The sequence below is a fragment of the Pinus tabuliformis genome, chromosome 5_1 (genome assembly GCF_031772625.1).
Source record: "Pinus tabuliformis cultivar Carrire ecotype Pingquan chromosome 5_1, CPIR1, whole genome shotgun sequence".
NCBI classification, from domain to species: domain Eukaryota; kingdom Viridiplantae; phylum Streptophyta; class Pinopsida; order Pinales; family Pinaceae; genus Pinus; species Pinus tabuliformis.
This window is the reverse complement of record NC_142305.1, coordinates 383,414,261-383,702,618: the sequence shown is the minus strand read 5'-3', so window position 1 is coordinate 383,702,618 and position 288,358 is coordinate 383,414,261.

The window sequence follows — 288,358 nt, the reverse complement described above, 5'->3', positions numbered from 1 at the left end:
CAGGCCCGGATGGCTGGCCTGTGGAATTTTACATTGCCTTTCTCGATACTATTGGACCGGATTTACTTGTTGTTATTGAAGAGAGCCGAGCCCTGGGTCATATATATGCCCCCCTCAACTTCACTTATATCGCCCTCATTCCTAAATCTGACTCCCCCTCATCCTTCAATGATTTTTGACCCATCTCTCTCTGCAACTGCCTCTATAAAATTATAGCAAAGATCATTGCCAATCGCATTAAGCCCATCTTATCGGATCATATCTCCCATGAACAATTTGCTTTCCTTCACCATAGACACATTCAGGAAGCCATAGGCTCGACACAGGAAGCACTTCACTCTATCAAATTAAAAAAGCTCAAAGGGATGGCTCTCAAAATCGACCTATCTAAAGCCTTTGACAAAGTAAGCTGGTTATACCTCAGAATGATCCTCACCCATCTGGGTTTCCCTCTGGAATTCATAAACTGGATTATGGGTTGTATCACATCCGTATCCTTTGCAATCCTCATCAATGGGTCTGCTTCCCACTCCTTTCAAGCGGACAGGGGAATAAGACAGGGTTGCCCACTATCCCCATTACTTTTTCTCCTTGTCATGGAAGGACTGAGTAAATTGATAGATTCTGAGAAGAGATCAGGGAGACTCAGGGGATTAAATATCACTGACCAATTTACTCTGTCCCATCTCCTATTTGTGGATGATATACTTATATTTCTCAATGGAAGTGTTCAGGATATCATGTCCATGAAAGAGGCTTTAAAGCTTTTCAGCAGTGCTACAGGGATGGAAATTAACAGGGGAAAGTCTACTATTTCCTTCTCAGAATGTTCTTAGCAGGAAATACAACTCTCGCTACAAAATTTCCCCTTCCAGGTATTAGATCTAAAGGATGGTCTGAAGTACCTGGGTTTTAGACTCAAACCAGATAGTTACAAAATAACTGATTGGAACTAGCTAATCACCAAGGTGGAGAAAAGAATTAATATCTGGTGTCATCGCTTTCTATCGAGAGCAGGTAGACTGATTCTTATTAAAGCAGTATTGGAAGCTACACCTGTTTTTTGGATGTCTTTGGCTTGGATCCCCATGGGGATTCTCCATAGAATACAAAAAGTTTGCAGTCAATTCCTGTGGAAGGGGCAGAAGGATGGGAAGCCTTTCACCTGGGTTAAATGGAGCAAAATTGCCACTCCCAAAAAATGGGGGGGTTGGGGACTAAAGCATCTTCTAGCCTTTGCACAAGCACTGGCTGCAAAACAGGGGTGGCTATTATTAAAACACAAGAGTCTCTGGTTGGAGGTGATCTCCCACAAATATATCTGGCCCAACACCATTATGGATTGGATAAGGCGCCCCTCTTGGAGCAGAAAAGGAATCTCAGTCATATGGAGGGCCATACTAAATACATTGCCCATCATCAAAGAAGGACTCATCTGGAAAATAGGGAATAATGCTTTTGTGCGCATCGTGATTAACCCCTGGACTGGCAGTGGGAACTCATATCAACTTCCACCAGAGCTGATCACACATCTAAACAACATAGGCATTCTATACATTGCGCAACTTGGTGACCACCGAAATACTTCCTTTCTATCTCAAGCTTGGCACTCTGGGGAGGACTGGAATATCCCAATTCAATGGGACAGATCGTGGAAAAACTATATTCAAGCTCTAATAGAGTCCCATGTTAGATTAAATGAAGAAGAGGATGAGCTTATTTGGGGACATTCTAAAAAGGGTCAGTACTCCCCAAAACAGGGTTATGACATCATTCAAGTAGAAGCTAAGCCAGATAGACTGAAAGGATGGTGGGTACACATCTGGAAATTGAAAGCCCCCCTACGCACTAGACTATTGATGTGGAATATCCTTGAAGATAAAACACCCACGGGAACAAATCTGAGGAAGAGGGCCTTCTTTGGTCCTATGTGGTGTGTACTTTGCCATCAGGAGGAGGAATCAACACAACATCTTTTCCTCACTTGCCCTATTACAAAGCTGATCTGGGAGCAAGTTCTTCTATCTCTCAACATAAATCAAATCTGGCAAGGAGTAGACATTCAAAATGCCTGGGACATCTGGTGGGGAGAAGCAAACGATCCAAAGTTAAGAAATCTGCCCCTCCTGGTCTCCTGGCATATTTGGCTGGGGCGTAATTTCATTATATTTCAAAACAAGACTGTCAATTGGGCCCTGATTCCACCCAAGGCCTGCTCGGGTTATGAGGAAATCCCAGCTGAAGAGAAAATCAACCGGCCCAGGATCATAAATCAGGAACAGATAGACAAATCTAGGCCCTGGGCATATTTTGATGGGCTGCTCAAGCACAGGGTTGCAGGGGTGGCATTCTTTTTCACCTCACAGAATCACATTTTTTTTCAGATTAGCATGGGTTTGGGCGAAGGCACAAACAATTTCGCCGAACTGATCTCTCTCTGACATTTGATTTATTTTGCTATCCTTAAACAGTGCAGATTTATACAAATATATGGGGATTCCAAGAATGTGATAAACTGGTTTAACAACACAGCTACATGCCATGCATTTTCACTAAGAACTATTATGGATGAAATTGTTTTTTTTTAAACACATTTTGACCATATTTCATGCTCTCATATCTACAGGGAGCGTAATGAAAGTGCGGACAAGCTTTCGAAAGAGGCAACGAATCGTCCTCAAGGAGAATGGTTGATCACTGAACACACAACAGAAAGAATCTATCAGTATTTTCACAGGCCTTACATAGACAGGGATCTTCAGAGGGGGACAGCCCCTAATTTCGGCATATTTTTGATTAAAAATTTTAGTTTTGTAAATGATGTAAATATCAGTTTTTGGTCTTGAACAGTCATCACGTCCTGGTGAAAATTTGGTTTGTAATTGCACAGCACACCCCTCGGGGTCTATCTTGTATTTATTTTAGAACTTCTTATCAGCTGACTTCGGTCATAGTTTACATATGCTTAAGAGCATCTACAGTATGTAATTTCACCAATTAATGAAATTATGATATTTTCTCCCCGAGAAAAATACTATAAACAAACGCAATAGAAATCAAATTTAACTATCAATTTTTTCCAATTTAACTGAAAATTAAATTACATTTTATAAAAATAACATTATATATATATATATATATTTATTTATTTTTTAAATAATTTTATTTTATTTTCAATTTATTTAAACAATCCTTATTTCCCAACCCATTTAAAACAAATCTATAGCCACCCAGCCTTATGTACCAAACAGATCTAGCTTTAAGACGAGTCTGTCCTATATCAGACAAAGGTGGCTCCTCCAATAATATCTACGCTAAGCAACATTTAATGCTATGAAATGTATTATAGGTTGTGAAATTCTAATCACTTCATAATTTGATGACCTATCTATCAAGTACTTGAATATTGAGATTCATCATAAATACCCACATGTCAGAGTGCAGTCTTACGTAGCAATTAATGGTTTGTGTGAGGGTAGATATGTGTTGCCTTTTGTCCATAAATTTGGCATTCTCTCTCTCTTTTTTCCCTCGTGATTTATAATATTTTTTTCCTTTTTGTATAAGATTTTTTAGACAGATGCTGAGTAAATTAAAGATTAATGATTGATTTTAATTTTCTTTAATTTATATTAAAATAATATGGTATTCAAGTTGAAAGTATAAAAATGATCAATGATACCATAGATAAACAATAGGAACAATAAAGATTGTAACTTAATAGAAGACTTAAAAAAATTGACTAAGTGTATTCTTAACTCTATATTTATAAAGTTAAGTGTATTCTTAACTCTATATTTATAAAGTATAGTAATTAAAAAAAATTAATTGTAGCACTTATATATATATATATATATATATCCAAGTTAAATATATATAAATTTAAAAAAATATGTAACAAGATTTTTAGTCATGGAGATTCTTACATGTCAATACCTTTTGTTATAATATCATGGTTTATTAATATCATATGCCCAAAAAACTATAATTGATTTCAAATGACAATTTTCTTAATTAATCAATTTAATTAAAAGGGCAGAAAGGGAATAACTACTTTGAAAATAGATCTTAATCTTTGATTTGTGAATACTATTAAGAAAATTATAGAGTATTCCATGGAGGTTAAATCCCTACCATCTACCTAATAATTATTGATAATTAAATTAAAATTGTGGAAGCACTATTCCAAAATAGACACGCCTATAAGTGTAACAAGGGTAGGCTACATATGTTAGCAATGAATAGGATGTGTTTTTATCGTCCATATTCTTTATGACATAAATATTATTTAGGTTTTGGTTGTTGGATGATGTTTAATTTTCATGAGGGGTTTTAGTAAAATCTTGGATCACTTTAAGGTAGTGGTCATCCTTTTTAAAAAATATATTTGTTGGAAATACTGAGGGGGGGGGGGGGGGGGTGAATCAGTATTCCTTTCTAATTGTTATTTTTACCAGTTGAATCATTTATATTTGGAACACAAAATGAACAACAGGAATAAATGCTTTTATTAATATAATCTTTACAATAAATCAATTACAATGTATATAGGGCTCCAACCAGTTGCCAAGCACAAACTTGGACTTTTTGTTAGGCTCCAACCTCCAAGGCACCAACCCTGTCTTGTCAAGGCACCAACCTTGGATTTAGGAGCACCAACTCCAAGGACACCAACCCTTCCAATTATGAGGCACTAACCCCAAGGGCTCTGATCTTGTCTTGTCAAGGCACCAACCTTGGATTTAAAAGCACCAACTCTAAGGACACCAATCCTTCCAATTCTGAAGCACCAACCCTAAGGGCTCCGACCCTTTATTATATATGTATAGATATGTTTGGTAGTAATTCTTTGCTCCCAACATCTTCTTCACTGAATTCTGTCTATCTACACCTTCACTGCTACATCAATCACAGCCAGTCTTCATATGAAGGAGTCTTCACAACTCTTCATATTGCCCTAACAGAGTCTACAAAGTTACCTCATGATGATTTCAAATAGGCATCATGATCTCCAATAATGTTTCCAAGATTTGTTGAAGCTTTCCAACAAGATATATGCGCTAAGCCTCAATGTATGCACAAAGGCAATTCTATGTTTTCAAGCCTCTGTTCTTTACTGTTCAAGTAACTGTTTCGGGAGTGACTGCTTCTTATTGTCGCGATATCTTACTTCCAAGAAACAAACTTGCAAACACCTCAATGCTGGTGCAGTCTACTGCTCCCTTCAAATGATGATAGATGAAATTTTATTTCCTTTCATAGAACTGTTCTTCAGCGTGCATTATGTACTTGATTAATTCATCATTGGTTTGAGCCTTTCAAAGGTTAACCTGATCAACATAGTTTCTCGTCCTTCGGCTTCCTTCTTTCTCTATGGACCTTTGGCTTCCTTCTGTCCTGCTGGACATTCTGCTTCCTTCTGTCCCGCTGAACCTTCGAATTTTTTTCTTTTTTCCTGATGGACCTTTGGCTTCCTTCTGTCCTGCTGGACCTACGGCATTCTCTATTTCTTCCAGTTCACCAGTTGTGAACTTTCCTTGTTCTCTGTTATAGATGCCTGATACGCCTGACCTTTGGCTTCCTTTTTCGCTCGCTTGATCTTCGACTTCCTCTGCGCTCGCTCGACATTTTGGCTTCTCGACCTTTGACTTCTCAATCTTCGGCTTCCTCTGTCTCTTCAAGTTCACCAATACTCAAAAGACACGTTCATTTGGAAGAGAGGCCGACTTATGATGTCGCATATTAAAATTATATCAGAGAGGCCCTTTCATCCACAGACTTAATTATTCACAGAAATCACATCACTAGAGAGGTTATACCCATATTGGAGATCCCACGTGCCACATCATTCCTTTAATCCCGCAATCACAACTTTAATCACAATTTTCGGAGGTTTGCACATAACATAGCGATTCCACTACTGGCGACGGAGCGAATGCGATGCAATCTTAAGCAGTTGTTAATAAACCCGTCGGGTCCACAACCTTATCGCAATCGGCAGTTTTCCATCATTACATCTCTTCAAGACTTGCGATATGCGACGGATGTGATATTTCTTTAGGACGTATTATAATGGTGCAGCGGGTCCGCATACTATCATAATTGGGGTTTCGACGTGATAAGGCTTTAAATCTTGCAATGAACTGGATGCGATATTTCAATAGAGTTGTTACCATAAAATGATCGGGTCCACAGTACATATCGCAATCGACGGATTTCAATGTGGCAAGGCTTTAAAGAGGCTTGCGATGTGGCAAATGTGATGTTGTATTACGATGTATTGTAATGGTCCCGTGGGTTCGTATATATATATATCGCAATCGCAAATTTTTAGTGTGACATTCCTTTGCATTACATAACTTCTGATGCGGCAATTCTGGTATGGCGGATGCGATATAACAATAGAGCGTGTTCTATTGGAGCAGTAGAGCGTGTTATGTATATATATATATATATATATATATATATATATATATATATATATATATATATATATCGCAATCACAAATTCTTAATGTGACATTGCTTTGCATTACATAACTTCTGATGCAGCAATTCTGGTATGGCGGATGCGATATAACAATAGAGCGTGTTCTATTGGAGCAATTGGGTCCGTAGTTCATCGCAATCAACAGTTTGCAGGACTTCTATTGGCACATGGATTAACAACGGCCTTAACCCCCGTAGTTGATCGTGATCTAAGGGTTGACTATGAGATCGACGGCTAGGATTGAGTGCGGGACTTCAACCACGATCAAGGAAATCCATACTTTCTTACCTCCGCTCTTCCGATAGTTGTTGCTCCTGTGACTTCTCTTCACTCTTCCGCTCTTCCGATAGTTGTTGCTCTTGTGGATTATCTTCCTGTCACCTCCGATAACTCTGTTTATGCTCCTTCGCTATTTCTTCGATATTACTGTTAACTGCTCCGTTAACATTGTTTATGCACCTCTGTCGATGTGTTCCTCTTTGATTCTCGTGGCTTCCAATGACTTCTTCCTCTTATGCTATGGCTTCATAATGGCTTCCGATAAACTACTTCCGATGAACTCTTCTTTGACTGCTCCTGTTCTTGACTTCCAATGGCTTCCCTGATGGCTTTGCTCCTGTTTCTTCATGGATCTACTTTGCTTCTCCTTGGCTTCATTTCATCATTTAGTATCCTGGAATATTGCCATATTCACATCAATGACAATCTAGATCAACAATCTCCCCCTTTGTCATTGATGGCAATATTCTTCTTCTCTCCCCCTTTGACATCAATGGCAAGGGAGTGCTCAGGGACTCCCCTTGTCAAACTTCTCCCCCTATCAAACTACTTCTATTCTTTATGAATAGTAGATCTTCATGGGTATGTTACTCCCCCTGTCATAGTGCTCTTCTTTTTACTCACGATAGAAGGATTGTTGCCTCATCATCCACTAGCACATTATCCCCTCTTCATGTCTCAAAACTTCTTCATAATGCTTTCAACAATTCTTAAATATGCTCCACTTCAGTGCTTCCAAACAATTTGCAAATAGCCACACACCAAATGTTCAAGTCCAAGTTTTTATGCTTCAATCCATATTCTATTGTCTCCACAGTCAGAATTAAGAGGCCTTCATAGTCTGAATCAAGAGAAAATGCCACTGAAATTGTCTTTCTTACTATCTTTCTTCAGATCCGAGTTCCTTTGTGTTTTTGTGTTTCTCCTTAAGTCATTGCCATCCAACATTTCAATATCATTGTATTTGGATGAAATGGTGAGAGGTTGTGCCTCACTGTTGCTATTTTTCTAAGTGACCAGTATCAACTTGAGTTATATTTGACTCCACAACATTCTCCTTGCTACAGTCCTTTTGATGAGGCCTTTTTTTTTCCTTTTTTTTGTGTTCTTGCAAGTTATCTCCACTAGTAGATTTTGATATCCAATCTGTGACTATCTTTTAAATTCTTTCTACTGATTGACAACTGCTCTTGCTTCAAGCTCCATTCCCAGATGTATCTGTTTGTTTGAAGGTTGCTTCTATTTGTGTCCATAATTTACCTATTCTTACATCATATCCCTGAGTCGAGACACTCAACTTCTGTAATAATAGCAACATAGTTCTTTTCCTTATTAGCATTAGATGGCCTTCTCTGTTGCTCCAATTTATGCATAGTGATCAAGTGCAAAAAAAAACCATCTTCAACAACAGTCCATTGGATAGTTAAGAGATCATGTTCTTTCAAATGAATGTTCCTGAGAAAATGATCCATTAAAGAATTATTGTCAATATAGCTCATCAAGGATTACATAAGGCCCATTCACAAATGGCTTCTACAAGAATTCTTAATCATCATAAGCTCCCCTAACTATATGCATGATCTTCCTTTTGGCAGAGTCTCCTCATCAAATGCTTAGATTATCGAAGATCAGGTCAACAACATGTGTTGTTGGCTGGAAAGTTCAAAAGACTTTCGAATTGTATTTGCTTCCTTCTCCATACTTGTGTAACTTTCTTATCTGGCATAGTTCTTATCTGGCTTCCTCTGTCTCTTCAAGTTCACCAATACTCAAAAGACACGTTCATTTGGAAGAGAGGCCGACTTATGATGTCGCATATTAAAATTATTTCAAAGAGGCCCTTTCATCCACAAACTTAATTATTCACAGAAATCGCATCACTAGAGAGGTTATACCCATATTGGAGATCCCACGTGCCACATCATTCCTTTAATCCCGCAATCACAACTTTAATCACAATTTTCGGAGGTTTGCACATAACATAGCGATTCCACTACTGGCGACGGAGCGAATGCGATGCAATCTTAAGCAGTTGTTAATAAACCCGTCGGGTCCACAACCTTATTGCAATCGGCGGTTTTCCATCATTACATCTCTTCAATACTTGCGATATGCGACGGATGTGATATTTCTTTAGGACGTATTATAATGGTGCAGCGGGTCTGTATACTATCATAATCGGGGTTTCGACGTGATAAGGCTTTAAATCTTGCAATGAACTGGATGCGATATTTCAATAGAGTTGTTACCATAAAATGATCGGGTCCACAGTACATATCGCAATCGGCAGATTTCAATGTGGCAAGGCTTTAAAGAGGCTTGCGATGTGGCAAATGTGATGTTGTATTACGATGTATTGTAATGGTCTCGTGGGTTCGTATATATATATATATATATATCGCAATCACAAATTTTTAGTGTGACATTGCTTTGCATTACATAACTTCTGATGCAACAATTCTGGTATGGCGGATGCGATATAACAATAGAGCGTGTTCTATTGGAGCAATTGGGTCCGTAGTTCATCGCAATCAACAGTTTGCAGGACTTCGACTGGCACATGGATTAACAACGGCCTTAACCCCCGTAGTTGATCGTGATCTAAGGGTTGACTATGAGATCGACGGCTAGGATTGAGTGCGGGACTTCAACAACGATCAAGGAAATCCATACTTTCTTACCTTCGCTCTTCCGATAGTTGTTGCTCCTGTGACTTCTCTTCACTCTTCCGCTCTTCCGATAGTTGTTGCTCTTGTGGATTATCTTCCTGTCACCTCCGATAACTCTGTTTATGCTCCTTCGCTATTTCTTTGATATTACTGTTAACTGCTCCGTTAACATTGTTTATGCACCTCCGTCGATGTGTTCCTCTTTGATTCTCGTGGCTTCCAATGACTTCTTCCTCTTATGCTTTGGCTTCATAATGGCTTCTGATAAACTGCTTCCGATGAACTCTTATTTGACTGCTCCTGTTCTTGACTTCCAATGGCTTCCCTGATGGCTTTGCTCCTGTTTCTTCATGGATCTACTATGCTTCTCCTTGGCTTCATTTCATCATTTAGTATCCTCGAATATTGCCATATTGACATCAATGACAATCTAGATCAACAATCTCCCCCTTTGTTTGATGGCAATATTCTTCTTCTCTCCCCCTTTGACATCAATGGCAAGGGAGTGCTCCGGGACTCCCCTTGTCAAACTTCTCCCCCTATCAAACTACTTCTATTCTTTATGAATAGTAGATCTTCATGGGTATGTTACTCCCCTTGTCATAGTGCTCTTCTTTTTACTCACGATAGAAGGATTGTTGCCTCATCATCCACTAGCACATTATCCCCTCATCATGTCTCAGAACTTCTTCATAATGCTTTCAACAATGCTTAAATATGCTCCACTTCAGTGCTTCCAAACAGTTTGCAAATAGCTACACACCAAATGTTCAAGTCCAAGTTTTTATGCTTCAATCCATATTCTATTGTCTCCACAGTCAGAATTAAGAGGCCTTCATAGTCTGAATCAAGAGAAAATGCCACTGAAATTGTCTTTCTTACTATCTTTCTTCAGATCTGAGTTCCTTTGTGTCTTTGTGTTTCTCCTTAAGTCATTGCCATCCAACATTTCAACATCATTGTATTTGGATGAAATGGTGAGAGGTTGTGCCTCACTATTGCTATTTTTCTAAGTGACCAGTATCAACTTGAGTTATATTTGACTCCACAACATTCTCCTTGCTACAGTCCTTTTGATGAGGCCTTTTTTTTTCCTTTTTTTTTTGTGTTCTTGCAAGTTATCTCCACTAGCAGATTTTGATATCCAATCGTGACTATCTTTTAAATTCTTTCTACTGATTGACAACTGCTCTTGCTTCAAGCTCCATTCCCAAATGTATCTGTTTGTTTGAAAGTTGCTTCTGTTTGTGTCCATAATTTACCTGTTCTTACATCATATCCCTAAGTCGAGACACTCAACTTTTGTAATAATAGCAACATAGTTATTTTCCTTATTAGCATTAGATGGCCTTCTCTGTTGCTCCAATTTCTGCTTAGTGATCAAGTGAAAAAAAAAAAACCATCTTCAACAACAGTCCATTGGATAGTTAAGAGATCATGTTCTTTCAAATGAATGTTCCTGAGAAAATGATCCATTAAAGAATTATTGTCAATATAGCTCATCAAGGATTACATAAGGCCCATTCACAAATGGCTTCTACAAGAATTTTTAATCATCATAAGCTCCCCTAACTATATGCATGATCTTCCTTTTGGCAGAGTCTCCTTATCCAATGCTTAGATTATCGAAGATCAGGTCAACAACATGTGTTGTTGGCTGGAAAGTTCAAAGGACTTTCGAATTGTATTTGCTTCCTTCTCCATACTTGTGTAACTTCCTTGTCTGGCATAGTTCTAGCTTGAGTAGGTGCCCAAACCAAGTTGCACTTACGTGCCATATGACAAATGTTATGACACTTGAAGCATTCTCTGTTGTTCATGAATAATAATTCATGATTTCTTCTTGCAAAATTGTTCCTCGGAGATTGTTGGGGACCATAATATCTATCTTTATGATATGCCCTACAATCTTTTGCCATGTGTCCAAAGTTTGTACAAGCATAACAATAACCAAGAAATAAACTTTGGTACCTAGGAGATGGAGATTTCCTCGATGTACTTTTGAAGTCTTTCTACGTTGAGATCCTTTGATGATAACCATTGCTTCTCACATCCTTGACATCATCTACATTTCTTCTTGGAGAGGGATTTCTTCCATTGTTGACTTGACTCTTCTCCTTGCCTTTGCTGGAACTGGGAGCATCAACATTTCTTTCAGACTTCCTCATATCCTTGTTGTTTGAAGCATTATCATGCTTGCTTGAGGATTCACCTGCATACCCGAGATCTGATTTACAAATGGACATCTTTGATGGCTGAGCATGTCATCCAAGGCTTGAGAGCTCTTCAAGGTTTTTTCCATCCCTTCAACCTTTTTCCTGAGGGAGACAATCTCTTCTTCCAATCTTTCACAATCATTATTCTTCTTAGCAAGTTGTTTCTGAGTTTTTTCCTTAATACGTATTGCTTCATTTGCTTCTAATCTAAGGGAGATGATATCTGACTTCATTTTAAATATTTCTTCATTTTCCTTTGCTAGACTGCTTTCCATTTATTCCTTGATCCTTGTAGCTTTACATGTTTCGGCCTTGAGAGGGTTGATGTTAGATTTTAATTTGAAGATTTCTCCATCCTTTGCTTTTAGTTGACATATCATGGTGTTTCTCTCCTTTTCTGCTTTATCAATCTATCCTTCTATGATTGCCAATGCTTCCATTGTCTTCTCAGCTCCTTGTGCTAACTTTCTTGCTTCTCGTAGTTGAGATTTAAGAGAGGAGACCTCTACCTTCTATTGAACAATCTCTTCTTCAAGTTTGTTCAAGCTCTTGTGCCTTTGCTTTATCCAATTGATTTGTCATGGATATGACTTCTTCATGATGCTTTCTTTTGCTTTGTTGAAATTCCTTCTTAAGCTTGGCAAGCTCTTCATCCCTTTCTTGTACTTGAAACTTGACACAATAAACTTTCTTCCTTGTTTGGTCTTGGTAACCAGCTAGTGCTTTCTTATTAAGTTCCTCGTTTTCCTTTTTCAAATTGATAATCTCTTCCATGGCAGCCATAAGTTTAGTGAGGAGATCTTCTACAAAATCTTTTTCATTCTCTTCATCTTCTAGGTCTTCTTTAGCCTTGATGTCATCATTCTCATTTTCAGCTTCTATGATGGGTTTTGGATTTCGTTCTTGGTTTCCATCATCTTCTTGACTAGTGGTCATGGTGAATGCTCCTTTTGAGTGAAGGTCATGAAGTTTGTACCATATACCGTTTGCTAAAGAACATTTTCCTAAATTGTTCTTTATAGAATCAGGTAGCTCATTCAAGATTGCCTTCATTGATTTTGCATTGTACTCCTTGGATTCTCCATCCATCATGCTATCAACAATCATTGATTTCCAGATTTCAATGCCTTGAGTCTTTAAGAAATTCCTCATTCTTGCTTCCCATATATCAAAGTTTCCATTGAACCATGGAGCCTCCACAAATTGATTGTCTTCTATTTCAGTGGTAGAGGGAGACACATCTTTAGGAGGATTGGAGACTTTCTTCCTTGGCTTCGCCATTTGTGTTCTAATGATCAACCTTCAAGTTGTTAGGCTTTGAGTGAAGGTACTGGCTTTGATACCAATTGTTGGAAATACTGGGGGGGGGGGTGAATTAGTATTCCTTTTCAATTGTTATTTTACCAGTTAAATCATTTATATTTAGAACACAAAATGAATAATAGGAATAAATGCTTTTATTAATATAATCTTTACAATAAATCATGTACAATGTATATAGGGCTCCAACCAGTTTCCAAGCACCAACTTGGACATTTTGTGAGGCTCCAACCTCCAGGGCACCAACACTGTCTTGTCAAGGCACCAACCTTGTATTTAGGAGCACCAACTCCAAGGACACCAATCCTTCCAATTCTGAGGCACCAACCCAAGGGCTCCGACCCTATCTTGTCAAGGCACCAACCTTGGATTTAAAAGCACCGACTCCAAGGGCACCGATCCTTCCAAATCTGAGGCACCAACCCTAAGGGCTCCAACCCTCTGTTATATATTGTCTAGATATGTTTGGTAGTAATTCTCTGCTCCCAACATCTTCTTCATTGAATTCTGTCTATCTGCACCTTCACTGCTAAATCAATGACAACCTGTCTTCATATGAAGGAGTCTTCAAAACTCTCCATATTGCCCTAACAGAGTCTGCAAAGTTACCTCGGATGATTTCAAATAGGCACCATGATCTCCAATGATGTTTCCAAGATTTATTGAAGCTTTCCAACAAAATATCTATGCTAAGCCTTAATGTATGCACAAAAGCAATTCTTTGTTTTCAAGCCTCTGTTCTTTACTATTGCGGTAACTGTTTCAGGAGTGAGTGCTTCTTATTGTCGCGAAATCTTACTTCCACGAAACAAACTTGCAAACACCTCAATGCTGGTGCAGTCTACTGTTCCCTTCAAACGATGACAGATGAAACTTTATTTCCTCTCATAGAACTGTTCTTCAGGTTGTGTTATGTACTTGATTAATTCATCACTGGTCTGAGCCTTTCAAAGGTTAACCCGATCAATAGAGTTTCTCGTCCTTCGGCTTCCTTCTTTCCCGCTAGACCTTCGACTTCCTTCTATCTTGCTGGACCTTCGGCTTCCTTCTGTCTTGTTGGACCTTCGGCTTTTTTCTTTTGTCCTTCTAGACCTTCAACTTCCTTCTGGACCTTCAACTTCCTTCTGTCCTGCTGGACCTACAACTTTCTCTATTTCTTCCAGTTCACCAGTTGTGAACTTTCCTTGTTCTCTGTTATAGATCCCTGATACGCCTGACCTTTGGCTTCCTTTTTCGCTCGCTTGATCTTCGGCTTCCTCACCGGTCGCTCGACCTTTTGGCTTCTCTACCTTTGACTTCTCGATCTTTGGCTTCCTCTGTCTCTTCGAGTTCACCAATACTCAAAAGACACATTCATTTGGAAGAGAGGCTGACTTATGATGTCTCATATTAAAATTTTATCAGAGAGGCCCTTTCATCCACAGAATTAATTATTCACGGAAATTGCATCACAAGAGAGGTTATACCCATATTGGAGATCCCACGTGCCACGTCATTCCTTTAATCCTGCAATTGCAACTTTCATGAAAATCTGAGGTTTTACAAGTGTGTTTTGTCCTCCGATATCAACATCATCGATATTCACACATCAGCATAGTTAAAACCATATAATGGATGGTCCCACCAGCCACATGATCACCTTAATCGCAATCGGAATTTTCGAAGGTTTGCACATAACATAGTGATTCCACTACTGTCGATGGAGCAGATGCGATATGATCTTAAGTAGTTGTTAATAAACCCGTTGGGTCCACAACCTTATCGCAATCGACGATTTTCCATCGTTACATCTCTTCAAGACTTGTGATATGCGACAAATGTGATATTTCTTTAGGACGTATTATAATGGTGTAGCGGGTCCGCATACTATCACAATCAGGGTTTTGACGTGATAAGGCTTTAAATCTTGCAAGGATGCGATATTTCAATAGAGTTGTTATCATAAAATGATTGGGTCTGCAGTACATATCGCAATCGGCGGATTTTAATGTGGCAAGGCCTTAAAAAGGCTTGCGATGTGGCAGATGCGATGTTGTATTACAGCGTATCGTAATGGTCACGTGGGTCTGTATATATATATATATATATATATATATATATATATATATATATATATATATATATATATATATATATATATATATATCGCAATCGCAAATTTTCAGTGTGAAATTCCTTTGCATTACATAAATTCTAATGCGGCTATTCTGGTATGGCAGATGCGATATAATAATAGAGCGTGTTTTATTGGAGCACTCGGGTCCACAACTCATCGCAATTGACAGTTTGTGGGACTTCGACTGGCAAATGGATTAACAATGGCCTTAACCCCTGCAGTTGACGATAATCTAAGGGTTGATTATGAGATCGACGACTAGGATTGAGTGCGGGACTTCAGCCATGATTAAGGGAGTCTGTACTTTCCTACCCCTGCTCTTCCGATAGTTGTTGCTCCTGTGACTTCTCTTCACTCTTCTGCTCTTTCGATAGCTGTTGCTCCTGTGGCTTATCTTCCTACGACCTCCAATAACTCTGTTTATGCTCGTCTATTTTTTCTTCGATATTATTGTTAACTCCTTCGTTAACACTGTTTATGCACCTCCGCTGATGTGTTCCTCTTTGCTTCTTGTGGCTTCCGCTGACCTCTTCCTCTTATGCTTTGGCTTCATGATGGCTTCCTATAAACTGCTTCTAATTAACTCTTCTTTAACTGCTCCTGTTCTTGACTTCCAATGGCTTCCAATGTCTTTCCAATGGCTTCCCTGATGGCTTTGCTCCTATTTCTTCACGGATCTGCTCTACTTCTCCTTGGCTTCATATCATCATTTAGTATCCTGGAATATTGCCATATTGACATCAATGACAATCTAGATCAACAATATCAAATAATCTTTTATGACCAATGAAAATATAAATGAATTAAAGCCTATCCTATGTCCTTCATGTTGAAATGTGGCAACAAGAATATTCCAATTTAATTTGTCCTTGAATTAAATTGTGAATTAAAATTGAATTTAGTCTTAACAACTACTTGGAAATAATTAATTAATTTGTTTCAAATTAATTAGTTGGAGAAATTCAAGTTAGAAGTCTTTCTGAAGTCATGCAAGAGTTATCCCTAAAATTTAGGAGATAAGATTGAGTTATATTTGAGTTGTAATTAGTTAACCCAGTTTACTGAGTTAAGTCCAGTTAAATTAGTTCCAAACTATCTAAGGAACTAATAGAGAGTTAACAGTCAGTTGATGCATGCATGCACTCAACTAGTGTACTCTAGTTAACTAAAGATTCCCTCATTAGAAACTCATGCATGTCTAGTTGGAGAAAGACCTAGTTGAGATTAAAGACAAGGACAATGTACTATTATTGCATGTGTTTTCCTATAAAGAAAACTCATGCATACAAAAGGATTTATAATTCCTTAAGGATTGCGTAGTTCTGACAGTGTGTGAGAGTAGTGTTCCACTTAGTGAGGTGAAGATCATCCACTAGGAACAACGTAAGGAAATAGGAGCTTGGAGGGCAGAGAGGAAGGCTTGTGAGAAGCCAAGATTTCCTGTGAGCATCTGTGAGGATTGTACTGAGAGTTGTCTAGCTGTGAGAGCTAAGGCTTTGTATAATTCCTATGTATTTCCACCTTGTATGATAATACAAATAGTGGGGTTTTTAGCTGAGGCTTTCCCCAAAGTATTTTCATGTGTATTGTGCATTGATTCTTCTTCTTCTGGTTATATGTGTTCAGCTCGATCTTTAAGCTTCCACAAATTGATAGTAGAAGTAGGTTATAGTATTTTTCTTTGGTTATATTGCATTATCAGGTTAATCTACAATTAGATTTTCTACATGGTCTTAGAGCGATATTTGTAGAGAATTTGGGAAATTTCTACATGGTATCGGAGCCAGGTTTATCGGAGTTGTGAACAGTATACTAAGAAGAGAATTCGATGTTTGAAGTTCGGGGTTGCAGGTGCAAATCGAATTCTTATCATACTTCAAGGTTGGCCAATGGCATTCTATGACTTGAGACTCGAGTATGCCTTGGAAGGTAGCTCGAATTACATAGAATGGAAAGATAGAAAGGAGGTTGTATTAGAAGACAATGGCTTGAAGGATTTAATTGATCAATAAATCCCAAAGCCAACTTCAACTAATGCACAAGAGTTGGTTGAGTGGAAGAACTCTGTGGCGAAGGCGAGACAGATCATCCTCGAGGGAGTACAAGACCATATTGTCTCGAGTCTCCATGGGAAGGATACTCCATTTTCAATGTGGAAGACATTGAAAGACCTCTACCAAAACAGTAGCGACCATAGGAAATTGGCGCTCAAGAATAAGCTTCGAAGAATCAAGATGGAGAAGGGCGATACTATTTCCACATATTTGAACAAGCTCACCACATGTAGAGATGAGCTTGGAAGTGTGGTAATAACTACTGCCGATGATGATATGGTGAGCCTCGCTCTCCTTGGCCTTCCAAAGAGTTGGAATACCTACCAAGACTCTGTGAATGGAAGGGAGAAACTGTCAGATTGGGAATGACTGTGGTTAGATCTGATGCAGGGGGAGATCAGGAGGAGCACACGAGATGGTTCTTCATCCAAGGATGATGATGAAGAAAATCTAGCCTTAGTAAGTAAGGTAAGGAAAGGGAAGGGCAAGGCTTCCCATTCTAATTTAAGGGAGATGATATCTGACTTCATTTTGAATATTTCTTCATTTTCCTTTGCTAGACTGCTTTCCATTTATTCCTTGATCCTTGTAGCTTTACATGATTCGGCCTTGAGAGGGTTGATGTTAGATTTTAATTTGAAGATTTCTCCATCCTTTGCTTTTAGTTGACATATCATGGTGTTTCTCTCCTTTTCTGCTTTATCAGTCTATCCTTCTATGATTGCCAATGCTTCCATTGTCTTCTCAGCTCCTTGTGCTAACTTTCTTGCTTCTCGTAGTTGAGATTTAAGAGAGGAGACCTCTACCTTCTATTGAACAATCTCTTCTTCAAGTTTGTTCAAGCTCTTGTGCCTTTGCTTTATCCGATTGATTTGTCATGGATATGACTTCTTCATGATGCTTTCTTTTGCTTTGTTGAAATTCCTTCTTAAGCTTGGCAAGCTCTTCATCCCTTTCTTGTACTTGAAACTTGACACGGTCAACTTTCTTCCTTGTTTGGTCTTGGTAACCAGCTAGTGCTTTCTTATTAAGTTCCTCGTTTTCCTTTTTCAAATTGATAATCTCTTCCATGGCAGCCATAAGTTTAGTGAGGAGATCTTCTACAGAATCTTTTTTATCCTCTTGATCTTCTAGGTCTTCTTTAGCCTTGATGTCATCATTCTCATTTTCAGCTTCTATGATGGGTTTTGGATTTCGTTCTTGGTTTCCATCATCTTCTTGACTAGTGGTCATGGTGAATTCTCCTTTTGAGTGAAGGTCATGAAGTTTGTACCATATACCGTTTGCTAAAGAACATTTTCCTAAATTGTTCTTTATAGAATCAGGTAGCTCATTCAAGATTGCCTTCATTGATTTTGCATTGTACTCCTTGGATTCTCCATCCATCATGCTATCAACAATCATTGATTTCCAGATTTCAATGCCTTGAGTCTTTAAGAAATTCCTCATTCTTGCTTCCCATATATCAAAGTTTCCATTGAACCATGGAGCCTCCACAAATTGATTGTCTTCTATTTCAGTGGTAGAGGGAGACACATCTTTAGGAGGATTGGAGACTTTCTTCCTTGGCTTTGCCATTTGTGTTCTAATGATCAACCTTCAAGTTGTTAGGCTTTGAGTGAAGGTACTGGCTTTGATACTAATTGATGGAAATACTGGGGGGGGTGAATTAGTATTCCTTTTCAATTGTTATTTTACCAGTTAAATCATTTATATTTAGAACACAAAATGAATAATAGGAATAAATGCTTTTATTAATATAATCTTTACAATAAATCATGTACAATGTATATAGGGCTCCAACCAGTTTCCAAGCACCAACTTGGACATTTTGTGATGCTCCAACCTCCAGGGTACCAACACTGTCTTGTCAAGGCACCAACCTTGTATTTAGGAGCACCAACTCCAAGGACACCAATCCTTCCAATTCTGAGGCACCAACCCAAGGGCTCCGACCCTATCTTGTCAAGGCACCAACCTTGGATTTAAAAGCACCGACTCCAAGGGCACCAATCCTTCCAAATCTCTGGCACCAACCCTAAGGGCTCCAACCCTCTGTTATATATTGTCTAGATATGTTTGGTAGTAATTCTCTGCTCCCAACATCTTCTTCATTGAATTCTGTCTATCTGCACCTTCACTGCTAAATCAATGACAACCTGTCTTCATATGAAGGAGTCTTCACAACTCTCCATATTGCCCTAACAGATTCTGCAAAGTTACCTCGGATGATTTCAAATAGGCACCATGATCTCCAATGATGTTTCCAAGATTTATTGAAGCTTTCCAACAAAATATCTGTGCTAAGCCTCAATGTATGCACAAAAGCAATTCTTTGTTTTCAAGCCTCCGTTCTTTACTATTGCAGTAACTATTTCAGGAGTGACTGCTTCTTATTGTCGCGATATCTTACTTCCACGAAACAAACTTGCAAACACCTCAATGCTGGTGCAGTCTACTGCTCCCTTCAAACGATGACAGATGAAACTTTATTTCCTTTCATAGAACTGTTCTTCAGGTTGTGTTATGTACTTGATTAATTCATCACTGGTCTGAGCCTTTCAAAGGTTAACCCGATCAATAGAGTTGCTCGTCCTTCGGCTTCCTTCTTTCCCGCTGGACCTTCGGCTTCCTTCTATCTTGCTGGACCTTCGGCTTCCTTCTGTCTTGTTGGACCTTCGGCTTTTTTCTTTTGTCCTTCTGGACCTTCAGCTTCCTTCTGTCCTGCTGGACCTACAACTTTCTCTATTTCTTCCAGTTCACCAGTTGTGAACTTTCCTTGTTCTCTGTTATAGATGCCTGATACGCCTGACCTTTGGCTTCCTTTTTCGCTCGCTTGATCTTCGGCTTCCTCACCGCTCGCTCGACCTTTTGGCTTCTCTACCTTTGACTTCTCGATCTTCGGCTTCCTCTGTCTCTTCGAGTTCACCAATACTCAAAAGACACATTCATTTGGAAGAGAGGCTGACTTATGATGTCTCATATTAAAATTTTATCAGAGAGGCCCTTTCATCCACAGAATTAATTATTCACGGAAATTGCATCACAAGAGAGGTTATGCCCATATTGGAGATCCCACGTGCCGCGTCATTCCTTTAATCCTGCAATTGCAACTTTCATGAAAATCTGAGGTTTTACAAGTGTGCTTTGTCCTCCGATATCAACATCATCGATATTCACACATCAACATAGTTAAAACCATATAATGGGTGGTCCCACCAGCCACATGATCACCTTAATCGCAATCGGAATTTTCGAAGGTTTGCACATAACATAGTGATTCCACTACTGTCGATGGAGCAGATGCGATATGATCTTAAGTAGTTGTTAATAAACCCGTTGGGTCCACAACCTTATCGCAATCGGCGATTTTCCATCGTTACATCTCTTCAAGACTTGCGATATGCGAAAAATGTGATATTTCTTTAGGACGTATTATAATGGTGTAGCGGGTCCGCATACTATCACAATCAGGGTTTTGACGTGATAAGGCTTTAAATCTTGCAAGGATGCGATATTTCAATAGAGTTGTTACCATAAAATGATTGGGTCTGCAGTACATATCGCAATCGGCGGATTTTAATGTGGCAAGGCTTTAAAAAGGCTTGCGATGTGGCAGATGCGATGTTGTATTACAGTGTATCGTAATGGTCACGTGGGTCTATATATATATATATATATATATATATATATATATATATAGATCGCAATCGCAAATTTTCAGTGTGAAATTCCTTTGCATTACATAAATTCTAATGCGGCTATTCTGGTATGGCAGATGCGATATAACAATAGAGCGTGTTTTATTGGAGCAGTCGGGTCCGCAGCTCATCGCAATTGACAGTTTGTGGGACTTCGACTGGCAAATGGATTAACAATGGCCTTAACCCCCACAGTTGACGATAATCTAAGGGTTGACTATGAGATCGACGGCTAGGATTGAGTGCGGGACTTCAGCCATGATTAAGGGAGTCTGTACTTTCCTACCCCTGCTCTTCCGATAGTTGTTGCTCCTGTGACTTCTCTTCACTCTTCTGCTCTTCCGATAGCTGTTGCTCCTGTGGCTTATCTTCCTGTGACCTCCAATAACTCTGTTTATGCTCGTCTATTTTTTCTTCGATATTATTGTTAACTCCTTCGTTAACACTGTTTATGCACCTCCACCGATGTGTTCCTCTTTGCTTCTTGTGGCTTCCGCTGACCTCTTCCTCTTATGCTTTGGCTTCATGATGGCTTCCGATAAACTGCTTCTAATTAACTCTTCTTTAACTGCTCCTATTCTTGACTTCCAATGGCTTCCAATGTCTTTCCAATGGCTTCCCTGATGGCTTTGCTCCTATTTCTTCACGGATCTGCTCTGCTTCTCCTTGGCTTCATATCATCATTTAGTATCCTGGAATATTGCCATATTGACATCAATGACAATCTAGATCAACAATATCAAATAATTGTTGGAAATAATACTGAGAGGGGGGGGGGGCGGTGAATCAGTATTATCAGAAAAACTTTTTCATTTTATGCTTAGAAACATATACGCTACTTCAGTTAAGTGAAATAGCGTGTACACGCTACTGTGTCTAAAGAAACCAGCGTATAACAAGAAAACTTATGATTCAGTAGCTTATCTTCAGTAAATGCATCAGGACATTATTAACCATGATAGTAAAACAGGTGCAGTATAACAGAACAGATCATCACACAGAAAACACACACATGAACACCATGATATAAGGTGGAAACCCAATGTGGGTGAAAACCACCTGTTGCAAGTCGTCTCTATATTTCTTTAATATGAAACTTCAGTTTACAATCTTTTGTACTCGTGCAGCCTTATACCAGTATGCAGGCTACAACCTGCTGAAGGCTTCAACCTTCTCTCGTTCTCCAAACTTCCTTGGAAGGGAGCTCCAACCCCCTTTGCTCTTGTACTAGCTAAGATACTAGTACGTAGGTGCTAGCCTACAATCTTCTTTCCTTCAGATACCACTTTTCATACATTTTCAGACTGGATATTCCTGAAGCACAACATTACAATCTGAAGACCAAAATTCATTCAACTTTCATAACATATCATTGAAGCACAAAACAACCAATACTAGCATCATCAATCTTTGAATCACTGAACCACTGAAACCCTGTCAACACCAGTCACCAGAACACAGAGCAGACTACAGAACTCTGCAATAGCAGTCAGACCCAACTGCAACCCCAAAAATCAAACTTCAAAAGATATACGCTACTTCAATGAGAGAAACCCGCGTATACACGCGCTTTTACCAAAGACAACCTACGTACAGATCTAAAAATAAATTCTCTTAACTTGCAGCTGTACCAGACATCAGTTAGACCCAGAACATAACATTGCGTCAGTATGCAGATCTAGAAATACACATAATCAACCATATCATAATAGTGCATTTCAAACCATTAGATCCCGATCTGTCCTTAGATCTAGTCTTCCATCAACCGGTGTGATCTCTCCTTAGCTTAGATCAAGCAACCCAGAACCTGCATACCAGATCTCTTTCTTTTTCAGATATTCAAGACTTTTCAATTGTATTTGCCTAATGATCTTCTTCTCCTTATATAGCCTTAGGCCTTGCTCAATACCAAGGGCCAAAACCATAGAAATCCAATACCATCAACTTCAAAACTAGGGATCAACACATCTGTCGAGATACTTTGGTCCAAAGACATAGGCTCAAGTACCGAGGACTAACTACCACGGACCAAAGGGAAGCTTCTCGACATGTACGCCCTTTTCTGTTCATGAAGCTGTGTGCATACGCGACTTCGTATATAGCGAACCTGCGTATCCGCGACTTAGTATATAGCGTACCTGTGTGTATACGCAACTTGGGCTTAATGAACCTGCGTATATGAAATTTCTCTTCATACTTGTAGTCTGGACTGAGATCTGTCATCAAAGAGAGTTGCCATCAAGGACAACACCTGTATCGTAGCGCCACACCTGTGCCAAAATGCCAACAATCTCCCCCTTTGGACTTGATGGCAACCCCAAGATCCTTAGAACCATTCTCCCCCTTTGTCATCAAGGGCAAAGGGCTGTGCTCCCCCTGAGTACATGCTGATATCTCTGCTTGGCTGTGCTGAAACATGCTCCCCCTGACTGTAGGCAATATCTGCAAAAGATGTTCTTTAAAAGAACCAAGACGTTCCTATCACCAAAAGACTCAATACATACATCCATATTCCAAGAGGGGATACATCAGAAAGTTACATATAACAACCAATTATATTACATCATTCATCCGAGGCATAGTGGGGAAACCAACATAGGCCATTACATGACCTTGACACCATAAAAGAGATAAAAGAGATACATGACATAGAGACAACAAATCTAGACCAAGACTTATGAAAGTCACAAGCAGCATCTGATAAACATCTTTTAGATCAGCGACCAAGATTTCCTTCTGAGCTCCTTCTCCTAAAATCAACAATAGTTGTGTACTAGAACCAAAAGCATATAAATGCCAACAATGCTTTATGAGACTTTAAGCTGTTCCCCCTGAACCTGTGCCTGTTGCACCCCCTGAAACTGTGCCTGAAGAATTCTGGCATACCAATCTCAGACCTTCTCCAACCAGAGTCTGCCCTTGCTGTTCAGAACTCCATATACGCGACTTCTCCTCCATAAAACAACGTATGTACGCAGATATCCTTTCTACAACATGCGCACGTCATACACGCGACTTTCCCAGCATAAATCTGCGTATATACGCGGATATCCCTTACGTAACTTGCGTATACCAACTTTTCTGTAGAACAGACAAGCTTCAACAGCAGGATGAAGCATCAACTACTCCCAGCTTTTGTCTGAGATATTCAAAAGTTTCCCTGGGCAGTGGTTTTGTGAGAATATCAGCAACTTGTTCCTTAGAAGGAACATACTCCAACTTGACCTTCTACTCAAGCACTTGTTCCCGAAGAAAATGGTACTTGATTGGTATGTGCTTGGTCTTTGAGTGCATGACTGGATTCTTTGAAATGCTGATTGCACTTGTATTATCACATAAGATAGAGACTGGTGAAGTGCAAGTGATTTGAAAATCCTGCAAGGTCTGCATCATCCAAAGAAGTTGTGTGCAACAAGATGCCGCAGCCACATATTCTGCTTCAGCTGTAGATAAGGCAATCGAACTCTGTTTCTTGCTGAACCAAGATACTAATCTGGAGCCCATAAAGAATGCACCACCACTTGTGCTCTTCCTGTCATCCACGCTTCCGGCCCAATCTGCATCTGTATAAGCATGAAGTGTGAGATCTGTATCTCTAGGATACCATAATCCATAATTTTGTGTCCCTTGAAGATATTTGAAAATTCTCTTCACTGCCTGAAGATGAGTCTCCTTTGGATTTGCCTGAAATCTCCCAACTATTCCAACTGCATGCATGATGTCTGGTCGGGTACCTGTCAAATAAAGCAAACTCCCAATCATGGATGTATAAGTTGGTTGATGAACTGCTGCTGATTCATCATTTGCACTGAGGCTGCATCTTGTAACCATGGGTGTACATACAGGCTTTGAATCTTCCATGCCATACTTCTTCAAGATCTGCTTGAGGTACTTGGTTTGAGACAAGAAGATGCCTCCTTCATTTTGTTGGATTTGCAATCCAAGAAAGTATGTCAATTCTCCAAGTAGTGACATTTCGAATTCTTTCTGCATAACCAAGGCAAAGTTTTGACTCATAGTCTCTTCATTGCTGCCAAAGATAATATCATCTACATAAACAACAAGTATTAGCAATTTGTTATTTTCAACTTTTATATAGAGATTGCTATCTGCTGATCCTTTTGAAAAGCCTTGTTGGTGAAGATATTTGTCCAATCGATAGTACCAAGCCCTTGGAGCTTGTTTGAGACCATAGAGAGCCTTTTTCAATCTGCATACAAGGTTTGGATCATTCCCAAGAATGAAACCATCTGGCTGCTCAATATATACTTCTTCTTCTAAGTCTCCATTTAGAAAGGCTGATTTCACGTCCATTTGAAATACCTTGAAGTTTTGAAAGCTTGAGAGAGCAAGGAACATCCGGATGGCCTCAAGTCTTGCAACAGGAGCAAAGGTCTCTTCAAAATCTATTCCTTCTTGCTGCGCATACCCTTTACAAACAAGTCTGGCCTTGTTTCTAATTACTTCTCCATTTTCATTCAATTTATTTTTTAAGACCCATTTTGTCCCTATGACATTTTTATCTTTTGCTCTAGGAACCAATTCCCAAGTGTTGTTCTTTTCGATCTGCTCAAGTTCTTCATCCATTGCTTTGACCCAACATTCATCTTTGCATGCCTCTTTCACACTTTGTGGTTCAGTGGAAGAGAGTAATGCCAAATAGCTTGAAGCTTTTGCAATTCTTCTTCTTGTTTGTACTCCTGCTTCTTTCTGCCCCACAATCTGAGATTCTGGATGATTCTTTTGAACATATCTGGATGGAGTCTTCTCTTCTATTCTTGTCTGCTCCTTTGGTTCTTCTTCTTCATCATTCTGCCTTTGAGGGTAGCCTTCATCTTCTTCAATGTCTTCATGATGAACTTGCCTAGGAATATATCCCTTCTCATCAACCAATACATCAATGCTGTCAACAATTCTGCCAAGTCTTTTATTGTAGCACTTGTATGCTTTGCTATGTGGAGAATAACCAAGAAGAATGCCTTCATCTGCTCTTGGTTCAAGTTTGCCAAGTTGCTCATCAGTATTCTTAATACAACATTTGCTCCCAAAGATTTTGAAGTGCTTCACCGAAGGAGTCTCACCACTCCAGAGCTCATGAGGTGTTTGAGTGCTGTTTACTCGGACATTTGTTTTGTTAAGAATAATAACCGCAGCATGTGCAGCTTCACCCCAGAAAGTTGTGGGAGTACCTGATTCATCAAGCATAGCACGAGCCATTTGTTGGATTGTTCTGTTCATTCTTTCCACCACCCCATTTTGCTGAGGAGTTCTAGCTGTAGAGAATTCTCTTCTTATCCCATGTTCTTCACAGAAATCGAAAAATTCGTTTGAGGTAAACTCCCCACCTCTGTCAGATTTGAGGCACTTAATTTTGTGTCCTGATTCATTTTCAACCAAGGCTTTGAAGGATTTGAATTTTTCGAATGCTTCATCTTTGTGCTTCATAAGCCCTAACCAGACAAACCTGGAGAAATCGTCAATGAATAATATCAAATATTCTTCTCCTCGAGGTGTCCTTTTCCTAAATGGACCGCATACATCTGTATGGACTAGCTCAAGAGGTATGCTGGCTGATCCTTCCTTCTCTGGAAAATTAGTTCTGGTTTGCTTCCCAAACTGACAAGATTTGCATATAGTGTTGTCTGGAATTTTGATATCTGGAAGACCACGAACTGCCTGATATTTGCATGCTTTCCTTATTTGTGAAAAGCTTAGATGCCCCAACCTCCGATGCCATAGCCAGTGTTCATCATCCTTGCTCAAATAGCATTGTTGTGGTCCTTCTTCAAATATGCATAGATTATTTGGAGTCCTTCTTCCTTTGATCACTGTTTTACCTGTATCAAGATCACGAACACAACATCCATTTGATCTAGATATTACCTCTGTTCCTTGATCGCACATCTGACTGACACTCAGAAGATTATGCTTCAATCCATCAACATACAAAACATTTCCAGCTTTGACCTTCTCTTTCAATGGAGCAACACCTTTTCCTTTTATGGCTGCAGAGATATCGTTTCCAAAAGAAACTTTCTTCCCCTTCTCTAATGCGGTATATGACTCAAGCTTTTCTTTGTCCCCTGTCATATGCTTCGAACATCCGTTGTCAATGTTCCATAGACTTTCTTGACCTTCTGCATAAAAGGCTATCCCACATCTTTCTGGTTGCGGTTCCTTTATTCTCCATGTTCTGACATTTGAGGTTTGTTCCTTCTGAGTTGTCTTCCGGAACCTGCTCCTGCATTCAGAGTCTTCATGACCAAAGTTATTACAAATAGAGCATTCAATTTCATTTTCAAGAACCGAAAAGTTGTTATAAGTCCTTTTCATGGTTCCAGTCATTCTCCCTTGCTTTTGAGCTTCTCTAGTCATGATTGTCTTGTAGGCAACACATTGAGCTGCTTTGTGACCGAAGTTATGGCAAGAAAAGCATTGGCCATTAAAGAAACTTCTGCGATAATCAGATCTATCATCCAACCGATTGTAGCTTCTATTCACATTCATTCTTGGAGCAAATTGGGAAGATTTTACATGTGGCTGATTGTAGCTTATGTTTGTCCTTAAGGCAGTTTGTCCCCGAATTTCTTGATGGTCTTTATTTGTTCTTGAGGCAAACTGTCCTTGATTCACCTGATGACTTTTATTTGGCCTTTGCTCGCTTCTCCTTGCTGCATCAAGATAACTTTTAGAGGTAGAGGCTTGAGATGTTTCTCCATTATATCCAAGACCTGTCTTGATCAGAGGAGATCGCTGCACATTGATAATCTCATCCAAGGTTTCAGATCCTTTAACAAATTTAAGATTAATCACTTTTGTTTTCTCAATCTCCTTCCTAAGACAAACAATCTCACATTCCAATTTTTCAAGATGTTTTTCCTTTTCAGCTAGTTGACATTGTAGAGAATCAATAATAGCACTCTTCTCTTCTAAGCAAACTTTGAGATCTTTCATTTCTTCACAAAAGCCTTCTACATCTATAGCATCCACGTAGTCATCATCTTCAAAAGCCATTAAAAGTTTATATCTATTACCTTGTTCATCTTCATCACTATTTGAAAGACCATCACTATCTTCATGAGTGTAATAGCTTTTCTTCTTTTCATTTTGTTTCTTGTTCCATTTAACAGGTTCCTTTCCCTTGTCATTCTTATCTTTGTGAGGACATCTGGTAGCATAATGACCTACTCTTCCACAAGCAAAGCATTTAAAAGGTAACTTACCTCTGAACCTTCCAGAACCCCTTTGAAGATTTTGACAAAATTTGATTCTTCTTCTTCATCTTCTGGCATGTGACTTGCTTCATAATAATCTCCTTTGCCTGAAGCCTTGAAAGCAGCTTCTCTTCTGTCTGATGGACCTCCCTTTCTCATTTCATAAGCAGTTAGAATTCCATGAAGCCGAGACATAGTAAGAATTCGTAGATTTTCCTTTTCTTCTATTGCAGACACTTTAGATTCAAATTTGGGGGACAATGATCTTAGAACCTTTTCAACCACAATAGCCTCTTTTATTTCTTCACCCAAGTTTTTCATGCAATTAACAATCTCATCAACTCTAAGGAAATAGTTAGCCACACTTTCATCATTATACATTCTGAGAGTCTCATACTTAATCCTGAGAGTTTGAAGTTTAGCACGCTTTACCTGTTCGTCTACTTCATAGCTCGTGACAATCTTGTCCCATATTTCTTTTGCAGATTTATAGTGCATTACCTTCATGAATTCCGATTGGGATATACATCCCAATAGAGTACTGACTGCTTTCGCATTTGTTTCATATTTCTTTTTCTCGTCTACATCTGTAGGAGTAGCTGAAGGAAAAGTGTAGCCTGTCTCTACGATGTCCCAAACTTATGTACCAAGAGATTGAAGATAGGCAGTAACTCTTACCTTCCAATAATTGAAGTTTGTCCCATCAAAAATCGGTGGCCTGATTGATGCTTCTCTCTCATAGTTGCTCATGATGAACGATCTACCTTCAAGCGATCAAGCTTCTCTGAAGGACCTGCTCTGATACCAATTGTTGGAAATAATACTGAGAGGGGGGGGGGTGAATCAGTATTATCAGAAAAACTTTTTCATTTTATGCTCAGAAACATATACGCTACTTCAGTTAAGTGAAACAGCGTGTACACGCTACTGTGTCTAAAGAAACCAACGTATAACAAGAAAACTTATGATTCAGTAGCTTATCTTCAGTAAATGCATCAGGACATTATTAACCATGATAGTAAAACAGGTGCAGTATAACAGAACAGATCATCACACAGAAAACACACACATGAACACCATGATATAAGGTGGAAACCCAATATGGGTGAAAACCACCTGCTGCAAGTCGTCTCTATCTTTCTTTAATATGAAACTTTAGTTTACAATCTTTTGTACTCGTGCAGCCTTATACCAGTATGCAGGCTACAACCTGCTGAAGGCTTCAACCTTCTCTCGTTCTCCAAACTTCCTTGGAAGGGAGCTCCAACCCCCTTTTCTCTTGTACTAGCTAAGATACTAGTACGTAGGTGCTAGCCTACAATCTTCTTTCCTTCAGATACCACTTTTCATACATTTTCAGACTGGATATTCCTGAAGCACAACATTACAATCTGAAGACCACAATTCATTCAACTTTCATAACAGATCATTGAAGCACAAAACAACCAATACTAGCATCATCAATCTTTGAATCACTGAACCACTGAAACCCTGTCAACACCAGTCACCAGAACACAGAGCAGACTACAGAACTCTGCAATAGCAGTCAGACCCAACTGCAACCCCAAAAATCAAACTTCAAAAGATATATGCTACTTCAATGAGAGAAACCCGCGTATACACGCGCTTTTACTAAAGACAACCTGCGTACAGATCTAAAAATAAATTCTCTTAACTTGCAGCTGTACCAGACATCAGTTAGACCCAGAACATAACATTGCGTCAGTATGCAGATCTAGAAATACGCATAATCAACCATATCATAATAGTGCATTTCAAACCATTAGATCCCGATCTGTCCTTAGATCTAGTCTTCCATCAACCGGTGTGATCTCTCCTTAGCTTAGATCAAGCAACCCAGAACCTGCATACCAGATCTCTTTCTTTTTCAGATATTCAAGACTTTTCAATTGTATTTGCCTAATGATCTTCTTCTCCTTATATAGCCTTAGGCCTTGCTCAATACCAAGGGCCAAAACCATAGAAATCCAATACCATCAACTTCAAAACTAGGGATCAACACGTCTGTCGAGATACTTTGGTCCAAAGACATAGGCTCAAGTACCGAGGAGTAACTACCACGGATCAAAGGGAAGCTTCTCGACATGTACGCCCTTTTCTGTTCATGAAGCTGCGTGCATACGCGACTTCGTATATAGCGAACCTGCGTGTATACGCAACTTGGGCTTAATGAACCCGCGTATATGAAATTTCTCTTCATACTTGTAGTCTGGACTGAGATCTGTCATCAAAGAGAGTTGCCATCAAGGACAACACCTGTATCGTAGCGCCACACCTGTGCCAAAATGCCAACAATAATCTTTTATGACTAATGAAAATATAAATGAATTAAAGCCTATCCTATGTCCTTCATGTTGAAATGTGGCAACAAGAATATTCCAATTTAATTTGTCCTTGAATTAAATTGTGAATTAAAATTGAATTTAGTCTTAACAACTACTTGGAAATAATTAATTAATTTGTTTCAAATTAATTAGTTGGAGAAATTCAAGTTAGAAGTCTTTCTGAAGTCATGCAAGAGTTATCCCTAAAATTCAGGAGATAAGATTGAGTTATATTTAAGTTGTAATTAGTTAACCCAGTTTACTGAGTTAAGTCCAGTTAAATTAGTTCCAAACTATCTAAGGAACTAATAGAGAGTTAACAGTCAGTTGATGCATGCATGCACTCAACTAGTGTACTCTAGTTAACTGAAGATTCCCTCATTAGAAACTCATGCATGTCTAGTTGGAGAAAGACCCAGTTGAGATTAAAGACAAGGACAGTGTACTATTATTGCATGTGTTTTCCTATAAAGAAAACTCATGCATGCAAAAGGAATTATAATTCCTTAAGGATTGCGCAGTTCTGACAGTGTGTGAGAGTAGTGTTCCACTTAGTGAGGTGAAGATCATCCACTAGGAACAACGTAAGGAAATAGGAGCTTGGAGGGCAGAGAGGAAGGCTTGTGAGAAGCTAAGATTGCCTGTGAGCATCTGTGAGGATTGTACTAAGAGTTGTCTAGCTGTGAGAGCTAAGGCTTTGTATAATTCCTATGTATTTCCACCTTGTATGATAATACAAATAGTGGGGTTTTTAGCTGAGGCTTTCCCCAAAGTATTATCATGTGTATTGTGCATTGATTCTTCTTCTTCTGGTTATATGTGTTCAGCTCGATCTTTAAGCTTCCACAAATTGATAGTAGAAGTAGGTTATAGTATTTTTCTTTGGTTATATTGCATTATCAGGTTAATCTACAATTAGATTTTCTACATGGTCTTAGAGCGATATTTGTAGAGAATTTGGGAAATTTCTACATGGTATCAGAGCCAGGTTTATCGGAGTTGTGAACAGTATACTAAGAAGAGAATTCGATGTTTGAAGTTCGGGGTTGCAGGTGCAAATTGAATTCTTATCATACTTCAAGGTTGGCCAATGGCATTCTATGGCTTGAGACTCGAGTATGCCTTGGAAGGTAGCTCGAATTACATAGAATGGAAAGATAGAATGGAGGTTGTATTAGAAGACAATGACTTGAAGGATTTAATTGATCAATAAATCCCAAAGCCAACTTCAACTAATGCACAAGAGTTGGTTGAGTGGAAGAACTCTGTGGAGAAGGCGAGACAGATCATCCTCGAGGGAGTTCAAAACCATATTGTCTCGAGTCTCCATGGGAAGGATACTCCATTTTCAATGTGGAAGACATTGAAAGACCTCTACCAAAACAGTAGCGACCATAGGAAATTGGATCTCAAGAATAAGCTTCGAAGAATCAAGATGGAGAAGGACGATACTATTTCCACATATTTGAACAAGCTCACCACATGTAGAGATGAGCTTGGAAGTGTGGCAATAACTACTGCCGATGATGATATGGTGAGCCTCGCTCTCCTTGGCCTTCCAAAGAGTTGGAATACCTACCAAGACTCTGTGAATGGAAGGGAGAAACTGTCAGATTGGGAATGACTGTGGTCAGATCGGATGTAGGGGGAGATCAGGAGGAGCACACGAGATGGTTCTTCATCCAAGGATGATGATGAAGAAAATCTAGCCTTAGTAAGTAAGGTAAGGAAAGGGAAGGGCAAGGCTTCCCATTCCAAATCAAATTCTTCCAATGGAGGGAAGAAGGGTGACAAGTCTAAAGTAAGATGCTTTAATTGTCATGAGATAGGACATTATGCGACTAAATTCCCATCGAAGAAGTCCAAGAAGGGATCCTCGGAAGGATCGGAAGGTGAGGCATTAGCATCTCAGTTTGAAATGGACTTTACCCTCATCGCATGCATGGTATCATCGATGATGGGTTGTGTTTGGTATCTTGACAGTGGAGCCTCATTCCACATGATCGGCGATAAAATTTTATTCAGTACCTTGGAGGAGAAAGACCTCAAGATGCGCACAGAGATGGGTGACGACAGAAAGTATAGTGTTTCAGGAGTGGGCACGATTGTTTCTCAGAGGGAGCATGGAGCTCCTATCACCTTAACAGATGTGAAGTATGTGCATGGACTGAAGAAGAAATTGGTATCGGTCACGATGTAGGAAGACAAAGGCTACGATGTTGTCTTTAGTAAAGGAAAGGCATTCCTAAGACACATAGCCATGGGTCAGACCAAGAGGATAGGGATTTGGGTGAAGAATCTTTATAAACTAGAGGTAGTTGATTGTGCAGCATTGAGTACGAATTTAGAATTGGTGCAAAGCCAAGACATTGGCGAGTTGTGGCAGAGGTGGTTGGGCCATTTGCATCATGGGGCTTTGAAGATAATGCAACAGATATCTACAGGACTTCCCAAAGGTAAACTTGAGCAAGTTGATACATGCAAAGGTTGTACCTTGGGAAAGTACACCAAGTCTTACTTTCATGAACGAGACAGTCGAGCAGAGGCTATCTTAGAGCGAGTTCATACTGATGTGTGTGGATCATTCTCGATGGCATCCAAAATGAAGAAAAGGTATTATTTGATTTTCGTTGATGATTATTCTCGTAAATGTTGGATTTATTTCATGCAGAAGAAGGACCAAACCTTCTCAAAGTTTTGTGAGTTCAAAGCTTTGGTCTAGAAAGAGTCATGGAAGAAGATCAAGGCCTTGAGAAGTGACAACGATGGAGGATATGTCTCTTAAGAGTTTAAGGACTTCTGTGCAGTGGAAGGAATTAAACGAGAGTTAACGGCACCTCATAACGCACAACAGAAAGGGGTGGTCGAGAGGAAGAACAAAACTATTGTAGGGGCATCACGGGAAATGTTGCATGACTAAGGCCTACCACTTCACTTGTGGACTGAGGCATGCAACACAATGGTCTATTTGTAGAATAGAAGCCCGCATCGCATACTTGGGATGAAGACACCAGAGGAAGCTTTCTCCGGTAAGAGACCAAATGTGGGTCACTTCAGGATCTTTGGCTCATCGGTATATTTCCATGTGACAAAGGATGCACGGAAGAAGCTTGAGTCGACAACAGAGTTGGGGATACTTGTGGGGTACAATGATACACCTCACAACTATCGGGTGTACTTGCCTACCAGTCGGAGGACAGTGGTTCACAGAGATCTCAAGTTTGATGAGCAGAAGGCCATGCGAGTTTCCCTTGAGAGGGAGCTCCAACTACAGGCTGTGGAGGAACTGTTGGTTCCTAAGGAGGAGGAGCCTCAGACTGATGCGGAGCAGCCACATGCAGAGGTTCCAGGAGTGGAGACATCCACTCAAGCAAAGTCTTCTAGAGATGGACAGAAGCACACAAGAGAAGTTGAAAGATTGTTGAAGGATGCAAGAGAGAATGTGGGACCACCATCTTCTCAGCGCAGACAGAGGAGGTCACTTGAGAGGTACATTGGATACATGGCCCTTGTTGGGGAATGTGTTGAGACAGAGCCATCTTCCTTTGAGGAAGAAATGCAACAACCGATTTGGGTTGATGCTATGGTGGAGGAGTATGACTCCATAGTTTGTAACAGTGTTTGGGACGTGGTTTCGAGACCGGAGAACAAGTAAGTTGTGAGTTCCCATTGGCTTTACAAGGTAAAGCAAGCTGCTGATGAAAGTGTGGAGAAGCATAAGGCAAGATTTGTTGCCCGTGGCTTTTCACAGATCAAGGAGGATCATGTTGTTGCAGTGTATATTTCGAAAGAGGAGCAAGATGCTGACATTTTGACAAAGGCATTGTCAAAGTGTAAATTCGAGTTCCATAGAGACGGGATCGGGGTGGCAGATAATCCCTTTCTTGTTGAGAAGGAGTGTTGAAATGTGGCAACTAGAATATTCCAATTTAATTTGTCCTTGAATTAAATTGTGAATTAAAATTGAATTTAGTCTTAACAACTACTTGGAAATAATTAATTAATTTGTTTCAAATTAATTAGTTGGAGAAATTCAAGTTAGAAGTCTTTCTGAAGTCATGCAAGAGTTATCCCTAAAATTTAGGAGATAAGATTGAGTTATATTTGAGTTGTAATTAGTTAACTTAGTTTACTGAGTTAAGTCCAGTTAAATTAGTTCCAAACTGTTTGAGGAACTAATAGAGAGTTAACAGACAGTTGATGCATGCATGCACTCAACTAGTGTACTCCAGTTAACTGAAGATTCCCTCATCAGAAACTCATGCATGTCTAGTTGGAGAAAGATCCAGTTGAGATTAAAGACAAGGACAATGTACTATCAGTTGCATGTGTTTTCCTATAAAGAAAACTCATACATGCATAAGGAATTATAATTCCTTGAGGGATGCGCAGTTCTAACAGTGTGTGAGAGCAGTGTTCCACTTGGTGAGGTTAAGATCATCCACTAGGAACAGTGCAAGGAAATAGGAGTTTGGAGGGTAGAGAGAAAGACTTGTGAGAAGCCAGGATTGCCTGTGATCATCTGTGAGGATTGTACTGAGCGCTAGCTAGCTGTGAGAGCTAAGTCTTTGTATAATTCCTATGTATTTCCACCTTGTATGATAATACAGATAGTGGGGTTTTTAGCTGAGGCTTTCCCCAAAGTATTCTCATGTGTATTGCACATTGATTTTTCTTCTTTTGGTTATATGTGTTCAGCTCAATCTTTAAGCTTCCGCAAATTGATAGTAGAAGTAGGTTATAGTATTTTGCTTTGGTTATATTGCATTATCGAGTTAATCTACAGTCAGATTTTCTACATGGTCTTAGAGCGAGATTTGTAGAGAATTTGGGAAATTTCTACACTTCAAATTTAAAAAGACTTGATGAATTAGCTTAAGTGGTTAACTATTGTGAATTATAAATAGGATGTCATAAGGTGAAGGCATATGCTTGTTACCCTCGTCAATGTACTATAGCTCAAATTGTATGGAAGCAGGTCTTTAAGGCTATTAAATATACTTTTAAATTATAGCGACAAATAGTTGATTTGATCTTGGCCTAGCCTAAGTCACTCATTCATCGTTTTAAATCAATGTGGAAAGGAGTTTTTATAAGGAATTGCTTTTGAGAGGTTAGGGTCTTGTTTGAGATGGCATGGTATTTGGATGATAGCAATCACTGGTGGATGTTCAAGTGTTCAGGCCCACATGCTATACCCTTGTATCGATGGGTGTGTTCTCCGAGGTTGATTTAGTGTAGTCTACCCTATGCAATTATGTTCCATGAAATGTTAGATTTTCGTGAGTATTTGATATCCTCTACACACATATTTCTAAAAAATGAAGAATTATTTCCTTGCTACATCAATCAAGCCATTTGCAAATATCTGACAGTCCTAAGGGTACAAATGGTGCTCATCTGTTAGATTTACCTTTGAAAGGCTTGAGAAGTTTAACTTCGAGGTGGGTGGGTAATCACACTAAAGTAGTATGTTCTTCATTGTCTTTGCTCTATTTGGTAAGTCCATTGTCCTTTTCTTAACCATGACTCCTATGTGTCTCCAAATGTCATTGATCCTTCCACTCAGTTGGCAGCTGATGTAAAGCAGGAAGGAATAAACTGTTATGGGTGGAAGGTAAAATGTGTTCATGAGCGCAGAGATAGGGTTGGGATGATAGTTGGTGAAGACATTTTGTTAGGAGATGTCCCTTAGCTCTCAGATAGGGTGACATTTGGTAGATTTTGCAGAAAATCCCCAGGGGTTGCCTCGACTTAAGTTTGGCTAGAACATAACTAGTTTGGGCTTAAAGTATATTCCTAGTTTTTTCTTCTTGGTTGTGGTTAGTTTGTGTTCAAGTTTGGCTCGATGTAGGATAAGTAAAAGGTTCTGAGTGGGAGCTAAGGCTGGGGTCCTTCAAGACTCTTAGTAAGAAAATTGGGATGTGACTTTAACCCTCGCCTCAAGCCCTTATTAATTGTTAAGATACGGGTCACTTTTTGTAACCACCCCATCCCATATTTACCTGCTTTTACAAGCTCTCCAGGGTAAACATGAGTTGAATGTTACTATGGTGTGACCTGGCATCCAAGTTCTAGTTATGGAAGTGGGGTCTACTAACTAGAAACATATTGTCATCCCTCGGGGACACTAGATCACCTAGGTGACTGACAACAACCATTGGTGATCAATCCCTGAGCTGAAACTTTCTTTTCTCAAGCTTTACACCCCAACCATAGGATTGACCCATTGTGCATGTGGTTGGAAGGCTTCAACCGCATGCATAATCTTTCCTCCATGCGGTTATAACTGAAATTATCCAGTTTAGAGGGTGTGGTTGCGAGATTTGTGCCACTTTTTTAGGGCTAGCCTATAGGCCACTGCCCAGTACCACCCAGAACTCTTTAAAACTCATTCTAGAATGACAAGAAGTATGTACAATGAATACTAAGGCTAGAACTTGCTCAAACATGTTAGTCACATGATAAAAATTTTGTCAAACATGTAATAAACATAGTAACTACAGGTCATGAATGCATATATGATCATGATCTTCTTAACTTCATTAGAGAATCACCGTAAGGCTCAATGCCCTCTCAAGCTAGTTGCAACAACACTAGTTAGCCCATGCATACATTAACCATTCCATAACTAATCAAATCATGAAAAAGATCCATAGTAAGAGCACATCATTCAACCATGCCTGCAACCAACATATAACCAGAATAAATCCATGAAAAACCAACCATAATATCAACACAATTACCATTAAATGTTCTCATAGATCACAATAAGGAAATAACTCATATTAACATATGCAAATGTCAACCAAGTCAGGGACTTCCACATACCACCAGACCATAGATTGTGCTAAACCAAATCTCTCTTTCATTCAATCACCCCCCGTGACATATTCCAAGCATGAATGTGGGATCATATGGGTTAAACCAAAATAGAACCAACCAAGGCTTCTAGAGGCTAAACCACCTCAACCTTTAGCCATGGTGATTTCACCTAACCAATCTAGAAATCACTCACACCAACAAGTTTGGATGCCTCCAACTTTCTTCACCATACCCAGAGGAATTTTCCTATCTCCACCCATCCGTCAAGAGTGCCAAGAGAAAGTCCATCTCCACCCTTAACCCTTGGGAATTTCCACAATACCACCTCACCAAGATCCAAAGTTTACTGGTCATACAAAGCTTAAACCAAAATAAGGAACCCACTAAACCATGGTTATCCAAGAAATGGAAAGGTAAGGTTGCAACCTCTGTCAATCCAGGAAAATCCCATGCCAATGACAGCAAAGAAACCAAAGAACCACATGCATGTACCATGCATCCAAATATCAACAAGGAAATCACACATGCAACTTCTTACATCCTATGAACTTTGGTTGTAGCTGTTGATCCAACCTTCTTTTTCGTTGCCCAAAAATCCTTTGCTTGTCCTTTGCTTGCTTCTCTCCAAGTCCAAGTGAATGCTAGGATGCCCAAATAATGCTCTAAGTGTGCAAGAGTCTAAGAGAGCTATAATGAATAAGAACTGAGCCAAAAACTATCAAAAGTTGTCAATTATTTCTCTGGTGCCTTTTTATCATTGATGTTTAGTCTCTTCCTTTCCTTTTCCCTTTTTCTTCATTTCCCCTCATTTTCTCTCTAATTTCCCTTGCATGCATGTTTATGTCTCTTCATATTCCTTTCCTCTTATTTTCCATTATTTCTCATATAAAATTGTCATTTATTTCCTCTTTGCCTCTGCTAATGCCTTTGCCAAATTCCATAGCCATTAATAAACCACAAGTGATTCCCACTATAATGTTTTTCCCTCCATTCATCTTGGAATATGTGTCCCATGACCTTGGTTCAATTTTAATTAAATGGAAAATCAACCCGGGGTTATTACACTTTTCGAGTCTTCTAGGCCATTTTTTTTACAAGAGTTTTGTGGAAAAGACAGGCAATTGGTTTGACCAACCTATTAAAGTGGAGAATGGATGAGAATGTAAGAGAGATAGACATTTGTTGTGGTTGCTGGTAGAATTGGATGTTTCAAAAGGCCTCATGGATCAAATTGAAATATGGAATGACAATTTTAACTAGATCTAATGTTTGGACTACTAGAGAGTTCCATTTATATGTTTTAGTTGTCACGTGTTGGACATGTCCAAGAAGAATGCAATTTTTTCCATTCTAGTTCGGTCCCACTTAGACGTTTCTGGTAACCTAAGGTGAATTTTCTTAAGGAAGGGGACTCATATCATAACGCAAAGAATCCATTGTCCAAGGAAGCAGGTTTTCTAAATGGTTGCAAGCAACATTCCTAGTCCAATGTTGAGAATTAGATGGAGCTAGTTGAGGTTTTGGTAACCAATGTGCCAAGTACATTATCTTCTCCTCCTCTTGCATTTTTCACATGTATTGGCTGGCTCTAAGGATATGTCTTTCCTCCCTATTCAGTCCCATCCCTACCCAATTATATGGAAATTTTGTTTTGTCTCTCCCATCTAAGGCCTTCCCATCCTCCTCCCTCTTCTTATCCATCTCTCAATCTCCCTCCTTGTCAAAATGTGAATTCTCCCTCATGTCATTTTGACCTCTGCAACAAGATCTCCTCTTCCTTTTAAAGGTTCCTCCCCCTTGGATTTTTATAATAGCCATTATAGTCCTTCCTATTTGGGCTATATTTTACATTCTAGAGTAAAATTTGTTGAGAAATGAGTTATTGAAGGTAGTTTTTCTCTTGAAAAACCTCAAGGGAATCATGTGGATGAAAGTCTAATTAACTTTGGCCAAGTTAAAATCTAAGCATGAAATCATAATTGGAAAGTATACTACTATATCTTGGGCCCTTAGAGCAAGCAAGGCATACACTCAAGTTCCTAGGAGATTTGTCTTTCCCTCCATGTTCGAGGGCTAGGTTGCAAGGCTAAGATCTTAGCCCTTAAAAGGTTGGTTCAATCTAGCTCTCTTGATATCATCTTTTTTTAATAAATGATGCGCCCTCGGTCAAAATCCCTTAGGTTGCCTTTCTCCTTAGTTGAAGGATTGGGGATATACGACTCTAGATTTTGATGGTCTCTTAGGCGACTTGGTGGTGGCTTGGAAGCCTTCTCTCGTTCAATCTTACGTTTATCTCATCTCCTCAAGGATCTCAGTGGAATTGGAAGAAGGGGTTTGGGTTGTTATTTAATTTCATCAACATTTACTGGCCATATTATGATTAGAAGACATTTTGGGATTCTTTTATGTCTTCAGGTTTTCTCTCAACTCTTCGGGTAATATTAGTGGGATATTTATAGTTAATGTTGTCACATAGTGAAGTATGAGGAATACTTCCACGTTGAGACCCTGTGGAAGGGTATTTGAATCATAAATTTAATTCTCTCCATCTAGTGGACCTTGCTTCCTCTAAGTTATCTCCCACTTGGGGAAATGGTCGAAGTGGTGAAGCAAGTGTGGCTAAATGATTAGACCTCTTTCTGATTTCAGAAGGCCTAATGGATGTGGAATGGAATATCAAATCATGGGTGGATGTGGGAGGTATTTTAAATCACGTGGCCATAGTGTTAAATCTAGAATTCCCTGAAGGGAAGCTTACCTCTCCTTTCAAAATTCTCCCTAGTTTGGCTAATAGAAGAAGACTACTTTCACCTAGTTTCTGCTAATTGGATTCCTTTTAACTCCTCCCTTGAGGATTTTTCTATGGAATAACTTTAAGATAGGCTCAAGAGAGTTAAAACAATCTTGATCCTATGGAAACATTACTTCAAAATCAAGTTGTACACACAATTCTGGATTGGATCATTATATTGTTTGTCATCCATCTCGATGCATTCAGAGTGGAAAAAGTGGAGGAATCAACTCACGAAACTTTTTTTACCGGTGGGACCCAGTTTGGTGAAACATGGTCTAAAACCCTCCGGGAGTGTATTGAGGCATCAAACGACATTTTTTTTGGGGGGGGGGATTGTCACTTAAGAGCAACATTATTTCATGTTATTGTACACAAAGAGATATTTCCAACGACGCAAGAAGCACGTCAATCAGAGTCTGTATGCAAAAGTTATGCCACTCAGAAGTTGACCTTCCTGTTTTCACACCTATAATTCGGGAGGATGTCGTGTCAGCCCACATTATTCATGGAAAAGGGGCTATCCATGTGTTTTTGATGTAAAATACTCTAGAAGAGTCTATTTTGTAACTCTAGTTAAGAGTTGATGTAGTAAAAAATAACCACTAGTAGGCTATCGGGTTGCGTTATAACCGAGCCACTAGGAGGAAGAGGCATTCTATTTTATTTCGAGATCATTTTATATCATAGTTGAGAAAATATAGCCAGGAGACATAGGAGGTAGAACACACATAGAGTACAAGTGCACTGTAGCAGCCCACGGGCTACATAAATTACTTCTTTGTACCTGCAACTATATTTCCATGCAAAGAAAGAGAGCGAAGCAGCCTCACCTTCTAGCTGTGTTTTCTCTTGAAAGGGTTTCCCAGAGAGCATATCTTATGTCTTATGTGTGTGTGAGCTTATTTTTTCGTTCCCTACTTTTATGCATTAATTTCCATTTACATGCATCCACTAATTATAGTAAAATCTACAGATCTAGAAGTTAAATAACACTGTAATAGTGTAGAATCTTAGATTTTTAACATAATATTATCAAATTTGTCGTGACGAACTGTCTAGTGGAATATCCATGGTATTTTACAGATCATTTGGTATTAGAGCCAATTTCTTTGGGTATTTAGTGGAGATTGTAGGGATCTAGATTGGCGGGGCCGAAAATCGTAAAACCCTATTCACGATCAATGAATTTGTAAATGAACCTCATGATCCTGCAGAGGTTAGGTTTTCGCGTCTCGAACAACAAGTCACAGATATAAACTACAATGTAAACCTCCTCATGACATCCCTAAGCAATAAGTTGGGGATATTTGAAGAAGATGGGGTTTCGAATGTAGAGGAAAAATCAGAAGGGGGATTGGGAAATCGGGAAGACACAGAGAACCAACTGAAGAAAGAATCCAGAAAAGATCAACCCAGTTCAAGTGTCGTGAATCAATCCTTGTTTAAAATGGAAACAAAAATTGATATCAAGTTGTACCAAGACGAGATCGATGCTCTGTAGCAGAACCATTGGTTGCAGCAACTGGAAGTTTATTTCAGTGTCCATTAGATTGAGGAAGGGTAAAGGATCTCATTCACGCGACTGAAATTAGAGGGCCATGCACTTACTTGGTGGGAGAGAGACATGAAAACCTTGAAAATGGAGGGAGAACCTCCAAAGACTAAGTGGGAGGATTTCAAAACCCTCATTAAGTCACAGTTTTATCCCATTGGGTATGTGGAGTACCAGTGGATCCGATGGCATTACTTCAAGAAAACATCGGGCCAAAGCATGCAGGACTACACCACAAAATTCAGAAAGATGTCTATAATGTTGGATATCTCTCAAAAGAACCCAGATGTACTCCTTAAGTATTTGGGAGGTCTGCACTGCTATCTAAGTGAGAAAATAATGTTAATGAACCACAGAGGTCTTAAATCTAGAAAATAATGTTGTTCAAGCCTAGATTGGTGGATGAGGCTTGTGTATAGGCACAATACCTAGAAAACATAGGCTTGAAAAGAGCGCAATCAAGTGGATCGAAGCAGAAGGAGCAACATGAAGCTTCTAAGGAGGGGAAGAAGAATCAAAAGAGGGAAAAGATAAAAAGACAACAACCACAACACACTAGTGCAAAGGTCCAAGCAACCACTACAACCACTGCAACATTGATGGCCATACAGAAGAGAAGTGTTGGAAGTTGTATCCAGAGCTAAACCTGAAGAACAAGAAGAAAGAAAATAATAAGAATAATCTCATGGATACGGATTTGAGCAACCAATTTGAAAGCAGCTCGGACGTGGATGAGAAGATCATCCACACATCATTGCAGAAAGAGGTGAATTTGAGTAGCCTTAAGCAACATGAAGAGAAAGAAATGACCAAACTCTTCCATATAAAGATACAGGTCAAGAAGACAAAGATTGATGCTATGCTTGACTCAAGATTGCAGACAAATCTCATTGCAGCAGATCATGTCAAGAAGTTGGGGCTAGAAGTTCGTGATCATCCAAACCCATATCCATTGGGGTGGATAAATAAGGATATAGAGCTGAAGGTAACAAAACAACGTAAAATTATATTTTCTATTATTGTTGATTTTATTGATGAAGTAGATCTAGATATGGTTCCCCTTGATGTATGTGGAGTCATGTTTGGGAATCCATACATGTAAATGCATGATGAAACATTCATGAGGAGGGCCAACCAATATTGGCTCATAAAGGATGGAAAATCGTTCATTATCAATGCGCACAAAGGCAAGTTGAAAATTTCACTAGTAAGTGTCAACCAAGCCAAGAAATTGATCAGTTCCAACAAGAAGTATGTTTTATTGTTTCTAAGAGAAAGTCAATCTAAAGAGGAGTCAATAAGAAGCAAGGCATCCCTAAAGGGGTGTACTAAGAAATAAATAAATTTTTTTTGCAGGAGTTGTTACAGGCATACAGGGATGTGTTTCGAGAAACCACAGGGTTACAACCTAAGAGAGAAGTAGAGCACAAGATCCAATTATTGCTAGAACCCCCAATGCCAAATATTGGGATATACAGGAAGTATGTTATAGAAGCAAGCAAGGTGAAGTAACTGCAGCAACTGCTATAACAGGGTGTCATTCGACCGAGTACATCACCATGTGGGTCACCCATCATCATTATGCCAAAGAAGGATGGGACTTGGCCGATGTGTATAGATTATAGGGCATTGAATAAAATTACGCTCAGGAATAGATGCCCCCTACCAAGGATAGACGATCTACTAGATCAGTTGCAACAAGAAAATTACTTCACCAAGTTAGACTTGAAGTCTGGATATCACCAGGTTCGAGTCAAAGAAGAAGATATATGGAAGACTGCCTTTAAAACCAGGCAAGGTTTGTATGAGTGGTTAGTTATGCCATTCAACATATGTAATGCACCAGATACATTTATGAGAATAATGAATGATGTACTACGTGGGAGGAGCATATTTCACATTTGACGCAGTTGCTGGAAACATTGAAGAAGCACCAGCTGCTAGCAAATCTCAAGAAGTGCGAGTTTGCATAACAATATTTGGTGTATTTGGGGTATGTGATCGATGGAGGAGAGTTGAAGATAGATCCTTCCAAGAGTGAGGCCATCATGAAATGGTCGATACCTGCTAATATTTCTGAGGCCAAGAGTTTCATTCAGGAAACACAGTACCTAAGGAAATTCATAGCTTCATTTTCAACGGTAGAAGCACCGCTCCATGCAATAACAACAAGTTACAAGAGTTTTCAAAGGGGAAAAGGTCAAAAAATGGCTTTCGAAGAGCTAAAGAAGAAGATTGGCCAAGCACTAGTTCTGGAATTACTAAACATGCAATGACCCTTTGAAGTGGAGATTGATGCGAGTAGGTATGTTATTGAGTTGTATTGATGCAGGGACGAAGGCTTGTATGCTACCATTCTTAAGTATTTCATGGGGTAGTTCTTAACTACCCTACCTACGATAAGGAGCTCTACACCATGGTGCAAGTTGTGAATAAATGAAAGCACTATCTGATGGGAAACGAGACAGTAATCCACACAGATCACCAACCATTACAATACTTGTAGGCCCAAAGTAAGATACAACAAACCATACATTACAAGCGGATGGGGTTTTTACAACAATTTCATTTGGTGATAAAGTATAAGAAGGGTAGCACCAACAAGTTGGTTGACATTCTTTCAAGGCCGCCCACATTGAAGATTACAACTTTGGGGACTCTTATTCACATGAAGCCATCCACCCATGATGCATACAAAGAGGCATATTCAGATAATGAGGAATTTAAGGAGGTGTATCAACAGTTGCAGAGTCAAAGGCATGTGCATGATTATGACAACGCCATTGACTATCATCTCCAGGATGGGTTAATCTACAGGCCGGTGTTAATGATGCTAGACTTGCCAACATTCAAGGGGTTTCCCTCATATGTGGTCCCAATTAGATCTCACAGTGTTTGGGATAGGATCCCCAAGCAGAATATGGCTTGATTGTCAATTATCTTAAAGTTTATGAGAGATTTTTCAGCGTAAATCACATGATATTTAATTTATTGACACGTTTTGAACCAACCAGTGTGGTTCATCGTCATGACAAGTTGAAGAATCAGATCTAGGTTGCATATTAAATAGTCAGAGCATAACATCCAACAGCTATATTTCTTGACCAAGTAACAGCTATATTGTCTAACAGCTAAATTTGACCGGGAAACAGTTAGATGGACTGGATTAGGGGCACAACCTTTATTTACTTAAATAAGTTAATTCAGTTAGTTATATTCTTATTAAAGTAAAAGAATATGACTAACTATTTATATATTACTCTAATATTTATATATTTAACAAACTTTTATAATTAACTATTAATTACTCTAATGCTTATATATGTTATAACTTTTATAACTAACTATTAATTTAAATTAATTTATTTTATAATTAATATATTTTAATATATATTTATAATTATAAGTTTATAAAACGAACTATTTATATATTACTCTAATATTTATATATTTAACAAACTTTTATAATTAACTATTAATTACTCTAATGCTTATATATGTTATAACTTTTATAACTAACTATTAATTTAAATTAATTTATTTTAATATATATTTATAATTATAAGTTTATAAAACGATCCCTTTTCTTTTATTTTAATAAGAATATAACTAATTGAATTAACTTCTTTAATTAAACAAGGAGCCACTGTTGTGGCGCTAGTCCCTGCCGGTTAACAGAACAGTTTGGTCAGTTATTATTATGAGATTTAATTTGCGTTATCATGAGAGCTGGTTTCCATTACTAGTGTGTTGTAGGCATGCTTACTTGTATTAAGATTTAATGAATTGGATGGCCAATTGTTGTATGAACTTTTTGACTTTATGCAAAGAGTGAAATATAATGAACTTTGCCTTTGTTAAGTAAGAATTGTCATAAATGTCATTGAACTGATAAATGCTTGTAATGTTGAGTTTGTATTTCTTAAAATAAGATTAGTTTTAGATATAATTTTCCAATGTCTCATGATTTAAAAAATGCTTAGATTAATAATTAAAATATAATAAAATTTAACAGTGAATCATAGAAAACTTGAGGGAAAAAAACTATAAAAGCTAATAATAATGCATTATAATGTATGAAGAATTAGAGAGTGTTAAAGTAAGTTATGTATTTTAATAACCAAGGGGTATAAAATATATTTAAATTCATAATGAATGACTAATAGGAAGGTGTTAAAGTAAGTTATGTATTTTAATAACCATGGTGCACAAAACATATTAAAATAATAGGAAGGTGTTAAAGTAAGTTATGTATTTTAATAACCATGGTGCACAAAACATAGAATTTTCTTATTTTTTTACATTTGAATATTATGGAAATATTCATAAAATGATAATGACCAAATAAACATTATTATGAATATAAATTTGTTAATTAAATTCGCGGTGGAGAGTGTTCAATATTTACATAGATCATTCTCGAAGGTCAAAGAAGAACTTAAGCATTTAAAAATTATAGTTATGGAGTCTTGAACCCATGATTGAAAGATTACATATCTAGTAACATGTTTGGACATAAATGATACCATTCAGGTTAATCTCAATGATTGAGGAATTATTCCATGGTCAAAAGAACAAAAGATATATTTATTTAAAAATATTGTTTATCATAACTTTAGTGTGAACTTTAAATTTGTCCAATTACTAATTAGCAAAGAAAATAAACCCTGCATCTAATTTCTAATTAGTAATTTGTTGCATCTAATTAATAATTTGTTGTCATGCAAAAGGACATGACTTTTGGCCTTTTTTATAGTTTTGGGTTAGTAAATATACTATCTAACTACAATAATAAAATAATTTTGATAAGTTTATTTTATAAATTAAAAATTAAAATAAACAAATTAAAATTAAAAAAACATTTAAACTTTACGAGTCGAAATCTAAATTGATCATGATCTCCAAGAAAAAATTCATTATCTTTTGGTGTTCTATACTCTTCCTTTATGCAATATCATAATATTCGAATTAAAAAATATAATTTATAATTTAAACTGATAAGCTAATACATTGTGTAATAATATATTGAATATATATAAAAATATATATTTTTTACACAGAGAACATTGGTTTTGGAGCATAAGCAGTGGCAGTAGAATCCAAATTCAAAATATAATCCAGTTCATGTTTATCAAAATCGTTCTGTCATTTTTGTTGCAAAATACATTTATGTCAAGTCAAAGAAATGACACTTTATAAGCTGGATAAATAAGTGTTCTGTCAGTACAATGTCAAATTTTGTGCTGTAACATTTTGTCATTCTGTCAGTACAATGTCATTCTGTCAGCAATCACAGCACTTCATTCCAAGTCTCCACGTTTCAAAAATTTCAGTTGAAGGGGATCCCATGGAATTTGCAGAAATTTATGCTTCTTTATACGAGCTTAGCTGCTGAATTTTAACAACATCATTTCCAGACTTTCCTAGAATGGCTGCAACTGCGCGTTCAGATATTACAACTTCAACTGTAGTTTTTGTGATAAGCTCACCAGCTGCTGTGACACTGCCAAAGGTGATATACAATGTCAGGGACATTAGTACAGAAATGGTGATCAGCAAAACCCCCATGATAGCAGCAATCGACAAAGTTTTGCAAATCTTGTGTACCTTCCAAATCCGGCAGAACTCCCTTGACGAAGAATTGGCTCCTCAAACTCAGAGAAATTGCCAATACTGTTTATATCGCGATTTGACTGAATTTTGAAACAAAGCATATAGTTAGTACTAGAGGCGTCGGTGTTTGTAGACAGATTTATGCTTAATTATCTTAAATAGAAATTTAATTGCAGCAAAGAATCTGCTTTTATTCTAAGAAATCAAAATCAAAAAGTAGCAACAGAGGGACAATAGAGGAATTCTTGGCAAATGTTGGAAAATGTCGGAGGGAAATCAAGAACTGCATACAAAATGGGTGCACTTGTTTGCTGTGGAGTGCCTGAAATTTCAACCACTGCTTCAGATGTTCTTGGTCTAACTTCAAGAAGATTAACTTTGGCATGAGAAATCTGACCATACAAAGAAAACATGATCAGTAAATAAAGGGTCTTCATAGCAAGGTATCAACAATTGAGCTTGAATCACTAGCCGTTTAACACATTGTTATTTCCTCTAGCATTGAAGCTAAATTTATCGTTAATCTCATACTGCTGCCATGTTATCTCATTGTGGCGAAATGTGGCAACAGTTTTAAATATACAGAACAGGTCCCGTCAAAAATTGATCCAGTACAAATACGAGAGCAGAAATAATGTCGAATAGTTGATAACAGTCGTCAAAGACAAAAAACCTTGTTTTAATTAACAATGGATGAAAATAAATAAAAGTGTTTAAACAAAGCTGACCTTTGATGACCATGGGGCTGGTGAAGACTGCATAGTCGGATAGCTTGATGATGAATGGCCAGAATCTTGAAACGGGATGCTAGAAGAGAAAGATGTACGAGGAGAGCGGTATTCAAACCTTGTTCTAGTACTTGATGGTGCCAGCGATGAAGAAACCATAGCTGCAGTACTGTACTTGTCATGGTTTAAATTTTCTTGCAGTCTTGAAGTTATCTGAACTAAAGGTTCTCGAGCAACCCTTATATCATGTACAATGTGCCAAAAGCTTGTTTAACATTAAAAAGAGTATTTGATTGACTAAAGCTCTATAACAGTAAGAGACATCCCTAACATGACTTGTCTAACTTCAAGGAGATTAGCTTTGGCACGAGAAATCTGAATATACAAAGAAAACATGATCAATAAAGGATCTTCATAGCAAGGTATCAACAATCGAGCTTCAATCACTAGCCATTTAACACATTGTTATTTGCTCTAGCATTGAAGCCAAATTTATCGTTAATCTGATACTGCTGCCATGTTATTTCATTGGGGCAAAAGAATATTCAAAATAGAAAACTCATAAGGTATACAGGAACCAGTATGTGGCAACAGTTTTAAATATACAGAACAGATCCTGTCAAAAATTGATCCACTACAAAATTATGAAAATGACAGAAACTGCCATTTTCTAAAATTCTGAAATTGAAACATGATACATTGAAGCATAGTAGAGCAGAAATAATGTTGAATAGTTGATAACAGTAGTCAAAGACGGAAAAAACCTTGTTTTAATCAACAATGGATGAAAATAAATAAAAATGTTTAAACAAAGCTGAACTTTGATGACCAAGGGATTATAACCTAAGTCGAACCAAAGTTTTGGGGTGGAAAGGTTTTGGGGTCTTATTGCGGGTTTCGCATTGTTCGAGGTGAATGGCAGGCTTTGGCTCAGTGTTTGACGTTACTGCGGTACAGATGGGAGTCCTTTTCAACGCAGACGGATGTACATTCCCACGGCTACATAGGTACATCACTAAGCTGGAGTATGTATGTGCCGCATATTGTGTTTTTAATGGAATGTATTATGGTTTGGAGAAAGGAATAAAGACCTGCAAGTATTTTTCGAGGGCCTTCTGGAGACTTCGTTAACCAATTTCGTCATTTGCACATTTCTTGTTTTTGTTTTTGGGTGGGAGTGTGAGAATTTTTACAGAAGCTGTCCTGTTTCTTCGAAGCCTGAGCGAAGTCTGGCCAGCTTTAGCTGAAGAAACCATTGGTACATTGTTGTAGGGTTTCTTTTTTCTTCTTTTCGGGTGAAACTGTGATTCTTGGTACAGATTGAGCGGCAATCTTTTGTAATTTGAACTGTTTTTGCACATGAATATCTAAATAAATTGGGGTTCATGGGTATTTAGATTGAAGCTGGAGTATGTATGTGCCGCATATTGGCTTTTTAAAGGAATGTATTGTGGTTTGGAGAAAGGAATAACTGGACTTTTCATGGTTTAAATTTTTGGGCAGTGTTGAAGTTATCTGAACTAAAGCTTCTTGTGCAACCCTTATATCACGTACAATGTGCCAAAAGCTTGCTTAAGATTAAAAAGAGTATTTGATTGACTAAAGCTGTATAAGAGTAAAACACATGCCTAACATGGCTTGTTGCAGCTTTGCAATGTTGACGAGATCTCTTTTGATTTGCAAAAACAATTTATTAGAAAGTGAGTATTGTATATACCTGAACGAACTGATCAGTTTCGAAAGCACACCGAGGAAGGTCTTCTCTTTGTAATATTCTAATATTGGCAGCTGTTGTGTGCCTCATATCAGAAGTCACTGCAGCACCCTTGCCAATTAGACAACAAAATTTCAAAATAAGATCAAGCTGCTGAAGGGTACTTTATCATATGCAATCCTATTACTGGTTACAGAACTGTATTTGCCATCAAACTTCAGATTCACGCTAACTAGCTAAACATGACAATGCAGAAGGAGAGATCAAAACCGTGAGGCTACAAAGTCATAAACTTCTGGAACAAGGCTTGCAGCGCCTGCTTTTCAATGAGATCTAATACAAACATTGGCTGAAAATATTGCACAGTGCTGAGGATGTAGGCAATTATGAGATTGCCATTGTCTTAGTATACAACAAAGGGGAAAAATGGTGCAAGAAAATGCAAACAACCGACTAGAAATTTTAGGCACGGGTTTCATAAAAACCTTTAAGTCCCCTTGCCGAAGTACTCCAAAGGTAGCTTCTCCATACACGACACTGTGTGTGAAGTGGACTTCAAATCATATAAAAAATGAAATGGGTTGAGGTAAACTTACTGCTTTGAAATCCAGCATTGAGTGCGAGCAAGAATACCAATGGAATGAGTGGAAGCTACCAGAAATGTATATCGGCCATTGTGTCCTTCGTCCTTTGTAGATTGGAAACCATGTGACCATTCTTCAGATTGTAAATTGCAAACCATGTCAGCACTCTTCAGATATATGGCATATTCAGATGGTCTCTGGGATAAATTCTTTCCTGGTAGTGTTAGCAAATTTTATGCAAAGCAGTTACCCTGTAGCATTCGTTTCGAAAATATAACTGTACGTTTGACTTTGAATCAGATGTATTTAGGAACATGCAAAAAATTTAAGCAAATTGTAGAGGTAACAGTAAACAGAAACTTAGGTAAAATAAAACAAAACCTTTCCATCGCAAAACTTTTGTTCGACTTAGGTTATAATGCTATTATAATGAAAAATCATGTCGGTCAAGCAACGACCAGCAATTGATCGGTCCCATATAGTAATAATACCAAATGCATTATGCCATAATTCCATTTTCAAACAACATATATTCATTTTAAAGTCCATATAGTTTGGTGCTATTTATAAAGTCTAGCTTCAAGCATGTTGCAGAATGCGTTCGATCTCAAATACAAGACAAAAACACAAACAATACAAACAGACATGTATAAAGACTTTCTAGCTCTCTTTCCTGAATTGTTACCTACACTATGCAAGAAACAAAAACTAACATAGCATTCAGCCATAACATAGGAAGAAACAGAAATGAGTAGCCGATTCAATATACAATTTGTCATTTAACTGAGTGGATAATAAGTGCATGTTTAATCAATCTATGGAATCTTTGGTGTTTGCATTCAGCAGCTATAGATACAAAATTATTGCTCATCTGATGTTGCATTTGCTGTATTCAATGATATAATTTAAACCAAACATGGTACTTTTTAAGATGGAGCAAAAATATAAATAAAAAAGGTGGAAAGACAATCTCTGGTTGTCAAGCTTGAAGCATGATGCAGAATGCGTTCCATTTGAGATACAGAACAGAAACAGAAACAGTACAAACACAGATGCATAAAGACTTTGTAGCCTTTTTTCGTCAACTGTTGCATTACATGTTCTTTGTAAATGAGTCAAAATTGCAAGTCAAATACTTGTATTACAGTAAGAGCATAATATGAAGAAACATATTCATATTACTTTTGCATTTGTTCTGGACGTGAAGGCCACCATGTTCCTGCATTTTGTAATCTGTATAACAAATAGTTAGTTAGAATAAAATGATAACATTGTAAATTGAAGAGAGGACATATTTGAGAGAAAACATGTTAAGGAGTTATGTGAACTAAAGCTTCTTGTGCAATCCTTATATCATGTACAATGTGTCAAAAGCTTGTTTAACATTAAAAAGAGTATTTGATTGACTAAAGCTGTATAAGAGTAAAACACATCTCTAACATGGCTTGTTCCAGCTTTCCAATCTTGACGAGATCTCTTTTAATTTGCAAAAACAATTTATTAGAAACTGAGTATTGTATATACCTGAACCAACTGATCAGTTTCGAAAGCACACCGAGGAAGGTATTCTCTTGGTAATATTCTAATATTGGCAGCTGTTGTGTGCATCATTTCAGAAGTCACTGCAGCACCGCTGCCAATTAGACAACAAAATTTCAAAATAAGATCAAGCTGTTCAAAGGTACTTTATCACATGCAATCCTATTACTGGTTACAGAATTGTATGTGTCATCAAACTTCACATTCACGCTAACTAGCTAAACATGACAATGCAGAAGGAGAGATCAAAACCATGAGGCTACAAAGTCATAAACTTCTGAAATAAGGCTTGCAGTGCCTGCTTTTCAACGAGATCTAATACAAACATTGGCTCAAAATATTCCACAGTGCTGAGGATGTAGGCAATTATGAGATTGCCATTGTCTTAGTATACAACAAAGGGGAAAAATGGTGCAAGAAAATGCAAACACCCGACTAGAAATTCTAGGCACGGGTTTCGTAAAAACCTTTAAGTCCCCTTGCCGAAGAACTCCAAAGGTAGTTTCTTGATACACGACACTCTGTGTGAAGTGGACTTCAAATCATATAAAAAATGAAATGGGTTGAGATAAACTTACTCTCTGTGTGAAGTGGACTTCAAATCATATAAAAAATGAAATGGGTTGAGATAAACTTACTGGTTTGAAATTCAACATTGAGTCTGAGCAAGAATACCAATGGAATGAGTGGAAGCTACCAAAAATGTATATCAGCCATTGTGTCCTTCGTGCTTTGTAGATTGGAAACTATGTGACCATTCTTCAGATTGTAAATTGAAAATCATGTCAGCAGTCTCCAGATATATGGCATATTCAGATGGTCTGTGGGATAAATTCTTTCCTGGTAGTGTTACTAGTTTTTATGCACAACAATTACCCTGTAGCATTCATTTCGAAAATATAACTCTACGTTTGACTTTGAATCAGATGTGTTTAGGAACATGGAAAAAATTTAAGCAAATTGTACAGGTAACAGTAAACAGAAACATAGGTAAAATAAAACAAAACCTTTCGAGCCCAAAACTTTCGTTCGACTTAGGTTATAATGCTATTATAATGAAAAATCATGTCGGTCAACCAACGGTCAGCAATTGATCGATTGCATATAGTCCCAGGGAAGGACTAATAATACCAAATGCATTATGCCATAATTCCATTTTCAAACAACATATATTCATTTTAAAGTCCATATAGTTTGGTGCTATTTATAAAGTCTAGCTTCAAGCATGTTGCAGAATGCGTTCGATCTCAAATACAGGACAAAAACAGAAACAGTACAAACAGACATGTATAAAGACTTTCTAGCCCTCTTTCCTGAATCGTTACCTACACTATGCAAGAAACAAAAACTAACATAGCATTCAACCATAACATAGGAAGAAACAGAAATGAGTAGCCGATTCAATATACAATTTGTCATTTAACTTGAGTAGATAATAAGTGCCATGTTTAATCAATCTATGGAATCTTTGGTGTTTGCATTCAACAGCTGTAGATACAAAATTATTGCTGATCTGATGTTGCATTTGCTATATTCAATGATATAATTTAAACCAAACATGGTACTTTTTAAGATGTGGCAAAAATATAAATACAAAAGGTGGCAAGACAATCTCTGGTTGTCAAGCTTGAAGCATGATGCAGAATGCGTTCCATTCGAGATAGAGAACAGAAACAGAAACAGTACAAACACAGATGCATAAAGACTTTCTAGCCTTTTTTCATCAACTGTTGCGTTACATATTCTTTGTAAATGAGTCAAAATTGCAAGTCAAATACTTGTATTATAGTAAGAGCATAATATGAAGAAACATATTCATATTACTTTTGCATTTGTTGTGGATGTGAAGGCTGCCATGTTCCTGGATTTTGTAATCTGTATAACAAATGGTTAGTTAGAACAAAATGATAACATTGTAAATTGAAGAGAGGACATATTTGAGAGAAAACATGTTAAGGCATATGTTGATGTACCTTCCATTTGTTAGTTGACATGTAATAGCTCACTATCTTCATTGAGTGTGAACTTGCTCTGAATTTTGAAGTCACGTAACATGTAAACAATGGTAGCTTTCTGTTGCAAATATGTTTCATATGACATTGATTTTAAATCAGGAAGTAAGTCATGTAATAAGGGCTCCCTGATAATGCACTGGACAAAGTTATTTGTAATGGATTCTATTACAGCATTTATACAATGCTTGTAGAGGAAAGGGCAATTATCATTGCATTGTGAACAAAAAATTGTTGCATTGGCTATTGCTATGGATGAATTCATTGGGGAGTTACAAATTGCACAAACAGGTTCGAAAGGAGTTGAATATGGATTTGTTGCGATTAGAATACCTTCGACCTGTTTAAAAAAGATTCAAGCATTAATTTACATTATTACATGGCAAATGCAAAGGCAGCAAAAACATTATTATTGCTATACTTACAGCATAGGTAGATGTAGTTAGTTTTCTGAGATTGTTGAGTGCATCTGTGTTAAGTTCAGTCATGAACGTTGACTTCGATGCTCTGAATATTGTTTCTGTTGTGTTTTCCTTTTTTGTTAAATTTTTGAAAAGGATGAGCGGAAAGTGTCCTTTTTGCAATTGTTTTTCCATTGAAAGGAAAAATTGTTCATATGTGTCAAAGAGTTGCAACTGCAAAACAGAAATTGTTATGTATTGAAAAATACAAAAAGTAATATGCAAATACATTGTTCGTATGCATTGAAAAATTGCAATTGCAGTAGACAAATTACAAAAACTATAGACAAATTACAACAACTATATATTGAAGTGATGCATGTTATCTACTGAAAATTAGCAATAAGTAACATGTGAATACATACAGTTGCATTGTCGTTTTCAGAATCTCCATCTTTGATATGGAGTATGTAATGCAATCCAACTCGTTTGGCAAGTGTAACGGCGGCAGCGATTGTGCCAATTGGGTACATTTCTTTTTTGTTTGCAAATTGCCTAATGGTTGTATTGGGAATGAAGCAATATTCTTTGCAAACTTCAGGTACAGTTTCTATGATACTTGATTCATTAAGCAAAATTATTTTGTCATAGTCACCGCGATCATAAACGGTTTTAGGCAATATCCTGAAATTTGTAATTGAGATGCTGTTGCCTTGCAAAATTTTCTGTTCATGTCGCTCCACCAAATGTGCAGGTACACTCAACGTTATAGTCATCATTCCTTGAGCATCTGTCAAATCAGCTCGCAATACTTGACGTGATTTGTTTGCTTTATAAAGGAGTGCAGTATAGACAACCATTATGTCTCCAACAAATAGCTGCCCAATTTTACGACTATTGAGATCTTCAATTGATACTTTAATTGGCAGTATCTGTTTTTGCCTATTAAAATTGCTTAGTTAGAAATTGCTATAAACATTTGTAGAATAGTATGTTTCTCCTAAAGACTGAATAAGTAGAAATAGATTAGAGTGTTGTGTTTCATATGCATACCTTTTTGATGTATCATTTTGTACATTTTTTGAATGAAGTTTGGCTGCGATTGTTTCAGTTGGACTAACACAGGCAAACACACGGTTCAATATGATGTGGATATTATCACATGTATTTTGTGATAAGCAATCAATAAAGAAATTGTGATATGTAACCTGTACATGTCTTCTTGCTGCATTGTTTGGGGGGACTTACTACTAGTGCTTTCTTCACTCGTCCAAGATTTTCTAATTTATATACATTTAAATATAGATATGTAAAAAGAGAAGATATATATAGTAAACATTAATCTGATATATATAGTAAACATTAATCTGATATATATACATTTAAATATAGATATGTAAAAAGAGAAGATATATATAGTAAACATTAATATTTTAAATAGAAAATAGCATATTTGTATAGTTGTCATACATACCTTTTCAAAGCAAGTGGTTGGTTTGCCTTTTCTAATTGAGTTATGTGCTCTATTTCTTCAGTTGTTTGTTTTCCTTTTTCAGGATTTATGCTATGTTATAGAATAGCAACATATATTTAGTTCAATTTGAAAGAGCATATAGAAGTAAACAGTTAACAAGGAACATTAAAACCATAGAACCATACATATGTAAAGATAGAATGCATATATAGTAAACATTAATATTCTAAAAACAAATTGGCATATTTGTATAGTTGTCATAGACATACCTTAGTGAACATTATTATTCTAAATACAAATTAGCATATTTGTATAGTTGTCATAGACATACCTTTGCAAAACAAGTGGTTGGCTTGCCCTTTCTAATTGGGTTATGCATTCTATTTCTTCAATTGTTTCTTTTCGTCTTTGAAGATTTAGGCTATGTTATAGAATAGTAACATATATTTAGTGCAAATTAGAAGTAAAAAGTGAACAAGAACATTAAAACCATAGAACCATACATATGTAAAAATAAAAATAGAATGCATATATAGTAAACATTAATATTCTAAATACAAATTAGCATATTTGTGTAGTTCTCATAGACATACCTTTGCAAAACAAGTGGTTGGCTTGCGCTTTCTAATTGGCTTATGCATTCTATTTCTTCAATTGTTTCATTTCCTTTTTCAAGATTTATGCTATGTTATAGAATAGTAAGACATATTTAGTGCAAGTCAAAAGAACATATAAAAGTAAAAGTTGAACAAGAACAGAAGATCCATAGGAAAGGAAAGGCAAAAAGAATATACTCTGTTTGTTTATGTTGCATGTTGTTGTTCTTTTTTCTTGGTCGTTCTGTTCAATTGAAAAGGGTTTTACTAGCAGAATCTGCATCCATAAATAGATGAGGTCATATCTGCAAATTTATGATAGGATACTTGTGTTGGTTAATTGAAAAGGCTGTCTTTGGCATAGCTTGCATTGATCAATACAGAACGCCATATATGTAAATGTACAATAGAATGCATAGTATGTATGCTGTTATCATTTCGTTTAGTACAAAAAGGATATTGTAGTATGCTTTAGTAAAATAGAAATGGTAAAACCAATGAGGTATTGCAAAAATGTCAAAATTTGGAATTTTGTAAACTGTTTCATGTGTATATCATAGCTGAAGGACAAGAGTTATTGTATCATGGTCAGACCAATATGTATCCAATACGAAAATTCTATATTTTATATTAGCTAGATTTGCCCAAACATGGTCAATAAATGATTTGTGCATGCTATTAGTTTTATCAACTAGGAAATGAAGATTGTAGTTTTGCATGTAGGTTTCTAGCTGCTTTGTTTTTTGATTGCAATGTACCATATCAATATTGAAGTCCCCTAATATAACTATGATATTGTTTAGATCTAAGTGGTATAAAGCTTTTGCAATGACATTGAGGATATTGTTTAGGTTTGCATGTGGCGATGCATATATATTGAGTATTGCAATTTGTAATGTGTGAACTTTTATTTTTGCGAGCAATGCTTCTACAAAGTAGTCTTCAAAATGGGTATGTTCAAGGATAATGATATTTTTCTTTATCAATATCATTACTCCATGCTTAATGCAACTTGAGATGCAATTGAAAATTTTGAAGTATTCATTTTCCATACACAGCAACATATGTGTTTCTTGTAAGCACAAGATATCAGACTGCATTGTGTCATAATCATTGCATACGTCAGTAAGATGCGCATGAAGATTGCGAGTGTTCAATGAAAGAATAAAGATGGATCACAATGATTGTATTGATGAAGAGTCATATTCTAATTGCCATTTTGCAGTGGTTTGCAAACGTTGCATTTCACAATTTACTTTTTGCTTGACCTTGAAATTATTATGTTTAAGAGGATTAAGCAAATACAATGATTCTATGTTTCTGACACGTGATAGTGCTGTGTATACTAGGCTATGCACTTGTACTCCAGTAGGGTCAAATGCAAGCCTATCCAAGGTTAAGCCTTGTGATCTATGTATTGTGCGTGCACATGCAAGTTGAATTGGAAATTGTTTTCGTATTTTCAATGGGGCCATCTTTGATGTCATAGGCATTGCTTTTGATATTCGCAATATTGGTGTCCAATCATGTGCTATCTCTGAAGTATACAAATGAGCTAGTTTTCTAGATTGTCGATGACCAATATTAGGGTCATGGAACTTAATCCATAGAACATCGACCTTATCTGTATGGGTATATGCTTTAACTATTCCATCTGCACCATTCACTAGCCCATCTGGTGCATCATAATTGCAAGCATACATTTCAACTAACATGTTCAACTTTATCAAAAGGTGCGGAGGCAAAATAGCCGTATGTTGATGGGTTGGGAAATTGTCGTTATTCTCCTCATTTTCATCAATTGCATTAATTAAAATTTCTTTTCCAGGCATCAGCATCAACATTTTCTTGTTATGCATTGCAACATCTTTGTTTTTGTAAAATAAATAGGGAAATGTTGGATCATTTGGTACAAGGCGCATGCAACTTGTATTCATGTATATTATATCGTCAGATGTTTGACAATTTGTTCGCATTCTATTTAACACTGATATGAATCTCTTATTTGTTTGTCGCATCGTCATATGCAATTGGAAGCACTTGACATTATCCTTCCAGATATCATGTGTTATTGTTTGATTGTTGATTGTTGGTTGTTCAAAAATAAGAGAGTCTTGAATAGGTTGTGCTTGATAGAAATCACCACAAAATATGATGTCAATGTTCCCAAAGTATTTCGTTTGGACATGTTTTATGTTTCTGAGTCTATTGTCAATAGAATATAAGAACCGACTTCCAATCATCGAGATCTCATCTATGAAAGCTACTTGCAATTCTTGATATAGCTTTGATAAGTTGTCCAATACTTCTTTGCTCAGTGAGAACAATTGAGACTTGTTAAAAGGCATTAGCAATGCAGAATGGATTGTTGTTCCACCTGCATTATATGCAACTTTTCCTGTGTATGCTAATATTAGACCTTTTGGTTTCATAGGATCAGTTGTGTTTTGTGAATCATAAATTCGTATAAGCATTTGGAAAATCGCTTTTGCTGTGAGCGTTTTACCTACACCTGCTCCACCTGTAATAAAAAGGTAAATTGGTTCCTTGGGTTTTTTTTTTTTTAATTGCAATGTCTTTTACAATTGCTTGTTGCTCTTTGTTCAAGATTCTTCTAAGTTTGTAATATTCATTGTTCTCCATTAAAAATGGATGGGCAGTAATTTGAAATCCAAGATTGATTTTTTTCTTCATTTCAAATTGTTTTGGAAATTGCAAGTCCAATTGCAAATCATATTCCTCGTAATGGGAATTGTTCTCTTGGTTTTGCATATTCATTTGGTTAGTATTCAAAGAACTAATTTGCTCATTTGTTGCAGTCTCTAGATCACCCCATGTTGGATTGATGTTATATGTAAATTTGGCTTCATTGACTTGAATTGTTTTTTCATGTAATGTATATGCAGAGAGCCATGTAGGCAATTCTTGTTTCAATGTATCTTCACAATTTTCAAATGGCATATATAACAACAATTTCTCTCGACAAAAGTTTTCAATATCATTGTGTTTGTTATATTTGACAAATCGTATAACATTTGGTTTTTTCCTTTTAGATATGGGTCTGCCATCTTTCTTGTAATTTGATACAAATTCTGCAAGGCAGATTTTGCTAATGGAACTTGGCCGTCCAATGTAGTAGTCAACAATGGAATGGCACATAACATCTTCTGAATCATCAGGTTCTTGTTTCAAAAGAATAGGCGGTTTAATCATAAATGTGCGTTCATCAACTGGAGACGTGTTTACAAATATACATTCCCTTGAACTACAACTCAATGGCAATGAAAGTGCTATATGCACTGCTTGTTGAGCTGACATTTGCTGTAGATTGAGTAATGTTTTTCCAAGTTTACGAATCATTTGCATAGCATCAATTTCATCTTTCTGATGCTCTTTGCGTATTCTTCTAAATGCATTTGTCATAGACTTGTCAATTTTGGTCATATATGAACTACAATATGACGCTGCAGCATATGCATTTAGCACAAATTGTGCATCTGTATTTGCATTCCATAAAGTAGGCATAGCCTTTGCAAAACTGTTATTCCAAATGTGAGAAGGTTTTCGTTTCAGGAAAATTGTTGGTTGCTTTATTGTATGTTGTAATAGTTCTATGTACTCATTTTCTCGTAGCCCTATTTCTAGGAGGAAATTGTCATGTGTTATTGAATCATTGTAGTTTGTTTGCTCCAAGAATGCAAAAAATGATATTGATTTCTCTACGATTTTTTTATTTTCTGCATTGGTTGGTTCAATGATCATTGTTGATTTCATTGGTGGCATGGGGAAGTTGTATCTGCAATTTGAATTTTTTTGCTTCTTACAACTTTTTGTATGGTGATGTTTATGCAATTTAGCAACATCTGGCTCCAAATGATCTGTATTACAAGTGATGTAATTGTCAAGAAACCTCTCAATTTATGAATTGCTTTCTTTTCCATATATTGGAGCATTCTCTATCCATAACAGTCCATGTTCATGTTCAGTTCCTCTATTTTGGAATTCTGTTACGAAATAGTAATCAGATATTTTTCCAAAGAATGTAGTATCTTGACATATCAATCGCTTTATAGCATTAATTCTATGTCTATAGTATTGGCTACATGTGACTGGATATTTTCTTATAAGGTAGTCAATGTCATCATCTTCTAATATATCAATAGCATTTTTATTTGCTTTATTTCTAAACAATGTGACGAGTGTATCTACTAATGGTTTCCATCGATGTTCTGCACTTGTGAATGTCACAAAGAAAGTTGGAGGCCCCAGTTGTCGTATCATTGCAAATATGTTTTTCCTAATTTGTTCCAAATGATCAGAAGATATGCGAATGTTTTTGAAATCTATGTATCCAATGTCAGACTTCAATAACTTTTCCAAATTCGCTCGATACTTGACATCTTTTGCTAATATTTCCTGCCTTTTAGTTGTCTTTTCTTATTCGTACCCATATGCAAGAAAGCACTTTATCAATTATTATTTGCATTGTCTTGAAAAACAAATTTGTTGTATGATATTGGAAGTCACCACCTGCTTGTAACAATTCCCATTGTACAATTTTTTGGTAACTAAACCTATTTGTGATGTCATGATCACGTGCATTGCCATAAAATAATGTTGGAAAGTTCATTTCTTCTGCATATTTGTCCTTGAAAATGCCTAATGGTCGTTGTCCTTCAGCAGGTGCCAATTCAATAATCTTGTCTTGCAAATCGTAGATGCGTTGTGATTCTATTAATCCATGCACCAATGTTTCAGTAGGTGTTTCATTATTTGCATCACTATCTGTATCACTTTCATTGTCACTGTTTGAATTTTGTACAATGTATTCATTATTCTCTTGTAAAACATGGGCCCAATTCTCATTTATACAAATGTTGCTAGCTTTATAAAGACTTCTAGAACATAGTTCGTTCAATGCTTTCATGACAATAATTGGACGTACTTTACCTGTTTGGTATGCATTTTTGTATTGCAATCGTCTTTTCAATGCAACTGCAATTGTCATTGTATCATTTAGATATTGTGGCAATGCTTTTTGCACAATGTCCATATGAACTGGTACATTGATAATTGATCCTGTTAAGCCAATTTGTGATCGTCTATGTCCCCATTGTCTGATTTGTGCAAATGCAATTCTCAATGACACAAGTCTTTCTTCTAGGTCTGAAAGTATATTTACAGTTGGCAATGAAATGTTACGTCTTATTTGTTCAGGTGTTGCAAATTGTGGTAGCTTTCCATTCTCAAGCGCTTTTTTGCAAGAAACACATATGTTTTCATTGCTAAAGGTCCTATTGTTCAACGTCAAATTCATATGCTTTTCTTGCAAATCTATAGTGAAGAATCTAATATTTTTTGCAAAATGCAATTTGTTGCAAACTGCACATGTATTCCTAGGCGTGTCTTCGACTTTTTCCATATAAATTTGTATTGCATTTTTCTTGCTTGTAATTCTTGACTTCTTATTAGAAAATGGTTTTTTGCATTTGTCATTGCATTTGCGTTTTGTACGTATGAATTGCTTTAGCTTGTGATAATTCAGCCTACAATCCTTAGTTGGTTGCATTTGATCTAAATGACATGCTATCTCAAATGCAATATTATTGCTAAAATGTACTTGAGATATACATTGCTCTTTTTCTAGTATATGCTTATGACGCAATTGATTACAAATGTCATTTGCTTCCATGTGCAGTTGTTGAGAATTGTGAACATATTCTTGTATCATTGCGTGGTAGTGAATATGTGATGTATTTGTCATGAATGACAAGATGTTAACAATATCATTGCATCTCGAATAAGCGGAACTGTAATTGACAAAGTTATTAGCAACAGAGGACCATACTTGGATATTGACTTTGAATATCACAGATATCCATTGTAGACAGAATGGTCCGCCTTCCACCTGTCCTTTTTCATATGGCATTGCCATATTTATCATATATTGTTGCCAGTTGCTATTCATTGTATAGTGTATCGCATCAACTACTAGGTATTGCTCTAAACAATGCAATGCCTCTTGATTCTTATGCATAAGTGCATTGCAAGAAGATTGCACAATGTAAAGTCGCAAACACTCTGCATTGAATTCTGTTGCTACTAAATATAAAATTGCATTAAAGAGATTGTCACCACAATTAGATGTCACTTGCTTTGCAATTGTTAGTCCATTTAAAAGCATATTATTTGCAATATGCATCCAATGGCTTTCAATATCTTTGCAAATAGGTGACAGGTAGATATTAGACTGGTTGCAAATGCAAATCGGAAACTTTTGGTAAACCAATGGTTCATAATGACCACTAACAGGATTTGCATCATGAAAGAGAATGCAATATGGAATTGCATTTTCATGTTGATTAAAGAGAAAATATCTCGTTTTTCTTGTCAATGACCAAACTGGAATTGATATATCTAGCCATTTAGCTAACCAACGTATGCAAAAGGTATCACCCCATAAACCTCGGTCAGACTCCTTTATATTTGTAGATGCAGAACAACGCATTTTATGAAGATATGTACCAATATCATTAACACCATGTAACTCGTATAGGAAGTCAGGTGCCAATTCATACTCATATGACTGTATTGCTTCAACGTCATTGTTCTTTAAGCAAAAAAGAAAGTGGTCTATTAACCCATTTCAAAATTCATTTGAAGTATAATGAAAATGTAGAAGCATTTCGAATGAGTCAAATAGACAATCTCCTACAGTATATGAAAATGCATTTAGTCTAAAAAGACCATTTCTTTTTAATACAATATCAATGTTCTCAGGCAAAATGCATTGCAATCTGAATTTGTTATTGTCAACATCTATTATTTCTTCCATCATTTGCAATTGCTTACCAGAGTTGCCTTTTGCAATTGTCTTGTACAGCTTTGCAAAAAATATTGATGAAGTTAGCAAAAACTGAAGATGATTGTTTTGAAAAAAATGTATGTATATTAAAAAAATAGGCTATTGCATTATGTTGCTAAACAAATATCAAATTTCTAGCAAGAAGCCATATTTATAAATAACAAAGAAATTGGAAATGGAAACAATGCAAAGACATAATGAAAAAATGGAGCATAATTTTAAGAATATTTGTGCAAGTTAACAAAAGGAAGCAATGGAAAGACAAAATGAAGAAATGCAGCATAACTTTAAGAATATTTCTGAAAGTTAACATCATTGTCAATTGCATTTGTGAAATAAAATAACTGTGAGGCTATTTATGAGTTTTACATAAGTGGTGCACCAATTCAACTGTCAAAATATAAAAAGTATTGTCTCCAATTTGTGCTAGGTTTCAACTCCAATATATTTCAAGGTAAAAAGTTTCTTGCTATTCGGTATCAGAGTATGGTTATACTATATGGATCTAAACAGAATTCAAGGATCAAGGAACCCAAACAAGGCATTGAGAAGCAGATACGAGTAGTGCATAAGCGTACTTCCATAAGGCTTGTCAAGAAGATCCATCATTATGTGATGCTGGAGGTATGATTCATATAAATGATGAACATGTAATATGTTCAAAGGACAGCTTTGGCAAACACAGCAACAATCTGCCTGAGCAAATTGTCCCAAGACTTTTGCCAATTGTGGCACCTGAAAAAAGATGCCCAAATTGTGGTGAATTGGATGAATGGAACAAATTCATTGGATAATTATAAATTTCAGCCTATATTTGAGGAGATTCAACTTGCTTGAACAGAGTATTTAACACATTATCTTTCAACATGTCTATAAAGACAGGAACATGGAAACTGATGTACTGTCAAAAGCTAGATTACACTTGGTAGCACGAGCTTGGATCATTCAAAAGAAAGTGGAAGGGCAGCTCATGGAATGTCTTGACACACTTTTCATATAATCATGGGACTGTTTAAATGTGAATATCTATATGTATATTTTTTTATGGCACTGTTTATGAACATATCTAGGAGCTAATTTTTTATGAGACAAAACTGGTTTCAAACCTGCGATATATGTCAGAATGACCATGATAGGGCTGTCATATTGACATTTTTGAAAACTGTTTATGAAGCAAGATATCTTCTCAGCCATACTTTTATCACTTCCTATGCTTAAGGATATCTCTATATGTATATTTTTTTATCGGACTGTTTATGGACATATCTAGGAGCTAATTTCTTATGAGACAAAACTGGCTTCAAAGCTGTGATATATGTTAGAATGACTATGATAGGGCTGTCATATTGACATTTTTGAAAACTGTTTATGAAGCAAGATATGTTCTCAGCGATACTTTTATCACTTCCTATGCTTAAGGATATCTGTGAAATGCAGAAACATATATAGTAAATGTAATTTTGTTTTCATAATAAAATTATTTTTTCTCTCTGAGGAGAATAAGGTAGTTGAACATCATATCAGAACCAATCTGGTTATAACTAGCTAACATGAGATTTTAATCTAAGGTTTAAATAGACAAAATGTCTTGATACATCATTATACGGAGCTAGTTGGATGCATTACCCAACTTCTACTTGTTGGGATCATCTCAAATAATATTATTGTTATGATTATAATAATTAATAATATTAATATTAATATTAATGTAAACACAGAATAATCACTTTTTTATAATATTAATAATAAAAAATATAATATTGCTATTAACAAGACTTCCAGTGTAAATTGACATCTAACATTAACATGGTCAACTGTTTGTCTAACATTGTACCTTAAAGTTAAGATATACTTTGCCAACATAAGATAGTACAAATCATTAGAATAGAGACACCCGTAACATACAAATGTATCAGTATTAAAATCTAAACAACGACGATTCCAGATTTGAATTCCAATATAATTGAATGAGAGAAAAAATATATATGAGCCAATACGGCTTAAATATCTATATTTTTTAAAACAATCACGGAGTAACTCGGCTATAAACCTAGAGTAACTGGACCATAAACCTACACAATGCAAAAATTAAAAGCCTAACAAATTGACAAAAAGCAATTAATAGAAAAATTGACAAAAAGCAATTAGTAGAATAACGCCGTACCTGCAACGAAGCCGAGGGTTCGAATTCCTTCTCGTCTAGACCATATTCATGCACAACCCAGCCTGTGCGAGTACCATGAGAAACAAAAGCGTCTTCCAGTGGCCTTCCAGTAACCAGCTTCCGTCGCTGGGTTTGTTCTTCACCCGTTTGGATACTTCCTGTCCCTTGGGCTGAAAAAATACCATTCCAGATCTCTTCCAGGCAAAAAGGACTTCTCTGCGTATCAGAAGAAATACCAGAGATAATTAGAACACTGAAAGCATAAGGATTTTATTTGCAAAATCATTTAACACTAATTTCAAGCTTCAATCTAAATACCCATGAACCCCAATTTATTTAGATCTTCATGTGCAAAAACAGTTCAAATTACAAAAGATTGCTGCTCAATCTGTACCAAGAATCACAGTTTGACCCGAAAAGAAGAAAAAAGAAACCCTACAACGCTGTACCAATGGTTTCTTCAGCCAAAAAAGAAGAAAAAAGAAACCCTACAACGGTGTACCAATGGTTTCTTCAGCTAAAGCTGGCCAGACTTCGCTCAGCCTTCGAAGAAACATGATAGCTTCTGTAAAAATCCTCGCACTCCCACCCAAAAACAAAAACAAGAAATGTGCAAATGACGAAATTGGTTAACGAAGTCTCCAGAAGGCCCTGGAAAAATACTTGCAGATCTTTATTCCTTTCTCCAAACCACAATACATTCCATTAAAAAGGCAATATGCGGCGCATACATACTCCAGCTTGAATCTAAATACGCATGAACCCCAATTTATTTAGATCTTCATGTGCAAAAACAGTTCAAACTACAAAACATTGCCGCTCAATCTGTACCAAGAACCACAGTTTCACCCGAAAAGAAGAAAAAAGAAACCCTACAACGCTGTACCAATGGTTTCTTCAGCTAAAGCTGGCCAGACTTCGCTCAGCCTTCGAAGAAACATGACAGCTTCTGTAAAAATCCTCACACTCCCACCCAAAAACAAAAACAACAAATGTGCAAATGACGAAATTGGTTAATGAAGTCTCCAGAAGCCCCTGGAAAAATACTTGCAGGTCTTTATTCCTTTCTCCAAACCATAATACATTCCATTAATAAAAAGGCAATATGCGGCACATACATAAATACTTGCAGGTCTTTATTTCTTTATCCAAACCACAATACATTCCACTAAAAACCCAATTTGCGGCATAAACAGTTCAAACAGTTCAAAAACCCCAATTTATTTAGATCTTCATGTGCAAAAACAGTTCAAACTACAAAAGACTGCCGCTCAATCTGTACCAAGAATCACAGCTTCACCCAGGTCATCTCGGCCCAAATGATAAGGAAGTCACATGGTGTTCGAAACCGACATTTACGGAAATTTCCATAAAACCCATGCAGGTAAGAGAAACCCTCAGTATCACGGAAAAGCTTATAATTTTCGCAAAGGAAACATTTCATCCAATATATAAACAACAGCAAACGAAGAACATCTAGTACTAGTATATTCAACAGTTCTTAACAAAGCAAATGAACTTAACAGTAACTAAATGAACTTAACAGAGTTCTTATCAAAGCAACCTTCCATTCTAGGAGTAATGTCAGAGTCGAATATTCATACATCCATAACAGAATTACAAACTTAAAAAAACATTATGCACCAAAGTAAGCATACAGATAAATTATACAAGCGAAAAACCTTGAATGCACGCCTAAGATAGGAAACCGTGCAGTTACAAAACAGAGTGTAATCTTAAATATTTTAACATTTCGGGCAAGCAGAACAACAAAACTTAGCGACAGGAGGAGCAGTCCGCTCAAGCCTGACAACTGGTGAAACCAGACCTAACCCTTTTCCTGAAGGGAAAAGCAAAGTCTATACCGATAGCGTGCTTATAATGAAAACTAAGAATTCCAGACTACAAATTCCTCAAAGGGCATTTAGACTCTACGGTTCTAAACGACAGACAAACCCTTGAATTTAACAGAGGAGTACCAGGCAAACAACGCTCCTTTCTCCAAACCATAACACATTCCATTAATAACAATACATTCCATTAATAAAAAAAAGGCAATATGCGGCACATACATACTCCAGCTTACCCGCGGGAATGTACATCTGTCTGCGTTGAAAAGGACTCAAACAGTTCAAAAACCCCAATTTATTTAGATCTTCATGTGCAAAAACAGTTCAAACTACAAAAGACTGCCGCTCAATCTGTACCAAGAATCACAGCTTCACCCAGGTCGTCTCAGCCCAAATGATAAGGAAGTCACATGGTGGTCGAAACCGACATTTACGGAAATTTCCATAAAACCCATGCAGGTAAGAGAAACCCTCAGTATCACGGAAAAGCTTATAATTTTCGCAAAGGAAACATTTCATCCAATATATAAACAACAGCAAACGAAGAACATCTAGTACCAGTATAGCAAACCTTCAATTCAGCAGTTCTTAACAAAGCAAATGAACTTAACAGTAACTAAATGAACTTAACAGAGTTCTTAACAAAGCAACCTTCCGTTCTAGGAGTAATGTCAGAGTCGAATATTCATACATCCATAACAGAATTACAAACTTAAAAAAACATTATGCACCAAAGTAAGCATAGAGATAAATTATACAAGCGAAAAACCTTGAATGCACGCCTAAGATAGGAAACCGTGCAGTTACAAAACAGAGTGTAATCTTAAATATTTTAACATTTCGGGCAAGCAGAACAGCAAAACTTAGCGACAGGAGGAGCAGTCCGCTCAAGCCTGACAACTGGTGAAACCAGACCTAACCCTTTTCCTGAAGGGAAAAGCAAAGTCTATACCGATAGCGTGCTTATAATGAAAACTAAGAATTCCAGACTACAAATTCCTCAAAGGGCATTTAGACTCTACGGTTCTAAACGACAGACAAACCCTTGAATTTAACAGAGGAGTACCAGGCAAACAACGCTCCTTTCTCTAGACTCTACGGTTCTAAACGACAGACAAACCCTTGAATTTAACAGAGGAGTACCAGGCAAACAACGCTCCTTTCTCCAAACCATAACACATTCCATTAATAACAATACATTCCATTAATAAAAAAAGGCAATATGCGGCACATACATACTCCAGCTTACCCGCGGGAATGTACATCTGTCTGCGTTGAAAAGGACTCGCGTCTGTACCGCACTAACGTCAAACAGTGAGCCCAAGCGTGCCATTCACCTCGAACGATGCGAAGCCCGCAATAAGACCCCAAAACCTTTCCACCCCCAAAACTTTTGTTCGACTTAGGTTATATTGTTAATATAATGAAAAATCACGTCGGTCAACCAACGGTCAGCGATCGATCGATCTCATATAGTCCCCGACAGGGACTAATAAAGGTTGTGCCACTATTTATATATTACTCTAATATTTATATATTTAACAAACATTTATAATTAACTATTAATTACTCTAATGCTTATATATGTTATAACTTTTATAACTAACTATTAATTTAAATTAATTTATTTTATAATTAATCTATTTTAATATATATTTATAATTATAAGTTTATAAAATGGTCCCTTTGCTTTTATTTTAATAAGAATATAACTAATTGAATTAACTTCTTTAATTAAATAAAGGTTGTGCTCCTAATCTAGTCCATCTAACCGTTTCCCGGTCAAATTTAGCCATTAGACAATATAGCCGTTACCTGGTCAAGAAATATAGCCGTTGGACGTTTTGCTCTGACTATTTAATATGCAAAGCTAGATCTGATTCTTCAACTTGTCCTGATGATGAACCACACTGGTTGGTTCGAAACACACCGACAAATGAAATATCATGTGATTTACGCCGAAAAATCTCTCATAAAATTGATATGGATCACAGAAGCCTCATTTCAACTATCTTAAAGTTATTCCTTGGATCTAGCTGTCAGCAAGAGAGAGGAGTGCAAATGTGCCTTCAAAAAGCAAGGGGGATGTGCCTTGTGAGTGTTCGATTGTATGTGTCACGCGCCTACACCTGTGGTAGTCTTCCAACCGCTTGTAGCAAGGTGCGGCACCACCGAATGCTTTCTTTTCACCAATACTAACATTCATGGACTACGCCTACTTTCACATTAACATTACTTAGCTTGTGTTTCGCAACCAAGTAAACATACAAATATCCTTTATACTTAATGAAGCCCATACTCATTCATTATCATCATGCAATTATAACAAGAACATCAACAATTGCAACAAGTATAAAGGGGAGGGGCAACTCCCCGTAATGTGAGTCTGCCCGAAAATATATTATATCAGTTTTCCAATAATACAATCATCAAGTATACTTGGCAAAACTCCAAGTCTATACTTAGTCAAATTTACAACCGAGGCATAGAACTGCCTTTACAACACTTGTGCCAATCTTGCACGGTAGGAGGGTGCTCACCCGAGACACCTAGAACTCCTCCTCAAGCCTTTCACAAATCTGCACGTTCATCACCCAACATACGGCACACCTTGCCAACCATCAACCAAGAGTCAGCCCTGCGCAATCTCCAAGCTATGCACATTCTCCAACCAAAACTGCGCACTTCTTCTTGCTCTGCGTAGATGTGTTATGTTTGAATGATTGAAGTGATTGCCAAATGATCCCAAGCGCCATCCATATATACGCATGGGTGAAGGGGTGGTCACTTGTTAAGCCGACCCCCTAATGTGTGGCTTGCACACCCACAAACTCTCCATGGTATCATCGGCTAGCCCCTATGAACGCCCACGCATCATTGGGTATAAGTCGCCTTTCGTTCCACGCTCATTTTGCAAGTGTCGCAAGTCGCTCTCCTATCGTCGCATTTCTTCCGCACTCCCATCGCACTTTGGTTCGTCGCGCGCCCATCGTGCACCCGTCGTGCACCCGCGTGCCTGCCCGCGCCCTCGTGCACGGCGACTTCTCCCGGCGCCCGTCGCACAATCGCCCGGAGGCCTTACATCCTCCTCCACCTAAAATATTTGTCGTCCTCGACAACATACCATCCCAGTAGCCATCCACCAAGATCATCACTCATCCATGATGTCGACCTCTCCACATAAGGCAAACATCCCTGCAACATATGTAGAGCATCATCTCCATCATGCCTCGACTTAGTGACCAACTGCCACCAAGCTCACCATACCAAGGTATGCACCTCAACGGTATGCTCTCCATCAGATATCATCTTGATCCATGATCATCGACCCTTCTGCCACAATCTCCACTGCAACACCTCGTGTCGACCTCATCATGTGTCCCCATGTGAACCTCTGTCATGAAACTCCAGCACGATGCCAACATTTCTCTGCACACTTTCGGACCCCATGTCTGAACTAGTTGGGTAGCTAATCCAACCATCACGCTCAATCCATGAGAGTGAACATCCTCATGCCATCATCAGCTGTTCCTCAAACATCTGCCACATCCTTGACTCATCAAGAATCTACCTCCATAATCCATGCTCAGGTCCATGGAAACTCCATCCATCTCATCTGCAACATGTCATGATGCTTGATGCCAAGCCATCCCTGCACCATCAATCATACCTGCTCAAACATGTTTAAGGACTCACTGCCATGAGCAGCTAACAATGAGCCCCATCTTCTTCATCCATCTAAGAAGATGTAGAGGGAGTAGAGCCTGAAGGCTCTCCCTCACTAATCAATTCGATCCATCTATCAGGATCCTCAATCTCCATCCTTTGTATATAAGCAACCCGGTCTTCCCTCTGGACTTCCGGCCTTACATATACCTCATCATCATCATCATCATCATCTTCCACCAACTCTAGCCTTCTTGTCAAATCCAAGATGCTATCTGAAAGTGTCTTGATGACCAATGACTGCTCCACAAGCTTTGCCTCAACAATAGACAACCGCTTGTTCACCTTCTCCTTATCCTCCATTTGCATCACCCCCAATTTACAATCAGGCCTTGTCACACCAATGGTTGGCACACCAATGGGTACATCTTCCCTTCCATCATAAATGTAGAGCTTCTTCAAATGTGGAACAATCGTAGGTTTCATGAATTCCATCCCCAATACAGCCTCATAGTCATCAATCCGCACTATAGTGAAGTCCACCTTCCCGGTCCATTTACCAAGTGTAGTGTCCACCCTCTCAGCTATACCAAGAATCTCAATAGGAGGAGAATTCAGTGTCTTCATTTGTGCTTTTGCCGGTACAAATTCCAGCCCAATTCTTCTCGCAGTATCTTCACCCATGAAGTTGTGAGAAGCCCCACTATCCACCATAGTGAGCACATCAGCACCTCCAACCTTCATTCAAACATACTCCAACTTGTTCCTTTCAGGATCCCTTCTAGAGGCCACCTCCGTAGTAGCAGAAGCACCAAGTATCTGCATCATCCCCACAAAAGCATCTTCATTCTTTCCATCAGACTCAACCTTCTTCTTCAAGGCTTTGAGATGCCTTACCTCAAGAGCTAGGCAATCCCACTTCTTCTGATTCAATTTTTGTCTTATCTCTAGTTCCTTGAGTTCTGCTTCAAGCAAGTCCACTTCCTTTGCAAGTCGATAGGCTTCCTCCTTATTTCTATCAGAGACCCCTTCCTTGACCAAGGCATGAAGAGCATCCTTTGTTTCAAACAACATTTTTCCACATTCTGCAAATCCTTGTTTTACTTCCTTTGACTCTTCAAGTAGACTTCCTTCAAATTCTTCGAAGGTTGCAGAACCCAATTTTCGCAAGATAGACATCTTTATTAAGTCACCTGCAAGTACCCTTTCTACTGTCACGAGCAACCTTGCTCACCGGCTTCAAACCGAAGCTCTAATACCACCTTCACTTCAGTGAAGGTGTGTAGCAGCTTACACCTTCAATACCCTGAATCAGTTGCTCTAATACCACCTGTCACACCCCTACACCTGCGGTAGTCTTCCAACCGCTTGTAGCAAGGTGCGGCACCACCGAACACTTTCTTTTCACCAATACTAACATTCGTGGACTATGCCTACTTCCACATTAACATTACTTACTTGTGTTTTGCAACCAAGTAAACATACAATTATCCTTTATACTTAATGAAGCCCATAATCATTCATTATCATCATGCAATTATAACAAGAACATCAACAATTGCAACAAGTATAAAGGGGAGGGGCAAGTCCCTGTAATGTGAGTCTGCCTGACAATATATTATATCAGTTTTCCAATAATACAATCATCAAGTATACTTGGAAAAACTCCAAGTCTATACTTAGTCAAATTTACAACACTTGTGCCAATCTTGCACAGTAGGAGGGTGCTCACCCGAGACACCTAGAACTCCTCCTCAAGCCCTGCACAAATCTGCACGTTCATCACCCAACATACGGCACACCTTGCCAACCATCAACCAAGAGTCAGCCCTGCGCAATCTCCAAGCTATGCGCATTCTCCAACCAAAACTGCGCACTTCTTCTTGCTCTGCGTAGATGTGTTATGTTTGAATGATTGAAGTGATTGCCAAATGATCCCAAGCACCATCCATATATACGCATGGGTGAAGGGGTGGTCACTTGTTAAGTCGACCCCATAATGTGTGGCTTGCACACCCACAAAGTCTCCATGGTATCGTCGGCCAGCCCCTATGAACTCCCACGCATCATTGGGTATAAGTCGCCTTTCATTCCACGCTCATTTTGCAAGTGTCGCAAGTCGCTCTCCTATCGTCGCATTTCTTCCGCACTCCCGTCGCAATTTGGTTCGTCGGGCGCCCGTCGTGCGCCCGCGCGCCCGCGCCCTCGTGCACGGCGACTTCGCCCGGCACCCGTCGCACAATCGCCCGGAGGCCTTACAGTATGTGTGTCAAAGTTCTTTCACTACAGAGGGGAGGAGAAGCGAGCCTCTAAGAGAGAGGTAGTAGTGCCACCCTAGTAGAGACACACATGAACAAGAAGAATCCGTACAACAACAAGTGGAATAGTCCAAAGAGATGCGGCGGTCATTGCAACCAATGAAACAAGGAAGATTTGTTTAATATCCAGTGGAATAGTCCACGAGGATGTGACAATGATAATAGTAATCACATCACATTCTCAATATGATAAGTACCAAAATAACCGAAATAGTTCAACTACTTTAGCACAGATGAAAGCAAACATGAATTACAAACATTCACATAATAGTCTTACAAATATCCATAATCCATGCATGAAGAATGTACTAGCTCATAAGGCTTCTTATATTAAGTAAAAGTTCCAAGACACGTGTATATAATGAACACCACTAGCTCCAGTAGTGGAGCTTTGGAGCCACTTCTTGCTCCTCAAAAGAACTAGCTTATCTCTCTACTGCCTTGTGGGCGGAGCCAAGGTGAAAAGTCCTTTGCTCTTACAATGAGAGTGTATATATAACAATGAGGAGGTGATGTTTCACCTTCCTTGTGACTCTTCATCTATCCTCATGACTATTTGACTTCTATACATTTTCAAATTTACATGACTCTTCGTATTCCATACATGTCCTTTGGGCTTTCACTTTTAAAATACATTTTGAAACATGAATTACATAATCCACCATAATGATGTGGCATGTGACAACTCATGACATGACATGACATGTTGACATGGAGTGCTTGATGGTGTGGCAATGTCAAGCCACTACTGCTACTATGTGTTGAGTGTTTGCTTGAGAATGATTTTCTTTCCACCTCCACATGGCTTGGTGGTAGGGAATCTTCAATGATCTCAAGTTTTAAGTTGTGATTGTAAACTAGTGTCCCTTTACTTTCTCTTAGTTGATCAAATTGCATACTCAACTACAAAGATGTCTTTCAACATGTTTCTTTCCTTCATCTCCCTCTTCATCATCTCGCCACATTATGATAAGGTACCTGTATCTACAGATCACTCATGATGAGACGACATCAGCCTAAAAAATCCATAGTCTAAGATAGTGCATATTGATCCATTGTCTGAGTTGGAACCAAGGAACATGATGGGAGAAGGAATCAGTGATTGCATAGTTGTGTAGTTCAAGTAGTCAGGGGTGAACCTTGAGCCCTGAGACTATGTAGTCCAAGTTGGGTTGAACAAGAAAACTGTGCAATTATGGGAGATAGGGTGATAGGCTGAGGGGACGAGCACTCGATGATCCTATTGCACAGTTCTGGGAGATAGAGGAGCCTGGGCCATTGTGTAGCTCAAGGGCCCAAGGGATGAACTTGAGGCCAAACACTGCGCAATGCATAGTTGATGCTAGGATGGGCTGATGGATTGCACAATTCTGGGAGCCAAGGTCAGGGCTTAAGCATTGGAATTGCGCAATGCAATAGTCTTGGGAGGTAGGAACTACGCATTGCGTAGTGTCAAGAGGCAATGTCATAGCTAGGGGACTGAGACTGCACAATGCGTAGTTAAGGGAAGTATGGTGAAGCTAGGTTGCTTGGTCGGGAAGATTTTCAGAAAATGGCTTAGTACAGGTTTAATGAAACTGATGTGAACAATGATAAGACTTAGAATGTGATCACGCACTTAGAATACTTGATGACATAACAAAATAGAGCATCCAGGACACATGACAATGCATTTCCCTTAGTGTGACAGTTTTACGAAGACCATGATGACACTTGTGTGACAATGCTTGAAACTTCGGAAATGGTTGTGATGGATGCTTACATGGTTAGAACAACTCATTTAGACAAACATGACCTCCTGAACCCACCAAAATAGGCTTTAACACATGATGCAATGACTGACATGCAGAAGTACGACATTTTTTTGTTCTTGCAAAGGGGACAAAAACTCCTCAAGAAAACACATAGAATGAGTTTCAATCTTTGCAGTGACAATGTACAAAACAAGGAAGGATTTGAAATTGATCGTAGGCCAAAATTTTAGAGGTTGTTGTAGCAATGACAACACTTGGTGACACATTAGTAGAATTCTAGTTTATCTGCCTTAGTTAACTCTTCTGTGCAGGGTCTTGGTTCTTCGGGGAGTATTGATTCATCATGTAGATTACTTTGGTATCCCCACTTACCTCGTGAATAAACATGGTCCCCTTTATACCTTTCTTGGTTGAACACATCATAAGATTCAATGATATCGCAATGTTTTGAGTTGGGAAGGGTAGTGAAGTTTGAGAGCTTAAGATTTTCAAAGTATTTTTTTTTCATCTCTGGTGTTGCTCCGCTGCCAGCAGGCCTGAACAGTACCCCGACAAAGTCACTACAAGAACACAAACATTGCTCTACTGCGAGCGAGCCTATACAATATCCCGACAGAGTTGCTTGCTTCACCTCTCTTCGCAAGAAGCCTTTCTCTTCTTTCACCTTTATTTATTTATTTTATAGGATTGTGCATTGACACTTATTCATTTTATGGGTGAAAGAGGGATCTCGACTTATTGAGAGCAGAAGAGGTTGTTCCTTCATAGAAGCATATAGAGACCTATGATTTAGGTTTGCTTGTTTATATCTTTTCCCCTTCTCCTCCTCTACTAATTGGATAGACATGACAACAACGAAACATAAAAATCGAGTGTGGGCATGAGGTTTTCCTTAATAGACATAGGTTCATGGTTTAACCAAAACTCTCCTCATGGACAGATCATATTTTCTGTCAGAACTTCATTGACTAAAAGATATAACCCACACAAGGAAGATGGACATAAGGTTAGCCAAATGTTGAAGTGTCACAAGACTCTTTTAAGTCAGCCACACACACAAAAGTTGGAAGACACGTTGACATGTAACATTTATTTACATGACAAAGATAGAAAACAAAATTAGGAAAACAAGAAAATACTATGTACATAGTGTAGGGCACAACTCCATATCATCATTGAAAATAGTGCTTTAAGTCCGGGCCATTGATGGGGAGAGTTAATCCTCCCGTCTAGTGGTTATAGATGATATGTGTGTTGGCCAAGCTTTTCGTAAATCATGAATGGTCAAATCCATAGGGATTGAAACTTGGTATGTTTTCCTTTGTCATCATGGGCTTTGTCACACTTCAAGACTAAGTCACCACACTAAAGTTATTTTTCCCTGCATAATTCTTGTCAAACCACCTCTTGATATGACTCTGGTGAAGGGGAAAATTTTCTTTTACTTTCATCCTTTCTTCCTATAGCTTGTGAAGAGTGTCCATCCTACGCTAAACTAATGAACATGGCTTGCCTTGAGATTCTTGTGAAAGTTGGAGAGTAGGCAAGTAGATGTTAAGGGAAGGATTGCTTCTTTTCCATACACTAGGAAGTAAGGAGAGGTGTTCAAAGAGGGCTTTGGTGTGACTCAGTCATCCCCTAAGGCATTTACCAAAGCAGAGTGCCAGTTCTTTTGTTTTGAGAAGATGATATTTTTTATGATACAAATAAGGTTCTTATTTGTGGTTTCAACAAGACCATTCCCCTGCAGATAGTTAGTTGAATGTTTCAATACAATTCCATTTTCGAATGCAAAATCATATAATTTTAATGATAAAAAATTTGTTGCATTATCGAAAACAAGTGATGTTAGAATGACGAACCTGGAAATGATATTCTGCCTAAGGAAATTAATGACTTCCTGATCATTCACGTGTTTGATCTGAACTGCTTCTATCCACCACATGAAGTAGTCTGTAGCAATGAGAATATAGCGATGTTTCATTGACAAATGCAGAAATATTTCTCCAATAACATCTAAAACCCACTGTTGAAAAGGCTCTTCCACTGCGATAGGCTATGATGGGGCGGTTGACTTCTTGTTTCAGTCAGCGCACCTTTGATAGATCAGACACTTACGGGCATAAGCATTAGCATCTTTGAATAATCTAGGCCAATAGAAACCAGCCTGCATAACCTTATGCATTGTTGTGTTACCCGCGAAGTCTCCCCAGACTGGTCCATTGTGGAGATCACATAATACTTTCTCTGAATTTTGCACTTCTAGGCACCTGAGCAATACTCCATTATGATGCTTTCTGAAAAGCATCCCATGCACTAACTGATAAGATAATGCTTTAAGCCCGAGTTCCCTCTTCTGCCATGTAGATAAATGGGAGGGCACAGTGTCGTGCTCAAGGTATTGGTGCACATCTGTGTTCCAAGAGTTTATGATGGTAGCGGGGGAGCCTCGATTGACATTTTACATTTCGATCTCCTACTCCCATTAGGAAGGATCTTCTTAGTTTACAACCACTGCGTCCGCCGCTAGTCGACATAGACCATGGCCCTTGATTGTATGAACTGGCTTGAAATCTATATCGTATTCCTATAAACCAGTCATCTAGTTTGACCTTCTCTCACCCAACTCTTACTGAACAAATAACGATCTGACTGTTGGGTGTGAAACAAAAATGATGCAATAATTTTTCAAGAGATAGGGACAAAAATGCTTCAACGCCTTGTATATTGCACAAGATTGTTTGTCAATGGTGGGATAGTTAATTTCAGGTCCCTTGAGGCTAGCGCCCATGAAATATATTGGCCGTTCATTGTTTTGATCATCCTTTTGCATCAACACATAGGCGAGAGAAATGTCGGAAGCGAAAGTGTAAGGCAAGAAACCTTTGCTGAAATTCGGGTTGTACAAAGCAATTGCTTCTGCAATGGTTTGCTTAATATGAGAGAACGCATCCTTTTCTCTTTTATCCCATCTGTATATCATGTGCTTTTTGATCATCTCCTGTATAGGCTTCACTATCTGAGCGCAATCGAAGATGAATTTGCAAAGGAAGATGATTTTTCCAAGGAAGGAATGCATAGCTTTCTCGTTCACAGGGAAGGGAATATGCATAATTGCTAACATAAATTATTGGCTGGGCGTTAGTAAACTGATGAAGTGTGGTGCACAATATGTGCTTAGTTAACCTTGTTTCTTACTTCGTTGAGTATGTTTTTATGTTGTTTTGGGGTTTTGTTTCTTATGCCTAAGGAAATTAATCTAAGAAATGAAAGTTATGCTTTTAGATGAAATCTTTAGATGTTAAAAACTAATGAATTTTAATGTTGAAAACTAATTTCTGAAGAAGGAATAAAAGGAAATGTTTTTATGAAAGAAACTAAACTAGGAATTACTCTAAATGAAATTATTAAACTATGAAAAAGAAGAAAGAAAAGGAAATGTACTTGAACTAATCTATGAAAAACATAACATTAATCTAAATACAATTACATTCATATGACAAGATGAAAATGAAATCCTTCCTTTCTTATCCTTGAAATCTCTTGATCAAAATCAAACTAATCCTATTTATGGACTAAAAGCAAAATAACAATGACAATCTAAAACAAATGGAAAATACAACTATGATCTATTGTATGATCAAATACCCATGAACCATTCAATTTAGGAAGCAATCTTCTTGAAGTGATTAAGTACTTGATTATACATTAAATGAAAGAAAACATGATCTAGGAAAGCATAAAGAAAGCATGTAAGAAAACATGTAAAAACTTGCAATGAATGTGTAATCTAATGTTTTTAAGCAATCAATTTCAGAAGGGCTACCTTCTTGAAATGCTGAACATGAGATGACACAATAGATAAGAAATTTAATCTAAAAAGCATGAGAAAGGAAACTAAATCACCGTCTGTTCTAAAAGCCTCAAGCAATCAATTTTGGAAGAACTACATTCTTGAAATGCTCTACATAAGATTAAACAGTGAATGTAAAACTTAATCCTAAGAAAGCATTGTAAAAAACATGTAAATGAAAACTAAGATCACTGTATGCTCCAATATTTCAAACACAATCCAATTTTGGAAAAGATAAATTTCTTTTCTTGAGATGCTTTGATTAGCATAGGATTATAGAGTAATTAAGAAAGCAATAAATCTTAATCTATGAATGCAAATAAATCTTAATCTATGAAAACAAATAAATCTCACACATTGTAGATGGCCAATCCAAAAGTATGAGGATGGAAAGTTGAGAAGCTCCAAATGCAAGCCTTCTTCTTTATTCAAAACATGAGCAATTCCCCAACTTTACACATAAAATGATAGGAGAAAACTTCCCCTATTTATACAAAAAGATGAGAAGCTATCTCATTAATGAGAGTCCATGAATCTATCCCTATATCTCTAAAGTTACAATCAAAATAGGAAATGATAAGACACATATCTTCTTAGAGTTTCAATACAAATAGGAAATGAGACACATATCCTTATGATCCCATGATATTCTCCACTCAAATTCGAATTTGGCCTTAGGAGGCCACATAAGGGTTTTATAGAAGCTTTATTTTGACCTACACATGTCAACAATCTCATCCCACTTGTTAGGTATAAGCATATGCACATTATTTTCTAATTTTTAACCATAAATTCACTTAAAAATGCTAAGAATTAATAAAGTTTGGAAAAACATAAATGTGACCCAATAATGATAATGATAAGGTAAATGTAATGAAATGGAGGTGGAGTGAAGGTGACAATATGAAAATATAAGTGAAAATGTAATGGAAGTGAATGACAATTTCAAGGCCCAACATACCCCCCAACTGAAGCTATTGCATGTCCTCATGCAATCTATTATATTAATTCTTTTTGATCCTTGAATTTTGGCGTAACTTTGCATGATATCATTTGATAACTTCATACTTCTGCAAAGTCTTTTAGTTGAATTGCAACATGGTTGGTTCTTGTGTGACAACCATGATTGTGTTTATATCCAATTATCTTTTTAGTACTTTTGAAAAGCCTTTGTATGCTCATAACAATAATGTAATAGTTAATATCTTTTGAAAGTATGTGGGCTTTTGAATGTGGTATGAATATGGCAAAACATAAATATGAATGTATTCCCCCCAACTAATGGTATTGGCAATTTTATGAGAAGAGAAATGTTTTTTTTCCAAAAACTATCATTCTAGCTTTTCAAGGAATTTTATGGTAAAAAATTAGAAAATGACATACCTTAACTTACTCTTTGGAAATGGATGAGCTGCATGTGTGGTGGCTGCAAAATTTTGATTATAATCTTCTTTAAGTGATTGGACAAGTCATGGAGAAAAGAGTCAAGATGATTTTTTATTGCTTTTATTAAAACTTGCTGAATCTACTGCGAAATGGTGTTGATTTTGCTGCTGCCATCTGATTCCGCCGCTGTTATTTGTTTTTGCAGCTTGTTGGGTTGTGCTATATTCTTTCCATGACTAACCTACGTAGTGAACCGGGGGGTTAGAGGGGGGGCGGAGCCCCCCCTTCGTTGCGCCGATTACGCAATGGGGGGGTCACAGGGGGGCGACAACCTCCCCTGTCCGTGGGGTTTGAGGGGGGTGGGTAGCCCCTCTCTACAGGGTCCAGGGCAGCGCCCAGAGAAAATAGACTCAGTGACAGAGCATCTGAACGCATTTAATACTGTGGTATGTCGGTTAGCATCTGTTGATATTAAAATTTCAGATGAAGATAAGTGCATCAGTTTGTTGTGTTCTCTACCAGATTCATGGGATAGTTTGGTAATTGCAATAGGTAGCAATGAAATTGCCTTGCATTTTGATGAAATAGTCTCATCCTTGTTGATAGAGCAGATGAGATGGAAAAGTATGGAGAGCCAGAATGGTGATGCCTTGTCTGTATGAGGACGGTCCAAGAACAGAAACAAAAATAAGTCATCGAGTGGGAGATCTAAATCTAGAGGGAGATCTAAATCTCCAGGAAAACCTGTAAAGGTGGTTTGCTGGAAATGCGGAAAGGAAGGAAACTACAAAAGGGACTGTAAATCTAAAGCTCCTGATAAAGGAAAGGGATCTGATGATGCTCCTTCTGCAGAGGCGAAAACCATCTCAGATGAAGGTGGGGATGTGTACTTGGCTTCTTCAAGTACACATGTAGATCATGAGGCGTGGTTGATTGACTCAGGTGCATCCTTTCACTTCACTCCCCATAGAGAGTGGTTCTACGAGTATGAGAAATACGATGGTGGTGATGTCTTCTTAGGGGATGATAGGAAGGCTAGAATCATTGGTCGCGGAAAAGTAAAGTTGAAGTTGCAAGGTGGAAGGGTTGGAACACTTCCGGGTGTTCTACATATTCCTGCATTGGCCAGAAATCTTATTTCTGTAAGCAAGCTGGATGATGTAGGTGTAAAAACATTGTTCGAGAATGATACTTGCAAAATGGTTCGAGGAGCACTGGTATTGATGTGGGGAGTTCGAATTGGAACTCTGTACATGCTGCAAGGTAGGGCTGTTATTTATGGGTGCAACAGTTTTGTGGTTCCTGAAAGTGGAGCAAAAAATCTAGTGGTCTCTGGAGAGAAGACCATGTAGTGGCATCAAAGGCTTGGACATATTGGAGAGAAGGGCCTTCTAATACTTCATGGTAAAGGTATGGTAGAAGGTATGAGTAATAGCTCTCTAGATTTTGATTTCTGTGAAAATTGTGTATATGGGAAGCAGAATCAGGTGAGTTTCCCTTCTGGTAGTAAGAGGGCAAAACAAATATTAGAACTTGTGCATAGTGATGTGTTTGGACCTGTGAATGTTCCATCACTGGGTAAGTCTATGTACTATGTATCATTTATAGATGACTTCTCAAGGAATACATGGATATATTTCTTTAAGAAGAAATCTGAAGCCTTTGACAGGTTTAAAGAATTTAAGGCTCTCGTGGAAAATCAGACAGAGAAGAAGATATCGGTGTTGAGGACAGATAATGGTGGAGAGTTTTGCAGCAAGGAATTTGAAGAATTCTGTAAGAAGTGTGGTATAGCATGATAGAAGACTACTCCATATACAACTCAACAAAATGGAGTTGCAGAAAGAATGAATAAGACGTTGATGGAAAGGGCAAGAAGCATGCTCAATGGTGCCAGGTTAGGACAGGAATTCTGGGCAGAGGCGGTGGATACTGCATGTTTCCTGGTCAATAGGTCACCTTCATCAGCGTTGGAGGATAAGACTCCACAAGAGGTATGGACTGGTAAGAAACCCTCTCTTTCACATCTGAGGGTATTTGGATGTGATGCATACATATATGTTCCAAAGGAGAAACAAACCAAGTTGGATAGTAAATCTGAAAAGTGCATTTTTATTGGGTATAAGGATGGTTTAAAGGGTTATAAGCTTTGGAACCCAGTAACAAGGAAGGTTGTGTACAACTGAGATGTGGTGTTCAAAGAGGTGAAAGATGTTATTAAACATGAAGTCCAACCAAAGGAACCTGAGAAGATAGAGTTTGAGCTTAAGGAGGAAGAATCAGACTCTATAACAGAGGAGGAATTAGAAGATGAAGAGCCACAAACTCTGGGTGTAAGAAGATCAGTTCGAGAAAGAAGGAAGCTAGAAAGGTATATTCCATCTACTTTCTGTTCAAAGTTTGCTTTATCTATTACTGATGATGATCCCAGAACTGTGAAGGAAGCAGTAGATTCAGAGGATGGATAACTCTAGAAAGAGGCCATGGTTGATGAAATAACATCTTTGCACAAAAATGAGGCTTGGGATCTGGTGGAGTTGCTGACTGGAAGGAAACCCATTGGTAGCAAATGGGTGTTCAAGAAGAAGACAAATGTAGAAGGAAAGGTGGAGAAATACAAAGCTCGATTGGTAGCAAAAGGTTATTCCTAGGTGTTGGGAATTGATTTTGGTGATATTTTTTCTCCTGTTGCCAAGGTAACTTCTATTAGATTACTTTTATCTGTTGTTGTTGCTTTTGATTTTGAGGTAGAACAGATGGATGTGAAGACAACATTTCTTCACGAGGATCTGGAGGAGGAGATCTACATGAAGCAACCTGAAGGCTTTGCAGTGAAGGGTAAGAAAGAATCGGTATGCAAGTTAAAGAAGTCTCTGTATGGGTCAAAACAGTCACCAAGGGTGTGGTATCAAAAATTTGATACATTTATACGGGGACTTGGCTTTACCAGAAGAAAAGTAGATCATTGTGTGTATTTTAAATTAATTGGTGACCGTGTTATTTATTTGGTCTTGTATGTGGATGATATGTTGCTGGTTGGAAATGACAAAGAAATTATCCAGGATTTGAAGACCCAATTGTCCTCCAAATTCGACATGAAAGATCTTGGTGCTGCAAACTATATTTTGGGCATGGAAATTAAAAGAGATCGGGCAAAGAGGAAGCTCTGGTTAAACTAAAGGAAGTATGTCGAGACAATACTACAAGGTTTAATATGCAGGATAGTAAATCGGTGAAGGTTCCTATTCCTGTAGGTGTAAAGTTATCTGTCGAACAGTGTCCCAAGACACAAGAATATGAAGAGGATATGTCCCATGTTCCATATGCAAGTGCAGTCGGTAGCCTGATGTATGCAATGGTCTGTACTAGACCAGACATTGCACATGTAGTGGGAGTATTGAGCAGGTTTATGTAAAAACCAGGGAAGGAGCATTGGATAACAGTGAAGCGGGTTTTTCAGGTATTTGTGTGGCACTAGTGATTATGGTTTGTGCTACCAAGGAAGACCAGGATTGGACAGAGTTTTGGATATCCGTGGCTTTGTTGATGCAGACTGGGCTGGAGATTTGGATAAGAGAAGATCTACAAGTGGGTATGTGTTTAACCTATTTGGAGGTGCAGTCAGTTGGATGAGTAAGAAACAATCTGTAGTGGCACTATCAACTACAGAGGTAGAATACATGGCAACCACTCATGCAAGCAAGGAAGCAGTTTGGTGGTAGAGATTATGTTCAAGTATGGGGTTAGTACAGGGAGCTATAAGGATTGACTATGACAACCAAAGTGAAATTTTCTTGGCAAAGAACCCTGCTTATCATTCAAAGACAAAGCACATTGATGTTTAGTATCACTTTCTAAGGGATATGATAGAAGACAAAAAGGTGTTGCTGGTAAAGGTGGACACTTTGAAGAACATTGTAGATGCATTGACAAAATTTGTGAGCTCTGAGAAGTTCTCTTGGTGTAGAGAAACAATGGGCATTTCAGGGCTGGAAAAATGACTAAGCTCTCCTGTGGCCCTCTGTGGAAAGAAAGCAACAAGTGGGAGAATGTTGGGTTGTGTTATATTCTTTCCACGACTGACCTACGTAGTGAACTGGGGGGTTAGAGGGGGGGCGAAGCCCCCCCTTCGTTGCGCCGATTGCGCAACAGGGGCGTCACGGGGGGGGCGATGGCCCCCCCTGTCTAGGGGGTTTGAGGGGGGCGGGTAGCCCTCCTCTACGAGGTCCGTGGCAGCGCCCCGAGAAAATCCATGGATCCCAAAACCAAGACTACTAGCTTGATTTTTCATTATATTCCTTTCAATGTTACAATACATATTTATACATGCTGAAGCATCTAATACCATGGATCGAAAACCATCGCGTCCAAAACCATGGACCGAAAACCATAGGCAGGTTGGCCCAACCTAATATAGGGTCCAAAAAAAAATAAAAATAAAAATTCCCGGGCCGTTGTCCCGGACCCCGTTAGGGGGGGCTACCCGCCCCCCTCAAACCCCCCGGACAGGGGGGGCTGCCGCCCCCCCTGTGACCCCTCGGTTGCGCAATCAGCGCAACGAAGTGGGGGCCCTCTAACCCCCCGGACAAGAGGGGCTGCCGCCCCCCGTTGCGTAATTGGCGCAACGAAGGGGGGCTCCGCCCCCCTTCTAACCCCTCGATTCACTACGTAGGATAGTTGTGGAAAGAATATAACACAACCCAACACAACTGTTATTGGATTTTGTAGCTGTCAGCTAATTCCGCAACTGCATGTCTTCTTCGTTTGCTCCAAAATGCTGAAAATGATAGTCTTCATGTCTTCAAAACTCATTGGCACAATTCTTGCTATGTGAATAGATGTTTTGATGTCGAACATAGCAGGAAAATGTTGACTTAGTGACCATTAATGGATGCCACTAGTTAACACGAGAACTCTCATCATTGATGACAATGAGAGTCAAGATGCCCAAACACATTTTGATAAGTACGAATAATTTTGTTGTTGTCGAGTACCTAAAATATCCGATGAAAGAGGGACATTGATGTATTCCCATTGTTCGTCGGCATGAGGACTTGCCATTAAGGCATGCAAGCCTCAAGGTGTTTTTGCAAGGATTTTAGACTCAAAGGACTATGGACTCAATAATTTGCATTGAAGTAGGGTTTAATTGCGAAATGAAAAGGATAGGAAAAGGAAAATGAAAATGGGAGATGACAATGGAAAATAATAATGACAATGGGAAATAAGCATGAAAGTAAGCTTCTTGCTTTTATTTCTGGAGTTAACGGAAAGTGTATGTGAATGAAGGAAAATGAACAACTGACTCTTGTTGGGAAAAATAATTGTGGCTTGCTTTAAATTGCTTGGTTAGATTTATAATTCAAAAGGGAGGAAGAGTAATGGTTTTGATGAATACGAACATGGACTTGTTCTTATGTTTCTCATGAAATTGGTCTTTTGAAGACCAATTGTCGTCACAATTTAATCTCCTTGTTGATCATTTAATCATCCTAAACCTGCAAAAAAAAAAACTTGACACAAAGAACATAAGTGTGTTAAAAAAGAAATAGCTAATTTCTTTCTGATTCTTACGCAAAAATTGAATGTCAAATAAAATAGATTAAGGAAAATCAAAAGTGTTATATTTGGTCCAATTCATGATATCGATAACAATCCATTTTTAAGAAATAACCATGAAAAATAAATCAACTCCCTGTTTTCGGATGACTTCATGCACTGTGCTCGGTAAAATGATTGGCATCACAAAGATTTTCTATGTCCTGCAAGTTAAAACTTCATAGAAAATACACATCAACAATATTAATGCCAAATGTTCAGAAATCATATAAATAATTTTCCGCAAGCCATTATTGAATCGTCATCTGTGCCGTAAAAATAACATGCTATAAAAAATATTTGAAGCGGCAAAAATATGAAAAAGTACTTGTACAAAAAATTATTCCAATCAAATTTTGCAAGTATTTTCATTTTTATAAATTGCTTCAAAAAATTGATTGCACATTTCATTCTGTTAGACCAAGTTTTGCCAGGTTTCGTGATTCCATCTAGTGTTGCCTCTTCAAAATTGGAATGCCTTCATTAGTTGATAAAATAAAAATAAAAATCCCTACAGATTTGTAACTGGAACTGGCGTAGATCAAGATCTTGAAATAACAATTTCAGAATTCATCTAGTGTTTCTCCCGTCTTCTTATTTGCCATTGGTGGATCGATCCTGGAGATTCGCTCATCCTTTAGAACTGATTGCTGTAGGATCTTCCTGTTTCGATTTGATGAAATTATTTTGAGTAATTGTAGCTGGTACTCTCGTGTGAATCACACCTACATGAATACGTGCTAAAGTTTACCATATTGGGAGGGTAAATCGGTTGAAAATTTGCGGAGGAGCAAGAGTCATTGTTTGACTAGAAGTCTTAGTGAATTAAATGTGTTATTGCCAGCAAAACCTCGTGCATAAAAAAGAATCCATTTTCCTCACGTAGTTTGGAAACTAAGGCTCCAAAGAACCATAAAATTCGCTCAAACGGTTGTAAAATTCAAAAGACCATTTTTGGGTTACCTAATTCACCCTATTCCCGAAAAAACCCATGTCTTGGATTTTTCTAATTCGCCTAGTTTTGCTCAGAATTTGTGTTTTAAAATCGTGTGTTTATGTTGCTGCTTTTTTTGGGAATCGCTATGAATTCAATTGGTAGGTTTTGGAAGGCTGCTTCGATTCAACATGGAGGTGCCAAGGTTGAGTGGCTGAGCTGGATCGCTCTAAATACAGAACTGGATCATAAACTGGTGGATCTCCATCTCCATCTTGAATGACTGCTTTTGAAACCACTACTTTTGCCTCAACTATCAATTCTCACGTAATAATCCATGCTTGGAAGTCCCTCCGATGCATCAACTCGAAGCTAATTGCCTCTGGATTGCTCGAACTTCAAACATTGATTCTTCTCCTGGACCGCTTCGTCTCTCACCAACACCACCTCATCCAACCTTTCAAGAAAGAAATATCTATTGATGCCTCTTCCTTAGAAACCGAAATGAGGAACTTCAAGGTTTGGGAGAATGACTGTATGTGTGCTTCAGGGATCAACTATCCACATCACACCTACACGATTCAATGGTGAGCAATGTAAGGACAAGATTCATTCAGTGGAATTTGGTTTTTAATGATTAACAGTCACGATTAAAATATATATTGGAGAGTGAACAACTCTTTTAATCAAATTAAAACTCAACCTTGCTCACTAAACTCCAATTGGCTTTGTCTTTGCCGCGAGTTGGCAGTCTCAACAATTTGGTGTAGCTGCATGGTGCTTGGAGGTTTGTATATTTGAAGGTTTTTGCTCTTTTGTTTTATTATGTTTAATTTTTGTTGTTGTTGTTGTTGTTTTTTTTGACATATTTTTTTTTTTTTTGATCCTCCAGATCACACAAGGTGCAGGAGGAGAGCATACTTGAGAAATTATTATTCATTTTTTTTAGATGTAAGAAATAAGGTCTCCTAATTACACTTCCCCGACAACGGCGCCAAAATGTTCAGTCAATTTAATGTCTTAAATTGCTAACATAAATTATCGACCGGGGTTAGTAAACTGATGAAGTGTGGTGCACAATATGTGCTTAGTTAACCTTGTTTCTTACTTCGTTGACTATGTTTTTATGTTGTTTTGGGGTTTTGTTTCTTATGCCTAAGGAAAATAATCTAAGAAATGAAAGTTATGCTTCTAGATGAAGTCTTTAAATGTTAAAAATTAATGAATTTTAATGTTGAAAACTAATTTCTAAAGAAGGAATAAAAGGAAATGTTTTGATGAAAGAAATTAAACTAGGAATTACTCTAAATGAAATGATTAAACTATGAAAAAGAAGGAAGAAAAGGAAATGTACTTGAACTAATCTATGAAAAACAATGCATTAGTCTAAATACAATTGCATTCGTATGGCAAGATGAAAATGAAATCACTTCCTTTCTTATCCTTGAAATCTCTTGGTCAAAATAAAACTAATCTTATGCATGGACTGAAAGCAAAATAACAATGACAATCTAAAACAAATGGAAAAGACAACTATGATCTATTGTATGATCAAATACCCATGAACCATTCAATTTAGGAAGCAATCTTATTGAAGTGATTAAGTACTTGATTATACATTAAATGAAAGAAAACATGATCTAGGAAAGCATAAAGAAAGCATGTAAAAGAAAACATGTAAAAACTTGCAATGACTGTGTAATCTAATGTTTTTAAGCAATCAATTTCAGAAGGGTTACCTTCTTGAAATGCTGAACATGAGATGACACAATAGATAAGAAATTTAATCTAAAAAGCATGATAAAAACATGAGAAAGGAAATTAAATCATTATCTGTTTTAAAAGCCTCAAGCAATCAATTTTGGAAGAACTACCTTCTTGAAATGCTCTACATAAGATTAAACAGTGAATGTAAAACTTAATCCTAAGAAAGCATTGTAAAAAACAGGTAAATGAAAACTAAGATCACTGTATGCTCCAATGTTTCAAACACAATCCAATTTTGGAAAAGAGAAAATTCTTTTCTTGAGATGCTTTGATTAGCGTAAGATTACACAGTGATTAAGAAAGGAATAAATCTTAATCTATGAAAACAAATAAATCTCACACATTGTAGATGGCCAATCCAAAAGTATGAGGATGGAAAGTTGAGAAGCTCCAAATGCAATCCTTCTTCTTTATTCAAAACATGAACAATTCCCCAACTTTACACATAAAATGATAGGAGAAAACTTCTTCTATTTATACAAAAAGATGAAAATCTATCTTATTAATGAGAGTCCATGAATCTCTCCCTATATCTCTAGAGTTACAATCAAAATAGGAAATGATAAGACACATATCTTCTTAGAGTTTCAATACAAATAGGAAATGAGACACATATCCTTATGATCTCATGATCTTTTCCACTCAAATTCGAATTTGGCCTTAGGAGGCCATATAAGAGTTTTTTAGAAGCTTCCTTTTGACCTACACATGTCAGCAATCTCATATAAGGATATGCACATTATTTTCTAATTTTTAACTATAAATTCACTTAAAAATGCTAAGAATTAATAAAGTTTGGAAAAACATAAACATGACCCAATAATGATAATGGTAAGGTAAATGTAATGAAATGGAGGTGGAGTGAAGGTGACAATATGGAAATATAAGTGAAAATGTAATGGAAGTGAATGACAATTTCAAGGCCCAACAAGAATGCATCCTTTTCTCTTTTATCCCATTTGTATATCACGTGCTTCTTGATCATCTCCTGTATAGGCTTCACTATCTAAGCATAATCAAACATTGAATTTACGGAGGAAGATGATTTTTCCCACGAAGGAATGCATAACTTTCTTGTTCACAGGGAAGGGAATCTGTATTATTGCTTTGACCCTCTCCGGGTCTACTTTAATCCTACTTTTTCCAATGATATGGCCCAAGAGGTTCCCCTCGAACGCTACGAAAATACACTTTTTTAGGATTAAGAGATATCATGTATTTGCAACATTGCTCAAAAATATTCTTCAAGTGGCGTATGTGATTAGATCTCTTATTAGAAATATTATGACATCATTGAGATAAACCACTACACTTTGTCTGATCAGTCCTCAGAATGTGATGTCCATGGCACGTTGAAATGTTGCACCAATGTTTATCAACCCAAATGAAATTCTTTTAAATGCAAACGTACCCCACTTCGTGTGGAAAGTTGTCTTCAGCTTGTGAGGCTCTGAGACTAAAACCTGGTTATAATCAGAATACCCATCCAACAAAGAAAAAATCTCTGACCTCGATACTATCTGCAGTATCTGTTCTATAGACGACACGAGGTAATTGTCTTTGTCCGAGGTGTGATTCAAGTTGTGAAAATCAACACACAAGCATATTTCCCCAAACTTCTTTCTCACTAGGACCAAGTTCGATACTCAGGTAGAATGTTGCACTTTGCATATGGTCTGAGCAACCAACAATTTCCTTAACTATTTCTAAATCAGGGGCTCAAGTGTTAGATGTACCTTTCACAACTTCTATTGAAACATCTTGGCCCCTTCTTTGATCGGAATCACGTACTAGATTATTCGCGTGTCGTAAGTTTTGAGCTCATCGTATGTCCACACAAATACGTCTCAGTACTACTTGAATAAGAAGATGAAAACTTCTCACTCGTGTGGCGTGCAACAAGTACCAAGATTGACAAACTTTAAATCCTTTTCTGTTCCCATATTTATTTGCTCGTGCAACAACGTTGAGGTATGAGTTTTCACATTGACTGGCCCTCATAAGCGGTTTTGCGAATCATACAACCTTTCTTATGATGCCACACCTTTCGGCATGAGCTTCTCTTTGCTTGCGCAGGTTGCATCTTGCAATGCTTTCTTGTGCTCATCTTCATCAATAGCTACATCTTTTAATACATCAACATTCGCGATAAAGTGCAGTATTTGTTGGTCATCATTGAAAATTTGTAAATTAGTAATATTATTAGGGACATATGGTTTATATATCATTTCTACAGAAAAACCTTCCATAAGCTGTGATAACCTAGCAACAACATTTGCTAATGCATCCACAGTTGCATTGCGTATTCTAGGAACAAAAATAATGTTAAAAGCTTGGAAATGCGAAATCAAATGCCATACCTCTTGTTGATAACTTTTCAGATGAGGTGACACACAGTGTATAGTATCACGTACTTGTCATACGACAATTTCTGAGTCACCTACTACTTTGAGAACCACAACGTTGAGGTCAATGGCTCTTTTCAAACCCAAGATGAGTGCTTCATATTATGTAGTGTTGTTCATGCACACAAATTCCAAGCGACTGGAGATCAAATGTTTTCTTTATCGTGGTCTATTAAAACACAACCGGCTTCAGATCCCTCCTTGTTTTGGAACCCTTAAAATACAATGTCCAAAAATCATATGTAAAAGGACTGTGTGCTATACTAGTATTTTTATTACTACTGCTACTAACTGTACAAATCTCATTTTCACTAGTTGGAGTAGGAAGGAGCTCCAACTATGTGTCTGGCAGAACTGGGGATGGTTGAGTGAGATAACACCCCAGATCAGTTTCCAAGAAGAAACTTCCAAAGATGAGATCTACAAAATCCATTGGCTCATTCTAGCCCTCTAAGGGAGTTACCGTGTGTTTCATGTATATCGCTCTGAGTTCACCCAGATCCGATTGTTTCTACCCTTGTACAAATCCACAAATGTGACAAGTCTATTGCAAAATACCCATGTAACTTGTTGGGCCGGTCTCTGCTAAAAAATACACCATATGCTTCCAGAATGTCCATAATTACTATATTTATATATTGGTGAACTCAGCAATGAGATGATAAACAAATAAGCACAGTTTTGAGTTCACCAATTGGATGGATAAGAGTCCTATCTAGCTGAATGATTTGTGCATCCATTTTATCCCACTTTTCATTTATTTTCTTTGGGACACTTAGAGGCATTATGTTTATCGATGCACCATAATCAACTAGGCAATTGTGTACATCAGAATTTAAAATTTCAAATGTTAACAGAAACAGAGGGTAAAGTGTGTTTACATTGAATGTTAAAGCATTAATTACAGACTCCAGGAACCAAATGACTTACTGGATTTAGATCCCTTCTGTGAAGAAGCATTATCACCTAAGATGGATTGTTTGATTGCACATAGGATCATGTCACATTGGCTCAAGATCTTCGTTAATTTGAAAAGTGAGATATCCATGCGATGTTTCTTCATCTCTTTAACTATGTTGTAATCTAGTGCAGAAGAGATTTCCAAAGTGTCTGGAGGAGTTTGCTTGTATGCTACTTCTAGAGTGATGGAATTACTTTTACTGCTTGCCGAAGTACTTTTCATTGTAACTTCATTTCCAGACTTGTTATGAGTGTTCTGCGTTGAGTTGACGGGCATAATGATCTTCCTTGACAAATTTTCTTTCAATTTATGCTTCATCAACTCTTGTGTGGGATCCGTACCTTGGTGTCTTAAGTTATATCAAGTGATCTTCTTCTGGTTCGGGTCATCACTCGGTGGTTGCTATTTTGCATTGCTCTTTCTAGCCATGAGTATGCAACTGAATGTGTTCACTGCATGCCCCATGCTTGGAGTCTCTTTGGTCGCAACAATTTCTTCCTTTTCTTCTACATGCTTGGTTTTCTCATCGGTAAGCACTATATCAATAAAATGTGTAGCCAGAGCATTCATGTTGTGCTTCTATTGTGGGCATGTTTTTTCAATGATATTCTTGATGACATTAACAATATTGATTGATGCCCATACTCTCGATATTCAACACAACTTTTGAGCTTTGCACAAACTTGGTCGACTGGTTGTTGATGCTACGAGAGTTATAAGTCCTTCTCAGCAAGTTGAACTTGGGAGTCTTGCTACTCACGATGGCCTCACTTGACCTTTATTTTAATTCTTCCAACTCATTGGATAGAGACTTGATAGTGCGGGTCAATATCTCAAGATCAATTGCTTCCTTTTCCTTGGCCTTGCTTACGGAGGCCTGAGACCTTTTCCCCGTGTCTTTGGAGTCCTTTGTTGATTCGTCATCTATGATGGATCCAATCGCATGAAAAGTCTCAACCAAAGTTGGTTTCACAGTTCTTTTCATGAATTGTGCAATGCTTGTTGGTAAGGAAAATGTGAAATAGTCGATAGTGATGGAGTCATGAGGTTTTGTGTCTACTGGAAATTTGTTCAAGATACGGTTAAACCTCTTATTGAAATATTTCACCTTTTCTTTATGCTCCATATTGAGATTGCCCAACACTTTTAAAAGCATGGTGGGGGTTTTATCATCAACAAATTTATTAAGAAATAGTTTCTTAAAACCCCTCCAATTCTGGATCAAGTATGGAGGAAGGTTCTGATACGCTACAGTTGCTCTACCATCTAAGGTACATGGAAAAATTATACTTGCAACATCATCGTAACGTACCTCAATTGTTTGAAGGTGTAGGTCGAAGTTGTCCAGATGGTCCTCCACTTGTATTGCTTTGTCAGAGTCATACTTCATTAGTAGCTTCTCTGGGTGCCTCAACATTTTGTGTAACACACTCGACAGTGTAAGTGGGTCCTGAGTCATCTAGTCCAGATCTTGGTATGTTATGTCTTTGTTGTTGTTTTCCCCTTCTTCATTAGAATCTGATTGGTTTTCTTCTTGTTCTATTTCACCGCCTAACCCGCATAAAGTACCACGTTATCACCGTCACCACCATTGAAGGTTCGAGGTTGCTCTGGTTTTTCTGTGTTTTCTTCATAATTTGCTAACCCTTCAATGGTGGCGAGAACCAATTCTTCAACTGTTGAGACAACTATATGAGTGGGGGTGATTTGGTTCTTCTTTGGAAAATATGAAAGATTATATACTCTAGGTATCAATTCAATTACTCTTGCAAACTTTCGGGTCATGGAGCGGATGGCCCGGATCTAGTCGTAAGGTCTTTCACAAGTTTGTATAGTCTCGGGCTGAGAAGAATTACCAACTTCAGAAATATGTGTAGGGGAGGTGTTGGGAATGTTACTGCCTTGACCAGAGGAAATAAGATTGGGGTTTGTGAGGTTATCAAGCATAAAATTCTAGCTGCCCTCCTTCTAGCGCCAAAAATGTTGACGGTGCTGGACTTGCCAACATTCTTGATATGTGGTCCCAATTAGACCTCACATTGTTTGGGATAGAAACCACATCCAGAAGATGGCCCCATTATCGGTTATCTTAAAGATATGCCTTGGCTCTAGCTGTCATCAAGAGAGAGGAGCGAAAATGTGCCTTCGAAAAGTAAGGCGGGTGCACCTAGTGAGTGTTCGATCATATGTGTGTCAAATTCCTTTCATTGCGAAGGGGGAAGAAGTGAGCCTCTAAGAGAGAGGTAGTAGTACCACCCTAGTAGAGATACACATGAATAAGAAGCATATGTAGAACATCAAGAGGAATAGTTCATAAAGATGCGATGGTCATTGCAACCAATGTAACAAGGAAGATCTGTCTAATATCCAACAGAATAGTCCACAAGGATGCGACAATGATAATAGAAATTACAACACATTCTCAATATGATAAGTACCAGAATAACCGAAATAGTTCAACTACTTTAGCACATATGAAATCAAACATGAATTACAGACATTCACAGAATAGTGTTACAAATATCCATAATCCATGCATGAAGAACGTGTTGGCCCATAAGGCTTCTTATATTAAGTAAAAGTTCCAAGACACATGTACACAATGAACACCACTAGCTCCAATAGTGAAGCGTTGGAGCCACTCCTTACTCCTCAAAAGAACTAGCTTATCTCTCCACTGCCTTGTGGGAGGAGACAAGGTGAAAAGTCATTTGCTCCTATAATGAGGGTGTATATATAACAATGAGGAAGTGATGCTTCACCTTCCTTGTGAATATTCATCTATCCTCATGATTGTTTGAATTCTATAACTTTTCAACTTTACATGACTATTCAAATTCCATACATGTCCTTTGGACTTTCACTCTTACAATACATTTTAAAACATGAATTACATAATCCACCATAATGGTGTGGCATCTGACAACTCATGACATGACACTACTGACATGGACTTCTCGATGATGTGGAAATGTCAAGCCACTGTTGCTACTATGTGTTGAGTGTTTGCTTGAGAATTTTTTTATTTCCACCTCTGCATGGCTTGTTGGTAGGGAACCTTCAATGATCTCAAGTCTTGAGTTGTGATTGCAAACTAGTGCCCCTTTGCTTTCTCTTGGTTGATCAACTTGAATACTCAGCTACAAAGATGTATTTCAACATGTTTCCTTCCTTCATCTCCTTCTTCATCATCTCTTCATGTTACGATAATGTACCTATATCTACAATTCACTCATGACGAGATGACATCAGCCTGAAAAACCCCTAGTCTAAGATAATGCAAATTGATCCATTGTCTGAGTCGGAACCAGGGAACAAGCTAGGAGAAGGACTCAGTGACTACACAGTTGTGCAATTCAAGGAGTCAGGGGTGAACCTTCAACCCTGAGACTATGCAGTCTAGGCTGGGCTGAGGAAGAAAACTGTGGAATTCTAGGAGACAGGGTGACAAGATGAGGGAAATGAGCACTAGATGAGTCTACCATGCGGTTACGGGAGACAAAGGAGGTTGGAAAATTATGCAATTTCGTAGCTCAGGGGACCAAGGGATGAGATTGAGGTTTGATACCACGCAATGCATAGTCGAGGCCAGGTTGGGCAGATGGATTTCAAAATTCTGGGAGCCAGGGTCAAGGCTTGAGCATTGGAACTATGCAATGCAATAGTCCTTGGAGGCAGGAATTGCGCATGTGTAGTGTCAAGAGGCAAGGTCACTTTGCAACGAGTGATGACACTTGTGCGACAATGCTTGAAACTTTGGACATGAGTGCGACAAATGTTTACATGGTTAGAACAACTCATTTACACAAATATGACCTCTTGAAACCACCTGAACAAGCTTAAACACATGGTGCGATGACTAACATGCAGAAAGATGACATTTTTTCGAACTTGCAAAGGGGACAAAAACTCCTCACAAAAACACATGGAATGAGTTTCAATGTTTGCGACGATGATGTAAAAGACTAAGGAAGGCTCTAAAATTGAGCACATGCCAAAATTTTGGAGGGTGTTGTAGCAACAAGAACAATTGGATAAGCTATGTGTTCCTAAAGGTGAGAAATTGTAGCTGATTAGAAAGGCTCACACCTTCAAGGTCGAAGGGAACTTTGGTGTAGGAACGACCATGGCTAACTTGCAGAGGTATGTGTATTGGCCCAAGATGCAAGAGCATGTAGCTAGGTTCATAAGAGAATGCATGATTTGTTGTACCAATAAGCCTAGCAATGAGAAACATGGTCTATATCATCCCTTACATGTACCTACTCGTCCTTTGGAAAGCATTTCCATGGAATTTTTGGTAGGTTTACCGATAACCAGGAAGGGACATTAATACATTTTGTGGTGGTTGACATGTTCAAAAAGATGTATGTTCTCATGCCTTGTAAAAGGACCATCAACGGGCTAGAAGTAGAAAACTTGTTCTTTGGACAAGTCTGGGTGCACTTTGGGATACTAAGGAGCATCATTTCAGATAGGGATACAAGATTTCCTAGTGCATTCTAGACTACATTATATATGGGAGAAGATGGACACGAAGTTGAAGAGATATACAACATTTCATCCATAGACAGATGGGCAAACAAAAGTAATCAATAGGACTTTGGTGCAACTTCTAAAGGGATACAACTAGAAGCATTTGAAGACTTGGGATGAAAATCTATTGTATATGTAACATTCTTACAACAAAGCAGTCCACACTTCTATAGGAAAGTCCCCATTTGAGACTTGTTTTGGATATTTTCCACCTTCACCTTTGGATATTGCATATGGGCAGCAAGGAGGAGTGAGGGAAGATCTTATAGGAGATGATTTGAGGGCTAAATTTTTTATAGAGAATATTAGGAAAATCCATCTACAGGTACAAGACACATTGCAGAAGTCGCGAGAGAAGTATAAGGTCATGCATGATCAACACAGAACAGAGAAATCATTCAAGGTGTGAGACACAATATGGCTACAGTTGAACAAAGAGAGGTTGCAGGGGCTTGGTAAGAAAATCAAGGCTCTGAGGTATGGTCCCTTTGAGATACTGGAAAATGTGGGTGATAATGCCTATCGACTTAGGTTACCACCATATATGCACATTTAGTCAGTTGTGAATGTAAATAATTTGAAACTCTATGAGCCTTCCATGATAGATCAGGAAGAGGAACGTGTCCTACCTTTTGTGGAGGATTTGGTACCAGATGCTTAGGGAAAGTTAATAGAATATACAATTTTGCAGAAGAGGTTCAAAACTACAAGATAGGGACAACATGACCTTTGGTGGATTGTGTTGAAGGAACAACTTCTAGGCAAAGCTAAATGGTACACCAGAGAGAAGGTAGAGGAAAAATTTCCTCACCTCATTCAGTAGAAGCTTTTGGGGACCAAAACCCTCCAAAAATGGGGAGGTGTGATCCAGATTGGATCATTATATTGTTTGTCATCCATCTTTAAGCATTTGGAGTGGAACAAATGAAGGAATCAACTCACAGGACCATTTTTACCGGCGGGACCCAGTTTGGCGAAACAGAGTCTGAAACCTTCCATCAATGTTTTGAGGCATCAAACGATGTTTTTTGGGGGTAAAACTTTTTTGCTATTGCATTGCACCATTTCATGTTATTCTACACATAAATCACCCATGCAACCTGTTACCTGCAAAACCCTCCTCTTGAAGCTGTTGATCCAACCTTCTTCTTGCTTTCCTTGCTTGTCCTTTTCCTTCCTTTGCTTACTTGCTTTCTCCTCTTGGTGCTCTTTTCACTCTTTTTGAAACTATTTCCAATGTCAAACTGGAAATCTCAATTGACAAAAGCTATGAACTGATCCTCATAAGCCTTTTTATCATTGGGGCCTTTATTTTCTTCATTTTCCTTCCAATTTCCCTCTCATCCAGATTTGTGTCTCTTCACCTTCCTTTTCTCCTATTTTCATTTATTTTCATAAATAAATGCCAATTAATGCCTCTTTGCATTTACCCACGCCTTTGCCAATTTCCTTAGCCATAAATAAATCGAAAGTGATGCCCATTATATTGTTTTTCCCAACTTTCAACTTGGAATATATGTCCCATGACCTTGGTCTTATTTTCACTTTATTAATCTTTATAACATGAAATTTTAACCTAGGGTTGTTGCAAACCCGCCCCCCCCCCCCCGCCCCTTAGGGGAACATTGTCCTAAGTGTTCTATGACACATATGACCAACAAACTGCTAAAAAAGTATACTGCCTATGGATCTTTAACATAACTCGATGCAGTATTTATAATGAACAACCATTTCAAACCATGACCAACTACTGCAAATCATGACCAAGATGAAAACATCACAATCATACCACTTATTGGAGCTTTATAACACAACTCATTGCGGTATTAATACCATACACATATATACATACATATACAATACTCATTTGCTTGACCCAACAAATAATGAAGGATACAAAGCCCGCATCTAATCAATCATCTCCCATGTTGCTTCATCGGGCCCAAAGTGCTTCTACTACACTTTAACTTGCTTGATTGCTCAATTTTGGAGCATGAGTTGTTTCCATTGTAATATGAACTAAGGCTCTGGTTGAAATTCTCCCTCTAACTCCACATTGAATACAAACCAATCAATCACATGGTCAACATCCTATACATACTTCTCAAGCAATGAAACATGGAAAACATCATCGAATTTCACTATTGGGGGCAGTGCAAGTTGGTAGGAGATTGGTCCAATCCTCTCAAGTATCTCGAAAGGCCTACAATATTGAGGTGCCAACTTGACACATGATTCAATCCTCAAGGAGCTCCTCTTGGGCTAGATGCGCAATTACACATGCTCCCCAACCTAAAACTCCTTAAATGCCTTGTGTTGACCTGCATAACTCTTATGCATGTCCTATGTTGCCTTCAAATTCCTCTTAGTAACCTACATTTCATGTTCTATCTCTTCCAACATATCCGGTCTAATCAATACCTTGTCCACTGGATCAATCCAGTTGATAGGAGTATTACAACTCTGCCCATAAAGAACCTCAAATAGACTCATCCTCAAGGATTATTGATACCCATTATTACATGCAATCTCCACCAGTGGAAGATACTACTCCCACTTCCTTTGTTGATGCATGATGTACATCTTCAACACGTCCTCAATAATCTTGTTAACCCTCTCTGTCTATCCATCTGTTTGTGGATGATAAGTAATATTGTCGGCCAACTCTGTCCCCAAACCTGCAAATAACTCCTTCCAAAACCTAGAAGTGAACTTGGCATCTTTGTCTAATATGATCTTCTTGGGAACACCATGTAATCTCACTATCTCTCTAATGAAAATCTGAGCTACCCTGCTAGATGAATTCGCATACTTTAATGCAGTGAAATGAGCCACCTTACTTAACCTGTCAACCACAACCATGATGGAATCATGTTGCTTTGATGTCCTTAGAAACCTATAATGAAGTCCATGGAAATGACCTCCCATTTCCACTCTGGAATCATAATCAGCTGTAATAAACCACCTAGATGCTTACACTCTACTTTTACCTACTGAAAGTCCAAACATCTCACAACAAACTCAACCACCTCTTTCTTCAAGTTCAACCAATGATAGAATTTCTTAACTATTGTCAATGTCTTCTGATATCCCGAGTGACCTGAATACGACTTGATATGAAACTCCCTCAAGATAAGATTCTTAAGCTCACTGTCATCTGGTACATAAATTTTGTTCCTGAATCTGACCAAGCCATCTGCTATGAGATGATACTCCTCATCCCTATTACCTTAACCTCGTTGTTGTAATTTGTGCATCAACTGCTGATACCTATCATCATGTTGTCCTGCCTACAAGATCTGCTCCTACAAATCTATCCCATTAGAACTCATTTTTTCAATGTGATTGACCTGCACTTTCCTACTTAGAGCATCTGCAACCTTGTTCTCCTTTCCCTTGGTGTACTTGAACTTGAAATCAAACTCGCTAAGGGTATCCAACCATCTAGCTTGCCTGGCATTCAGATTGGTGGTCAAACAAGTACCTCAGCCCATTGTGATGACTCATCATAATAAACCTCCTTCCAAGAAGACAATGTCTCCACATCTTCAAGGTATGAATGATAGCTTCCAACTCAAGATCACATGTCATTTAGTTCTGCTCGTGCTCATTCAACTTTCTTGAATCATAACATACCACCTGTCCTTATTGCATGAGGACTCCACCAAGTCCTCTCTTGCAAGCATCTGTACATACCACAAGCTCTTTGTCAGGATCAACAATCTTCAAATCGAAGCATTTGTAAGCAAATGCTTCAACTACTCAAAACTAGATACACACTCCCCAATCCATTAAAAAATTTTCCCTTGTCATTGCAAAGATATAATAGAATAGGAAATTCATGAGAAGTTCCTAATGAACCGCCTGTAATAACCTATTATTCCCATGAATGATCTAACCTCATCTACATTCCTAGGAGCTGCCTACTCCATGATAGCTATGATATTTTCCAGGTACAATGCTATACCTTCCTTGGAAACACCATGCCCCAAGTAATGAAATTTTGTCTGAAAGAAACTACACTTGATAAGCTTAGCATACAATTGATGCTCTCTCAACAATATTAACATTGTTTCCAGGTGTTCTGCATGCTTTTCCTCATTATTAAAATATATCAATATGTCATCAATGAATACTATAACAAACTTATCCAGATAAGGACACAACACATTATTCATCAAACACATGAAAGTAGCTGGAGCATTTGTAATACCAAAAGGAACTACTATAAACTCATAATGCACATACCTGGTACAAAATTTAGTTTTGTATATGTCCTCTTCTTTTATGCGTACCTGATGATATCTTGATTTCAAGTCAATCTTTGAGAAGACTACTGCTCCCTTCAACTAATCAAACAAGTCATCAATCTAAGGCAATGGATACCTGTTCTTGATCGTCACCTTGTTCTATTGCCTGTAATCAATGCACAACCTGAGAGTATTGTGCTTCTTCTTCACAAATAACACTGGTGCACCCTTGGCTTAATGTATCCGTTATCAAGCATTTCCTTAAGCTACAACTTCACTTCCACTAACTCTGGAGTGCTCATGTCGTACGATGTCTTTGATGTTGGTGTTGCTCCTCTTACCAACTCAATTAAAAATTCCACTTCGCTATGAGGTGGTAACTTTGAAATATCTGTTATAAATACACCATGAAATTGTTGCAAAACCGAATACCTCTTCAATATGTCAACATCCTCAACATCCTTCCCTTTGTCACTAGAAATATGAACTACAAACAATACGCATCCCTTTCTGCAACTGCGCTTTGCTTGCATAGTTGTAACCATTCTCACTGATGTAGGCTTCTTCTTACCCTGCAAGATTCTCTCCTCCCCATCATCATCCAAGCACTCAATAGCCTTCTCGTAACAATCTACCTTAATATTGTGAAGGTACAAATAATCTATACCCAAAAGCATATTATATGAACCAAAAGAAGCAAATTTAGATGTGCTGATGTAGGCATACCATTAGCTCAAATGCACAAGCTCTCACCTAATGATGAACTCTTTTCTTGGCCCCTGTAGCCAATTTCACCAACCAAGATTTTGCATGCACTTCTTTATTCAAGCCACAATTATCCACCAGGTCAGGATTAACATAATTATAATTAGATCTAGGTTCAATCAAAATGGAAACAACTTGATCATAGATCTTACCTTCATCTCGATAATGGATGCCTGTGGAGAAATTACCACTGTAGATCAACAGAGTATGCAATATACTAAAATACAATACAAGATCTACTTCTACAACACTTTGCAGAGGCTTAATTGAAGTGAGCAAGATTGAGAGAACACATATAACTGAGAATGAGAAATCAATCATACATAACACATAAGAAATAACCCAGGGAAAGCCTCAGCCTAAAACCCCAATCTCTATATTATCATACAAGTGGAAATCTTGTTCAAGTTACAAAAAGAATCAACTCTCAAGCTATCATGCTCTCTTTGTAATCAAACAATACAACTCACAGATAGAATAGACATAGTATATGTCATCCTCAAGCCCTCCAAGCTTCCTATTTCCTTGCGCAGTTTTCCTTGGGGTCCAATGATGTCACATGTGTGAATTGGCCTCATCACACTCACTAAACCTGAAGAAGTAACTACACAATCGTCAAGGAAAGAATTCCTTCTGCATGCAAGGAATATTCATAATGGAATATTCTAGCAACTGATAGTACACTGCCCCTCCATTTGATCTCAACTAGGTCTCTGTCTAAACTGACATGCATGAGTTATTTATGAGAGAATACTTAGTTATTTGAAGTGCAATAGTTACATGCATGCAAGTATGAACTAACGGAACTTATATTAATTCAACAAACTGTTTGAATTAATCTAACTAGACTTGACTGAGTTAACTGAGCCAACTAATTACAACTCAATATTACAACTCATCCTTATCTCTTTAACTAATGGATAAATTCCTCAATTAATTGAGAAATTGTTGCATGTCCCCACATAGACTTCATGTTTGATTTTTCTTAACTAGTTAACTCAAGATGAATTAATTAATTATTTTACAAATAGTTGCTAAGATCAAATTCGAATTTTACTTCACTATTTTAGTTTAGGGACTGACTAAAATAGGAAGGTATCCCGAAATACTATTTATAGAATGCTATTTTTAGCACTTCCATTTTTCCATCCATTGTTGCTAAGATCAACACTGGCTGAACTGCTATTTATAGTAGTGCTATTTTTAGCATTTCTTGTTGCTATTTTCAACACTTCCTCTCAATAGCATTATCAGTTGGAGGGGCAGTGTATTATCAGTTGCTAAAATATTCCATTGTGAATATTCCTTGCATGTAGAAGGAATTCTTTCCTTGAGGAGTGCGCAGTTACTTCTTCAAGTTTAGTGAGTGTGATGAGGCCAATTCACACATGTGACATCATTGGACCCCAAGGAAAACTGCACAAGGAAATAGGAGGCTTGGGGGGCTTGAGGAGGACATATATTATGTCTATTCAGTCTGTGAGCTATATTGTTTGACTGCAGATATTATGAAAAGTATAGTGTCTCAGGTGTAGGCACAGTTGTTTTTCAGAGGGAGCATGGATCTCGCATTACCTTGACAGACAATACAGCTCACAGACTGAATAGACATAATATATGTCCTCCTCAAGCCCCCCAAGCCTCCTATTTCCTTGTGCAGTTTTCCTTGGGGTCCAATGATGTCACATGTGTGAATTGGCCTCATCACACTCACTAAACTTGAAGAAGTAACTGCGCACTCCTCAAGGAAAGAATTCCTTCTACATGCAAGGAATATTCACAATGGAATATTCTAGCAACTGATAATACACTGCCCCTCCAACTGTTAATGCTATTTATAGCAGTGCTATTTTTAGCATTTCTTGTTGCTATTTTCAACACTCCCTCTCAACAAGAAAGGCTTCAACTCGAACCCGATCCCGAACCTTTGGAATGTTCTGCATGCAACACTTCTTCCAAGTGTGGACGGTCCAGCAACTCTAGAAACAAAACAACTCCCAACTGACCTCTCTGTTGGGCTAGAACCATACTCTGATGCTGAAGCTCCCTTTGCCACTGACAAGTGCTCCCTCTCTGACTTCTGAGCTGGTGCAACATCTCCATGCATCTCGCACCGTTGCACACCTCTCTGTGCCATCCTGCACTAGTGCAACACTCCTGTGCCTCTCGCATTGTTGCAGCCTGCTAGCTCTGCACTGTCTTGGGATTCTTGCACTGTAGCTCTCTCTGCCGCTCCACCTACATCTGTCTCTACCCATTTAGCCAGTCCTAATACTCCTTGTCGGGGCTCCCGTAGCAAGGTCTAATCATACCGCCCCTATTCCAGCCTTGTTGGGACTGTCACTCCACATCGCCCCACCTCCTACCTAGAGGTATGGATGCATGTGATCCCTCTGTCCACTTGGCTCAAAATTCCCCCGTACTGGAGGTCTCTGCATGAGTGGATTCCTCCACTCTGTCTCCTCTCGGCTTCCCCAATTGTGGTTGCTCCACAACCTCCTGAAGCTACTTCACCAATTCTGGCTCCTCCACATTCGTCTGAGACTTCTTCTGTGGCTGCATGTTGAGAGGTAATGTACTCTCCCTCTCAACCACTAAGTCTCCATCAGTTTCCTTGCTCCTTAAGGATTTTCGTGCATCTTGAACCTCAAGAGAATACAGGTTCTTGACTCGTGAGCCAATCTGCTTCACCTATCTCGTGATGATGTGTCTAAGGAAAACCTTTCCTTACTGAAGACTACATCATAGCCTCTGTCTTCCAACATTGCGATCGACACCAAATTTTTCTTCAGTCCTGGTACATACTTGACATCGGTCAAGGTAATGCGAGCTCCATGCTCCCTCTGAAAGAAAACTGTGGCCTACACCTGAGACATTATACTTTTCATCATTACCCATTGCGATTCGCATCTGGAGATCCTTCTCCTCCAAGGTACTCAACACACTCTTGTCACCAATCATGTGGAAAGAAGCTCCACTGTCAAGAAGCCAACCACTTCCCACCATGGATGAAACCATGCATGCGATAAGCGAGAAATCCAACTCAAAATGTGAGGCCAGTGCCTCACCATCAAATCCCTTTGAGGAACCCTTATTGGATTTCTTCCGTGGACAATTCGTAGCATAATGGCCCACTTCATGATGATGAAAGCATTGCACTTTCGATTTGTCAACCTTCTTCCCACCATGGGAAGAGCCGGATTTGGAATGGGATGCCTTCCCTTTCCCTTTCCTTGCCTTACTCGCTAAGGCTAGATTTTCCTCATCATCTTGCTTCGATGAGGATCCATCTCTGATGCTTCTTCTTATTTCCTTCTGCACCAGATCTGACCAAATTCGTTCCCAATCTGATAGTTTTTCTCTTCCATTAACTGAGTCTTGGTAGTTATGCCAGCTCTTAGGAAGACCGAGGAGTGCAAGACTCAACATGTCATCATCAGCGGTCATGATCCCTACACTTCCAAGCTCATCCCTGTAGGTGGTGAGCTTGTTTAGACATGTAGAGATCGTGTCGCCCTTTTCACACTTGATCTTATGAATCTTGTCTTTCAGCGACATGTTCCTCTGATTGATGTTGTTCTGATATAGATCTTTCAATGTTTTCCACATTGAAAACGGTGTCTCCTTCCCATGGAGGCTCGAGACAATGTGGTCTCGAACTCGCTCCAGGAGGATTCTCCTTGCTCTAGCCACACATTTCTTACATTCCGCTAGTTTGGTTGCCTTAGTCGGCTTGGGGACTTCTTGATCAATGAAGTTTTTTAGATCGTTATCCTTTAATACTGCCTCCATGCGATCCTTCCAGGCTATATAATTCGAGCTGCCATCAAGGGCATACTCGAGTCTTAAACCACTGAATGCCATAGGTGAAATTGGGATGTGATAAGAACTCGATTTTTATATTCAGGAACCAAAAAATTCGAACTTCTCCTTCTTGTATACTGTTCTTCGCCTTGATCACCTTTGCTCCAATACCATGTAGAAATTCCCACTGTAGATCAACATATTATGCAATATACTAAAACACAATACAAGATCTACTTCTACAACACTTTGCGGAAGCTTAATCGAATTGAGTAATATCAAGAGAACACATATAACTGAGAATGAGAAATCAATCACACATAAAACATAAGAAATAACCCTGGAAAAGCCTCAGCCTAAAACCCCAATCTCTATATTATCATACAAGTGGAATTCTTTTTCAAGTTACAAAAAGAATCAACTCTCAAGCTATCCTGCTCTCTTTGTAATCAAACAATACAGTTCACAGACTGAATAGACATAGTATATGTCCTCCTCAAGCCCTCCAAGCCTCCTATTTCCTTGCATAGTTTTCCTTGGGGTCCAATGATGTCACATGTGTGAATTGGCCTCATCACACTCACTAAACCTGAAGAAGTAACTACGCAATCCTCAAGGAAAGAATTCCTTCTGCATGCAAGGAATATTCACAATGGAATATTCTAGCAATTGATAGTACACTGCCTCTCTATCTGATCTCAACTAGGTCTCTGTCTGAACTTACATGCATGAGTTATTTATGAGAGAATACTCAGTTATCTAAAGTGCAGTAGTTACATGCATGCAACCATTAACTAACCGAACTTACATTAATTCAACAAACTGTTTGAATTAATCTAAACATTAATTCAACAAACTGTTTGAATTAATCTAAACATTAATTCAACAAACTGTTTGAATTAATCTAACTGGACTTGACACAGTTAACTGAGCCAACTAATTACAACTCAATATTACAATTCATCCTTATCTCTTTAAATGATGGATAAATTCCTCAATTAATGGAGAAACTATTACATGTCCCCACATAGACTTTATATTTGATTTTCCTTAACTAATTAACTCAAGATGAATTAATTAATTATTTTACAAACATCTGCTAAGATCAAATTCGAATTTTACTTCACTATTTTAGTTTAGGGACTGACTAAAATAGGAAGGTATCCCGAAATTCTATTTATAGAATGCTATTTTTAGCACTTCCATTTTTCTATCTATTGTTGCTAAGATCAACACTGGTTGAATTGCTATTTATAGCAGTGCTATTTTTAGCAATTCTACTTTTAGCATTTCTTGTTGCTATTTTCAACACTCCCTCTCAACAAGAAAGGCTTCAACTCGAATCCGATCTTGAACCTTTGGAATGTTTTGCATGCAACACTTCTTCTAAGTGTGGACGCTCCAACAACTCTAGAAACGAAACAACTCCCAACTGACCTCTCTGCTGGGCTAGAAACATACTCTGATGCTGAAGCTCCCTCTACCACTGACAAGTGCTCCCTCTCTGACCTCTGAGCTGCTGCAACATCTCCATGCATCTCGCACCGTTGCACACCTCTCTGTGCCATCCTGCATTGGTGCAACACTCTTGTGCCTCTCGCATTGTTGCAGCCTGCTAGCTCTGCACTGTCTTGGGATTCCTGCACTGTAGCTCTCTCTGCCGCTCCATTCACATCTGTCTCTACCCACTCAGCCAGTCCTGCTACTCCTCATCGGGGCTCCCGTAGCAAGGTCTAATCAAAGAGGTTGGGTACCTCAATGATCCTGCCCCTATTCCAGCCTTCTTGGGACTGTCACTCCACATCGCCCCACCTCCTACCTGGAGGTATGGATGCATGTGATCCCTCTGCCCACTTGGCTTGAAATTTCCTCCTATTGGAGGTCTATGCATGAGTGGATGCCTCTACTCTGCCTCCTCTCGGCTTCCCCAGTTGTGGCTGCTCTACAACCTCCTTAAGTTGCTTCACCAATTGTGGCTCCTCCATAATCCTCCGAGACTTCTCCTGTGGCTGCATGTTGAGAGGTAATGTACTCTCCCTCTCAACCACCAAGTCTCCATCAGTTGCCTTGCTCCTCAAGGCTTTGCATGCATATTGAACCTCAAGAGCATACAAGCTCTTGACTCGTGAGCCGACCTGCTTCACCTGTCTCGTGATGATGTGTCTAAGGAAAACCTTTCCCTTACTGAAGAATACATCTTAGCCTCTGTCTTCCATCATTGCGATCGACAAAATTTTTTTCTTCAGTCCTCGTACATACTTGACCTCAGTCAAGGTAATGCAAGCTCCATGCCCCCTCTTAAAAACAACTGTGCCTACACTTGAGACAATATTCTTTTCATCATTACTTATCACGATCCGCATCTGAAGATCCTTCTCCTCCAAGGTACTGAACAAAATCTTGTCTCCAGTCATGTGGAAAGAAGCTCCACTGTCAAGAAACCAACCACTTCCCACCATGGATGAAACCATGCATGCGATAAGCGAGAAATCCAACTCAAACTGTGAGGTCAATGCCTCACCATGATATCCCTTCGAGGAGCCCTTCTTGGATTTCTTCTGTGGACAATTCGTAGCATAATTGCCCACTTCATGACAATGAAAGCATCACACTTTCGATTTGTCAATCTTCTTCCCACCGTGGGAAGAACTGGATTTGGAATGGGACGCCTTCCCTTTCCCTTTCCTCGCCTTATTCGCTAAGGCTAGATTTTCCTCATCATCTTGCTTCGATGAAGATCCTTCTCTTGTGCTTCTTCTTATTTCCTCCTGCATCAGATCCGACCAAAGTCGTTCCCAATTTGGCAATTTTTCTCTTCCATTAACCGAGCCTTGGTAGCTATGCCAGCTCTTAGGAAGATTGAGGAGTGCAAGACTCACATGTCATGATCAATGGTCGTGATCCTTACACTTCCAAGCTCATCCCTACAAGTGGTGAGCTTGTTCAGATATGTAGAGATCGTGTCGCGCTTTTCACACTTGATCTTACGAAGCTTGTCTTTCAGCACCGGCTTCCTTTGATCGCTGCTGTTCTGATATAGATATATCAATGTTTTCCACATCAAAAATAGTGTCTCCTTCCCATGGAGGCTCGAGACAATGTGGTCTCGAACTCCCTCTAGGAGGATTCTCCTTGCTCTAGCCACACATTTCTTCCATTCCGCCAGTTGAGTAGCATCAGTCGGCTTGGGGACTTCTTGATCAATGAAGTCCTTTAGACCATTATCCTCTAATACTGCCTCCATGCGATCCTTCCAGGCTATATAATTCGAGCTGCCATCAAGGGCATACTCGAGTCTTAAACCACTAAATGCCATAGGTGAAATTGAGATGTGATAAGAACTCGATTTCTATATTTAGGAACCACAAACTTCAAACTTCTCCTTCTTGTATATTGTTCTTCACCTTGATCACCTTTGCTCCAATACCACGTAGAAATTCCCACTGTAGATCAACATCTTATGCAATATACTAAAACACGATACAGGATCTACTTCTACAACACTTTGTGGAAACTTAATCGAATTGAGCAAGATCAAGAGAACACATATAACTAAGAATGAGAAATCAATCACACATAACACAGAAGAAATAGCCCGGGGAAAGCCTCAGGCTAAAACTCCAATCTCTGTATTATCATACAAGTGGAAATCTTGTTCAAGTTACAAAAAGAATCAACTCTCAAAATATCCTGCTCCCTCTGCAATCAAACAATATAACTCATAGACTAAACAGACATAGTATATGTCCTCCTCAAGCCCTCCAAGCCTCCTATTTCCTTGCGCAATTTTCCTTGGGGTCCAATGATGTCACATGTATGAATTGGCCTCATCACACTCACTAAACCTGAAGAAGTAACTGCGCAATGCTCAAGGAAAAAATTCCTTCTGCATGCAAGGAATATTCACAATGGAATATTCTAGCAATTGATAGTACACTGCCCCTCCATCTGATCTCAACTGTGTCTCTGCCTGAACTGACATGCATGAGTTATTTATGAGAGAATACTCAGTTATCTGAAGTGCAGTAGTTACATGCATGCAAGCATTAACTAACCGAACTTACATTAATTCAACAAACTATTTGAATTAATCTAACTGGACTTGACTCAGTTAACTGAGCCAACTAATTACAACTCAATATTACAACTCATCCTTATCTCTTTAACTGATGGATAAATTCTTCAATTAATGGAGAAACTGTTGCATGTCCCGACATAGACTTCATGTTTGATTTTTCTTAACTAATTAACTCAAGATGAATTAATTAATTATTTTACAAACAACTGCTAAGATCAAATTCGAATTTTACTTCACTATTTTAGTTTAGGGACTGACTAAAATAGGAAGGTATCCTGAAATTCTATTTATAGAATGCTATTTTTATCACTTCCATTTTTCCATCCATTGTTGCTAAGATCAACACTGGCTGAACTGCTATTTATAACAGTGCTATTTTTAGCAATTCTATTTTTAACATTTTGTTGTTGCTATTTTCAATAGCCTGGTCATCTGCTTGCTTGTTATCAATTGTTGCATAAATCCGAGGAATACTATGACCAACATACCCAACTATTTGTGCCTCATGAGCACTGTAGATCTGAGGTTTGCCACCTTGGTACAATGAAAAATACTTCTTGCTATGATCCTTTCCACATATCCAACACTGCACCGGTTCTCTGTCACTACCCTTATTCTACTGCTCTCTAGGCTAAGATTCACGTCCCTTATCAACTACAACGAACTTCTTGTAAGAAGCCAAATTTTATTTATCACCTACATCCTGAGGTATTTCCTGTTTCAAAGGCCATTTTCCTTTGGTCTTCATTGGTTTTCCAGTCACACTTAGGCTTAGTCATGCACTTCGACTGCTCATAACATTGCTTCAACTTCCTAATGACTTCCTCCAATGACCGAGTCTTATCATACTCAGTTTGATCCTTGAATGCTAATGGAAGTCCATTAATGAACCTTTGGACCTTCATCTTCTCATCCTTAACATAAGGCACATACCTCAACAACTCTAGAATTTTAGTCGTATACTCTTCATATATCATAGATTCCATCTTCAATTCGTAGAAATCCTTAGCCTTACCATCATAGTATCTTTCTGACAAGTACTTCTTCCTGAAGAGTCTTTTGAACTCATGCCAACTCAACTCCTTTGTCCTGATGCCTTTGACACGTTTCACATCTTCCCACTAGATTTCTGCATTTCCCTTGAGACTGAAAATAACTATCTTGGTTTTCATGTTCTCTGTATAATCATGCAACTTGAAGACATTATTCATCCCAAGCAACTGTGCTTCTGCATCTTTTGGTTTCTTCAGCTCTCCATTAAATGTAGGAGGCCTAGATTTCTTGAACTCATCTGGAAAGTATCCCCGCTCACTCCTCTTGTAAGGATTATAACGATGATGACCATGCTGCCTATTTGATATAAAACTAGAATACAACCCATAACCACTACCTCTCCTGTCAGGGTTATCCATCCATCTACCACCTTTAACAATGTCATCCTTGTCCAACCTATGTACTCCATGATACCTGCTACCATATTCCCCATTGATCCTTTTCTCCTATCCATAATTGATCCTTGGTTGTCCCTATCTTTGCAAATATGACAAACTCTAGAGGATCTATAGAAATTATGGTGTAGATTTGCAACCACTCATGAAATTTTAATCAAAACCATAAGACACAAACCTACTCTATTGCTATGCAGAATTAAATTCACAATTTAGAACATCAATCACAAACATGTAATGAGAAATAACACACATGCACACAATATTTTTCCAGGGGAACAAATCCTCTAAAAACTACTTTTCCTGCTTGCACTAATATGATGAATAGAGATGTATTACAATTGCTAGCTCAATCTGAGCTCAACCTGCAAGTGAATAACCTATCTCTCTACTCAATGAGAAGCTCTGACCCAAACTTAGTCAATTTCTTCCTCTGCTTGAGCCCCTATTTCCTTGTGTAATTCCTTAGGAAATTAGGCCCCTATTATTTAGGAATTTCCTCCAAAATGATTACAAAATTCCAAAGGCTGATCATCTGACTACATGCAGCTTTCGTACACTCAAGACCAGTCTACAACTGATGTTACACTACCTTGAATCTCTGCAATAACCGGGGAACTCGAATTCTCTGCACGCACTAGCTATTTTTGGTTGATTGATCAGTTAACTAGATGATCATTGAGTTAGATTGAAGTCCCACCGCACAATTGACCTTCCATTAGTTCCTCCAACATTTAAAACTAGTTTAATTGAAAACAAGTTGAAATAGTTGATCTTGATTGCTACAAACTAGCAATCACATATTCTTAACTAAACTTCATGTCCTCTAAATTGAATTTACTGAGTAAAATGGATGACACAAGCCATGTCACACAAATTAACTGCATCCAAGTTGTCTGCTGATGTGGTAATTCAAATTTTCTCAATTTGACCAAGGCAAAATCAAAATGAAACTTTCTTGTTGCATTTTTCAACACTCAACAATGTAAACTTTGAAACGAGAACTGATACTGTTACCCGTTTTGTAGAGATAGCAAAAATGTGACCCGGTTTTGAAAAGGGGTGATGCAAAACACACATGTTTTTTTTAGAGCATAGTTTTTGGCACTTTAAATTTTTTATGTACATTACGTTTTAGAATGGTAGTGATTTTCGTGTTGACTTAAAAAAGTGGTAATTCTGCATCAAGCCCTTTTTTTAAAAGACTTATTTTTTGACTTTAAATTTTCTAATGTATGAAATGTAAATAATTATTTTCTAAATTTAATAATTTTTGAAGTGGTATTCTTTTCTTTTTTATGTTTTTATTTTTGTTTTTGTTTTTGTAGTGAGATTTTTATTGTTTTTCATATTTAAAGAATAAAGTCGATATTTTGAATTTTTGATATTCTACATATTTATACATCGTTAATTAATTTTTCAATCCACATGAAATAATTGTCTCTAAAAAACAATAATTTTTAACAATTGACATAAAAATAACCATTTTTAACATAAATATAACTAAAAAACTACATGTTTTGATAATTTTTTGCTAGCAATGACATGTCAAAATCACAATTTTTATAGGAAAATTTTAACTAAAATTTTTAATCAACAATGTCACGTAATCCAAACTCTTCGTCCTATAGAGTTTCATCATTGTCTTCTTCCACAATATTTTCTGCTTCATTTTGCTCATTTTTTTTTTCTAATGGATTTTTGATGTCTGCGAATCTCCCAATGTATGCCTTTCCAATCATTCAGTATAATGGTGGTTGGTGTTCTTTTGCTTTGTTTGCCACATGTGATTTACTAAAGTCCCCTTTTTTCAACCCAATTTCTTGCATTGCATCTGGAAGAAATTGAAGAGCCCTTTGCTAAATAAAATTGCACTGTATTGAATCTTTTTCAATGACAATGCAATTTCTTTTTTTTTGAAGGTAACATGCTAGTGTTGTACCTAATTATCAAGCACAAAAGAAAAATTGACGTAAATTAGTACAATGACATATAAATTAAGAAATAACATATTGAAATTCAATTCCATATAATAAAACTTATCTGAGCTAGAAAATAAATCCAGAACCCAATCTCCTTCATTTGAACATATGTCTATAAGATGGTTAATCAATAACTGTGGTTTTTGATAAACGTTAACTATCTCTCCTTTTGTTTCTTTGTCTTCATATGTTAGTTTTCTCACAACAGCATCATAAGTCAGTATTTGGTTATGACTCTTTCCATTTACCCAATTAAAAATCATATACATATAGCTATCATCTTTGCCCAACTATCAATATGGATGAACTCAATCATTTATAACTAGTTGATTTTCACGGTTAAGAAGATTTGACTTTTGCCTGTAACATGAAATAGTAAAAGTTCAATTAACTTTTACATAAATGATTTTTTTTAACATTAATCAAATATACATTTTAAACATCTTACAATGTAAGCTGCATCTTTGAATTTGTTTTCCCCTTGAAACTTAACAATAACATTGCCAATTGTGTGTCAGAATGAAATGTCACAAATCTCCATAATGGTGACGACGTGACTTCTAGAAATCACGCAACCAATTTACTGAGAGTTTTGATAAGTATACGGGTCATTCTCATAGTCAATGTTTGGAATATTGAAACCATGAGGAATATATGCAATAACTAGGGCTGTTTCGATCTTAATTTTTTCAATAAAGGTTCTGAAACTATCTGGTGCTCCATTTGCATTCTTCTTCGTCTTTTATAAAATAAACAAATATATGTGTAAGTTATAAATTAAAAATAGTATACAGATGAATAAAAATGAATTTATAAATCAACATACTTTTTTAAATGCAAGATAATTTTTTTTTTTAATGTTGATCTAGAACTTGAATCTGGATAGTTGCGTACAACATCATCCCAACTATCTTCATTCAACAATTTAACCATTTGTTCTTGAATTTTCATGTAAATTTTGTGACTGCATAGATAAAGTAAAAAAAAGTTAATATAATGATATGTATAACAAATACTACTAAGAACAATATGTTATATATAAAAGAAAATTATAATCTAGAAATAAATAAAAATAATTCAACAAACTTACTTTTGAAATTCCTCAGACATTTCCTCCAATGATAATTTCCCTGACCTCACACGAGATAATATTGCTTTGACAAGTTTTTCATCCTTCACTTCTTGCAATGCTCTCTAAGGTGTGATAGTCATATCTTCTGGAAGCTTCTTCATTTCAAGATCTGATTTACTGTTGCTACATATCAATGGTTTAGACTTTTTGACCTTCTGGTTTTTAATGCCAATGTTCTCCCACATGCTAAAAATCACATTAATCAACTCCCATATCTCTCCAGTTCTAAATGGCAACTAGAAAATGTTATTAACGCCTCTGAATAAATCACTAAATTTGCCGCCTTTTCCGCCTTTTGAATTGATTTTCTCTTCAATTTGATAGCCTATTTCCATACATTCGTTTCAGAAATCTACAGTAACATTTATCCTATCCCCACCACATTTTTCTTCAAATTCACTATGAATAAATCTAACCCTTTGGATGAAAGTCATATACATCCTATATTCATTATTTGAATTATGATCCCATGCCACTAACTTTGTTTTTATATTTGATAAACCAGCATAAATGATACATTTCATTGTTTCAAAATGTGGGTTATTGGGATATTCCTCCATCAATTGTCATTGAGCTTCTACAGAATGGTTCCCCCCAAGCACATAATAATTGTATTCAAAACATTTTGACTTATCAAATGCTTCTTTGTTTAGAACTTGAACTAGATCAAGAAGAAGCACATAATTAACCACATGAGCATATGGATTGTACCTCATCAATGTCTTCAAGTTGTGAACATGCAGATGGTGTGGCTTTCTGATTTGATATTTACATTGTCCTTCACTTGCCTTATAGATTTGTCTGACATTAAGATAAAATTTACGAACACCCTCAATTAAGTTTCTCTTTGTCAAGTTTTGTCGAATGGCATTTTGTTTTGTTTTGCTAATGCCATCCTCTAAATCAGCTCATGGTGTAATGATTTCTCTGCTTTCTTTTGAAGTTTCACTAGGTTCTTGACTGTTGGTAATGACTACTTCAAAATGTTCAACTTTACTTTTCTTGCTCATAACATTCTCATCCTTAACTAGAACAGATTTATTGTCGGGCATTGTTACTTTTGGTTTTTTACGGCTCTTCTCAGTTCCAATGTCATCCTCAGTAACGACAACATATTCTTCACTGCTAGTTTCAACTTCCTCGTCTTCAAAAGCAATTTGTCTACCTTTGCTAGATTTATCCACTAGAGGTTTTTTTTTTGATCCCTTGGATGTAGTTTTGTAGCAACATGAATTACTACATTTTTCTTGTTTGCCATATCTTCTTCTAACACTGAGTAGAAATTGCTGACAATTTTCATAATATCATGCTGTATGAAATGAATGCTTCTCAACCTAATTGAACAACTTTCAACAAAATTCTGCCAAACAAAATATCATATGTCAATAAAAACAAAGTTATAAAAATATAGTGAGATAGTTACAAGAACGTAAAACACAAATATAAATAACAATACTTACGATATTTTGTGTCATCTCATTTACGATTTGTTTACACAACTTTGTAGATACCTCTCTCGTGTCATACAATGAATATGATAACTGGTATTTAATCATTTCATGTGACTTGGGCAGTTTTGTAAGTATGTAAACAATTTCACTGTCCGGTACCAAATACATGTCTATGACCTTTCCCATCACCTCATAAATTCCATTATCATTAGGCATATCAACATATAGATATATCTGCACATTTTGGCTTTCTCTTTCTTTCACATACTAGACATTTGATGGAAGTTTCATTTTTTTATTTTTATTTTTATTTTATTTTTTATTTTTGTTTTTATTTTTTTTTATTTCTTCCAGTATGAAATTATCTTCTTATCATTTGAGGCACTTGAAATATTTGTAGCCATCAGCTCAGGTGGGGTTCGTTCACCAATGTTTTTTGAGGATCCACCTTTAAGAGTCTTTGGTCCAGAAAGATTCACAGAAATATTCTTTGATGCCATTTTCTTGAAAGAAAGACACATATGAATCAATAAATCACAAAAAAATAACTTAAATTAACAACGAAAACAATAAATGATAATTAATTTTATAAACCTGAAAATTGGCTGGCCAATTGAGTCGGCCGTTGGGTCCGGCCCCCCTAACGTCTCAATAACTCCCGCCCTCTCGAATCCCAGCCCCACCCCAACCCGGCGGCCCAACAGCCGGCGGGGGTGGTAGGGCGATTCTGGGAATCGCTTCGCCACCCCCGCGGGCCTTTGGGCTGCTGGGGTGAGGTAAACGGCTACGGATAATCCCCACCCCACCCCGACAACCCAACGGCCCGCATCGGCCCGCCACCCTCGTGGGCCGTTGGGTCGCGGGGGTGGTGCGGAGGCTGTCACCCTCGTGGGCCGTTGGGCTGTCGGGGTGGGTGGATGGCTGCGGTCGTTGGCCTGCTGGGGTGGGTTGGAGGGCTGCGGATAACCATTCCCCCACATCAACAACCTAACGACCCATGGGGGTGGTGGGGCGATTCTGCCACCCGCAGGCCGTTGGGTTGCCGGGGTGGGGCGAGGATTGTCCGTAGTCGTCCGCCCCACCCCGACGACCCAAAGGTCCACAGGGGTGACGAGGCGATTCCCAAAATCGCTTCGTCACCCTCGCTAGTTGTTGGGCCACCGGGGTGGGGCGAGGCGCTGCAGACAGCCTCTCGCCCCACCCCGGTGACCCAATGGCACGCGGGGGTGGTGGGGTGATTCTCGGAATCGCCCTGCCACCCCCATGGGCTGTTCGGCCACCAGGGTGGGGTGGAGGCTGTTTGCAGCCCCTCGCCCCACCGTGGTGGCCCAACGTCCTGTGGGGGTGGCAGGGCGATTTCGGGAATCACTTCGCCACCCCCACAGGCCGTTGGGGTGGGGTGGGGTAAGGTGTTGGGTAGCCAGCCCCACTACCCCTAACCTATGGGTCTGTTTGGCCATTGTGAGCATTACGGGGCCCACCATGCCCACTGCGGACGTAGTGGGTAAATTTGGCCCACAATAAATTTTAATTTAAAAAAAAATTAAACTTCATTAAACTTATTTAATTTTAAAATTTGCAAAGCAGAAAAATTAACTAACCTTTCAAATGTCAGTATCCTCCGTTGAATATGTTGTTGATATCAATGTAGCTGCTCCACAAATTCGCTCCAAGGCTTTTAACGAACCTCGGAAAACCTTGATGTGATGTGAGTAATAGTGATAATGAAATTTATTAAATAAGTGAAATTACGGAAATGTTTTACCGTACAGTTAATGTGGGATTAATTTGTTTATGAAAAAATTTAACATGTTAATTTTGTTATGACGATATAGGAAACTATGATAAAACGAATATTATGGAATTGCTTTACAGCACAGTGAATGTGGGATTCATTTGTTTTAGAAGGTATTATAAAAATTAAAAAAAATTATTCAATTGTCTAGTGAATATTATATAGTTTAACTATTAAATTAATTTAGGTAAAAGATTTAGTTTACAATTTTAAAAAAAATATTTGAAAATTTTCAATAAATTGTAGAATAAAATAATGGAGGGAAAAATTTAGCGAAAATTTTTGGAGGGAAAATTTCATTCTTTAAGCTATATAATATCATTAGGAGAGTCTGCATTTGTATCATTCAACCTCTTCTATTTTAAAGGGATGGATTCTTCTGATAGTGAAGTTTCGCTTTGTGAAGCATCAACATGTTCGTCGCGTAACAACTCTATTCATATTGATGAATATAACGGAAATTCTTCCACTATGAATAGAAAGTCAATTCTTCCACTCAGTTCTAATCCTAAGGACTATGCGAGCAACACTGCTGAAAGAGGGGATGAATAATTTCAAATAAATAAAGAGTCACAGTTTCCACTTAGGCCTAATCCTAAGTATTATGGGAGCAACAATGATGAAGAGCATGATGACGAATTTCAAAAGAATGGATTGTCAGGATGTCCACTTAGTCCTAATCCTATGGAGTATGAGAGCAGCAGTGATGAAGAGCATGATGATGAATTTCAAAAGAATGGAGTGTCACGTTGTCCACTTAGTCCTAATCCTATGGAGTATGAGAACAACAGTGATGAAGAGCATGATGATGAATTTAAAAAAAATAGAGTGTGTAACGAATAAAATATATATAAATAATGTAAAATAATGTAGATGATAATAAGCATAAATAATTATTAGTTAATTAGTAATTAGGTTGAAGAGGCATGTCTAAATGAGACATGACTCTTCATGAAGAGACACTTGCTTGATATATAAGCAAGCCTCTCGTTCTCATTGCAAATCATTCTTATTCTTATTCATATGTTTAATATAATATTTGTATTCTCATGGATATCTTGATATTCCAAGTCTTCTGGAATAATTAATTTATAGAAGGAACTTTGTTCTCTTGATTTGGTATCAGAGGAGTTCGGTCCTCTAGGTTGCTTAACTGGTGCACAAAGCTTGTTCTCCGATCCAAGTCTTTGGCTATCGACTCTTCGTCAAATTTGTTGCAATTCAAGCGTTTCGCTAAATATTTGGGAGTTTCTCCTTTTCTCCATTTTTCTAGGCCTTTGGCCATAAAAAAATTAACCTAAAAAAAAATAGAAGTAAATAAATTAAAAAAAGAAGAAGAAAAAAAAAGTAAAAGAAAAAACAAAACGGATACAAAATCTCATACCAAGTATATTTAAAACTTTTTACGTGGAGAAGCCCGTGGTTTTAAAAACAACCCATGGTAATTGCCCATGGTATTTTAAAAGGTTAAAAAAACAAAAAACAAAAGGAATACATTTTACTTTTTACATGGAGAACATTTTAACGGAGATTTTAAAAACAACCCATGGTATTTTAACATCGTGATCGTGTCATATGAAAAGACATGAACTTTATATTTATTAAATGGGGTGACATTAAAAATTTATCAAGGAAGTAATTAAGTATATAAAAAAGGGATCAATTTATTATTAAAAAAAAGAAATGAAACTATTATTATTATAAGATAATAAAGTTATTTTGAAAAGGGGTCTTAATATAAAGAAATACATACGTATATAGAGGGCAACAATATAAAGGAGTATTTTTTTTAATAAAAGGGTATTCAAGTTTTTAACAATCCACATTAAAGGAGAATATCTAGAAAATATATATATAGGAAAAAAATATTTATTAAAAAAAAAGAAAAAAGAAAAAAAAAAGAAAAAAGTAAGACAAAAAATATTTAATATTCAAGAAGCAAAAATGGAGCCTAATATAAAAATGAAGGCCATAAGATTCCCAGAAACCTTACCCAGAGACGTTAAAGCGTTATTTAACATTAAAGAAACTCTTACAGGAAAAGATGTTATTATTTCTATTTCTCCAGCAGAAGATGCAAATTATATAACACCTAAAATCGCAAACCAACTAGTGATTCCAGAGTCAAATATAACTGAAAAATTAGACTTTTTTCGCAATAAAATATATGACATAGCCAATTTACAGTTAAACATTGAAGATTATACATTTGTATCACAATTCTTAGTTCAGACCCTATGGAACAATCTAGGTGACATTATTTTGGGTTTACCTAGGATGGAAACTCTAGGTTCCTTTATTCTAAATACAAAGAAGAGGTTTTTAACATTTTCTTACAAGAAGAAGAAAAGAACGCTCCAAGATTTTACACTAAAACCAAATTTAGTAACACCAGAAGATATCTCATATATTTCAAAAGTAATGTCTCAAGAAGGTAAAAAGGTATTACAAAATATGCAAAAATAAATTGATAAAATCAATGTTGACAAAAATGAAGAAGTTTCTCGATTTAAAAACCATAGCGAAAAATTACTATCGCAAATTAAGAAACTTAAGAAGGACAAGAAGTCATTAGAAAACAAGGTACAACAACTTATCGAGAAAGAAGCATCAAATGTAGGAATTCAAGTTGATGACAAAACAACAAATACCGATCGAGTGAATATGGCAACTCAAGAAGACAAGTCAGTTAAAGAAACGACACGCTTAGATGTTGCAGTTCAAACAATGGACATCCCAAGTGAATGTTCCATAACCAATTCAACAACATCTTCGCCAGAAGAAAATCTAAAAACTCCATATCGACATCTGAATCACGAGAGTAGACCAATCAACCATGCTACGTATCGGTACCATTCAAACCAGAAACAACAAATTGATGTTCCAGATAATAGTGATGTAACCTCAATCCAGTCTTATGCTAACAAGTCGTTACAAAATTGCAGTGATCAGAATACTACACAGAAGATTAATTTGGGATGGTTTGATCCCTTCTCAGTGCAAAATTTTTGTTTGTCACTAAGAAGATCATGTCAACTTGTATCGACGAGGATGACTATTCCGAGAGAGAAAAATGTTCGAAGCCGAAAAAGAGATCAAGCCTTTTTCGTCGACAAGCTTTGAGGACAAAGATTTTTTAGGAAGAAGGCAATGTAACGAATAAAATATATATAAATAATGTAAAATAATGTAAATGATAATAAGCATAAATAATTATTAGTTAATTAGTAATTAGGTTGAAGAGGCATGTCTAAATGAGACATGACTTTTCATGAAGAGACACTTGCTTGATATATAAGCAAGCCTCTCATTGTCATTGCAAATCATTCTTATTCTTATTCATATATTTAATATAATATTTGTATCCTCATGGATATCTTGATATTCCAAGTCTTCTGGAATAATTAATTTATAGAAGGAACTTTGTTCGCTTCATGCAATGTAACGAATAAAATATATATAAATAATGTAAATGATAATAAGCATAAATAATTATTAGTTAATTAGTAATTAGGTTGAAGATACATGTCTAAATGAGACATGACTCTTCATGAACAGACACTTGCTTGATATATAAGCAAGCCTCTCGTTCTCATTGCAAATCATTCTTATTCTTATTCATATATTTAATATAATATTTGTATCCTCATGGATATCTTGATATTCCAAGTTTTCTGGAGTAATTAATTTATAGAAGGAACTTTGTTCGCTTCAGAGTGTCACGGTGTCCACTTAGTCATAATCCTAAGGACTATGAGAGCAGCAGTGATGAAGAGCATGATGAAATTTTTTAAAAGAATGGAGTGTCACGGTGTCCTCTTAGTCCTAATCCTATGGACTATGAGAGCAACAATGATGAAGAACATGATGATGAATTTCAAAAGAATGGAGTGTCACGATGTCAACTTAGTTCTAATCCTATGGACTATGAGAGCAGTAGTGATGAAGAGCATGATGAAACATTTCAAAATAATGGAGTGTCATGGTGTCCTCTTAGTCCTAATCCTATGGACTATGAAAGCAACAATGATAAAGAATTTCAACTGAATAGAGTGTCACAGTGTCCACTTAGTCCTAATCATATGGACTATGAAAGCAACAGTGATGAAGAACATGATGAAGAATTTCAAAAGAATGAAGTGTCACAGTGTCCACTTAGTCCTAATCCTATGGACTATGAGAGCAGTAGTGATGAAGAGCATGATGAAAAATTTCAAAAGAATGGAGTGTCCCGATGTAATCTTAGTCCTAATCCAATGGACTATGAGAGCACCAGTGATGAAGAGTATGATGACAAATTTCAAAAGAATGGAGTGTCACAGTGTCCACTTAGTCCTAATCCTATGGACTATGAGAGTAGTAGTGATGAAGAGCATGATGAAAAATTTCAAAAGAATGGAGTGTCACAGTGTCTTCTTAGTCCTAATCCTATGGACTATGAGAGCAGTAGTGATGAAGGACAGGATGAAGCACTTAGTACTAATCCTAAGGACTATGAGACTAGCAGTTACAAAGGACATGATGTAGCATTTTTAGTAAGTAAATAGTCACATTTTCGACGTAGTCCTAATTCTATGGACTATGAGAGCAGCACTAACAATGCACATGAGGAAGAATATCCAATAAACATCGAGTCAAATTTTCCATTTAGTCCCAATTCTAAGGACTATGACATTAGCACTGAAGAAGGGGAAGATGAAGAATATCCTCCAAGTCAGTGTTTGAAAAGGACAACTGATCATAGTGTGGATAACATTCCTCAGAATGATGATGAAAATTATTATACAAATGATGATCCAATGATGGAGATGTTGCCAAGAAATATTGTATCGAGGAGTAGGAGCAGACCTTTTCATATCAATGCAAGATGTTCTAGTTATACAAGGGGTAGAGTAGAATACCTTATGAGAAGAAGTTCTATTAACACTCTCATTTCAAGTGATTGTTGTAAAAAATATTGCTTGAAAAATATGGATTTCAAATTTGCATTAGAGAAAAGGAAGAGATATTTGTCAATGAATAAACGCATGAAAAATTCATATTTAGTTGGGTGCATGCAATCTACATTGTCAGGTTATGATTATCATATTGGGTCTTTATTTATATGTAGAAAGGCTTTCAAAATGTTTCATTCGATGGGTAATTTTCATCTCTCGAGAATCCAAGAAAATTTGGAAAAGGATCCCACATTTTATTTAGAGGTACATCATAAACGACAATTTGGGCCATTATCAAACACTGCAATGTCATGGATGAGAGATTTCTTTTCAAAGCATGGAGAGTGTATGCCAAATAGAGAGACAATACATATTCCAGATAATTTTTCAAGACAAGAAATCTACAACTTATACAAAGAATATGTAGAAGGTGCTGAGGGACATGGTCAGTTTATTACATATCAATATTTTGTGAAGGTATGAAAGAAAGAATTCAACAATGTCCGTATTCCTAAGAAGACAAGGATGGGGATTTGCAGTACATGTGCTCCCCTTTAATTAAAAAGGGACAAATGTGAAGGGTCATAAAGAGGTAAACATTCATAACTTTAACTTTTAAAATTGTATAACCATCAACTATGAAAACATATTTCTTGATGGCTTTCTTTTATGTTGTGTAGATTCAATCGTCAAAGAACTCCAGGAGCATCGCGAAAAACAAACAAGTGAAATGAAAAAGTTGTACAAGCATCGAAAGAAGTGTTATGATAATCCAAATAAATATTTGGGTTTGATAATTGATGGTATGGACCATAAGAAAACACTTTTACCACATTTTGTTCGCACACCCAAAAATTTACAGGGGGAAAATTTTATTCAGTATCACTTGGTCGGTTGTATGGTCTTCAATGGGAAAATGTTGCCAAGGGTGTATTTCACAACTCCAAATATTCATAATGATGCAAATATGACAATAACCATAATTCATGATGTGCTTTCTCATTGGTTTGATAATATTCCTGAAGTTTTGTATCTACAATTGGAAAACACTTGCCGTGAAAACAAAAATCAGGTTGTTTTTAGATATCTAAACATGCTTGTTGAATTGAGAATTTTTCAGAAGGCAAAGGTTGGTTTCCTTCTTGTTGGGCACACTCATGACCATATTGATCAGATGTTCAATCGTTTTTCAGTCACATTGAGGAGGAAGGAATTTGGGAGCTTGCTATCATTAATTGAATGTATTAAGAAATCATACATGTCAAAGCCTACTTTTGATGTTTTGGAAGAAACTGTTGACATGCGAAGGTTTATTTTGGGATCGCATGGTGAGGAGAAATGCATTGAACAACTTAATGACATTAGCTTTCAACATCAATTTCATATCAAAAAAATTGATGTGAAAACACTAATAGGGGGCAAGAAGTATTCAACTACTGCAGAATGGGCACCATCATTAGGTTTGGAATTTTTGAAGTTCATTCCAGATCATCCAATATTTGCATCAAAAATATTTTTATTACAATCAGTTGGTGAAGTTCATAATGCACAGAGACAAAATAGAGATATAAATGATTTTGATTGCCTAGAAGAAATAAAAAAATGTATTAGATATTCATATGAGTACTTTGACATTGCTGATTCAGTTTGGTGGGAGTCATTTTTCAATAATCAAAGTGATATCATTTTAACAACAACAAATGAAGATATACCTTTGAAAAATACATTTATTTGGCCACAAAATGTGTCAAATGAACATGAGGAAATAAACATTGTTGAACAACAACAATCTCAAGGTATTATTAATTCTTCACAAGCAGAGGAAAGAGAGATGTATATTGGTTCCAGAAGATCTCGTACACAACGTGAAGCCATAGAAGACCTTTACAGGGGTTCAGTACAAGAAATTAAGGAGGGTTGCATGATCGCAGTGCTAGCAGATGGAGATCCCAATGGCTATCCATTCTAGGTTGCTAAGGTTATAAAGGTCTTTACAGAAAATGAGGATCTTATAGGTGTTGAAGTACATTGGTATGCCACAAATACACACCCATTGAATGGTGTGTATAAGCCAGAGATGGTAGTTGACAAAAAAATGGCGGAAAGAGAAAAAGAAAGAGTACAAATATAAATTGCCACCGCACAGACCTCTTAAAATTGGAGGATGTTGACATACTTGTTTATGACTTCAATTTAACAAAGAGAGGAACTCTTCGCTTCAAGATGATAGAGATTCTGAAAAGGTTGTTACCAGAAGGATCAGTGTTGAGATGGGAGTCTGCTGAAACCAGTCGTAGATCCAGAAGAATTTTGAAACCTGAAATGGTGGGCATGCATGTGGACTCATATGGGGCACTAGTTGATGAAATAGAAGAATATGTAACATCTTCGTCTGCATCCAGTCATTCATATGAAGATGTTTCTGATGGTGTGCAAGAAAATATGAGTGATTTTGAATAATTGTCTAAGACAGTTTATATAACTGATGTTTACATCATATATTGAAATAAAATTTTTGATTTCCATATGGGGTTAAATAAGAAGTTATGAGTCATTTTTATGTTGTTGGATTATATTTTTTTCCCAAAGAAAAAAATAGAACTTTTTATAAGTAGAATAAAAAGGTACATAGTATATGCTGAAGCATTCTATTTGCTGTATGATTTGATAATCATAGAGCTCTACAAAAAGAAACTTCCCTTCCTGTCCAAAACTGAGAGAAATAGGTACCCCTGAAACCGTGAGCCTCCTCATATTGAGGAAAACAGCTCCCGTCTCAAGATCAGTCATAGCAAAATATACATTTTCCATATACTGAAAGTCTCCGTAGAAAGGTAAAAATAGTGCATCTACTTCCCGGGTCTCCTCTCCGAGGAAAACAACCCAAACAAAAAATAGATACAAATGTCATGCAAAATTTAAAAACAGTTTAATAAAAAGCACCATAATAGCTGTAAACAAAACCAAGGAAATGACTTTGCGAAGCCTGAGAAGTCTCAAAAAGTAAACAGACTAAGAGTAAGGAGGCTGATCCGAAACGCGGATCTCTCCATGGTTCTCCTCCACTATTCTCCAACGACCCATATCTTATTGCAGACCCTCTTTAGAAAGCTTGTCTGCTGAATAATTGTGTTCCCTGTAGATGTGGCATAGAGAGAAAACATTAAATGAAAGCTTTAACTGCTGAATCTCTTCTAATAAAGGTCTCAAGATATAATTTTGACATCTACTTTGACCATTGGACCATTTTATAACATTCAAAGAATCCCCAAAAATCTGAACTGTGAAGATGTTCCTGTGGATAAGCCAGCATAAAAGCAACTTTAGAGCAGACAATTCCGCGAAATTATTTGAGCCAGTGCCTAATCCCATGGATGCTTTTAGAATCTGGTTTTCATTTAGGTGTATGACCAACCCTGCTCCTGCTTTATTGTTCTGGGATGCCCCGTCAAAGTATGCCCAAGGAACACCTTCCTTGATTTGTTCCTCTCTGACCTGCCTGGAAGTCCTCTCCTCTTCTGATTCGGGGATGTTTGTGTAAATAGAGGTACATTGAATAGCAATAGTCTCGAAAGGGGTTTCCTTATCCAAGAAGATGCTCCTGTTCCTGGCTATCCAGATGCCCCATGAAATAATGGGAGGTAAATTCCGCAAATTCCCCTCTGGATATAGGTGCCACCATTTATACCAAACATCAGAGAAATTTTCCCCTTCCCAGACTACATTCTTCTGGATGAGCTTCCCAACCTCCAACCACACTTTTTTAACAATAGGAAAATCTATAAAGAGATGCCTTATTGTTTCAGATTCATTTTTGCATAGTGAACATCTCCCCGGTCCTGACTTAATGTTGTTGGATTATATGTCTTAATTATGATGATTTTTATTGTTTAGAATATCTACAATGCAACATTAAATTAGAGATATAATGTATGTTTCATTCAATATACAAATAATGACATTTTGATTAATATAGTCATGTAATTTGTTCATAATGTCATGGTTTTTTAATTTTATGGTTGAAAAAATTCCAAATTTTTTGTATCTTTAATGTTTCGTTGAAAATAATTAGAATTTTAACAATCTTTAGTGTGATGTTATTATATGTTTAACAAGATGGATGAAAACTAATAGAATTTTAATGTATTTTAGATCCCATTATTTTATCTTTATGGTCATTACTAAAATATGTTGAATTTATACTTAGAAAGAAAAATGTTATTCTACCAAAAACATTAGTGTGTTTTTTCCTCATAACCAACTATTTTTTTGCACATAAAAATTCGGTTTTACTAGCATTTTTTAAAAACGTTGAAAATTGACCCTAAAAAAAAACATTGTTCCAGTATCAACACTTTTCGTTTTCAGGGTGTTTTTTGCACGAAATTTTCATTTTCACTGCCATTTTTAAAACATGTTCAAAATTGACCCTAAAAAAAAAACCATCGTTCTAGTATACACACTTTTCATTTTTAGCATTGTTTTTGATGTTTTTTAGGGTTTTTTGGCTAGAGTTCTCGTTTTGACTTTATAGTTCCCGTTTCAAAGTTTACATTGTTACTCCCTCTTAGTAAGAAAGGGGTTATCAACCACCCCTATCATGCAACTGTGGAACTTGAGCTTCCCTTTTGACAGATATTTTGTCAACATGTCAACATCTTGTTGCTCCGTCGGAATGTATTATAGCAACATTATCCACCTCTGCACATAGTGATTCGGGTCTGGGTGTGACAAAGGACCCTTCCAATACCTTTTACTTCCATGATGTGTTAAATTGAATTTTTAAAAGAACATAAATGAATACATCTGCATATTGTAAAGAAGAGGAACATGAAATTCATCAACACATGAAAACATAAGCTGTTGATAACGGAGTTCGTCCAGGAGGGCTACATCTCCGAGCCCCGTTGTCAAGATGGTGTAGGCCACTACATTAAGTGATATCAATAGTGATGATGTACATAAGAAGTGATGTCGCTATCATGCAAGGAAAATGCCCTCACGTAGGAGTGGCGCCAAGAGATGTTCTGCTACATGAACTGTCAGTCAAAAAAATGACTCCTATTAGTATGACATAAGACTCATGCATGATGATAATGAACATCCCACCAACATGGCATAAAAGGGATTTCAATGCAATCATACATGGTGACATATGAGTATCCTAGCAACATAATGACAAAGGGATATCAAACAAAACATGACGAATCATGACAACAAGTACATCCCACAAATGATTTCGCATCACATCAAGCAAGAATCATGAAACAAGTAAAAAAACAAGATCCCACATCAAACATCAAACATGGATCTGTACAACACAATGCAAAGCAAAAATAAGTACATGAACACACTACATATACTTCACATCCAGAGGCCATCTGAAGAAGAGGATGTCAAACTGCTGAAGCTGGCCACACCATCAATCTTGCAGCGTCGAATCTCATGGAAATGGCTGCTCACACATGAACGCTGACGCCTGCACTCCACTTTGAAAAGTGGCCAAAAAATGAAATGAGTAAATGGAAAATCTGAATACACCATCATATTTGTGGCATCGAATAGTGCAAAATCGACTGTCAAATTTCTGAATTATGAGAAAGTGGAAATCTAGGGCTTAAGGAATCTTTTAGATTCCCCCTAGATTCCTCAAATATTCCTTCCTCCAGGTCCTCTGAAAATCTGCTGCTTAGATCGAAATTCTGACTGTGCCATCAGGTTCATGTCGATGAGAGGTGTAAGATCGACATAAAATTTGTCCAATTTGGACACTGCAAAAATTTTACCCCCCCGAGAATTTCGCCCAATCATGGTTCTGCCTGTGTTTTTCTTAGGTTCATGTTTCCACCCTGCATTAAAAATTAATTAAAAAAAATTTGCGCCTCGATTTCCGTGCATGCTCCTGGTTCCTCCATCCTTGGAGCACTGATGAAATGAAGGTTTATATAAATTTTGGGTAGATATTTCGAAAGAAGCCGTTGGCGCGTTGGTAATTTAGGAATTCGTCTAGGAGGGGTTAGAGGATCAAATCCTGCCCCTCCCGAATTAACATATATATATATATATATATATATATATTGGGTGGCCGGTCCATCGTTTTGGTGGCCCGCGCCCCATTCCGGCCATAGGTTCTGCATTTAACATGTTGGTTAGGCATATTAATAGGCGCAGTGTTTTATTGGTTACATATGGTGTGGGTTCGTCGGTGTATGCACCATATATGGGGCCACCTGGTGGGGGCTGACCCACGTGGGTCGGGGGGTTCGATCCCCGTCGGCCTTGCACTTAATTCATGGTGGCTGTGTTGGGGTGTGGGCCGGGTCCACCAGAGGTGGCCTGCCCACCCAGTTGTAATACTGTTTAGATGTTACGGTGGACCGGGGTTTCGGCGGGGTCATGGCAACCAACCCAACATTTAAATTTTGTGGTGTGTGGTGCGGTTGGGGCTGGCGGGGGTCACGGCTTGTCGGCCCAATTTTTAAATAATTTTTGTTATGTATTTTGGGGGGGGGGGTGGTGGGGGTGGTAGCCCGTCACCTCATTTATAATTTTTATTTATAATAGGGCATTTTTAAAATTTTGTCTAACATAAGGGTTATTAGACAAATTAAAGAGGAAACAATTTCGCCCACTTTTGGGAGCTAGGTTTCATGATCCAGGGTCGGTCAAATTGTAGGACACTTAAACCTGGCCCACAACCCAACTTTGACCAGAAATTTGACTGGCTTGTTCTCCCTCATACGAGTTCAGATCGACAAACTGTTCACACTGTTATGATCAGGATGACAAGATCTACGCTATGGTCTTGGTTCGAAAGCATTCTGATCACTTTGATTTTCGAGCTTCCATAAGCCCTCTTTGTCCTGTGTGTGTCTTTGGAGCCACCTGGATCAAAAAGTCCCATAAATGGTGTTACCAGATATCTAAATGATTGGATTGATCGTGAAATACCAAATTTTCAGAGATCTTAATTCAACTCTAATTATCACAATATATCACAGTTGGATCCATCATCTGACCAAACAATCCCACAAGTATGTTTCTCATCCAGATCACCTCACATGTTGCTTGACTTGCAACCATCTAATCAAGCTGAGCGCCATCGATCTTTGCTTCCTGTTGTACCAGGAAACTACTATGGACCCAACACTGAAAATTCCACCTGATGCACTCTTTCGGTCGGATGGAGTCCTTGTCAAATATGTGAAGCCACACAACTTCATTCCCTCTGTCCATTTGTACCATAGTATAAACTGGATAGTGCTTCCGAGGTACCATAAAACACGATTAACTACCTTCCAATATAATTTGGTTAGCCTAGCCATAGCTTGGTTCATTTCGTTGACTACATAACACATATATGGTCATGTGTTCATAAGATACATCAGTGAACCCCCTAACTATCGATAAATAGTAACATCCATTTCTTCACCTGAAGTGGCATCTTCCTTCCTCCAGTTGGTTGTTAGAGGTGTCTCCATGGGTTTACAACTCTCCATGTCGAATCTCTGCGGTATCTCATTTGCATACTTTCCTTGAGACACAATAGTTCCCCATGCCTTGCCATACATCCAACCCGTGGAAGTGGTGCATGAGACCGATGTCTTTCATTTCAAATTTCCTTACAAGGTCCTCCTTGCAAGATTTGATCAGCTGCTTATCACCAATCAAAATCAAATCATCAACGTATAAGACAATAATAATCAATTTACCTTCTACCAAGATGTGATAGAGGTTTGCATCCACTTCACTTTTGGTGAAGCCCAAACCGGTGAGATAACTGTCGATCTTAGTATACTAAGCATAGGGTGCTTGTTTGAGACTGTACAATGCTTGCTTGAGTCTGCACACATGAAACTGCTTGAGTTTTGAGCAACTTAAGCAGTTGTTGACACAAGCACCAGTGCTAGAGATTGCGGATCCAAACAAAGAGTTTGTAGTATGTACAGATGCTTGCAAGAGAGGAATTGGTGGAGTTTTCATGCAAGAAGGACAAGTAGTGTGCTATGAGTCATGAAAACTGAATGAGCATGAGAAAAAACTATCCAACACATGTTCTTAAGCTAGCAACAATAATACATGCATTGAATATGTGGAGACACTACCTTCAGGGCAGGATGTTTACATTGATGAGCGATCATAATGGGTTGAGATATTTGTTTGATCAACGAATTCTGAATGCCAGGCAAGCTAGATGGTTGGCTACCCTTAATGAGTTCAACTTCAAGATCAAATACATCAAAGGGAAGGAGAACCGGGTTGCAGATGCACCTAGCAGGAAGGTATAGGTAAATCATATAATAGTTATGAGCTCTTATGGGACATAGTCACATGATAGGATCTTGCAGGCAGGACAACTATATGACAAATATGTGGAGATTATGCACATGTTACAATAGAGTACGAGTACAGGTACACGTGTAGGTACATATATAGGTACAGGTGATCGGGATGCAGACTATTGTCTCACGACAAATGGTTTGGTGAGATTTAGAGGCAGGATTTATGTGCAGAATTGTAGTGAGCTCAAGAAACTTATCTTGAGGGAGTTTCATGCCAAGCCATACTCGGGTCATCCAGGATATCATAAGACATTTATGGTGGTGAAAGGGTTTTACTATTGGCCAAACCTGAAGAAGGAAGTGGCAGAGTTCATGGCCAGATGTTTAAATTGTCAACAGGTAAAGGCAGAATGTAAGCATCCAAACAATTTACTATAGCCTATAGCGATTCTAGAATGGAAATGGTAAGTCATTTCCATGGATTTCATTAGAGGTCTTCCAAGGACAATAAAGCAACATGATTCTATTATGGTCATGGTTGACAAGTTGAGAAATCTAGCTCACTTCATTCTAGTAAAGACTACATATTCAGCCAGTGAGGTGGCACAAGTGTTCATCATAGAGATAGTGAGACTACACGGTGTTCCAAAGAAGATTGTGTCAGATAGGGATGAAAAGTTCACTTACAATTTCAGGAAGGAGCTATTTGCAGGCTTGGGTATAGAGTTGGCCTTCAACATAACTTATAATCCACAGACAGACGGATAGACAGAGAGGGTCAACAAGATCTTGGAGGATATGTTGAGGATGTACGTGATGCACCACCAAAGGAAATGGGAGGAGTATCTTCCATTGGTTGAGTTTGCATACAACAATGGTTATAAGGAGTCATTGAGGATAAGTCCTTTCAAGGCATTGTATGGGAAGAGTTGTAAGACTCCCATCAACTGGAGTGATCTAGTGAACATGGTACTTATTGGACCAGACATGTTGGCAGATATAAGGAAATGCAGGTTATAAAGAATAATTTAAAGGCAACATAGGATAGATAGAAGTGTTATGTGGATCAGCACAAGGTATTCAAGGAGTTTTAGGTTGGGGAGCATGTGTATTTGCACATCAAGCCCAAGAAAATCTCTTTGAGGAATGATTCATGTGCTAAGTTGGCACCATGGTATTGTGGGCCTTTTGATATCCTTGAGAGGATTGGACCAGTGGCATATCGACTTGCACTACCTCCAACAATGAAAGTCTATGATGTTTTCCATATTTCATTGCTTAAGAAATAATAAAGGATGTTGATCATGTTATTGATTGGTATGTATTGCAGGTGGAGCAAGAAGGAGAGTTCCAGTCGAAGCCTCAGTGCATATTGCTGTAATGCCCTACTTAATCTTATCATGTAAATTTTATTAGTGTTTAAATTACTTGAAAATATTGATTTATAATTGTCAAGAAATATTGGTATATACCTACATTTGTGAAACTGTAATTTTATTTACTGATATAAATTTTATTATTGTTATTATTCAATTCTTAACTTGTCTTCTCAAATTTAAATTTGGATAGGCTATGGTCTCCTTCCATTTATTCCAAATTAAATATCCATATCCCAAGGTGTCTTCTCAAAATCTACTTGGGATAAGATATGGTCTTTTCCAATTAATTTCCAAATTAAATATTGATATCTTATCCCCAAAATGTTATCTCAAATCTACTTGAACAAGATATGGTAAGAAAAGTCAACGATACTAAATGAAAGGATGAGGGGGTAGTCATCGCATTTATGATAGGTGGTTGAGGTGGATGGGGGGGAGAGACATAAAAAGGGAAGATGATGAGAGGAGAGGGGGGAGATCCTTGGTCTTGATTTTGTTTTTTTAGGATTGTGTTTTGGGGGCGGAATGTGGAGAAAGAGAAGCGAGAGAAACAAACTCAGATCTGGAAAGTGTTTGTTAAACTTGGACACACTACATCTAGTTGGACTTGGGCTCGGATGGCTAGGGAACCTCTGGAAGTTCCCTGGGCTAGGAAATACTTCCTAGTTGGCTGGGAGGCAAATCCAATCGGGTAGTCAAGAGGAGCATCCCAACAGAGTCAGGACCTCAGGAACATCTCAACTAAGCGATTGGAACAAATATTATACCGTTTATTGGTTACTTATGTAAATGGTTGCAATGAAATTCTTATTTATTTAATTGGTGGTAAGTAAATTTTAATGGTATATTATCATCAAATAAATGTTTAGATATAAATAAGTTATTTCCCATCTTATTGTGTTTAAAATTAGTTAAATTTAGTTTTTAGTTAGAGGACCCAAGGATGGATCCTCACACGTGGTATCAGAGCCCAAATTCAAAATCTGGACCCAAAACCCACTAAACCCAAATTTCCGCTATAATTGTTTGTAACCCTCATAATTACTTGTAATCCTCATATATATATATGGTCATATATATATATATATATATATATATAACAATTTGTTTTTAGATTGAAAATGATACGTCTCTTTATTGCCTTGGAAAGTAATAAAATTTGAGTAAACACACGTTAGAGTTGCATTTTACAAGCATCATTATAATTATAATACATATTAACTGTGATACGATTAAAAAATAAAATAAAAGAAATTATCCTCTAAGCGTCCAAATGCTAGTCCGCCTCCTTGATTAATAAATCTGGGTTCTTTGATCCATCACCTTGATTAATAAATCTGGGGTGAATATGGATCTGAATATTCTTTTACTTCAAGTCATAAACAACCATATGAACCTCAATTGCTGGATATGCTGCTCTCTGAACACCAGTCTCGCTCGGCAAAGACTTAGAGTTATATAGCCCAAGGGAGGGACTTATTAAATTTACAACTCCCCACTTGTTCAACGATGGCAACTCCCCAAAAATATAGTAATATTAAAGTGGACATGTTTAAATTATCTTCTTATCCTGAATCATGGTCATGTCAAAATAGTGTTTTTTTTTTTATGCTCTGGGGAAGGTAATGGCCGCTTGCTGCCACCCATTTATGTCGTTGGTTTTCGATATTGGTGTTCCATTTTCTTGATATCAATCCCAATATCAATATCATACTTTTTACTGTGGCGCAAATTGAGTATGCAACAATCATAGTTTCTACCTAATTGTGAAAAAAAATATGAATGCCATGCTTTCCAGAGAGAGGGAACACGAAAGCAAAGCTTGGTGGCTCATGCCGCCAATTCGAGAGAAGAGGATCAAAATATGGCTTCAGAAATTGACTTATTTGTATTTTGCTTTACTATGGGAATACGGGGTTTTTGACGAGTCTAATCTGCCTCGAGTCATTGGCATTGTATCTCGCCTTCTGTTGGGGTTAAATCATATTTTGTCCCAAAATTCGGGGACTCTAGCACAATTAAGATTAGAAGCTGTGGGGCTTGTTTTGGCATCCATTGTTGTCTGCCTTCCATTTGCCGGTAGACTCCTAAAAGTATGTGCTCTATGCTTAGTGCCGTTTTGTCTGTTGTTATTTTGCACATCCTTTTTTGCATACTGGGAAGGAGATAGAGGCACTTTTTAAAATATACCTCAACTTGCCATCTGCTTCTGTTGTGAGTAAGGTGAAATTTTAATTTCCACACTTCTTTAGCTTGATGCATCTGGAAATATTTATGTGATAATTTTATTCAATTTGAAAAAGTGAGTTTGGTCTTATCATTAGTGGTTATGGTAGCATTTGATAATGGTTAAATGCTAGTGTTGGAGAGGTAAATCCCCTCTGCGGACAGAGGCGATCCCACTAGCCCAAAATGGGTCTAGCAACAATCAATTCACGCTACCATGCAAGTTCCTAGTTGCAAACTGAAAGTGGATTATGAGAACCAACCTGGAGTCCAACGCTAATGTCAAAGAAGAGTTGATACTCCCGTTCCCTTGCTTCGGCAGGTCACAATCCTCACGATCCCCGCGAACGGATACCTGCACATGCAAAGTATGAAGCGAATACAAGCATAAAATCCACTAAAATACAACTATATTTCAGTCAGAAAGGAAATAGATCAAACATTATCATCATAAATAGTAAGATCAGAACCATAATGATAGTCGTTCATTAATGAATAATCAACAGAGAAAGATACAACCAAAGTTCTGACATTGATTCTCTCCTCTGGCTGGGCGAGCAGCTATACATGTCTTGCAATAGACCTTCTCTCTCTCAGACTTCCGCAGCATAACCTCCCTATGCTCCAAGGCTCTTACTATCACTCAGGACAAGCATTATCACAACTAGCATCACTCCAAAAACTAGCTTGTCAAATGCATGAGTGACATCTATCCATATCGGCTTTTCGGAGATAATTCCAATCCACAATGGGTGTCCTGATGCATTGTATCTTCTTCCCCTACTCCATCAAAGGCTTCCAAGGTCGTGGGAGACTGGCTCAGCGTCGGAGATCCGATGGCTTTCCAACAGGCAACAGACATGATGCAAGTAGAAGCACCTTCATCAATGACTGTTCGATGAATCGTTTTGGAGTCAATGATAACCTGTATAAGGAATGCGATTTGGGGAGGCAGTCTCTGCGTATGGCGTTCTAAGTCAAAAGTAATTAAATCCGAGTCGGCCGGGTCTATGCCACCAATAGCGGATAGCAAGGACTTCCTCTGAGAAGGGCAGCTCTGGAGAACTTCTAAAGCGGAAATAGCCGACGGAGTCTGCGCTAAGTCCTCAACGATGTTGTAGTGCTGTGCAGCACGGGCATTTGGGTTGTAAGAAGATTTCCGGAGTACTCCTTTTGGAGGGGGTCGAAGAGGCGTCTCAGTGGTAGGTCTCTCAATGTGGAGTGGACCTGAACTGAACGGTGGAGCACTAGAGGGGATCTCAAGCTCTTTCCCGGCAGATGGCGGATAATCTTTTGTTTGAGTACTGATATTGACAGGTATCGTTCCAGCCATAAACACTTGAGAACCGAAAGAAGAGGGAGGCTGAGAAGGGTCAACCACCATTTGAGTTTTTTGGGTTTGTTGTGAGGGAAAGGGATCTTTGAGCACCGCAGGAGTCCTGGGAGCACCTTTCAACAAACGACTAACTTCGGACCGCCTAGGGCAGTCTTTGGTATAGTGATCCTCATCACAGATAAGACAAGGATACTTGGGTTTGCGTTTGGCACCCTCCTCGGGTGGAGGTTTTGGGGAGTCCTGTTTAGGTTGATCTGGTTTATTTTTCGCTTTCCCTTTCTTCTTTCCTTTCGAGGCTTTGTCTGCCGTGGTAGATTGGACGACATTGACCTCGGAAGTAACATTCGAAATGGGTGCTACCTGAGAAGTTTGTTCACTCGAAGCAGTTGGTTTTTGCTTCCCAGGGTTCGCGGAATTTTTCTTCGAGGATGAACTAACAGAACCAATAATACCGTCAACAGTTGGTGTTGGCGGGGCTTTGGATGTTCCTGGTCTCGGGGCATCAGGCAGATAATCATACAATGTACCTGACTGAGAGTAAACCAAGTCAAGGTACTGAGCACGCGCAATAGCTTGCTCTTCAGTAACACACGCCCCCATGGCAATGTCCTGAGCTATTGGAGGAACGAACGAAGTCGTAAACCAATCGGTAAGAAGCTGGTCGGGAATCCAAAATTTAATCATACGTCTACGCCGTCTCCATTCATGGATATGATTAGAGATATGCGTAGCTGTTGTCTGTCTTAAGGATGTGAGGAGGTGTGTACCCGTTTCATATCGAATGGGTAACTGAAAATGCGTGAGGAATGCCATAGCCAACGAATTGAAATCCTGAAAGGATCCGTGATTGAGCTCAATATACCACTTAGCTGCAGAGCCAGTGAGAGTCCTTTGACAAAGGCGAAGCCGAATTGAATCATCAAGCCATGAATTGGATGAGCACCAAAGGTGATAAGTCATGACATGAGCTTGTGGATCTTCATTAGCTTTACCATCGAATTTTGGACAGTCACCGGGAATTTTTCGTTGGAACCAAGGCCAATATGGATTATGGAGAATTGGATCATTGGTCAATTTGGACACATCCGGTAATTCTAGAGTTGCTAAGAAAGGTAATTGAGGATTAAAGGACATCTGGGGCTGCTGGTGGGATGGAGCACCAGGGTTCCAACCAACTGGCGGCTGCCCCCAAGGGCTTGGTCCAGACGGATTTGGCCCCATAGGGTTTTGTCCGTAGGGGTTTGGGTTCTGCCCCCCAGCGTTCCATGGATTACCAAACGGTCCTGCAGGAGCACCATATGGTTGCGGATAATTCTGATAAGGATTCGTCTGCAGTTGTTGGTAATTTTGATACAGGGCAAACAAAGGTTGCCCTTGAGGTTGCTGGTGACCATACGGTGGCTGGACTCCAAACTGAGTTTGAGAAACAGGCTGAGTTTGATAGGTTTGTTGAGATTGAACTCCAGCTTGTATTTGAAAACCGGATGGGGTCTGGGGTCTAGCCTGGGGAAAAAAACCAGGTTGAGTAGTGCTAGAAGGATGTCTTGGAGGTTGGGCTATCTGGCCGGAAGGATAACCTTGTGGATATGGAGGTTGGCCTCCCTGCCCAGAAGGTTGTACCTGCTGGGAATGGAGTTGTTGTTGCACAACTGAAGGTTGCCCTAACGGACCAGATGGCTGAGTGGGCTGGGCAGTTGGTTGGCCTGATTGGATTTGAGGTTGACCAACTTGCCCAGAAGGTTGACTATACTGGACGGTGGGCTGACCATGTGGTTGAGCAGCTTGTCCAGATATTGGACCATACTGGACATTGGGTTGGTTTGGGTTAGCATATGATTGACCAATTTGTCCAGTAGGATAACCTTGCTGGATGCCAGGTTGGGCTTGTTGAACAGAAGATTGACCTGAGTTACCAGAAGGTTGAACATAAGAGGAGAAAAACAGACCACCAGAGGCAAAAGGGTTTCCATGGAAGGATTGCCCTTGTTGGTCTTGAGGAGGTTGCCTTGGAGATTGCGCAGACGATACTTGGCCACCATGAAAAGAGGTGGAACCCCAATTAATTGACAACGGAACTGATACCTCAACAATCGGTTGAGACGGCAAATATTGATCGTATGGCCCCTCTGTTGGGACATTTGACGTAGGATCAAAGACTCCGAATAAAGAAGCCGAAGGACGACTAAAAATAGGAGTCGAAGAGGCTGCACATACCGTTGGAGCGGTTGTGATTGAGGTAACAGACGCACTGCGACTTTGTGGAGTAAAGGGCTCCGTGGTGGGAAAAGTGAGTGGCGACCAAATAGAACCCGTGAAAGGAGTTCCAGAGGGCATAGTATCCTTTAATGCTTTATAGCCTGATGGTAGGTTCCCAGTAGTAGGAGTACTACTGATAGGTGTAGGTTCCGTTGCGGTGGGAATTTCACCGCTCGTCGCAACGGACTCGTCAGTCGTAGTAGGGGACACGTCCTCCATGTCAGAGGAAAAAGGTGGGACTGAAACACGAGGAGAAGTGTAGTCCCAAAAAGGGACACTGTCCTCAGAAGGTTCCCAAACAGGGTTCCAATGAAACTCGTAAGTCTCGTCGCCTGGAGCACGAGAACTAATCGGTTGTATACTCGGAACAACAGAAAGAGTTGCACTCACAACCGGTATCTCGGAAGACGAAATTGGTAATTCCGCCAGGATGAAACTTCACACAATCCTAGGGAATCTAACGAGACAAAATCCCTACTCAAACTAACGCAAACCAAATCTAACCGGGTAAATGTTATCGTGGCCGAATAAATTTTAAGATGCAAAGACACAACTTGACCTTTTCATGTTTTAAGAGTTGAGAAAAGGACAAAAAGATGACTCTAGTCTCGTTCGAATGTTTAATGAGCACGAAGTGACAAGACGCTCACTGGCACCTTTTCTTTTAAGGAGTCCGAAAAGGATCAAAAGTGACTACTCTGGAGACTCTAGGAAAAGGGTTTACCAAACAATCCGTAAAACTGCTTATACACCTTGGCAATCAGATGAAAACCAAGGACTTCCTGTACGGCAGTCAATCTTCCCGAATGCTGTGTTCAGTGCATTACGGCTTGTAAGGCGGCAGACACGGCTTCCTGTGGATAAAGGATGATAACCTAGTGGGGTCTCCCTTATATACGCGACGGTACGTGGGAGCTCAGTCCGTGCTAGACCACTATCGAGTCACAAGAGGAGGAATCACCCAACCGTAATGTGAAACAACAGTGACTAGGTTTAACGACGCCGGAACACGTCTCTAGCCTAGACCTCTAGAATATTTGCGTTAGGTTCCAATGCGTTGTTAGATTCATTCGGTTTATTTTACAGTTGATCTTCAATTAAGTTTCAGTTTTTAGGTCCTACCATATGTGATCTCTCAAAACTTCCTAAATGCAAACTATATGCCAAAATTATATCATTTCGTTCAATGAATGCTAACTACAGGAGAGTTGAGATTTTCAAACAAACAAAATGAACAATAAACAATCAACAAAGATCCTAATGCAGCTAATAACAAGAAATGAAACTTTTTCTTTTTCTTTTTAAAAGCGACTAATTGCCAATAACAATAAATGCTAACTAATATAATGCAAAAAGATCATTTGTTTTTTTCTTTTAAAATGGCATAATGCATTTAAACAAATCTCGAGAGATATTAACAAGCATAAACAGACAAAATTCACCCAATGCAAATAGAACCAAATCTGAAACACCAAGATAAACTGTCAAAACAAGGAAAATGACGAAGACCTCAATGAACCATGTGATCTAAGCTCAAACGAAGTCAAGCAAAATCCAAGCGAGCTAGAGGTGAATTGCTCGAAGCACAGAATAATAAGCTTTAACAACCACTAGACAGGTGCGGAAAACAACCAAAAAGTTGACTGGAAAATCACAGAACCAAAACTCCCACAGAAGGCTCGATATACAAAGCCACTAGATGCTCTAGGGCTGGGATATAAAATCGATAGAAATAGGCAAACAACTGAAGGACAAAGGTAAAAAACCAGTCAAACAGAGTTCCAACACACTTCCAGAAGCTGCAAAGGATGTAAAAAGACAAAAATCTGAGTTTAAAGAGCTTTCAACACACACAATGGCAAAGTTCACAGGACTGGCGCGACTGTCAGCCTGTAACTTGCGCTAGTAAGGAATTGGCGCGAGTTGCTGTTATGCAACATGCGCCAACTGGCGCGACTGTCAAATAAAAAAACGCGCCAACACAGTTTGCTGGCCTAAAAGATAAAACAAGCAATTCAGGGTCTGGCCGACAGTACTCAGACAGATCAAACAACAAATAACAACTTTAAAACTGACCCAGAAAGCTCATTTACGCAAGCAAGCAAGAGAAAACTAACATGCAAGACAAACTCCAAGCTGTTCGGTTCATAAACCAAACCGGAGATTGACTGAAGTGGCATTGATCTACTCCGCTAATGCAAAGCAATAGCGTTTCAAAGGCTGCCTGGCCGTGCTTCAGACTCCGTCCAAGGTTTATAAATCAAACAACAAATAGCTCCTCCCCAGTGGAGTCGCCAAATTGTTGGAGAGGTAAATCCCCTCTGCGGACAGAGGCGATCCCACTAGCCCAAAGTGGGTCTAGCAACAATCAATTCATGCTACCATGCAAGTTCCTAGTTGCAAACTGAAAGTGGATTATGAGAACCAACCTGGAGTCCAACGATAATGTCGAAGAAGAGTTGATACTCCCGTTCCCTTGCTTCGGCAGGTCACAATCCTCACGATCCCCGCGAACGGATACCTGCACATGCAAAGAACGAAGCGAATACAAGCATAAAATCCACTAAAATACAACTATATTTCAGTCAGAAAGGAAATAGATCAAACATTATCATCATAAACAGTAAGATCGGAACCATAATGATAGTCGTTCATTAATGAATAATCAACAGAGAAAGATACAACCAAAGTTCTGACGTTGATTCTCTCCTCTAGCTGGGCGAGCAGCTATACATGTCCTGCAATAGACCTTCTCTCTCTCAGACTTCCGGCAGCATAACCTCCCTATGCTCCAAGGCTCTTACTATCACTCAGGACAAGCGTTATCACAACTAGCATCACTCCAAAAACTAGCTTGTCAAATGCATGAGGACAGACTTTTATAGATGGAGTAGGGGAAGAAGATACAATGCATCAGAACACCCATTGTGGATTGGCATTATCTCCGAAAAGCTGATATGGATAGATGTCAAGGATAGATGATGACTCTCGACATCTAGAAGATGAGCTTTATCCTCAAAAGACTTCATGACTTGAAGGGAAAAAACAGCTAGGCGCGCGTTTGTCAAAAATCTTTACCAAACTTGGTTGGCGCGGGTGTTGTTCTAAGACAGAGCGCCAATGGTCGCACCCTCTTTTGAGGATCTCATTGATTGGCGCGGGTATTACATTGTGGACCTGCGCTAATGGAAAAAGGGCACTTTTCAGGGATATTTTGCAGGAGGTGTCTTCAGGGAACATGAAGTACATACTCAGGGGAACATAATGCAAGTGTTTTCAGGTTATGTCACTGCTCACAGGTCCCGGAATGAGTCCTCCAAAGTACGGAAACAGGGGTAATAGGGACGGTGACCAATGGTGACAAATTACTGTGTAACAACTAGCATTAATATATTTGGGTCATTGCCTACACCTGTAGTAGGGCTTTCAAATCCAATACCACTGACAGACTCTACTTCGTGTTGCGGCTTCAGAATTTTGTTTCCAAAACATGGGGGATAACCACCCCGTTCGGACCTTAAGACAACTCCTTTTCCATTTGAAGTGGTGGCTTCGACTGGGGATAGTGGGACCAATTTCCCAATGTGGGTTTGAAGATGAGAGTGGGTGGTTTATGAATGTTGTGCAATAGAATAATGATAATCTATGTGACTTATTCTATGATGCAATCTCTTTAACTTAACTTATTCTAATATAAACCCGGGTGTTCTTGCATGGTATGCGATCTACAAAGATATCCTTTTAACATGTGATAATAAAGATTGAACACAATTAAAAGGAGATGATAACATAAAAGATAATTCCTTTGACTAAATAGTTAGTCAAAAGAATTTATAAAATATATCACATGTCTAATGAGTTATATATGAAAATTAAAACCTCAGTTATGGCATCAATACAAAGTGCAATTAATGCTTCACAGAAACAATAAATCTCACATATAATTCATGAAAAGAAAATTTTGTCACTAATTAAATGTTAACAGAGTTATGCGTACACGATAATAGTACTAGATGTATGAAGTCCTGCTCATTTGACAAATGATATAGACCAAGTTCTTCCTTCAAATCAAATTATCTCCCAAGAATACAAAAGTGCATCAACAAAGGAAAGTAGTCTGATATCTAAAAGAAAATATTATGTTCCATCATTTCACCAAAGCATTCACAAACTTACAATAGTGCATTCTTTGCAAATGTTTTTGATAAAATTCTGGACCCTTCTCTAAATGCATGAGAAGGGTATAAATATTATTCTAACTAAGTATGCAAAAATAGATTATACAAAATTTGAGGAGGTTTCAAACAACCTTCCTCATTCATAGGTAACTAACTCCAAAAATAAACAGAGATCAACTAAATAGAACTAAGAGGATGACTTGTTGTCTGCTAGCTTGTCCTTTAAATCACAAATATCGATCATTGGTTGAATTTGAGGAGGTGGCCTGAAATGAGATTTGAGTTATCCTGTAAAGATCATGTCAGCAAGAGGTGGCAACATCCTTTGAGTCACATGGAGGGAACAATTGAGGGTCATGATCTGGCTATGCGGCTTGACCAAATACTGCCAATACGACTCCCAGTCGGTCATAGTTAGTTTCGTAATTGCATCTCTCTGTTTCCCTACTTTTTCTTGCCAGTCTTTACTCAGGGCAGTTAAGTCAGGCATTTCTTTCGAATTACCCTCCTTCATGAGATTGGTAGTGAACAGGGTATGATTTACTGCCTTAATGATGTTCTTTGATACTCTAGCTGCCCTCACGACTGCCAGCTCAGCTTGTTTTATCCTATCATCCCAATCGGTAAAGAGGATGTCTTTGTGAGTTTCCTCAATCTCAGGTAGATTTGCCTTCTTTCCTTCTTCTGATTATTGCCATTCAGTGAATTCAGAGATCTTGGTGTTTAAATCATTAAAATCTGTTCTCTTATCAATGGCTTTTTCTATGAATTGGTCGCTGGTAATCATGTAGGGGGTGATCTGTGACAGCTTCCGACAGAAATACTCTTGCTGCTTGACTAGAAGAGAATTTAGTTCTAGAGCCTCTTTGATGAATTCCTTAGCAGTGGGAACATCCTTGTACATGTCCAAGGATTTCTGTAATTCCTGGAGCTACATGTTTTTGGCCGATAAGTCGGCTTCATGGCTTATTTTTAAGACTTCCATGTCCTGCTGCAATTGTGCAAGCTACTCGGCTGCCTGCTTGTTTGCACCTGATTTTTCTGTCTTGAGCTCGTGTTTGAGCTACACAATTCTTTCCTCCCTTTACTTTAGCAGAGTAGACACCTCAGTGGCCTTATCCATAGTGGCCGATGTGTATGCTCCTGTGAACTGTGATAGTCTAGTCAAGTTCTCGGCCAAATTAAAAGGCACATCCTTCCAAACAACATCCATTGGGTCATCTCCAGGTGCGAATTCGGGTCCATCTACCCTTCTTCTTTTCCTTTGCCTTCAGACTACAACCTTGTGGAGAGGGCTATAGAATACGTTAAGTGGAGGTATCTCCATCACTTTCAGAACAATTTCTGATGTGGGCAGAGTAGGGATCATTTCGGCATGCTAGTATTTTGTTGCTTCATGATCCATAGGTGTAGACTATTCACCAATAGACTTGGGCCCTATATCTTGATGAATTTTCAGAGGAGTCTTGAATTCCTCCATTTCTTGAGTATTTGGAGCTTTGGGGGAGACTTGCAATTTCTGATTGAATTGATCCCATTCCTACTCCAAACTAGTGCCTTGGGCTTCTGAACTTGTCTTTGTGGCCGGAGTGTCTATTACCTGTTTTTCGGTTGGCTTCCTGCTGGACTCATTCGTATTGTCTGCATGCTGAACTTTCCCTGTGTCTATTGTATTCTCAGTGTTCACATGAGAATCCTTTTGAGAGCTAGGGGCTGCGCTATCGATAGTGTTACTCGGGGTAGGCTTATCCTCGAGCTTTAATAAATGCATTAGAATGACCTGAAGCCTCTCATTCCTGAATTCCTAAAATCTTTGAAAATCTTCAGGTTTCAGGTTAGCCTTTTCCCATTCAAGTGCTTTCTCAAAAGAGACTGCTGAATGCAACAAATCCTCAAAGTAATTTTCCCCATGATTGTATGCCTTGAGCTTTAGTCCTGTCGTGAGTAATTTTCCCCATGATTGTATGCCACATTGTTTGGATCGAATTGCCTTGTAGGAAATGTATGAAGCCTGAGGGCTTCCATTTGTGCTGATTCCTTAGTAGCATGAACAAAATTAGCTAAAGTAAAAGAGCCACATTTGATAGGGAAAGTAGGCCATAATGACTTCTTGCCATCTTTGAGGACTTTGGTCAGGCCCTTACCCATGGTCTGGTAGGCAATCTCCCCTGCTAATATCTTATCATAAACATATAAGGGAAGGACGTGTGGATCAACAGTGCTACCAAAAACCCTAATGTAGGTGAACCATTCCTCAATGAAATACTTGCTTACAACAAGTAGGTTTGTTGCAGCTTCTTGGGAAAACCTAGGGGATTTCTTATTGAAAATCATTTGGTGTAGGGGCAACATGATAGAATGAAATATCTGTAGAAGTGAGATATATAATGCAATTCCCATATTTTCTTATGGCTGACATGGATTGGGAAAGGATCTTGTATGGTCCATTTCCAACCCATGGTTGGAAATGTCGTGCAAAAGCAGATAGCATCCATAATATAAGCACAGAAATAGAAGCGAGGGAGGTTATCTAAAGAGGAGGCTCTCTTTTGTCGATATTCAGTAATGGAGGTGGCTAAGTTGTTAGATAGGATAGAAAGCCAATTCATGATATAGGAATTAACACAAGCCTATCAAGGGAATTCACTCTATTGAAAACTTAGTGTTATTTGGCAGTTCATACAATCTACATAACATTGTTGCTGCATAATTGTAGGGGTTTTCCAAAGAGACTATTGCATACATATCCGATTTGTCATACTTGAATTTGTTGTCTAACATTCTCCAAGTCTGAATTAACTTGAAGGGGTCTGGATTACATTTTGCGAAGTTAGTCACAAACGTGTTGTTGTAGATTTCCTGCGGGTCATGTATGTGGTACATAGCCTTCAAGTCTTCTACCTTGAACGATCCTATGAGATCCATCCTTGAATTCTTGAACTGCCTATCTTTGATGATAAGGTTTTCGACCACCCATCTGATCATGTTTGTGTAGGGAAGGATTTTGGCTCTTGCTCCTATCGTATGAAGGAAAGAATAAGAGGCATCCTTGCATTGAGGTCCTTAAGGCTTTGTCGACCAAGCTATTGCTCTCGTAACAATAATTTTACCTCCTAAGCTGTTGCGCCTCCAGCCACATCGCAGATTGTATAAGAAAATATAGGAGCCATCTCTGTAGGCTCTGTCTCAATAATGGTCTTCTTCATTTGCTTCTGCATCACCTTTCTTAAGGACATGTCTATTGTCACTTGCCTGAAATAGACAAGAAATATCAGCGTAGACGATATCAAGTAATTAAGATTGAAATCCCTTGTGAAATGATTTTGGATCGTCAGAAAGGTTTTAATGGGATACTCGATTATAACTACCCATAACCTGGAGAATGATTATCCTCCCTCGGGCCACTAAACATTTAATAACCTGTCAACACGTTTGTTTTCATTATTTAAAACATAATTATTCCACACAATTTACCTCCTTAATCACAAATCGTGGTATTTAAAGGGGTACCATGTAATGCTTTAACAGATATCAGGGGAAATGCGATTGCGAAATTCGCAACATTGAATTTCGCAAATCATTAACGGTTGTCATATGGCATGTTCAAGTTTTTTGCGAATTGCGAAATGCGATTGCACAGTGATGAGATGAGGTTATCGCAGCGGGAGACCTTTTCACATATCACAATTTCGTAAAGGATTTATAAAATAGTGATGTGAAAAAGTGCGATATGCAATGTGCGATATAAGTTTCCTCCTTAGCTCATTTTTCAAGGCCGTGCTAAGTTTTTCTTTAGAGTTAGGGATTATTTTCCTAGGCTTAAAAATTTAAAAGGGTCCCCATTTATAACTCGAATGCTAACAATTGTTAGATAAAAATGGGGGGGGTTGTTTCATAGTACAACAATTGGCGATTCACTTGGGAGAAACAATTATCTTTGAGTATTTTTTTGAAATTTCTAAAAAATTTCAAAGTAATTGGAGTTATAAGAATAATGATTTCATGAGTTATAAGGTAAACAACATTTCTCTTGAACTACCATTACTTGCTCAGGCCCATCTGCTTAATTACTTCACCCTTTAAATGATAGAAATATAAATGTTAGCATCAATCAATAATAGGGTTTAAAATAATATAGTAGGTGCCTCCTGCAGATTAGTTTTTTTGGTTTTATACTCATTTACACAGATAAAACCTCTGCTTCCAGTAGGTGTTCATAGGCTTGACAGGGTTACCTTTAAACCAACAATGATCCATTATCCCATCTGTATGAATTTTCAGATTTCAAAAATGATATTCATTTGAATTGAATCTCTTTTGGACTTTGTCCCTTCTTTTTTACCTTTTGAGTGTAAGCCCTTAAAAGTCATTGCCTAGGCGTGGTAACCTACTGATGACAATGCCATTCATTGGTTGTAAATAAACTAAACAAGTTGGCTCTTGATGAGATCCCTTGTCTTCTAATCAAGAATATCATTATCTATTACCTTGTTTTGATATGTAGTATTGGTAATATCAGTTTTAATTACTTCCCTATGAACATGGTAAATAAGATCGTGATGAGACTCTTTATATTTGAAGTCTTTTATATTTTAGATTTACACTCTGAAGAAAGAAAATTTTAACAAATGGGGTGGGCCATTGGCCTTTTTAAGGGTCTTGGGTGATAATGATAGAGTTTTTTAAGATACTGATCTGCAGGAAGTCCTTTCTAGGTTAAAGATTCTTTTCTTGACTGATAACAAAACCTTCATATCCTATAAAGATAAGAGTTTTTTGTAAAATAAATGTTTTTAAGCAAGATCAAGTTTTTCCAGAGGGATGAAGTTTATTTTAGTACTCAAATGTCCTAATTGTTCCATTAAACTCCAACTTTCTTATAAAAGTGAAAAATCAGAAATGTTATCAAAGACTTATTTTGAAAAGCCAGGAGTAAATACTAGTTTAACCATTATTTTCCTAAAAAGAAAATATATTACATAACTGGAAGAGGTTATCTCCTAGGGAAAGCAATTTTTCAACATTTTCCCATTGACGGGCAAAGAATATTTCCTACTAGACAAGTCTTGTAAAAGAAACGTTGATGGTCCAATTTTTTCAATAATTTGAAAAGGGCCAAGCCATAGTCTTTGGAATTTGGTATGTCTACCCTTTTCCTCATGTGCCTTGTCCCATTTCAGGACTAAGTCACCTACTTAAAGGGATTTTTTTACTGGCAGAAGTCGTATCAAAAGAAGATTTGAGTATTTGTTGGTGATGGAAGTGGGCTTCTTTAGCCTTTTCTCTTTCTTCTTCGAGTTTGAGAATTGGAAATTGTTTAGCCTAGAGATAAGATGAAGGGTTTTCATTGATAAATTGTAATAGGGCAAGAGATGGTATTGCTACGTTTGTGGGAAGAACAACTTATTTTCCATAAACTAAAGCAAAAGGAGAAGAACCAATAGAGGCTTTCTAAGTAATCCTATCTGCCCATAGAGAAAATGTCATTGCTTTATGCCAATTCCTATGATTTTGATCAATAGTTCTTTTGATAATTTTGATGAGGTTTTTGTTTGTTGATTCTGCTAATCCATTACCCTGAGGATAATAATTAACTGAATATTTTAACTTGAAACCTCGCTTAAGAGCGAATCCTACCATTGCATTCTCAAAAAAGTAAGATGCATTGTCAAACATTAAAGCCGAGGGTAAGCCAAACCAGGTAATTATGTACTGATCAAGGAAATCTATGATGTTTTCCGTATTAGCTATCTTTAATGGGAAAACTTCTACCCACTTAGTAAAATAATCAGTAGCTTTGAGGATCTACCTATGCTGCTAGGAAGAGTTAGGAATAACCTCACAAATTATATATAATCCCCATTGTTTGAATGGTTGTTGGATGTTAACTGGTTGTAAAGGGAATGCTAACTTTCTTTCTCTTCCGGCCATAGTTTGACAAGTTTTGCACTCCCTTGCATATTCATGTGCATCTTTAAATATCGTTGGCCAGTAATATCCTGCATACAAAATTTTATGAGTAGTAGTATTTCCTCCAAAATGTCCACTAGCTAGTCCATCATGTAATTCCTGCATGACCCTCTTAGCTTCTGGTTTCTCTAAGCATCCTAACAATACCGAATCATAATTCTTTCTAAACAATAAATCATCGACTAGCTCATACTGATTTGACTTTAATCTTAAAGCTCTCTTTGTTTTATAATTAAGGTGCATAGGAGCATATCCATTTTTAAGATAAAATTTCAAATCAGCATATTGTGATTGCGTATCGTTGAGGCTTACCTCTGATATTTGCAATTCATTACCTTGATCTTCTTCTGATGGCAACTGTGAAACTCCTGTTAACATCTTGCAAAAACCTTGGCCCCTGACAATTTTAGCTGGCCGGATTTCTACATCATATTCTTGGAGTGCAGTTACCCAATTAGCTCTTTTCTCCCCTACTTCTCTTTGAATCAGTAGTTGTCTTACTGCAGGGTAGGGTACAACTATCTTTGTATGGGTTTTAAGAAGAAAAGGTCTAAAATGCTTCAGAGTTTTAAAGACCGCAAATGCTTGCTTTTCTACAGCTGAATAATTTAATTCGGCACCTTGTAAGTTAGAACTGAAAAAGGAGATGGGTGCTTCGATGTTTTCATCGTTCAACTGTGTCAAAACTACAGCATATGAAGTATCAAATGAAAAAGTATATAATACAAAAGGTTTGAGAAAGTCAGGAGTTGTTAATGAAGGGGCATTAATAATGGCTTTCTTTATCAACTTAAATGATTCTCTTTCATCTTTGCTCCATTTGAAAACTGCATTTTTCTTATCATGGCTTGAAGGGGTAAGACTGTTTGTGAAAAATTGGGACGAATTGTTTAACAAAATTTATTTGGCCTAGGAATGATTGCATGGTATTCTTATTGTATGGGAGGGGAATTTTTTCTATTTCTTGGACTCTATCAAGATCGATGTAAATTCCTTTCTTGGATACTATAAACACAAGGAGTTTGCCTTCTGGTAAAGCAAAATAATGTTTTTTGGGGTTTAAGGAAATCCCATATTTCATGTATCTTTCAAAGATGTGCTTGAGGTCACTTAAATGATTGTTCCTATCCTTGGAATAGACAGTGATATCATCCAAGTAAATAACAATTGATTTATTTATTAGACCTCTAAAGGCAATGTCCATAGCACGTTAAAATGTGGCACCAGCATTTATGAGTCCAAAAGTCAGTTTCTGATAGGCATAGGTTCCCCACTTGGTCTTGAATGTTGTCTTTAATTTTTCATCTAGATGCAAAAGAATTTGATTATATCCTAAGAATCCATCTAGAAACAACATTAATTCGGAACCTGCAACTGATTGCAGTACCTGTTCCAGAGTAGGCAAAGGAAAATTATCCTTTTGGCAAGATTTGTTTAGGTTTCTAAAATCAATGCAGATCCTAATATCATCGTTATTTTTCCTCATAGGTACCATATTAGATACCCATTTAGAATGACTGACAGGGAATATTATCTTGGCCTTCCGAAGCTTTTCCAATTCAGATTTAATTTGACTTTCAAGGGTCGGGTGAATTTTTCGAAGTTTCTGCTGAATTGGTTTTTCATTTGAAGTCATGGGTATGGTATGTTGAATTATAGTGGTATCATATGTTTTGAGATCTTCATAATCCCAAGCGAATACACCTTTATATTTTTTTAATAACCTGATGAATGATTCTTTTTCTTGAGATGTTAGGTCAAGACCTAGGTTGATATTTTGAGGTTTCTCATTTGATCCTAGGTTTACTACAAATCTTAGAGTAGAACTTTGGGTTTTGGAGTTAGTAATTTTCTTGAACCTATCTTTAAAATCATAAAGATCTTCCATCTTGACCACAAACTTAGGAATTGGGTTTAGATCAAGATTATTTTTATTTCTATATCGTGCTCATGCTCGTCTATGATCTGCTCTTCATATGATCCTTCTGATGTAAGGAAATTTACTATATCTGCATCATTATTGAACACTCTCCAATTTGTTAGGTTGTCAGGAATAGATGGTCTAAATATTAATTCTATTGAAAACCTGTTTGGACTAAAGTCTTCTGATGGTATAAGTCTAGATGTCACATTGGCAAGTAAGTCAGCACTTGCGTTCTGGAGTATAGGGATTGAAGAAATGTTGAAAGTAGAAAAATGGGAAGTCAATTTCTTAGCTAAAGATTGATAGTGTTTAAGATTCCTGGAAACTCAGTGAATTGTATTTATCAGCTGTTTCACAATTATTTCAGAGTCACCATAGACTCGAAGATATTTGACATTAAGATCGATGGCTTTATACAATCCTTGGATCAGTGCTTCATATTCGGTGATATTATTTGTACACTGAAATTCAAGTTTGCAGGCCAGCATAATTTTCTCTCCTTGCGGATTGATCAAAATGCATCCTACACCTGCACTGTCTTCTGATTTAGAACCATCAAAATAGAGAGTCCAGAATGGAGAGTCATTATAAACTTTATCAATTAAATTTAAACACTTGGAAGCATTTGTTTGTGAGAAATTCTCAATTTGAGAAACTACAACATTATCTAAAAAGGGAGACTTTTGAGCATTAAAATATCCTAAAGAAGACTCCGCTGAATAGTTTCCAATGATGTTATTAGTGAAGGCAACAGGTTCATTGCTTCCCTCAAAGTATTCGAATGTACACTTCATGAATTTTTCTCGGTCTATCCTAATTTGTTTTGGTTTACCGTTATGTGGCAACCACATGTGAGACCAGTCAGTTGCAAAATAACCGTGCAACTTTTCAGACCAATCCTTGCTAAGAATCAAACCATAAAATTCAGGAATATCAACCACCAATATATCAATTATTTTTTAGAATTTTGGATTAGAGGAAAGCTTAATTGAAACTGATGTTATTTCTCTGAGTACCTCTACTTTAGTCCTATCTAATGGAACTATGTGTATTGTAGATTTTTGAGGTGTAATGTTTAATTTAGCACACACAACACTTGGCATTATGTTTGAGGAGGCTCCTGAGTCAACAAGGCAGTTATGAACATTCCTGTTGAAAATTTCATAAGTAAGCAGAAAGGGAGGGACATGAGAGATAGATTGATCGCCAATCAGAACTAGATCTAAAGGATCTACTTTGTTTGAGGATGAAGGAGGTTTTCCCATATTGTAGGCAGCTTGAGTAACTATAGCAGATGGTAGGGGAGATACTGGAACTGCTTTCAATTCTCTTAACAAGATCTTCTGTTTCTATTTGAGTTTAGTGAGCTCATGCAATGTAATGTTAGCTCTGGTCTTTTTCATGTCTTCCACTATATTGTATTTGACTGTATACGAGATTACCAATGTTTTTGAAGCATTCGGGGAGTCTAGAGGAATACGATTGGTTTGGCTGGTTTTAGATTTCTTAGTTACTGTTTTCTCTTTTGCAGGAGTAGCAACTTTTTGCTTCTGATTAGTGGTAGACATGTCAGGAGAATTTTTGCTTCTGGTAGTTACTGGCATTGCTTGTGCCTCTTCTTCTGTTGGGAGAACAAAATCCCACATCCCATTCAGTTCAATTTCTTCTTCTGTTTCAACTTCTTCATTGTTTGGTGAATCTTCTACTGATTCTTGGTCAAATTCAACATTTGAAATGGTGTTTGGAGGTTGCAATGCAGAAGAGTTCTTTTTGAATGATTGAAAAGGTCTTTTAGGAGCAGAAGATTCTGCTACTTGTTTTTTGATTTCTACCATTTCATTTGACATTATTTTTAACACTTTCTGAAGGCCTTCCAGATTGAAAGGGTCCTTTGAAGTTTTCTTTTTAGAGTCATCTTTAAAAGTTACTTTCTTAATCTTCCTTTCATCTATTTGTGATCTTTTTTCTAAAGCTAAGATTCTTCTTTCCACAGACAGGGTTTCTTTCATGTTTTCTACAAGGGTAACCTTATTGGCCCTATCTACAAAGATTGCAATATTAGAATGAAGATATGATATATACCGTTCTATTTGTACATCTACAACAGGTTTAGAGGCAGCCAGGATTTTGTTTAGCAATTTGTTAAATCTGGAGTGGAAGTCTTTGATCTTTTCATTTGTATTAGCTTTTAAATTAGAAAGATTATTGATCAAGGATGCTACAGTTCTGTCATCACCAAATTTTGCAAGAAATACTTCTTGAAAAGTATCCCAGTCTCTAATTGAACCCGTTGGAAGGGAAAAACACCAAGATCCAGCAGATCCTTGGAAGGTATAAGGAAACAATATGATTACAACATCTTCGTGTGCAACCCCATTGAGATTCATGGCTAACATAAAATTGTTTAGATGTTCTTCGGCTGAGAGAGCATCATCAGGATTATACTTAGGCAACCATTTTTCTGGATTTACTGGGAGCGCATTTGGATTTGCAACGAGGATAGCACCAGGATTCATCCAAGGTTGAGCAGGTTGATTGGCCATAACTTGAGTTAAGGGTTGAGAAAATGGGAAGGTCAGTCCAAAAGTAGGTATAGATGGCGAAAAACTTAGTACTGGGTTAGTACCGATAATTGTGTTACTAATAGGGGAAGTGGATATTTGAGAGGTAGTGGATTGAGTAGAAGTGGATGAAGGAATAGATAGGTGGAAAGGTGAAGTGATCTCGCTAGTATCTGATTTAGATACTGATGAAGTGACTTTCCTACATCGTGGAGGGATAGGGAACTCAAAAGGAGTGACCCCAATTTTTTCACTTTGCAGTCTAGTCAATACACCAATTTGTTGTAATAAGAAGGTAACGCTTTCTTCAGATAATTTAGGTCTCTCTGGCTTCTCAGCAGAAATGGATATCTGTTCCAGTTTTTGTATCAAGGAATGAAATTTAGGAGATTCAGGAATATAATCTAGAGATACTGGTTGCCTTACTACTTCAGGAGATGAGGGAGATGTTTCTACAACTTCAGATTCCTAGTCATGGGATTCTAAACGAGATCTAGAAGGTATAGAAGTGGTGGAGGGGTTTGACTCTTGTGAATTCTTTTCAAATGATCTTTACGTTTATATGCCATTCACAACTGAAGGCCCTCCTTCTAGCGCCAAAATGTTGTGGCTTCAAAATTCTGTTGCTGAAACATGGGGGATAGCCACGTGGTCCGAACCTTAACACAACTCCTTTTTCGTTTGAAGTGGTGGCTCCGACTAGGGATAATGGGACCAATTTCTCAATGTGGGTTTTAAGATGAGAGTGGGTGGTTTATGAATGTTTTGCAATAGAATAATGATAATCTAAGTGACTTATTCTACGATGCAATCTATTTAACTTAACTTATTCTAATATAAACCCGGGTGTTCTTGCATGGTATGCGATCTACAAAGATATCCTTTTAACATGTGATAATAAAGATTGAACACAATTAAATGGAGATGATAACGTAAAAGATAATTCCTTTGACTAAATAGTTAGTCAAAGGAATTTATAAAATATATCACATGTCTAATGAGTTATATATGAAAATTAAAACCTCAGTTATGGCATCAATACAGAAGTGCAATTAATGCTTCACAGAAACAATAAATCTCACATATAATTCATGAAAAGAAAGTTTTGCCACTAATTAAATGTTAACAAAATTATGCATACATGATAATAGTACCAGATGTATGAAGTCTTGTTCATTTGACGAATGACATAGACCAAATTCTTCCTTCAAATCAAATTATCTCCCAAGAATACAGAAGTGCATCAACAAAGGAAAGTAGTCTGATATCTAAAAGAAAAGATCATGTCCCATCATTTCACCAAAGCATTCACAAACTTACAATTGTGCATTCTTTGCAAATGTTTTTGATAAAATTCTAGACCCTTCTCTAAATGCACGAGAAGGGTATAAATACTATTCTAACTAAGTATGCAAAAATAGATTACAAAATTTAAGGAGGTTTCAAACAACCTTCCTCATTCATAGGTAACTAACTCCTAAAATAAATAGAGATCAACTAAACAGAACTAAGAGGATGACTTGCTGTCTGCCAGCTTGTCCTTTAAATCACAAATATCGATCATCAGTTGAATTTGAGGAGGTGGCCCGAAATGAGATTTGAGCTGTCCTGTAAAGTTTATGTCAGTAAGAGGTTGAAACATCCTTTGAGTCACATGGAGGGAACAATTGAGGGTCATGATATGGCTATGCAGCTTAACTAAATACTGCCAATACGACTCCCAGTCTGTCGTAGTATTTTCGTAATTGCATCTCTCTGTTTCCCCGCTTTTTCTTGCCAATCTTTACTTAGGGTAGTTAAGTTAGACATTTCTTTTGAATTACCCTCCTTCATGAGATTGGTAGCGAACATGGTATGATTTACTACCTTAATGATGTTATTTGATACTCCAACTGCCCTTGCAACTGCCAGCTCGACCTGTTTTATCCTAGCATCCAAATCAATAAAGAGGATGTCTTTGTGAGTTTCCTCAATCTCAGGTAGATTGGCCTTCTTTCCTTCTTCTGATTCCTGCCATTCAATGAATTCAGAGATCTTGGTGTTTAAATCATTAAACTTTGTTCTCTGGTCAATGGCTCTGTTTGTGAGCTGGTCGCTGGTAATCAGGTAGGGAATGATGTGTGACAACTTTTGGTAGGAATACTCTTGCTACTTGACTAGAAGAGAATTTAGTTATAGAGCCTCTTTGATGAATTCCTCAGCAGTGGGAACATCCTTGTACCTGTCCAAGGATTGCTGTAATTCCTGGAGCTGCACGTTTTTGGCCGATAAGTTGGCTTCATGGCTTATTTTTAAGACTTCCATGTCCTGCTGCAATTGTGCAAGCTGCTCGGCTGCCTGCTTGTTTGTGCTTGCTTTTTCGGTCTTGAGATCTTGTTCGAGCCACACAATTCTTTCCTCCCTTTCCTTTAGTAGAGTAGACACCTCAGTGGCCTTATCCATAGTGGCCGATGTGTATGCTCCTATGAACTGTGACAGTCTAGTCAAGTTCTTAGCTGGATTAAAAGGCATGTCCTTCCAAACAACATCCATTGGCTCATCTCCAGGTGAGAATTCGAGCGCATTTACCCTTCTTATTTTCCTTTGCCTTCGGACTACAACCTTGTGGAGAGGGCTATAGAATACATCAAGTGCAAAACAATTTCAGAACCATTTCTGATGTGGGCAGAGCAAGGATGATTTTGACATGCTAGGATTTTGTTGCTTCATAATCCATAGGTGTAGACCGTTCACCGACAGACTTCGGTTCTATATCTTGATGAATTTTTGGAGGAGTCTCGAATTCCTCTGCTTCTTGAGTATTTGGAGATTTGGGGGTGACTTGCAATTTTTGATTGAATTGATCCCATTCCTGCTCCAAACTAGTTCCGTGGGCTTCTGAACCTGTCTCTGTGGTCAGAGTGTCTATTACCTGTTTTTCGACTGGCTTCCTGCTGGACTCAGCCGTATTGTCTGCATCTTGAACATTCCCTGTGTTTGTTGTATTGCCAGTGTTCACTTGAGAATTATTTTGAGAGCTAGGGGTTGTGCTATCGACAATGTTACTCAGGGTAGGCTTATCCTCAGGCTTTAATAAATGCATTGGAATGACGCGAAACCTCTCATTCTTGAATTCCTGAAATCTTTGAAAATCTTCAGGTTTCAGGTTAGCCTTTTCCCATTTAAGTGCTTGCTCAAAAGAGACTGCTGACTGCAACAAATCCTCAGAGTAATTTTACCCATGATTGTATTCCTTGAGCTTTAGTCCTGTCGTGACATTGTATGCCACATTGTTCGGATCGAATTGCCTTGTAGGCAATGTATGAGGCCTGAGGACTTCCATTTGTGCCAATTCCTTAGTAGCATGAACAAAATTAGCTAAAGTAAAAGAGCCACATTTGATAGGGAAAGTAGGCCATAATGACTTCTTGCCATCTTTAAGGACTTTGGTCAAGCCCTTACCCACAATCTGGTAGGCAATCTCCCTTGATAATTGCTTATCAGAAACATATAAGGGAAGGATGTGTGGATCAATAGTGCTAGCAAAAATCCTAATGTAGGTGAACGATTCCTCAATGAAATACTTGACTACAACAAGCAGGTTTGCTGCAGATTCTTGGGAAAACTTAGGGGCTTTCTTATTGAAAATAATTTGGTGTAGGGGCAACACGATAGAGTGAAATATCTTGTAGAAGTGAGGTGTATAATGCGATTCCCATATTTTCTTATGGTTGACATGGATTGGGCAAGGATATTGTATGGTCCATTTCCAACCCATGGTTGGAAATGTCGCGTAAAAGTAGATAACATCCATAATATAAGCACATAAATAGAAGGGAGGGGGGTTATCTGAAGAGGAGGCTCTCTTTTGTCGATATTCAGTAATGGAGGTGGCTAAGTTTTCATATAGGATAGAAGGAAAATTCATGATAGAGGAATTAACACAAGAATCTATCAAGGGAATCCATTATATTGAAAACTTAGTGTTATTTGGAAGTTGATACAATCTACATAACATTGCTGCTGCATAATTGTAGGGGTTTTCCAAAGAGGCTATTGCATACATATCTGATTTGTCATACTTGAATTTGTTGTCTAACATTCTCCAAGTATGAATTATTTTGAAGGGGTCTGGATTACTTTTTGCGAAGTTAGCCACAAATTTACTGTCGTAGATTTTCTGCGGGTCAGGTATGTGGTACATAACCTTCAAGTCTTCTGCCCTGAACGATCCTACGAGCTCCATCCTTGAATTCTTGAATTGCCTATCTTCAATGATAAGGTTTTCGACCACCCATCTAATCATGTCTATGTAGGGAAGGATTTTGGCTCTTGCTCCTATCCTATGAATGAAAGAACAGGAGGCATCCTTGAATTGAGGTCCTGAAGGCTTTGTCCACCCAGCTGTTTCTCTCGCAACAATAATTTTAGGACACTCGTCTTCCAGTCTGCTATAAATTTATTCCCAAGCTATTGCGCCTCCAGCTGCATTGCAGACTGTATAAGCAAAGATAGGAGCCATCTCTATATGCTCTGCCTCAACAATGGTCTTCTTAGTTTGCTTCTGCATCACCTTTCTTAAGGACATGTCTTTTGTTGCTTACCTGAAATAGACAAGAAATATCAACACAGACGATATCAAGTAATTAAGATTGAAATCCCTTGTGAAATGACTTTGGATCATGAGAAAGGTTTTAATGAGATACTCGATTATAACTACCCATAACCTGGAGAATGATTATCCTCCCTCGAGCCGCTAAACATTTAATAACTTGTCAACTCGTTTGTTTTCATTATTTAAAACGTAATTATTCCACACGCTTTACCTCCTTAATCACAAATCGTGGTCTTTAAAGGGGTACCGTGTAATGATTTAACAGATATCGGGTGAAATGCGATTGCAAAATTCGCAACATCGCATTTCACAAATTGTTAACGATTGTCATATGGCATGTTCAAGTTTTTGCGAATTGCGAAATGCGATTGCGCATAGACGAGATGAGGTTATCGTAGCGGGAGACCTTTTCACATATCACAATTTCGTAAAGGATTTATAAAATAGTGATGTGAAAAAGCGCAATATGCTATGTGCGATATAAGTTTCCTCCTTAGCTCATTTTGCAAGGTTGTGCTATGTTTTTCTTTAGAGTTAGGGATTATTGTCCTAGGCTTACAAATTTAAAAGGGTCCCCATTTATAACTCGAATGCTAACAATTGTTAGATAAAAATGGGGGGGTTGTTTCTTAGTACAACACCTTGGTATAAGAACTCTTGGGGACAATCATTTAGGCGACCTGACTTGCTTGAATTTTATAGAAAAAGCGATTTTTTTTGGAAAGTAAATATTGTATGTTGTTATAACACATATGGATTGATGTTTAAAATCTGAGAACAACTTTTGTATATGGAAAAACTAGGGTTTATATTTCTCCAGTCTCGCTGATTTGATAAAAAAAGTCTCCTCAAATAGCTAAACTGGCTAAATCTATATTATTTGATTCTACATCCAGCTCCATGAACTCTTTTTGCATCTCGAGGATAACTCTTTTCCAGAAATCTCTACAAAAAAATATGCCTGGAGACTAAAGTGCCTTGTACCCATATGTCTTGAGTGGTGGACAAGGCTACTTTGCTACACCAGCACTTGACTCTTCACCAGTACTTGCACATGATCTAGATCTTCACCAATTGCAACCCTAGGTTCTGCCACCTATGCTGTCCCTCCACGGCATGCTGCTTGCCGATATACTGTTGTTTCACTCACTAAGAGGTTGGATCAATTTGGTCAAACCTTCAATATTGGGTTTCTTACATTTGCTGAAATGAAGCATAACACTCTTTTCTACGGCCAAAGCCTCTCTGAGAAGATTGGTGGGTGCAAGGACTCGATCCCCAATTTTCTCTGCTGCGACCAACACTCACCCAAATGATGTCTGAACCAGTGCATCATATTCCAATATTTTTGAATCATCAAATGACAGTGAGATATTCTGAGACACTGAGGACGATTGACGAATCAACTGGGCAGAGATGTGAATAATCTGCATATAACAGGGGTTGAGCTCTGTCCTCTCCCTCTCCCTCCGTGGGCTAAAGAGGTGATTGTGTTACAAATCCAGGGACCAATAGAGGCAATGTCAGGCATTGCGGGAATCGAGTATCTTGGAGAAATGCGAAGGAATAAGTGCAGGACTATCTTGTGACATCCATTTTCAAATCACTACCTTCGGAAAAATCCTCTTAACATAACTGACTTTTCAGACATTGTATATGAAGTAGAGTATTTAGGCCTATGAATGTTCTTAATCCAAGAACCTCTGTTGCTTTGGGAATTATTTATAATCTCCTATTCTCTCCCAAAAAGGTATGTCTTTCCATTGTTTACTTCAATATCAAAAAGATTGTGATCACTATTCTTCATCCTTATCAAGTTATCGACAACATTAAGGCTAGAATCAAAGGTTTTACATCATGTAGATTGCCTATCTCCCCAAGTCACATTATTTGTATTAAAGTTATAGACATAAAAACCACTGGACAATTTCTCTATAGCTATTGAAGCAATGGAATTGTTTCCTAGTAAGTTAGATAACTTCAAAGTTGCAGAGCATGCTTCTTCTTCTGAGAAAGCTTCAATTCTGCTTCTAGCTCAACCATCCTTGAATGTCATGGTACCGATTCCTCAGCTACGACATTGTAGATTTATTAGTCTTCATTGAGAAATCCTCCATAGAGAGATCCTCTGACCATGTTTCTAAACAATCATGGGGTTTCAAAACCCGTTCTGCAATATTTTTCCTCTGTTTATTCAACTGTGCATTTCTACATATATGAAATGGGGCTGTTTACATTACCTACTGGTTGTAAGAGATCTGTTTCCAATGCCTTCTCTTGGCTTCCAGTTTCAAAACTCAACCTATATCAAGTCATCAGTCTATTCCTGTTAATATCTAAGCTTCTCAATTTTGTTCTCGCTTGAGGTAATAAGAAGTCACTTGATGTAATAAGAAGCAATGCACCCTTCCTTATAAACTAAGGTGAGAACTTGTGTTACTAAGAAACATGGAGATACGTTTGAGCTCTTCGCCAGTTAAATTTTTTCCAAAAAACAAAACCTTTGGGGTTTCTTTCAACTTGAATCTTAAGTTCCAAATATGGCATTTCAATCAGGCAACAACAAATGTAGTCTAGCAGATGCATATTGAAAGAGAACTATGACTCTTTTGACCCGTTGAAACCTTATTAACTGGCTTCCAGATGATTGGAATTGAAATATTCAGTGGTGCATTCGAGAATTGGTCAGAGTATACAACAGAGTCCGGAACAGTTAAGTCAAGTTCATTTCCATTTGTTTGTTAGGACAGTCATTTCTATCAGGATTTCTGTTTCAGAAGCCAGTTTCAACTCCCCATCATATTTTTAATAGGTTGATAACTTGATATATAGCTCTAGCATCTAGTGTAGAGCCGACTGTCTTTGCATTTGCTCTTTTCCTATTTCAAACCAAAACATCTGATATCTATATTTCAAATGAAAAAATATAAGCCCATGTATTTCAGCTGCATCATTTGTTGCATAAAATAACACATCCCAACTTCCCATGGTTCTAGATTAAAGTTCTTTAAGACATTTTATGAAAAAATAAAAGAGACTAAGCCGGGACACTAAGTTGAAGATGACTAAGTTGAATTCAGATTGCTGAATGCATATATACAAACAGTTTACCCAATATCCAAATCTTTATTTTGAAAATGCTTCTTCGCAAGAAAAGTGCTTAGGTTGCACTTGAGAAGGAATTGTTTCTTTGGATTTAAGTTTCCTTTTCAGAGTTATCAGTAATGGATACAATTTTTTTTTCAATATATCAACAATAATGGTTGTATGCCTCAAGCAGTGTTCATGTTTGTACTTAGGAAGGTATATTATTTTCTCTTTTATGGAACAACCTCTAATGGGCAAAAATATAATGGACTTTTTCCTTGATCACACGTATATTCTTTTTTCAGTTCAAATAATGAAATGTATTTGAAGGGGAGTTGGAAAGTTTAATAGTCCTGACCAAAGGCATTGTGGTTGTAGCTAGATTCTTTGATTAGTATAAGAAAATTTTGTAAGAATTAACAAAACTAGGAGCCTCTGGTAAGCAGACGAGTTTTCAACTTGCACCTACAGGCATTTCGATTGGTTTTCATTCCAGTTAAATGTAATACCCCAATGTTTAATCCCTTATTGATATTGTAATTAATTATATTAACGATGCCTATATTTGCATGTAAATGTAAAAGGGTTGAAAGACATGAAACAATTGTAATTGTATTTTAATAACTAATGAAGAGGTGAAGCATTCATACAAACCATAATAAGCCATGAGAGAGAGAGAAGCCAGCAAGGGGGATATGGTCACAAACCTAACAATGGAAATTTCCTTGCCAATAAATTAATTGGCTGAGCTAAGTATTCAAAATATCTAAGATTGTCAATTTCCTCAGGAAAACAATCAATCGGGAAGGAGTTGGTAGCTGAGCTGCAACTCCCATAATTTATGAAAGTAGTAGCGCCTATACTCAACTATCTCATTCAAGGGATAGGCAGAGTACCCATCCAGAGACTTCAGGGGTCTGACTAGAAGCTTCTAATATGACCACAAATTGGCAGCTGGGACTAAAATATAAAGAGAGAAGAAACTTAGAAACCCCATGAGGCTCAATCAGGTATGAAGAGATTATGTGTGTATCCACAATTGCAGAGTAGGCTCTCATGTGGGAAGAAGGACTCATGATTTCAGGCAGAAAGGAGAAATTGCATGAAAAGGGGTCTGAGGACCCAATCTGTTTGAAAAACAAATTTCATAGTGGCTGTTGGGTGCTGATAGCACGCTAATGTAGATTCATCTTTAACTAGAAAGTCGATTTTCCTTCCTTTCTCCTATGTTGGAGCCACATCAAATCAAAATTTCTAAGTGGGGTCCTCCTAGCCCACTCTTCCTAAGTTTATGATGGCAAAATTTCAAAATTGACAAAACTAGGAATTACTTCGCATAATTGCTAAGTAGGGACATCACAAAACAAGATAATAAACAAAGTTTATAGTCTTGGAAAAGTATCTATCTCATCTCTAAACAATGTTTATAGTCTTGGAATAGTGTCTTTTTGTTTCTTTTTTATTTTTTATTTTTCAAGAAACTAGAGACATGTATCACCTCATATTGAAATGTAATATTTAACAGTTTAAAATATTAATAATAATAAGATTTAAATCAAAATATAATAATATAAATAAGGAAATTTAAGAAAAGAGTATTGGCATTTTAAGTACAAGGATATTCTGCGTACAGACATATAATCAGATTTTTGGATCAATTTAATGATTTTAGAACATGCACCAACATACTTGCTTGATGATTTCTTCTTGGATTTTACTTGATGCTCTGAACGTCCATGATTGTGTGTTTCGATCAATGTTATTTAGGATATCTATTCAATCTGTGTGCTTCATGCCTTTTGCCAAAGAAGTACATAGAGAATATAAGTTTTGATTAATCTGCATTGATCTTTAAGCTATGGATATCATGTTTTATAGTGTTGATGAGTATTGATTAGAGATTAAAAAGGTTGGCTTATTGAGAAGCTATAAGAGATTAAAAATGCATGAGTTCAAATATCTGATATTCTCGTCACCTTAAAGACTAACATAAATAAGTAAACAAAATATAGGTTTGATAAATATGCATTGGTCTTTACTGCTCTGGATATCATGGTTTATAATTTTGATGAGCATTGATTAGAGATTAAATATGCATCAGTTTAAATGTCAAATATTTTCATTGCTTAGAAGACTGATATAAGTATGTGTATTTGAAACCTTTGGATCATAAAAAGTATTAGCATGAATTGGATGAGCACTTAAATGGTTTACAAAATGCACATATGTTTTTCTGCTTGGATTTGGTTGCATGTATGATGTAACAGTCCGAAGAGCACCTGGTAGGTATGTGCAACTGTTTTATTTTGTTTACAACTTCAGTTTGGACAATGTGGTTGTCAAGTAAGCATATTTTTGCCAAATGAGGCAACTCACACATGTTGTCATCCATGGAAAATTAGCAACTAATTGTGGCATTCTGAGTTTCTAATTCATGGTTATAAATATGCAAAGAATGGCCATGACTGTGAATGAGTGCTATAATTATATATTGGGCCTATTACTAGTTCAGATTCCTTCTGCTACTTATTTATTTTCTTATAAAGAAATCGGCCTTGCTCTCAACCTGAAGGCAAGAGTGAGGTTGTTGGTACCAGGCCAGCCTACAGAGTCACTGACTGTACATGTCTTGCCAATAACATTAGCATCCAATTTCCCCAAGACCTCTATTCATCACGCTATCATGCATGGATAAAGAAATGGTGCAACAATTTGAATGGTTTAATATTGAAATTTAAAAGCAACACATATCAAGGCCCAAACTAGGATTAAAAAAAATAACAAAAGTCAGGCGCTTGGGCAGTGATATGACCATATATTCTGTTTGGAATACAAACATCGTAAGCATAAAGTGATAGAGCACAGAAACAAGTAATAAAATACTTGAAAGACGGATGATGCAAAATATTCGTTAAATACAAATTTAGGATGACCTGAATTCCATACTGCTCAGAGAGGCTGAAAGAAGTGTCAAACATAAAAGACATCGTAACATAGGGTTTTAGTATTCACAGAATACCTTAGCAAATAGAAAACAAAAGAGAGAGGTCAGATGGAATGTAGCAAAGGAGAAATGAAAGATACACAATCTCTTAGGGTGAACTATTTATCATATTCCTTGGAGGAGAGGTGTTGGTACATGTGCATTTAACCACTTTGGCACATTGATTGAGGATGCCCCACTTCTTTGAGGAGGTTATAACAACTTTATGGACAATTATGGCACATGTTTCTATGGGATTACTATTTATGGCCAATTTGGTTGATCATGGGAGATAATTCCCTAACATCTTTATACTATTTCCATTTGGAGGAGTTACGTTGTTTGTCTACAAGACTCTAATTACCTTGGAATATTCTTTGAAGTCACTCCACTTGGAAAATTGGTCATGACCATTAATTGCAAAAATATTTTTTTTATGGATTACTCTTGAAGGATGAGTTGCTCTATTCTTGGAGAAACAACCTTAACATATTATATTTTTGCCATGTATTTGGTATCTCTAGATGGCTAACTACCTTGTCTAAGAGACTGCTCCCATTTTGGCTTGAGTATTTATAGGTGAAGTTATCTAGCTACATGGGTTACCCACAAAGATAATTTTGATAGGGACTCTCACTTTACATATACATTTTGGACAAGTTTGCAGTTAGTGTTGGGGACTTACTTAAACCTTGGCACTGCATATCGTCTATAAATAGATAGAAAGATTGAAAGAGTAAATCGGGTTATATAATATATGTCTATAATGTATGTCATGGATAATTAGACTCGGTGGGAAAGGTACTTACCATTGGTAGAGTTTTCCTATAACAACAATTACCACAATTCAATTAGGATGCCTCCTTATCAAGCTCTATATGGGAGGCCATGCAGGACACCATTTAGTAGACGAAAGGATGGAAGACACAATAATAGTCACAATAGGATTGTTTCAAAATGGAGGAATAGGTAAGATAGATTCAACGAAGTTTAAAGGAGGCAAAAGATAGGAAAAAGAGTTATGTTGATGCACATAGTACCGATCGAAGTTTTAAAGAGGGGGACCGAGTTTTCATTTTTTTTTTTTGTTATTCCTAACACTATTCAGTTTGATAAAGGTATGAAGTTACCACCTCGATTTATATGACCTTTTTGAATCAAAGATAAAATTGGACCAGTGTGCCATTGTCTTGTACTACCACCCCACTTGCATAAAACTCATTATGTTTTTATGTATATGTCCTATAAAATTATGTTTTTGATGAATCCCACAAACTCGACTGGAGGGAATTATAGGTCTCAGACGTGGGAACCATAATGATCAAACCAATATGTATATTATACCATATGGTTTGATAGCTCAGGCATCACTTGGTGGACCAATTTAAGATTCAATGGGACAAGTATAACCCAAGATCTGCTACCCGAGAGGATTGAAAGACTATATGTTGCAATTACCCCTCACTTTTGACCATTTATGATGTCCATTTTAACTTAGATAACTACATGTGCTAAAGCTCTATTTGCAGTTCCACGTTATTTATTTATGAATGCTATGTCATATTGATGCATTTTGTTGGACAAGTGAAACTAGTTATATAAATCATTAGATGGATTAGGTATTGATGATTGAAATGTTTGACGTATGACCTAATGTATGACTTACTTGGTTATGATTTATCTAGTGCATGACTTATCAGAGTTATTGTTGTTTCATGTATGGCTTAAGTGGATATGATTTATCTAATGAATGACTTAGTGAAATTATGATTTATCTAATGTAAGATTTATTTCTAGTATGAACTACAAAATTGACATGTGGATACTAGACTTAATAATATGATGTTTAAGATCACGTATCTATATCTATTTTGTTGTTATATATATGCATGAATGAGAACTAACCTGTAGATTGGAAAGAACTATATGATAACCAAGATCTACTCTTCCATTGGGGAAGGTCGAGACATCCAATGAGGAATAGTATGATGTACATTGTTCTATTACATTTGGTATCTACTTGATATGCACTCTTATGACATGGGTAAAATGTAAATGACAGGTGTCAAGACTACCTAACTGGATTATTGGATGACAAGTATCCAACCAAGTGTGGTCCATATTAGGGTGTTGACCCTAGTTGTGAGGAGGGGTGGAGGTATTTCCCACCGTGTAACCTCCAAACCTGGAATCGTGGGAGGGCAGTGATGGACACGCTCCCCTAGATGTGTGATGACGATTGCCAGTTGCCTGCTGGGGAAGTTAGGTCGATATAGTTGACGCTTCCGCCATATTGGTTTTATCAGTGGTTAGATTGGTATAGCTGATGCCATAGTATATAACAACAGAGGATGGATAGGGTGGGAACGAAAGTAGGTTAGGAAGGATAGGAGGATATAGATTAGTTGGAGACTCTTGATGGGAAGTGGTATCATTGTCTGACTTATTAAATTTTACTACTATAACTCTCTCTCTATTTTGTTATGCCTTATTGTCAAACTGAAGCATAAAAACTGATAGTTTGTAGACTTGAATGTAAAAATACACAAGAGGTATTGGTAATAATAATTTATTAATATATACAAAATGTATAAGTGATGAATGTTACAATGAGGACCCGGATATATATACCTAAGCAGGCGTCCTTTCATGACTGGGCATGTCTTTTAGACATGCCTTTTCACTTAACTAATGATTTCTTAACATGATCACTACTTGATTACTTAGTATTTATATTATTTATATTTATTTATTTTGTTATGAGTTATATTCATAACATAGCCCCTTCCTTCATAAGCTTTGTCCTCAAAGCTTGTTGATGAAAGGACTTGATTCTCTTATCTGCTACGAATGCATTCTCTTCACTTGTCTGCTAATACTTTCTTCATTTTGCTGCATCATTGGTAGCTCATCTTCAATGATTCGCTGGTAACTCTGACTTGAGTCCAGGGTTATTGATTTTTTTTCTTTAACTCTAATATTTTTTTTTAATAACTCTAATATATATCTATATATATATATATATTTAATACTGATTTTTTTTTTTTTAACACTCATTCTTTTTTTTCTAATTAATTAATTAACTAACTTAATTTAATTAATTTATATAATAATTATTTAACACACACACACACACACATATATATATATTACCACGGAAACCATCTCCTTGAGATGCTGAATCAATTCATGTGAAACTTTGATGGTGGAGAAAAAAAAGAACCACGTGATATATACACCATCAGTATTATGTTTTTAAGTTATATATGTATATGTTTTTAAGCTTTAAACTTAAGTCTCTTTTTTTTTCTCTAACCGGGTCATTTTCAAACGGTGTGACCAATGCCTAACGTCATATGACTATGCCTTGGATGATTATATGACTATGCTTTGGACCAATATGAATGCGGAACCATTAAAAATATTACCGAGGATCACATACATATGACCCAACATTATACGACCCAGCGTTTGATCGCGAGCATACCCTGTGATGGCTACAACAAAGTTTTTTTTTTATTAACATTGAATGCTCGACCTGTTCTGTGGATCCATGTTGCTTGATATCCCTACTCGACAACCAGACTACAGCGGAACACACATATAAACTATCTGTGTATGCCGTCACACCCTGCACTATGTAATTGGTTCCCGCAACGATTTGGGGTATGACAGTTTGCTGCTTTCCCAAAGCATAATAATGTTGATTGTGTTGAGCGATCTTCTGATAGCTGCTGGGCATTAAAGATGGCAACTTGGATTGGTTGTCATTTCGGTGCTCAAATGTCTGGATATTTTGTGAGTCTTTGACTAGCCTCCCACATTCAGCGAGCCGAGCACACATAACAACAAGATGCTACTTCAAACTTTCATTCTCTTGCAAACTCTTCTTAATTAGATCAGTTACATGCATTTCCATTTTCTCTTGTGGTTTCAATAACTCCGCTTTAAGGGGAAACACCTTGTCTTTGACAAAATTCAGTACTCTCTCACGAATTTTCTCATCAGAACTCTCAATGTGCTTGAAGAGGGTTGTTAAGGATGCTTTATTGTCCTGCCTTAAAAATCACATTAGCGCTTTCTGCACAACATCTCTCTCCAAGTTTTCCTTTGCTAAAAGCAATTATCTAAGCACATCAACAATCTTGGGGACATGCTTTGGTGTGTTCTTGCACAGAAAAGGAAGTCCACGAATTTCCTGCACTCTAATCCCCAACTCATATTCTTTACACAGATCAAAATGTGCATTGATGGCTTCAGCTGAGAGACTTGGAAAATGAGAATTTCCATGGGACTCTACTCCAAGCGCCATACAACAATTCTTCTGCATATCTATTTGCAGAGCTGAAGGAATTGCATCACATAGCATATCATCATTTGTCATCAATTCATTTTCTTCCTCAACTTCCTGCAAGGCATCCATAATGTCACCATCATCATCTTCATCCTCCATTGCATTGCCATTAATATCAACACTAGCTGATCTTTTCCATTATGGTGTGGAAGGGCAAAGCATTATTTATGGCTTTCTCTCATGATAAAACCTAAATAATGCATCAATATAATCCTATTTATAAATCCGTGTAGCTCTTGCAGCATAAAAGCATTGCAGAGCCTCTTTAACAATCATGCTTTGTATGCGAACAAGATAATTAACAATCATAACCCTAGTGTGGTTATGGCCATGGGTACAATGAACCAAAATATACTTGTTCTACCCACTTTGTTTATGATTATGGAAGAAACACAATGCTTCGTACACAAAATTATTTACATATTCATTTTCTGGAACTGCATCTTGTCCTTTGCATGCAATATTGAAATGTTTGATGCTCCTATTTGACCAATCTGAAGAATGATAATAGCGTGAACTATTTGTCAGATCAATTATCAAACCCAGTTCTCTCAGCAAAACCCATTGTTGGTGCAACACTTGCTTGAAAGAATATCTTCTTTGAGGAGGAAAATCATTAAATGCCTCTCCAAGAGGCACTTTGGAAGGAATTAAGTTTGTAAGAGGTTGACTAAGCTTCAGAACACCTTCCTTGAGATTCTCTTTGTCTTCTTCAGAGTTAGTGTTATATTCATGATTGAATTGAAGAAGTTCCTTTTCACGTTCTTTTAAAAATTTCAAAAATTTAGGATCCTTTTGTTTAAGTATCTCTAACTGTTTCTTGTGCTCATTAATATTTAACTGTAGTGTCTTATTTTGGCCTTGCAAAGCATTACCAACATCATCTTTTTCTTCTGAATTATCTTCTGCAATTTCACTTCTAAGTATATCTAAGAAGTCATTCTCTTCCTCCAAGGGTAGATCATCGCTTTTTGAGACTGTGTCCTCAATTGGAGTATCATCTTCAGTGCCTTGTTCTTCCATCTTGAATTTTGCCATAGCTGCAACATTTTCGACCATACCTTTTGAAATTTCAGCTCGAGAATCTTCTGCAACACTCTCATCTATATCAATATTAGCTTCATCAGAATCATTATCTTGATCTAGATCATCCTCATTCACATCAAGATCATTTTTATCTGAATCCTCATCTTGATCTGTATAAACTTCATTGGAATCATCATCTAGATCATTTTCCTTATTATCAATTTCCTTTTGACATGCTTTAACTTCTACATATGATTTTTCTAAACGCTGAAATGCTTCTTGAATTTTACTAAAATTCTCAACACATTCAGGATGTGAACGTAATGGCACATTGTGCGGCGAACAACGTTCAAAGACCCGCATGATTATATTGTGTGCCATGGCTCCGATACCACTTAAGCATAAAAATTGATAGCTTGTAGACTTGAATGTAAAAATACACAAGAGGTATTGGTAATAATAATTTATTAATATATATAAAATGTATAAGTGATGAATGTTACAATGAGGACCTGCATATATATACCTAAGCAGGCGTTCTTTCGTGACTAGGCATGTCTTTTAGACATGCCTTTTCACTTAACTAATGACTTCTTAACATAATCACTACTTGATTACTTAGCATTTATATTATTTATATTTATTTATTTTGTTATGAATTATATTCATAACACAAACTGCTTTCAAACTCCTTGTATCTTTTTCACTCTAACTTCGGGATGAAGTTTTCTGAAGGAGGGGTGTATTGAATGCCCTACTTAATCTTATCATGCAAATTTTATTCGTGTTTAAATTACCTGAAAATATTGGTTTATAACTATCAAGAAATATTGGTATATACCTACATTTGTGAAACTGTAGTTTTATTTACTGATATAAATTTTATTATTGTTATTATTCAATTCCCAACTTGTCTTCTCAAATTTAAATTTGGATAGGATATGGTCTCCTTCCATTTATTCCAAATTAAATATCCATATCCCAAGGTGTCTTCTCAAAATCTACTTGGGAGAAGATATGGTCTTCTCCAATTAATTTCCAAATTAAATATTCATATCTTATCCCCAAAATGTCATCTCAAATCTACTTGAACAAGACACGGTAAGAAAAGTCAAGGATACTAAATGAAAGGATGAGGGGTAGTCATGGCATTAATGATAGGTGGTTTAGGTGGATGGGGGGGGGAGAGACATAAAAGGGAAGGATGACGAGAGGAGAGGGGGGAGATCCTTGGTCTTGATTTTTTTGGAGGTGTTGGCATTATGATACATATGTTGTACTTGATGGCAACCCACTCATCTCAGATGATAAATTATAGTGCAGCAAAGTTCACGCACTTTCATGAAGATAAAAGTTTCTTTCATGAAGATAAAAGTTTCTTTCATGTAGAGAAAATTTCACACACTTATATGCAGAGAAAAGTTTATTTGATGTAGAGAAAAGTTCACGCACTTTTATGCAGAGAAAAGTTTATTTCATGTAGAGAAAAGTTCACGCACTTTCATGCAGAGAAAAGTCCCTTTCATGAAGAGAAAAGTTCACACACTTATATGCAGAGAAAAGTTTATTTCATGTAGAGAAAAGTTCACGCACTTTTATGCAGAGAAAAGTTTATTTCATGTAGAGAAAAGTTCACGCACTTTTATGCAGAGAAAAGTTTATTTCATGTAGAGAAAAGTTCACGCACTTTCATGCATAGAAAAGTCCCTTTCATGAAGAGAAAAGTTCACGCACTTTCATGGTTGGCTCATGGTATTAGTCCGACAGTTTTTGATCCTATGGTTTTGGTCCGTGGTATTGCATCCAAAAGTGTTGATCTCACGCACTTTCATGGTTGGTTCATGGTATTAGTCCTATAGTTTTTGATCCTATGGTTTTGGCTCGTGGTATTGCATCCAAAAGTGTTGATCTCACGCACTTTCATGGTTGGTTCATGGTATTAGTCCAACAGTTTTTTGATCCTATGGTTTTGGACCGTGGTATTGTGGAAGGCCTAAGACTATAAAAGAGGAAGGAGATCATTTGGCAAAGTATCATCGAAGAAATTGAATATCTAATAAGTGCTAGATCTGAAATATTTGTGATTGGGTTATGGTGCAGATCTGGATCTGAATGAAGGAGGAACCTTAGCGCATAAAGAAGGATAAGTTCTATTGATGGGTCATAATCTTTATGCTTGAATAATAGTATCTTTGCATGATTTTGATCTGTTATATGAGGCGCATGCTTGATCTATAAATCTGACAATCTGGGTTAATTAGTGTCTAAATATTTGAAAGAAGGAATTATCCTTTATAGATCTTCACGCAGGTTTCAGGTTGTTGAAGTAGCGTATATCTTTAAATTATGATCTAGCTGCCTCTGTCTATTGCTGCAGTATTCTGGGTTCAGAATTTGGTGTGTGGTTACTGTTACTGTGTTCTGGGTACAGCTGTCAGAGAAGTGTTTACTTGATTCAGTGCTTGATGCAGATATACTTGATGATTGATTGATGTTCATGGATCCAGTATGAAAATTTATGAAACGTGGTCCCTGGAAGAAAGAGAAGGTTGTAGCCTTCAGTAGGCCAGCACCTACGTACTAGTATCTTGGCTAGTACAAGAGCTAAGGGGGTTGTAGCTCCCTTCCAGGAGAAGCTGGAGAACGAGAGAGGGTTGTAGCCCGCGTACTGGTAAAGGACTGCACCAGTACAAAATCATTGTAAAAGGAGTTTCTAATTGAAACAAGATAGAGACATATTGCAGCAGGTGGTTTTCACCCACATTGGGTTTCCACCTTATATCTGGTGTTCTTTTGTGTGACTATTTCTTTTCTTGTTCCTGCTCATTATTTTATGATACTGACATACAAAGTAATGATCAATATTTGAAGAATTATTCAAAATATAAATAAGGAATATAGATTGAAAAGAATTTGATAATACTGATTCACCCCCCCTCTCAGTATTATTTCCAACAGGAGGGTTGTGTTTTGGGGGAGGAGCGTGGAGAAAGAGAAGGGAGAGAAACAAACTTGGATCTGGAGAGTGTTTGTTAAACTTGGACACACTACATTTGGTTGGACTTGGGTTCGGAGGGCTAGGGAACCTGTGGAGGTTCCTTGGGCTAGGAAATACTTCCTAGTTGGCTAGGAGGCAAATCCAATCGGGTAGTCAAGAGGAGCATCCTAACAGAGTCAAGAGCATAGAAGCATCTCAACTAAGCTATTGGAACATGTATTTCTTTGTTTATTGGTTACTTATGTAAATGGTTGAAATTAAATTATTATTTATTTAATTTGTGGTAAATAAATTTAATGGTATATTATCATCAAAGAAATGTTTAGATATAAATAAGTTATTTCCCATCTTATTGCGTTTAAAATTAGATAAATTTAGTTTTTAATTAGAGGACCCAAGGAGGGATCCTCACAATTGCAGCGGAAATATCTCATGCTTAGGAGCAGGGCCATAGAGAAATTTAAAGTGTAGTGGAAGTACTTTGGGCCTAAAGAAGCTACATGGGATATGGTAGATCAAATGCGGTTCCTGTATCCGTCATTGTTTGCTAGTTGAGGCAAAGCAATTTTGGTTTGATGTTGGCTTATGTTTGGCATATGTTTTGCTAATTTTTTGGTATATGTTTGTATATGTATACGAATGTAAATACCTCCATGAGCCAAGTTATAAATCCCCAATAAGCGGTATGGGTGTTGTGTTATTATGGTTCTTATATTGTCATGTTGTTGTGATGTTTTTTCTAAGTAGGCCTTTCATTGTAAACACTGCAACGAGTTAAGTTATAAAGCTCCATGGGCAGTATGTTTTTTTTGCAGTGGTTTTACTGAGGTCATGGTGTGGTTTAACATCGAGGACAGTGTTCCCCAAGGGGGAGGGTTTTGTATCAACCCTCGTGAAATTTCATGTAATTAAAGTTAATAAAGGAAAAATAAATTCCAAGTTGAATGTTGGGCAAATATATCCTAGTGTGCATCACTTGATAAGCTTTTTGGCTTAATAAAATTGGCAAAGGCTAAGGCGAAGACATTAAAAGGCAAAAAGACATTTTTGGCATATTTATTTATGAAAATAAAGGAAATTAGGAGAAAAGTAAGGTGAAAGGTCACAAGTTTCATGTGAGGAGGAAAATGAAGGAAAATAATGGAAAATGAAGAAAATAGAGGACTCATTAATAAAAAGGCTTTTGAGGATTAGCTGGTAACCTTTTGTCAGTTCAAGTTTGGAGCTCTCACATTATTCTCTCTCTCTCTCACTCTTGGTCACTTAGAGTTTTTGGAGCACTCTAGCTTTGGATCAAGGAAGGAAAAGCAAGCAAAGGGAAAGGAAGGAAAGCAAGGATCAAGGAATAAGATCAGGATCAAGCAGCTTCAGCAGGAATACTTGCAGGTAACCTTTTGTATGTGTGATTCCCTAGCTGTTTTGGACATGCATGGCATTGCATGTTGGTGTATGGTTCTCTTGTTGTCGGTGACATGATTTTGTTAGGTTATGACAGTGGGTTTCACCTAGCCTTGCATTTTTTTCAGATGCCATGGTATGTGGGGATGTTTATCTCGATTTTGAGCTTTGGTTTGCGGATGGATTTCAGAATCCTGGGCAGAGGTGGTCTCAAGGTTCATTCCCAAAGGCCTAGGAATCCCTTGACTGGTTTTGGTGGGATACATGGTAAATCTCGAGGGAGAAGTTGCAGTTTAGGGCCTAGTGATCTAGGCTTGGATTGTGGTAAAGCCTGAGAGAGTGGTCTCGGTTTAGGGCCTAGTGATCTGGGATTGGATTGCGGTAAATCCTGAGAGACAAGGAGACAGAAAATTCCTCGAGGATAGTGATGGGATCCGGATGACATTCCAAGTTTGGTTCGATTATGATTAGAGCACCGGTTTTGGTGTGATCATGGTTAGTGATGGTGGAGGTGGCTTAACCTCTGGATTCTCTTGGTTGTTCTATGAGATCCCACATTCATGCTTGGAATATGGCACGGGGGTGACTGGCTAAAAGAGAGATTTGGTTCAGTCAGGTCTATGGTTGGGTGGTACGTGGAAGTCTCGAACCTGGTCATATTTTCCTATGATTAATAAAAGCTAATTTCTCTATACGTGGATTTATATGTGGAGTTAATGGCTATCATATCTGTGATATTTATATGTTTTTATGATGGTTATAAGCATGGTTAAATGATTGGTTCATGTCATGGCTATTTCATGTATTTACTTGTAATTGTTAAATGGATGGACGCAAGACCTAAGTGATGATATAATAGTTCAATGGAGAAGGATGTGATCCTTCTAGTTATGTTTCATAAGTTCTTTCAGTAATTTATGCTCTGTCTTGTATCCTAGACCTGTAGGTTGCATCGATGCCAAATGTTTGACATAATGTCAGTCCCGATTGGGGATGCTCAGGCCTAGTCCTGAGGTTTATTTTTGATTTGTTTATATTGTCATCATGTCTTCGATGAATTTTGAAGGTTATAAGAAGTTTTGGGTAGAGGCCAAGATTCTGGGCTAGAAAAGTGGCTCAAATATCGGGGAAGCTGGCATAGGATGCTGGAAAAAGTCTAGGGACGCTGACACATAGTCCTGTGAGAGCGACTTTGGCTTCTTGTCGCTGTCTTGCCTATAACACGATAGCGACTAGGGGTTAAAAGGCTCAAATCATTAGTGGGACTCAGGGACAGGATGTTCGAGTGGCTGACATGTCTCCCGAGGGTGTTGTTGCTGATGTGGATGGGTCCGTTTGATATTTTTCATTGGTTCCATTTCCTTAAGGTCACCAAGGAAGTTGAATCCCTTCTAGTAGCCTCTCTCATCACATGTTTACCTCAGTTGATCGGTTGCTTGGGCAGACTTGGGAGGAAGGGGGGCTACACATTCCTAGATCCTCTAGCTACCCTATAGACCAACCTCCACCTGAACGATTACTTCTGTTTTTATTAGGTTTGCTAAAAGGACTAAGCGATAAACCCAACATAAAATAATAAAACAACAAATAAATCGGAAATAATAAAATAAATAATAATAATAATATAACAATAAAATAAAATAATAAAATTATTTAATTAAAATAAAATAGTCAATTTATCAGTATGAATATTTCCACAGTCAATAACTTGATGTAGATCAGATCTTGAGGTGAACTGTGTGTTGCCATTTATATGCCCAACGTTTCACGTGAACACTTACCCATCTTTAGGGACATTAATATTTTATAACGATGTGAAGAGTGCTAGATCAATTAAATCGAATATGAAAATAAAATATAGCAATTATGAGGTAAGAATGTTGGGAGAGAGTGAAGGGACCGTTGATTAAAATTTTGATTATAATGAAATAAATAAAATAAATAATAATAATATAACAATAAAATAAAATAATAAAATAATTTAATTAAAATAAAATAGTCAATTTATCAGTATGAATATTTCCACAGTTAATAACTTATGTAGATAAGAGCTTCACGTGAGTTGTCTGTTGCCATTTATAAGCTTGACGTTTCACTTGAACACTTACCCATCTTTAGGGACATTAAGATTTTCTAAGGATGTGAAGAGCACTAGACCAATTAAATAGAATATGGAGATAAAATATAGCCTTTATGATGAAAGGATATTTTGGGGTGTAACAATTTCCCCTTTCATTTACAAACCTATCGGAAGCATTCATTTGAGGTTTTAAGCCTTTAAACCGGACCACACTTCATATCGGAATACATAGGAATTACATGGGAAAAACCCGACCGAACACATAAGCCGGACTTCAAAATTATCCACCCGCTTCTATAACTTCATCGAGTCTGCACATCCGATCCATTGTCTTCCCTCTGTCCTTCGTTATCTTCGATCTCCGATCGGCTTCATCAGCTTATCATCGATATTGCAATTCCCACTATCCACTACGCTTGCCTCTCCATTTTGCGATCAACAATTAGATCACGACCGTCAGTCCTGACCTTCGATTCGACAGTTGTCACTTAGCATAATCAATCAACTTGTTCGACAATCCTCCACCGTCGATCTGCACTCAAAGGATCTAATGGTTCACAACGATTTCGGGTAGACAACAAGCACGAGGATTAGCTGCCCAATAAAGCGGTTTCCTCTCTCCTCCTCGCTGCTACGTGTCCTCCACTAAGTGGAATCAGGTGACTACCCTCTAATACCACTTACTTCTTCTTCACCGCCCGAAATACCACTTCAGGTTTTGAGAAACCACCTCTTGCACTGATTATCTTCCGCGCTCTTCCACCATGCAATGACCGTTGATCTAAACGATCGATGGTTCTCATTCTTTGTCACCTACGCCGTTGATATTCTGCTATTTGATGGATTCTGTGTTAAAACCACGGTTTTGCCACGTTCGTTTAAGCACACGACACAATAGGTAATTCTATATCTTTAGATCGCCATCGATCTTATAGTGATCGATGGTCGATCAACAATTTGCATCTGTGAAGCCCTGTAACTTCACTCCCTCTGTCTGTTTGTACCATAATCCATACTGAGATGTGCCTCTGAGGTATCTCAAAACATGCTTAGATGCCTTCCAAAACATCTTGGTAGGCTGAACCATAGCTTGACTCAGCTGGTTCACCACATAGCACAAATTTGGTCATGTGTTCACTAAGTACATCAGTGAACCCACAAGCTGGCGATACACAGTAGCTTCTACTACTTCTCCTGAAGTAGCATCATCCTTCCTCCAGTTACCTCTTAGAGGAGTCTACATGGGCTTGCACTTCTCCATGTGGAATCTCCTGAGTATCTCGTTAGCATACTTTTCTTGAGACACAAACAACTCCCCATCCTTATGCTATACTTCCATGCTAAGGAAGTAGTGCATGAGACCCAAGTCTTTCATCTCGAATTCTCTTGAAAGGTCCTCCTTGCAAGACATGATCAACTGATCATCACTTGTCAATATGAGATCATCAACATAAAGAACAATGATCAACTGCTTACCTTCTACCATGATGTGGTACAGGTTTTCATCCGCTTCACTCTTTGTGAAGCCCAACCCGGTGAAGTAGTTGTCGATCTTGGTGTACCAAGCACGAGGTGCTTGCTTTAGCCCATACAAATTTCTCTTGAGTCAGCACACATGCGACTCACGATCGAAGGTCTCAAAACCTTCCGGGTGCTCTATGTACACCTCTTCTTCAATCTTGAGGAATGCAGTCTTCACATCCATCTAATGTATCTTCCAACCCATCTGTGTTGATAGTGCCAACATCAATTTGATAGATGAGTACCTTGCTACAAGAACAAAAGTCTCATTATAGTCGACCCCCTCAACCTGTGAGAAACCACGGGCAACAAATCTTGCCTTGTGTTTCTCCACACTACCGTCAGTAGCTTGCTTTACCTTGTAAAGCCAATGGGAACTCACCACTGACTTGTTCTCCGGTCTTGGAACCACATCCCAAACATTGTTTTGAACTATGGAGTCATACTCCTCCACCATAGCATCGACCCAAATTGGCTGCTGCACTGATTCCTCAAAGGAAGATGGCTCGATCTCAACACATTCCCCAACAAGGGCCATGTATTTAGTGTACCTATTAGGTGACCTCCTTTGTCTGCACTGAGACGATGGTTCTCCCACATTCTCTCTCGCATTCGACAACAATCTGTCAGCTTCTCTTGTGCGCTTCTGTCCCTCTCTAGAAGACTCTGCTTAAGTGGATGTCTCCAATCTCGAAACCTCATCATGCGGCTGCTCCACATCAGTGTGAGGCTCCTCGTCCTTAGGAACCAAAATTCCTTCCACAACCTGTAGTTGGAGCTCCCTCTCAAGGGAAACTCGCATGGCCTTCTGCTTATCAAACTTGAGATCTTTGCGAACCATTGTCCTCCGACTGGTAGGCAAGTACACCTGATAGTTGTGAGATGTATCGGTGTACCCCACAAGTATCCCCAACTCAGATGTTGACTTAAGTTTCTTCCGAGCATCCTTGTTACATGGAAATATAGCGATGAGCCATAGATCCTAAAGTGACCCACTTTTGCTCTCTTCCCAGAAAAAGATTCCTCTGGTGTCTTCATCCCAAGTATGCGATGTGGGCTTCTATTTTGCAAATAGACTGATGTGTTTCACACCTCAACCCACAAATGAAGTGGTAGGCCTTGGTCATGTAGCATCGCCCAAGCTGCCCCCACAATCGTTCTGTTCTTCCTCTCGGCCACCCCATTCTGCTGTGGTTTATGAGGTGCCGTCAACTCCCGTTTAATTCCTTTCACTGCACAGAAGTCCTTAAACTCTTGAGAGACATACTATCCACCATTGTCACTTCTTAAGGCCTTGATATCCTTCCCTGACTCTTTCTCAACCAAAGCTTTGAACTCACAAAACTTTGAGAAGGTTTGATCCTTCTTCTGCATGAAATAGGTCCAGCATTTAGAAGAAAAATCATCAATGAAAATCACATAATACCTTTGTTTCACGGTGGATGCTATCGAGAATGGTCCACACACATCAATATGAACTCGCTCCATGATTGCTTCAGCTCGACTGTCTCGATCATGAAAGGAAGACTTGGTGTACTTTCCCAAGGTGCAACCTTTGCATGTGTCCACTTGCTCAAGTTTACCTTTGGGTAGTCCAGTAGAAATCTGTTGCATTATCTTCAAGGCCCCATGATGCAAGTGGCCCAACTGCCTATGCCATAACTCACTAATGTCTTGGCTTTGCACCAATTCTGCTTTCAAACTCAATGCAGCACAATCATCTACCTCTAGCTTGTACAGATTCTTCACTCGAATCCCAATCCTCCTGGTCTGACCCGTGGTTATGTGTCTCAGGAACACCTTTCCTTTATTGAAGACAACATCGTAGCCTTTGTCCTCCAACATTGCGACCGATACCAAGTTCTTCTTTAGTCCAGGCACATACTTTACATCAGTCAGGGTGAGAGGAGCTCCATGCTCCCTCTGAAAAGCAACCGTGCCTTCTCCTGAAACATAATACTTTCCATCATCACCCATCTCTATGCGCATCTTGAGGTCTTTCTCCTCTAAGGTATTGAATAAAATTTTATCGCCAGTCATGTGGAATGAGGCTCCACTGTCTAGATACCAAACACAACCCACCATCGATGAAATCATGCATGCGATGAGGGTAAAATCCAATTCGAGCTGAGAGGCCAGTGCCTCACCTTCTGATCCTTTCAAGGATCCCTTCTTGGATTTCTTCAATGGGAAATTAGTTGCATAATGGCCCACCTGATGACAATTAAAGCATCTCACTTTAGATTTGTCAATCTTCTTCCCTCCATGCTAAGAACTCGATTTGGAATGGGAAGCCTTCCCTTTCCCTTTCCTTGCCTTACTTGCTAAGGCTAGATTCTCTTCATAATCATGCTTAGATGAATTACCATCTCTAGTGCTCCTCCTGATCTCCTCCTGCATCAGATCCGACCACAGTCGTTCCCAATCCGACAGTTTCTCTCTTCCATTCACAGAGTCCTGGTAGCTATTCTAGCTTTTTGGAAGACCGAGGAGAGTAAGGCTCACCATATCATCATCGGCTGTCGTTATTACCACACTACCAAGCTCATCTTTGCAGGTGTTGAGCTTGTTCAGATATGTAGAAATAGTGTCGCCCTTCTCACACTTGATTTTCTGAAGCTTATCCTTGAGCTCCAGTTTCCTTTGGTCGCTACTGTTCTGATATAGGTCCTTCAATGTCTTCCACATTGAAAATGGAGTCTCCTTCCCATGGAGACTCAAGACAATATGGTCTCGAACTCCCTCCAGAAGAATCCTCCTTGCCTTCGCCACACACTTCTTCCATTCAGCCAATTCTTGTGCATTAGCTGTAGCTGGCTTGGGGATTTCTTGATCAATCAAATCCTTCAATCCATTGTCTTCTAATATCGCTTCCATGTGATCCTTCCATGCTATGTAATTCGAGCTACCTGTAATCAAGAACTTCAAACTTTGAATTTTCCCTTCTCAGTATACTGTTCATAGCTTCGATCACCTTTACTCCGATACCATGTAGAAATTGTCACTGTAGATTAACCTGATTATGTAGTAGACTAAAGCAAAATACTTAATCTACTTCTACAATCAAACTTGTGGAAGCTTAATCGATTTGAGCAAGATCAAACAGAACACATATAACAGAGAAGAAGAATCAATACACATGAAACATAGAAGAATACTCTGGGGAAAGCCTCAGCTAAAAACCTCGCTATCTATATTATCATACAAGTGGAAATATCTCAGGATTACACAAAGCTTTAGCTCTCACAGCTATCCAGCTCTCAGTACAATCCCTCATTGTTGCTCATAGATAGAATAGACAACTCATATGCCTCCCCCTCTGTCCTCCATGCCTCCTATTTCCTTGCGCAGTTTTCCCCTAGTGCTCCAGCTGTAACCTTGTGTGACACTGATCTCACACACTGCTCCAACACATTGTAAGACTGCGCAAATCTAAAGGAATGAATTCCTTTTGCATGCAAGATATTTTCTTATAGGAAAATTCTTGCAACTGATAGTACACTGTCCCTGCCTTTAATCTCAACTGGGTCTTTGTCTGAACTGACATGCATGAGTTATTTATGAGAGAATATTTAGTTATCTAGAGTACACTAGTTTCATGCATGCATGCATTAACTGATTGAACTCACAATTAGTTCCTCAAACTGTTTCAGACTAATTTAACTGGACTTAACTCAGTGAACTGAGCTAGCTAATTACAACTCAAATAAAATTGATCCTTATCTCCTTAATTAAGGGATAACTTCCTTAATCAAAGGGATAACTGTTGCATGACTTCACAAAAACTTCTAGCTTGAATTTCTCCAACTAATTAACTCAAGATGAATTAATTAATTATTTTTCAAGCAGCTGGTGAGACTAAATTCGAATTTTAATTCAAGGACAAATTAAAATTGGAATATTCTTGTTGCCATATTTCAACACCTTTTAGTGCTTGATAGATTTGAAGTTAAGATGGATCTATGCTGGTTGTATGTATTCAAAGCAACTTGAATTTAACAAAACTACAGTTAATCCACATACTCTCTAGTTATTGTCTTTTTCAAAGTTTGCATTGATTCTTGCTGCGTGTGTAATCTTCTAAGACAAAAGCCACATTAATACTTTTAATTGTTAATAGCTCCAACATTCATTTAATTGTAACTTGCTTTCTTCCATTTTCAAGGTGTAACATCATCGCGCCAAGAGGTGATCTACAGTCCAATATAGAGGAGATATGTAGGCGTCATATGTTAGATGTAATCATTTTTAAATGTCAGCGGATATAATTATGTCAACATTTAATAAATATTCGCTCTCTTTTCTTTTTCTCTCTGTATAATGATTCACATATGTATCTCCACTATATGTGTAATTGCTAGGGATTAGAAGAAGAAAATCTGTGTTAATTTGTGTTATTGTACTTGTTATAGTTGTGAGGGAATAATAGTACTAAAATTGAGAGGAGGTATATATTCTTCAGCAATGGTATACGTGCTTGCATAAAATTTCATGGCCAAATATGTCACAATCCAGGTATTTCATTAGGATCCTTTGAATTTGTAATATATATTTTGATTTAAATTACCAGGGAAAACAAAAAACCTTTGATAAAGTTTATCCTCAATCGAAACTCACATAGATTTAGAGATAACTTGCAAGCAAAAACAAAAGTGCTGGTAGTATGATCATGATTTTTCTTGAAACCATCAATACTTAATAAAGAAACTTTAATTTAAATCATTCTAATGTGCGGGGCAATCCAAAAACCTTGATCAACTTGATTTTGGACTACATATGCCAGAGAAAACATGTGACTCAAAGTTTCTAATTTCTTAGGTTAAAACCCTAAATTCATTTAACATAAAAAAACCCTAAATTAAAGTAAGAATTCTTAAAGTAAGAAACCCTAAATTAATAAGAATTAAACTTTATAACCACCAATAACATCTATCCTAAATTAATTTAACGCAAGAATTCTTAAAGTAAGCTACCCTAAATTAATAAGAATTGAACCGCGTGACAACAAATGGTATTTACATTAAAGGCATCATAAACATCTTAACATATGGAGAGTTTGCAACCTAATGATCCTCACAACCCCATGTAGTAGGAAGGGAATCATATCTCAGGATTGTAATATTAAAGTAAGAATTCTTAAAGTAAGAAACCCTAAATTAATAAGAATTAAACTTTATAACCACCAATAACATCTATCCTAAATTAATTTAACGCAAGAATTCTTAAAGTAAGCTACCCTAAATTAATAAGAATTGAGCCGTGTGACATTAAAGGCATCATAAACATCTTAACATATGGAGAGTTTGCAACCTAATGATCCTCACAACCCCATGTAGCAGGAAGGGAATCATATCTCAGGATTGTAATATTAAAGTAAGAATTCTTAAAGTAAGAAACCCTAAACTAATAAGAATTAAACTTTATAACCACCAATAACATCTATCCTAAATTAATTTAACGCAAGAATTCTTAAAGTAAGCTACTCTAAATTAATAAGAATTGAATCGTATGAAAACAAATGGTATTTACATTAAAGGCATCATAAGCATCTTAACATATGGAGAGTTTGCAACCTAATGATCCTCACAACCCCATGTAACAGGAAGGGAATCGTATCTCATGATTGTAATATTAAAGTAAGAAACCCTAAATTAATAAGAATTAAACTTTATAACCACCAATAACCTCTATCCTAAATTAATTTAACGCAAGAATTCTTAAAGTAAGCTACCCTAAATTAATAAGAATTGAACCGTATGACAACAAATGGTATTTACATTAAAGGTATCATAAGCATCTTAACATATGGAGAGTTTGCAACCTAATGATCCTCACAACCCCATGTAGCAGGAAGGAAATCGTATCTCAGGATTGTAATATTGCTGTATGGTATTCTTTGAGAAAGCATTCCTCCAATTTATTTTGGTTATAACCATCATGTAACTAAACGTTGTAAGTGAACTAGCATTGGAATTTCCTATAAAATCTATTTAGAGGAACTCTATGAGAATATTATGATAAATGTGTGATCTTAACGACCATTTTACACAAGATCGAAATGAAAGTAAAGTAGTATTGAATTTTAGATTATAGGTTTTGTTTTAAAAAGTCGATATAAAAGCTTCATAAACTAGATTGTCAAAATTTTCCAAATACTTGACCAACAACACCGCTTCAATGTATTTATTTTTTGGGTTTTTCCACTTTTTATACTCTATGATATCATTGAAATACAAAATATATTAATATTAATATTATATAATATATAATATTATATTTTATGTAATGCACTTTAATATTATATATTAGTATATAATTTTATAATGCACTTTAATATTATATATTGTACTTAATATTATATTTAGTGTTATATTATAATTAATGCTATATTTTATAATATATTAATAGTATTAATATTTGATAGATTGCACTTAATAATTTCTTATGCAATTCAGTGCTTAATATTAATATAATATTAATAATATAATAAACTATAATATTAATACTTATATACTATTATATTATATTAATAATATATAATATAATATTAATTTTAAATTTTCCCACTCCATATCAGATGCCAGGTGCTCGAGTTTGAGGAGGAAAAACTTGTGGTAGGCCTACTCTTTGAGCTCTCCAAAATCTCTTAGCTCGTCACTTCAAGGAGCACAAGAAGGAGAGGTCAAGGCCACATGTTAGATAAGAGAGCTCTCAACTTACCACAGTCATGCCTCCTCCTCTCTCCTCTCTCAAAAGGCTAGTCCACGACCTAGATATTGATTTCCCTCCCAATATCCAGTCCCCTTCCACCCCAACTCCCGCCCACGCGCTAGACCTCTCCCCCAGTTTTCATGGCCGCTGCTCGTCGACCCTCTCCTATTCATAAAGAATTATACCCAGCTTCGCTTCTGTCAACCTCTCCTCCCTGCCCCAATCCCTATAATTGCTACATTCTTGAGGAGATTCCAGGTGACGTGGGCAACGGAGGAAGGCTCTCTAGTGCGACTCCAGTTCAACCCCTGAAGGTTGACTCTTCTATAGGTTCTCGTTAAATTCTCAAGCTTCATGGCTCATACCAGGTTAGTAAATCTTGGCCTCTCAACTTCTCCGTTTTGGCTAGTTAGTAGATGGCCCAACACCAACTAGTTTATAGTTTGGACAAATTTGAAATTTTGATTATTTTGATGACTTGTTTCAATTTGTTTTCTTCAAGTTTTTGCCTTTGGTTTCCCCTCCGAAGGGCATAGGTTACTTTGCAACTTAATTTCTAGTTTCCTTGCTTAGGGGCAAGTTTTCTAATGGGTGAAGGGCTCAACCCCCCATGTTCTCGAGACTATACACTAAAATTTTCAATGTTAATATAATGTGAATACATGTGCTTACAAAAAAATATTAATATTAAATATTATATTATATTAATAGTATTAAAATTTATATTAATATTAATATTAATCATATTAATGTTATATAGTAATAATATTATGCTATAGTTTCATATTGTTATCAAGGTCAGAATACAACTTTCATTACCATTTTAGTCTCCACTTTAGGACACATGTATTACCAATCTAGATCCATCTTAACCATTGATGGATTTAGGCTGGTAATACATGTGCCCTAAAGTAAATACTAAAATGGTAATGAAAGTTATCATGTAATCTTAATAGTAATATGAAATTATAAGATAATATTATTACTATATAATATTAATATAATTAATAATTAATAACTAATATTTAATATTATATTATATACTATTAATGTAATAATATATTAGTATTAGTATTAGTATTTATTATATTATTAATATTATATTATATACCATTCATATTCATATTAATAGTATATTAATATTAGTATTATAGTTTATTATATTATTACCATAATATAATATAATATTAAGTGTTAGATTGCATAAGCAATTATTAAGTGTAATTTAGTAAATATTAATATTATTTTTCTTTGTTGGCAAAAAATTTACATTACAAAAAAAACTTACATAGAGTACAATCATATGAGCATGGAGAAACATTTCCGAGAGGAACAAAAAACGGTTGCAGAGGGCTAAGCATCTGCCTCAAAATGGACAAACTAGATGAGTAGCCCAGAAGAGTGTGAACCAACATAATTATAATAATTAGATACAACCAAGGCCAGTGGATAGTGCAAGGCCATTGAAGACGATCCACTACTATCTTTCTGATAATGTCAATTTCACAAAAAGAGCCAATGATATTGGCCATTAAACATGAAAACTGTAAAATCATTATCAGATGGAACCTGGTTACTTTGTACTGATATTGTGCTGGCCAGGAGGAATGGTGACTTTCTATAGGTGCTCGTGCTTGCTTATAAAAGGACCTGTAGCCTTGATGTCTGATAGCCTTTGACGCCTGACTTCTCTTCAACAATATAGTTGCTGTAAGAACTAGGGTAGGGAGGAGAGGTCTTCTCTCCCGAATATTGCACATCCATTGGATGAGAATATGTGTCCTTTAGATCGCGAGCAGGAGAGATGCTACCATCAATGTAGATAATGGAGGGTGAAGAGGATTTGGGAGGGATTGAAAGAGAGGTAGAGGGGTTTATGGAGGAAGAGGATGAGATGTGCAGGGGGAAGTGTTGCACATGATTTTGTCACCATTAGGCAAATGACAGTCAATCTGGATCTTTCACTATCCATCAAAGTGTTCCAAAGAATTCCTTTGCAAGGCTAAAAGATAAACAATCCCAAAGAGAATGAAATTTTTGGATTAGAAGGGCCACAGACCTATTTTTGAGTACCTGCACGGTTCCCTATCCAGTTTCTGCGTATATGCAGTCTTTATCATTAAAGTTAGAGCAAAAGTGCACTTTGTCTTCCATTGTGGGCTACACACATGACTCAACGAAGGTAAAACTAAAAAAAGTAAATTCTAGAAGCTTTGTTGGGCGAATCTTTCCCAACTAAAAGCTTCGAGTTGATGCTTACTCAAGCCTAATCCCTCTCTTCATGGAGCTAATTCCCTCTCTTTGTGGATCCCTAATCCCACCTTTTGAGGATCTCATCCCTTAGGAAGAGGATCTCAAACCTCCTCCTCTTGGCCTATAAATCAAACACAGACTAGAGGGTTGGGGAGGACCACTGAAGGTAGGCTTATGCTGCTGAAATAGGGCTAGAAGGCTTGTCATCCAAGGAGAAGGTTGGAGATCATGGGAAGAGGCTTGTGACATCAAGGTAACCATGTTATAAGCTTGCTATCCTTTGAATTAAATACAAAACTATGATTCTTTCCTAATTGTGTCTATTTTGATGTTATTTGTGAGATTCCTTGATCACTCACATGGTTTATAATTGATTATTGATTCAACTATATGATGTATGTTAAGTTAAGAACTTCATTTACCTTTGATTTTATATTCGATATGCTTTGATCCTTTTGAATGTTTTTGTCTATGCATATCTCTTTTGGAGCATCATGGAGAAGCTATGGAAAGAATTGGGAAAGCCTCTAAGGCATTGAGGAAAAGCTGGCTATGGAAAGCACTTAAAGGACTTCAACAAGAACTTCGCTAATAGGTAAGTGATTCTTCGCATACTAAATGTTTCATGTTTCAATCATAAGCTAAGGAAAGATAACAATTCTTTTTATGTTTGTTACTAGGTTTTGTTTGAAATCTAGGGAGATCCATCTTGTTCGCAAGAAGGATTAGTTTGCCTAACAAATTGGTGAACATACTGGGGACGTCTCGTTCTTCATCATTTCCTTGTTTTGACTTTTGAACCTTTTTCATAACCTTGCCCGAGTGTCTAAAATATATCGAAAGCTTAGATTTTGTGATTTGTTTGGTTTTATTTTTATTTTTTCTAAAATTTTCCCAAAGTGCACATTTTATCTTTAGCCACTGACAGAGTGTATATCTACAGACTACACCTTTAGAAACAATGCGTATGTGCATTGAATCATACTGATTGTCTGCGCACATGTTGGAAATTTTTGAAAATTTAAGTTTTCCAATTGCCGAGTCCATGAACTTTTGATTGCTGTGTTTAGTTAGACCTGTTTACGTTATGTAAATGTCCTCTCTATTTTGATTCAATGTTTTGAGTTGCCTTGAAGAATTATTTATATTTGCAAATTAGGATTCAAGGTTTGATCTGGCGAATTGCCGATTAATTAAAAAAAAGGATCGGTCATTGCTCAAATAATTTGAGTCTGTCCCTTTATCTGTCAAAATATCAGATTAACTAATTTGTTTTCATAATTGCAAAGAATCGTTAATATTAGGACAAGTTAGAGTTTTTCAAGGCAACACTTGCGATTTGGAGTTTGTTGTTTTTATCAAGTGAATACTAATGATTTCTCTCTATAAGACAACACAATCTTTTGCTTACAATGTGATTAGGTGCTCAGAATTATGCTAAAAAATAAAAGTGTTAGAATCTTTTCAAACTTAGCTTCAGATTGAAGAGCTCGTCATTCTCAATCCAATAGTGTGAATGACACTCAAATCCGAGTTTGTATGTAGAAGTTATAGCAAGTCGAAGTTCAGGTTTGACTTGCCTATAAGGCATGATTGAGATGATGTGGCAAGGTCTTCAACCAATAAGGAAGCGGCAAGTGGAAGCCCGCCGTTGGCCATTGAAAATCGCATATCGCAACGGTAGGTGGAAAAGGTGTTTCAAATCAAGCCTCGGTAGGTTGGTTTGTGATGCGATCAATCGAAATTGCAATTGGAGAAAGGGATCAGGGAACAGGTATCAGCCCTGACCCCGGCAAGGTTAGCAATGTGATCGCATATCACAATCACAAAAGTAACAAGAATCGGCCCTGACGCAAGTTAAGTCTCGAATGTGAAAGACCCCAGACGTGATAACATTATATGTCACAGTTTAAAGCTCTGTGGGTCCATGATATCGCAATCACAACATTTCACCAGGTAAACAAGACATTCCGCCCACTAAAACCCACCGATTGCGATTTGCGATAAGGCCGACAGGATATGGCTCGCGGTGCGGTGAAATTATTGCCCGATTAGTGGATTTTGTGGCTAATTTGTAGTTTTCTACTGGTTTTGGAGCATTTTGTGGAACAATTAGTGGAGAAACTGGGAGAAGTCATAACTTCTTCAGTCCTTATCCAAATTGGATGCAAAAAGAGGCTAGATAGTGATTTTTGAGTCTTCTGAACTCATTGAGACAAGTTTTAGAGGCATATGAGCATTGCAAACACACTTTTGATGTAATTTAAACATAATAGAGAGGCCCAAGCCATTGGAAGCTAGACCAAGAAGACGTAGCCCAGGAGGGGTGAACTCCTTTATCATGTGCTTGTTGTGTGTTGTATTTTGATGTTCTTTGCTCTTATATTACTATTGTTCAACATAAGTTTTTATGTTAAATTGTTTATACCATTTACATAAGAAACTCTCATGGGAATCTATTAATTGCAAAAGTTTTTGAATCCTTAAGCACTTGAAAAGCAAATGATAAGCATCTTGGGTTTATTTTTCAATGGGGAATTATCATAGAATTACTAATCTACTCCAATTCAGATCAAGTTGGTATCAGAGCAGTGGTTTTTCTTACTAGATTTTCTTTGTGAAATAAGGACTTAATTGTTTGCAAGTTTATGTCATGCTCACAAGGTTGAAAGCCCTGAAATTGGGTCAAAGGGAAGAAGATAAAGGTTGCCAAAGTCTTCTACACCAGTTCAACCCCAAGTTGCAAAAGTTGCAATTGAGATTCCAGCACTAGTACAACCTCAAGTTGTAGTTGAGTCTTCAGAGACCATGTCTCATGAAGGAGAACCTATCATGACAAAAGGTGAGAAGACCTTTAGAAAGCTTTTCTTTGATATGACAAAGATGGTTAAGGTCCTCTATGGAGAGAGGAATAACAAACTACAAGGAGAAAGTTCCAAGCCTCCCAATGGAGAAGGCTCTTTAGGAGAAGGTAATGGAAAAGAAAATAAAGGAAAAGGAAATAATGGGAATGGAGGCAAACCTCCACCATCTCCACCATCTTCTTCATCTTCTTCTTCGAAAGCATCTTCACACTATTCCACCAATACCACTGTTACCCATACTCATCATCATTCTTCAAAAGGGGGTGGTAAATCACCTTTTTTGAGCTTGATGTTAAATTCGAGTTGCCTATGTACAATGGAGAAGTTAATGCAAAGAAGCTGGATAACTGGATTCGTCAGTTGGAGGTGTATTGTAGAATTCAGAACCTTCAAGAGGATGATATCAAGATTCAATTGGATTCATTGAGAATGGAGGGTGCAACACTTGTATGATGGGAAGCATGGACTCAAGACAAGATCAAGAAACATGGTAAGATCTCTATTACTTGGTCTGATTTCATTGTTTCTATAAAAATACAGTTATACTTTTTAGCTCATATGCAAAAAGCCGTTATGAATTGGCAAAATTTTAGACAGTTGAAAGGTCAAAATGTGCAAGAATATAATCAAGAGTTTAGGAAAAGAGATCTTATATTAGGAGTAGACTTACAGTCACAAGAGACCTTGCTGAAATACATAGGAGGGTTGCATAGCTATCTTCGACATACCATTCTTATGTTCAGTCCCACGAATCTTAATGAGGTCTATGTTCAGGCTACACACCTCGAAGCAAGAGGGAAAAATATACAGGAAGAAGGTAAGAAGAAGCCATTTCATAGTGTTGAAAAAGGGAAGAATTTTAAAGGAAAGAAGAAGAAAAATTCTTCTGTTAAGAAAGAAGGGGAGAGACTCGTGTGAAAGAATTGTTCCAAGGAAGGACATGATGAAGCACATTGCTGGAAGCTTCATCCAGAATTATGATCGAAGAAATTCAACAATAAAGGGAAACAGAAGACCAATGCTGCTGCACAACAAGACTTGGGTTCAAACTCAGGGGATGAAACAAAAATTGCAGCCACAGTCACCAAAGGAAAAGCCATGGCAAAAGAAAGCAAATAGATCAGAAAAGAGGCAGCCGCAAGTACCAATGCAACAAATAACTGTCACAATGTTTCAAATGAGGAAAAACGAATCGAGCTGTTCCGTATCTGAGTTATTTCCAAGCATACAAAAATCGATACACTGTTTGACAGTGGATCTCAGGCCAACTTAATTTCTGCGGATTTAGTCAAGAAATCAAATTTGGAAACCATGCCCCATCACAAACCATATCCGTTGGGATGGATAACCAAGGATGCTAATTTAAAGGTCACACGAAAATGTACTTTCAGGTTTGAAATCACTGCTAATTTCATTGATGAAATTGAATTAGACATTGTGCCATTGGATATATCAGGGATTGTATTGGGAAGCCCTGTCGTTTGTTTTTATGTGTTGAAGGGTGCAGGGTGTTGTAGAAGAGCTTGCGAAACAACTGCCATTTTAAAATGATTGAACTAACAACTTGTATTCGCTATGCGCAACTTCATTCCTAGCTGGTTTTGCTCTGAAATTAATCAATTTTCCTCTTCTTGGATCATCAAGACATGCCTCAAAAGGTGAAGTTAGAGTAGAAGAGTGTTTTGCTCGGTTGTAAGCCTAAATCGCCTTTGGATTTCATCCTTGAGAAAGATGTATCTGTAGATGGAAATAGTGACATAGACAGGGCAAAGAAATTCATTGAGAAAATTCAGTTGATTCACCAAACGGTTCAAGAACAACTAGAAAAGAGTCAAGGCAATTATAAGGCAAGGCATGATAAGCATCCTGTGGATCATCAGTTTAAAGTAGGTGATGAAGTTTGGCTATACATTAGCGAGGAAAGGCTTCAACGTGAAGGTAAAAAGCTGAAACCAATTCATTATGGTCAATTTAAAATTCTAGAAAAGATTGGTAATAATGCTTTCAGGCTTGATTTACCTTCATATATGAAAATCTATTCCGTTGTTAATGTTGAAAATTTGAGATTGTATGAACCTCCTTTGATTGAATATTAAGGAGGGAATGTTCAAATTCCATCTATTGAAAATTTTTCTCCAGAAAACCATGATATGCTTCAATAAGACAATATACTTGACAGAAGGACAAGGAAAACTAAAAAAAGAAATACTGATTATCTTCGGGTGGGTCTCAAAGGTACACATCCATCAAAGGTCAAATGGATTAAATCGGGGAAGGTGAGGGAACAATACCCTCATCTGTTTAATAATTTAAAGTGATCCTTTTGGGGTCCAAAAGGCTTCCAGTGGGGAGGAGTGACTAGGTGCTCAAAATTATGCTCAAAAATCAAAGTGTCAGAATCTGTCAGACTTAGCTTCAGATTGATGATCTCGCAATTCTCAATTCAAAAGTGTGAACGTCACTCAAATCTGAGTTCCTATGTAGAAGTCAGAGCAAGTCAAAGTTTAGGTTTGAATTGCATACATGGCAGGATTGGGATGATGTGGCAAGGTCTTAAGCCAATAAGGAGGTTCCAAGGTAGCCCACCATTGGCCATCGCAAATTGCATATCGCAATGGTAGGCGGAAAAGGTGTTTCAAATTAGCCCCCGGTAGGTTGGGTTGCGATGTGATCAAATCGCAATCGCAATCGGTGAAAGGGATTAGAGAACAAGTATCGACCCTGGCCCCAACAAAGTCAGCGTTGCGATCTCATATCACAATCGCAGAAGTAACAGGAATCGGCCCCGATGCAAGTTAAGTCCCAAATGTGAAAGACCTCGGACGCAATAACATTATATGTCATAGTTTAAAACTCTCGCGGGTCTGCGATATGGAAATCGTAGCATTTCGCTAAGTAAACAGGACATTCCGTTGGCCGAAACCCACTGATTGCGATCTGTGATAAGGCCGACAGGATATGGCCTACGGTGTTGTGAAATTATTGCCCGGTTAGTGGATTTTGTGGCTAATTTGTAGATTTCTACCGGTTTTGGAGCATTTTGTGGAACAATTAGTGGAGAAACTGGGAGAAGTCATAACTTCTTTAGTTCTTATCTAAATTGGATGCAAAAAGAGGCTAGATAGCCATTTTTGAGTCTTCTGGACTCATTGAGATAACTTTCAGAGGCATTTGATCATTGTAAACACACTTTTGATGTAATTTGAGCATAATAGAGAGGCCCAAGCCATTGGAAGCTGGACCAAGGAGACGTAGCCCAAGAGGAGTGAACTCCTTTATCATGTGCTTGTTGTGTGTTATATTTTGAAGTTCTTTGATATTATATTGCTGCTATTCAACATAAGTTTTTATGTTAAATTGTTTATAACATTTACATAAGAAACTCTCACGGGAATATGTTAATTGCAAAAGTTTTTGAATCCTTAAGCACTTGAAAATAAAATGATAAGCATCTTGGGTTTATTTCTGAATGGGGAATTATCATAGCTTTACTAATATGCTCCAATTTAGATAACAGTGATTTGTAGCTCATTACATCAAGTTGAAATTATGGCTTGCGTTTGCTGAAGGAAGAATTCATTGTTTGTTTTTGGGTATGCAAGAAATTGTTAAGACTAAAATTGTGCCTTTTGTAACTTAGATTTTGAGGAAATTAGGTTGCATTTTTTCAAAAAGGGCCAAGAATCATGTATTTTGCATTCTCTCTGATTTGTATCTTGAAAATAATATATTGATATTGTATTATTTAAAAGTAAATGAAGTCTCTTTCCTTACTTTAGTTAAACAACATACATTGCTAAAGCAACCAGAATAGTCCAAATACAATAACAAAATATGCATGAAAACGTGTTAGATTAGTTATTATTATTATAAGTGAAAGTTCCATCCATACATACACCATTGATAGGCACTAGCCCCAGTAGTGGAACATTACAGTCAAGAACACCTACTCCTCCAAAGAGGTATACTCGCTCTATGTCGTGGGGAGCCAAGGCTCGTCACAATACTCCCAAGCCTTCTCTAAGCCTAAGCTTAGCCAAAATCTTAGCTCCCAAAAGCCTGCTCTATGAGTTATGAGGTTCTATTTATAACAAAGGGTGGGGTGACCCTTAACATTCCCCTTTGTGACTCTTTGACTACCCTCATGACTCTTTAACTTCTTTACCAATAAATTATTACATTACATAGTGACTGCTCATATTCCCCTAATGATACTTGGAATTTCACTTACAATATATTTAAAAATAATGTACATTTTCCACATGTACCCATGTGAGACAAAATATGCTAGAAACAACCTAACAAGACAAAACACTATGACTCAAAAGTTTGGGGAAAGACCAACTCAACAACCTCCACTTGATGATTCTTGGTGACGTACTGATACCAAGCTTGGTACTGTGCTATGGTGTCCCCAAACTTCTTGATAGCGTATTTATGATAGCGAACTCTTGCCTCCATAGCTTCTAGGTATATGGTCTTGGAACCCTTGTCTAACTCATCCTGAAGCATGTGCAACATGGTCTTGACTATGGCAGGACCACCAATGTACTTCTGCATGTTTTCTGCGCTCAGCTCCAAGTCATCGTTGGTGGCCTCTCGCCTTAGCTACTCCATGTACCTGTCGACCTCTAGCCGGACTTGGTTCTTCTTGTTAGCTTTGGTGAGGGAATTGATTGACGAGATCTTGTGCGTTCTTACCATGACCTCTAGAATCTTATACAATCATGCATATGAAGCCTGTATGTTGGTGACAAACGGGGCGAGCTTCTCATAGTTCTGGATCAACATCCAGATCTGTGCTTTTTCTAGCTCTGCCTGCGGCTTCATCATCTTATGCAAGTAAAGCAGGGCTCCCTTGTACCTCATTTTCTATTCCCGCACATGGACGATAACAACATGTATGTCCTTGAGAGTTTGGAAAAACTTTCTTCTCCGTTGCTGAAAGCCATATAGATGGACAACCACCTTATGCATGGTGACAAATTCGTCATAGAGTTTCCGCATGGTGCCATCAAGAGTTGATACTTCATAAAGTATCACTTTCCTCATCTCTTCCATTATAGATCCTACGGATTGTTATGCCTTTTGCCTAGCCGCTTGCAAGTTCTTTGCCACATGTTCATTCTCTGCTAACCGGAACTTGACCTTTGAGCTCGTGGCTCCTGTTGAGTCCCAAACCTGCACTTCCCTATATACCCTTTCAGCCTTCTTTTTCCATTTACTTCATCAACCAAGCTGTCAAATCGTTGCATATTAGTCTAAAAAGAGCTTATGAAATGGTTTCCTAACTATGTTTATTACTGTTGTTTGATTTAGATTTTTGTTCAAGCAGCTGCGGAAACTTGTCACTTTTCGCAGCCAGCCCAAGTTTCCGCAACCATTTTGTTAAAAGCTATGCTACAGGTGTCCAATGGAGAAACCGGCCACATGGGTAAGCTGCAAGTGACGTGTACATGGAGTGTGTCCCCTCAGTTCAACCAAATCACTCATAAACGGTCGTGGTCAACGACGGTCAAAGGAAGGGCCAAATGAGGAGTTTTGCGATGGCACGGCTCTATTTTGCCCACGTGAAGGTTTGTGTGGCACGATCCTTAGTTTCCGGAGGTACTGGCACACCTGTAGAGCAGCCCGTGAACTGAATCGAGCAGCCACCACTCCATGGATTCAACTGTCATGATGACCATCACGCTAGATCTCGGGTCAAGGAGATTTACGTGTCTCTTGGCAGCATAAAATCTAGGAATTAGTTGCAGCACCTTTACTTATAAATAACGCGTTGATATACGCTGGATAGTTAGTTTTTGAAATGTAATTTTGACTGTTGTTATCAGCCCACTGTACTGTGCTTCACTTTGTTTTATTACTGCACTTTAAATACATGAGAAGACAACATTCCTGAATCTGATTTGTGACTAAGTGATTGACTGGCCGAGGTTGCAGAGGGCCCCTGTACACCAAAGCTTTGTATAGTTTCTTACTTGCTTTCATTTACTGTTTTTAAATCATTGCTTGTATATATATATATATATATATATATATATATCTGATGTTCATTGCTGTCCATATTTCCTTTATGTTTTCTTTTATAACTGTTAGTTGATCAGTGCTTCTTTTACAGGTTTTTGTAGGTAGCCCAAGTAGATTTACATATTTTTGATAACTACTGACATGAGATCATCTTGTCCTTTCTGCTGATTTTCCTTTCCTGAGTTTAATTCCAGCACTGTCATTTTTCAAATTGCGTTTTGCTAATTTACTTTTCTGCTACTTAGACATCATATTACTCATCTGTTTATGATTTCCTTTCTATAGTCAAGTGACTCTATTAGTAAGGAATCAAAATATTACTTATTGTAGTATGATTTAGTTTGCTTTCCTGCAAGTTAGAGATTGGATTACTTATGTCATTTTCAAGAGTTGAAATATGAATGAGTAGTTAAATCTTAGTTTCCTTTTATGCAATTTAATTTCCTGCAATTTAGATATCATATTACTCAGCTTGTTTATGATTACTTCCTATAGACGGAGTGAGTTGAAAGGTGAAGGGTTAGAACGAGGGTTGAAGTAGTGTGATTTAGTTTGCTTTGCTTTCAGTCTTTGAGTTGCTTTAAGTTCAGTTTTTACTTTCTTTTTCATACAGCAGTAAGGATACTGGGCCATTGTCACTAGTTCACTGTTATGGTTCATTTACTTCCTTTTGAGAATTGATTTCATTACAGTCAGTTTGGAACTTTCTTTTTAAAAACTTTTAAGTTTGGAAAATCACTGTAGAAATCACCATTACCATCCATACTTAACTTTCAATTTTTCCATCACACACTAGGGAATCCATAGAAGATAAAACCAAAAACAAACTAAAAAAAAACTCAAAAACGACAAAAGACTAAGAAAATGGTTATCTTGTACATATAGTACACCTCACTTCGTCAGTTTACGAATCCCAGATTGACATTTTAATTAGCAATTTAGAACACACTAAATTGACCAAACAACTCCTGCATAAGCCATTTTGACATTGGCCATGGCGACTATATGTTTTCTGACATCTGACACTATCACCCTTTCCTTCATAAATGCAGGTGGCATGTGATCATCTAGGATAAGCTTTCTTTGCGTCTGTACAATATTCTGTTGCAACTCATCAAATGATAGATTGTACACATCCATCACCAGATCATCATCAAGGAGCACAACCTCTCCTTGGTCGCTTGGGACTTGTTCTAACACTGGAGGTGGTGGAGACTAAGGGGAAACCTCAGGTGCTCTCAGCATGAGGTCGATATCTTGGTCCTGTGGCTCCTTTCTCAACTCTATGTCTGTTACTTCAACCATTTGCTCAATCTGCTGAGCAAGCACCCAATCCTGTATCTTCTCACCTTCTTCTTCATCTACTACCTGTTCTGACTCTTCAACCTGTATGGACGTAGTTTTCTCTGTCGTCACGCCTTGCCCTTCTTCTTGTTCCTCTTTATGCTTCTCTTCCCTCTCTCTCCTTCTTAACTCTTGTTCTTCTTTCAACTTCTTCTCCATTTCCTGCAACTTCCTTTCTTCTTCCTCCAACCTTTACTTTTCTCTCTTCCTTCGCTCTGCTCCCTTTAGCCGCTACTCCCTCTTTTCCTCCACTTCCAAAGCTTCTTTATCAGTAATAGGATCTTCTTTGAACTTGAGCTTTGCTCAACATCTGGGTTCTCGGTAATATTACTCTTACCCTTGTCCTTCGTCGGTTTGCTGATTATTGCTGCTGTTGTTGTTGCTTCTTGCGGTGCTGCTCTTTGTAGAGAAGATTTCCATGCTGTGGCTATACTAACGATTCATTTAGCTTGGAATAGTTGTAACAATACCTCCAAGGGTCCTCCTCTACCCAATGGAATTTCCCGTGGATCCATGGATAGTACACCTTCGCATTGTGGTTCTTTCAAATACCGTGGGGATCATATAGATTCATTAGGGGAATTTTGAGGTCTAAATTTGGCTTCCTAAGGAAATTATGAAATAATAGTGGAAATAATAAAATAAGATTAGATTACATCATCAAATTTTAGAGGGAAAAAAGATAAAACTATTTTTCAACTCATATTTTCAACTTATCTCCCTAAGGTTTTACTCAAATTTCGAGCAGGAGTATTTGTTGGATGCAAAATTTAATTCCTCATCCAATGAGTACCCATGTTGCATACTTTTGATGGACATTGCTACACGAAAAATAAGAAATATGTGAAAAAAGTGATTGTAATCACGTTTTTTCATGTATTTCTCATTTTTCGTGTAACAATGTCCATCGAAAGTATGGAACATGGGTACTCATTCGATGAGGAGTTAAATTTTGCATCCAACAAATACTCCTGCTCGAAATTTGAGAAAAATCTTAGGGAGATAAGTTGAAAATACGAGTTGAAAAAGTAGTTTTATTATTTTATTAATTTTTAATCTTTTTACTTTTTTACTCCAAAAATGGTGAATCATCCCCCATGGTTGACATCATCATCTTGAATCCTATTGGTTCTTATAAAGTTTATTTTGGTTGTCCACTTTTCTTAGGAGGCCCATTTCAGATCTCAAAAGTTTTGTAATGGAAGCCTTTGGTGCTGAACTCAAACTTCACTATATCCTTGGCTTCGACATTCACATCCTTCAAGCTCTTAATCTCGAACAATCTGATCCGCAAAGGAAGGGCGTGCTACGATGCCTTCTTTATCCTATGCAGCCCTGTTGATAACCCCATGGAGATGTGATATGCAACCTGTTGCATGATCAACTTGTCCATGGCATACCTTGGTAGAACATGCGAAGGATTCTCTCTGCCAAACACCCTGATGAAGGTGCCATTGGGTCAGGCAAACCATTTTGCAATGTTAAGTATTGCCTCCATCACTTCTTTGGACATGCAAGGTGGATCCTACTCAAAGATCAGCCTCAGATAATGAAATGGTTAGTCAACCTCGCCATAACTCCTCAGTAGCTGTAATCATAAAGAAAATTGCAATAAACATTGATGACAGTTTTTGTCAATGTCCATGTCCAACCCATGCCAGGAAACCGATGCTAGGCACATATTGCATCAAGTAAATACGCAGACATGTGAATTCTCGCTTACGCATCCTTGGGAAGATTCCAGGTGTTAGTCACATGGACTTTCAAATGAAGAGCCAACATATCTGACCAGTTGATTGACCTTTCATAATCCACCAACTGGTCTAACATAATCACCCAATTCTCCAGAATGGTCTCAGTGCTCTCTTGACCATACAATCGGCATGAAAGTTGTTCAAGAGATAGTAGGCCTTTCTAAGTGACTTAGTCTTGTAAACATGATTGGGTGTTGCTCTGAACTTCGACGATTCTTTCACCTAGTGCTTTATAATGTCTCCAGTGTTCACATAGATGTGGGTGGCATAGAAAAGTGTATCCATGCAGTTCACTGACTGAGGTATGTGATATATCTGATGATAGTTCTCTGTCCTGAAGGTAGCAAGATGTGTCCCACTAGAACTACTCAATGTTATAGTCTTTGGATGTGTGTGTGAGACAATCCAGTGGATGATGTCCGCACATGGGAATGAGGGGTACCTGCATGAAACCTTATGTAAGCCTGACCGGTGGACATTGAAATACACCTTCTGATCATCTAGATATTCCTTGAAGTCCCCTACAAATATATCCTTGATTTCCTACCATGTAAACTTCATGCCCTTCTCAATGAACAACTAAGTGTCTACATAAACTGGCAAATTCATTGACACCTGCTCAACTGCTTCCCCAATGCTACTCTCGACAATATCCTTTGATGAAACTCTCTTGGAAGCCATGTTACCTGTAACTATTGGAGAGTTGCTCAACAACTATTGTACCTGGAGACAGAGAGGACACTCATGGCATGTAAATGTTAGTTTGAAACCAAAATCACTTCAAGAACATACCAAACAACAAACTGGGCAACTGCTGGGAAGAATTGTGCAATCTGGGCTCTTAGAGGTGATTGACTGCTAGATGGTTCTGCACATTGCGCAGTCCCAATTGCGAGTGGGGAGGTTTTACTGGCTAGAATTGCGCAATGTGCAGTTCAGTCAAGCTTAGGCCAGGTGAGATTACACATTGCACAATCCCAGTGGCCAAGGCTCAGGACTGGCTCCTAGAACTACACAATGCATAGTTGGAGCCAGGCCTTGGTAGCCTTTGCACAATTCCTGGAATCAAGGCAGAGCCTTGAGATCTAGAAATGTGCAGTGCATGCCAGGGAGGAGCAAGATTCGGGCCAAGGAAGCCCAAATCTGCCTAATGGGAGCATGAAAATGAGTAGATTTGAAGGTGGAAGTGATGGTGGGTGCAGATATGAGTGAATGATGATGAATGCAAATAAAAAAAGTGCAAGAATAAATCAAACTAAAGAATAGTGAAGCATGTGGAGAGAGTCGCTGTAACGATGAACATTAGTGCAAAAATTTGGTGATGCATGCAACACTTGGGAAAGGAAATGAAAAAATTAAAACAACACTTCTACAAGCTAAAACAAATCAAAACGCTAGTGATCGTTCAATAAAATGGGTAAAATAACTCTCTCACAAGCCAAAAAAATAAAAGCGTAGAAAAAGCAGCAAAAGATTATAAAAGCAAGACTTACCTGGAAAAGCTGCGACGATTGTGCCAAAGGTTCCTCGATCTCCTTAGGAATTCCAAAGCTCCACGATGGAATGTGCAAATGAGCTCTAGTGGTGTCTATTAAATATATTTGGTCGATTTAGTGTTTATGACGAGAAGGCCAAAAATCTAGGAAAAAGCGACACCTGACAACAGTTTCCAAAATAACTCAAGTGCCACCTCTGGACTACTAAAAATAAATCCCTATTTTCTAGGGATTTTCTAGGGCCACGCAAACCAGAAATTGTGCATAATATTTTCCCTCAACAGTTGCCCGATGCATGAGCTAGTGAGTTTCCCAGTTCTTCCCAGAAGTGTACAATCTCTCAGCTAAAGGCTAGATTTTAGTTGGTTCTACGTAGTTGTGGAGCTTAAGGCTCACTAATAGCTTGGACTGCGCAATTCCTGAGTTGAAGGTTGGTTGCCCTCAAGGATTGTGAAGTTTACTAAGGCAAGCCTAGAACCGGGTTGAAACCCCATCAAGAGATCAACTTGCAGGTTAAATAGTTAGCATGTAAGAAAACACAAGCCAAAATGCAAAAGATAAAGCTCAATCAAAGCACAAGTACCTGGGTCAATAAGAGATAAGTTGCTGTGATTTAGGAGGGAGGTTCCAAAATGAAGCATAGAAATTTTTTTGGAGGGTGGTTGTAGCATCTACAACAAGATCTTAGGTGTGGATTGTGAATATTATTTAAATTGGTAATAAATTTATCTAAGTTGAATCTAATTGCAAAAATCTCGGAAATTACTGATAAAGGAATCCCTTTTAATGGGAATGTTAGTCCTTTTCTTGACTTTGCAAATGTTGGTCCTCCTTATATGGATACATTGTCACATCCCAGATTCACAAATCGTGTACCGATGTGGTTGTTTTCAACTTATTTAGTTCCAAATACCCAAAATTTTCCACCTCAACAAAGTTTTTAACCTCAACTGAGTTCACCATCTTAACATCACCAACCTCATGATGACCCTTTACCTTCTTCACCCAAAATGTCCTCCTTCCTTTCTTCTTCTTCGCTTGGTAAAATCCTTGATGCTAGTAACCAGGTGACTAAGAAGAAGAAGAAAGGGAAGAAGAAGAAAAAGAATAAGAAGAAGAAGAAGCAAGATAAAAAATAAGTCAAGCAACCAACCATGGATGTAAGTATTGGTAATATTGAGGAAACTTCCAACATGCATCGCAAGCCCAAATACCCTTGCAAGCTTTGTAAGGGTGACCACTTCCTTATCAATTGTCCGATATATTCCTAAGGTCTTGGAAGTATGGTCAGAAAATTATTATCAAGTTACTGTTGATCCATCAACCAATGATTGTCGAGTTCCTAGGAAAAAGGATAAAGTTAGGTTTCCTTGTAGGTTATGCAAAGGGATTCATCATATTCACATTTTCCCTCATACGGATGAAGCCTCAAAATTGTTGGAAAAACTTACTGTTTCACAAAAAAAACTTCCAACTAGTTACCATAAACTTTCTCTAACCTACCATCAGTTGAGAAAGTGATTGATCTAATTCCAAGCACTGTCAATCCCACTCTTCCATTGGAGAGTGAAACACATCTCACTAGAGTTGATGAACCCTTGGTTGATTGAGTGGTTGACTTAATGCCATATTCAGTCGATCCCACTCTGTTATGAAACCAACTCAAGAAAAGATAGAAAAGATAGATCAACGCCTTAGAATTCAGACTCTTCGAGGGGGCAACCTCCTTTACATTACATAAATGAACAATTCTTGGATGATACAAATGAAAAGACCTCCTTTCTATATATAGGAGTCTAAGGGGTCATAACATAATCAGAGCCGACATAACAATAATAATGTAAGGGCATAATAATAACAATAGTGGGATTCTATGGGGCACACTAGTAACAATATGGGCACTACATGGGTACATCAATATAATAAGTGGGTTATACTAATAACAATAAGGGGTTACACTAGTAGTATAGGGGCCTAACATGCCCCTCTCCTTCAAAAAGCGTTGTCCTCAACGCTTGAGTAGTTCTTGATGCTTCTGTAAAAAATTCTTGTCCTCCCATGTGGAATATTCAGCGGGTAAGTTCGTCCACTTGATGAGATACTCTGAAATTGATCGATTTCGTAGCTGTCGGGTTCTTTTTTCTGTGACTGCTCCAGGTTCCAATATGATTTTTCCTTCCTCTTCAAATTCTGGCAATATTGTTTGAATTGGGATCTTTTGCAACTTTTGAATAAGTGGCCATAATTCTTCGTCCTTCTTCCATTCATCCCTTGTTTCATTTATCCAATCTGGTTGGATAATATAAATAGCACAAAACAATGCTTCCACATCCTCATCCTTGAAGAGTCTTCACATTCAGTAAGGTCGCCATTTTTTAAGTGCATGTAGTATTGCCAACATTTCCTTCTCATAAATAGCTTGCTTGAGATGTAGCAGTAAAAATACCCAATCACCTACATCAAAACATTTTTCACTACGATGTTGATCTACCTGTTGTTTTGTTTGATTTTGCACCGAAGTGGCGTTATCCTTTAAAAGTTGGAGAACTTGTTATTGATGCTCGATGTGATCTTTCACTGCTTGAACCTTTTTATTCTTGATATGTCCTTCTATCTCTAGAGTTTGAGGAGTGGTAATTTCTTCCAATCCTTTACAAGATATGGTCGGATTCATTTCTTGATGCTCGATGTGATCTTTCACTTCTTGAACATTTTTCTTCTTGATACGTCCTTCTATCTTGATAGTTTGAGGAGTGGTAATTTCGAACAATGAATCACAAGATATGGTTGGATTCATTTCTTCTTTCTCTGGGGTGGGGTCCTGGCATATATCTTCTTCTTTTGTTGTTTCTTGATCCTTTTCTTCCTCCTCTTCATATTCTATGTAAAATAATTTCTTCTCAGCACAATTATGACCTTAAGTGCATTTGCTATCACAATTGTAGCAAAGCCCCTTTTCTCTTTTTGCTTCCAATTGTTGTGGTGTAACCCTTGTAGGTTGTGGAAGGCTAGGAGAAACAACACTTCCATCTTTATAGTTGTGAGGGGTACACTTCTTGGTTTCCATAATTTTGCTTTCCACTATGTCACAAAGCCCTTTTACTCTTTCCAATTGTTGTGGTGTTGCTCTAAAGAAGGTGTTGCTCTTTGTATCCTCATAATGTGCTATCATTTCCTCCGTGAAAATTGACCACGTAACAAGTTGTTTACGAGAAAAAAGCCCTTTGTACCATAAAAATTGATCTGGTTCTAAATATGAAGATGCAATACATACCTTTTGTAACAATTGTACACCATGTATATCAAAATATTGCTCCATTTGAAGTATCCAATTTACCGGATCCTTGCCATCAAACTTCCTCATGTTGCTTTTTCTTGATTTTAGGAGCTCTAACTTGGAACAACTGTAACTCTGTACTTTTGGATCTTTAAGTTCTGAAATTGTGACCTATAGTAGCCCTCTGTGTCCTCTTTCCAATGCCACCAGTCTGATCCAAATTGGATTCTCCAAGAAAGAGTTATGCACAATCTCCCAAGATGACCTGATTATAGACTAGTTCATTAGAGCGAACTTGTACGATGTGCCACGAGTCACTGCTTCAACCTTTGGATCTGAAAAAATCATACAAGAAACTACAGTCCGTTCTCTTTTTGTACCTTCTTACGAAATTTCAATTTGATCCCCAGAGAGAAAGTTATGACGATTTTCCCCAGGTCACCTGTTTTGAATGTAATTCAGGAGTCTACAAAAAGACCAAATTCCTCAGATCATATCTCCGCAAATATCGGGCGAAAAGCTCTGAAATTCGGACCCAAGGTTCAGCGCGATTTCTTCTCAAATGGGTTTTTTTTTGCGACTTCTGAAACGTCACAGAAAAAAAGTTATAGCGAAAATGCCACGATGGCCTGTTTGGAGCAGCGAAACCCTAGAATTCAAAGCTTTGACACCAAATGTTATGAAACCAGCTCAAGAAAAGATAGAAAAGATAGATCAACGCCTTAGAATTCAGCCTCTTCGAGGGGGAAACCTCCTTTACATTACATAAATGAACAATTCTTGGATGATACAAATGAAAAGACCTCCTTTCTATATATAGGAGTCTAAGGGGTCATAACATAATCAGAGCCGACATAACAATAATAATGTAAGGGCATAATAATAACAATAGTGGGCTTCTATGGGGCACACTAGTAACAATATGGGCACTACATGGGTACATCAATATAATAAGTGGGTTATACTAATAACAATAAGGGGTTACACTAGTAGTATAGGGGCCTAACACACTCTCTTTGTAGAGAATGAAATTCATACTTCTTAGTTTCTTCTTATTACCTCATATTCTTCTACACATGGGGGAATTTCACCTGTTTCCATTGAACCCCCTCCAAGTAATGATGTTATTTCCTTTGATTAAAGTAAACTGTGAGGACCATGTCTTCCTTCTTCCATCCCTTTCCAAATCATTATGAAATCATATGGTAAGAATGTGCGTTGCAAAAATGTAGATGAAGGTGCTTCCATCAATATTTTATCCTCAACCGCTTGGCAAGCTTTGGGTTCCCCTCAGCTTGTGTCTCTTACCCATAATATGTTAGTTTTTAACAGAATTGCTAGTGAGCCTTTAGGGATCCTTTGTACCTATTACTATGGAAGGGAAATTTGTCTGTATTGATCTTATGGTAGTCCAAGGCCCCTTGGATTTAAATTTGCTCCATGGGTGAGACTATGTCTATGCCATGAAAGCTGTCGTATCAACACTCTTTCGCGTGATGTCTTTCCCTCACAATGGAAACATTGTGACTATTGACCAAATTTCATTCATTTATCTTAATTCAACTACCAGTCATCCAGAATCCCTTAATTTTCCTTATATGGAAGTGGTACCTACCCCACCATGGGTTAATTATGTGGCAACATGTCCCATGTTTCCAGTTACTGATGTAAGCGAGCCTCTCACTATTTTCTTGACTTATTTTGACTTAGATCTGGTAATTGACATGGTGAACCCTTCAATGGGGACATTTGAACCTGATTTTATTATCCCCATTGATTCCCTTAACATGTGTTCTTTCCAAAGAACTATTCTTCCTTCTGATGAAGACCTCTTGGAAGCCATGGTCAGGAAGTGTCCCTTGGCATATGTTTCTTCCAAATGGAAGCCATGATCAAGAGTTCTTGTGAGGATGGTTCTTTTACTATGTGAACCTCGTTAAAAAATGAAACAAGTGTCTGTGAGAATAGTTCTTTTACTGTGTCAACCTCGTTAAAAAATGAAATAGGTCCTCATGAGGATGGTTCTTTTACTGTGACAACCTCATTAAAAAATGAAACATGTCCTTGTGAGGATGGTTCTTTTACTGTGTCAACCTCGTTAAAAAATGAAATAGGTAATTATGAGGATGGTCTTTTATTATGTCCAAAAAGAAAAGAAATAGGTCCTTGTGAGGATGGTTCTTTTATTGTGTCAACCTCGTTAAAAATTGAAACATGTCATTATGAGGATGGTTCTTTTATTGTGTCAACCTCATTAAAAAATGAAACAAGTTCCTATGAGGATGGTTCTTTTACTATGTCAACCTCATTAAAAAATGAAACAAGTTCCCGTGAGGATGGTTCTTGTACTATGTCAACCTCGTTAAAAAATGAAACAAGTTCCTGTGAAGATGCTTCTTTTACTGTGTCAACCTCGTTAAAAAATGAAACAAGCTCATGCAAGGATGGTTCTTTTGTTGTGTCAACCTCATTAAAAAATGAAACAAGTTCTTTTGAGGATGGTTCTTTACTATGTCAACCTCGCTAAAAAATGAAACAAAGTCTGAGCATATTTATTTTCATTTCAAGCTTGCATAAAAATGAAGCCTATTTATGAAATTTGTCAGCTAGTCCTGTCTCAAGCTTGTTAAAAAATAAAACAAATCCCTCTTTAAATTGAGTCTTTCATTTGATTTGATCAACGAACCTTCATTTTATCTGTCTATTGGTAACTTCTCTTTTACTTAAGCAGATCAAACATAGCTCAAGGAGCATGTGCCTCTCCATGGGTACATTGAAAATTGTTGTATCATGTTTTGTGTGTGACAATTCTTTACATCTTTTTTACAATTTTCTGTTACTTCTCTTGCTTATCTTGTGTTACACTTGATTTGTAGATGTTGACGCTCCCTCAAACTTACATTGGATTTTCTAATGGTGCTAGTCATAGTACTCAAAATTTTGTCTTCCGTAGCTTGGGCTATTTATCCACCCACTAATGAGTTAGTTAGTATTCATGGAATATGCCTTGGTCAAAAAATGAATAACATCACAAAATATAGTGCAGTTATTGAGCTATTATCTGACGCTATTTCATTTGATATTCGTCGATTGATCACTAGGTTAGATTCTTAGCTCATTGTATTACATTTAAACAGTGTCTAAGAGTGTTTTTGCGGGTTTGTCCCTTGGAGAGAGAATTTGATTACATTTAATATCAACACATTCCAAGACATTTAAACACATTAACTGATGCATTGGCTAATTATGTGTTAAATCGACATTTGTAACATTTGTAAGAAATAAAAACAATATCCATCCACATATTGTACAAGATAAACTGAGATAATAGTAGTAGTTTCCATTAATCAAAATGTTTGTAAAAAGTGTGGCTTTACAAAATGTCATCCAAGACATATGAGGCCCTGTGGCCTTTATTATCCGAACATGCCGATATATCAAAAAACAAAATCTATCCCTATGACTAGTAGCTAAGCATGGTGATCATGGTAACAAACAATGGTGCGAGCTACTTGTTGTAGCAAGCGAGTGAGCAAACTAAGAACTCCCACAATATGCCTCTGGTAACGGAGAGGCAAATCATCGATTCCAACATCTGGATATCCAGAGTCAACCTCTTCTAGTTGTGCTCAAACTCAGTTAAAGCCTCTATTGCATAAGGGTTCTGTAACATAGGAGCTGTTGGTTGCTTACTGCGTCTGTCAAATTGACATAATCCTGCTGGTCCAATCGGGCCCACATCTGCATGATTATTGAAGATAGTTAGTTTTGGATGTAAAAAAATGGAAAATTGAAAAATGAAAAACAACCAAAATGTGAATTTTTTACCTATGTCACCCCAATGAATTCCAGCAGGAAGTGGGATGTTTGGATCACCTGTGTAATCCATGCCTGCATATGGGAAGTCCTCGATCATGATGATTTGGTGTTCCAGCCATCAAAAAAATCAGGAGTGTATCTCACACTTGGGCCATCACCACCTCCGTGGCATGCCATCAACGAAACCCACTTTAGCATACGAGGATCTCAAGGTCCTCCTGCATCTATAGATACCCGTGGGGAAAGAAGGGGAATCCTCTCTAGAGAAAATGAGACCACGATGGCACCATACCCAAAGTTTTTGAGTTTTCCAATCTTTACTCTAGTTAGTTGCCCTTTGATATTGGAAACAATCCCCTCACACCATCTGCAAATGGTAGGCTGTGAACACTCAATATAAATATGCATTTGAGCCTTAGTGAGCAAATGAAGCACTCCACTTCCACATAATCGTGCAACAATGAAATCAATGGTCCTCAATGGAAGCCTCTCAATAGTTTTTATGTTAATCCATCCATATTTGAGCTGGGATCCTCCAAAAAAATGTTGTTGTAGGTAAGTTGTTGTTGTTTCTCCACCTTGTCTGTGTCCATATAAAGAAATATCAACCCCATGACGTGAAAGCCCAGTCAGGAAATAGATGTCATCCACATCTATGGTAACTCTATGGTCTCCAATCTGGAAACACTCTTCCTGAACATTCCATGTTCTTACCATCCATGCCAACAAATCTAGCTGAGCCTTCATGCCCGGGATCATGAAAATTTTGTATAGACCATAATCCCTCAAGGCCTGTAGTGTTTCTGGGTGATTTAGAGTTGCTTCATCTTGATCTTCGTGTTCTCTCTCCCTCCATTCCATTTTTGTAGATCAAAACCCTGAAAATAACCATGGAGGATGATTAGAAAATAATGTGATAAATTTTGCAAGAATTTTTTGGCGTTTTACTAGTTTTTTCAAAACCCTTGGCACAGTGCATGACCCTCTTTTACAAACCGAGCGAATATATGCGGTTCCTATGCTAAAAACCGTGCAAATCACATTTTTCAATGTAATAAAAAGAGTTGGTGTGTGCGGTCCCGACGAGAAGGAACTGTGCACACCGAGGGTGATTTTTAAATTAATAAAACCCCCTAAAAATGCTAAATTCATGGTGAAATGCAAAATAAAAGAAATCAAAACAAAGATAATGGAAATATATCTTACCCAAAGAAAGCGATTCATGATTTGGTCCACTGGTTTGGTCAGAATCTACCTCTAAAATTTTTGGTAAAAATGCACTCTCAATGGCTCTCAAATGGTAATTTTTTTTTTTTTTTTTAATTTTTGGACTTTTATAAGTTTTTTGGGCCAGTTAAAAGATTATTTTTGCCTTTAGATTTTGAAAATCCAAAATTTTAAATGTTTTTGAGAAGTTACGATAACTTTTTGAGTTTAAATGTGCAGAACACAGGTTAATTACGAAAATGAGTCATTTTGATGATGAATAAATTTTTATCACTTTTTCGGATTTGTTAAAACTTACAAAAAAACGAAATCATGGAGTTCTCTTTAAGCCCTTTCTAGACTCCTTAAACATGAAAAGATTTCAGAGTATTTGACTATTCGAACTCGTAAAAGTAAATGAACAGTCGTCTATTCAGTATAAGTTTAACCCTTTACAGACTGAACTAGACTATTTACGAAAAAGGTATACGTTGACTAATCATGGTCAATAGACTTCTCTCTTGCATTATTTTACCCTTTTCTAGGCTTGAGAGACTAAATTTACGAAAAAAGACACTGTGGAGTTTACTTATGTTTTTCTCATGAATCCATAAAAATGAAAAACACCGAGCTTTACTTTCTCCGGGTTCGTTAAAACTTTAGGTTGAAATAACTAAACAAGTTTTCTTTTTGTGTCTTTTCAAACTCTTTAAATATGAAAACGACATCGAATTACCCCTTCACTGGACTCATGAAACATAAATAGTGTAGGATACATCAATCATGATGAGACTGAACTACTCCTTCCTAGGGTTCATTAAAAATACTTTGAAGGACTCATCCAAAGGATGAGCTTACAGGACAAGCATATGTTATCCTTAATCTTGCGTAAAAATAAAGAGGTACTTACCAGTAATGGTGAGGGAAAATTAGGAAAGAATGTTTGTTTTCGTATTACAAAAGGTAGTATGCTTCTCTTGTGTCCAAGTTGGGAAATCCATTTGTCTCTCAGTTGACAATACCTCATTGAAAGGCTTCAAACTGGTTTTTGGTCCTATTTTTGAGTCAAATGCTACCAAGTTGAAATATAATGTTGCCGATATGTTCAACAAAAGTCCAACCTCAGTAAAAATTACCATGCAATTTGTAGCCTTTAATCACGTCGGCCATTCTTTAGCCAATCATGGATTACTCCAAACTTGTTCTTCAAAACTTGACTTGAGTTTCATGTCATAGGACCTCTTGCGACGGGTCGCTTCCTATCAACTTCAACTCACTATCTAGGAAGTTGATCAAGAAACCTTCTTTAGTAACTTGGACCCTGCATGCCTAAATGGAAGGTTTCTCGTCTTCGATGATAGGTCCTCATCATTGACCTTCGATCGAATGATTCTGAGTGTACGACTCTAGGACATATTTTCACACTTCAAAGATTGTACTGGAAGTACTTTGAGAACCATTGTAATTATTGTTGGTTTCTCTCGCACCTGTTAATGGTTCACATCATTGACCGATAATCAAGTGGTTTCTACCATGTTCGACTACGAGAGATTCCCTTACATGGTTAGATTCATACTACAGATCAAGAGATGGAGATCAAGCCCCTGGTTCTAGTTTCATCCATCCAGGCTGCATGGAGTTACTAAATATTCATGATTGTAAACATAGGTTCAGAGATGGCTGCATCCATACTGTGTCTTCCGTTGACATGAATCTTTATATGTATTTCCATACTGAGTATTTTATATATTTATGCTCTGAGTATGGGAATGCCTATCTCAGTGATGATTATAGATTGTATTATAACCTTTTATTGATTGTTTCAAGTCTCCAAACATGGTCTCTAATATGAACCTTGGCATGATAAAGTGCTTCAGTGCTCAAACATCTTTTCTGACTTTGCACTTTAGGGGGGAATATGTTACATGTAATTTTTTCACCATTAGGAAAATGACCGTCAATTTGGATCTTTCGCTATCCATCAAAGTGTTCCAAAGCATTCCCCTGCAAAGATAGAAGCTAAACAATCCTGAAGAGAATGAAATTTATGGATTATGTTATCACCAAAAAATTGATCATCTAGCCTAATTTACTAGATGGATCGAAGTACACAATGTACAAACAATTTTGCCATAGTAAAATTGCTTTCACTGTGAGAAATTACTTAATAAGCCACCTTTGTTAAGTAATTTATAGTTAAACCCATGAAGAATAATTAAATAAATCACTATTTATTTGATTTTCTTCTAGGAATAATTAATTAAACCATTGTTCAATTATTATTCCTTGTCATATTTGACCCATTATGAAAAATCAACAGATAAATTATTAATTATCTTATTTTTCTCTAGGAATAATTAATTAATCACTAATTAATTATTATTTCTTGTCAAATTTGACTAAATCCCTTAGGAATAATTAAATAAATCATTATTTGTTTATTATTCCTTAACTAATTTCTTGAGATGATAAATAAATCATTTATTTATTTATTATTTCTAAATACAAGTTTAAATACTTTTTCCCTCCTAACCAAATATAATAAAATATTCCAAGTGTTTATTCCAAGAATGGGGTTAATAATATTTTATTATTGCCCATTATTCAAGGATAACTCAATATTTTGTTATAAATAGAAGAGTTTTCCATTCATTATTCACCTTTGATTATTTTCATTGTTGCACTCACTTTTGTAACTAATTATTTTCATTGTCGCACACCATATTTTTTGCTGGGTTTACACATTATAGAGGAGAGAGACTCCACATAAGCTGAAGACGTTTGAGGATAGCCAAGAACCCATCCCATAGAGGGGGACTGGTAACATTTATTTGTTCCTTTCACAGGTGTTATAATAAAACAATTCTTTGCATATTTGGTTTCCATTAGATGATTGGAATTGTTACTATTTCTTTTTGCTGTTTAACTATGATTGTGGCATAGATCAGGACTTTGGTAGGTTTTGTTTCTATCAGTTGCTGCATATCTACAATGTTTAGCAGCCACTTATATTGTTGAGATTGTTTGTCATCCACAATATTAAGTGGATTCTTTTTGTACATCTTTGAGAAGAAAACACTACAACAAAATTGACGACTCCACTGGGGATTTTCTGATTGTTTCCAATCACAAAATTGGCGACTCCACTGGTTTTTTACTTCAGATCCAGAAACCTAGGTGACCTTTTATTTTTTTCAATCTCTCAACAATGTTTTCCGAGATTTGCCGACTGGGATCCACAGAGTAGAAATCACACTTTTAGCCCAAAAAGTGCACTCTGGAGGCTAGAGCGCTCTTCTCAACCTAAAAAGTGCGATCCCACCTGAAAAATAGGTCAATACCTTTCAATTTTTGGGTTTCCGGGTTTTTCTCAGATCTGTTTATGGGTTTTGTAGATAGCTGTCTACTGGGTTGTTTGACCTCCGTCCCATCCCACTTAGGCCTTGATCTACTCTGATTTACTTATCGAAGTGGAATTTAGCCCCCCTAGGGCTTCTAATACACTTCCACCTTTATAGGAGGAGTTTAGCTGAGTGATTAGTCTGAGTTTATGCAGCGCTTTCAGCTATATTTTCCAGATCTGTACCCTTCTATTTTAGATCTATAAAGATAGGTTGTTACCATACATACTTTCACATTACAGCTTGTTTGGTCATTAGCCTTTGGGTCCCATCAGTTTTGTTAGTGTCAGACTTTCCAACCTTCCTCCAGTGATCAAATATGCTCTTACAAAGTGATTTTGAAGTGTCAAGGTCAAATTTTGTCATTTCAGTGAGTCTTCAAGCAAAATTTGGTCACTAGGCATTAGGTCTAGGGTTTGCTTTCACACTTTTCAAAGTTGTCCAAATGTTAGTCCATGTCATCATTCAGCTGAGCCTATCATCATTCAGAGGGTTGCTATCATCATATTAGGTTCCATTGGGTCATGTTACACCTTATTCATACTTCAGTTGTGCCTAGGCAAGGTCATTTCCCTCTCCTAGGGTTTTCAAGGCAATTTCTCTTGGATGGTCAAATCACCAGAAAAACTTGTTTCTTGATGTTCATACACCTTCCCCTATCCTTAAAGTACCTTATCAAACACTTCCCATCCCTTAGATCCGCCAAATTCCTCATTTTTGCACAAACCCTAGTTTCTAGCTACAACTTGGCAATTTTCTAGGTTGGGCCTCTGTTTTGCCCTTTTGGACCCCTTCCCCTCACTCAATCTTTGAGATTCCACTTTTCCCTGCTTCCTAACATCCCTCCCTACTCCCAAAAATTCCCCAAGAATTTAGAAGCCCCCTATTCCCTTCATTTCGCTCCATTTCGACAAAATTCCTTGTTTCACACATCGGGACAAGTCGCACTAAAATGATGTTCCAGAGCAATAAAAGATGAATTTAGGAAAAATGAGAGAGGTTTTTGTCCACAACATTCCAAGGAAGAAAAACCTCCTTCACTTTTTGCACATGTGTCATGGTTTTAAAGAAATGTCAAAAATACCGGCGAGAACGAAGGTGCTCCAAGGACGGTTGGCCAAAGCACAAAAACGAAGGAAAACGCCCGATCCACTCCAAATTTTGGCCAAAGCCTCTTTGAATGAGCATGGTACTTGATTGGGGACTCCCAGCCCAAATTTCAAGAAATTTGGAGAAAATTTTGTCATTTGTGAATTTTTTATGCCAAACACAGGTTTTCCCCATTAACGGGTCTCACCCCCAGCGCGACCCTTCATCATGGCAACTCCATTTGACAAAAACTCAGCATTTCTAGATTTTTCATGCAAATTTACACATGCTCATGGATGGACTTGATATTTGGTGAAGTTTTGGGCCTCTAGAAAGTCAAAAAACTAGCAAAAAATGACTTTCTGCCACATTTTTGAGTTGCAGAAAGTAGTCTTGGGAGATTGCAATTGTGGAGGGGAAAATGACCACCAAATTCAGAAATTCTAGTTGGGGTGGAAAGTAGACTCACATACCTTTCCAACAAGCCTACTTTTGCCTCATTTGGACACCTGGAAGTGCCCCAAAAGTGCCCTCAAAGGCGCGCGACCCGTCAGGCAGAGGCGCGCGACCCGTCAGGCAAACTTCTCTAGATTTCAGTGTACAGCTCAGAAAAACGCAGTTTGACCCTGTTTGGATTTTTGGGGTGGATTATTATCCTCTTTTATGTAATTAATGTACTTTAAAGACACTTTTACTCTTATGTAACACTTCTATAAGATTCATTCATGAAAAGGGCAAATATTAAATGAATGAATTGGTTTCCTAGCTTATAGAGGCAAGTTGTTTTGACTGCCTAGTTTGTAGTGCTTAGTTTAGAAGTGGTTGAAACAACTCCTAGGATAGTGAGCTCGATCCATGGAGGCAGGGAAAGAGGTTAGATCATCTATATTATGTACTTTCTTGCTCATTTTCATGGTTGGACTCTTGAGGGAGAAGCTATCATTGTATTATTCACTGTATCTCTGCAATTTTTGGCTAAGGAAAACCAGGGTTTTGCAGTCCTTTTTGGGATTCTTGTGGACTCATGTGTTGATGGTGTGTTTCTCAATGTACTTGTCAGTGTGTTATGTGAATCATTTCCTTTCTTTTCCTTCTGCACATTAAACAAACGAAGTGTTAAAGTAAGAATTCATGACTGTCATGCTCTGCTTTTAAGTTTGTTTAATTTCAATGTTTTCTACTGTTTAAGGAGAATTCAAAGTTATTGTTTGCTCTCCTTAGCTCCTCACCTGTCATTCCTGACCATCCACCTCAATCAAAGGCATCAATACTGTCTCCTACCTCGCCCCAAAGAACCCCCTGCAGAAACTGTGTCCAATCCCCGCACCCAAAATTGCCATCCCCTCAATTTGCCACCAAAAACACTAAAAACCCAAAATCAACCTTTTTGATCAGTTTACTAGCCTAAAATCAGTGTTACCCTATTGGTCATCTCATCCATTGAATATTTCACCGAGATAGACCGGAGAGAGCCCTCTCTAGCCCCGTAGGGCTAGCTACGAGGCTAAGTGGTTTGATGTTGCCTTGAGGTTTACCTTTCTCAGCCTGAGGTGAAATTTCAAGCGCTAACATATTGGCGACCATACTGGGGAGAACAAACTTGTTTTTGGATTGATGTGTTTGTTTCATAAGTCTTAAACGGAGCCTGAAGTTATGCCAGGTAGCCTTCGAAACGCTTTTGCTTTGCATAAGCGGAAGTAGATAAACGCTGCTTCAGTCAATCTCCGTGAGCTTGTGAATACGGCCACTTCATTTGCATTTTACCCCAGTACATGTATCAAGTTCAGATCTGATTGTTGATAGTGGACAACGATCAGACACTTGAAAGGCTGAAATCATTCACTGGCGACTCCTTCACTGAAAACTCTAGAGATCAATGCTTCATGGTGACTTCACTACAGAGAGATCAGTAGCTTTGAGATTTTCAAGATGGATCGGATTGCAAGAAGATATGCTCCCTTGAGTTGAGATCACATCCCCGGTTTTCCAAATAAAATTCCGAAGGTAGATTGGTCAAGGAATTTGCCTACATTTAATGATGATGGTAAGAAGGACGCTGCTCTACATCTGGTTAGATTTCATATGCATATTCGCAAGTTGAAGGTGGATTTTCCTGAAGATTGCTTGATGAAGATATTCCTGGCCACTCTGGAAGGTAAAGCCCAATCATGGTATGAAAGTTTGCCACCTGCTTGTATTTACTGTTTAAAGGATTTTCATGCTATGTTCATTGAAAGATATAAGGACTCTTATCCATCATTGAATTTAGTTCAAGACTGTTGCAAGCATGCCTATAGTTTTATTGAAAGCCTTGAGAAGTTTTATGAAGATGATAATTTCATGGATGAAGAGATCATGGAAGCCCTGTATGAAAAGCCGTTTCAGCAGCACATAGAAATCTTAGAGGATACTTGTCAAGATCAGCAGGTTGAAGATGGCCATATGGCTGTAATTGTTGAAAGAGAAGAGCTTGTTTCAGATCTGCCCACAGAAGAAGACAACGTGCAGGGTAGCCAAGATTCAATTTTAGAATGTAATGCAGTCAACTCAACTATTTCAGATCAAAATTCAGATCATGGTGACCAAGAATACCTTGTGTTGAATCCTATAAAGAAGAACTCGACTGTTGAGATCAGCTGGCATGAAGAAAATGAAGTTACAAATCTAAGTGCTCCCACCTCACCGGAACTAGATCTTCATGAGGAGGTCATTCAGTCAGCTCATGAACAACAAGGTGAGATCTTTGCTGAAGCAAGTGAAAAAGTTTTTCTGCATGAATTTGTGGTAGACGATATAAATGATCATCTTATGCTTCAAGGACCATCTGAAGTTTATTCTCTTATGATTGATGAATGTAATAAGGAACATGATAACCTAGCCCTCATGTCATATACAAATGACCTACATCACATTCACACTACAGAAGATCAAAACATTCAGGATTTCCTTTCAGATTCTTCATATGTTTCATGTGCTGAAATGTCTTTCCAAGAAGAGATCTGCTCATCCATTTGTTCAGAGTTTTTTGAAGCCCATGAGCGTACTTTTACTGAAGCACATGATGAAGGCAGATCAAAATTTGAAATAAAGGATTACTTGTTCTTCAGCAGAAGGTGGCAATGGAAAATCTTCATGTTTTTCACGATCCTCTAGCAAGTTTGTTGCAGCCAGCAGTGACAATGTTTATTGCTATGTTCAGTGATGAAGGAGATCATGGTCAACTATGTTTTTGGATGCCCAGTTACCAGTATCTATTGTTGATCATGAGATCTGATCAGGAGAATCAATCAAGAAGCCATCTTCTTGATTGGTTGCATTGGCATTATGATATAGTTTGATGGTAGGTTGTCTTGTAAGAAACATAGGCGGTTATGTACTGCCATCAAGTTTTAAATTTTAAGTTCAGGTCTTGAGTTAGTTTGTTAGAGTCAAGTTTTTCCATCATTTCAATTTGTCATCGAGTCGGTTTGAGCCAAGTTTCAGTTAAGTTTCAGTCACTTTTTAGTCAAGTTTTCATTCAATAAATGTGTCAAAGGTTTTGTGTTCTCCGTTCAAAATAATGACTCCATTGCCCAATGATTGTAAGGCACTGGTATGCTCTCCCAGAGGTCTAAGGTTCTTGGCACCTCCAAGGAGCTACCATCCCCATTGGAGCCAATGTTAGTGTCAGTCTTTCCAGCCTTCCTCCAGTCATCAAATATGCTCTTACAAAGTGATTTTGAAGTGTCAAGGTCAAATTTTGTCATTTCAGTGAGTCTTCAAGCAAAATTTGGTCACTAGGCATTAGGTCTAGGGTTTGCTTTCACACTTTTCAAAGTTGTCCAAATGTCAGTCCATGTCATCATTCAGCTGAGCCTATCATCATTCAGAGGGTTTCTATCATCATATTAGGTTCCATTGGGTCATGTTACACCTTATTCATGCTTCAGTTGTGCCTAGGCAAGGTCATTTCCCTCTCCTAGGGTTTTGAAGGCAATTTCTCTTGGATGGTCAAATCACCAGCAAAATTTGTTTCCTGATGTTCATACACCTTCCCCTATCCTTAAAGTACCTTATCAAACACTTCCCATCCCTTAGATCCGCCAAATTCCTCATTTTTGCACAAACCCTAGTTTCTAGCTACAACCTGGCAATTTTCTAGGTTGGGCCTATGTTTTGCCCTTTTGGACCCCTTCCCCTCACTCAATCTCTGAGATTCCACTTTCCCCTGCTTCCTAACATCCCTCCCTACTCCCAAAAATTCCCCCAAGAATTTAGAAGCCCCCTATTCCCTTCATTTCGCTCCATTTCGACAAAATTCCTTGTTTCACACATCGGGACAAGTCGCACTCAAATGATTTTCCAGAGCAATAAAAGATGAATTTAGGAAAATTGAGAGAGGTTTTTGTCCAAAAAATGCCAAGGAAGAAAAACCTCCTTCACTTTTTGCACAGGTGTCATGGTTTTAAAGAAATGTCAAAAATACCAACGAGAACGAAGGTGCTCCAAGGACGGTTGGCCAAAGCACAAAAACGAAGGAAAACGACCGATCCACTCCAAATTTTGGCCAAAGCCTCTTTGACTGAGCATGGTACTTGATTGGGGACTCCCAGCCCAAATTTCAAGAAATTTGGAGAAAATTTTGTTATTTGTGAATTTTTTATGCCAAACACAGGTTTTCCCCATTAACGGGTCTCACCCCCGACACGACCCTTCATCATGGCAAATCCATTTGACAAAAACTCAGAATTTCCAGATTTTTCATGCAAAGTTACACATTCTCATGGATGGACTTGAGATTTGGTGAAGTTTTGGGCCTCCAGAAAGTCAAAAAACTAGCAAAAAATGACTTTCTGCCACATTTTTGAGTTGCAGAAAGCAGTCTTGGGAGATTGCAATTTTGGAGGGGCAAATGACAAAATTCCAGTTGGGTTGGAAAGTAGACTCACAGACCTTTCCAACAAGCCTACTTTTGCCTCATTTGGACACCTGGAAGTGCCCCAAAAGTGCCCTCAAAGGCGCGTGACCCGTCAGGCAGAGGCGCGCGACCCGTCAGGCAAACTTCTCCAGATTTCAGTGTACAGCTCAGAAAAACGCAGTTTGACCCTGTTTGACTTTTTGGGGTGGATTATTATCCTATTTTATGTAATTAATGTACTTTAAAGACACTTTTACTCTTATGTAACACTTCTAGAAGATTCATTCATGAAAAGGGTAAATATTAAATGAATGAATTGGTTTCCTAGCTTATAGAGGCAAGTTGTTTTGACTGCCTAGTTTGTAGTGCTTAGTTTATAAGTGGTTGAAACAGCTCCTAGGATAGTGAGCTCGACCCATGGAGGCAGGGAAAGAGGTTAGATCATCTATATTATGTACTTTCTTGCTCATTTTCATGGTTGGACTCTTGAGGGAGAAGCTATCATTGTATTATTCACTGTATCTCTGCAATTTTTGGCTAAGGAAAACCAGGGTTTTGCAGTCTTCTTTGGGATTCTTGTGGAATCATGTGTTGATGGTGTGTTTCTCAATGTACTTGTCAGTGTGTTATGTGAATCATTTCCTTTCTTTTCCTTCTGCACATTAAACAAACGAAGTGTTAAAGTAAGAATTCATGACTGTCATGCTCTGCTTTTAAGTTTGTTTAATTTCAATGTTTTCTACTGTTTAAGGAGAATTCAAAGTTATTGTTTGCTCTCCTTAGCTCCTCACCTGTCATTCCTGACCATCCACCTCAATCAAAGGCATCAATATTGTCTCCTACCTCGCCCCAAAGAACCCCCTGCAGAAACTGTGTCCAATCCCCGCACCCAAAATTGCCATCCCCTCAATTTGCCACCAAAAACCCTAAAAACCCAAAATCAACCTTTTTGATCAGTTTACTAGCCTAAAATCAGTGTTACCCTATTGGTCATCTCATCCATTGAAGATTTCACCGAGATAGACCGGAGAGAGCCCTCTCCAGCCCCGTAGGGCTAGCTACGAGGCTAAGTGGTTTGATGTTGCCTTGAGGTTTACCTTTCTCAGCCTGAGGTGAAATTTCAAGCGCTAACAAGTTTAACTAGGTGTTTCACCCATCTCCCTATCTTTTTGCAACGATCTTCCTCTCTGGTTTTTTGTTGTCGGTGCACCACTTTCCAGTAGCCTAGTGTCACTTGATCCCAGTCACATCGACATTTAGATATCTTGACCTTTTAATGTATTTTCCATCGATTTAGCCACCAACCAACACAGTGTTGGCAAACCTAGTTTGGGTGGGGTTTAGTTAATTGTTTTGCTGTTCATTTTCTGATGTTAATTTTAGTTTATTTTCAACAAGCTTTTTTCTTTTTTACAAACATGGTCTAGGCTTAATCAATAAATACACTTTCACACACAAAAACACCTTAAGCGAAGGGAGCTTGGTTTACACCGCCAAGCCAATAATTAACATAATAAATTTATCTCCCTTAATTGAGACAAAGGCATGTTGTTGATCTCCCTTCACCATTTTCGTGTCACGTGTGTCTTACCACCATTGAGCCAACAAGGCTTTTGTCACTAAGACTATTAGGCCTTCACCCCTAGTTTCCTCTTGGGCATATTACCCCTCCCCGTCGAGTTTGAGTTTATAGCCCTCCGAGTCCCCATACTGACTCTTCTCGTGGTTCTTTTGATTCCTCATATAATTCCGAGTCTCCTTCACTACATATTTTCACCATGTCTAGACCCATAGATGGTGCATGAACCCAACCTGGTGTTGGCTCTGGTTTTATCTCGGCGGTCACATCAAGCAGAATAGTTTCAGGAACCGTTCCGACAGCCCCAATGCTCCCCTTTATGGCTGGGTTAAGTCTACCGAATTTTAGCCAGTTGATAAATGACCCCATTCACCATGATGTTGGTTGGCCTTCTATGCCGACTAAGCTTCCCTCAGACATTCCAAAGTTTGAGGGTAATGCTGGAGAGGATCCTATCAACCATGTTTGATCCTTCCACATGTGGTGTTCGTCCAATTCCATTATCGATGAATCCATTCATCTTCAACAATTCCAATGCACGCTCACTAGAGATGCTGCAAAATGGTATGTAGACCAGCCCACTGCATCAAATTCTATTTTCGTGGAACTTGCTAAAGCATTCCTTTCATATTTCTAGTTACTTCTCCAGAACTACACTTTAATGGAGCTATTGACCTCATTTTGTCAGTCCTCTGGCACTCGCCTTTATGACCATGTTCAATAGTGGTGTAGAAGGAGGAGCACATGCCATGCCCCACCCTTCGAAGACCGTGTCTACCTAGATTGATTTCTTAGGAGCCTTTTAGCACCCATTGGAAAAGATGTCACGTCCCATTTTCCTCACACCGAGGAAGAAGCTCTCCAAACCGCTCTAAGATATGACTTGATTTATGTGCATTCGGTTATGTATATACCGTCATTCTAGACCTCCCTCGTCTCAGAAGTACCAATGCACCAGGGTCATCTCACGCCACCAACGGTATCATTGGAACCCTTTCACACCCTTCACCATATACTCAACAAAGTTATGGCTATTTGCAGGGGGGCACTAGTTCCTCCAACATCTATTCCCCTCTTATTAGCAACATGTTTTCAGGACCCCAACCTGTCTACCAAACCGTTGCACCTCCTTATGCACAATTGAGCGCTCCAACCCCTCAAGCATTACTGCTGCAACCTCCAATGCATCCTTAGCCCCAACAGCCACCGCCCTCTCAGAGTTAGGTGTTTGCACAACAAAGTGCGACCAATCCCCAAAATTTGAAGAAAAAGAATAAAGGGAAGGGTAACAAGGGTAACCAAGGTAATCAAGGTAATCAACCTAGTGAACCTTAGGGGAACCAACCTAACACCAAAAACCAACAACAAGGCAGCCAACCCAAGTAGAACAAGGCTATTCATACGAACAAGCCTTGTGCATGTTGTAGTGTACATGACCATTATGCACATGAGTGTCCTCTCTTACCACATATGCACCAAATGTGGAAAGCTCAAGCAGCTTCTAGAGGTCAATAATCACCTCAGAATATTGCACCATCTCAACTGGTAGTGATCACAAATCCTTTCCATCAGTAAGGATTTGTTGCTGCTCAACCTCAGCTAGGTCAAGCAGCCCACCCCGCCAACCTTCTAGTCCTGTTGACTACCAGATCTTTATGATGAATTATGATGAGGTTAATCCCTCCGATATCAACCTGCAAACTCAGTTGCATCAATATGACAAGCCATCGACTTCATCCGCCATTAAGTCCAAAACCAAAGCATTTGATGAGCCCCTTATGACACCAAATGGTCCATTACAGATCCCTCAACCTAAAGTTGAGGCCATTTCCAAGATCCTAAAGGGACCATTATGCTGTAATGCGACTTCTAACCGAGGTTCCCATACATATAGTATAGTGGACGACTTGGCACAATCACCTACTACCATATTGACACTGGAAGTCCTCCAGTCGTGCCCATCTCAAAAGAAGCTCTACTAACTGCCTTGGGTGCAGTATATCCTTCTGACAATCGTTTGATTGTCTTCCTGGTTGATACATCAGAACATCCCCAATTTCCTTCATCCGTTGCTTTCCAGATACCAGTCCAAGTCTGTAATGCCATCATCTCCTGATGCATTATTGATGAAGGTGCATCCACCTGTGTGATGTTCACTCCTGTTTGGAAACAACTTAAGTCACCTGAGTTGTTCCCTTCCACCATCACTTTGCGTGCTTGGGACAGACACTCTTCCAAACCCCTTGGCATGTACCACAATTGTCTAGTGACCCTTGCAGACAAGACTGTCCATGTCGTTATTGAGGTCATTGATGCCCATTTAGATTACAACATTCTCTTAGGTCGTAGTTACACATATGCCATGTCAGCCGTCGCATCTACGGTGTTCCGCAAGATGTGCTTCCCCCATGAAGAGAAGATCGTTACCATCGATCAATTGACTTACTACGAGACGACATTTGTGACCTCCCCCGAGTCTATTATCTCGTCAATGTCGGATAAGCATCCCTCACCTCCTCTCACCGGTGTTTCACCCGAAGTCTATAAATATTCCTCATTGTTGGGTGCTTTCCCTGGTCCTCCTCCTCCCATTTCAGAGCCTAACTCTATGAGTGTTTTCATGTTACAAGTGTCATGGGCTACCCTTCAGCAGTTTGGTACATCCGATCAACAACTAGCTCCTGAGCACCCTGTTGTTTCCATCCCAGCTGAGCCGTCTCGATCCACCCCATACGACCTCCTCCGTTTGTGGGTGCCTCTCCTATGTTTCCACTAGGAACTATTCTTCCAAATCTCAACCATCCAGGAGCTATTCCATCGGGACATTACCCTGCAGGCCAGGTAACTTTCTTATTTCCCCCTCCTGGAGTTTTTTGTGTCCCTATCATGGCTTCGCTGGTCCTTCCTAACATGACTTTTGGGATCCCAGTATGTTACATCGATCCTCCCGTAAACATTTCACCTGGTCAGCTAAGAACTTATCACTCTTTAACCCTGGTTCAACTGGTCCCCACAGCCCTGCTGCTACTTCAGTCCCATTCAAACCTCAGTAAGAATCGACTCCTATTGTGCAAGCATCTGGATAGGGGGGCAAAGCTAAGAGGAAAGAACCTAAGGACAAGGTCGCCCAAGCTCCTCCAGCCCCTAAGGCTCCAAAGCTGTAACCCCTATGTGCTTTGTCTAAAGTTGTTGGGTATGCCACCAATAATTGTCCCAAGATTCCTCATCTCAAACCTTTAGTTCATGAAATGTTCCCTGAGTCAAATATCCTTGAAGTCCATGTAAACTTACCAGGTCCACCCAAGAAACTCAACGTTATGCACGAATCAACCTTGTACCTTGTGTGTTCATCATGGTCACTACTCCCATTGTTTCCCTTGTTTCGATGAATTTCACGAATGCCTTGAAGCACTTCGCAAATACGAGACCACTTGTAGTGGAACCCCTACTCCTCTAACTGTGGATTTTGGTACCACTATTCAACTAGAACAGGGGAACTCTGGTCCCACCATTGTGATCCCTCCCCCCTATGACGAGATGATGGACACCACATGCCATATCATTTACTTGTCGTCATCCTTGAGTTCCTCGCAATCAAACCTTTCTGAGGTTTCTGTGCATGCTTCTATCAAACCTCTTTCGATAGTATCCCAGGTCTCAACATCTGTAGATCCTCCATCTACTAGCTTGTCATATCCCATTCAAGATGATGCGTATGCGAACCTTCTTTCTTAGGTTGATGCACCAGGTAATGCCACCACATCATATAGTCAGTCTTCCTCTCATCCACCTATCTTCCATTCTGATGAGGAGATCGTGGAAGCTATGCCTACCCCTGATTAACATTGTACTTAGGCAAGGGGGCATATTTTTTGGAGGATTCTGAAGGCCACTTTCTTCCTAATTCTCCTGGTGCACTCTACCTCAAGAAATGTTGCTCATACCACATCCCTTTGATTTGTGTGTCTTTATTCTACCATAAGTTAGGTAGATTGCATCATCTCATCCATTTTATTTTGCACCTTTCAGATGGATCCATCATCCACACCATATATCAGCCATGCTGATGGTGCTGTTAGATTCGCTATATAATTCAACATTTGAGGGTCAAAGACAACTTGGCCGTGTTGTTTTGTGCTTGAAGAAAGCTTGCATCAGTCCATTCCTCACTTCCCCTTCATTCTCCTTACTCTCCCTTAACCCCATCATCTTTGCTTTTCCTCCCAAAACTCAACATGAGCCCCGTTTCATTAAGCCCCAAAGAGCTAAGCCTGAAGCTCCATAGCTCTGTCACCATATGACCTTGCGCCTTCATAGCCATAGCTGCCTTTTGATCACAGCCGTTGATTGCCGCATTGCGATCTAACGGTCCCCGTCGCATTCAATGAACCACCCGCACGTTCATTTCCTCCACCGTCAATCACATCCACCGTGAGATCCAACGGTGATCGCTCGTCCCGTGCCCATAACTTAACCACATGATAACTCACAATCACGACGGTTTTCCTCCTGTCCCATCCACCGTGTGTCATCATCTGAATGGGATCGCATGAGTTTGTACGAATACCGCCCAACCCCTGTAAGCGGTGCGGGGAATACCGCTTACCACCCACTCACCTGTTCCCCGCTCGCTATCGTCCGTGCACCTTTGCTGTCCGATAGCCGTCGGATCTGTTTGCCTGAGATTCGATGACACACGTTTAATTGACCCGCTTCTGCCTGTTTCCTCTCGTCGTCTCCCGCCAAGAGAGATCCGCCGTTGATCTGCGCAATCCGATGGTCAAGCCTTGTTCCTCTGTTCTGTCTGTCCACCCGCTAAGAAGTACACGCTCCTTTGACTGTTCTGTGCTCCCAAAGGACAATGGCAATCAACTATCAGTACCTTGTGCTGTTAATCCACAACAACTGCATTTAGCAATAAAGGATGGCTGAGAAGGAAAGGATCAACCTCGGGCAGACCAGCATATCCAACAGTTAAGGAATTTCATCCTTTATGACACTCCACCTACTCGAGGAGTACAATAGAATACTAGAGAATGTCAAATTCATTCATTTGAAGCAGCAGATCGCAGTAGAGGCCCATTTTAGATAGTTAATGTGGTTGGTGGTCCATTATGACCCCTCCGCGCATAGAGCAGCAGAGCATTTTTGTAATCAAACTCTATATATATCCACAACACAGATGTAGTAGGGGATGATGGTTGATGGTTGTAGTTTTGATGTAAGGCTCAATTTCTGGAGATTGTAACTACTATGATACTTTCAGTGTCTGGTCTTCATTTTGAGCTAATACAAGCTTCTTTTGCTGTTAATTGCTCACTTTCCATTTCTACTTTGTTCTAGGCTGTGCCTGTTATGTATTTTTCATGTGCTCTTGATGTTTAGCATCAGAGGGCTGTCATCCCACCTCTGTGTTAGAATCTAGTATGTATCATTAAATGTGCTATGTAGGTTTCTGTTTACTTAGTGCCAGAGAGCTTTCATCCTGTCTGTGCATTAGGAAATAGATTTGCAGACCTCTTTATTGGTTGCAGCAGGCCATCACATGGTCTTGTGCATCTGCTGGTGTGGTCAGTATTCTCCATGTTCACTTAATCCTCAAACTGTGAGTAATTGGTGGTCTAAAGCCTTGTAGTCTGGGGGTGTTCACCCATGTCTGGAGTTAAGCATAGTAGAAGTGGTTATCTAGCTTGAATATGGATCATTCCTTCCATTCATCCATTTCCAACATTATGTTGAGTTTGTAATGTTCCCGAGCATCTCTGAGATACAATCTAGGAGAGTTTCTTGGGGTGATAACATTAATTGGCGCCGTTGCTGGGGAGAGGAGATTGAAGCTCAGCTTCCTTGGGAGAACGACACAGTTCCAGATTTTGATGATAGACAAAGTCTGGGCACATTTCTAGTTGTAATCATCTATCTGGCGACTCCACTGGAGGAAGACCAACCTTTGGCGACTCCAAAGTATAGTCCTGGCTCAGTTTGTGAGGCATACTCGAAGAAATCCTCAGAAATCACCAGCTGTTCCAGTGCCTGACCTTGAGAGGATTGTTAAACCGAAGAAAACATCACAGAAAGGGGCATCAGGATCAGGTAAGCCTAAGAAAACTCATGCATCTATGAAAGATAAAGTTATAGCTGAAGATATACAGTTTGAAGATTTAGAGTCTAGCACTGTTAGTAAGGAAATTCCTTCAAAGATTAATACAACCCCTTGTTCAGTTAGTTCCCCTTTGGATCTCAGTCCAAAGAAAGTCTCCCATACAGTCCATCATATCCCTGTGTCTTTGTCATCTGTTCCATTGTTTCCCACCGTTCAATATGCTAGTATTCTCCCACATATCCCAGTCATGGCAGGCCAACAAGCTCCCACCAAGATGGAAAGAATAATAGCTGCTAGGTATGGGCCGTTAGTTTTTCCTGTTCCTTTGAATGCCATGCCTGCTGGAGAGTATAAAAAACACATTCCTAAGTTCAGTGGTATAGAGGGGGTAACAACTGAAGAACACCTTGAGTCTTTTTACAGTTATGTTGATAACCTAGATATCAATGAAGATGATGTATGGATGAGAATTTTTGTCCAGAGCCTTGATGGTGAGGCTAGGAAGTGGTCCAGAGAATTACCCCATAGGTCCATAACAGGAATTGAAGCATTGGATGATGCATTCCTGAAGCAATGGGGAGATATAAAATACCTGCTTTACTACCATACTGAGTTTGGAAACCTAAAGAGGGAAAATGGGGAATAATTGTCTGATTTTAATAAAAGATTCAATCGTATATATAATAAGATACCAGCTGAGGTAAAGCCTACCCTCACCTCTGCAAAACTCACTTATGCCAATGCTTTTGACTATGATTTCTGCCTATTGTTGAGAGAAAGAAGATGTGCCACTATAGCTGACATGCAGGATGCAACACTAGAGGTGGAATCCAATATTATTGCTGCAGAAAAGCTAAAGAGTCATTCTGATAGAAGGAGGCAGAGAGGTGAGGCTTCTTCTTCCTCTGCTTCATCTTCAGAACCTAAATTAGATAAAATGACTAAGATGATAGAGTCATTGGATGCTGAAATATCTAAGCTGAAGGTTGAGCAGAATTTAGGAAAGACAAGGCAGCAGAACACATTTGCTCCTAGAAATCTGAATCCATTCAGAAGAGTAAATGAACAGTTGCAAATCATTCAGAGGGGTAAAGAAACAAATGAAGAACAAAAGGTTAAAGCTCCTTTCCAGAATGTAGTCATGGATGAGGAACAATTTGAAGAAGAGGATGAAATTGTATGGAAGATAAAGGCAGTGCTGCATTTTTGACATTGGCTGCATATGAAGAATCATTGCTGCAGAAACAAGACAGTCAGGAGTGGGAGAGAGAAGCTGTTCTACAAACTGAGGAGTAGTGGAGATATAATCTGAGCTCAAATGCAAAAAATGCAAGGAGAATCCTGCCCAAAGGGATGCTATCCAAGCAGAGTCACAGAATATCAGACAGAGAAGACCAACCGCTGATCTAGTCATCCTGAAAGCTCCAGTTCAAGAGGTTCTGACAAGTTGCCTTCCTCTTTCAGATTTGAGTCAGAAGTCCAGAAGTTAAAAATATCTGTGCCTCTGGTAGAGTTGGTAAAGAGTGAAGTATTTAGAAAGCCTATCCTTGAAGCTCTTGAGCTGGAAACCATACAAACCTCCACTGAATCTGTCAATTTGCAAGATGATAAGCCTGTTGTTGTGCTTAGCCCTATGGTTGAACCCACTGATAATAATTCTCCATCATTTTATGTCTCCTTGACCATTCATGACAAAATCCTCCACAATGGCCTGCTAGACACAGGGGATAGCCACAATTCGATGCCTAAAGCTGTCATGGAAGAGTTAGGCCTTGACATCACTAGACCATATCATGATTTATTCTCTTTTGATTCAAGGAAAGTGAAATGCCTAGGATTAATCAAAGAACTGGCCATTACCCTAACTTAGCTGCCCATGAAGAGTATGATGATGGATATTGTGGTAGCATATGTCCCTCCCAAGTTTGGCATGCTGCTGTCCAGGGGATGGATTAAGAGATTAAGTGGGACATTACAGAATGATCTATCTTATGCCACTGTCCCAGTTTTTGGAGGGGAAAGTAGGAGATTGTACAGAGAAGCACAGCTGGCATACATCATTAGTGATGAGAAGAATCCTACTAATCATCCCATATATGCTATGGACACTGATTTTGGAGCATGTATTCTCCAAATAGAAGAATCTTAGAAGGCCTCAATGAAACTTAGGAAACAAACAGTTCAGGCCAAGGAAGAGAAAGGAAGTCAAGTTTGGGAGATGTTATTTGATGGAGCATGTTCCAGGGAGACTGCAGGAGCAGGGGTGGTGCTGGTATCTCCAGAGCAAGAAAGCACACATATGTCTTTTAAGCTGGCTTTCCAACTCACCAACAATATAGCAGAGTATGAGGCTCTGATATTGGGCCTTAACGCAGCAAAGGACAGAGGAATCAGGAACATAAAGGTATTTGGAGATGCCGATCTTATCATTCAGCAAGTAAATAAAACATTTCAAGCAAAGTACCCAAGGCTGAAAGCATACAGAAATGAGGTATGGAGACTCAAAGATTCGTTTGATAATTCTGTATTTCATATATCCCTAGAGCCAAAAATCAGCTTTCTCATTCCCTTGCCATGTCTACTAGTCTATTTATCCTTCCCATGCTTCCCATACTAGTTTATGAAGTCCAAATGAAGTATAGGCCATCCTTGCCTGATAAAGTCTAGCATTGGAAAGTTTTTGAAGATGATGATGAAATAAATAGGTTTCTGCAAGTCATTGATGAATTTGCCGAAATGCAAATTGACCAAGAAAATGAAGCCTTGCAAGAAAGTCCCTAATTCCAGCTTAGAAATAAAATTGGTAAAGATAACATTGTCCAGCTTCCCAGTAATCATATTCCTAAGGGTCTAATTCCTCTGGAAAGACTGTTTGACCAGAATGATGTGCCTTACAAGGCTCCCCAAAAAAAAAGATCAATCTGTAGTCCGTAAGCATGATATAGGGAGTCAAGGTCAACCTAGATACATAAATCTATCCACTCATCTGTCTGCTGATCAATGTTCTGAATACTGCAATTTAATGAAGCAATTTTCTGATGTGTTTGCTTGGGAATATAGTGATCTAAAAACCTATGACAAAAAGATTATTCAACATAAAATCCCTCTAGACAAAGACACCATACCTTTTAAACAGAAGCTGAGACCAATAAATCCTTTGCTCCTTCCTTTGATTGAAAAAGAAATTAAAAAGTTGCTGGCTGCCAAGATCATAGTCCCTCTCAGATATTCAAAATGGGTAGCCAATTTGGTTGTGGTAAGGAAGAAAAGTGGAGAAATCAGACTCTATGTCGATTTCAGAAACCTAAACAGGTGCTCAAAGAAAGACAATTATCCCTTACCCAAGATGGAGCATTTGCTGCAAAAGGTCTCAGGAGCCAAAGTAATGTCTTTCCTGGACGGATTTTCAGACTTTAATCAGATTATTGTGCATCCAGATGACCAAGAGAAGACTGCATTCACCACTCCTTGGGGCACTTTTATGTATGCCAAGATGCCTTTTCGGTTGATGAATGCTGGAGCTACCTTTCAGAGAGCTATGGATATAGCATTTGTAGGAGAGAAGGATAAATTTGTCCTCATCTACCTAGATGATATAACAGTATACTCCAGCAGCCATCAAGATCATTTGCAACATTTGAGGAAAGTGTTCCTGAAGTGCAGGAGATTTGGGATTTCAGTCAATCCTAAGAAGTCACAGTTTTCTTTAGAAGAAGGCAAGCTGTTGGGACATGTTGTTTCTGCTGCAGGTGTCCGGATTGACCTAGAAAGAGTAAAAGCAATACAGTCCCTATCTGTCCCAAGATTAAAGAAAGATATCTAGTCCTTTCTGGGCAAGATTAATTTTGTGAGGAGGTTCATACCAAATTTTGAAGAACTGGTGAAGCATATTACCTCCATGTTGAAGAAGGGGTCAGAAATTAGATGGACTGATGCAGCAAGAAAATCATTTGATTCCATTAAAAAATCTATTATGGAGGCTCCTACTTTAATTAATCCAGATTACAGCAAGGAGTTCCATATATTTTCATTTGCCTCTAATGGCACCATTGCAGCAATTTTATTGCAAGCAGATGAAGAAGGCTCAGAGCATCCAGTGGCATTTTTCAGCAAGACATTAAGGGATGCTGAGCTGAGGTATGATATTATTGACAAACAAGCATATGCTCTTATCAAGTCCTTGAAAGCTTTCAGATTTTATATTCTGCATTCCAAGATAATTGCATATGTACCCTTTGCTTCAATAAAAGATGTCCTAACACAACCTGATGCTGATGGAAGAAGGGCTAAATGGATTGCAAAGCTAATTGAATTTAATATAGAACTGAAGCCCACCAAACTTGTCAGAGGTCAGGGTCTTGCCAGGTTGTTAGCTAAAGAAAATTGCAGAACATTGGACATACATTTCATGGGCACAATTGCAGAAAATGGTTAGACAGATAAAGAAGAGGAAGAAGCTGAACTAGAGAGAAAGCAGTCAGTGGTCGAAAATCTAGATTCTTGTGATTGGTATTCTGCAATAGTTAAATTCTTGCTGAAGCTAGAAATCCCTCCAGGCTCAAGCACAAGTCAAGCCAGAACTATTAAGCTTAAGGCAGCTAAATATTGCATTAATGAAAATCTGCTCTACTAGAGGGATCCATCTGGAGTGCTTTTGAGGTGTCTAGACAAAAGAACAGTCAATAAAAGTTATGCAGCAGTTTCATTCCAGCACGTGTGGAGGGCACCATTATTGAAAAACCACTGCCCATAAGATCCTCAGAGCTGGGTACTATTGGCCCGCCTTATTTTCTGATGTATTTTCATTTGTTAAATCTTGTGATAGGTGCCAAAGATTTGAAGGAAATCAACAATTGAAGTCCCTACCCTTGAAACCAATACATGCAAAATGCCCTTTTCAGCAGTGGGGCTTGGATTTCATTGGAGAGATCAATCCACATTCCAGTGGCCAACACAGATGGATATTAGTAGCCACTGATTATTTCACTAAGTGGATTGAAGCAATCCCTACCAGAAAGGCTGATCATAATGTGGTCATGAAGTTTTTGACAAAGAATATCTTCACCAGATTTGGTTGTCCACATAAATTAGTCACAGACAATGCAGGAGCCTTCAGAGCAAAATAATTGGTGGAGATGTGTGATTCAATGGGTATTAAACTAGTTCATCACCTCATACTACCCTCAAGGCAATGGTCTAGAAAAATCCTCTAACAAAACCCTGATAAGGATAATCAAAAAGCTGTTGGAGGACAACAAAAAGAATTGGGATTATAAGCTCAAGTATGCACTGTGGGCTGACAGAGTGACCATTAAGAAATCCACAGGGAATTCTCCATTCAGGCTGGTATATGGCACTGAGGCTGTGTTTCCAATTCAGTTAACTCTCCCTGTGGAAAAATTCCTGCAAGAAGAACATAGTGAAGGAGAAGACATGGCAAAAAGGATCACTGATTTGGCAGAGGTACATCAAATTAGAGAACAACTAGTTGAAAAGGCTACAACACATTAGAAAAAGATCAAGGAAGTTTTTGATAAGGGGACAAAAGCAGATAATTTTCAAGTTGGAGACTTGGTTCTGAAGTGGGATGCACTAAAGGAAAAGAAAGGCAACCATGGGAAGTTTGATGCTTTCTGGATAGGGCCTTTTATCATTGCTCGAATTCAAGGGAACACCACCTTCATACTGAAAAGTATGGGAGGAGAGGCAGTTTTTGATGGCCCAGTTAATGGGTGCTTTCTGAAAATTTATGTGATTTAAGGTCTTTTGGCCTTAAAGTTGTAAACATTTTATTTCATCAGTTTTAGTGTAGGATCAGTCAGACTCCATGCCCAATGGGACACTAGGAAGTTTTGCTAATTTTTTTTACAGGGAAGGCATTTATCTACAAGTTCTTGAGACCTCACAGGGAGGATCTCATCCCCAGAAGGAGCCAGTGTTAGCTCTGCTATATAATTCAACATTTGAGGGTCAAAGACAGCTTGGCCGTGTTGTTTTGTGCTTGAAGAAAGCTCGCATCAGTCCATTCCTCGCTTCCCCTTCATTCTCCTTACTCTCCCTTAACCCCGTCATCTCTGCTTTTCCTCCCAAAACTCAACATGAGCCCCGTTTCATTAAGCCCCAAAGAGCTAAGCCTAAAGCTCCATAGCCCCGTCACCATATGACCCTGCGCCTTCATAGCCATAGCCACCTTTTGATCGTAGCCGTTGATTGCCACATCGCGATCTAATGGTCCCCGCCGCATTCAACGAACCACCCGCATGTTTATTTCCTCCACTGTCGATCGCATCCACCGTGAGATCCAACGGTGATCACTCGTCCCGCGCCCATAACTTAACCACATGATAACTCGCGATCACGGTGGTTTTCCTCCTATCCCATCTGCCGCGTGTCATCACCTGAATGGGATCGCGCGGGTTTGTACGAATACCGCCCGACCCCCGTAAGCGGTGCGGGGAATACCGCTTACCGCCCACTCGCCCGTTCCCCGCTCGCTATCGTCCGTGCACCTTTGTCGTCCGATAGCCGTCGGATCTGTCCGCCCGAGATCCGATGGCACACGTTTAATTGACCTGCTTCTGCCCGTTTCCTCCCATCGTCTCCCGCCAAGAGAGCTCCGCCGTTGATCTGCGCAATCTGACGGTCAAGCCTCGTTCCTCCGTTCGGTCTGTCCACCCGCCATGAAGTACACGCTCCTTTGACTGTTCTGTGCTCCCGAAGGACAACGGTGATCAACTACCAGTACCTTGTGCAGTTAATCCACAACAACTGCATTTAGCAAGAAAGGATGGCTGAGAAGGAAAAGATCAGTCTCGGGCAAACCACCATATCCAACAGTTAAGGAATTTCATCCTTTATGACACTCCACCTGCTTGAGGAGTACAATAGAATACCAGAGAATGTCAAATTCAATCATTTGAAGCAACAGATCGTAGTAAAGGCCCATTTTAGATAGTTAATGTGGTTGGTGGTCCATTATGACCCCTCCACGCATAGAGCAGCAGAGCATTTTTGTAATCAAACTCTATATATATCCTGAACACAGATGTAGTAGGGGATGATGGTTGATGGTTGTAGTTTTGATGTAAGGTTCAACTTCCGGAGACTGTAACTACTGTGATACTTTCAGCGTCTGGTCTTCATTTTCAGCTAATACAATCTTCTTTTGCTTTTAATTGCTCACTTTCCATTTCTACTCTGTTCTAGGCTATGCCTGTTATGTATCTTTCATGTGCTATTGATGTTTAGCATCAGAGGGGATGTCATCCCACCTCTGTGTTAGAATCTAGTATGTATCATTGAATGTGCTATGTAGGTTTCTGTTTACTTAGTGCCAGAGAGATGTCATCCTGTGTGTGCATTAGGAAATAGATTTGCAGACCTCTTTACTGGTTGTAGCCGACCATCACATGGTCTTGTGCATCTGCTGGTGTGGTCAGTGTTCTCCATGTTCACTTAATCCTCAAACTATGAGTACTTGGTGGTCTAAAGCCTTGTAGCCTGGGGGTGTTCACCCATGTCTGGACTTAAGCATAGTAGAAGTGGTTATCTGGCTTGAATATGCATCATTCCTTCCATTCATCCATTTCCAACATTATGTTGAGTTTGTAATGTTCCCGAGCATCTCTGAGATACAAACTAGGAGAGTTTCTTGGGGTAATAATAGGTGCGAGTCGCTTCTCCAGGAATCTAGCCTTGGCAGCATGGGCCATTTTTACCCCCTTTCATAGTTAGTCCTTTCAAATGGTGTGTGCATTGGATCTGCCACTAATAATCAGGTCGAATATGATGCAGTGATAGGTTTATTAGTCAATGCCCTTGCTCATCACATCCTTCATCTTCAAGTTTGTTTAGATTCCTTGCTACTTGTCATGCAATTGAATGGTGTGTATCATGTGCATAACCAAGTCCTATTTAGAAAATATCTACGAGTTAAGCTGTTGGTACGTGAATTTGAAACCATTACTTTCAGTCATGTTCCTAGAGCCCAAAATAACTATGTAGATACCATTGCAAACAACATTCTAGATTAACATTTATCACATGTATACCACTGAAGACAACCATAACCAAAACGCATGGCGAACCATCATCGTCATATAAAAATGCATCATCGTATTATGTATCATATAAGTGTTTGGAGGCAATAGCTCTAAATACATCTGGTATGCCATAACATATTGGGGGGGCACATAGGCCCCTACATATCCTTTGGAGGATTTCGTGCCAAGTTGTGCTGAGATGCTTGAATCCCTTTTTTGAGCATTTGGAACACAATGGCGCTCCAAAAACTCCTCCTACTAGGGGGCATCATTCTCACCTTTGCATACTAGTTTATTCCCCTTCATCACATATGTTTTCGGGCAGTATCCCATGCTTGGGGGCATGATGGTTTTCCCCTGGCCATCTTCTCAGTTGATTAACATAAGTCTCAGCATAGATCCCACTGGATCTAGGTATTTTCAATTATCCTCCCATTCCTTGGACAATTTTTCCTACAGGCCTCTCTGGAGAGCCATATGCACATCGCATATTGTAGAAGTTTGATACCATATCTTCAAATATTCTACTATATGTCCACATAGTCCCCCTGTTTGACTTAGTGGGTGAGGATCATTCTAGACCTCCTCTATTAGTTCATTCTCGTTTTCCTCTTCCCTTGATTCTTCACCATGAACCACCATTCCAAGAAGCATTAAGGCCATCTTTAGACAAGTAAGGCCACTTGTCTAAAAGTCATAGATCCTGATTCCGATGGTCGGTTTTTCCGCTACGATATCCATAAGATTTAGGGCCTTCTCCTCCTCTAAAATTGGAGGGGATTTTTCTGTCGCCCATTGTGACCAACCATACCTCAGTTTGACGAACCGTCATCACTGTTGGAAAGCTCTCATCGAGCTCTATAATAGGTCTTCCTCATTTTTTGATCATTTGACACTTCACCAGTAAGCCATTTTCCCAAGAAGGGTCATTTCGTCACCTCTCAAAATTGAATTTATTCATAAAGAAACACTTGTACTTTGAGGTCCACCTCCTCTTAATACTTTTCATACCACGTGTTGCTTTTCGTCATGAGCAACCATCATTTACTCATGCTTTGATGGTCCACACCGAGCCTAGTCTGTGTGGCAACGTCATTGAGTCACCCTTGTTCAGAGCATCCGTGATGAGACACCTTTACATCCATGGAGTCAGTTTAAAGTCCCATTATATCATGTCACAATATTCCATCCATATTTGCATACCATTCATCATGTGTTTCCTATTTTGGCCTCCAATCATATTGTCTCCATCCGCTCCAGAGTTGAGTCAGTTACTACCAGGTCAACCATGAACTTTATGATTTGATAAGGGAAGTCGTCTGTTTGTTCCTCAGTCTCACATTTTCCATTATCCCTGGTGTCAGTCCATCAGTCACATTACTATTTTCCCTCGTGCCTTAGTTGAGGATCCTCATTGCCTCACCTATCACGGGCCCTATTCTGTCGACATCAGCTCATTTATTCCAGAAGAACGACCTAGAGGGTGGTGTATCTTGGTTCCAACTTCCATTCTTATTTGGTGCCTCAGATTGAGTAGAGGGACTCATTATTTCCCTTTCACTTGGTTGTTTTATGTTTGTGATTCATACACTTGATGGTTCGATGATGCAACAGATTGTATGAGTGATTCCTAGGTGTGTGTGTGAGATGTCTTAGACCTCATGAGGGGGTGGCCCTTTAGGTAGCCCCCCACATGCCCAGATGCATTCCTACTATGCTACAACCTCAGATGTATTTCCGCAGATTTGATGGGTTTGGTTCCTACCAATCGTAGTGTTCATAGCATGCACGTCTCCTTCAGATGATCCATTCAGTTCTGCAGAGCCCTTCCCTATTTAGCAAGGCTTCTCTAGTTATTCTACCCTCCCGCCCACCCATTTTTTGAGGGAAGGGTCATTATATCTCATGTACTCAGATATTATTGTATTCATTTCTGGCTCTTGTTTTTCCAGGTGCATTATGTATGTGGGACACATTGTATTATTTTATGGCTCTGTTATGCCAACATGTGATGTACCATTCAACATGTACTTCATTGTTGAGTTTTATGTTTCTGGGCACACCATTATTTTTGTACTAAGTTATCTCGGTGGGTATGGGTATGCTTGCCCTGCCTCATTGAGGTCCGGTATCACAACATAACATGAGACTTGCATTAGTCTTGCCCCCTCTATCCCTATCTTCTTTCACTTCAGCTTTATTGGTCTCTCTCTCTCTCTCTAACTCCCTTGTGTTGTCTAGTGATTGTGTCTTTACAACATACTTCCGTCATACGTTTTGCTCCTAACACTTGTACGTTGGGGGTAAATCTGTTATCACCAAAACACTGATAATCTAGCTTGATGTACTAGATGGATTGAAGTACACCATGTAAAGCCAATTTTACCATAGTAAAATTTCTTTCACTGTGAGAAATTACTTAATAAGCCACCTTTATTAAGTAATTTATAGCTAAACCCATGAAGAATAATTAAATAAATCACTATTTATTTGATTTTCTTCTAGGAATAATTAATTAAGCCATTGTTCAATTATTATTCTTTGTCATATTTGACCCAATTATGAAAAATCACCAGATAACTTATTAATTATCTTATTTTTCTCTAGGAATAATTAATTAATCACTAATTAATTATTATTCCTTGTCAAATTTGACTAAATTCCTCAGGAATAATTAAATAAATCATTATTTGTTTATTATTCCTTAACCAATTTCTTGAGATGATAAATAAATCATTTATTTATTTATTATTTCTAAATAAAAGTTTAAATACTTTTCCCCTCCTAACCAAATATAATAAAATATTCCAAGTGGTTATTCCAAGAATGGGGTTAATAATATTTTATTATTGCCCATTATTCGAGGATAACCCAATATTTTGTTGTAAATAGAAGGGTTTTCCATTCATTATTCAATTTTGATTATTTTCATTGCTGCACTCACTGTTGTAACTAGGATTATTTTCATTGTCGCACACCATTTTTTTGCTGGCTTTACACATTATAGAGGAGAGAGACTCTACACAAGTTGAAGACTTTTGAGGATAGCCAAGAACCCATCCCATAGAGGGGGACTGGTAACATTTATTTGTTCCCTTCACAGGTGTTATAATAAAACTATTCTTTGTATATCTGCTTTCCATTGGATGATTGGAGTTATTACTATTTATTTTTGATGTTTAACTATGATTGTGGCATAGATCAAGACTTTGGCAGGTTTTGTTTCTATCAGTTGCTGCAGATCTACAATGTTTAGCAACCATTTATATTGTTGAGATTGTTTGTCATCCACAATCTTAAGTGGGTTCTTTTTGTACATCTTTGAGAAGAAAACACTATAACATATTACAAGGCCCAAAAACCTAATTTTGAGTACTTGCATGATTCCATATCCAGTTTCTGTGCATACATAGACTTGACCATTAAAGTCATCGCAAAATTGCACTCTATCTTCCACCGTGGATTGCACACATGACTCAATGGAGGTAAAAATAAAAAAGTAAAGTCTAGAAGATTTGTTGGGCGAATCTTTCCCAACTAAAAGATTCGAGTTGATGCTTACTCAAGCCTGATCCCTCTCTTCATGGAGCTGATTCCCTCTCTTTGTGGATCCCTTTTCCTACCTTTTGAGGATCTCATCCCTTAAGAAGATAAAGTCAAAACTCCTCCTCTTGGCCTATACATCAAACACAAAATAGAGGGTTTTGGAGGACCACTAAAGGTAGGCTTATTCTGCTAAAATAGGGCTAGAAGGCATGCCATCCAAGGGGAAGGTTGGAGATCATGGGAAGAGGCTTATGACATTAAGGAAACTAGGTTGTAAGCTTGTTCTCCTTTGAATTCAATACAAAGCAATTTTTCTTTCCTAATTGTGTCTATTTTGATGTTATTTGTGAGATACCTTGATCACTCACACGGTTTATAACTGATTATTGATTGAACTATATGATGTATGTTAAGTTAAGAACTTCATTTATATTCGATATGCTTTGATCCCTTTGAATGTTTTTGTCTATGTAGATCTATTTTGGAGCATCATGGAGAAGCTGTGGAAGGCATTGGGAAAGCCTCTAAGGAATTGAGGAAAATTTGGCTGTGGAAAGCACTGAAAGTGTCGAAAAATGTAACTAGGTTCGGTTTTCATAAAATATATTTGTGAAAATAATTTTTATTATTGCTACAATGACTAATTAAAGAATGGGTTTCATGCTTGGGTCATCATTTTATTAGTCAGAGTCCCCATCATGGACTCTTAGGATTAATAAAGAGTCATTAGATTCATTGTATATTTTATGAGACCCTTATTGGGCTTTTGAACGATGTAAAAATATTTATTTTTGAATCAAAAATTAATTATGTAACTTCCACACCAAGTCGGCCTCAAGGAAGGAAATTCAACCTCATTGGAAGGTTATATATACAAGACAATTCAACTGTTGAAAAGTGTGCAACAAGAAATGTAAATTTAGAAATTGCTAAAAATAGAACTGCTAAAAATAACACTTCTAAAATAAGTAGTTTGGCCAATGAGCATTTTGGCCACCTTGGGTGAGAGGTGAAACTGCTAAAAATAGCATCTTCTAAAAACAACATTTCTGGGTCCCTTCCTATTTATAGCATTCCCTGGTTTATCTATAGGAAGTAACTTTGAATTTGGTCTTACCAGCAGTTTGGAATATTAATTAATTAATTCTCCATGAGTTAATTAGTTAAGGAAAAGCAAATTTGAAGTCTTTGTGAGAACATGCAATTATTTCTCCACTGATTGGGGAATGTGTCCTTGATTTGCTCCACTAATTGAGGAATTAAGGATGAGTTCTATATTGAGAGGATTAGCTGACCTAGTTTAACTTAGTCAAGTCCAGTTAGATTAATTTAACAAGTTGTTAAATTAATGAGATATAGTTTGTTGATGCTTGCATGCATGTGACAACTATTATTTTCAGATAACTATGTATTCACTCATGGATAATTGATGCATGTTAGTTCAGACAGAGACCTAGTTGAGATCAGAGAAGGGACAATGTACTATCAGTTGGATGAATATTTATCCTATAAATGAATCTCATCCATGATGAGGATTTATCAACTTCAGGTTTGTGCAGTTAGATCAGAGGTTAGTGAGTGTGTGAAGAGGTCAATTCACACAGGTGGCAGCACTGGACCCCAAGGAAAATTGCACAAGGAAATAGGATGCTTGGAGGGCAGAGGAGAAGGTTTGTGAGAAGCCTTTGGCTGTCTATGAAATGCAGAGGATTGTACTGAGAGTTGGATAGCTTTCGAGCTAAGGCTTTGTGTAATCCGGACTATATTTCCACTTGTATGATAATACAGAGATGGGGTTTTAGGTCGGTGCTTTCCCTAGGTAAATTCTTCTGTGTTATGTGTGATTGATTCCTTCTTATCAGTTATATGTGTTCTTATTGATGTTACTCATGGTTGATTAAGCTTCCGTTAAATTTTTTGTAGAAGTAGATCAAGTGTTTTTCTTTAGTACATTGCATTACCAGGTGATCTACAGGTGGAAAATTTCTACATGGTATCGGAGCTAGCTGATTTGTAGAAAAAGTTCTACATGGTATCAGAGCTAGCTGATTTGTAGAAAAATTCTACAAAATTCTACATGGTATTAAATTACAGGTGATCAAGGAGAGAACAATATACTGAGAGGAGATTTCAAAGTTTTGAGTTTTGGGTCGAGAGTTTTCAGAGCAGATTTGAAAATTTTTCTACAAAATTTTCAGAAATAAATAGCATATTTGGATTCCTTGCGGAAAAATACCCAAAAAAAATAAAAATTGGTTGAATCAGAGTTCGGATGAGGGAGATATCGCTGATTTAAAATCAGATCTTTTTCTAGAAAATTTCGTGACGGCGGGAAAGTGGAAATAGATTGGTGTGCTAGCCAAGAACCTGTATGCACTTGAGGTACAAGATGCATGCAAAGCCTTGAGGAGCAAGGCAAAGGTTAGATACTTGGTGGTTGAGAGGGAGAGTAAATTACCTCTCAACATGCAGAGCCAGAAGAAGTCTCAGACAATTGTGGAGGAGCCATGATTGGTGCAACAACTTCAAGAGGTTGTGGAGCAGCCACAACAGGGGAAGCTGAGAGGAGATCGAGTAGAGACATCTACTCATGCAAAGAGCTCCAGTAGGGGGAAACTTCGGGCCAGGTGGGCAGAAGGATCACATGCAGCCATACCTCCAGGTAGGAGTTGGGGCGATGTAGAGTGATTGTCCCAAGGAGGAGGGGCAGGATCCTTGAGGTACCCAACCTCTTGGATGAGATCTTGCTACGGGAGCCCCAACGTGGAGTAGCAGGAACTAACTGATTGGGTAGGACAGATGCAGATGGAGTGGTAGAGAGAGCTATAGTGCAGGGAATCTCAGGATAGCACAGAGCATGCAGGTTGCAGCAATGTTAGAGGCACAAGTGTGTTGCATTGTGCAGGGTAGCACAAAGAAGGGTGCAATGGTGCGAGATGCATGGAGATGTTGCAGTAGCACAGAGGTCAGAGAGGGAGCAATTGTCAGTAGCAGGTAGAGCTTCAGCATCAGAGTATGTTTCTAGCCCAACAGAGTGGTCAGTTGGGAGTTTTTTTTGTTTCGAGTGTTGCTGGAGCAACCACACTTGGTAGATGTGTTGCATGCAGAACATTCCAAAGTTACAGGATCGGGTTCGAGAGGAAGCCTTTCTTGTTGAGAGGGAGTGTTGAAAAGTGTGCAACAAGAAATGTAAATTTAGAAATTGCTAAAAATAGAACTGCTAAAAATAGCACTTCTAAAAATAGCAGTTTGGCCAATGAGCATTTTGGCCACCTTGGGTGAGAGGTGAAACTGCTAAAAATAACATCTTCTAAAAATAGCATTTATGGGTCCCTTCCTATTTATAGCATTCCCTGGTCTATCTATAGGAAGTAAATTTGAATTTGGTCTTACCAGTAGTTTAGAATATTAATTAATTAATTCTCCATGAGTTAATTAGTTAAGGAAAAGCAAATTTGAAGTCTTTGTGAAAACATGCAATTATTTCTCCACTAATTGGGGAATGTGTCCTTGATTTTCTCCACTGATTGAGGAATTAAGGATGAGTTCTATATTGAGAGGATCAGCTGACTTAATTTAACTTAGTCAAGTCTAGTTAGATTAATTTAACAAGTTTTTAAATTAATGAGATATAGTTTGTTGATGCTTGCATGCATGTGACAACTATTATTTTCAGATAATTGTGTATTCACTCATGGATAACTAATGCATGTCAGTTCAGACAGAGACCCAGTTGAGATCACAGAAGGGACAATGTACTATCAGTTGGATGAATATTTTTCCTATAAAGGAAGCTCATCCATGATGAGGATTTATCTCCTTCAGGTTTGTGCAGTTAGATCAGAGGTTAGTGAGTGTGTGAAGAGGCCAATTCACATAGGTGGCAACACTGGACCCCAAGGAAAATTTCACAAGGAAATAGGACGCTTGGAGGGCAGAGGAGAAGGTTTGTGAGAAGCCTTTGATTGTCTATGAGCAACAGAGGATTGTACTAAGAGCTGTATAGCTTCCGAGCTAAGGCTTTGTGTAATTTGGACTATATTTCCACTTGTATGATAATACAGAGATGGGGTTTTAGGTCGGTGCTTTCCCTGGGTAAATTCCTCTGTGTTATGTATGATTGATTCCTTCTTATCAGTTATATGTGTTCTTATTGATGTTCCTCATGGTTGATTAATCTTCCACTAAATTGTTTGTAGAAGTAGATCAAGTGTTTTTCTTTAGTACATTGCATTACCAGGTGATATATAGGTGGGAAATTTCTACATGGTATCGTAGCTAGCTGATTTGTAGAACAAGTTCTACATGGTATCAGAGCTAGCTGATTTGTAGAAAAATTCTACAAAATTCTACATTGACTTCATTTGGAGTATCTCACTCGCTCTCACACAGTTCGATATCTGGAAGCTGGAAGCTGGCAAAAGTGCGAAGGAGAAGAAGGAGGCTAAAAGAGGTGTGAGTTTGGTCAAGGAGGAAGGGAAGAACAAAATCAAGGTTTTTATGTATGTGTGTGTGTGTGTGTGTGTCTCTCTCTCTTGTGTGGCCTAGTTTAGGAGATTGAATTCTCTTTGTCAAATTTGAAGCTGCCGTTGATGTCGAAAGCTGCTAAGTCGAAGTTGCTAGGGTCGGAGTGATGCTGATGCTAGGACGAAGGTTGGATCGATGAAGGAGAGGCTATATTTGTGTGGAGGAGGCCTGTGTCTAGGTTGAAGAGTCTCAAGAATAACTATTGAAGGAAGATATTTTTGACTGGGTTTTCCCCTAGATAGGGATCTTGCCCTGGCAGAGTGTCTACATATTGTGTCTTGTGTTTTTGTGATCTTCATTTGGTAATTTCTTGATGAAAGATAATATAACAAATACGTAAAATAATCCAACATAATTCACAAGTAATTATGAAGAAAGATAAATCTAACCCTAATCCTACTAGCATTTATTTCTCAACATGGTTTCAGAGCTAAGGTCAAAGAAGATTGAATATCATTGCGTTCACTTGAAGGAAATGATTACTCCTTCTATGATAAGAATAGGATTCAATTCTATAGGAAGATGGATCATGAAGATTGTCTATTACTTATTTAACAAGGTAAAAAGTCAAGGGTTCTTAGCTACACTTACATGATCACTCAATGATGATAATGCGTTGATCATTGATAGTGGAGCATCAAGGCATATGGCAGGGGAAAGAAAACAACTACAAACTTTAACAAAGGAACCATCTTCCCATGCAATGGAATTGGGGGACAAAAAAGCTATGCTATTAGAAGCATGTGATCAACATCTTTGAAGCTAGAGAACATAGCAAAACTATATCTCAACAACATACTATATGTTCAGGTTTGAAAAATAATTTTATTTCAATTTCTTTCTTAGAAGATAAAGGGAATAGATTTGGTTTTGTTGATGGAAAAGTCTTGGTTTTAGGAAAATATTCAAGTATTGACAAAGCTAGAGTTATTTGAGTTCATGAAGGAAATTTGTATAGAGTCATTACACCACATCCTCAAGCCCTAGTTCATATGGAAATTTCTCCTATTAAGTTATGGCATATAAGATATGGTTATCTTCACTAAAAGGTCATCCCCACTCTTAAACATCTAGTTCATGGAATCCCCGATATCAAAGAATATTGTGAAGGGGTTTGCAAGGGATGCTCTTTGGGAAAACATATAAGAAAACCATTTTCAAATAGTGAAACAAGGTCTAAAGAAATATTAGACCTAATGCATTCTGATGTGTGTGGGCCCATGTTGACAAATCACTTGGAGGTCATCTTTACTATGTAACATTTATTGATGATCACTCTAGAAAGACATGGTTCTACCTTCTCAAGAAAAAATATGAAGTATTTGAGAAATTCAAAGAGTTTAGATGTGCAGTGGAAACCCTAATCGAAAGAAAGATAAAGACCTTGAGATTCAACAATGGTGGGGAATCCACATTCTAAAGAATTAATTGCATACTGTAAAGAAACATGAATTAAGATGGAGCTTATTGTTTCCTACTATCCTGAACAAAATGAATTGGCCGAAAGAAAGAACAAGACAATTGAAGGTGTACAAACAATGCTACTTGATCAAGACTTATCAAAGTTTCTATGGGGAGAAGCAAAAAATACAACCATATATATTCAAAATAGAAGTCTTCATAGAATTCTCGATAATATGACATCCGAGGAAGCAATCACAGGGAAGAAGCCAAGTGTGGACCATCTCTGAATTTTTGTGAGTCCTGCCTATATCCATTTTCCAAAGGACAAATGAAGGAAGATAGATTATATAAGCATCAAAGGGATCTTTGTTGGCTATAATCTCTCCTTAAAGGAATATAGAATCTATATCAAGGAAGGAAGACACGTTGAAGTAAGCAGGGATGTTATATTTGATGAGTATCAAGCCTACAAAAGATCAAAGGATATTCCTATTGATTTTGATGATGACGATCTACCCATATTTGAAGAAGAAGAAGTACAGCTCGACAACCCTTCTACAATTCAAGAAGAAGAAGAAGGACCAAGTGAGCCTATTCAACCCATGGTCATACCAAGCACAAGGTAGAGGTAATATTGGCTAAAATATACTCTTGAAGATGCTGAAGGGCATGGAGCTGTGAAAGGAACCTTTATGGAAAGAAAAATACCGAAGAGATATTTTGGATACGCTGCATATATGAAAAAACTAATTGAAGCAAAACCATCTACATTTTAAGAAGATGCTCATCAAGAAGTATGGAATAAAGCTACACAGGAAGAATATCAATTGATAATGAAGAATGGGGTTTGGGAAATTGTTCCTGGACCTAGTGAAAAATCGATTGTCACCTCAAAACAGATCTACAAGGTCAAACACGTTGTTGATGGAAGCATAGATAAATACGATGCCAAATTTGTTACAAGGGGTTTCTTTCAAAATGAAGGCATAGATTATGAAGTAACCTTCAGATCCTTGGTTTCATTGGTTGTTACAATGGGATGGAATATCCATCAAATGGACATGAAGACAACATTTCTGAATGGGACCATCGATGAGGAAGTATACATTGAGAAACCTAAAGAGTTTGAGGTGAATGGAAGAGACACTCATTTCTGTAGACTCAAGAAGATCCTATATGGTTTGAAGCAAGATCCTAGGGAATGGTCTGCAAGAATGGATGCATACGTTCTAAGAAATGGGTTCATGAAGAGTTTCATTGATCTAAATCTCTACATCAAGATTGAGAATCATGAGCCAATCATTATTCTATTGTATGTGGATGATCTATTCATTACAGGTGTGGAGAGAAGAATACAAGAATTCAAGAAGATGCTGGCAGCTGAATTTGAGATGAAGGATCTAGGACTGATGCACTATTACCTAGGTTTGGAAGTATGGAAAAATCCTAGGGAAATATATTTGGGGCAAGGAAAGTACATCATCAAGTTGTTGTAGAATTTTGGGATGATGGATTCCAAGCCCATGGCTACTCCTATGATCATCAATATCAAAAAGTCAAGGAGCTCCGAATCAATTCTTGTGTTATCACTCAGATTTTCCTAGAAGTTGTTGGGAAGAGGAAAGGGGTCCGAGGTAACCACAAACCTACTTGTAAGTACAGATTCTAGCCAATCTGTACTCAGAGAGGGCTCTCTCTTTATGATTTAGTTTGTTTTTAAAATGATATTAGGCTAGTTGTGAGGCTTGAGGGTTTTGTTTGAGTTTGGGTGGTGAGATTCAATAGCAAAGGGGTAAGACTGAGTAGCTTAGTCCATTGGGCTGATGGAGTAAAAGAAAATGGCTTAACAGGACTTGGTTTCTTCACAAAGGATGGTTTAACAGAGCAAGGTAGTCAAACAGGGAACAATTAGAGACTGAAAGATGGAATGGGTTTAAAGGGTTAAAGGGCAACTAAGAATCCTTTAACATACTTTAAGAGAGCAGAACATGACTAACCATCAATAAAGAGCAATTAATAATTCTTTATTGAATGATTAAAATGAACAAAATAGGAAACATGAGCAATCAAGAATTCACTGTTTAAACTAGTTCAGAAGAAAACATTGAGAATAATAACGATTGAAAACTAAGTGCAATAAGCAAATTCTGAGTTATTCTTTTTCGTTTATCATTCAGATGTGAAACATAGATGATATTTTAAACAAGGAAAACTTTAAAAAACAAGGTATAGATGAACTTATTGATCCGGTGTTTGATTCAAGAATTCTGAGAAAAGTCCTTAGCTCCAATTCTTCATCCAGCAAACCACAAAGTTGGTCCAAACAACACTTTATTCCAAAATAGTCAATATTACAATAATGTCTAAGAATCCACACTCAATACTCCAATTGAGGGGGTATTTATACAGAAAATCTTTACAAAAATATCTCATAACAGAGTGAGATATATTCTAGTGATGACTAATTATTTTTACAGAAAATAGAGACACTTAGTCTCGAAGATAGGAGAAAGGTGAACTGATGTTGTGCTGTTCCTTTTCTCGCTGAATGTGCTGGAGGCAGGCCCTTTTATTTGGCTTGCTGCTGTCCTCTTTAGTAACTTTGTGCTGGCTGCCCTATTTTGACCAATACTTTTCACCTGTTTTGATACACTTCGACCTGTTTGACCACTCTTCATCTTTGTTCATCTTGCTATGGTAAAAGTCCAAAATTTACATTTTACCAAGAGTGAATTTACAAAATTTTTAATATGTCTTCCCACCATTTTTGCTCTGGAAATCTGTGTTTTCGAAGTTTCCTCAGAGTTTCATCAGTCTCTGTATATCTAAAAAAATTAGGCTGGAGTTGAAACAAGTTCTTTACCTCATGTTCAATATAGAATAAGTTCTCCAAGCTATCATAGAGAACTCGGCCTGTGGGAAGTGCTTTTGTTCCTGATGCACTTGTTGATGAACTAGCTTGGCTGCTAGCATACTTATTCAATTTATCTACATAATCAATGTGCTTCATTAACCTGTCATTAATGACCAAAGGACTTGGTAGCCCTTTATTCTGCAAAACTGTGAACTTCTCCATAAAAGAATTGATTTCCACCTGCATATCCTGACATCTTCTCTCTAGATTCTGCATTAAAGTTCTTTTAGTTAGCACCCTTTTGATTTCCAAATAGTGTCTGTCCTGTCTGGGATGCTAAGTGCTTCCAGTTGTTCCTTATTTTTGGTATTCAAAAAATGTATAAGCCTGTTGGCTTGTTCAGGCATCTGTCCTAACAATGTTCTAGTCCTTTGAATTTATTCATGTGCTGCTTTTACTAAATCAATCTGTTCATAAATCACTTTGATAGATGTCCACACATCATTTATGGATTGAATGATGTTGGCCCAAAGGATTTTCTTGATCTCTACCAGGGGCTTGTCAAAAGTGAGATCCTTTTCTAATGCTTTAATTTTATTCTCTAATGCTTTAATCTCCCTTGTCTTTTCTACAATACTTATTTTGGAGGCATCATACTTCTTTTCTATATTAGCCAATTGTTCTTTTGCTTGTTTTAATTCTGACACTTGTAATTTCAGTTCTTCCATGGCCTTTATTAATTCTTCAGTGCTCATATTAGTACTGCTACCTGATGTTGTTCTTGCTGTTGATGTACTTGTGATTACCTCTGCCGTGGCTGTTGGGACATTTGGAGCTAATGCTGTTCCAAGTGTGGAGGGGACTGCAGTTGAGACTATGGGGATTACCTCGGGAGGCTGAGAGGTCGACTCTCCCTGCCTGTCCTTCAGTGCCTTCTCTAATGCTTGCTCTGTATCATTCAATATTTCATTAAGTTTTAGGAGCAGGTCCATCATATCTTCTTTTGATTTCTGTTGTATAACTTCTACTGTCTGAGGATGTCTTGACGGAGGTAGCTTCAACTATTTCCTCAGGGCAGCAATGTCCTCTTCTTTCTTCTTGATCAGAGCCTGTATGCCTTTAGCATCTTTGGGATCATGTCCCAATCCAATGATGATCTCTTCTAATGATTTTATTCTGTTATCCTTGGCTAGAGAAGAGGCTTTTTCCAAGTGAAGTTGAGCAGCTGTATTATCCAAGGAATTTTGTAGCTTGTGGGCCATCATTGCTTTGTCAGCCAGTGTGGAATAGACCATTTCCCTAGTTTGCTTGTGAAGTTCAATCTGGTCCATAGGATGAATATCTTTGGCTAAGACCTCCAATTTTTTTCTGATGTAATCCGCTGCTGACTGAGGTTGTTGCACCTTTGGCTTAAAATAACTCATTAACATTTTGCCTTCTTTAATATCATAAGCTGACATCAATCTTTGCTGGTTTGAGGGGGCCATCTTCAGATACTGATTATAAATTTGAAGCTTTATTGGATCATCCTAGCTTTTATCTCTGTAAATGTCTTCTTAATGTTTGAGGCTTGTTTGCTTTGTGGCATGGTGGATGATACTTCTACACTGTGCTGTCTTTCTAGCTCCTGCCTTTGTGAGCTAGGGGAAGTTCCTCCCAATGGGAGAGTTTTCTGGCTAGTTGCTCTTTTAGATCTTAGAATTTCTGTGGTTTCTTCAATGATTTCCTCTTCTGAAAGAGGATTCAATCTTTGTCTCTTTGCTTCAGGTTGTTTTGTAGGTCCATTGATAGATGTGGTGGTTTCTCTGTCCCTCTTTTTGTTTCTTTCCTCATTTTGAGGAGTTTGCAAGGTTGGAATTTATGCTACTTTAGTTTGGGTTGGAGGAATTTGTACATGACTCTGTTCTTTGGTCTTTCTAGGCTGATCAGTCATTGTAGGCTGCTCTGTGGTCTCTACTTCTTTGCCTTTGGAAGTTCCTGTAACTGGTATGCTGGTTTCTTGTGCAGGCTGTTGAGAAGTTCCAGCAGACGATGTACCAATTTCTGATTTTTGAGGCAGCGTGAATGATACCTGTCCAAAAGAGTCCAGGTCAAGGGCTTTCTCAAGATCTTTCATAGCAATCTCCATCTTTTCCTGCTCACTAATATCTTCTATTAGGGTCCCTCCTACCCATTCATCCTGATTTGCAAACTGTTCAATTTCTGGGATCCTATGATGTATATAAACTGATAGCCTATTTTTTTTCCTTCTGTCACACATGAAACTATTTGGGTCATATGGCACCCACCAAAAAAATTTATTCAATCTAAGGTGGGCTTCTAAAATCTTTTCAGCTTCTTGCTATGCATCCCTAGAATTGATGACAAAAGGTCCTAACTGGTTCTTGATTCTTAGTTGAGCCTTTTTCTTTGTGCTACAAAAATGGACTAAGTCTGCATATATAAGCTGTCTAAAATATTCTAGTGCAAATAATCTCGTGGGCACATATTTAGGTAACTTAAAAGGGTAAAGTTCACACCCATACATTTTGATTTCTGTGTAATTTTGATACAGGTACCAGTCACCTATCTTGTACTGTTTAAAGAGCTGCAAAATCTTCTTCATGTCACCAGTGATCCTAGGAGGGGAAACTCCTATCAATAAAATGGTTGCTGGATATACAAACTAGTCAATGAACTCATTATAAGTATAAGGGGACTCACTGGTATTATGAAAGATGGAACTCCAAAAAATCACAGACCTTCAATTTCCTTTTGAGTCCAATTTCTTGATGGGGAAAGGAAAGCTGTCTAGCTAATGATACAACAAAAGATGGTATATAAAATATGTATATTTGAAGACTCCTTCCCTCTCAAAATTTATGAATTGATCATGGATTTTGTTGGCAATGAAAGTGGCATAGTTATATCTGACAACAGGGGGTTGTCCTGGAGTAAAGATTAATAGTAAAACTAAGGTGATGTCATTAACATATTCACTGGAATTGAATTCCATGATCAGGGATATCATTTCAACAATGAGTCTGCTAGTGTCAGTGAAAAAAGTCTGCAGATAAGGAGGTGGACCTTTAGGCTAGTGCTCTGGTAGCGTGAAGGTCTGAGCAATATGGCTTATCTCTGATGTGGGCAATTGAGATGCTTTTTCAAGTAGGTAACCCATGGAAAGAGGAGCAAGGGGCTGAGTGGAGTGGAACTGTATCATTTCATTAATGGACTTAACAGTTATGGGAAAAAGAACAGTCTGGAATGGGGACATAACTGCTCTATGGACAGGGTCATAGTTAGCACAACAATGATGAATTATTTATGGGAAAACATGGACTGAGGGAAGGAAATACGTGGGAAGGTTAGATTCCCATAATCCAAAAATGTGAGAGTTGTTTAGATAGCTATCCTTGACTTGGCAGAAGACCTGAAGATGGTTCCTGTCACCAGATAAATCTTTTATTTGAAAATCTTTGTCGGCTAGGGTTAGATAATCTAAGTCTTTATGGGGTGCGTTCATGGGCATGACATTCAGGGCTATGGGAGTTTCCATATTTGGTTCTTGTGTATTCAAACTGGAATTGGGGCTTTCTGAGGAAAAATGGACTAAACAACAGGTTTAGGGTCTTTTTATAGCGGCCACAAACTGCTTTTAACTTGAATTTTGGCTTTTGCTGGTAGAATTCTCAGTGAAAAACTGAAATTGCAGGTTTGCAGGGCAAAATGGATAAATACTTGGATTAAGGAGGTAAACTATGTAATTTCAGGTTGAATGACAGACTGCAGAGCACGATGCTGGAGTTTCTTGGCCGGGTGGTGGGCTGAATGCTCGGACAGTTGACTGAACGTTAGTTTGCATGGAGCACAGTTTGCAGAGGATAATGGTGAAAATGACGTTTTATCGTTTATTTAACGAAATTCGATTTGGCGGGACTTTTTGGCATTTATTAGGCAATGACGTCAGCGTGATAGGACGTGTTGTTGTTACATGGAGGGTGGTAAGTGGTTTGTTCGCACCGCTTTTAGAGTCGAGTGGTTTTAGACGGAGGGTGAGTGAGCATATGGAACGGGCGACGCGTGGCTTTGGTATGCGTGGAAAACTGCCGGGCGATCGCAAGTTAAAGCGAGGTGAGAAGGGTGGTCACGATATCGCCGTAGACTGTTGGATGGGAATGCAATGATCAGATGGCTGACGGGTTTTGGAGATGGTGGGGATTATGTAGTGGGGCCCGACACAATAAAACATAATTTAATTGTATCGAGGGTGATTCTATTGGTCGGGGGGCGGTTATTAATTAACCCAAATGGTTAATTAATCCCGTATTGCGCGGCGGGGTAGGTTATTAATAAACTCCAGATAAGTTTATTAATCCCTATTTAAACTATATAATGGTTATATACCATCGGGGCGGGAATTATATAAAATGTCAGGGTTTTACATATAATTACATAATACGGGAGGGGTTAATTTATCGGGATTTATATAATAATTGTTAAAGCTAATATGAAACAAAATGATAAGCGCCAAGTTAAAATGTTAGACATTTACATTTAAAACTTAGGCTAAAGTGGGAAAAGGGTATTTCAAGCGATATTATGCATTTCCTAAGTAAAATAGGTTTTTTACTTAGGCAAACTTTATGAAATGAAATGAATGATGGATGGATGATTTATGAGTACTCAGGCTTTTAGATCATTGGGCCGAGGGTCCGGTCCCTCCAGAAGTCAGAGAAATGCTCTGAGCCCCTTTGATTTTCAAAGACCTTAATACTTTAGGGGGAATTAGTGAAATCTTTAGGGAAAAATGTGAATGGAAGTTAGTTATTTGACCTTGTCTTGCTTGAACTGCATCAAGTATAATGTCTACCTTGCACTTATGATAAAAGTAAAAGTTGACACATTTAGAGACATTATTCATCACAAATATCATTCTGCAACACCATCTACCTACCCTAGCTACTTTAGCCTGACATTTTTTCTTCTTATTTGGGTGCACTTGGACTGGCAAACCCTTATCACACTCTTTCTTTTACATAGAAAACCTACCTAAGTATGCACTTGTTACATCCAAGGGCTCAGATTAAACTGTTGAGCTCCTTTTTATTTACTCTACCTATCTACTTATCTGCTAAGATTACACTGTTTGGCTAGATATTTATTCTCTATTCTACAACATGAAATTGAAAAATGAATGAGCCAAGTTTAAGCAGTTTGGCTATTAATGAATTGTGGCATAAGTGACAAGTTGCACACAATTGTTTATTATAGAAAATGAAAAAGTAGTGGCATTTAGACTTGCACACTTTCCTGGTCTATTTTTGTTTGGGGTTCATTTCTTCTCATTTTTTAACCATTTTATTCTTTTTACCCTTTTATTTTTATTTTAGGGTATACCCTCTTTACATTTTTTATTTTTTTTTGATTTTTTGACAATATGGAAAACCTTTGCAACAAGAAAAGGTATGAACATATTACAGAGCTCATCAAGTCAATCATGAAATATGACACCTATTAGTATAGGAGCATAACACTGGCTCCACTTGGGGATGGCTTTTCCTGGTGGAAAGTCAAGAACAGTAGGTCAGATGGCCTTCTGAATGACTTTGATTGTGCTCTGAAATCTCCTTCTGTTGGTTGCTTTATTGTATGTATGACAATAATCCTTTTGAAGCTTAGGGCCTTCTCTCCGGGCTTCAACTCCAGTAAGTTACTATCCAATCCAAACTGTGACATTACCAAGGATATAGTATTTACATGTTAAAATCAGAATACATTAAAAAGTGGGATCATAGTAATGCTTCAGCATCCGACCATTAACTGGTCCTTCTTTTGTTTCTGTGTCATCCAAGTTTTTGAGATAGTAGGTATTGTTCCCTTGTAAAGCATGGATAACAAAAGGTCCTTTCCATAGGAAGTCAAACTTCCCATGTTTTCCCTTGTCCTCTCTCCTAGAATCCCATCTTAAAACTTTGTCTCCAATGTAGAAGTCCTCTGCCTTGGTTCTTTTATCAAATATTTTCTTAAGTTTCTCTTGTACCACTTGGGATCTCTGATATACTTCCTCTCTGGTCTGCTGCAAATGGATGGTCTGATTTATTCTCCTTTGAATGTCATTGGGTTCCACTTGAGCTTCCTGAAGTAGTTTCATTACTGGAACTCCTAAGGATGAAGGAAATACAGCCTCCATGCCATAGACTAATTCATAAGGACTAGTCCCAATGGATTTCTTTGTAGTAAGTCTGTCTGCCCACAGTGCATTAGTAAGTTTCTTGTGCCAGTTTTTCTTGTTCTCTTCCAATAATTTCTTAATGATATTAATTAGGCTTTTATTGGAAGACTCAGCTAGACCATTACCTTGAGGGTAATAGGCTATGGAATGGCCTAGAGTGATATGGTATTTATTACAGAAACTTATCATTTTCTTGGATTTAAAGGCAACAGCATTATCAGTTATGATCTTCTCAAGACAGCCAAATCTAGACAATATGTTGGTTTCTAAGAATCCTATAATCACAGTATCATTGGCTTGTCTAGAGGGAATGGCTTCTATCCATTTGGTGAAATAATCTGTGGCAGTGAGAATCCATTTATGTTGGCTAGAAGATAGAGAATGGATTTCTCCAATGAAGTATAAGCCCCATTGTTGAAAGCGTTTCTCAGTGGAGATTGGTCTCAGGGGTAAAGGGAGTAGTTTTCTCTTGCCCTCAAAAATTTGGCATTTATGGCAAGCAGTGACAAATTTATTTACATCGGTGAACAAGGTTGGCCAATAAAATCCAGCCCTCAGGATCTTGTCTGCAGTTGCCTTCCAGTAAAGGTGTCCACCACAGTCTCCAGCATGAAATTCTTGGAGAACCTTATCAGCTTCTTCTTTTACTAAACAATTCAATAGAATACCTTCATGATTTTTCCAAAATAAAGCATTATATAAAATACAAAATTTTGCAGCTTTCAGCTTTAAAAACTTTTTCTTTGTCTTGGATAACCTTGGAGGAGCCCGCAGGTTTAATAATACATAAGTTATATCAGCATACCATGGTGAATATAAGAAGGCCTGATTGATTTGTGGAGTCACCATCTCCTGTTCATTATCTAGTTCATTAATGCCTAGGGCTTGACAATTTGTTTAAGTCATGAGTTTAGCCAATCCCTGTCCTTTTACAAGCTTTGTAGATCTTATTTCAATATCATATTCCAATATAGCAGCAGTATATTTTCCTCGTTTGCTCTCAATTCCATCTTGGGTTAAGATCTCCTTGACAACAGCATTCGGTACATAGGCTATTACATGGGAATATAATATGTAGACTCTAAAGTCTTTAATAGCTTTCACCAGTGCAAAAGCTTGTTTTTCCATGATTTTGTATTTCAGTGGTGCATCCCTAAGTGCTTTACTAAAAAAGGCTATTGGTTTTTCACATCCTTGATCATCCTTTTGTAGTAAAACAACAACTATGGTGTGTTCTGATGCAAAGGAAAATATTATGAAATCTCTATCAAACTTTGGACTTGTAAGGACCGGTGTTCTAGTTAAAGCCATTTTAATTTCCTCAAAAGCTTGCTTGGCTTCAACTGTCCAACTAATACTAGAATCCTTTTTCAACATATTATTAAGCAATCTAATTAATTCAGCTAAATTAGATATGAATCTTCTCAAAAAATTGATCTTTCCTAGGAAAGCTTGAAGTTCTTTGACATTTCTAGGATGGGGTATTTGCAGAATAGCTTCTATTCTAGCAGGATCAATTCTGATGCCTTCTTTGGAGATGATATGGCCTAAAAGTTTGCCTTCCTCTAGACCAAACAATGACTTCTTAGGATTTAAGGAAATACCATATTTTCTACATTTCAAGAATACTTGTCTTAGATGATCCAAGTGTTGCTGATCTGATTTAGAAAAAATAGTTAGGTCATCTAGATATATAGCCAGAAAATCATGAATTTCCTTTGCAAACGCTATGTCCATTGCCCTCTGAAAGGTCGCCCATACATTTTTAAGTCCGAATGGCATTTTAACATATTTGAATGTACCCCATGGTGTTGTGAATGCAGTCTTTTCCTGGTCATCAGGATGAACCAAAATCTGGTTATAGCCTGAGAACCCATCCAAGAGGGAAATCCTAGAAGGACCTACCACCGTCTGTAAAATGTGATCCATCTTGGGTAAGGGGTAATTGTCCTTCAGAGAAAGTTTATTAACATTCCTTAAATCAACACATAATCTGATTTCTCCAGTTTTCTTCCTAGTAGGTACTAAATTAGACACCCACTCTGAAAACCTGATAGGAGCAATTATTCCTGCTTCATACATTCGTTTGATTTCTTTTTCAATTAAGGGCAGAAGTACATGATTAATTCTTCTAAGCTTTTTCTTGAATGGTTTCTGGTTTTCCTTCACAGGTATTGTATGTTGAATTATGGAGGTGTCATAAGATTTCAGGTTTTCATAACTCCAGGAAAAAACATCCTGGAACTCTCTCATTAGCTCAACATATTTGAGCTTTTGGTCAGGGGGCAAAGGTTTGGACAACTTTACCATTTTAGGATCATCCTCAGTTCCCAAATTATAGTCCTCAATATCTGCTCTTAAGGGTTCCATCTTAGGTTTCTTAGGAATATCATTGAAATCAAAAAGATCTTCCAAAGGTGTTAATCCCTGAGGCAAATGATTGTCTTTTAAATTGATTACTTCAGATTCTCCTTCAACAATTTCATCAATATCCATCTCTTTAAGTTCTTGCATTTATTTTTTGGTGAATTTGGTTGGGTGAAGCATTTGAGTTGCACTTTCTGCTGAAATGTCTGTTTGTATCTTATTTGTTTGATCAGATTCATTTACTGTATCTACATCTATGTTAGTATTACAAAATTCCACATCTAAAGTCAGGAAGTTGTTAATCTGCTTATCACCATCAAACACTTGCCAGTTCTTTAAATTGTCTGGTATAGCTGGCCTATGTCTAATCTTAGCTGTGAACTGATGATTGGGTTCAAATGGTAATTTGCAGGTGCTGGCAAACATCGCCAGACTATGCGCTTGCAAGTTGTGTTTTCTTGGGATTTTGGCAAGCTTAGTTTCCAAAAATGTATTGAGAATCTCTATTACTGTATCTCTGTAATACTTCAGTCTGGGATCATTTGTTGAATACTATCCTTTAATCTGTTGAACTATTAACTCAGAATCTCCTAAGACAGATACCCTAATTGCTCCTAATTTCTTAACCAATTTAAGACCTAGCAACAGAGCTTCATATTTTGCCATATTGTTGGTGCATATAAAGCTTAATCAGTAGGCATGGCCTTCAACATGGTCGTTTTCAAGATTATGCACCCAAATTCCTGCTCCTGCTCCTAATTTGTTAACTGCACCATCAAATTTTAAGTGCGAGAGCATTTCATGTTCATAATTGGTGTCGGGAGTCTCAGGAATCTGTTTAATAGGAGATTTGTTTCCTTGTTTTCTTTTGTTTTCTTTTGGGTGTCTGGTGTGTCATTCTTCTCATAAATTTCTTGTATTTGAACACTAGATTTATCATTTGTAATTTCTTTTGGTTCTGCTGCTAAAACTTCCAATTCAGTTGAAGGATCAATTTCGGCATTGTAGAGAATGAAAGAATCCATATCAGAGTGAACTAAATAGATAGGGAAATTTTGAGGTTTCTCTTGACTACTTAAAACATACTTCATTAAGGTTTCTCTGTATAGTTTCTTGGGTTGACCGAATACTGAAATAGTAGCATAAGACATGTCTAGTTGTAGAGATCCTTGAAGCTTTTCACCCCAAGACCTAGACAATAACATGCCATACTTCGGTGGAATGTCAACTACTACTATGTCCATTAAAATTGTTTTGGCAGGATATTGAACTAGTGACACACACAAGTCTTTGATTAAACCTAAACATCTGACCTGACTTGAATCAAAAGAAAAGAGGTCTTTATATGGCCTGGTGATGTCTAGGTCCAATTTCTCCATTACAGATTTAGGCATTAAGTTATGAGAGGCACCAGAATCAAACATGGCATTATGAAGTATTTTATCATGTATGTTCAGACTTACATAGAAAGGAGGGATTCCTCCATCTACTGATTTTCCATTCACTTCAGGGCCAAAAATTAATTCGGGCTGATCATCAAAAACATTTACTAAATCTTCATTAACCGAGATTTTGAGTGACTTGTTAATTTGGCTTCTGTAGACATCATGTTTAGCTAGTTTAGACAATGGAACAACTATTTTTAATTTGCCTACTTTAGCTTCCAGATTAAAAGGTTTTTCAGTCTGATTTCTTGCATTCCGGATAGTTGGATTCTCTTTTTCATCTGTGTTCTCTGTGTTTTTCTCCTTTTCAGGAGTGGGGTTATGGGCTGAAGTTATTTCCACATCAACTTGTGGAGGTTCTTCCACGTTTCCTTTATAGGGAATAGAAGTGGAAAGTTGTCTATTATTGGGTTGATTATTGGACACATCTTCAATAATTGGGTTAGATGGGTTAGGGTCTGTTCTAGAAAGAATATGTACAGGGATATTATTAGTCTTACCTTTGTTAGGTTGCTTGGTGGCTTTCTGTTTATTAGTTTCAGGGACATCTATTCTTCTGCTCAGATTGTATTGTTTGTGGACTTCATAAATGGTTGTATCATATCCCTCCCTAAAGTCAAATGATTCACCTGACTGAGTTTGGAATTGTTTCAGAACGTAAGCTTCTTGATCATCTTGGGTCAAGAAAACTTGTTCTCCATTGTTGAGTCCCATCAAATTGATTTGGGTGTCTTCTGTTGGTTCATCAGAAGTGGAGGCTTCAACATAATTTTCCTGGAAAGGGGGCCTAAGGTTTTGATCAGGGCCAGTCTTCCCAGTATTCTGATTTTGGTTCTTCCTGAAATTTGGATTTCTCCTAGTGTTGCTAGGTTGCCCATCCCAAGGGGATTTCCTTTCGATTGTTTCTACTCTATCTCCTAATCTCTCCATACCTTTAATAATAGCATCTAGTTTTTGTTCAAAGGCTGAGGGTTCTTCTTTTAAAGGTATCCTCCTTTCAGCTCTAGCTCTAGCTCGTTTGGATATTAGGTTAGCTTCAACGCTGACAGCTATACTTTGCATTTCTTTTAAGGTTCGAGGAGCCCTTTCCCTAAGTTGGTATGCCATATCTGAATCAAATCCATCAGGGAATTTGATCAATGCCAAATCTGGAGGAGGTCTAAGGTTTTAAGGGATAGCATTGTAAACATTATTGAACCTAGTACAATAATCTTGTACAGTTTCTTACGTTCCCCTCTTCAAGTTTTCATACTCTGATAAAATATGGAGAGGATCTTTCTTCTTTTCCCATCTGTATAAGAATGTTTGATAAAGAACTTATAGGTCATTGATACTATTTGCAGGAAGAGCTCTAAACCATGTCCTAACATCTCTAGTTAAACTTTGAACAAATATCCTCATTCTAACATCATTGGCATCAACTTCATATATCTCAAAGTAGTTTGTCATCTTTTTAGTATGTTGTTGTGCAGTGTAAGTACCAGAGCCATCAAAAAGAGTGATTTTGCTTTGATAGTCTTGGGGCATAGCCCCTGGGTTGGTAGGTAAGTGTAGAGGAGTGTATCTGTTTGCCATGGTTGGAGGGGTAGGTGTGACAGATGGTTGAGCAGGGATAACAATGGGAATGTGAGTTGTAGATGGAGGGGTGGAAGGGGTAGCTTGGGGTTGAGATGAACTTGGAGAGGTTGAAGTGATCACAGAAAGGTTTGATGTTCCTACAGAGGTAAGTTCAGATTGAATGGAATTCTGCAAATGTCTGTCAAGATGTGAAGTGACAATCTCAAGTTGTAAATTTTCGATGAATAAAGGATCATGAACCGTGCGGGCTAAGGCAGATTCAGAAAAGGTTACAAATAAAGAAGTCTCAAAATACTCATCAAAGGGTTCCTCCTCAAGGTAAATCCACTTATCTGGACAGGATGTTGATCTATGTAAAGGCCGTGAACTAGCAGAACTCTCTTGGCTTTCTTGTCTCCTTAGAATCCTAGGGATCAGATTAGGGTTTTCGAACACAGGGGGTGGATTTGGATCAGGGTTAGCTCTGGTGTAACGAGTCCTTTCTGAAGCCAGGTTTCTAGGTGTATTTTTGGGTTTTTTCTCTAAATGGGTTGGGCAAAACAACTTCTTACAGTTTCTTTAAAAAGCTTTAGATATGGGATTTGAACTTTCTTAAAGACTTATTTGATAAAAGGAACTGATCAAGAATTTGAAACTAGGTGTTCAATCCATAAACTAGACCGGAGATAGACTGAAGCAGCATTCATTTACTTCTACAATTACAAAGCAAGAGAATTTCAAAGGCTACCTAGCTAACTTCAGGCTCCGTCTGCAATTTATAAAGTAAACAATAGTAACAAACAAAATGTTCAGATTCCCAGTATGGTCGCCACTATGTTATCACTCAGATTTTCCTATAAGTTGTTGGGAAGAGGAAAGGGGTCCGAGGTAACCACAAACCTACTTATAAGTACAGATTCTAGCCAATCTGTACTCAGAGAGGGCTCTCTCTTTATGATTTAGCTTGGTTTTTAAAATGATATTAGGCTAGTTATGAGGTTTAGGGGTTTTGTTTGAGTTTGAGTGGTGAGATTCAATAACAAAGGGGTAAGACTAAGTAGCTTAGTCCATTGGGCTAATGGAGTCAAAGAAAATGGCTTAACTGGACTTGGTTTCTTCACAAAGGATGGTTTAACAGAGCAAGGTAGTCAAACAGGGAACAATTAGAGACTGAAAGATGGAATGGGCTTAAAGGGTTAAAGGGAAACTAAGAATCCTTTAACATACTTTAAAAGAGTAGAACATGACTAACCATCAATAAAGAGCAATTAAGAATTCTTTATTAAATGATTAAAATGAACAAACTAGGAAACAGGAGCAATCAAGAATTCATTGTTTATACTAGTTCAGAAGAAAACATTGAGAATAATAACGATTGAAAACAGAGTGCAATTAAGCAAATTCTGAGTTATTCTTTTTCATTTATCATTTAGATGTGAAACATAGATGATATTTTAAACAAGGAAAACTTTAAAACACAAGGTATAGATGAACTTATTGATCCGATGTTTGATTCAAGAATTCTGAGAAAAGTCCTTAGCTCCAATTCTTCATCCAGCAAGCCACAAAGTTGGTCCAAACAACACTTTATTCCAAAATAGTCAATATTACAATAATGTCTAAGAATCCACACTCAATACTCCAATTGAGGGGGTATTTATACAAAAAATATTTACAAAAATATCTCATAACAGAGTGAGATATATTCTAGTGATGACTAATTATTTTTACAGAAAAATAGAGACATTTAGTCTCAAAGATAGGAGAAAGGTGAACTGATGTTGTGCTGTTCCTTTTCTCACTGAATGTGTTGGAGGCAGGCCCTTTTATTTGGCTTGCTGCTGTCCTCTTTAGTAACTTTGTGCTAGCTGCCCTGTTTTGACCAATACTTTTCACCTGTTCTGATACATTTTGACCTGTTTGACCCCTCTTCATCTTTGTTCATCTTGCTATGGTAAAAGTCCAAAATTTACATTTTACCAAGAGTGAATTTACAAAATTTTTAATATGTCTTCCCACCATTTTTGCTCTGGCAATCTGTGTTTTCGAAGTTTCCTCAGAGTTTCATCAGTCTCTATATATCTGAAAAAATTAGGCTGGAGTTGAAACAAGTGCTTTACCTCATGTTCAATATAGAATAAGTTCTCCAAGCTGTCATAGAGAACTCGACCTGTGGGAAGTGCTTTTGTTCTTGATGCACTTGTTGATGAACTAGCTTGACTGCTAGCATACTTATTCAATTTATCTACATAATCAATGTGCTTCATTAACCTGTCATTGATGACCAAAGGACTTGGTAGCCCTTTATTTTGCAAAACTGTGAACTTCTCCATAAAAGAATTGATTTCCACCTGCATATCCTGACATCTTCTCTCTAGATTCTGCATTAAAGTTCTTTTAGTTAGCACCCTTTTGATTTCCAAAATAGTGTTTGTCTTGTCTGGGATGCTAAGTGCTTCCAGTTGTTCCTTATTTTTGGTATTCAAAAAATGTATAAGCCTGTTGGCTTGTTCAGGCATCTATCCTAACAAAGCTTTGGTCCTTTGAATTTCTTCATGTGTTGCTTTTACTAAATCAATCTGTTCATAAATCACTTGGATAGATGCCCACACATCATTTATGGATTGAAAGATGTTGGCCCAAAGGATTTTCTTGATCTCTGCCAGGGGCTTGTCAAAAGTGAGATCCTTTTCTAATGCTTTAATTTTATTCTCTAATGCTTTAATCTCCCTTGTCTTTTCTACAATACTTATTTTGGAGGCATCATACTTCTTTTCTATATTAGCCAATTATTCTTTTGCTTGTTTTAATTCTGACACTTGTAATTTCAGTTCTTCCATGGCATTTATTAATTCTTCAGTGCTCATATTAGTACTGCTACCTGATGCTGTTCCTGCTATTGATGTACCTGTGATTACCTCTGCCGTGGCTGCTGGGACATTTGGAGCTAATGCTGTTCCAAGTGTGGAGGGGACTGCAGTTGAGACTATGGGGATTACCTCGGGAGGCTGAGAGGTCGAATCTCCCTGCCTGTCCTTCAGTGCCTTCTCTAATGCCTGCTCTGTATCATTCAATCTTTCATTATGTTTCAGGAGCAGGTCCATCATATCTTCTTTTGATTTCTGTTGTATAACTTCTGCTGTTTGAGGATGCCTTGACGGAGGTAGCTTCAGCTGTTTCCTCAGGGCATCAATGTCTTCTTCTTTCTTCTTGATCAGAGCCTGTATGCCTTTAGCATCTTTGGGATCATGTCCCAATCCAATGATGATCTCTTCTAATGATTTTATTATGTTATCCTTGGCTAGGGAGGAGGCTTTTTCCAAGTGAAGTTGAGAAGTTGTATTATCCAAGGAATTTTGTAGCTTGTGGGCCATCATTGCTTTGTCAGCCAGTGTGGAATAGACCATTTCCCCAGTTTGCTTGTGAAGTTCAATCTGGTCCATAGGATGAATATCTTTGGCTAAGACCTCCAAATTTGTTTTGATGTAATCTACTGCTGACTGAGGTTGTTGCACCTTTGGCTTAAAATAACTCATTAACATTTTGCCTTCTTTAATATCATAAGCTGACATCAATCTCTGCTGGTTTGAGGGGGCCATCTTCAGATACTGATTATAAATTTGAAGCCTTACTAGATCATTCCTGGCTTTTATCTCTGTAAATGTCTTCTTAATGTCTGAGGCCTGTTTGTTTTGTGGCCTGGTGGATGATACTTCTACACTGTGCTGTCTTTCTAGCTCCTGCCTTTGTGAGCTAGGGGAGGTTCCTCCCAATGGGGGAGTTTGCTGGCTAGTTGCTCTTTCAGATCTTAGACTTTCTGTGGTTTCTTCAATGATTTCCTCTTCTGAAAGAGGATTCAATCTTTGTCTCTTTGCTCTAGGTTGTTCTGTAGGTCCATTGATAGGTGTGGTGGTTTCTCTGTCCCTCTTTTTGTTTCTTTCCTCATTTAGAGGAGTTTGCAATGTTGGAATTTCTGCTGCTTTATTTTGGGCTGGAGGAATCTGTACATGAATCTGTTATTTGGTCTTTCTAGGCTGATCAGTCATTGTAGGCTGCTCTGTGGTCTCTACTTCTTTGACTTTGGAAGTTCCTGTAACTGGTATGCTGGTTTCTTGTGCATGCTGTTGAGAAGTTTCGGCAGAAGATGTACCAATTTTTGATTGTTGAGGTAGCTTGAATGATACCTGTCCATAAGAGCCCAGGTCAAGGGCTTTCTAAAGATATTTCATAGCAATTTCCATCTTTTCCTGCTCACTAATCTCTTCTATTAGGGTCCCTCCTACCCATTCATCCTGATTTGCAAACTTTTCAATTTCTGGGATCCTATGATGTATATAAACTGATAGCCTATTTTTTGTCCTTCTGTCACATATGAAACTATTTGGGTCATATGGCACCCACAAAAAACTTTTCTTCAATCTAAGGTGGTCTTCTAAAATCTTTTTAGCTTCTTTCCATGCATTCCTATGATTGATGACAAAAGGGCCTAACTGGTTCTTGATTCTTAGTTGAGCCTTTTTCTTTGTGCCAGAAAAATGGACTAAGTCTGCATTTATAAGCTTTCTAAAATATTCTAGTGCAAATAATCTCATGGGCGCATATTAGGTAACTTAAAAGGGTAAATTTCACACCCATACATTCTGATTTCTGTGTAATTTTGATACAGGTACCAGTCACCTATCCTGTACTGTTTAAAGAGCTGCAGAATATTCTTCATGTCACCAGTGATCCTAGGAGGGGAAAATCCTATCAATAAAGTGGTTGTTGGATGTACAAACCAGTCAATGAACTCATTATAAGTATAAGGGGACTCACTGGTATTATGAAAGATGGAACTCCAAAAATCACAGACCTTCGATTTCATTTTGAGTCCAATTTCTTGATGGGGAAAGGAAAGCTGTCTGGCTGATGATACAACAAAAGATGGTATATAAAAGATGTATATTTGAAGACTCCTTTCCTCTCCAAATTTATGAATTGATCATGGATTTTGTTGGTAATGAAAGTGGCATAGTTATATCTAACAACAGGGGGCTGTCCTGGAGTAAAGATTGATAGTAAAACTAAGGTGATGTCATCAACATATTCACTGGAATTGAATCCCATGATCAGGGATATCATTTCAACAATGAGTTTGCCAGTGTCAGTGAAAAAAGTTTGCAGATAAGGAGGTGGGCCTTTAGGCTGGTTTTATGGTAGCATGAAGGTCTGAGCAATACAGCTTATCTCTGATGTGGGCAATTGAGATGCTTTTTCAAGTAGATAACCCATGGAAATGTTGGGTGTGGAGCCTGATTATCTTCTATAGTACTGGCATATTGGACCCCAGTTCAAAATGGGGCGGCAACGCCGCCCGTAAAATAATCGCTGCCGTGAGGGTTCCAGGGGGGGCGGCAGCGACTTTTGGGAGCCCCCCCCTGGTGGGGGGTTTCGGGGGCAGCGCCCCCGAAGCTAAAAACAACTGTAAAATTGCCTTGTAAAAGTATAGTAATTTCTAGTCAATCTGGGCCGTTCATTAGGCGGATGATCTGAAGGTAGAACTTATGTTTAGTTTAGGGTTTTTTGCCCTAGAAGGCAACCCCTCTCTTTATATGAGGGCATTGTATTTGAGGCTGTGATACAGATGTGTATTCGGTGAGCGAGAAACATAGAGGTGAGACTGTGAGAGAAAACAGAGGATATTACATCGGTTTTGCTGTAGGTTGTATCTCTTCATTTTGCTGGATAATAGAAAGGAAGGACTGGCTGTTCGGGGTGGATGTAGCCCAAACTGGGTGAACCACGTATATCTGTGTCTCTCTTGTTTTGTGCGTTTTCTGTGTTTATATTTCTGCAATATTTTATGTGTTCCATTGCTCCGTAATATATAATTTTCTAACAACTGGTATCAGAGCCAGATATTAGCTTCAAAGGGATTCTTTGATGCCAGGGGTTTATAGTGCTTGATGATATCAATGTAGCGTTTTTCTGAATCTGGGTCTGGAAAATAATGGTGGAACAATCGTACGTGGAAGAACCTCGAGGAGAATGTGCGGAAGATAGTGTCGTAACCACGAGGGATCGTAGTGCATTTGCTATATTTACCGGTTTGGAACATTCTGACGAATTGTTCAAGGTTCATGCAGCTTCAAAAATTATTCGTTTTCTGCTACGTGAGGCCACTGGTGCTGGAATCTACAAGGTTCTCATCAGGCTCACAGTTGGAGCGGTTTGATAGAATTTTTTGAGCAAATCAAATTGAGAGAGGATGGATCAGAATCGCACCAGCAAGGAAAAAAAAAATTAATGAAGTCAAAATTATTGCATGTAAATGGGCATACTACTGTAAGACCTCGTAAGGCATGTGTACCCCTTGGTGATCACCAGTAAAGTCTGGGTTAGACCTAGGTGATAGGGGGGATGTCGAGTTAACAATACCCCAGGTAAAAACTTTGAGGGGGGTAAGAGCTAGAGTGAGCGAGATTGGCTCACTTAGCAGGTTTAGCTGGAGTTAGTCAAGGAACCCCAAGTCAAGTTTAAGGGGGGAATTGTTAGGTAAACTTGACTCGGGATAGAGTCAAAAGTTGACGAGGGTAAATAGTGATGGTTTTGGGGCACATGGTATTGTGCACCCATGGTATTATGCCCGTGGTATTATATGTAATGGAGCCTATAAAAGGCTGGAAGGACTTCATTGTAATAAAAAGGCTTGGAGGTGAGCGGTGAAGGTTGTGTGACAACTTTCACAGATAAAGCTTGGAAGGTCACTAAAGGAGCCCTGGTAATAGCAAAAGGCGAAAAGGTTGGTACATTGTATTTATGCAATGGTATTTCTAACTCTGTTAATGCTTTAACTTCCAGAGGAGCAGATGCAGCATTATGGCATCATAGGCTCGGACACATGAGTGAAAAGGGGATGAAGATTATTCACTCAAGGAATTTGTTGCCAGGTTTGAAGAATGTTGATTTGGATTTCTGTGAGAACTGCATTTATGGAAAACAGAAGAGAGTCAGATTTCTCAGAGTTGGGAAAGAAAAGAAGAACGAAAAATTAGAGCTTGTGCATACAGACGTATGGGGACCTGCTCAGGTATCATCTCTCGGTGGCTCTCGTTATTATGTTACCTTTATTGATGATGCAACTAGAAAAACTTGGATTTATTGTATTAAGAATAAATCTGATGTATTTGATACTTTCAAGAAATGGAAAGCTTTGGTTGAGATTGAGACAGGAAAGAAATTGAAGTGTCTTAGATCAGACAATGGAGGTGAATATTGCAGCAAAGAGTTTGATAGGTACTGTTCAGAGCATGGAATTCGCAGAGAGAAGACAGTTCCAAGAACACCACAAGAAAATGGTGTGTTAGAAAGGATGAACAGAACAATCATGGAGCGTGCAAGGTGCATGCGATTGCATGCAGGATTGCCTTTACAGTTTTGAGCAGATGTTGTAGATACTGCTGTTTATTTAATAAACAGAGGACCTTCAAGTTCCTTGGATGGTGGTGTTCCAGAGGAAGCATGGACAGGGAAAAAGGTAAACTACTCTATTTTAAAACCTTTTGGTTGTGAGGCCTTTGTCCATATTGATAAAGAAAATAGAACAAAGCTTGAGGCAAAGTCAAAGAAATGTACCTTTATTGGATATGGTGTTAATGATTTTGGTTATCGCTTATATGATTATGAAAATCACAAAATCATTAGGAGCAGAGATGTAATATTCAATGAAAAGGTCTTGTATAAGAATCAATTGCAAGAAAAGAAACAAGAAAAAGGAAACAAGGAATACGCAGTTCTTGATGAAATTACTGAAAAAGTAAAGGTGTCTGAAAATAATAATAATCAACAACCACAACAACAACAACCATCACAACAACAACAGGCACCCCAAACACCTAAAAGTGGTGTTAGAAGATCTACCAGGACAAGTAGACCTCCTGAACGATACTCTCCTTCATTATATTATTTATTGTTGACTGATTCCGGTGAACCTGAATGTTATGAAGAAGCAATGCAGGTTGAAAGCAAGAAGAAGTGGGAGGTAGCCATGGAAGAAGAGATGGACTCCTTAATTCATAACCAGACTTGGGATTTAGTCAGGTTGCCTGCAGGAAAAACTACATTGAAGAATAAATGGGTTTACAGGCTGAAGGAAGAAGATGGAGGAAAGCAAAGGTACAAAGCTAGACTTGTGGTGAAGGGGTTTGCACAGAAGAAAGGTATTGATTTTGATGAAATATTTTCTCCTGTTGTTAAAATGACTTCAATCAGAACTATTTTAAGTCTTGTAGCAGCTGAAGATTTGCATCTTGAGCAGTTAGATGTAAAGACAACCTTTCTCCATGGGGATTTGGAGGAAGAGATATATATGCAGCAGCCACAAGGATATGAGGTGAAAGGGAAGGAGAAACTTGTGTGCAGGTTGAAGAAGAGCTTGTATGGTTTAAAACAGGCTCCAAGGCAGTGGTATCTAAAATTTGACAAGTTTATGTCTGAACAAGGTTATACTAGATGTCACTCTGATCATTGTGTTTATCTGAAAAAGCAAAATGATGGCAGCTATATTATATTGTTATTGTATGTAGATGACATGCTTGTTGCAGGATCTAACATGCAGGAAATAAATGTGCTCAAAATAAAATTGGCAAATTCATTTGCAATGAAGGATTTGGGTGCTGCAAAACAAATCCTTGGTATGAGAATAACTAGAGACAGGAAAAATAGAAAATTAACATTGTCTCAGAATGAGTACATACAAAAGGTGTTGAAAAGATTTAACATGCAAAATGAAAAACCAGTTAGTACACCTTTTGCTAGCCATTTCAAACTTAGCAAAGAAATGTGCCCAAAGACCCAAGAAGACATGGATTATATGTCTAAAGTTCCATATGCATCAGCAGTTGGAAGTTTAATGTATGCAATGGTCTGCACAAGGCCTGATATTGCACATGCAGTGGGAGTTGTAAGCAGGTACATGAACAATCCAGGAAAGGAACATTGGATGGCAGTGAAATGGATTCTCAGATATTTGAGAGGTACCACAAATCAGGCATTATGCTTTGGTGGTTCAAACATATCCCTACAAGGATATGTTGATGCAGATATGGTAGGTGACAGAGATAATAGGAGGAGCACTACGGGATATGTATTTACTGTCGGAGGAACAACTGTCAGTTGGGTTTCAAAAATCCAAAGTGTTGTTGCACTTTCAACAACAGAAGCAGAGTATGTTGCTGCTACAGAGGCTAGTAAAGAAATGATTTGGTTACAAAGGTTTATGGGTGAATTGGGTAAGGAGCATGATATGGGCACGTTATACAGTGATAGTCAAAGTGCCATTCATCTTGCAAAGAACTCAGCATTTCATTCCAGGACAAAACACATACAGCTCAAGTACCATTTCATACGATCAGTGTTGGAAGATGGAGAGTTGAAGCTGGAAAAGATACACACTAGCCAGAACCCTGCAGATATGCTAACAAAAGTTGTAACCAGGGAGAAACTGAGAATATTCTCAGTTTCAGTTGGTCTTCAAAGATGACGATGAAGATGAGAAACAGCCAGGTCCAAAGAGGAGTCATTGTCCAGCAAATGGAGCAGCGGTGGAGTTGCTACAATCAGTCTCCAAGTGGGAGATTGTTGGGTGTGGAGCCTGATTATCTTCTATAGTACCGGCATATTGGACCCCAGTTCAAAATGGGGCGGCAACGCCACCCGTAAAATAATCGCTGCCGTGAGGGGTCCAGGGGGGGGCGACAACGACTTTTGGGAGCCCCCCCTAGTGGGGGGTTTCGGGGGCAGCGCCCCCGAAGCTAAAAACAGCTGTAAAATTGCCTTGTAAAAGTATAGTAATTTCTAGTCAATCTGGGCCGTTCATTAGGCGGATGATCTGACGGTAGAACTTATGTTTAGTTTAGGGTTTTTTTCCCTAGAAGGCAACCCCTCTCTTTATATGAGGGCACTGTATTTGAGGCTGTGATACAGATGTGTATTCGGTGAGCGAGAAACATAGAGGTGAGACTGTGAGAGAAAACAGAGGATATTACAGCGGTTTTGCTGTAGGTTGTATCTCTTCATTTTACTGGATAATAGAAAGGAAGGACTGGCTATTCGGGGTGGACGTAGCCCAAACTGGGTGAACCACGTATATCTGTGTCTCTCTTGTTTTGTGCGTTTTCTGTGTTTATATTTCTACAATATTTTATGTGTTCCATTGCTCCGTAATATATAATTTTCTAACAGGAAAGAGGAGCAAGGGGCTGAGTGGAGTGGAACTGTATCATTTCATTAATGGACTTAGCAGTTATGGGAAAAAGAACAGTTTGGAATGGGGACATAATTGCTCTATGGACAGGGTCATAGTTAGCACAACAATGATGAATTATTTATGGGAAAACATGAACTGAGGGAAAGAAATACATGGGAAGGTTAGATTCCCATAATCCAAAAATATCAGAGTTGTTTAGATAGCTATCCCTGACTTGGCAGAAGGCCTGAAGATGGTTCCTATCACTAGATAAATCTTTTATTTGAAAATCTTTGTCGGCCAGGGGTAGATAATCTAAGTCTTTATGGGGTACGTTCATGGGCACAACATTCAGGGCTATGGGAGTTTCCATATTTGGTTCTTGTGTATTCAAACTGGAATTGGGGCTTTTTGAGGAAAAATGGACTAAACAACAGGTTTAGGGTCTTTTTATAGCGGCCACAGACTATTTTTAACTTGAATTTTGGCTTTCGCTAGTAGAATTCTCAGTGAAAGCAAAATGGATAAATACCTGGATTAAGGAGGTAAACTATGTAATTGTAGGTTGAATGACGGACTGCAGAGCATGATGCTGGAGTTTCTTGGCTGGGTGGTGGGCTGGATGCTTGGACAATCGACTGAACGTTAGTTTGCATGGAGCACAGTTTGCAGAGGATAATGGTGAAAATGACATTTTATCGTTTATTTAACGAAATTCAGTTTGGCGGGACTTTTTGGCATTTATTAGGCAACGACATCAGCATGATGGTACGTGTTGTCGTCACGCGGAGGGTGGTAAGCGGTTTTCTCGCACTGCTTTTAGAGTCGGGTGGTTTTAGACGGAGGGTGAGCAAGCATATGTAACGGCAACGCGTGGCTTTGGTACGGGCGGAAAACCGCCGGGCGATCGCGAGTTAAAGCGAGGTGAGAAGGGTGGTCGTGATATCACCGTCGACCGTCGAATGGGAATGTGATGATCGGACGATTGATGGGCTTTGGAGATGGTGGGGAGTTATGTAGCGGGGCCCGGCACAATAAAACATAATTTAATTATATCCGGGGTGATTCTATTGGTCGGGGGGCGGTTATTAATTAACCCAAATGGTTAATTAATCCCTTATTGCGTGGTGGGGTAGGTTATTAATAAACTCCGGATAAGTTTATTAATCCTGATTTAAACTATATAATGGTTATATACCATCGGGGCGGGAATTATGTAAAATGTCGGGGTTTTACATATAATTACATAATACGGGAGGGGTTAATTTATCGGGATTTATATAATAATTGTTAAAGTTAATATGAAACAAAATGATAAGTGCCAAGTTAAAATGTTAGACATTTATATTTAAAACTTAGGCTAAAGTGGGAAAAGGGGTTTTTCAAGCGATATTATGCATTTCCTAAGTAAAATAGGTTTTTTACTTAGGCAAACTTTATGAAATGAAATGAATGATGGATGGATGATTTATGAGTACTCAAGCTTTTAGATCATTGGGTCGAGGGTCCGGTCCCTCCAGAAGTCAGATAAATGCTCTGAGCCCCTTTGATTTTCAAAGACCTTAATACTTTAGGGGGAATTAATGAAATCTTTAGGGAAAAATGTGAATGGAAGTTAGTTATTTGACCTTGTCTTGCTTGAACTGCATCAAGTATAATGTCTACCTTGCACTTGTGATAAAAGTAAAAGTTGACACATTTAGAGACATTATTCATCACAAATATCATTCTGCAACACCATCTACCTACCCTACCTACTTTAGCCTGACATTTTTTCTTCTTTATTTGGGTGCACTTGGACTAGAAAACCCTTATCACACTCTTTCTTTTACATAGCAAGCCTACCTAAGTCTGCACTTATTACATCCAAGGGCTTAGATTAAACTATTGAGCTCCTTTTTTTTTACTCTACCTATCTACTTATCTGCCAAGATTACACTGTTTGGCCAGATATTTATTCTCTATTCTACAACATGAAATTAAAAAATGAATGAGCCAAGTTTAAGCAGTTTGGCTATTCAAGAATTGTGGCATAAGTGACAAGTTGCACACAATTGTTTATTACAGAAAATGAAAAAGTAGTGGCATTTAGACTTGCACACTTTACTGGTCTATTTTTGTTTGGGGTTCATTTCTTCTCATTTTTTGACAATTTTATTCTTTTTACCCTTTGATTTTTCTTTTAGGGTATACCCTCTTTACATTTTTTTAAATTTTTTGATTTCTTGACAATATGGAAAACCTTTGCAACAAGAAAATGTATGAACATATTACAAAGCTCATCAAGTCAATCATGAAATATGACACCTATTGGTATAGGAGCATAACAGATCCTACCTCCTATTGTTAGTTGGTATGTTCTCTGATGTATTTGGTAAATACTAGGTCAGATATATGCTTTGCTATGAACATTCTCAGTCAATTTCAGTTGGAACCTCATCATGATCACTGGATAGCTGCCAAGCATATATTGAGATATCTTCGTGGCACAATAAATCACTGCCTAAAGTACAATAGCAAGGAAGTCAAGTTGATTGGCTTCACATATTCTAATTAGGGTGACAGTGAGACCGATGAAAAAAGCACTATAGGTGGATGTTTTAGTTTGGGATCTATCATGATCTCATGGATGAGTAGAAAGAAAGATCCCGTTGCTTTGAGTAGTGTTGAAGTATAGTACATTGTTGCATGTGAAGTAGGAAAGGAGGCTTTATGGTTGAGGAATATTCTGATAGTTTTGTTCGAGAAGCCTTTGGATCCTATTGTGATTAATTGTGATAATCAAAGTTGTATCAAGATGTATGGAGATCTCGTGTTTCATTCTAGGATGAAGGATATCAACAATAAGTCCCACTATATTAGGAACTTGGTGCAGGATGGGATCATGAAGCTACAGTATGTATTGAAAGATCATCAGGTAGTTGATACACTAACAAAGTCTCTTCCTAATAAGAAGTTTGAATATCTTAGAAGCATGCTTGGTTTAGTTGATATTGCTGATTTTGTTGATAATGATAAAAGTTTGGAAGAGATTTGTTGAGGCCTTATGTGAGAGACACAATTCATGCGAGCACATCTGGCTGACACTATGTGTTGATGTCTAGTTCCCAAAGTCGGGAGGGTGGCCTTGGTCATGGAGCTTTGACATTAGATACACACCTAGATCCCTGGGTTAATGGTTAGCAAGTAAGCCTGATGGTACCTAGAGAGGATGAAAGATTTAGTCCATCTTAGTCCCACTTGGATAGGTTTCCCTAGTCAAGAATCTAGTCTATAGAATTACGGTGCCTAAACTGTTGAGAGAACTTGGATAGATTGCCCTGGTTAAGAATCTAGTCCATGGAATTGTAGTGCCTAAACTCTTCATAGTTCATATAGTTTGAGATCTTTTGTATGAATACCTCCCTAGTTAAGAGGGAGTGTTGAAAAATGTAACTAGGTTCGGTCTTAAGTAAAATGTATTTGTCAAAATAATTTTTATTATTGTTACAAAGACTTATTAAAGCATGGGTTTCATGCTTGGGTTATCATTTTATTAGTTAAAGTCCCCATTATGGTATCCTAGGATTAATAAAGAGTCAATAGAGTCATTATATATTTTATGAGACCCTTATTAGGCTTTCGAACGATGCAAAAAGATTTATTTTTGAGTCAAAAATGAATAATGTAACCTCCACACCAACTCGGCCTCAAGGAAGGAAATTCGACCTCATTGGAAGGCTATATATACAAGGCAGTTTGACTTCATTTGGAGCATCTCACTCTCTCACAGATAGTTCGATATATGAAGTTGGAAGCTGGAAGTTGGGAAAAGTGTGAAGGAGAAGAAGGAGGCTGAAAGAGGTGAGATTTTGGTCAAGGAGGAAGGGAAGAAAAAAATCGAATTTTTGGTCTCTCTCTCTCTCTCTCTCTCTCTTGTGTGGGCTATTTTGGGAGATCAAAGTCTCATTTTCAAAGTCAAAGTTGCTGCTAATGTCAGAAGCTTCCAAGTCGAAGTTTCTAGGGTCAAAGTGCTTCTGCTACTAGGACGAAGGTTGGGTCAAAGAAGGAGAGGCTGGCTTGGTGTGGAGGAGGTCTGTGTCTAGGTTGAAGAGTCTCAAAAATAACTATTGAAGGAAGAGATTTTTGACTGGCTTTCCCCCTAGATAGGGATTTACCTTGGTAGAGTGCCTACAATTTATGTCCTGTGTTTTTGTGATCTTCATTTGGTATTTATTGATCAAAGATAATATAACTAATAAGTAAAAGAAGCCAACATAATGCACAAGTAATTATCAAGCAAGAGAAATCTAACCCTAATCCTACTAGCATTGATTTCTCAACATAAAGGGCTTCAACAAGCACTTCACTAATAGGTAAGTGCTTCTTCGCATACTACATGTTTCATGTTTTAGTCCTAAGCTAAGTAAAGTTAGCAATTCTTTTGATATTTGTTACTAGGTTTTGTTTGAAATCTAGGGAGATCCATCTTGTTTGCAAAAGGGATTAGTCCACCTAACAGGAAGGCCACTCCAAGGTCACAAGAGAGATGACAGAGGGAGGAATAGAGATGACTGGAGTAGGTGTTGGCATCAACAATCCATCTGCCAGAGGAGACATGATCGCATTCCTGAGTGAGGAGGTGGTGAATGAGGAGATTATGAAGAGCCTAGATACTGGAAGTTATGCTATCCCCACAACTTACTTCCTTTTTTTCCATCTCAATGACCCAACATCAAATGTTATTAGGGATGTGGATTTGGAAGAAAGCCAATCTACCATTCACCTCTAGAGTAGTAGGGGGTTTTCCCCTTCCTTGATCACGACCACCATGCTGCACATGAATGTGTACATAGATCCTTGCTGGCGAATGGAGGTTGTGGAGAGTGGTAGGGGTCATAGATATTGCTAGAATAATATAGGGGAAGACGCAAGGAGAAACTTTGAGCGAGACAACCAAAAGAAGGGAGGGAGTTGCCATTTAACATATAAGACGTGCATTAAAGCATGCAGAAGGAGCCTAATGGTCTTAAGCGAATGAAGTCGAGGGAAAGGACAAGAGTTATGGAGAGATAACAACATGGGAGGTAGTGTTGGAATGAAGGAATTTCAGGTGAAGTGACAGGTTACTCCATGTGCTAGCAGGTGGATTGACATTGGTCGACACCTAGATCTTGTTAGATTAATTAACAAAGCAATGAAATATAAAAAATATTGCAGAAACACAAATATAGAAACACATAAAAAAATAGAGACACAAATATAAGTGGTTCACCAAATTTGGGCTACATCCTCAGTGGAACAACTAGTCCTTCCTTTTCTATTATCCAACAACATGAAGAGATACTGTTATGAAACCAGCTCACAAAAAGATAGAAAAGATAGATCAACACCTTAGAATTCAGCCTCTTCGAGGGGGAAACCTCCTTTACATTACACAAATGAATGATTCTTTGATGATTCAAATGAAAAAACTTCCTTTCTATATATAGGAGTTTAAGGAGTCACAATATAACCCAGCCGACCTAACAATAATAATATAAAGGCACAAAAATAACAATAGAGGGATTCTATGGGGCACAATAATAACAATATGGGGACAATAGGGGCACAACAATATTAATAAGGGATACAACTACAATAGTAATGGGGTAATCAATAGTATTATATGGACCTAACATGCCCCTTTCCTTCAAAAAAGTGTTGTCCTCAACGCTTGAGTAGTTCTGGATGTTTCTGTATAAAATTCTCATCCTCCCATGTGGAATCTTCAGCGGATAAGTTCTTCCACTTGATGAGATACTCCGAAATTGATCGATTTTGTAGTTGTTGAGTTCTTGTTTCTGTGACTGCTTCCGGTTCCAATATAATTTTTACTTCCTCGTCAAGTTTTGGCAATATTGTTTGAACTGGGAGCTTGTTGCCTATAACCTTCTTTAAACATGAAACATGGAAAACTGGGTGAACTTGAGAAGCTACAGGAAGCTCCAATTTGTATGCCATAGTACCAATCTTTTGCAACACCTTATACGGACCATAATACTTTGGTGATAATTTATTATCCTTCTTAGCTTGCTTGAGGGACATTTGTTTAAATGGTTGTAGCCGTAGGAATACCCAATCACCTACATCAAAACTTCTTTCACTACGATGTTGATTTGCTTGTTGTTTCATTCTATTCTGCGCCAACATGAGGTTATCCTTTAAGAGTTGGAGGACTTGTTGTTGATGCTCGATGTGATGTTCCACTGCTTGAACCTTAGAATTTTCTCTTAAATATGATGTGATGGATGGTGGCTGATATCCATAAAGTGCCATAAATGGGGTCATTTTTGTTGCTGTATGGAAGGAAGTGTTATACCACCATTCAGCTAGAGGCAACCATTTGACCCATTGTGTCTGTTTATCAGATACAAAAAAACGAAGATATCCTTCCAAACATTTGTTTACTATCTCAGTTTTCCCATCAGATTGAGGATGATAAGATGAGCTATGAGCTAACTGAGTACCGAGACAAGAAAATAATTCTGTCCAAAAATTTCCAGTGAAAATGGGATCTCTGTCACTTACAATAATCTTTGGGTTTCCATGTAGCTTTTGAATTGTTTCCATAAATGCAGTAGAAACTGTATTGGATTTAAATGGATGTGATAATGCACATAAGTGTGCATACTTGGTAAGTCTGTCAACTACCACCATGATGACACTCTTTCCCTCCGACTTGGGTAAACCTGTGATAAAATCCATTGAACCTCCTCCCAATGTTGGCTTGGAATGGATAAAGGTTGTAATAGACCCTGGGTCTTAATTGTTTCAACTTTATTTTTTTGGCAAACCAAACATTCCGCCACAAACTTTTGAATATCCGATTTAAGACCATCCCAAAAAATTCCTTCTTAACCCTATGGTAAGTTTTTAAAAATCCCGAGTGCCCTCCTAAGGGAGAAGTGTGTAATTCCATAAGAATCTTTTGTTTGAGTTGGGAATTCTTATAGAGGTATAAGCGATTTTTGTACCATAACGAATCATTTTTCTAGCTAAATGTATCAGATGTACTGGGATCTTGTTGTAACTTTCGAATAAGTGCCCAAACTTCTTCATCATTCTTCCATTCCTCCCTTGCTTCATTTATCCAATCTGGTTGGATAATAGAAATGGAACACAACAATGCTTCCACATCCTCATCCTTTCTTGAGAGTGCATTTGCCACCACATTTTGATTCCCTTTTTTGTAGATGATTTCAAAGTCATAACCCAACATCTTTGTGACCCACTTTTGTTGCTCTTCAGAGGATAATCTTTGTTATAAAAAGTATTTAAGGCTATCATGATCTGTTTTTACCCTAAAGTGTCTTCCCATTAGGTAGGGTCACCATTTCTTAAGTGCATGTAGTATTGCCACCATTTCCTTCTCATAAATAGCTTTGTGTAAAAACTTTCCCTTGATTGGATGACTTTCAAAAGCAATGGGTCTTTCATCTTGCATTAAAACATCACCAATTCCATTTCTTGAAGCATCACATTCCACAATAAAGGTTTTTGTAAAGTCCGGTGTAGCTAAGACCGGTGCTTGGCACATTGCCTCTTTAAGATGTTCGAAGGCCTTTGTTGCTTTTGGAGTCCATAAAATGCATCTTTCCTCAATAATGTTGTTAGAGGTGTTGCTATTCTCCCATAATTCTTAACAAACTTGTGATATACCTTGTCAACCCGAGAAATCCTCGTAGATGCCTTATGGATGTGGGGATTTTCCATTCCTTAATGGCATTAATTTTGCTAGGGTCTGCCTTAACTCCTTCATGAGATATAATATGACCCAAATATTCCACCTCTTGTACTCAAAGAAACATTTGGATCTTTTTGCATATAATTGTTTCTCCTCCAATAGTTGTAGCACCTTGTCAACATGTTCAACATGATCCTTCCAAGACTTGCTGTAGATTAGTATATCATCAAAAAATACTAACAGAAAATTTCTAAGCAAGGGTTTGAAAATGGAATTCATCAAACCTTGAAATGTAGAAGGTGCATTGGTAAGGCCAAAAGGCATGACCAAAAATTCATAATGACCCTCATGAGTTCTAAATGCTGTTTTCGGAATGTCTTCAGTCTTCATTATGATTTGATGATATCCTGAATGAAGATCCAACTTGGTGAAGTAAATTGATCCATTCAATTCATCCAGTAATTCATCAATGACAGGAATGGGAAACTTATCTTTAATAGTGAGCTTGTTGAGCTCCCTATAATCCGGACACATGTGCCATGATCCATCCTTCTTGTGCACCAATATTACTGAAGCAGAGAAAGAACTTTGACTAGGTTGAATTATACTAGCCTCTAGCATTTCTGCAACCATACGTTCAATTTCACTCTTTTGGGCATAGGGATATCTGTACGGCTTGATGTTTGGAGGAATACTTCCTGGAATCAGATGAATAACATGATCATGATCACGAATAGGTGGGAGACCTTTGAGAGCCTCAAATACCTTGGAATGATTGTCCAAGACTTTTTGGAGATCTGGAGAAATAGATGATTTTGATTTGGAAACATCTAGCGAACATAATTGTGCAATTACACCTCTTTGTTCCTTTTTTAGAAGCTTTGTCATACCGTTCGAGCTGATTATCTTTCCTGGTTTCCCTGCAATACCCCTTAATTCAACTTCCTTTCCTTCTGCAGAAAATTTCATGAAAAGTTCTTGAAAATTAAAAGCTATTGTACCCAAGGATTGTCGCCATTGGACTCCTAGGACAACATCAACACCTCCCATTGGAATGGAAAGTATTGGGCTAGTCAATACATATTCTCCCATGGATAGCTTGATATTATGGCACTTTCTAGAGCAATTTAGTGTTCCTCCATTTGCAACCATCACTTGACACTTTGGTGCTGGATATAGGAAGAAATTCAATTCTTTTGCTACCTTACAATGAATAAAATTGTGGGTACTTCCTTAATCAATCAACACTATTACCTTTTCTTCTTGAATTGTCCTTCTATCTTGATGGTTTGAGGAGTGGTAATTCCAGCCAATGCATTACAAGATATGGTCGGATTCATTTCTTCTTTATCTAGTTTTTGTTCCTCGATTATATCCTCTTCTTTTGACATTTCTTGCTCCTTTTCTTCTTCCTCTTCACAATCTATGTAAAATAATTTCTTCTCAGCACACTTATGGCCTTTAGTGTATTTGCTATCAAAATTGTAACAAAGCCCTTTTGCTCTTTTTTCTTCCAATTGTTGTGGTGTCAACCTTATAGGTTGTGGAAGACTAGGGGCAACAACACTTCCATCTTTATAGTTGTGAGTGGTATGCTTCTTGGTTGCCATAATTTTTCTTTCCATTTTTCTTGCTAACCTGAATGCCTTCTCTAATGAATCAGGTTCCCAAAGGCGAACATCATGTTGGATATTATCCTTTAAAGTCCCTATGAACACATCAATCCTATGCTCCTCTGGAATATTTTTTACCCTTATGTTCAATTTTTGGAACTCCTCAATGTGCTCCATTATTGAACCCTTTTGTTTGAGACTTATCAATTGGCTAAAAAAAGTGTTGCTTTTTGAATCCTCATAACGTGTTGTCAATTCTTCCGTAAAAATTGCCCAAGTGATAATTTGTTTACGAGAGCAAAGCCATTGATACCATACAAACTGATTTGGTTCCAAATATAAAGTTGCAATACGTACCTTTTGTGTGTTTTGCACATTATTGAGATCGAAAAATTGCTCCATCTGTAATATCCATGTTGCGGGATCCTTGCCATCAAACTTACTCATATCGATTTTTAGAATATGGTGGGTCTTCGATCCAACATTAGAGTCTATGAAATCATGATTAACATTTCTTTTGTTCGCATCATGAGTTTCCTTTACTACCCTTTCACCATTAGTAAGTATTTCTTGTAGAAAATTTGTCAAATCTGTCTTCAAATCTGCCATGTCTGTCTTCAAATCTGTGTTCAAATCTATCTTCAAATCATCCATATTAGCTTCCATTCCATTCATCTTAGCTTCCATTCCCTTTATCTTAGATTCCACGCCATTTATCTTAGCTTCTGTTAGCTTTTGTGAGAGTGACATTTGTTGCAATTAGTCTTGTAATTTTGATATATCATGTAGCATTTCTTCATCTTCTTCATGAGTCATGTTAGAGATTTCAGGTTGCTTACTAGGTGTTTGCATTTTATTTCCTCCGCGCATCTGTTACCAATAATAATGCTCTACTATGCCCTCTGAATTCCTTCAAAATAATTTTTCAAACCAAGCTTAAGCAAAAATTAAAAAAATCTACACACCTTTTTTCACTTTATAGGAGCTCGATATTGCCTCTGATGTATCTCTGTAATTTCGGATCATCCAGTTCTGAAATTTTGATTTGCAGTAGCCCTCTGTGTCCTATTTCCAATTCCACTAGTCTGATCCAAATTGGATTCTCCAAGGAAGAGTTATGCCCAATCTCCTACAGTGACTTGATCATAGACTAGTTTAGTAGAGTGAACTTGTACGATGTGCCACGTGTCCCTTTTTCAGCCTTTGGCTCTGAAAAATATATACAAGAAACTACAGTCCGTCCTCTTTCTGTACCTTCTTACAAAATTTCAATTTGATGTTCAGAGAGAAAGTTATGACGATTTTCCCCAGGTCACCTGTTTGGAATGTAATTTAGGAGTCTACAAAAAGACCAAGTTCCTCAGATCATATCTCCGCAAATATAGCGCGAAAAGATCTGAAATTTGGACCCAAAGTTTAGTGAGATTGCATCTGAAATGGGTTTTGCTTTTCTCTTCTGAAACATCACAAAAAAAAATTTATAGCGAAATTTCCACGATGACCTATTTGGAGCAGCGAAACCCTAGAATCCAAAGCTCTAATACCAAATGTTATGTAACCAACTCACAAAAAGATAGAAAAGATAGATCAATGCCTTATAATTCAGCCTCTTCAAGGGGGAAACCTCCTTTACATTACACAAATGAATGATTCTTTGATGATTCAAATGACAAAACCTCCTTTCTATATATAGGAGTCTAAGGAGTCACAATATAACCCAACCGACCTAACAATAATAATATAAAGGCACAAAAATAACAATAGAGGGATTCTATGGGGCACAATAATAATGATATGGGGACAATAGGGGCATAAAAATATTAATAAGGGATGCAACTACAATAGTAATGGGGTAATCACTAGTATTATAGGGACCTAACAAATACAAACTACAACAAATCAATTGCAATTTCCTCTTTGCTCTCACACACTCTCCTCTCTCTTTCTCGCTCAAAATGATAATACACATCCACTATACAATTCCCTTATATAAAATGAGGGGTTGACTTCTAGGGAAAAAAAAACTAAACTAAACATAACTTCTGCTACCAGATCATCTGCCTAATGAACAACCCAGATTGACTACGAAATTACAATATTTTATAAGGAAAAATTTCATCTATTTTTAGCTTTGGGGGGGCTCCAAACATGTATCCCCCCCGTTGAGGATTGGGATCCAAACACGGCTAAAACAAGACCTTTGAATCAAGAAGATAATCAAGCTCCACATCCAACAGATCTGAGAGAGCAAATATTAATATTATTAATATAATATATTAATAAATCATATAATAATTAAATATAATATATCACTAAATATAATATTAAGTATAATATAATATTAGATATAATGTTATTAATATAAGATACTATTTAATATATTAAGTGCTATATTGGGTAGTGTTGATGTCCCATAATGTACTGCTAACAGTAAGGGGAGATCTTCGGTGTAGAATCCCAACTAGAATCTACATCTTTTGGTTTGGGAGTCCCATCTAGTAGGTAGGCTTGACAACCTTCATGTTGCATGAAGTTCACTTTGTATGAAACAAACAACAATCGTTAGAGAACAAATAAAACCTTCAACAAATGCAAATTATTTGCTTATGGAAATTAAACATGTAGAATGCTATGCATATAACAATGACTAAGTAGCATGACATGAATCCTAAGAGAAGCAGTGTTAGCAAAACTTCAAATAAAACCCATGTATTCGGTAAATATTAGTTCATTGATCATAAACAATTTCATAATCAACAACATCATGAAAGCATATAGAAGTGTACAATCCTACACATAATATATACTCAAATCAATAAAACAATTCATTGACATAAGCATAAAATAAGCACAACATATACCATTCGATCACTGTAGGAGAAATATCATAATGATTGGTGACACATGAAAGAATTGCACTCTTAGGTTCAAAGAGATTCAAACATTAAGTTGAAATATCCATAGCATCGTCACATGAAAAGCCCCTGAAATACATCAGTGGAAGTGCAAAGTCACCACTTGTATTCACAAATGGTCTTTGATCTCAAACAATATGCACCAATTCAGTCCAAAACTATATGTCCGTTACATCTAGCCACGAGGGTTTATTTATAGAAGATAAGGTGACCTTTCACCTTCCATCACATTGCACCTACCCTTAATGAATTTTCATATCCCATATGACTCTTCCTATACTAGAGCCTAATGTACTATCAACAAAATACAATTTACATTAATATTAAGAAAATAAAACATTTTCAATCAACAAATCTTGTAATAGAGAGATATGGAACATTGATTTGTAATTCTCGAACCAAACAGGCTTTCCATAACTTGTATTCTTTTGCAAGAGTTAGAATCTTGTGTTGCATCTCGTCCCCATGTATATCCAGGCACTCTAGCACATCTATTAAATCAAGGTTGGCTTCTTGACTTGTACCTAATTTTATAGAATCATAAGTTTTGTGTATAGATTTATAGGCTCAACCACATACTAAATGATCACTTCCTTTGTAACTTCCAAGTCATCCCTTGCAACAACTTTTTTGATGGGATCTAAGAACTCCTGAATCTCTTGTTTGATTTCTTCTTTCTTCTTCAGAGTTTCCTCTTCTTCTTGATTTTTCCTCTTCTCTTCCTACTCGTCGACCCTTTGTTTCTTTTGATTTTCCCTATTGGTTTCCTGACCCTTGTTCTTTTTGGAATGGCTTCCCTTGCTTCAAGGCTCAAGATTTTTTGTGTGTCACTATCAAATTGCTCTGCCTCATTTTCCTTTTGTATAGTTACTTCTACTGCTCTAGTTTCATTATAAAAGTTTCTAATCTTCTCTTCTTCAGCATAAAAAAAATGAGCATAATCCTAATTGTACCCAATTTCTTTACAATGTGCTAATGCAGCAACCATTGGGTCATATTTGCAGAATCTCAACTCAATAAAATGGAAGAGTAGACGATCCTTGAATTCTGCCTTTGCTTCTTTGAATCTTTAGATTATGTATGTTACGATGTCTAGAGGGAAGATAAACCATTGACCCTTAATACCTTTCACCAAGGCCTTGAAAAATCCTGTAGTTAAGTGATAGGAAACCTCCTGTAATGCTATTTTAACTATGGCCAAGGTTGGGAGAACATGAGGAGGCTTGTAAGATCCAAAAAATCTAATGTAAGTAGCTTCTCCAATGGAGAACCAATCAACAATATCATGGAGAAAATTGGTAGCTTTCTTTTAGATACATGGAGGCTCATCACTGAAAAGCACACGATATTGTGGGGAGATGAAATAATCAAATATCTTCTCAAATGAGAACTTTTAGCCTGAGTTTCATAAGCTCTTGTAGTAAATATGTATAGGTTCCTCCTCTTCCAAAGTCCATTTCAAACCCAAGCCTTTAAAATCACATTTTGCACAAATTGCATCCAAGAGGTATGAGGCCATGTATGACTATGATTATTCCCCTTTAGCCGGTTTCTTGGCTACTTGGACATTTGTTTTGATAGCAAAGGCAAGTATGCTGACCCAGTTGAAAATTATTCCTTTGGTGGAAATTGTGTGCATTATTGAGACCCAAGTTCCTTGGAAGGTATCGATATTTGGTTTTCCATATAACTTGTTCATCATGGCAACCGTTAACTGATAAACCTTTCCGAGAGATTTTGTCTTGTAAATTCCGTCCACTCTGAATCTATACTTACTTGGGTCTTGCCACCAAGTTTTCAATATATCTTTAGTGGATTCATGGAATTCAGATAACCACTTGATTTTGAACACTTATTAATGTTGGGGAAGATTGTAATATTTTTCAATGTCTTCAATAATGAAAGATGCTATGACAGTCCCATCATGGCCCTTGAAAGCCCATTGTGCTTCATCAGTATGCTAGAAGATCCAATCTATTGTTTCGGCGCATGGGAAGAACGAAGGATGTGTTGCAACTTTGTGCAACCTGGACCTTTTAACATTGCTATAAACTTGAAAGTCCTCCATCTCCCTTGGGATGTATTTCTTTCCAAATTTTGAGTAAATCTCCTCCCATGTGAATGATGTTGTCGTATAAATCTGACAAGCAACATCCCCATAAATGGGAAACTTGGGAGGACTATCAACAAATCCTTCTATACTACTTTCAACTCATGCAAAACTCCTGTTAGATCCTCTGATCATAAGTGGAACCATCTCTTGGGAGGATAACAAAATGCTGAGACAATCAATAGTTATAGTACTTGGCATTTCGAAAATATTTACCAAAGACATCAATGTTAGCTTAAATAATGATAATCACCAATTGACGAGAAAATGAGTATGTCACTGTGAAGTTTCATGGTGCTAGGCTATAGGTAATAAAGCTTGGAAGGGAGATATTTATTTTACAGGTCACAGTTCTAAAGGATGGGACATGTCACGATTTAATTGCTCAGAGTAGGTTGCACAGAGAACTGTTGATGGTTGTTGCGACCTATGACCTAGGGGTAAATATGATGGCCTAGTTTCCAATTTGATTCGTAGGGGAGGTCGCATACATGCAAGGATAATTACATTTTCCATTGCAATTTGCAACCTAGTCACAATTTTTGGTTAGTAGTGCAAGTCGCACTTGGAATCAACAGATAGATTGCGATTGGTGAGGTTTTGTCCCAAATATTTATCGTGAGTCGCAAGGTCACGTGGCATTATCAGTGGGTGATTTGCAACTTCACATAGGTTGTGATTCATGAATACAAATAAGTCGCGACCTTGGATGGGATTTGGGAAGGTGAGGAGAGATTAAAAGACATGAATTGTGTGCTAGTTTGTTATTGGGTGAGGCCTTCAAATCCCGTAGTGCTTACAGTCAAGTGACGAGGCTTTCTGCGGTTGCAATATGGTGAGAGGTCATAACTATTGACACCTAATCATAGGGATTGGGTGAACAACTGATAGGGGGATGAACTGAACAATAACTCTCTCTTGTATATAATAATGAACAACCTGAATGAATAATATGATTTGATTTGAGGAGTTACCTCCTGGCTTGACATGGTATCAGAGCCAACTCTATCTTTGGCATTACAGTTTTCCCTTGTAACTCGCTCCTGGCCTATGTTCTACCTATTTTGTAGAATTGACACCTTTGTCATGCTCCAAAGACCTGAATAGTGCACTGTCATATGCATTTCCTATTCCTGCTGGTCGTGTGGAAACCGAGTATTGAATTCCATTTTTTTCCCTGGTGGCATCGGTCGGTTCTAGTTTAATGTTCTCGGAGGAGCACAATTGCATTGGGCTTGTTGTTCCTTAGGCGGATGAAATAATAGTCAAGGGATTCTAAAGAAGGTACTCTCAAATACCTTGCCACGCTGCTCTCTGTTGCTAGACCTCTGGTTGCATACCTCCATTGCCAGACCCCCAGTTGCTCATACCTCCCAATATATGCTGCTATCCCCACACATATACGCAGCCAACAGTTGGACCTCTGCTTACACCGTTGGCTCTCCATACATATACGTAGCCAGAAGCTCCCATCTGGCTTCAATAATTCCGCTTGTTTTGCCACGTTCGCCTCCGCTTACACTGTTGGCTCTCAAAAGGCGTTTTCTTTGGTAACAAGTTGTTGCAGGATTTTGGTTGAAGTCCTGTAGCTTATTAATGCATGGAATCGGATTATGATTTCACCATGCTAAGAGTTTTGAGTGGTTTCGAATCTATCATCCACAAATTCTAACTCCGAAGAATTCATTTTACCAAACTTCCCAAAAGTTGTTTTGGGAAAGTGCATTTTAAATATGGCATATCAAAGGGTATTTTGATCTGGCTTGTGGGCCTGAAATGCCTCTGATATTTGAAGGTGAATGTTAGTTATGTTCAAATTTACTTTCCCCAACAACGTTCACAGAGTGCGACAGTTCTCCTACGCACTGTTTCCCTCTCATACGCCTATTGTAATACTCGTCTCTTTGCATTTAGATTGAATGCTTTTAGTTGATTTGGTACGTTGCAGGAATTTACTAGCTCAAGGTTCCGTGGTTCTCTGAAGCTCTGTCCTATATATTAGAGTGTAATTGTCTTTTAATTTTTTTTTTTGCATTAGAACTGTATTTTTCTCCACCAGAAGTACAATTTTATACATTGGCAATAGAAGTATATTTTTTACAGTTCAAAATTAAAAAAAAAAACAATGCACTCATTAATATCTATTGTGGGAGTGGTACTCAATGGGAAGGAAAATTATCCTGAGTGGTCTCAGAAAATCAAACACACTCTCATTTTTAATGAGCTGTGGAAAGGAGTGTGTGTTGGAGACGGAGACAAAGAGCCAAAACAGCTTACCTCAGGCAAGGAATTTGCCATTTGGGAAAATAAGAACAACAATGCTTATGCATTGATTGCAACATCAGTAAATGAAGAGGTGAGTTGCCATATTTCACTATTTTCAAATTATTTTGAAGCCTTACAAAAACTGAAGGAACTCTATGACTCACACTCTCCACTTGAAGTTGTTCAACTCATGATTAAACTCTTCACCCTTGAATTACAAAATAACGATCCTCTTGCTTTTGCATCAGAAGTAAAATCCATAATGCATGATATCAAAGTCACTAATGTTGAACTGTATATTCCTCTGATGTCTTTTCTCAAGGCAGTTTATCCCACTTACTCAAATTATCTTGAGTCATTGTAAGCAAATGAAAACCTCAAAGATATTACCTTTGACTCCCTTGTGAAAAAATTTGCTGAAAGAGAGAAAGCTTTTGGCAAGAAGATAGCCCCTGAGTCTTCTGAAGAGGCTGTGTGCCTTGCTCATAGAGAAAAGAATCTTTCTCAAGATTCTTCCAAAGGAAGAGGTGGTTGAAGAGGAAGAGGAAGAAATTTTAGAGGCAGGGGGGGTAGACGCTCTCAAGGAGAAAAGTCAGATTTCCACTGCATATGCTGCAAAAGAGATGGATCACATGATGCATCCACATGCAAGTTGCCTTGGGACAGAATTGAGCAAGAAAGAAACCAACTCAAAGGTAAAAATAATGACAAAGAGAAAGGTAAAGCACCTGAATCCGCTCACTATGTTGTGGCACACTGTAATATTGGAGTAAATGGGCTTATTTAAAGCTTCACTTGCTTCTTGGAAAAATGATTGGTTGCTTGATTTAGGAGCAACTTGCCACATGACTTTAGAAGAGAATTTTTTGAAGAATTTATTAACAATGTTGATGGAGCAGTATACTTTGCAGACAAATCAAAACTCAAGCCATTAGGGCTTGGGACAATCAGGCTTAAATTGCCCGGTCTTCCAAACTTTCTTCTGCATCATGTTCTATATCTTCCTCAGCTGAGGAGAGACTTGCTATCCTTGGTCCACATCCGCCAGCAAGGACACTCCATTCATATGTTTGATGGCAAGCTTGAGGTGAAAAAAGCATCAGATCACTCACTTTTCATGACGGAGATAGAAGAATAAAGGCTTCTCAAGTTGCGGGGTACCTTTGCTTGTGAATAAAATCTCTCATACAATTCTCATTATGAAGAAGGTACATTTCCATCAAGTTTATTATGGCATGCTAGATTTGGACACTTGAACTATGACAACCTCCGCTTATTGAAGAAAAATGGTGTTACTGGTTTGCCTACAATTCCTAGGAAACTTAAACAATGTGATGCTTGCATTCTAGGAAAGCATAGCAAACAGTCTTTTCATGATTCACATTCAAGAGCACATAGAAAACTTGAACTCGTTCATTCAGGTTTATGTGGTCCAATGCCTATTCCTTTTGCAAATGGAAATAAATATATGATGACTACACTAGAATGTGTTGGGTTTATTTATTGAAGAACAAATTTGATGCTTTTCAAACATTCAAGAACTTTCATACATGGATTGAAAATGATGCACAATCTCATATTGGCTCTATTCACACTGATAATGGAAAAGAATACACTTCAAATGAATTTGAAAACTATCTTCGCCAACATGGGATCAAACATCAAACAACTATGCCTTATAATCCCCATTAGAACGGAGTAGCTGAAAGAATGAATAAGACAATCTTAAATATGGTACACTCCATGATGTTTTTCAAAAATGTAAAATTGATGTTTTGGGCTGATGCAGTTTTATGTGCTGTATATGTAAAGAATAGATGCCCATCTAATGCTATTATAAATAAGACTCCTTATGAAATGTGGTATAGGCACATTCCTTCGGTAAAGTATCTCAGGGTCTTTGGTTCCACATGTTATGCCTTGATACCAAAGGTACATAGAAACAAACTTGGTGCAAGAATTCGTAAGTGTATCTTCCTGGGGTATTCAGACACCTCCAAAGCATACCGTCTCTATGATGAAATCAATAAAAATTTTGTTGTATCTAGAGATGTAATCTTTTTTGAATCATCCAAAACTGACAATGTTGTTGAGCAGAAACTTGATCGCTTGGATAGATTCACAATGAAAAATCATTTCAAGAATTTGATAATCAGATTCCACATCTTGAAGGGGGGATTCCTATACTATATCAACCTGTGGAATCTTCTTCTGAAGCACTCTCTTCCCCGCATGAAACTCCAACAACGGATGATACTTTGAGTGATGTGATTGACAGAATTGGGAGACTCAATCTTGATTCGGTCCCAACTCAATCAATGGAGTAGCCTAGACCATCTGAGAAAGGTCACCCAAAGTGGCTGGCAAAGACACTTGAAAGTTTTATCCCGATGAGGTTGGAAAGACAGGAACTAGAAATTCAAACTGGAAAAATGGAGGTGATGTAGATGACTCCGATTTACCTTTTGATATGGATGTTTCTTATGATTGTGAATTGAATTTGTCTACAGATTTTGAACCAAATTCCTTCAAAGAAGCTGCTTCTCATGATGAATGGAAGGAAGCGATGCAAAAGGAGTATGATGCCCTAATAAAGAATGGCACTTGGAAGCTAGTTTATCCTCCATTGGGAACCAAACCAATTGGCTGCAAGTGGGTCTACAAGAACAAGTATAAAGCTGATGGCTCACTTGACAAGCATAAAGCTAAGCTTGTGGCAAAAGGTTTTACATAGAAGGAAGGGGTTGATTATGAGGAGAATTTTTCCCCCACAACAAAATGGGCTACCATCCGGACACTCTTTGCCCTAGTAGCTTGGAAAGTCCATCAAATGGATGTAAGCTTTCTTGAATGGAGATCTAAAAGAGAATGTTTTTATGTCCTAGCCTGAAGGATTTTCTGTGAAAGGACATGAATATAAAGTATGCAAACTTGTGAAATCCTTGTATGGCCTCAAACAAGCACCGCGAGCCTGGTATGAAAAAATAATTGAGCATCTTCTGAAACTCAATTTCAAACATTATGATCTTGATGATGCAACTTTGTTTGTCAAAAAGGTTGGCAAAACAATTGTATATCTTGTGGTATATGTAGATCATCTTTTGATGACAGGGAATAATGAGAGCTACATTGCATCCATAAAGAAGGAATTGAGGAAAGGTTTTGAAATGACTGATTTGGGCTATGTTCATTACTATCTTGGTATTGAAGTAACTCAACATCTGAAGTCCATATTCCTTTCTCAAAAGAAGTACATTGGAGATCTGTTGAATAGGTTTGGCATGACTAAATGCAATCCTATGACTACTCCAATGGAACAAAACTTAAATCTCACATCCATTGAAGGAAAAGAATTTGAGGATGCAACAAAGTATAGACGGCTTGTAGGAAGTCTCAACTACCTAACTACTACCAAGCTAGACATTTCGTTCGCTGTTGGAATCCTCTCCAGGTTTATGCAAAAGCCGGTGAGGGACATTGGTCTGCTGCAAAAAGAGTTCTAAAGTACTTGAAGGGAACTCAAGACTTTGGAATCAAGTATACACAGGTGGGAGACTTCATACTCTGATTCAGACTTCGATGGAGACAAAGAAACTGAGGTATCTACTTCAGGTTATGCTATGAGTCTTGGATCAAGAGCTATCTCCTGGAGATCATGCAAACAATCGGTTCCAACAGATTCCACAACAGAGGCAGAATATGTGGTAGTACCTGAGGCAACAAAAGAAATTGTGTGGCTCAGGAAAATTCTTAAAGATTTGCAGGTAAAACAAGCACAATCGACTCCACTCATGATTGACAATACCTCGGCAATAAAGTTGGCGAAGAACCCAAAGTTCCATGATCGAATGAAGCACATCAATACTAAATATCATCTGATTCGACATCATGTTGAGGCCAAAACAATCCATCTCCGCCATTGTTCCAATAATGAGAAAATTGTAGAATCTTCACCAAAGCGCTTGGAAGAGAAAAGCTTGAAAGATTCAGAACGATGCTTGGAATCACCAACATCCCTTTAGATTAAGGGGGGGAATGTTGACAGCTAATCATAGGGATTGGGTGAACAACTATAATTAGTGTAAATAAATAATAGAGAAGATGGAGAGTCATCGGGAGATGAACTGAACAGTCACTCCCTCGTGTATATAATAATGAACAACCTGAATGAATAATATGATTTGATTTGAGGAGTTACCTCCTGGCCTGACAATAACTATGAGTTTGGTAATGAAACTAAGCCCCTTTCACACCTAAAACCATTTTCAAGCGACTAAAAATGGTTTGAATACAACTCCTACAGTGAGATCGAATGAGGCTCAACCTTTAGACTAAGCGTAGCATTCTTACATCAAAGAGTGCTACTCTTTGAACCACAAATCAACAAAACCCCATCAAGGAATGTATGCAATTAAGCAAGGATTAACTGACAACTCGATGTATGGGGTTCCATATGATAACTGTGAAAAAAACATGATATTGAACATAGGCTTATGACATGACCATTTGGTAGTAAAGTAAGAGATGATAATCACGGTCTCGAAGGTGAGTGCAGGAGTAATGGGTTAGGAAGGCTTAAATCTAGGGTTATTGGTGTGCAGGGGAAGCTGAAAATTTGATAGCATACTTGTCATAATAAACCAAAAGTAATGATTACGAAGGGTATCCATTACTTACCATAGGTCGCATTAAACGCCAATATACGGGAGAGAGGTCACTCGCTCATGTACCGAAGATAGAATGAAGCATAGGGGAAAGGGTGAGCTCTGTTTTAAAAGAGAGAACAGTTGTGAGGCTAGGTTGCAAAAGGGATATGCACAATGATTTAATCTCATGCAACGAGCTTACGAGGGAGGTTGCATATAAGTCTTGCACAATTTTCTTGTCACATGAAACTAACATAAGTAGGTTGCAAATCACACATTCATATCATAGTCATGTGCCACTGTGAATTGATGATGCGATTTGTGAATTTCATGTATATAAGGCCTAGAGTGAGTCACAAGTTATGATACAGAGCTCAGACTGCACATTACAAGGCCTTCCTTTCCTCTTTTACGAAGAGTTTAGATTCACATGTTCGGAGTCAAATTGAGGTTTAGGTGAACATTCAGAAAGTGATATGCATAGTTACTAATTTGCATAGTAGAAAGGGGTGGAATAATGGATATGATAATGCAAACATGTATGTGGATTTAAAAATAGAATTTTGTATGTTGGAAATTCATGTTAAATAATATGCAACAAACTTAGCATGTTGACTATGGCTTACTATAACTCTGACCCTAGTATTCCTTTGTATAAGATTTGTTGACTTATGCTACTAATTGTGGCTTATGCCATTCTCTGTGGCTTATTATTCTGGTCTTTCCTTGTATAATCTCTATTGTTACTATTGTTTTTCTTAGTATTCAACTTTTATTCTATTTACATATGCCCTCTCTAAGGACTATGCAATTGTTAGTTTCCCATACATATGTATGCAGTAGAGTAGGGAAGCTCGTATCGAATTAATAGTTGTAACTATACATAACTTTCTTACATAGATAGCAAGAGAAATTTGTGCATGTAGCTTTTAATGGCATTATCATCTTGCACAATCATAACGTATTGCCATAACCTATGCATGATTGTCTAAATTCCATCATGTGTTGTCTC